Source organism: Eptesicus fuscus, chromosome 7 (genome assembly GCF_027574615.1).
Source record: "Eptesicus fuscus isolate TK198812 chromosome 7, DD_ASM_mEF_20220401, whole genome shotgun sequence".
Classification (NCBI taxonomy): Eukaryota; Metazoa; Chordata; class Mammalia; order Chiroptera; family Vespertilionidae; genus Eptesicus; species Eptesicus fuscus.
In genome coordinates this window covers 13,418,223-13,706,580 of record NC_072479.1, presented here as the reverse complement: position 1 = coordinate 13,706,580, position 288,358 = coordinate 13,418,223, and the positions used below count along the sequence as shown (strand labels likewise).

General features: G+C 41.6%; 4 protein-coding genes across 11 annotated transcripts; 1 reads left to right on the top strand and 3 right to left on the bottom strand.

The window, feature by feature from the left end:
- Nucleotides 1-21,251: 21,251 nt before the first annotated feature.
- AMER2 (APC membrane recruitment protein 2) lies at nt 21,252-23,689 on the bottom strand. Of its 2 annotated transcripts, XM_008153358.3 has the most exons (2): nt 22,909-23,689; nt 21,252-22,527 (listed from the first exon to the last, which is right to left on the bottom strand). In XM_008153358.3, the coding sequence occupies exons 1-2, from the start codon at nt 23,687-23,689 to the stop codon at nt 21,659-21,661; spliced, it is 1,650 nt and encodes a 549-aa protein (XP_008151580.3). In that variant the 3' UTR covers nt 21,252-21,658. The 2 variants fall into 2 exon arrangements, with proteins under 2 accessions (XP_008151580.3, XP_008151579.3); XM_008153357.3 differs by having other exon boundaries at nt 21,252-23,689.
- Nucleotides 23,690-127,616: 103,927 nt separating this feature from the next.
- Nucleotides 127,617-169,890, bottom strand: MTMR6 (myotubularin related protein 6). Of its 2 annotated transcripts, XM_028128116.2 has the most exons (15): nt 169,706-169,890; nt 160,362-160,478; nt 152,536-152,698; nt 150,902-151,059; nt 150,613-150,741; nt 145,888-146,022; nt 145,161-145,274; nt 143,425-143,557; nt 141,692-141,801; nt 140,340-140,465; nt 135,903-135,952; nt 135,276-135,476; nt 131,872-132,003; nt 131,660-131,786; nt 127,617-129,850 (listed from the first exon to the last, which is right to left on the bottom strand). In XM_028128116.2, exons 1-15 carry the CDS (start codon nt 169,727-169,729, stop codon nt 129,590-129,592), a joined length of 1,980 nt encoding a protein of 659 aa, XP_027983917.2. In that variant the 5' UTR covers nt 169,730-169,890; the 3' UTR covers nt 127,617-129,589. The 2 variants fall into 2 exon arrangements, with proteins under 2 accessions (XP_027983917.2, XP_008151581.2); XM_008153359.3 differs by lacking the exon at nt 145,161-145,274 and having other exon boundaries at nt 169,706-169,888.
- A 1,782-nt stretch (nt 169,891-171,672) lies between these two features.
- LOC103296729 (transmembrane protein 258-like) lies at nt 171,673-171,995 on the bottom strand. Its single transcript, XM_054719708.1, has one exon. It carries the CDS (start codon nt 171,993-171,995, stop codon nt 171,771-171,773), a length of 225 nt encoding a protein of 74 aa, XP_054575683.1. The 3' UTR covers nt 171,673-171,770.
- Nucleotides 171,996-174,560: 2,565 nt separating this feature from the next.
- NUP58 (nucleoporin 58) lies at nt 174,561-252,956 on the top strand. Of its 6 annotated transcripts, none has more exons than XM_028128119.2 (16): nt 174,561-174,667; nt 181,149-181,291; nt 183,326-183,361; nt 185,650-185,799; nt 186,431-186,568; nt 189,286-189,396; nt 196,214-196,238; nt 197,914-197,979; nt 198,300-198,474; nt 203,284-203,363; nt 206,385-206,503; nt 206,932-207,014; nt 213,277-213,478; nt 218,729-218,827; nt 220,551-220,646; nt 252,607-252,956. In XM_028128119.2, exons 1-16 carry the CDS (start codon nt 174,561-174,563, stop codon nt 252,687-252,689), a joined length of 1,713 nt encoding a protein of 570 aa, XP_027983920.1. In that variant the 3' UTR covers nt 252,690-252,956. The 6 variants fall into 6 exon arrangements, with proteins under 6 accessions (XP_027983920.1, XP_008151582.1, XP_008151583.1 ...); XM_008153360.3 differs by lacking the exon at nt 252,607-252,956 and adding an exon at nt 221,864-226,510; XM_008153361.3 differs by lacking the exons at nt 183,326-183,361; nt 252,607-252,956 and adding an exon at nt 221,864-226,510.
- The last annotated feature ends 35,402 nt before the right edge of the window (nt 252,957-288,358 follow it).

Here is a 288,358-nt window from a genome sequence, read left to right as displayed (position 1 = left end):
AATTTCCTCATCCTCTCTCCCCACCCCCGACCCCCAAGGGGAAATTTGGTTTGAGTACTGTGCCAGCGCAGTCTTTAGGGTGGAAGCAGGTGACCCAGGTCTGGTTCTCTGAAATGCCCAAGCCACAATAATTGGCTCAAAGGCGATCATATTTCCTGGGGCTGGCCAATCAGAGTAATTCACATCCCTGGGCTTGGTGATTGGTTAAAAGATGACCTTAAGACCCAAATTAGTCTAGTCTAGGTCAATGCCAGGACTAAGGCATGACCTCCAGGAGGAAATATTTATCCCTGTACTTCATCCCAGGAGGATGATTCCATTGTTGCCAGGGACTGAGCAGGGGTACCTAAGAATTAGAGCCAACCTAACAGAGAGAGGGAAAGTGACTGAGTGCTGATGGCACCATTGGAACTCCTGGATGTAGCCCTGACCTTGGAATTTTCACTGCTTGAGCCAGTGGCTTTCCTTTTCGGTCCAAGTCCATGTGAGCAGTGTTTCCAGTCACTGTGGACAAGCCTGATCCTCCATTCCCTGCAGTTCTTCGGCAGGCTCCACAGACCCTGTCCCACTCCTGCTCGCCATCAGCAGATGGCCTGCCTCCTACTGCATAGAGAAAAGAGACCCTCAGGCACAAAGTCCACGACTTCTCTGTCACTTCTCATCCATCTGCACCTCCATCATTGTGCGAATACCCTCAAATCTGTACTTCCTCCTGTCCATGGGGAGCCGGACCACCTCTGCTCTGGATCCTGTCTCCTCTGCCCTCTTCTGGGACTTAGCTTTCTCAAGTACTCCCTCTTCCTTCTTTTTCCATCTGTCCTGCTCCCCGGGCTCCTTATCCTCAGCCATGAAGATAGATAAGCCTCTTACGAAGAAGAGAGAAAGAGAAAGAAAGGAAGGAAGGAAGGAAGGAAGGAAGGAAGGAAGGAAGGAAGGAAGGAAGGAAGGAAGGAAGGAAGAAAGGAGGGAGGGAGGGAGGGAGGGAAGGAGGGAGGGAGGAAGGAAAGAAAGAAAGAAAGAAAGAAAGAAAGAAAGAAAGAAAGAAAGGAAGGAAGGAAGGAAGGAAGGAAGGAAGGAAGGAAGGAAGGAAGGAAGAAAGAAAGGGAGGGAGGGAGGGAGGGAGGGAGGGAGGGAGGGAGGGAGGAAGGAAAGAAAGAAAGAAAGAAAGAAAGAAAGAAAGAAAGAAAGAAAGAAAGAAAGAAAGAAAGAAAGAAAGGAAGGAAGGAAGGAAGGAAGGAAGAAAGGAAGGAAGAAAGAAAGAAAGAAATCTCCCTTCTTCGTGGAAATCAATGTCATCCTTTTCTGTCCTTCCTTCACAGTGTGTTTGCTTCAGAAGGATTCTATCCTCCCCAGACAGTCTCATCGGTCCACTCACTCCTCATGCCTCAATTAGGATTCTGCCCTCCACTTTCCTGACACTGCCAAGTGCAGTGGCCTAATTTCAGCCTTTCACTCCTCTGCTTTATTCTGCTGAATTGTCCTCCACAAAATGACTCTTCGAGCACGTCCCTCATAGATCTTACTGCTCCTTTTCAGTGATTCTTCCTCCACTCTCCATCCAGTGAGCCAGCAATGTGCTGCTCTTTTTGGATTACAAAACTTGTCGAAAATTTGACAAAGCCAATGACTTGTTTTTCTAGAAGTATGTACTTCACATGGGATCGGTCACAGTTGTTAGACTACACTCCACCTGGTTTAATCAGAAAGGGCTCTCCTCGGGGTACAGATAGATAGTGGCTAAGAGTGCAAAACTTCCAGGAACTTTAAATCACACCAGAGAACCGCTCTGCTTCTGCCGGTGAGAAAGCTTCTAAATTAAAAGGCACCACCAAGCTGCTGGCACAGAAGCTATACCAGCTCGAGCAGGAACTGTGCCAGCTGATGGGTGCCCTGTGCCCCACTCTCCTCTCCTCCTTCAACTCCATCCCAGAGCAAAGCTCACATGAGGTTCACTGTCTCCAGGGGACCCGGTTTCTAACCAAGGTCTCTCACAAGCTCATCTTACTGGCAGAACCTAAATATCATCCAGAGTCCTCGCTTCCAAGGAGAATGGGAACTGCAGTTTCTACCTCCCCAACTCTGCACTGCAGAAAGGGCTGAACACGCACGTGGTAGGCTAATCCGTCTCCTATCTCACCATGTGCCGACGCGCGTGCAAATGCAAAATTCAGACTGAAGCTTAACCATTTTTTAAGCCCACGTTTTAAAAGTTAATGCTCCCAAGCACGTTAGTCAGATGTTTTTTGTTGTTGTTTAAGTCAGATCAGAATAGAAATTGCCTTTTGCAGAAGAGAGAAAGTTCAAAAACGGAGCCAGCATTGTCACACTGTGTCCAAGGAGCTTGGGCATCGGGATTTGCTCACTCAGGTCTCTCTCATTCTCTCAACGCTGCTTCCCACTGACTATCTCTCGGGCAAGATCACCCTGCAGCCACCCAGCAGCAGTTCCCACTTCAAATTCATACCAGGCCAGTAACCCCAGCAGCCAAAAGCCTCTTTTCCCAGATAGTTTTAGCAGAAGGCCTAGAGTGATGTCTCATTGGACCCGTCAGGTGCTCCTCCTTAAATCAACCATTGCGACCAGGGCTCACAGTGCTCTGAGAGGTATGCCCAGCCCTGTGTCTCTCCATGAACAAGTTGAACAGAGGGGTGGGAGCGGATGTGCTCCTCAAAGGAAACAGTATGTTGTTACCCAAAGGAGGAAACACGGGTCCTGGGAGGCAAAGTTAAGAGCTGTCCATTACACCAGAATTCTGTCTCCTGCCTTCTGTTCTAGATCCCACTGGGATAACCTCAGCTACATGATTTCAACCACTGCCTTGACTTAGGACCCTCTTCTCTGGGATAAATCTTACTTTATTTTTATCCAATGAAATAGAAATTTCAAGTCACTGAAAGATATAGTCACTTGAAAGAGATTTTTTAGTAGGAGGTTATTGCTTCTGGTCTTCTGCTGAAATGGAATTGTTCACTGTTGATTAATCAATCCAGCTCACCTTTTCAAAATGGTGGACACAGACATTTTTGTCCAAAAAGAGAATTTTTAAAAAAATGTATTTAGTATTGCTTTTCTAGGGACAAAATTCTTGATCCTGGGGATATTTAATTGAGATATTCAATTATTCATTTATCTCATTTAAGGAAGGTTCAATGGTCACATCTAATTCTAATTCTCATTTCAAGCAAGCATTATTATTATTATTTTTATTTTTTTGCTAATCCTCACCTAAGGATATTATTTTCCATTGATTTTTTTGAGAGTGGAAGAAAGAAAAGGAGGGAGAGAGAGAGAGAAACATTGATGTGAGAGAGACACATCAATTGGTTGCCCCCCACAGGTGCATAACAGGGGCCAGGGATTGAACCTGCAACCCAGGTATGTTACCCTTAACCGGGAATTGAACACAAGACCCTTCGGTGCATGGGCTGACACTCTAACCACTGAGCACACTGGCCATAGTGCAAGCATAATTTTTGAGCAATTCTGTTGGTGGTATACTTTTTCTCCTGAGTATAGTTTATTTTCCAGGAAAGAGGCACACAGGTTTGAGTGGGTGACTACCTTAAAACCAGTTTCTTAAAACATGTTCCTAGGACAGAGGAAAAGAGATTATGGCATGGTATTCAATAATATTCCGTACTACTATCTCCACCCAAAGTTTCCTCATTTAAGGGCATATTTTTCTCAAGGTCCTGAAGACATCACAACTCAACATTCCTCAAATTAACTCATTTTCAACATTTTCTTTTTATATTCAACATTTCCTGTTTCAATTAATCACCATCTACCTTTCATCAAATTAGAAATTTTTGAGTCCTCTATCATCTGTCTCTTCTTTCATATCTAGTTGGTCATCAAGTTATCTTACTGTCTGCTCCATCTCTCTCAAGTCTTGTCTTTCCCTCCTCCTCTGAACTTGCCTTAACTAATAAGGCCCTTTTCAGAATTGTGGACATCATATTTGGAGTTATAGCAAAAGCCTGGAAACTGGTTTCACATCTCCTTCCGGCCTTTCTCCATCCCAGCCATCCCTGGAAAAGAGAACCAGGCATGTACTCTCAAGAAAATAATTTCTCCTCTTTGGACTTCAGTTTCCTCTTTTGTAAAATGAAAGGGTTGGAGTACATAATTCCAAGGTCCCTCCAGCTCAGAAGTCCTGGAATTCTAGTTCCCACAATTCTACCCTGCCCCATTTATCTTACAGGGTTCCAGTGAACATCAAGCGATCATATATGGAAACTAGGGGCCCAGTGCCTGAATTCATGCACCTTGAAAGGAACTGTGGGCCATGAGGCTGCAGTGAGCACAGGGGCGGGTTTCGGCCCATCCTCCGTGCCCCCGTCCAGCCCCTCCCACCACGGCCCCAATCCAGATCCCCTGTCTGCCTGCAGCCCAGGTCCCAACACTGCTGCTCCCACACACTGCCAGCACAGAGCAATTGGGGCCAGCGCCAGCAGTGGGTGCGAGTGCTGGCTGCTGCCCCGATTGCCCCTTAGGAGCAGGGGGTGCAAGTGGCAGCTCCAGGGCCGGCTGTGGGTGCCAGCGGGGCCGCAGCCACTGCTCGCACCCGCTGACAGCGCCGAGCAATAGGGGTCGGCACTGGGCCCCGGCAGCAGGTGCAAACTGCGGCTCTTATGCCAGCGGGTGCAAGTGCCCGACAGGACCTCGGTGCGCAGGAGCAAAGAATTTTCAGTAACCACCAGAGGCTCGCCCAGATGACAGCGACCGGCGCCCCACCTTGGTCTGGCGCCCCTGCTCACCTGCTCCACCATCCTGCTGCAGCTGATGCCCACCATGTTCTGCACTCTGCCACCTCCTGCCGACGCCCGCCATGTTCCGTGCGCACCCCTGGTGGTCAGCGCACGTCATAGCGACCGGTTGTTCGGTTGTTCTGCCGTTCGGTCTATTTGCATATGCAGGTTTTATATATATAGATGTGTTTGAAACTTCTGACATATTGGGTTTTACATATCTAGGAATATTATTACTTACTATTAATTCATCAGTGTCACCTCTAACTGGCTCTCAAGGTATAATAGATAATAATAGCCAACATTTATTGAGCACTTACTGTGTGCCAGATATGGTGCTATGCCATTTGCATTCATTGTCTCTTTTAATTAACCAATATAAAAGAGGAAATCTATCATCACGTACTGTAACATATGACCTGCCTGTTAGAGATAAGCCACATTTGCTGATCAGAACTCCAGGTGAGTGGAGGCGGGAAGGCAGAGCATATGAACACAAACTGCGGGGAACATGTCTCTGCAGGCTATCATGGACTCAAGGCAGAGAGCCCTGTCTGTGAGCAGCTGTCAGTAACCACGTCTCAGAAACCAGAGGCCAAGGACGTGACCACAGCGTTCCCAGGTCCCTCAGGGCTGGTTCCCACTGTGTTGGTGGGCGCAGGAAGCCACACCCTTGGTCTTTCTCAGCAGCTTTGTTATGCCCCCTGAGGCAGAACCTGCACATCTCTTCCTTCTGTTACTTCCCAATTAGACAGTCCCCACATTCACATTTATTCACCTTCCTCATCACCCTTCTCCCCCTCCTCCTCCCCCAAATCTTGCCCAGGAAATCTCAACCTCAGGAAAAGTCTGTCTTTGCCCTTCGTCTCAGGTTGGGGCCTCTAGAAGCAGGGCCGAGGTGGGGCCTCCCCAGCAAGTGTGTTATTACAGAAGGGCTCCTGGGAACATCCCATGTGGGAGTAAAGGATGGAGGAAAGGCCAGAGGGGAGCGAAGCCAGGATGTGGTTTTCGGGTTTCTCCCCTCAGCCTGATCCGGGGAGCTCTGGAACATAGAGTCCACTGCAAAGTCTGTCCCGCCTTCAGCCTGGGGAGCAGGGCTTCTGGATCCCTCTCCAGTCACTGGGGAGGGGTGGGGTGGAGACAGCTGGAGAGGTGGCGCCAGTCAACCCCAGGCAGAACCTCTGAGAAAGTGATGGATCTGGGTCATGATCCGCAGCACCTGAGCAGCTCTAAAGGGCTCCCTGGAGACCTGGGCAGAGCTCCTCACCTTCATTTCTTTATTGTTTCCTCTTATGTAATTACTTAGCTAGCAAGGGTGGAAAATTGCTTTAACAGCTGGCACCATATTTCTACTAGGGAAAGGCCAGTCTAGGAAAGCCCCTGAGTTGGCCTGTCTGGGGAAGGTGTGAGAGTGTGGTCATTTAGGAGCTCGGGAAACCCAGGGGAAATGCGGGCAGGCAGCATCCAGGGGAAGAAACCCAACTGGTCAAAAATACAGAAAAAGATGCTTGGCCTCCCAGCTACCTGCAGGGCCCCAGGCTTTCCCTGTCACAGCCCTCGTAGTAAATGACAATATGTACACAGCACCGTGGAGCCAACAGAAGGAATTGGAAACAATTATATGGGACTTGATTTTTAAAATTACACGTTCTCCATGTTACATCCTATAAGCATGTTGAGAAAAGTAAGATAGGACCTATCAGGGGAAATGTTTACTATTGACTTTCCATGACACTTTCCAACAAAACCTCTTCTAGAACCTGACGGAGAAATGTGAGCTTGTTCTCTCAGCTGTTCCATGGCCCCACATTCCTTTTCTTGCTCTTCATAGTCACCATCAAGGAGAAAACATATTCACCCAAGTGGGTGATAAAAAATTGAAAACCATTTTGCAAACCTTTCAAACATTTATAACAGTTGAAATTAGGTTTAAAGAGTCTAATGGCTCTTCCTTTTCTTTCCTGATGGAGTTCTTATAATGAGAGCAAATGGATTTTGAACCCAATTGGCCTTTGACCCCAATTCCGTTTCGTGGAAGCCCCATTCATCTTGAGTGCCTGAGAGCAGACACTTCGAGGACAGTGGCTCTGCTGAAAGTCCCCCAGCCAGAAACAGCAGGAGCGTGCTGCACGGGAAGACAGAGCGTGAGGTCTGGCCCACCTGGCCTCCCACAGCTCCCCAAGCGCTCCTCCACCACGACCTGGCTGCACGGGCTGTGGCGTCCTGCTCCTGGCACATTTCCAACACAGGCTCTGCTTGCCGCTCTACCTCTTGTCCAGCAAATGGACAGCAGGCAGCTGAGGTGGATTTCCAGGTGCTGGGTCACCTTGCTTTCCTTTTCTAGCACTGCAGGTAGTCCTAGCTTTTCTCATTCATTCTCTGGCCTGTGGATACCAGGGGATGATGTCGGGCTCTCTACCCCTGCCCACGCAACTCTCTAAAGATCCCCAAACCAGGTGTGGGCAGCCACTCCAGGCCCGGCCAGGGAGTAGCTGCTAAGCAACTCTAAAGGTTCAGAGAAACAACCTCAGAAAATAAGTAGACAGGTGCAGCTGGTAGATCCACTGGGCATATAAACTATGAGACTATAGCATCAATTTTTATTCCTTTATTTATAGATACTATAATGAAAATAATTATTTTAAAGTTTTATCTGGGCCGAAAAAAAGTAAGCCTTTCTTTTTACCCAATCCAATTCCGATGCTAGCCACTGGGAGCCAGGATACACTCCACAGGTCCAGGGCACACAGTCTGTAACGGGCGTCATTTCGGATGCAGGCCACAAGGTCTGGAGTCCCCAGGTCACCTGCACAGCTCGCTAACTGGCTACAAACTTGGGGATTCCCAAGACTCCCTCAGGTTTAATAATTCACTAAGATGACTCAGAGAACTCAGGAAAGTGCACACTTACAATTGCAATTATTAAAAAGATACAAATCAGGACTAGCCAAATGAAGACACACACGGGGCAAGGTCTGTGGGGCCGAGAGCACAGAGCTCTGTGTCCTCTCTCACAGCTGCTAGATCCTGTTTTCTGATAGCCTGTACGGAAACGTTAAATTCCATGGCAGAGATGTGTCTGTAATTTTCCTCAGCCACATGCATCGAGAAGTGGCTCACCTTTCTCTTAAAGAGGCCGTGCTAGGTTGGACTCGCCTGATCATTAGATGTTTGGTAGGACATTGGTTCTGCCATCTGGTTTTGCTGTTTTGTTTTATCTGGAGTGAGAGGGAGAGTTTTAACTACCAATTCATGTTTTTAATAGTTTTAGGACTCTTCAGGCTATATATTTCTTCTCAAGTCACTTTTGGAAATGTATACAGTCTTTGGAATTTGTATATTTAGTCTAAATTTTAAAATTTATTGGAATAACTTTATTTATAGTGTTCTTTCTCTTTATCTCTGCTGCAACCGCAGTGATGCCCACCTACTCATTCTAAACCTTACTTGTATCTTCTCTATTTATTAATACATACCCTTAGATGTTTTTTTCCAAAAGAATTAGTTTTTGTCTTATTTGATCCACTGTAGAGTATCTTTGTTTTCATTCTCATTACTTTCTGCTCTAATCTATATTACTTCTCATGTATACTTTCTTTGGGATTATTCTGTTATCCTTTTTCTAACTTCTTAATTTGATTAAAATAGATTCTTAACTCATCCACTTATCTTTACTAATCTAAGCATTTTAGGCTGTGAAATTTCTTTGAAGTAGCCTGTAGCTATAAATTCATGTTTTAATATACACTGAGTAGCCAGATTATTATGATCTCTGAACGCATAATAATCTGGCCACTCAGTGTATATCCTATTTAATAAAAGGCTAATATGCAAATTGTCCCCTCTACCAGGAGTTCGACCAGCAGGCAGGCCGGCCAACTGCCCATGTCCCCTCCCGCTGGCCAGGCTGGTCGACCCCACCCATGCATGAATTCATGCACCGGGTCTCTAATCCTATCTAATAAAAGAGTAATATGCAAATTAACCATCACTCTGCTATACCCACAAGCCACGCCCACCAGCCAATCAGGAGCGAGTATGCAAATTAACCCAACCAAGAAGGCTGCGGCCACGGAGCAAGCAAGAGGCTTGGGTTTCCCCAGTAATGGAAGAAGCCAAGCTTTCCGCACACTCTGGCTGGCCTAGGCCTCCACTCAAGGCTACAAAGTTTCAATTATAGAAGATAAAAATCCCAGATACCAGGGCCTCTGCTTGGGTTGCTGGGGGGCGTGGCCAGCCTGCAAACCACCACAGGCCCTTCACCCAGGCCGCCCCATGCCCCAAGCGAACCCCCACCCTGATCTGGGACATCCTTCAGGGCAAACCAGCCGGCCCCCACCTGTGCACCAGGCCTCTATCCTATCTAATAAAAGAGTAATATACAAATTGACCATCACTCCAACACACAAGATAGCTGCCCCCATGTGGTCAAAGATGGCTGCCCCCATGTGGATACAAGATGGCCACCACAAGATGGCCAGCAGGGGAGGGCAGTTAGGGGTGACCAGGCAAGCAGAGGAGGGAAGTTGGGGGCGACCAGGCCTGCAGGTAAGTGCAGTTGGGGGGGACCAAGCCTGCAGGGGAGGGCAGTTAGGGGCAAACAGGCTGGCAAGGGAGTGGTTAGGAGGTGATCAGGCTGGCAGGCAGAAGCAGGTTAGGGGCAATCAGGAAGGCAGGCAGGTGAGCAGTTGGGAGCCAGCAGTCCTGGATTGTGAGAGGGATGTCCAACTGCCCGTTTAGGTCCGAACCTGAACGGGAAGTCAGACATCCCTCGAGGGGTCCCAGATTGGAGAGGGTGCAGGCTGGGCTGAGGGACACCCCCCTGCCCCCTGTGCACGAATTTCGTGCACCGGGCCTAATAATCTGGCCACTCAGTATATAGTGTTTTTATAATTATGCATTGGAAAAATTTTCCAAATGAATGGAGTGGTTTTAGTTAGCTTTTTACTACTAAGTTCTGATATCGTTGTATTTCAGTGTTAAAAAGAAACAACAGACCCAAAATGGAGTCACTGTGCTAAGCCTCAGCAAGACTTAATGCTTAACCTAATTGCAGTTCCAGCCTCTCCCAGGAGTGGAATTTTAACTAATCAGTCTGGAACCTCCTGGGCAGCACTAGTCAGATAATCTGCCTGATAAAACCCCCTGATTTCTCTAAGGAAAAGTGTCCTTGCCTGAGGTAATCCACTCTTTTAACTTTCTTGTCCCTCCAAGTTCCTACCTATGAAAGCCTTTCTTTTCATACGTCAGTGTTTCTGTTTATTTACTAGCCTGGATGCTGCTGGATTTGTGAATTGTTTAAGAAAACCAATTAGATCTTTAAGTTTATTGGGTCAATTTTTGTTCTGTATGACAGTATGAGAGAGCATATTCTGCATGGAACTGATTTTTTTTGAAATGTGTTAAGACTTCATGGCTTTGCATGTAGTCGATTTTCATAACTGTTTTATTTGTACTTGAAAAGAATGTGTATTCTCTAATTGTTTGGTCCAGGGTTATATATGGGTCCAAATGTGTTGCTCAAATCTTTATCCTTACTGATATTGTGCCTGCTTGATCTTTCATACGATCTACAAAACAGTCCTCTAGTCTGATTGTGGGTTTAACTATCTGCAGTACGGTCCCCAGCCCATTATTGGACCATAGAACTCAGAGTCCTAGGCCTCCATACATCAATTCAGAGACCTCTGGTTTCCCTTCTTTGATGGCTCATTAATGCAATTTAAAAAATGGAAGTTAATTTTGTCTTGAATTTTTAAGTGTACTGTACAAAAAATAAATTTCAATCCCATCTAATTTTATGTATGGCCAGAAACACTTAAGATCTCTAAGCCTCACTCTTTCATTAAAAAATGGAAATAATTGCCCTGGTCAGTGTGTTCACTGGTTAGAGCATTAGCCCATGCAGCAAAGTGTGGCAGGTTCGATTCCTGGTCAAGGGCACATACCTGGGTTGCAGGTTCAATCCCCGCCCTAGTTGGGCGAGTATGGAAGGCAACCAGTTGATGTGTGTGCAGGGAGTTTATTGGGAAGTTTAAGTGGCCTTAAAGGGTTACATCTCACTCACTCATACCTACCATGCTTAGAACAGAGCTGACACATTACTTGATATTTGCTGAGTTGAACCAAATAACATGAATCTTTAGTGTCACATATAATGGATATGAGTTTTTCATCACATGGAAAGATGCAACAAGAATATGACATAGGACCTGGGACCACTAGAGGACCTGATTCTCATCCTGGAGCTGTCCAAGAGAACCAGAGTCCTCCAAAAAGTGCCTATGTCCACTGAACAACATGCCAACACAGAGGCAGCTTCTGGCACTGAGAGCAGCCATCAAGTACTCTCAATTACTTCTAAAAAGGCCACTTTTACCCAGGTCATGGGGAGTATAAAAATCTTAGGAGTTGAGAAGGAAACTAACCTCTCAAATCATAGACCTAGAAGCCAGAAAAACATATAGGGCTGATCTTAAATGGGACCAATTCCCTGATGAAACATAATACAAACTTTGCTGCTTCCACCTGGGAATAATGAGGAGATCAGGGTGTGTCTGCAGCCATGGACCCCAGTCTTTGCCCATGCTTCTGTTCTTTCTTGGGAATATCCATTTCCCCACCCACCACTTGTCACCCAACATCCCTGCTGATTCATAAGCACCTAACATGTCCTAGAGCTGCAGGTGTCTGCCAGTACACGGCACAGGTGGATGGGAAAAAGTCAAGGACAGTTTTCCATTGCTTTGTTCTCAGTTTAGATTTATGACATTAACTCTTCCATGGGAGACACAAGTTTTCACTCCCCTTTGGCTCTCAGTTTCTTCCTTAAGATTCTAAACCTTCAGCTTAAAGTTGCCTATACAGTGAAAACAGCATAGAAGTTAAAAATTGTGTATATACTTAAAACTCCCCTGTGAGGGCTCACATTGGAGACTGACATCCATCCTCCAGTATGCCCAGAGGGGCCCACAACTCCTCAATGGGAGAGTCGCTGGTGTTTCTCTGACTAGCACTGGATGAGATTGCTTTGAGTTTGAGTGCCCCGTAATATGAAAACGGTGCTGTCGTTAAGTTCCAGAATACCCTATCCCACTCAGGACAGAGGGATGCTCACTCTGTAAGAAATGTTTAGGAAATGAGGCCCATTCAGAGCGTAAGCCTTGCTCATTCATTGTTTGCAATGGCAGAAGAAATTGCCCTCTCGCTTAAATTGTTCTCTATCTTTCAAGCCCATATAGTTACCTTTTTTTTTTTTTTTTCAGGTTACATGCACCAATGATTCCTCTCCACTGTTCTAAACCACCCAGCTATCTGCCTTCAGTTATGGTTGTGCTATCTCTTATAGCCCGCTGTTTAGTGTCTGGGGGAGTGTAAACGTCATTCTGATTTGACCGTCACTATTTTTGTCACCATTGCTCTATTAGCTGCCAACTAACTACCCAACCAACTCAGCTACTATCCTTTACTTCTCTCACCAAGGCGAGGCTTTCCTGCTAGGCTCTCCTAATTGTATGAAGACTTTTAATTTCAGAATAATGTCTCTCAGAATAACACACTTAAGACCTCCTCTACTCCCATTTGTTCCCCTGTTTTTACCTAAACACCCAGAAATGAGCAAGGCGTGTGCTCTGCAACTCTCCCCAATCCAAAAACTCAATATTTATCTCTAACCTACATCAAGTTCTCTGTTCAATAATATTTCAACTCCAGCCCATGATGTTTTAATTTTTATAGATGCCTTTTTTAAAACAAAAGAAGCTAAATGAACATATACAAAAACATGCTATTTTAAATTATTATCTTTCTGAAAATTAATAATAGTACAACTACCTTATAAATGCAATCTCATCCTCATTTTCTAGGGAACTGTGGCTCACAGAAGTTAAGGAAATTGCCTGGATTCACAGGGCCAGTAAGTGTCCCAACCAGAATTCAAATCCAGATTCTTTTTGGGTCTCACACTTGGTCTCTTTTTGCCACACCTTATGGCTTCAAAGACTTTAAGGTAAGTCTCTCAGCATCTCTGAGCTTTAGTTTCCTCATCACTTCATTAAAGCAAGATTGGGTTCAGTTATTTTGAGGTTCCTTCCATGTTAGTTCTAGGAAAAGAGAAGAAGAGGAGGGGAGATGAAGGGGCTGGGAGAGGTAGCAGAACAATAGGAGAGGTTTTGTGGGTTTCCTATCTCACTATTTGTGGTTCTACTAATGTATATTTATTGAAATTATTTACTGTACTAATTAAATCTCCCTTTGGACATCTATCCTCATTATGTTCTACAGGTAAATATGAATTTTGTTGATGTTTAAGAACAATGTAAGCAACTGCAGTGGGAACAAACCTATTTTTTTATTTTTTTTTAATCTTTATTGTTGAAAGTATTACAGATGTCCCCTTCTCCCCCTCCCCCATTGTCTCCCTCCATCCTGCTCCCACCTCCTTTCCAAGCCTTCCCCACACTATTGTCTGTCCATGAGCTATGTGTATAAGCATATAAGTTATTTGGTTAATCTCTTCCCACCTCCTTTCCCTCTGAAATATGCCAGCCTGTTGCATGCTTCAATATCTCTGGATATAATTGTGAACAAGCCTATTTTAAGGGAGGTATACCTCAAAATAATTTATGTGGTCTTCAATTCTGATATTTCAAACATAAAATGGCACAACCTCATTATTCTTCACACTGAGTTTCAACATACTATGGATTTTGAAGTATTATACATATGAAGTAAAAAGATACCCCAAAACCAAATGAAAAATAGAACACAACCCCTTGGAAAGACTCCAACTGGCTGCTCCCTAACAGTCATGGGCAGGTTAACCAGCCTCGAGTAGGATTATAAGGAATGGAGGTTTTTCTGAGTAAAAGGCTCAAAAATCAGATCAGAGTCAGAATAATGAACAAGCTTTTCAAAAGGCAGCTGCCCAAACCAAACAACACTTTTCACTTGTTTACAAAGTGTGCAAAGAAATATGGGCCTCCTGTTGGTCTTTCCTCTATTCACACACATCACATCCTATCACATCACATCACATCACATCACACACATCACATCACATCACATCACATCACACTGTCACCACCACCATCATTAGTATAAATTCTAAATATCGAAAAGGCTGCAAATAAAATTCATTCTGAAAAAGAATAACAACAAATTGAATTCACTTTAAATGTAAAGAAGCAACAAAATTTATTGACTGAATTAAACACAACCGTTAAAATGGCAGTGTAGTATTTTCATTTTAGGATGTTTGAATGAGACAAGAAAAGTGCTATTAGTCCAAGCTTCTTACATTCATTAAAAGAGTGGCTATCAAAAACAGAAACATGCACAATGATATATATGCACAAAATGGAATTATATCAACAAATATACAAAATACTCAAAATAAAATATTTACAAGTTTAAAAATATAAACATTGGTTCATTTATCCCATTAAATCATTGGAATGGAGACAGGAGAAAAGACTCTACTGTTATTTAGAATCTTTTCTTAAAACAAGTTTTAAAAACAGAGTAGTTCTAGGAGACAATGTTTGATGTTGGGGGCAATTTAACATTCTATTATAAAAATAATATCTATAAACCTACTAACAATTTTTCCTCCTGTGCACAAAAATAATATAGCCAAAAGCTTGTCTTCAAAGACATGCCTGACTTTTGGGAAAACTAATTATAGAACGGAGTTTCTCATTGGGTTTTCTTTGTCATTATTTTCAAATAACCTGCAATTCCCCATATTACACTGAGCTAGTTCACATAAACAAGTTGGACAAAACCTGAAGTTAGCAATGAGCCTGGTAGATAGCTGGAGTCAAGTAAAAATGACAGGAATTTACCTTGCCTATAACATTAAAACCATTTTCCCTGATATTCTTTATAAAACTACCCCTACCAATCAGATCATCTATGTTCAGTTAAATTTACCCTTCGAGCAATAAAAACCTTATGTATTAGTTGGTTAACTTTCTCCTCCTTTATTTAGAAATAACTGTGTAGTTGGGGGAGGAGAGTGGTAATTCCTATAGGCTATCTAGGGCCATTTCATGACATGTTAACGAGTATTTACTGTGTGTCTACACTATGCCCATCTGCAATTTGACCAGATATTTTTAGTATTTCTGTTTTAGTTTGTTAAATGATCCATGTTTGTATCTGAGCAAGTTAAATGTCTCTAATAACAAGTAACCTGAGTTCTATTTTATTAAAAAATATTATCTTCTCCCATGAAGCAGAAACTCTACCAAATTATTGAATAATTTCCAAAAATTACCCCAGTTCACTATGCAATAGAATAACCACCTGTTATTGAAATATTCCACTGCATCTCATTAAAATTAGGTCTATTTTTTTTATCAAGTGTAGGTAGCCCTTACATGAGTAAAATAACCTAATTAATTATCACTGTGATGCAATTTCAAACAAATTTTCCCTAAATACCGAGAGTGGCATCTTAATAGAATCAGAGTGGAAGAAAACTCAGGTTGCAACCTGCTAGGTTCACTATTGAAATTATTCTTTGCTTTATTATTGACAAAGCAATTGTCATATCATAATAGCTGTATGTAGATCTGTTAGTATGTAACTCTAATTGGTGAATATAATCCAAAGGTAGGCTAGCCAGGTGAGAAAAAACCTGATAGATTCTGAGCTCCCATTTAGACTGCATGTATACAGCCATCAAGTAATATTTTTAAAATAACAAGTTCACTTTTAGCTAAAACAGTCATCATTTTAATGGTATCGACAATCATAAATATCTGGCTTGGCTCTTGCAGTTCAGAACTTTGCTCAGTTTCTTACTTAAGTTATACAAAAACTGAATCGTGAATAAAAAAGATTTATAGCCCAGCCGGCATGGCTCAATGGTTGAGCGTCGACCTATGAACCAGAATGTCATGGTTGATTTCCAGTCAGGCACATGCCCAGGTTGCGGGCTCGGTCCCCAGTGTGGGGTGTGCAGGAGGCAGCCGGTCAATGATTCTCTCATCATTGATGTTTCTATCTCTCTCTCCCTCTCCCTTCCTCTCTGAAATCAATAAAAATATATTTTAAAAAAAAGATTTATAAGTAAATCATGAGCTACAGAGTTAGATTTCTGGTTCAAATTCTGCCCACTAGTTACTAAGTGGGTGACTTGAACGAGATATTTCACCTTTGTGAGCATGATTTTCCTCCTCTGTGGAATGGAGCCAATACTCACTTGCCTGTTTCTTGTGAGCACTGGCGATCACAATGGGAAGAAAAGCACGGAGCACCATCCCAGCACAGTATGTTAGTTATTTTAATATAAAATGCTCAAGTTCACAGTGATGGGAAGTAAATATACAATATTTATTCGTTGAATGAATGAATCGGAAAATATAGGCTAGGATTCAATGGCTGTAGACAGAAGGGAGGATGCACTACTTTTGAAAAAGCCAGTTTATCTCTGAAGTTCAGAATTGTATTAAGGGATTACTCAGCTAGTTATTATCTAAACAAACAACAGAGAACATTCAGAACAAGTGAAACATGCTTGGAATGACTGACATCCTGTCAGGGAAGAAGTGTCACCATGACAACAGAAAAGATTTTTGTCCATACTTCTGTCCCGAAGGAGAGGCTATCTCCAAAGAAAGACAGACTGCACAACAGGGGCAGGTTTCCCAGTCAGTGACCTGAGCACCATGTCTCAGACACAAAACCAATTTCCAGCTTCTTAATGGACATGGGCTAGCTTTTTTTCTATTGAAAGTAAGTTGGTAATGACACTAAGCAGTTCTTAGCTCTGGTATTATCATAAATCACTAAAGAATTTAGATCCCTGTCCCAGAGACTAGAAGAAATTGGGAGAGGGGAGATGGAATGGGATAGAAACAAACAAAAAGGATGAAGTGAAAACCTCATATAAGGGAGATAATATTACCTAACCTATATGGCTCTTAAGAGGCCTAAATAATGACTTTTAAAGCTCCTAGCAGTCACTGGCACTCAGTAAGTACTCAACAACTGTTAATCATTGTTATAACTACTATGTGGCTTAATACACACCACCCTTGTTCAACCTCGCCCCATTCTGCTCCACCCCACAAACTATAGGCAACAAATACAAAAAAAGAAAGAAAAAAAAAAAGTTAAACCAAAATAAAGGCATTTTTAATGGATAAGTCCAATTACAGTATAGCTACGTGTGAACTCCAATGGATTTTTACTAAGTATTTGCTGCAGTATATGCCCATGAATATGTGTTGCATTGAACTAAAGTAAATATCCAATTTCAGGCTTTGTGACTATTTCAATCTTTCCTTTTTCAGTTCAAGAAGAAACTCCCTTCCATAACCATCGAACTACCATTCTGAATCACTCCTTAAAAGCATGATCTGCAATGAGATAATAATATTCCATGTACGTGGTTATCGTTGCAACATACTGTCTCCTTTAAACCATTATCACAGTGAAAAGGCTTAGAGAAGCAACCCATGGCAGCAGTCAGGAAATCTTCAGAGCAGGCAGGGGTAGCAGGACTGCCCTGGGCGGGGACCACACTTGCATATCACCTGACAATGTTACGTTGCTTTTTTTTTTTTTTATAAAGGAAATGTTTGCTTCTTATGTTGCCCACACTGGCTAGATTAAGATACCAGTCTCACCCTAGCTGGTTTGGTTCAGTGGCTAGAGCATCGGCCTGTGGACTGAAGGGTCCTTAGTTAGATTCCAGTCAAGGGCACATGCCTGGGATGCGGGCTCGGCCCCCAGTAGGGGGCGTGCAGGAGGAAGCCAGTCAATGATTCTCATCATTGATATTCCTATTTCTGTCTCTCCCTCTCCCTTCCTCTCTGAAAAATATATATATATATATATTCTGCCATACTAGCCTTTTGGTTTCAAACTGTTTTATAAATTTTTTCACGTAATGAATTGAAAATCCCTAAAGAAGAACTGTGTTGTTCATACCTTGTTCTGACTGGAGAAGGGGAAGGGAAACAGGATTAGACCGAAGCATTTGGGTGCCTCCTCTCATTTCATCCAGGAACTTTGAATTGGCCATCCTCAATGGTGACAGGAGGTGACTGTGATACTCTTCTTCCTTATTTTTAGGAGTATAACAATTCCTAAATTAACTTCATGATAATAAGGGGAGCAAAGTATATGTGAATGTACTAGAACATATCTCAGGAGCAGCCAAGCACAGGGGCCAAGTCCAGATAAGCATCATCAGGAGAGAAATCTAGAATAACTAAACCCAGGAAATGAGTTCCACAATGCAAATGTTAAAGGCGCTAAATCATGAGAAAGATCCCATCACTGTTATCTAAGGGCATGAAGCAAACATGATGGAAACAAAGGGAGAAGACAGAAAGTTCCATTACTCCAACTCTCCCTACAAAGTTAAAGAGTCTCTGAAAATTAATCTAAGATATCAATAATGAAAACTCTTAAAAAGTTCAAAGAAATCTTGATATCTAATATAGCCTTTTGCCTTGATAACTATGTGGGGAAAGGGCAATTTGAATTTTCATTTAAATGCAAATACTTGAAAACTAGTTCTGCAACTAATTAGTAAATCCTTTAAACTCAGTAAGTTGTCACCTTCATAGATGTTAAACACTTTAAGTAGGCAGATAATTTGTGGGAAAGGTATCCAAAAAAAATCCTAATGTCCTATATTCCATTGTTGTTATTAGATGAAATAATAAAGATCTACTTCCTCTTGTAATTATTCAAAATGCTGCAGTAAAATTTCTCCCTATTGGTGCTAATGGGAGAATAAAAGCATCAACCACTGTTAGCACCAAGCACAGTGGTTCAAGTAACACTGTCTGTGTAATATAGATACCAAAATCAGGCCTTCTTTGTGCAGAGCTATTACACTGACCAATAAATTCAGAGCCAACAATTGATTTGACTTTTTGTTTTCCAATTTGGCTAGCTCTTTCACCACAGGGACTTAATCAACCAAGCATCTCAGAATCATACTCGGGAAAGGTGTCATCAGCCTTTATCCAATCCTTTCCTTTAAAAAAAAAAATATCAGGAAATATGGCCAAATTAGATAATGCATTAATAATAATTGAAATGGAAATCTATTAAAATTCTTTTTTTAAAGTCCACTCTCCATGAACACGAATGGATAAAAGTAGCCCTTGGCACCAAAAACGAACAAACCAACAAAAACACAAACAAACAGCTATGATCCCTTGTCTATGGTTAGAAAAGGTTAAGAACACAATCTTCCTACACTGGTCCTGATTTCCCATCAAGTGACTGAAGGCATTTAATTCATTGCCTGAATCCTTCATTTGACTGGTGTACATGGAATTCTTAAAGATATAGAGAAAAAAAACAAAACATGGAAAAAAGAGTAAGAAAAAATATTTTCAATCTTGTATAAATGGTTAATGGATAGGCCAGAGGAAATCAAGGTACACTTTGCTGACATTTTCCTTTACTTATATAAAGAAGACACAGAATAGCAGTGTAAATGCAGAAATAAGCCCCAAATCTGTGAAAGTAAAAATAGTTTGTTCCAGTGCTTACAAAATAAATAGATAGATTGCCTTTACTATTACAGTATTCTCATCAATACTTCAGGTACTCTCAACTTTCCTGTACAACCGAACAAATGAACAATCATAACTTTGTCATGGATTCACACTGAGGAAATATAACCCTTGCAAGAAAATTCACAAGAAGAAAATAAAGATGCTTCATATTACAGTTAGGAATAAAATTTATGTTCTTTCCATTCACTAGGGGAAAATGAATGTATTTGGAGCCTAAATAGTACTATAAGCATTAAGTCAAATTTAAATTCATTTCTCAAGACAGAAATCATTTCAAATACTTCAACTTCCAATTTTACAGTAGATGCCTTTGTCTGTTAGTTTGTGCACAGTTGAGTGCATTAGCACATGTGGGTGTGAGTTGCTTTATGAATTCCTAATGGTGTATTCAGAGTTCTTAAGGCTATGCCTCAGTAGAGGACCTCATCTATAGACACAAGAAAATTAAACATTACTTTGAAATAACACTAAGAATCTGACACAATGCAATTAAAGCCAGTAATCTGACTAACAAAGAAATTCGGCAAATCTCTACCACCTCTTCTAACTGAATCGTTGCAGATTTAAAATGGGAAACAACCTGCTTTGTGCTACTGCCTCAAATTTGTTTTCCTTTGATGACTATATATTTTGTTATTTCATTCATATTATTCAAATAGGCTTTCGTATACTTGTCTTATTCTTTCCTTTACAGAAAACAAACTTAAAAAACATGTAATATCAGTTCATTACTTAGGCAATCTCTCTGGAAAAATGCATGTTATATAGAAGTGTTGGTGTCATTTACATGTGTAGTTTCCCTTAAATATGTCTATCTTCCTGACACCATGAGTCACCTCCTAGTAGGAACTCTGGTCTTTTGATTTAACACTCTGAAGTGCATTTCAGATAATGTTGTAGAATCATTAGACTCTAACAGCATTCTAGGAACTGCTTCATTTTATAATTCAAACTACCTAGGCATATGGGAACCCTTTCTGAAATAAATATTTCCTCTCAAATAATAGAGAATGTACACAAAATAAGCCACTTTTCAAAAAATCTTGGCATAAAGTGTTTATGATATATAAGCTTGCCAGTGTTATATTCTGAACATAACCTGTCTCAGTCATAAGTCTATAAAGCATAAGTCAAATGACATGAAAAACTATATTTTTCTATTGTTGTTTGTTAAGTGTTTCTCACTTTGGAATGCCCATGTTGAGGGACAGTTGAATCTAAAGTTTTTTATAACAAAGGTAAAATCTCTGAAAAATCAAGATTTTGTGTAAGAAACAGACTCCTACCAAGACAAGGCAGAACCAATGCTCTGGAACAGCAACATAATAGTTTTGTATCTTTGTTTGTTTGTTTGTGCATTGAGAGCCAGAGAACCCATATATAAAAACAGAATTGCTGCAGGTTACAACACATAAAAGAATATCAATGGTTTGGGGACAGTTGCCATATTTAGCTATAAAACCAGGTTTTAAACTTGAGGTTACGAACAGATTATAAAATGTTAACAAGCTGGGTAAACTGTAAAATAGGCATTATCTACACATGAAAATGTGACAGTTGATAAATGCGGACATGTTGGGTGTGTTGGCATTTAAGGAGATCTTTCCCCAGTCCTGATTTCTGCATGGCGTGGGGAAACAACAAAAAAAAGAAAACACCTGCTCTGCCGAGCATGTTTCTCCCCAAACAAATGATCAAACCAAAACTCTTCTTTCTTGTCCCAGCGGTGGATATTTACCTATTTGCATATCTAGCAACTGAAAGTAGGAAAACCTTCTGCCAATCAATGATGCCCTCTGCTCATCAGGGAAATACCTGTTCTGGTTGTTTTGGGGTGTTTTTTTTCCCAGCTTCCTAGGTGTTTTCCATGCAGCAAAGGGTCTTCTCTGTCCCCCTCCCCCTCCCCCATCCTGGAAGGGGAAGCGGAAGGGAAGGCTCATGGAAGAGGAGGACTCTTCTGGCTCTTGCAGTGGCTCCTCCAGACCTCTGGACCCTGGCATGGCCAAACATCATGGCCTGACACTGACTTCTGTTGGGTTAAGTCCTCTTTCTGCAAAGGCAAGTAACGATGACTTCCAAGTACTCAGTGCATTAAAGGAAAAAAGACAGAAAAAATATTTTTAAAGAGAAAAAAAAAAAGTGCTCGAAAATCATTCCCAGGGACTTATCATGGGGAGGAGAATCCCATGTGCAGTGTGGATCCCCTCTCTAGTGTCTCCTGCCCTAGCCGGGACAAAGACCCTCGGTCCGGGCTCTGTAGCAGAGACGGTCCTAAAAGCAAAACTTAATTTTAGTGGTTTCCAGGGAAAGTTGTATTCCTCGACGTGTGGTCCATCCATCTTGGCCTCAGAGACCTCACAACTTTTTGGCACTGTCGTGGCTCACTGCTGCCCGGATGGTGGTCCCAGCCACCCCTCGGCTGCTGACCCTGCGGACGAGCACTTTGGACACAGGGATTTTCGTTCTGGGCACCTCGCTCCTGGCTGGCTGCTGGTGCGCCGCAGGATGGCTGGACGGCAGGTTGGCGAGGTGCTTGACGCTGATGGGGATCTTGGAGTCCTTCAGCAAACTGCCTGGTGTTCGCAGCGGACAGGTGATGGTGCCCGGAGACACGGGCTTTAACCTAGACACACCGGACGTCTCCTCGTTGGCAGGGAGGGCGGCCGGGCTTCCGTCCGGGTCCGCGTCGAGGTCGTAGAGCGCGTCGCCGCTGTAGCTATCCCTGGGGATGCCCGCCTTCCTCCCGCTGCTCGAGCTGTCTTCCTCGGGGCCTGGAGTGGTGGAATCCCAGTAGCCCTCGTCACTGTTGGGGACACCTTCCTGCTGCTCCTTCGGCGGGTGCTTGGGCTCCTCCTTGGGCTGGGACTCAATGGGAATGCGGTTGAGCCTCCTGCGCTTGACCGAGGAGGACGCCTCCTTGGCAACGTCACCCCGGGTGTCTTTGGAGGCCTCGGGGGCCACCTGGGCGTCCAGTGCTGCGGCCGCCTTAGCCAGTCCCTCCGGGGGCCCTCGTCCTTGGTCCTCCGTCTGGGAGAGCATGTCCCAGAATTCCTGGAGACAGGTGTCGTCCACCCCATCCGGGCTCGCCATCTCCTCCCCTCCTCCTTGGTAGGCCACCACGCTGGGGTTCTTTTTGGAGGCCACCGGCTTGCCTGTCCCGGGGGCATGCTTGTCACAGCTGGGACCTGCCTCGTCCTCTGGGTCTGCAATAATATCTCCACAGCCTGTAAGAGAGTCAAAGCTTTTCAGTGAAGTCACGTCAGAAAACATCAAACAAATACGATCGGTCGACGGGTCTGAGGGTGGATCGACAGAGGAAGGGTCAGGGGCGGCCGACGCCCGGCCGCTGCCACAGTCGGAGTCGACAAGGGGGACGGTCGTTACCGGAACGTCACCTGTCCTGGAGGTCTCCTCGGCCGTCCGCACCTGCCCAGCAGCGCCCAGCGCGGGGGGCGCCCGGGGGTCCTCGGCGCGCCGGTGCCCCGCGGCGTCCTCTCCCGGGGCGGCGCCGGCGGGAGGGACGCCGGGGCCCTGGGCCTCTCGGCAGCGGGGCCCTTCGGCGCGCTCGGCGGAGGCCGGCGCCGGCTCTCCCACTCCGGGCTCACCTGCTGGGTCTGGCGGCGCGTCCCTGCTCGGGTTCTCCGGCGCGAACGCGGGTCGGGGCGCTTCCTCCGCGACGCACTCCAGGCTGGCCGTGAGCGACCCCGGCAGGGCGAGGCCGCCCGGGCCCCCCGAGCGCGCCCCGCGCTCCCCCTCCTTGCCGCGCTTGTCCTTCCTGTGCCAGCGCACGCCGCTGAAGAGCCCTCGCAGCCCCCTCTTTTGTTTGCCGCCGGCCTTGCCGGCGTCTACCGCGTCCCCCTTGCCGTGTTCGGACCTCCCGTTCTTCTTCAACAGGGAGAAGAAGCTGTGCGACTTGGCCACGGAGCTGCTGGCCAGCGAGCCCACGCCGGGCCCGGCTGCTCTGGGGGGCCCGGGGTTCGGCCGGCCCCCGCCCCCGCCGCCGCCGCCGCCGCCGCCCCCGCCGCGCGGCTCCTCCTTCCTGCCGCCCTCCAGCACCACCACCTCGGCTAGTCCGTCGTGGGTCCTGCTCCTCACCATGCCCGGCGGACCCGCGCCCTTCCCATCCCCTTTGTTTTTGACCCCAAATATGCTGGGCATGGTGCCACCCGATTTCCTCTTCTTGAATAATTTGAAAGCAGCTTTGTTAATCTTCCCCGACGGCGGCTCGGAGGCCGGAGTTCCGGCGGCACAATCGCAAGGCAAGTCCATGTCTGCCGCGAGGGTCCCGGCACCGGCCTCCTCCTTCCTCCCGCAGACCCCCGCCGCCGCGCCGCCGCCGCCGCGCGCGCTGACAGCCCCGCCGCGGCCGCGCTCGCCCGTCTCCATGGAAACCGAGCGGGAGAAGCAGCTTTCGTCAGCCGTGGGCTCGCGCCAGGCCACTGTCATCCGGATTCTAAATCAACCTGGGCCACTCTGTGTTGCTGCTGCTGCTGCTGCTGCTGGAACACACAGAAGAAGAAAAAAAAAAAAAAAAAACACCACCATTTCCCCGCCCGCCCAGGGCTTATATAACACCCTAACCCACTAAGGATCCATCCGACTTGGCTTTGCGCTGTATAGTGTGCGGGGGAGGGGGAGGGAGGGAGCGCAAGAGCAGGCAGCAGAGCCTGGAGCTGACTGCAGAAATTAGAGTCGTAATTATGGAATTCAAATTCCATCCAATCTTACCCACCTTCAGATTCTGCCTCCAGATTTACTCTTTCAAAAAAAGGCCCCCCCAAATGGACAAAAGATAAAATTTAAAAATCCAAACAACACAAAATGCTTAGTCTTCTTATCACCTATCCTGGACTCCATGAATCTTTGTGCCTTTCCCAAACCCTTCATGTGTGTCCTTAACGTTCGGGCACCGAGCCCATCAGACAGGGAGCTTTACATCCTTGTCTTGTCCGTGCAGAGCACAATCTCCAGGTGGATGTTGAAATCTTATTGTTGTTGCTGTCCTGATTCTTGTTGCAAAAACAACAGCCATCAAAGACCCATTAGCAGCTCTCTGCGAGGAAAGTGCAACAGTTCCGAGGATGGAAGTTGACTGGTCCTTTGGGACAAGCCTGGCTTTTATCCCAGACTCCTGCTACTGGGGCTGAGGTCACAGAATCCACTGCCCAGTCTGCATGCGGTCGCAATGGAGTGAGCTGAAGATGGAATCTCAGGTCCACTCCAGGGGTGGTGCTTGGAATCCAGAATCTACCCTCTTTTCCATCCAGCAGGTCATGGGGGTTACTTTTGACCTTGCTCCTGCCACCTCCTTCAATACCCCGTGTCTGTTCGGTAGCTGCCTTCCCCGTTGCACAGGGTCCCTAGTGCCCATGAGTCTCTGCAGCTACTGGATCTGGGAAAAGGAAAACTATCCCAGGGAACCGCCCAATCTGGAAATCTCTTCTGTGCTCTGACTTAGAAAGTGACTGCTAAATTGTAAACCTGACACCTGACTTCATGATCCTAGCTGAGGGCTTATTAGCAAACATACATATATATAAAGAAGCATGTACATATATATAATTCCTATATGTTGGATATTTTTTAAATGTAATAATATTATGTATTAATATTTATTAAATGTTATTTAATAATATGTAATATTACATATATACAGATATCAATCTTTTTCTGAATCATCTTGAGCTTCATTTTTGTGTGCTACTTGCGTTATACCCAGAAACCCTAATTGCTGTATCAGTTGAGGCTGGAGTTTTGCTAATAACCTGTTGGCCATTGCATGGAACAGTTGGTTTGAATTTTGGCCTTGGGGTTATTACCTATATACTTGCCCTTTCCTGCTGGTTTTTATCAAGAACACTGTTTCGTAAAATTAAGAAATCAGTGAGTTTAGGTTCAGGAAAGGTTTTTATTCCCAGCCTTGTAATCCCATCAGCTCTCTCCCACGCTTAGCCGGCACCTCCCAGACAGGGTGTGAGGCTAAGACCAGAGAGAGGCTCTCCCCAATTCTAGCTGACCACTTACCATGACGAGTCAGGTGCCTCCCTGCCTTGGGGAGAGAACAGGTGTTAGGAACTATAAAGAGAAACTCGTTTGTTATCTCTCCACAACCTTTTGAGGACAGTTGAAATTTTTTTCCAATTCTTTTATACACACCATACAATTGCTTAGCTATGTGGGTTACTACATAACTGTGTCGTCTGGAAGAGTTTATGACTGGGATCCAGGAAAATGCAGGAGTCTATAAATAGCTTCCCTTCTCCAGCCCAGAGCGAAGAGCTGGGAGAAGGTGAACCTGCTCATCCACTAGGAGCTCTGACCTAGCAGGACAGGCCATTTGCATGAGAATCCTCGAGCCCCCTGGGGAGAAAGTTGGCGAGGACTTTGGGATGAATATCATTCCCCTGGGACACAGACATCCAAACAAAGAGAACTGGACAAAGCAGTCTTCATTCTGGGGAAGGTGCCGGGTGGCAATGGTAAGTCACTGGCCCTGAGGTAGAGGAACGTGAGGATCCCGGAACCATCAAGACTTGGAGGCACAGGCAGGGGGAGCTTTAGAAGCTGTCGTGTGAGTGAGGACCCTCCCGGGTCCTCCAACCCAAGGTCCTTTTATAGAGACTATCATAGAAAGGCCAGTTTACAAGGACCTTACCAGAAGAACCCTACAGCACCTCTCAGCCTCACCCCAGGGGCGGCGGGGGAGGGGGGGCAAGGGGGGAGGGTTCCACTCAAACGTTGGGTGGCAGATTGATGTAAAAGGCTATTGTTCGAAAGCAGTGCAAAGGTTTACCTGCACCTTAAGGCGCTCTTCACTGTCAGGCATGGGGAAGCAGATTGCATTTGCACAAAATGGTGATTTCTTTTCCCTGAAAGACAGATCATGACAGTGAAGGAAATTTTCCCAGAAGCGCCTCCTGTTTTGGGTTACAGTTTCATCTTTCATTCTTCTCCCCTCTCCTGCCACTGCCCCACCCTGCCCCACTTTGAACAGTGAACAGAAAATCTGAGCAGACATGGCTAGAGAAAGGGGCTGAGGGGAACTGCTTCAGGAAAAGCTGTTCTGAAATGACAGGATGCTTCACAGATGCAAAGAGCAAGTGGGCTGTGCTGGAGACATGTGCGTGCTTTTCTCTTTGGCACAGGGAGGGTTTGTTGTTCCGCCGGGCCTTTCTCTCTGGGTAGCTAGTGTCTCTGGAGGAGGATAATCAAAGCAAGAAAAAAAGAGAAACACAGGAGGAATCGTAGAGAGCTTATCATCATCGATTCCTTTTCCAGGGTGTCTTCAGCCAGCGTGGCCCCTGCCTTTGTCCTAAGCCCTCCGAGTGGAATGTTCTAGCTGAGAGAAACCACTCAGAACATAATGGGGAGAAGGCGTGGTGAGCAGCTGCCTTGGAGCCATGGTGTGGCTGCTGCTGTGGAACTCCCCATGTCACAGCATCGCCATAAAGGAGGCTGCTGGCTTTCCTAAAATTTGCCTGAGGTCTTTAAGGGGATAATGCTTAATCAATGAAGTTTGGAAAGGATACTTGAATTGGGACCAACACCTCCTGTCTCCAGACCTCTTCACCTGCTCTGGACCCCAGACCAATCAATAACGCCAGCTCCTGTTCTTGCCCATCTCTACCCTCCTTGCCATGATTGTCATCCAAGGCGAGCTGTAGACACTGTGATGCCAGTGAGGACCCTCAAATGTCCTCTAACCCAGGGTCCCTGTTGTGAGGACTATGAGGAAGAGCCCCAGCTTTGCTAACCTTGACCCTCACTCCCAAGTCCACTCTGTCCACCTATCTGAGGCCTGTCTTGCCCCTGAGGGAGGCTGTGGGCCTCGTACAAGCTTAGACCATAAGGTAAAGTGCACAGTTGTCAGGAGAGAAATGTGTAGATGTCCCTTGCAGGAAGCCTAGCCCAGGGGTCAATGCTATGGCACTTTCCTACACCCTCCTTCCTGGGAAGGCTCTAGCCCAGGGTGGGCAGGGTGAGGACGAGAGAGGTCTAAGGGCCATAAGCCCTGAGCTAAATTGAAGTTTCTGTTTTCTTTTGCAGAATTTGATTCCTGATTTTTTCCTGAACCTCAGCTTCTCTGTGGGCTAATAGCTGTTCTGGGTGTATGTTTTCTTCAGAGGAGAAATTAACTTCTAATTAGTAACACGCAAGTGTAAAAAGCTCAACACGGCTTGTAAGTTTACACGTTAACCCTGGGGCAGAGCTGAGGCTGCTGACGGGAGAGCTCATCTCGGAGAGACAGTTCCATGCTGGCTCTGGGGTGACCGGGAAGCCCAGGACCTGAGGTGTTCTGGTTCGGCAGGTGTCACCACTCGTAAGATGTCACTTGGCCTGGCCCCATGAGTGTGAACCTGAATCCTAGGCCAAGGGGGTGGGCAATAAAGGACCAAACAAAAGCAAAATGAGCATTTCTCTGTAATGCTGGAGGATCCCGGGGGGTGGGGGGGAGGGGGAACAGGCCATGCAGCAGCTGGCGGGGCTGGCACCGGGCAGTCTCCATGCCTCCCTGCCAGCTTCTGGTTCCTGCCAACAATGCTCAGTTTCTGCATGCATCCTTCCAAACTCTACCGCTGTCTTCACATGATGCTCTCCCCCCAGCCCGTGTCTATCTTATAAGGACAACAGTCATAGGGGATTGAGGGCCCACTCCATTCCAGCATCATCTTGTCTTAATTTACATCTCAGACACATCTGCAAAGACCCTATCTTCAAATAAGGTCACATTCACAGGTACCAGGGGTCAAGATGTGATATCTTTTGGGGGACACAATTAAATGCCCAACTAGCATCATTGCCAACAATGGAGTCAGCACTTCACCTTCATTCTTTCAATGCAGTCAGCAGTGCCCCTGGCACAGACATTAATGTTGGTGGGTTCAAACTTGCTCCAGCAGGTTTCAAGGTCATGGATGGCACTTCCAGGTTGCCAGCAATGAGAGGACAGTATCAGTGCCAGCCAGAGTAAACAAGAAAGAAAGTGGTGGTCGCCAAGAGGACTAGATCTTGGCATACATATCTCTCAGGATTGCCTGGGAGGAACGTCAAGGTGATGTCAGAATTCTCATGTAGTGGATAGGATACAACAAAGAACCACTGTGGGTATTGTTGTTCTATTTCCTGCATGTAAGTCAGAGTGGCCTGAGAACCATGTTGCTTCATAATCACTGGTCTGCTATTTGGCTAGAGCTACCCTTAGAATATATTCTCAGGCTGCAGATTGAGCCGGGGTCTCTTCAATCTGTCAGCACCAGGGTGGGCATAGGGAAGCCAAAAACAGAGCAGCATGAGGTCAGCTAGCAGAGGGCATGTGGACAGGATGCCAGGGCTTTGGGCATGGATGAATGCACAGCAGGGAGCAGCCAGACTCAGCAGTGGGGATCAGCTCATCCTAGCAGGGATGCAGAGTAGAGCTGAGTCCAAGATGAGGGCCCACAGGTGTCAATGAGTAGGCAAGGCGCAGGAATTCAAGGGTGTGAGCCTGGAGGGGGCTGTGGAAAATGACCCAGAGCCCAGGTACCTGCTCCCTTGGTGTACTTTTGCTCCTTTTCAAGGAACTCAATTCTGTATCTGCTTCTTGACCTGCAGCAGCAAGTTTGAACAGCCCTCGCAGCAGGTAGTGTGTACAAATCACCCTGTGTCGCTAAGGCAGGCCCTCTGCCCAGGTTCCGCGTTCCCGGTGGTCTCCAGCCACATGAGCAGGCTGCTGTTGGTCTCGTATCCTCTCCTTGAACCACGAGACCTTCTGGATCGCTGGCTCCCTTCCTCAGTTACTTCAACTTCAGTCTCAGAGACATAAGAAAGTCCCCTTGCTCTCCCACACCACTCTGGCTCCGCCCCTGCCCCATGCTGTAGCATCCCCTCTCCTGCCCCTGCCATGATGGTACAGGACACACGCACAAGGGCTCAGACAGACCGCAGAATTGTCCTTTTTGCTCTCAGCTACTCAAGCCCCTGGAGGGGAGGTCTCATCCCCCCACCCTTAGGAGCTAACCCAGGCAGAGGCGCAGGGAGCAGAGCCCCTTCCTAAAGACCCTCTGTACTCTTTCTTCCTCTCTAACTTCCATTCTCCAGAGTCTTGGGATCTTAAGTAGTCTGGGCCAATAACAAAAACACGTACACAGTCTTTTAAATTTATCACTTAGTTTGGGAGCTTGGCTCTTGAAGTTTAAAGACCCTGTCTTAAGCAAATTTAAAAATTTTTAAAACCACCTTATAGGTTAGAGCAGACAGCTAGCAGACTCTGCTGCAGATCAGACAGCAGGAAAGAGCACTTCCTATCCCCATGGTTCCCTTCCCTTCATGTTCCCCCTCCCACAGATCGCACAGTAGATCACAAGACCTCTGTGTTCCAGTCCCCAGCTCTCTTCATGTCCTTTTTAGCTCTCTCCTTTGGAAAGAACTTCTTTTGTTTGTTTGTTTGTTTGTTTGTTTAAAAGAAATACATTGAGTGAATGTTTGAAATAGACTAAATTGAGGACCTGACTGCTTACTGCCACCTCCAGAATCGTAGGAAGGGCCTCTTCGTTGCCTTAGCTGGGGCCATGAGCATTTACGGAGTGTCTACTCTGTGCTGGGCACTGTCATGAATGAACCACGATGCCGGCCTGTGATGGAGACTTGTCAGCGTGAGACTTGGTTCAACGTGAAACTCCCCAGCTGCAGGCTGACACAGCCTTTGCTCCACCCAGCCCAGGTGCTGGACCGGTGTGATCAGGCCTTGGCAGCTTGGGTGTGAGTTTTTTCTCCTTTGAAAAATATATCCATGTTTTCCTCCATGATGGGTTAATCCCCAAATAGCCCGGCTTACTTCTGTCGCAGATCCTAACCCCTACGGGGCTTTCTTCTTGTGCTTTAGGTTCAGGCCCTGATCTGGTTCCACACAGCTTTCATTTATGTTTCAGTCACCATCCTCCACCACAAGGTGCCTTTTTTCAAAAGATGGAAATCTCAGCAGATGTATCCATTCTGGGATGTTTCCTGGACACACACCAGTGAGCTCATTAGCCATAGCTAACCATGAGGCTTTCTTTCTTTTTTTTTTTTTCTTCTTTAGTTTGCAGCAAAAAGGCAGAATCATGTGGTTTCCTCCCAGCAGCTCCTATTCCTGTATGTTCAGGGAGCAGTGACTGAAATTACCCTCGAGAAGGAGGGCTGTGCTTGCTAAACATTCATGCTTCTTAGGAGTGTCTGCTTTTGTTTAACGGAAGACTGAAGCTCAAACAGGAAATTTCTAGGTCAGCTATACTTTGCTCTAATAAAAGAAAAGTCTAGCCAAAAGAACAGCAAAACTATGGCCTGGGCTTTGTGGAGTGTCTTGTCTGATTACCCAATTATTACAGCTCAGATTAGGAAGGGATTAACTCTGAGGTTGGACAGATGGAGAACACTATTAAAATACCCCATGTGGGGTTTCAGAGTGAGTAGCAAAGTGACCACCTGTCCCTGTTTCTTGGGTCAGTCTGTCCTAATTGAGAGCCCCAAGATCACTGTCTGTGATGCCCGTGTGGGAGCAAAGTCCCCAGCCTTGCTCACCAGAACCTCCTGCTTCTCTTTCTCTAAATCATGCCCTGCCCTAGAATGGCCTGGCAAGTGATTTGGGGTTGTTATCTCTCAGGGCCCTTGGGAACGGGCCCAAGACATTTTATTAGATCCTATCAGACCGAAGGCTTCTATTACAGCCCTTCTGCGGAATGGGCGAATCCTCCTTTCCTGAACCCTGTGATTCAGGGCCTAACTCGGGCTGTTTCTTTGTCCCAGAAGTGGGAGTTGAGTGCAGTAAGATCTGTTGTGTGCCTTTCGCCCTTGCGTGTGGGGAGGTTGGAACCGTCTTTGTACCACACCACTGGGCAAGGAAGCTGAGTGGCTCAGACTCTGTCCCAGCCTTGAATTCACAAGCAGAAAGATGCTGTAAGCAGCCCATTCAATAATTCATAAACCATTTTGCTTTTCTGCTTCTAGCCATTTATCTTACAGAAGTGGCAATGATGACCTCAAAAAGTTGTTTTCAGGAATACTCATGGATGATGAGAAAACATTATGACAAATAAAGTATGTTGGGTAATCTCAAAATTGTAATGATTTAGCCAATCAGTACTTCCTTTTTCTATATCTAGGTCAAGTCAATTCAAGAAAAGGGTATTAAGCACACTGAGCACCTTCTTCATCACAGACACAGGCCAGATGGAGCATGAAATCTAAAGGTTGTCAGGCGATCGATCCCAAACTCTACAAGCAGCCACCCATTCATGTTGGAATCTGCCCAGGAAAGGGGACCTCACCATATCCACAGGCAGCTTACTCCATGGTTAGACAATTCCATTAGAGGTTATTTTTTAAATAGAGTCAAATTATTTTGTATCTTCACAGCTTCTTATCCCTTGGTTCTTGTTCTACTCCTTGAGTGGTTTTTATGGGCCAAGTATTTTCCCATGTGATTCTTACCCATTAAATTATTTAATCCCCACAGTAATCACAAGAGGCGGGTCCTCCCTGCTTTGCAGAAGAGAAAGCTGGGACAAAGAAGCGGAATGATTTGCTCAAGAGCAAATAGCTAGTAGGTGGCCAAGTGGTCTGGCTCCACAGTCTGCCTTCTCAATCGTAGTTTTTGATTACCTGTCACTGGATAACGTACCACTCCAACATTTAGTGGCTTAAAACAATGACCATTTTATTGGTTCAGAGTTCTGTGGATTGGGTATTTCAGCAGGGCTCGTTTGTGCATATCTTCTGCTCCCCTTGGCTGGCATCAGGTCTCAGGACCTGATGGATGGCACTGTGATGGCAGCTAGAACTGGGATGGCCAGGATCACTTCATGTACACACCTGGAACCATGGCAAGGACAGCCAAGTTGTGGCTATTGCCAAATGACTAGGTTGTGCTTCTTTTCGTGACACCTGGACCCCCAAAGCAAGCATTTCAATCAGCAATGGTAATAGTGAAATCCTGTTAAGGCCCAGCTTCAGAACTTATACAAAAGCACATCCACCAAATCCTATTGGTCAAAGTAAGCCCTAGGGAGGGCCAGCTTAGGTTCAAGGGGAGGACACCTAAACTCCATCTCTTTATTGGAGAATGGCAAGATCATAACACAAAAGAACATGGAAGATGAAGAGATCATTGTAGCCTTCAAAAGCACAACACCATACTGCCTCTCTCTCAAAAATAAGTTTATACGCACTTCCAAATGGCACCTCTCCAGATGCCTGAAAGTACATCTCAAGTATCTCTGGATCTTCTATCCTTCAGGTTAGCCTTCTTGTTCTTTCAACTGTTCCTTGGGAAGTCTGGGATCATCCTGTCCCTCTCTGGTGGGCCCCAGAACTGAATGTCATATATCAGGGTATGCCTGGGCTGGCACAGAGAGGAAGGGCCACCATCTCCTGTCTTCTAGATAGGGATCGTGAATCAAATGGGATTTTTTAGCTGCCACACAGTGTCCCATAGAAATTCTGCCACCTGAAATTTGATGTCCCCCATTCTGTACTTATGCAATTGCTTTGAAAGACCCAAAGTTAAATTCTATTTTATGAAATTTGGCCTGGCACTCTGATTCACTGGATCTTTCTGGATCCTGATTCTGTCTTCCACTATATTCACACCTCTCCCCAGTTTTTAGTCAAACCTTCATTTGATCATGACTTACCTCCCCTCCTTCTACTCATTCTTCCAAGTGACTAATAAAACTATGGGCCTATTCAGAGACAAGAATAAAGCTTTGAGGAACACCATTAATAACCTCTATCCACATTATAATCTAGCCAGAGATCTGTAACTTTGCAAACTTAGCCAGCAGAGCTGTTCAGGCAGCTATGGATTCACCAACTGGCCTTCGCATCTAATCCCATTTTGCACCTCATCTCAGGAGTGTCATAAGAACCATTGCCAACACTTTGCTGAGGTTCCAGAAATTCCCTGCTCTTTGCATTTCCCTGATGTGCCACAACCATGATCCTGGCAGCAGAAGAAATTAGGTCAGTCTGAATGAAGCCCCTGTTGACTCCTGGTGGTCACAGCTTCCTCTTCTCAAATAATTTCCTCCCCCTGCCCCATGCTAGAATCTTGCCCCATCTCAGCCACCTTCTGCCCATTTCTGAGCATCACACCACTGGTCACCCATTTACAGCCTTCCAGCACTTCTCCTGCTCCCAGAGTTCTCCAGAGATAACCTCAGTGTTCACTGAATTAGTCACAACACCTCTTAGGACCCGATTCTCTTAGGAATCTGGGTCAGGAGACATAAGGTTAGAGTGGCAGGTGCCCACTCTTTTCAAGATATGTGGACTTCTGCCCTCATTCAATATTTATTGCATAGCAAGCAAGCAAAGAACACACAGATTCCACCTGTAAACTGCTTATGGTCTAGTCCAAGGGGGAGATAAGTATACTAATAACAGTAATATAAAACAGAATATGGTCACTGCCTTTACAAGGGTGAATGTGGGACATTACATGGTTTATAAGACAAATTACTTCTACTTGAGCAGATAAAAGGTTCTCGCAGGCAGTGGTGTATGGAGTTCATCCTAGATAAATAGCAGGTGAGTGCTGCCAAGGGTACAGAGCAGTGGCTTTGCACCACTGCCTCTAGGCCTATAAATTCGCAACATTCTTGAGACAACCAGGTGTTAATGTAAGAGATTCCTTCAAAATCCTTGTACCGTTTGACCTAGTGCTTTCAAGTCCAAGGATATAATCCAAACATAAAGTTGTTCAAAGTCTTATTTAAATGGTGCTGCTGTTTAATGGAACACCCAGCCACCAAAAAACTGTCGTGAATGTAAACCTGATATCAGCTTAGGGACCTTAAGAGGCCATTCCCTTGGTCTCTCAGGTATCTGATGAACATGCCCTGATTCTCCATTTATGAAAATGCAATTCTGTCCCATTAGTTGTGCAGATGACCAAGAGCTTCCTTCCCTGTCCAGGGCTGCCTAAACACAGCTCCCACTTCCACTAGGCATTTCATGATTCAGGTGATTTACTGTCGTTGTGTGATTCTGCAAAGGGGTCCAGACTCTGCAGCTCTGCTCCATCTCACTCTCACAGTCTTGCTCCCTTAACTCCCTGGAGCAACTGACAATGTATTCCCCATGTTTCTGCCCAGAGCTTTTTCCTCAAAAAAAAAAAAAAAAAAAAAAGGCAAGCTTTTCCCTAAACGGAATTCTTGCATCAGTAGCTAATAATATACATTTTCCCCTCACATTATTGCATGAGAAATTTTTCACAATATGGGAAAATGCTTATGATAACATGAGCTAAGCAGGAAAAAAGCAAGATGCAAGCTTAAAATTATACCCAGTATAGCCTCAACTATGAAAAAGAAAGAGGAAATTTAATCAAGCAGTCACCCTGGCCATCTGATAGCAGGATTCTGGGTGACTTTTGTTTTCCTACATGTGCATAGCTAGGTTTTCCAAGTTTTCAGAGATAATTAAAATGTTTGGAGCCCAGGTACCTTGGAGATATTACCATTGGAAAAATAAAAGTCAGGAAAAGCCACTAGGGGACAGGCAAATGCCAGTTCCCTTCCCTACTCAGGTGCACACAGCCAGCTCCTAACTGATACTCCTGCCCTCCTTGCCTTGGGCTGATAGCCACCAGCCTCCAAGTGAAAACTTGACAGTTCCATTGTGTTTTAAAAAGCAGATCTAGCCCTGACTGGTTTGGCTCAGAGGATACAATGTCGGCTTGAGGACTGAAGGGTCCCAGGTTCGATTCCTGTCAAGGGCATGTACTTTGGTTGTGGGCATATCCCCAGCAGGGAGTGTGCAGGAGGTAGCTGATCAATGTTTCTCTCATTAATGTTTCTAACTATCTATCCCTCTCCCTTCCTCTCTTTAAAAAATCAATAAAATATATATATTTTTTTAAAGTAGATCTAGTTTTCTGACTTTTCTTCATCCTGTTGCCAGGCTCTAAGTATGGTACACAGGCTGCTACTGACCTCCCTGCGAGGCCAGGCCAAGTGTGGTCTAGGATGTGGATGGGTCCCTTTTTTCTCACCCCAGCAAAGCTCTGGTCTTACTACCTCTGCTAAACGTTTAGCTTCTGACTGATCCAAAACCGTCTCCCCGATGCAAACAGGAAGCCTGTGTGGCTGACAGGCCTGGATCCAGAAAAAAAACATGAGGATCCATAAGGATTGGAAAGGGCAGATAATATTTCAGTCTGAAACACGTTCACTGAATTGTCAGAGAAACACCTTGGAGCCACACACAAATCTTACTGTCTTGGATGTCTCAGCAGAGCAGCTACTCATGGCTCGTCTTAGGACAGACACAGAGCTTGGAGGTGGGTAGCACTTGAATTAGACTCTCCCTTCTCTTCCTCCCTCCAACATGAAGCATGAGAAGCAAATGTTTCTCCCGGTAACAAAGTGCACGGAATTCTTGTAGGTGGTGTGTGTAGACACTGTTCTTTCATTCCTTTAAGTCATTAAAGAAATGGTTCTCTGTGTAAGCTGAGAAGAATTTCTCCTTGCACCTGTGAAAATGATGCTGCTCTGTCACTGGCCTGAATGGAATTGCCCTCATTCAGCTCTGAAACATTGTATTTGCAGAGTCTGACTCCTCCAAGCCTCTCATTTATATGTGGCACCGGGCTTGTTTGCATTTCCCCCTCAGGCGGGAACAAGGCCGAGGAAGCCAACCAAGATTTCCCTGTCCTTATAGAGCCTGGGGAAGTACCCGAAAAGACATGCAGCCCCAGGAAGGAAGAGGGAGGAAGGCAGGGGCAGGCTCATCTGAGGGTTAGGAGGGGAACAAATGCAAAAGAAAGAAGAGGAGGCAGCAAGAGAGAGAACCCTCTGGTAGATTACAAAGCAAGGCAGGACCCAGATGTGCAGGGGCCACCACCTCTTTCCTGATTCTTTCCCCTTAAACACACTCCAGCTCAGAATCAGGTTCTAGCAGCTGTGTGGTTTGGGGAATACGTTAGCAATCTTGAAGCAACCTCAACCATTTATTCTCTGATTAAAAAGCAGTGTTCTTGGTGTGCAAATACAGCATTGAGACAATTCTCTTAGTCTTCCTTTCCATGCACATCATCATTCTAAGCTCTTCCTCGATAGGAAGTTTGGGAGATGATAAACCAGGGGGTGAGGAGAACTGACTTACATTTTTAAAATATCGCCTGGCTGCCTTGTGGAGGTTGGAGGCTGGGGACAAGGTGGACATGGTAAAGCCAGTTAAAAGGCTGATGGTGGTTTGGACTAAGGTGATGACATACTAACAGACATGGTTCTCATTGTTAGTGATGGTTCCTCCTAAAGGAGTTTTTAGGGATAAAATAGGCAGGTTTAGAGAGATTTCGGAATAAAGAGGACCCATGGGGGAGGACTGCATAGGTGAGGGCTTGGAGCTGCCAGAAGGCGTACATTCACAGAGGGAAAGAAAAAAGAGGTGCCACAGGATAAGGGGAGAGGAAGACATCCATCACAGAAGATAGGGAAAAGCCACAGGGTGTGGGGAGAAAAAAGAAGAAAACTTTCATAGGGGACAGAGAAATGCCTGCCAATGGGAGAAAGAGGAGAACAGATTTTCACAAGAGAGAGAGAATTCTACCACTGAAGGGGGAGAGAAACAGGGGAGCACCATATGGGTTTGGGCTTTCAAGCTGCTGTATGAAGAGACAAGGAACTGCAGCCTTCATAAACCTTAGCAAAAAAGAGCTTGGTGGGTTACCCCCTTAGGACCCCCTCCCTACATGGGAGTCTGTACTTGCTTCCAATAAATGTCCACCCTTTTCATCTACTACCTTTTGTCCATGGCTTCATTCTTCAAATCCACCTGGACAAGAACCCAGGAAAGAAATCACCCTTGCATCCTGCTCAGGAAAAACAACCCGACTCAATGGTGCACAAATAGACAGGATTCTCATCGTTAGTGATGGTTCCTCCCAAGTTAGACATTAAATATGGTAAAGCTGGATATAACAGCTCTGATAGCTTCTCTGATAGCTCCTTTAACATTGAATCGCTAGTATTTAATCACTAATGTAGTGAGCTTGAAAAATCTAGAACAGAGATGTCTGCAAAGACCGGATGTGACAAGTGCCATTGAGAGGTACAACACAGAAGAATTCAGACCCTCCACAGGGGGAAATGACCACTGACTGGGATGATTTAGGAGTGTTTCCATGCCACAGGCCTGGCTGCATTGGACCATGAAGGATGAGAAGGGTCTTGGTGAGCACATGTGGGGAGCAGGCCTTTCTAAGCACAATGTGGCATATAGGGTAGGAGAATAGGATAGGGAAGTAAAAGTGTGCTCAGAAGTTGTGAGTTGTGGTTGGGGCTGGAGAGTCAGATTCACACAAAGGAGTAGCTACTGGGGGAGAAGGCTTGAAGGTAGATTAAGGTTAGGTTAGGGAGCTATAAATGCAAGTCAAAGAATTTATTCTCTGGGCCGAGGGAAATATTGAAGGTTTTTGAGCAGGAGAATATTGGCACTTAAGAGAGACTACTATGGTCTGTTGCAGGTGGGTTTGAAGGGGCAAAGCTGGGACACGGAGATCAGTACAGGTGTGGCACCAACAGGAAAAGAAACTACATTAGAGAAGCATCACAGACGTAGAGCCACACTGTCATTACCTGGTTGAACATGAAGAGCAAAAGGTGGAGAGAAAAGGGAACCGAAGGGTATTGAGGTTTAATGACTAGGAGAGTTGGAGGGGCTCTTTGTTTCTAATTGAATTTCAGTTGCGTCCAGCAAGGAGGGTCAAGGTACCCTGCAGGCACATGGAGATGCACAGCGAATGCTCAGGAAGACCAGGGTTGGGAGATCTCTCTGAGCCTTCTTCTTGGAGATAAGAGTCACAGCAATGAATGACCAAGAGAGAATAATGTAGCTGCAGAGAGGATGGAAGAAGAAAACCCACAGTTAAGGAGCTAGACGGAGAGAGGTTAAACATAGAAGTTATCAAGAGAGTTAGTTGACGCCAGGACTGACCAGCAGATCCTGAGCGATGAATGAATAGATTCTCTGACACACGTTTCTGTGAAAGAGAGGCTAAGGGGCTAGTTTGCTTTAGGAGCAAATAGCCCTGTTCACCTGCCTCCTTAGGCTTTTATTGTAACAACAGCTTGAACTATAATTAACCTCTACAATCAGCAGGGTAAGCATCCTTGAGAAAGCACCTGCATCTGTAGTGGCTTTCAAACAAGGACGTTTTGAAGTCTAAACATAAAGATTCTAGTAAAACCCCCGGCGGGGAGGGGTCAGACTTGTTTGGAAAAGTCAAGTCAGCAAGGTCCCCCAGAGGCCTCTGACCTTTCAGAGAATCCTCCTTACAGACATTCCAACTAAGCCCCACAAGTTGATATCTTTGCTCCATGGCCCCTGAACTTGTTTGGAACTTGATGCCACCCTGTCACATAGCTGGCCTGATAATGTTACAAATGACCTTCAGGCTTGTTTGTCTGTGTATTCTGCTCTACTTCACTGGACACTATGGTGTCCAAATAATAGAATTCACTGTTACTGAGAAAGATCTTTGACAAAATTTCTGTCATACAATTTGGTCTATAAGTTTGCTAATATTCAAGGTTTATTATTATTATTATTATTATTATTATTATTACTATTACTATTGTTAGCAGATGCTAGCTCTTCACTTTTAGGCTTCCAGACTCTATAAATAGTATTTATGTCTTCCTATCTATCTCAGTATCACTTGATGATATTCAAGTCTTAGGCTGTGTGCTTTTTGGTATTTTTGGTTGGTGATAGTTCATTTTCTCTCATGAATATTACTTTTAGGGATCACATGCTGTGTGTATGCAGGTCGAGATAAAAGGTGCTCACCCACTAAATAACCTGATCACATATGCATTGTGTAGGAAACACACTTCCTATAGACCTCAGCTTCCCTAGTAGAGGGTATGGTGGAACCTGAGAGACAGAGCAGTCATAGCTTAGATGGTAAGTATGGGAGTGGTTCAGGATACAAAGCAGGGTCAGCTCCATCCTGGGCTAATGTCCTGCTGTTACAACTTGAAATTGTTAATATTTTAGAACAGGGAGCCCTGCATGTATACTTTGTAGTGGGCCCTGCAAATTATGTATGTGGTCCCAATTATAACAGAAAGGCCAGTGGAGTCCCTCCTGGAAACGACGATTAAAGTGGCTCTTTAAGTCAAAGCAAGCCAGGCCTGCAGGATGTGGCCCGTGGGCTTCCCAAACAGTCGCTCACTGGGGTCAGCTCTGGAAGGGCCAGGGCTTGCCAGACGCGGTGGGAGCTCTACCTCTGAGGCCGGCGCCTGGCAACAGCTGCTCACCCTGCTTGGCTGAAGAATTTAGCTGCAAAAATCTAATTTGGAACTCCCTAATTAAGGTAATGAAGTCAGATCATTTTAATCTGTTCTTGGTGCAGTCTTAGGTCTAATCCCAGAATAAATAGATAATTGACTTCGTGGCATATGTGTCCTTTTTTGTGACATATGAGCCAGGCAACATCCTTATATGATTTTTTTTAAACTTTGGGAAAGGAACTGATTTTCCTTAGCCACAATGAATGTTTGAGATGATGCAAAATTGTAGTAAAATAAATCAATCGTGCTCTCATTTTAAAACATTATACTAACTACTCTAAATAAGTCTTGCCCAAATAGTTCCTTAGTCCTGAAAGATGCTAGCTAATGTTCAATGTTTTTATTGTTTTAAAGAACACTTATGAATAATGAATGCTACCATACACAGATGTCTCCTGAAACGGGCTGAGGTTGGTGAGATAGAAAACAAGCCATTTCTCTTATTTGGCCTGGAATTCTATAAACTCAGAAAATTCACTAATTAACCTTTAATCTATATCAAATTATTTCCCTGAGACACATACATCTTCATAATGGTGAGAAAGCCTATAAAACCGAGAGACTAAGGGATCATTCTGTATAATCATCCATCTTCTTGCCAATCAAGATGGTTCTTTATGAAATATTTCCACCTTCTTGTCACATAACTGAGATGAAGTAATTCTTTCTCCTTTGAAGTTTATTGATTCATTTACTGAATCTTTTAAATATTAATCCAATTAGTGGGCAATTTTCAAGTGTCACCTATTTCTCTTTAGAAGGCTTTATTTTCCTCTCATGTAATTTAATTTCTAAAACATTAAAAAATACAGGAACCATTTTAAAAAAGGCCACTTGGTAATACTAATAATAGTAACAATGATAATAATAATAGGCAATATTGATTGAAAACTTAGTATGTATGTGTCAGGCACTATGCTGAGTGCTTTGTATATATTACCATTTCATTCCCCCAGTCACAAGACGTAGTGACTCCCACTATTAGAAATGCAGAAATCAGGGCTCTAACCAACTCCATCCTTACCTGGGGTGCCCAGCTGGATCGGGCCCAGGTGGTTCTGCTCCACAGCTTCAGGTACAGCTCAGATTCTTTTACGTAGGTAAGATCTCTGTCCAACAGCCTCAGACTTACCTCTAGCTCGGCAGAGCACTACATGAAGCTTCTCCATTTCAGAGCAGCTGCTGAGACAGTGTGGATGGTCCACACACTCCATCTGCACCACCAGAGGGGGAAACCTCTCACATCATTATTAAGCACCTATTTGCTATGTGTGAGGCTGGCTGCTCCACTCAGGGACACACAGGTCAGTAAAACACGCGCCTCACCCTCAGAGAACACATGGAAATCTCCCCAATTTCCTCTGTGGAGATAGCACCCAACCATTCTGGTTTGCCAGAGACGGAGGTTTCCCTAGATGGACGATTTTCAGTTTTAACATCAGGAAAATTGCTAGCAGACCAGGATACATTCATCATTCCACTAATAGAACAGTAAGTCAGATCACTGTGTGTTTGAAAAGAAGTTATATGCAGCCCTGTTTGTGGACCTCTGTCTGAACAAACACATGGCTTTTGTTCACCTTCTGTCTGCATCCCATGACCACAGAGCCAAATGAGTCGCCTGGGTAAGCAATATGCTCAAAACTCCCATCTTGTGCGCTGAGAGCCCCTAAGGCTTCCAAGGTGAGTACACATGACTCAGGGAAAAATGGGCTCAGAGAAAGACCTTCCAGAAGCCCTGACGGTGGGAGTGAGAAGAGAGCAGGAGCCTGCACAGTGGGAGTGCTCTGGGAGGAACAGGAGTCTCCTGGGAGCACCATTTGCCTCTTCTCTCCTCTCTCTCTGGACTCCTCACCACCACCCCGGAGTTCTCCCCAGTGACACCTGACTCTTTCAGAAGCAGGTAGCAGGGATGAATGCTCTGCTTGACCACCCCCACTAAGCCCCCACCCATCCTCCTGCTGGTGACCCCAGCAACATTGTTGCATCTTGGACCATCTCCCCATCTCTACTGTCCCACCCCCAGGCAGCTGGTCGAAGCTCAATAAGGCAGACATACTGGAGGGAGAACATTTTCTCACAAGACAGATGCTGCCATCTCTCTCGAAGAAGCCTGGGAACTCTCAGGTGGCAGCCAGTGTGGGGGTCAGAACTGGAGGGTTACAGAAAGCCCTGTGAAGGATGCCTCGGCCAGAAAGAACAGGGAAAGACAAACAGCTTTTCTCTTCTTTTCTTTTTGATATTTGTTGCTGAATGGCCCCTTATCATGGACACAGACAATTGGGTGCTGAAGGCTGGGGGTGGGCTGGAGGGGGTCAATGGCGGGGGGGCAGGCAGGGGGAATGGGGACATATGTAATACTTTCAACAATAAAGAATTATTTTTAAAAATTAAATACAAATAAAAAAATAAAACAAATAAATATTTGCTCAGCTGTTCTGGCAGCTTGTCTAAAGAAAACAAAAATCCTTTGGGTGTGTGTTCAGTTTCCATGACAATGCCTATGGCAGAGCCAAAATGTGAAATGAGACTCATTGTCAACCACAGATGTGCTGCCAGAGGCTGGGCGGGGCCACCAGAGGGGAAGACAGCTGAGCATGCCCTGGTGGCAGTCTGTGCTGTTTGCCTCGATTGTCACAGTGGTGCAGATGGGGAGATTTATGCTCCAGGTTTGAAAACCCGTAGAAGAGGAGATTCTAGGGAGACAAGCGGAGAAAGTTTGGATAGATGAACTGGGCCTGATTTCAGAGAGAGCAATAGAACTTCACTGCCGTCATCATTTGCTGAGAACAAGTACTTTCTGTTGAGCAGCTGAGACATAGCAGGATCCTCTGAGAAAGAACAGATGCTCCAAATCATATTAACAGTTAAGCTGATTTAAGATTTATATTAGCTTGGTTTAAGTACGTCACTAGACTAATATTTTTTACTTCTATTTTAATTTTGAGGTTGAAATGGGAACAGTTGTGAAAACAAGCATGAAATTAAGTTCTCTGTAATCTCTCAGTAGGAATATGACATCAAAATCATTGCTTGCATTGAAAAACTCTTTGTCTCAATAAAACCTAACTGTCAGGCACTATGTGAATTCTGTGAAAGGGTGAATGTTCTAATAAAATAAGCATCCCATTTAACTTTTATTCCCCATTTAGTTGTATTCATGGCAAAGCTGCAAATTTCATGAGACCAGGGGTCAAATATGTCTTGCACAGTGCCCTAAAAGCACATAGTAGCCACTCAATAAATACTTGTTGAATGGATTAGCATAGTTCATATGAGGCAGGATCTCTCCCATTAAATTGTGCAATCTGGTAAAAGAAACAAATATAATTTTTATAAAATTCATACAAGTCTGACTGAAATAATTTAGAAACAGAAGTACCCCACATTCATTTATTTATTTAGTCAACAAATATTTATTGAAAGCTACCAAGAGTAAGACACTGTGTAGGTGCTGGGGATGGAACAGCAACAAAGAGACACAGAGCCCTGCCTACCTCTGTGGAGGTTTTTTCTGGTTGAGGTGGACCAAAATCAAATAAATAAGGACAGAGAGTCTGTCAGAATCTGAAATGTACCATGTGAAAAAAAATCAAGAAACCAAGGAGGAGAAAAGGGGGCGCTAGGTAAGGGGCAGGGGCCAGGGAAGGTGACTGCATTTGTGGTGGCATCAAAGCTAAGAGAGTTTGGAGTGAGTGGGATGGAACGCTCCTTCCCACTGCTGGAGCATCTCCCCCGGTAGAAGAAAAGGGGCTCTGGGGGCTGCCCTAGAAGACGAAGCAGGGCCAGGCTGGAAGGGAACTCCTGGTGGGTCCTGCCTTCCTCTCCCTTCCCCATGACTGACCATCTGAACCCATTTTTCCCCAGGATTTTTGTCCAGCGGTGCTCAGCCTGCCCTCCATCAGGCCCTCACAGGCCCTCTCACCCATGTGTAGTGTGGATCTGCCTCAGCATGGCTTCCTGGGGGCAGGACACAGGAAGAACAGTCATTACTGCCTGAAGTGTGTTTCTGTATATCAGAGGGTCAGCAGGCGCTCTTCCCAGCTCCAGCTCTCAGCAGTGGGAGGTCCAGGTACCATCCCAAAACCAGTCCTCTTCCTGCCGCCACAGATGGTCGAACACCTTCAGCCTCAGAACCCCAATCTTTGTGCCACGTTCTGCTTTCCTGGTAACCCAGTGAAAGGCCAGCCTAGGGCTCTTCGGTTTGTATGACACGCTTTCTAAGCAACTGTCACTTCCCTATAGCTGTCCTTCCTCTCAAGTTTTTTTCCTTTTCTCCTTCCCACCCACAGCCTTCCTTCCTCTACTCCTTTACCTTTCTCTCCTTTTGTCTTCTCCTTTGTCTCTTCTTCCTCTTCATATTATTGAAAATATTTTCAGATTCTACTTTTAAAATATAGACACAAATTTAAAAATAAAATTATAAAAGCACTAGAAAAAAATCATGAGTGATTTTAATTAAAAGTATACCAATACCCATTTGCAATAAAAAAAAAAAACAACAACACACAAAAAACCTCTTAGCAACCTAGAAGAGAAGTTCCACAGCTTGATAAAGAACATCTACAAAAAGTGTATAGCCAATATCATACTTAACGCAGAGAAACTAGAAGCTGTCCTAATCGGAACAAGGCAAGGATGTCCTGTCTCACTACTTATTTTGAACATTTTACTGGAAGTCCTACTTAATGCAATAAAACAAGTAAAATAAATAAAAGGTATACTGTGTCTGTCTTGTTCCTGATCTTAAGGAAAATTAATTTATTTTTTTCCTGTTCAGTATGATGTTAACTGTGGGTTTGTCATATATGGCCTTTATTATGTTGAGGCATGTTCCCTTTATTCCCACTTTGCTGAGACTTTTTTGTCATAAATGGGTACTGGGTTTTGTCAAATGTGTAACTGCATCTATTGCTATAATCATGTTTTTTTTATCCTTTATTTTGTTTATGTGGTGTATTACATTAATTGGCTTGAAGATATTGAACCAACCTTGCATCCCTGAATAAGTCCCACTTGATTATGATGTACGATCTTTTTAATGTATTGCTGAATTTGGTTTGCTAATATTTTGTTAAAGATTTTTGCATATATGTTTATCAGGAATATTGGCCTATAATTTTCTTTCTTTGTAATGTCTTTACCTGGTTTTGAAATCAAGATAATTCTGGCCTTGTAAAATGAGCTTGGGAGTCTTCCCTCCTTGAGAAGTTTTTGGAATAGTTTGAGAAGGATAGATGTTAATTATTACTTGAATGTTTCGCTTCACCTGTGAAGCCACTTTTGTTTGTTAGGAGTGCTGTTTTTTGTTGGTTTGTTTGTTTACTTGTTTGTTTTTACTGCTTCAATATCATTGGTTGTAATTGGTTTGTTCAGATTTCCTGTTTCTTCTTTTTTTAAATATTTTTATTGATTTTTTACAGAGAGGAAGGGAGAGGGATAGAGAGCCAGAAACATCGATGAGAGAGAAACATCGATTAGCTGCCTCCCTCACACCCCCTACTGGGGATGTACCCACAACCAAGGTACATGCCCTTGACCGGAATTGAACCTGGGACCTTTCAGTCTGCAGGCCAACGCTCTATCCACTGAGCCAAACTGGTCAGGGCTCCTGTTTCTTCTTGATTCAGTTTTGGAAGATTGCATGTTTCTAGGAATTTACCCATTTCATCCAGATTGTTCGATTTGTTAGCATATAAGTTTTTATAGTATTTTCTTATAATTCTTTGTATTTCTGTGTTGTAAGTTGTCACTTCTTCACTTTCATTTCTGATTTTATTTATTTGGGTCCTCTTTCTTTTTTTCTTTTTTTCTTGATGAGTCTGGTTAAAGTTTTATCTTTTCAAAGAACTGGCTTTTGGTTTCATTGACCTTTTGTATTTTCCTTTAGACTCTATGTTGTTTATTTTTGTTCTGATCTTTATAATTTCCTTTCTTCTAACTTTGGGCTTTCTCTGTTATTTTTCTAGTTCCTTAAGGTGTAAGGTTAGATTGTTTATTTGAAATTTTTCTTGCTTCTTGAGGTAAGCCTGTAGTGCTATGAATTTCTCTCTTAGAAATGTTTTTTGCTATGTTCCATAGATGTTTGTGTTTTTATTTTCATATGTTTCAAGACATTTTTTAAATTTCTTCTTTGATCCCATTGTTAATCAGCTTTTTTTGTTTCTTTTCATTTGTATGACATGTCTTTTGGATATGGCAATGGCATTTTAGATCCAACACCAAAGAAACAATCCATGAAAGAAATAATTGGGGAAAAAAAAGAAATAATTGAAAATCTAGACTTCATTGAATTTAAAAACTTCTGCTCTTTAAAAGAAACATTAAGAAAATAAGACAAACCACAGACTGGGGAAAAATATTTGCAAAACACATACATGATTAAGAACTATTATACAAAGTATACAAATAACTTCAACAATAAGAAAACAAGCCACTTGACTAAAAAATTGTCAAAAGACCCCTAACTGGCTTGACTCAGTGGATAGAGCATCGGCCTGCAGACCAAAGGGTACCATGTTCGATTCTGGTCAAGGGCACATACCTCAGTTGCCTGGGCTCTGGTTAGGGCTCGTAGAGGAGGCAACCAATAGATATGTTTCTCTCACATCGATGTTTCTCTCTGTCTTTCCCTCTCTCTTCCACTCTCCCTAAAAATAAATGGAAAAATATCCTCAGGGTGAGGATTAACAACCAAAATATGGCAAAAGAGCCTAGCTGGTGTGGCTCAGTGGTTGAGCTTTGACCCTGCCAACCAAGAGGTCACTAGTTTGATTCCTGGTCAGGGCACATGCCTGGGTTGTGGGCTCGATCCCCAGTATGAGGTGTACAGGAGGTAGCCCATTGATGATGTTCCTCTCTCATTGATGTTTCTATATCTTTATCCCTCTCCCTTCCTCTCTCTCTAAAAAATCAATAAAAACATGTGTTGTTGTTTTTTTAAGTATTTTTTAAAATTGGCAAAAGAGCCCTGGCCAGTGGTGCTCATGGTTAGAGCATTGGCCCACACACCAAAGGGTTATGGATTTAATTCCCAGTCAAGGGCACATAACTGGGTTGCAGGTTTGATTCCCAGTCAGGACACATGTGGGAGGCAACCAACCTCTCTCTCTCTCTCTCTCTCTCTCTCTCTCTCTCTCTCTCTCTCTCCCCCCAATCCTACCTCCCTTCTACTCTAAAAGTCAATGGAAAAAATATCCTTGGGTGAGGATAACAAAAAAATAAAATAAAAATGGCAAAAGAACCTGAACAGATAGTGTGATAGGAATATGCACTTATTAGAATAGCCAAAATCCAACACTGACATTATCAAATGTTGATGAAGATGTGGAGCAATAGGAACTCTTATTCATTGTTGATGAAAATGCAAAATGGTACAACCACTTTGAAAGACAGTTTGGAAGTTTCTTACAAAACTGAATAGTATCTTATCATGCAATCTAACAATAGCATTCCTTGGTATTTATCCACACTAATTGAAAACTTACATCCACACCAAAACCTTCCCATGTATGTTCATAGCAGCTTTATTCATATTTACTATCACTTGGAAGCAATCAAGATGTTCTTCAGAATGGAAGAATGAATAGGCAAAGCACAGAAGAATTGTAGAGCAAAGAAACTACACTGGGGGGTTCCAGTCAAGATGGTGGTGTAGGGCCCTGGCTGGTGTGCTCAGTGGTTAGAATGTTGACCTGAACACTGAAGGGTCCTGGGTTTGATTCCTGATCAAGGGCACATACCTGGGTTGCAGGTTCCCGCCCCACCCCCAGTCAGGGCTTGTATGAGAGGCATTCAGTTGATGTGTCTCTCTCACTTTGCTGTTTTTCTCTCTCTCATTTTTCTCCCTCTTCCTCTCTTCCACTCTCTCTGAAAAAGCAACAACAACAAAAAATATCCTCAGGTGAGGATTAACAACAACCACAAAAAGATGGTGGTGTAGGTAAACAGGGTACTCACCTCCTCCTACAACCATATCAACACTAGAGGCCTGGTGCACAACATTCGTGCACTGGAGGGGGGTTCCCCTCAGCCCGGCCTTCAACCTTTTGCAGTCTGGTAGCCCTCGGGGGATGTCCAACTAATGGCTTAGGCCCGCTCCCCGTGGGCCTAAGCCATCAGTCGGACATCCTTAGTGCTGCCATGGAGGCAGCCGCTGCGCTCACCAGCCATCAGCCCGGCTTGTGGCTGAGCAGCGCTCCCCCTGTGGGAGTGTACTGACCACCAGGGGGCAGCTCCTGTGTTGAGCATCTGCCCCCTAGTGGTCATTGCATGTCATAGCGACCGGTCGTTCCACTGTTCGGTCGATTTGCCCTTTTATTATATAGGATTATAGCTAAACTACAGAACAACCATCATTCAGAACCACCTAAAATCTGGCTGAATGAAAATCCTACAACTAGGAAAGTAAAGAAGAAGCCACGTTGAGACTAGTAGGAGGGGTGGAGTCGAGGAACTGGCTGGTCCCACAGCCATATGTGGTGGTTTAAAATCGGGAGGGATATTTTGGAGGTTTTCCCTGAGAAGTGAGGGGTTCTAGCCCAAAACCAGGCTCCTCAGCCCAGAGTTCCAGTGCCAGGAACAGAAGTCCCCATATCTTCTGACTGTAAAAACCAGCAGGGATTGTGGCTGAGTGACACCGAGGCTGCTGGAGTCCCAGGCAGTTCCTCTTAAAGGGCCAGTGCAAGAACTTTCTTAGATTCACTCTCATTGAACTCCAGTGTTGGGGAAGCAACTTAAAGGAACTAGGGGCATTCAGGGAGGAACTAACTTGTTTGGAATCAGGGCAAGAGCTGGAGGGGCAGCTTTCTCCCAGATAGAAGTCTAACAGATGCTATTGTTCCCTTGCTGAGCTCTCCCCACCACCTGACAAGCTGATGCCATATCTGAATCTCCAACAACCTGGCTCACATTTTTGTCCAACTCTGGTGATTCCCTGAGAACCTGTTCTTCCTACTTGCAGCCTCAACCAAGCCATTTCCAGTAACTAGTCCATACAACTGGCCTCTCTTTCCTCATGCTTCAGACATTTCTAAAATCTCTCAAATAAGCAGCAGCTGGCCTCAGCATGCCCCATCCCTCTCAAAAAGTGGCATAGGGCTGACACTAGCAGTATACTGCCTTAGTTCACAGCTTGGCCTCTCCTGGGTACTTCCAAACCCAACACAAGTAGCAGCCAACTGCAAATTGCTCTATAGGTCATGCCAGGTGGCCCCAAGGAGGGCACAGGCAGTGACTGACTTTCTACCACCCAGGATATCCCTGAGCCAGTGCACCCAGTGGTCAGTTTCAGATCTTCCCATATTACAGCCCTACCATCTCCATAAGTGACACACTCAAGGGGCGGACTCAGTGAGAACCAAAGTCCAACTGAAGCAAGTCCTATTCCATGGGGTCAGCTCCTGCACAGCAGCACTTCTGCTATAATTGTAGCCTATCATTGTAATCAATTGGTCTGGAGGGTCAATCCCTCCCAGTGATTCCACCAATCAAGGCTCAACTCCAATAAAACAGCCCACACATGACTGCACCTGGATTTCCCAGCTCAGGTGACTGGGGAGGCTGAACCACTGGGACCTAGAGGATACCTACCACACGAGGCCACTCTACCAAGTCCAGGAGACATAGCAGATCTGCCTAACACATAAACAAACACAAAGAAGCAGCCAAAATGTGTAGACAAAGAAACATGTCACAAATGAAAGAACAGGAGAAATATCCAGAAAAAGAACTAAGTAAAATGAAAGCAAGAAAACTATCAGATACAGTGTTCAAACAATGGTTATAAGGATTCTCAAGGAACTTACTGAGAACTTCAAGGAACTTGGTGAGAATATCAACAACACAAAAAAGGACTAGTTAGAAATGAAGGATACACTAACTAAAATGAAGAATCATTTCCAGAGAATCAATAGTAGAATAGCAAATGCCGGAAATCAAATCAACAATTTGAAATATAAGGAAGCAAAAAACACCCAACCAGAAAGGCAGTAAGAAAAAAGAATCCAGCCGAAACCGGTTTGGCTCAGTGGATAGAGTGTCGGCCTGCGGACTCAAGGGTCCCAGGTTCGATTCCGGTCAAGGGCATGTACCTTGGTTGCGGGCACATCCCCAGTAGGGGGTGTGCAAGAGGCAGCTGATCGATGTTTCTCTCTCATCGATGTTTCTGGTTCTCTATCCCTCTCTCTTCCTCTCTGTAAAAATTCAATAAAATATATATTTAAAAAAAAAATAAAAAAGGAAAAAAGAATCCAGAAATATTAAGATAGTATAAGGAGCATATCAACATTCACATTATGGGGTTCCAGAAGGAGAAGAGAGCAAGATATTGAAAACCTATTTGAAGAAATAATGACAGAAAACTTCCCTTACCTGGTCAAAGAAATAGACATACAAGTCCATGAAGCACAGAGAGTCCCAAACAAGATGAATCCAAAGAGGCCCACACTAAGACACATCATAATTAAAATGGCAAAAGTTAAAGATAAAGAGAGAATCTTAAAAGTCGAAAGAGAAAAAGCAGTTAGTTAGCTGCAAGAGAGTACCCATACGACAGTCAGCTGATTTCTCAACAGAAACTTTGCAGGCCAGAAGGGGATGGCAAGAAATATTCAAAGTGATGAAAAGCAAGGACCTATAACCAAAATTACTCTATCCAGAAAAACTATCATTTAGATTGAAGATCATATAAAGATCTTCCCAGATAAGAGAAAGCTAAAGTTCATCACCACCAAACCAGTATTACCTGAAATGCTAAATGGTCTCCTTTTTTTTTCTTTTTAAAAAAACTTTATTGTTGAGAGTATTAAAGGTGTCCCTTATTTTCCCCCATTGCCCCTCTCCACCCAGTTCCCACCCCACCCCAGGCCTTCACCACCCTATTATCTGTGTCCATAGGTCATGCATATATGCATATAAAATCTTTGTTTAATATCTTCCCACCCCTCTGCCCCCCTTCCTTCTGGGAATTGTCAATCTGTTCAATTTCCATGCCTCTGACTCTATTTTATTCACCAGTTTATTCTGTTCATTATATTTCTTATTTATTTATTTTTATTTTTAGATTTAATCATTGATAAATATGTATTTATTGCCATTCTATTGTTCATATTTTCTATCTTTTTCTTTTTATTATTATTCTTCCTCTACTTCTCCTTCAACATTTCTTATAATAATGGTTTGGTGGTGATGAACTCCTTTAGCTTTTTCTTGTCTGTGAAGCTAAATATCTGACCTTCAGTTCTAAATGTTAGCTTTGCTTGGTAGAGTAATATTGGTTGTAGGTCCTTGCTTTTCATCACTTTGAATATTTCTTGCCACTCCCTTCTGGCCTGCAAAGTTTCTGTTGAGAAATCAGCTGACAGTCAAATGGATGCTCCCTTGTAGGTAACTAGCTGCTTTTCTCTTGCTTGTTTTAAGATTCTCTGTCTTTAGCCCATGACATTTTAATTATGATGTGTCTTAGTGTGGTCCTCTTTGGGTTCCTCTTATTTTGGATTCTCTGTGCTTCCTGGACCAGGTAGGGGAAGTTTTTTGTCATTATTTCTTCAAATAGATTTTCAATATCTTGCTCTCTCTCTTCTTCTGGCACCCCCATAATAGGAATGTTGGTATACTTGAAGCTGTTCCAGAGGCTCCTTACACTATCTTCATAGTTTTGGATTCTTTTTTTCTTTTTCTCTTCTAATTGGGTGTTTTTTGCTTCCTCATATTTCAAATCATTGATTTGATTCTCAGAATCCTCTACTCTACTGTTGAATCTCTGTATATTATTCTTTATTTCAGTCAGTGTATGCTTAATTCTGATTTCTCCTTTTACATTTTTTTGGCATTCTCATTAAGAATCTTAAAAGTTTCACCAAGTCCCTTGGAAGTCTCAGGAAGATTCTTGAGTAACCTTATACCCGTGGTTTTGAACCCTATATCCAGTAGTTTTCTTTCTTCCATTTCTTTCATTTGTGACATGCTTCTTTGTCTCCACATTTTGGCTGCTTCCTTGTGTTTGTTTCTATGCATTGGGTAGAGTTGCTATGTCTCCTTAAGTTAGTAGAGTGTCCTTGTATAGTAGGTGCACCTTTTTGTGGTTTGTGTGCACAGTCTTGTTGTAGTTGAGCCTTGATTGCTGTTGGCATCACTGGGAGGAATTGACCTCCGCAAAGCAGGGTGGTGCTAGTGCTTGGTCTTGGGCCTTTTATTGATAGGTTTGGGGCACCATGACCCAACTGCTGCTTGTTTGAGAGATTTTAGCAAAGACTGAAGCCTGAGCAAGGACAGGCCATTCATATGCAAAAGCTGCTACACAGAGGTTGGGTGGGGCTGCAAATTGGATGGGGCAGAGTCTCAGGAAATCACCAGGGCAGAGCAAACAGAAATGACTGCCAGTCAGGCCTGAGACCGGGAGGTCCCAGCCCAGGAACAATGATCCCTGCCAGCACCTCCGTCTGGGAGAAAACTGCCCCCAAGTTACTTTCATGATGCCAGACAATCCAGTTCCTTTTCATATGTGTCTGGGTTCCACAGAGCCACCACCCAGTGCTGGGCACTGGAGCTCAGAGGAAGCGAGTCCAAGTATGTTCATGCACCAGTCCTTTAAAAGGAACAGATGGGTCTCCAGCAGCCTCCATGTCACTGAGCCCGGAACCCTGCTGATTTTTACATCCCATAGTCATGAGGCCTTCTTTTCCCAGCTCTGGGGGCCTGGGTTGGGGGTCTGGTGTGGGGCTGGGACCCCTTGTTCCTCACAGGCAGCCTCCACAAAGAAGATCTCCTCCCGATTTAAAAAAAAAAAACAGCCCACACAGGGATCAATTCAGGCCAGTTGGTGCTTCCGCCCCTCTTATCACTCTCAATATGCTTTCTTCTTTACTTCTCTAGTTATAGAACTTCCATTCAGCCAGCTTTCAGGCATTTCTGGATGATGGTTGTAAAACACACCCAATCTGAACAGCAATTGGAAAAAAATATAAAAAGCAGTAAGAGAGTTTAAGGGAGCTTTGGGACAATATGAAACAAAACAACATCTGCATAATAGGGGTGCCAGAATGTCAAGAAGAGGAGCAAGGAATAGAAAACCTATTTGAAGAAATAATGACAGAAAACTTCCCTGACTTAGGGAAGAAAAAATTCACACAAGCACTGATTGTCCCAAACAAGATGAACCCAAAATGACCCACACCAAGACAAGTTGTAATTACAATGACAAAGAAATAATCTGAAGGGCTGCAAGAGAGAGACAAAAAGTTACCTATAAGGGACCTCCCATTAGACTATCAAATGATTTCTCAACAGAAACACATCAGGCCAGAAGAGAATGGAATGAAGTATACAAGTGATGCAAAGCAAGGGACTGAATCCAAGAATACTCTATCCAGCAAGGCTATCAATCAAAATTTAAGGTGAAATCAGGAGCTACACAGACAAAAAAAGGTTAAGAGAGTTTATTACCACCAAACCAGCAATGCAAGAAATTTTAAAGGGACTTTTGTAAAAAGAAGAAATAGAAAGGGAAGAAGGAACTCAGGCATAAAGAATAAAAATGGCAACAAACAAGTACCTATCAATAACTTTAAACGTAAGCCTAACCAATGGACACAGACACCAGGGGGGTGAGGGCATGAGTAGGGGATTGAGGAGGAGAAAAGGGGGGATAAGGACACATATGTAATACCTTAATCAATAAAGAAAAAATTATATAAAAATAACAATAACTTTAAACATAAATGGGTTAAAAGCTCCAATCAAAAGACATAGGGTGGCTGAATGGATAATAAAACATGACCCATATATATGCTGTCTTCAAGAGACCCACCTCAGAACAAAGGACTCACACAGACTGAGGGATGGGAAAAAATTTTTCAGGCAAACAGAAATGAAAAAAAGCTGGGGTAGAAATACTTATATCTGACAAAATAGACCTCAAAGTGAAGACCATAACAAGAGATAAGGAAGGCCAACTCATAATACTAAAAAGATCAATACAACAAGAGGATATAACTCTGGTAAACATATATGCACCCAAAACAGGAGCACCAAGTACATTAAAAACAAACAAACAAACAAACAAACAAAAAGCCTTCTGGAAGCTATCATGGGAGAGATCAACAACAATTCAATCATAGTAGGGGATTTTAATACCCCATTCACATCACTGGATAAATCTTCTAGAGAAATAAATCAACAAAGAAACAGCAATTCTAAATGACTCACTAGATCAGATGGAATTAATTGACATCGTCAGAACATTTCACCCAAAAGCAACAAAATATACATTCTTCTCGAGTGCACATGGGTCATTTTCAAAGATAGACCACATATTAAAACACAGGAAAAGTCTCTTCAAATTCAAGAATATAGAAATCATATCAAGCATCTTCTCAGATCACAATGGCATAATATTAGAATCAACTACAATAAAAACAATCAAAAAAATCAAACACTTGGAGGCTAAATAGCATGCTATTAAATAATAATTGGGTTACCAAAGAGATCAAAGAAGACATAAAAAGCATCCTGGAAACAAATGACAATGAAAACACAACAACCCAAAATCTATGGGACACAGTGAAAGCAGTCCTGAGAGAGAAGTTCATAGCTCTACAGGTCTACTTCAAAAAAACAAGAAAAAAAGTTAATAAATTATCTAACCCTACTACATAAAGAATTTGAAAGAGAGAAATAAGAAAAGCCCAGAGTAAGTAGAAGGAAGGAAATAATAAAGATCAGAGTGGAAATAAACAACATAGAGACCAAAATAACAATGCAAAGATCAATAGAACCAAGATCTGGTTCTTTGAAAGGATAAACAAGATAGATGAACCTCTACTCAGGCTCACCAAGTAGCAAAGAGAGAGGACCCAAATAAACAAAATCAAAAATGAAAGAGGTGAAGTAACAACCGACCCCACAGAAATACAAAGGATTGTAAAAAATAATAATAAAAAATACTACAAACAACTCTATTCCAACAAACTGGACAACCTAGATGAAATGGACATTTTCCTAGAAAAATACAATCTTCCAAAACTCAATCAGGAAGAATCTAAAAATCTGAATAGGCCAATAACTACTGAGGAAATTGAAGCAGTAATAATTTTTAAAAAAATTATAGCAAACAAAAGCCCTGGTCTGGAAAGCTTCACAGGGGAGTTTTACCAAACATTCAAGGAAGAACTAAAACCTACCCTCTTCAGACAATTCAAAAAATTCAAGAGGAAGGCACACTTCCAAACTCCTTCTACGAAGCCAGCATTACCCTAATCCCAAAACCAGATAATGACACTCCAAAGAAAGAGAATTACAGGCCAATATCCCTGATGAATATGGATGCTAAAATTCTCAACAAAATATTAGCAAATCACATCCAAAAAATCATACACCATGACCAAGTGGGATTTATTCCAGGGATGCAAGGCTGGTACAATATCTGCAAATCAATAAACATGATACATCACATAACTCAATTGAAAGACAAAAACCACATAATCATATCAATTGATGCAAAAAAAAAAAGCATTTGACAAAATCCAACATCCTTTTTTGATAAAAACTCTCAGTAAAGTGGGAATAAAGGGATGATTCCTCAACATAATAAAAGCATTATATGACAAACCTATAGCCAACATCATACTCAATGGGCAAACACTAAAACCATTTCCCTTAAGAACAGGAACAAGACAGGGATGTCCATTTTCACCACTCATGTTCTACATAGTACTAGAAGTGCTAGCCATAGTGATCACACAAGCAGAAGAAATAAAAGGTATCCAAATTGGAAAAGAATAAGTAAAACTGTTATTATTTGCAGATGACATGATATTGTACATAGAAAACCCTAAAGACTCCATCAAAAACAACTAGATTTAATAAATGAATTTGGCAACATAGCAGGATACAAAATTAACATCCAGAAATCTATGGCATTTTTATACACCACTAATGAACTCACAGAAGAAGAAACTATAAAAACAATCCCATTTACCACTGCAACAAAAAAATTAAGATACCTAGGAATAAACTTAACTAAGGAGGTAAAAGACCTGTACTCAGAAAACGACAGGACATTGAAAAAAGAGATAAAGGAAGATATAAACAAGTGGAAGAATATACTGTGTTCATGGGTTGGTAGAATCAACATCATTAAAATGTACTTACTACCCAAAACAATCTATAGATTCAATGCAATCCCCATTAAAATACCAACAGTATATTTTACAGATCTAGAACAAACTCTCCAAAAACTTATATGGAATTTAAAAAAAATGAATAGCCTCAGCAATCCTGAGAAAGAAGAACAAGGTTGGAGGAATCACAATACCAAATATCAAGCTATATTACAAAGCCACTGTTCTCAAAATGGCCTGGTACTGGCACAAGAACAGACATATAGATCAATGGAACAGAACAGAGAACTCAGAAATTGACCCAAGCCATTATGCTCAATTAATATTTGACAAAGGAGGCAAGAGCATACAACGGAGTCAAGACAGTCTCTTCAATAAATGGTGTTGGAAAATTGGACAGATACATGAAAAAAAAAATGAAACTAGACCACCAACTTAAACCATACACAAAAATAAACTGAAAATGGATAAAAGACTTAAATGTAAGATGGGAAACCATAAAAATCTTAGAAGAATCAATAGGCAGCATAATATCAGACATATCTCATAGCAATATGTTTACTGGCACATCTCCTAGGACAATGGAAGCTAAGGAGAAAATCAACAAATGGGACTACTTCAAAATAGAAGGCTTCTGCACAGCAAAAGAAACCATCAACAAAACAGCAAGAAAGGCCACTGCATGGGAGAGCATATTTGCCAATGTGACATCCCATAAGGGTTTAATCTCCAAAATGTTTAGAGAACTCATACAACTTAACAAAAGCAAGATAAATAATCCAATTTAAAAAGTGGGCAACTTACCTAAATAGACACTTCTGGAAAGTGGACATACAGGCCAAGAAACATGTGAAAACATGCTCAAAGTCACTAATCATCCAAGAGATGCAAATCAAAATGACAATGAAGTACCATCTCACACCTGTCAGAATGGTTACCATCAACAAATCAACAAAGACAAGTGCTGGTGAGGATGTGGAAAAAAAGGAACCCTCATATACTGCTGGTGGGAATGCATACTGGTGCATCCACTGTGGAAAATAATATGGACTTTCCTTTAAAAAATTAAAAATGGACCTTCCATTTTACCCCAATAATCTCACTTCTAGAAATATATCCCAAGAACTCAGAAACACCAATGAGAAAAAATATATGCACCCCAATGTTCATAGCTGCACAATTTACAATAGCTAAGATATGGAAACAGCCTAAGTGTCCATCAGCAGATGAGTGTATTAAAAACGGTGGTACATCTACACAATGAAATACTATGCTGCTGTAAAAAAGAAGGAACTCTTACCATTTGCAACAGCATGGATGAACCTGAAGAGCACTATGTTAAGAGAAATAAGCCAGTTAGAGAAGAATAAGTATCACATGATATCACTCATCTGTGAAATATAATGAACAACATAAACTGATGAACAAAAATAGATCCAGAGACATAGAAACATCAAACAGACCATCAAACTTCAGGGGGAAGGCAGGGAGGGTGGGCAAGGGGGTAAGGGATCAACCAAAGTACTTGTACGCATGCATATAAGCATAACCAATGGACACAGACAGTAGAGAAGTGAGGACATGTGCTGTGGGGTGGGAGCGGCTGGGGAGAGGTCCATGGGGGGAAAAGGAGACATATATAATATTTTCAACAATAAAGAATTTAAATTTTAAAATGGCAATAAATACATATCTATCAACAATTGGATCTAAAAATCAAAATAAATGAACAAGCAGAACAGAAACAGACTTATAGATACAGAGAACATTTTGATGGTTGCCATATGAGAGGGGGTGGTTTCGGGGATGGGTGAAAGGGATGAGGGGATTTAGAGGTGCAAGTTAGTAGTTACAGTGTAATCATGGGGGTGTGGAGTATAACATGGGGAATATATTCAATAATACTCTAATAACTATGTATGGTGTCAGATGGGTATGAGATTCTGGGGAATGATCACCTAATAAGTTTTGTAATGTTTAATCACTGGGGTGTATGCTTGAAACTAATATAATACTGTATATCAACTGTAATTAAAAATGATTTAAAAAAACTACTCTGTATGATACTATTGTCTGACTAATGGCTCATCTGCTGGTCTCACTGCAGATTGTTCACACTTATGCCTTCATTTAGGGCAGTGATGGCGAACCTATGACACGCGTGTCAGCACTGACACGCGTAGCCATTTCTGATGACACGCGGCCACTGAGGCGGCCGCATGCTGAGAATGAAACATTTGCTGCTCCTGAGGATGAAACATTTGCGACTAGAGTCTTGGAGTTAGACTCTAACTAGACTCTAACTCCAAGACTCTAGTCGCAAATGTTTCATCCTCCCCTATTAGACACTGTGCCAGAGGTCTGTAGGCCAAAACAACAGAAGTCCAGCACAGAGCGTCTAGTTCTGGGACTTCTGGTTAAGCCAGGATCTTTGCCCTCACTTCCGCCGGCAGAGCAGGGAGCAGTGGAACGCAGCGGGGGACGCATCTCTGGGGGCCCTGCCATTACCAGTAACCAAATAACAGTTAACCACAGCAACCATTATCTACTGTTCTGGGGTGTCATGGATTTCTAATCCATCATTACTGAGATAAGTGAGGGGGAGGCTGGGAGAGGCGAGGGGTTGTGGCATGCTATGGGTGCCATTTCCTGCCATTAGAAATAGCGGCAGCCATTTTAATTCACATAAAGAACACCATCTTGCTCCAAAGTGCAGACTCCATTTCACCACTATTACTGTTGTGCATCCTTATTAACCCCTATTTCTGCTTATTAACCCTGCCCTTTCCTAAAAGACAGTTATATGCACCATTTTGTGGTTAGTTAGGCTGGTTAACCCCTAATTGCCTGCAGGCCTAACAAGCTATCTATAATTCTATCTTCTGTCACTGCCCCTCTGATGGAGAACCCAAAAAATAAAAAACTAAGGTTAAGTAAAGGAAGTGGTAGTAGCAGTGGCCGACCCTTTCAAGAGACATGGAATGAGATGTATGGCTTTATAGAAAAAAATGGCAGATCATTTTGCGTTCTATGTACTGAAACGGTAGTAAGCAGAACGTGGAATATAAATAGACATTTTGAAACTAATCATTCCCAACTCTTGGGAAAAAGTGAGGATGAAAGGAAGGAATACATTTCCAGGCAGCTACACCTTTATAAGAGCCAATCTAATTCCATCCTTAAATTTATGAAAGGCTCTACAAATTTAACATCCGCAAGTTTGAGCATTGCTCACTCTATAGCTCAGCATGGAAAAGCACTCAGTGAGGGAGAATTTATTAAAGAAACTCTCCTAAGATGTGCACCAGTTCTATTTCACGATATGCAGAATAAAGATGCAATTATTAAGAGAATATCTGAGTTACCATTCAGTAGAAATATTATAAAAGACCAAATAATGAGACTGAACACAAACATACAACATCAATTAAAGAGAGACATAAGGAAGTGTAAATATTTTTCGATCTCTCTTGATGAAACTACTGATGTCATATCACATGCTCAGTTGGCCATTATTGGTCGATATTCTGATGGTCTCACAATGAGAGAAGAGTTGATAAAGTTAGTATCAGTGTCAACAAGTAAATCAGGAAGCAAAATATGTAAGGTTGTTATACAAACATTTCGTGACCTAAGCATTGATATCTCTAAAGTTGTGTCAGTGATGACAGATGGGGCACCAAATATGGTGGGGGAAAAAGTCGGATTTGTCAAATTGTTTACAGAAGCTATTGGACATCCGATTGTGTCTTTTCATTGTATTATCCATCAGGAGGCTTTATGTGCCAAGGCAGGATTCACCGACTTAAACGACTTAATGTCAGTTGTTACAAAAATAGTTAATTTAATAGCTGCTCGCCCCCTTCACAAGCGAGAATTTTCGGCACTTTTACTGGAGGTTGATTCCACCTACAGTGGACTGCTGATGTACAATAATGTAAGATGGCTGAGCCGAGGCAAAGTTCTTGAGCGCTTTGTGGAGTGCTTTGAAGAAATTAAGGTATTTCTTGACGATAAGAATCTGAGAAACTTTCCTCAGCTTAATGATCATAAGTGGGTCAACACCCTGATGTTTTTTACAGATCTTTCTGTTCATATTAATGAACTGAACTTAAAGTTACAAGGTTTTGGCAAAAGTATTGACGTTATGTTTGGATACATAAAAGCTTTTGAAAGTAAAGTTAAAATTTTCAAACGAGATGTAGAAACTAAAACTTATAAGTATTTTCCTCAAGTAACAAAGTATTTTGAGAAGGCCAGTGCAGCGGTACAAAATGAAATGGAACTCTTGCATATGAAGTACCAGCATGTTTTAGACTCATTACTTGACCAATTTAGTGATAGATTTAGTCAATTTAGAAGTCTGGAACAGACCATGAAAATAATTAAGTATCCTGATGTAGTAGTCTACAGTAGTTTGGAATTAAATGGTTTCCAATGGATGCAAATTGATGATTTGGAGATGCAACTTGCAGAATTTCAAGACAGTATCTGGTCTCAGGTGTTTGTTGACTTGAGGTCAAAGCTTGAGAATCTGGAAAGGTGCCGCTTGGAGAATCAAGAGGAGTGCCACTACGAACAGGAAATTTGGAGTGCCTGGAACCAACTACCAGACACTTTTAGCACCCTGAAAAATATAGCAATGGCTTTACTCACAATTTTTCCCTCTACATACTTTTGTGAGGCCTTATTCTCAGCGTTAAATAATATCAAAACCAACAAAAGAAACAGATAGACAGATGAAGTTAGTAGCGCTTGCTTGGGCCTGAAGTGTACAAAATACCAACCTTCAATTGAAGATTTAGCCAATGAAATTCATCAACAAAAAAGTCACTAATAGGCAGGTTAGTTAAAGAATTCCCCCTCCCCCTCACTTATCTTAGTTCACGGCACCCGACACAAGCTAAATAATATCAAGACCAACAAAAGAAACCGACTGACGGATGAACAAAGAAGTCACTAAGCAGGTAAGTTAAATATTTAGTTTTTGGTTTATTAAATACAATTATATATAACAATTATACATTTATGTTATTTAAACTATAAATATCGCGAAATAATGTTTTTTCCTCAAAGTGACACACTACCCGAGTTATGCTCAGTTTTTTGGTGAAGTTTGACACACCAAGCCCAAAAGGTTGCCCATCACTGATTTAGGGGCTGGAGTGCTTCAGCTCATATGCCCCCCACAGGCCTCTCTTTCCCCACATTGAGTTTCATCCATCAAGGCCTCCATGGCATCTCTCCGCAAGTCAGCTTGGGCTTCCTTACAGCATGGTGGTTGGGTTCCAAGAGCACCATTGTGAGGCTTCTAGCCTTCCGAAGAACTAACACAGTGACACTTTAGCTGCATTGTATCGGACAAGTGAGTTTTGAGGCCAGAAAAGATATAAGTGGGGGGAAATGCCTCTGCCTCTTGGTGAGAGGAGTAGCAAAGGATCTGTGGCCCTCTTTAATAAAACACAATAGTGTGCCACAATCCTGTCATCAAACTTGTTACCTTGAGGTGAAGATTAAACAAATGAACCCCTCTCCAGCATTGTGTATTTCTTTAGCAAACACTCCTCCTGGCTGCACTTGTGTTCAAGTTAGTAGCAGCTTTTACGAACCCTGCAGTGAAGTTCACTGAACAGATCTTTGCAAATCCCAACACAGAAGTGTCTTAGTTACTATTGAAGTTTTCACCTTTTTTCTTAGCCTGCGAAGCTGACTCCAACTGCTTCTTCAGGTGAATGACAATTCCACCTGTCACAAGCACTGGGTTCTCCAGCTCAAAACACCTTCAGGTTGGAAAACCTGGGTCTGAAAAAGTTCATTTACTGGCCCAGAGCTAGACTCAAGTTAGGATAAGTCCCATGACTCTCATCAGTCTCAGGAAATAGAAGTCGTTCTGTCAATTTTAGTACAGTCTCACTTCTCTGTAATTAAAAATGTCCAATTCAGCCCTGGCTGGTGTTTCTCAATGGTTAGAGCACCAGCCTGCACACCCGAAGGGTCATGGGTTCAATTCCTGGTCAAGGGGACGTACCTGGGTTGTGGGTTCACTCCTTGCCCCTGGTCGGGGCCAGTGCAGAATGCAACCAGTTGATGTATCTCTCTCATAATAATGTTTCTCTCTCTGTCTCTCTCTGTTTTTCTCTCTCCTCATCCTCCTCCTCCCGCCCTTCCACTCTCTTTGAAAATCAATGGAAAAATATCCTCATGTGAGGATCAACGACAACAAAAATGTCCAATTCCATGTAATATCCGAGGCTCTAAATTATTTAAAGTTAAATGCTTCTCCTGACAGATTTGGTCTCTAAATAATAGAAATGACTAATGTCAGATTTGGGGTAAAAAAATGTACAAGATGAGTCTAAGATATCTTGAACCTGAAGGTAAGGAAATCATCAAAGATCACAGCATCCAAAAGAAGGATGAACACAATCAAATATATAAAAACTCATGGGTCCATAATATGACAAAATCAAACACACAAACAAAACACGGAAACCTATTGGCTTTCTTGGAGGTGCCAAGACAACTACACCTCATTCTAAAGATGGATTTATAAAGGGGGAGAATCTAACAGTTAGTCTGCCTTTCTATGTAGTCTGTACTTCAGAGTAACCAAGCAGTTGATGGGGGAAAATCCTTTATGATAAGAAAAACCCAGCTAATTAATACTGAAGTAATTATATTGTTAGAAAATCAAATTTTTACAACCAAATGGTGGAGCTTGAGGACAATCAACAGTGGCTGTTAAAAGGCACAGGAGCAAAGTGAAGGCCTCAGAGACCCATCACACGAATGGAACTCGAAGAGACTGCTTGGATCCTGATTGGAATAAGTCAACTGAAAAATTCATTTTTTTAGCCAAGGGGGAAAAATCAAACATGGACTGCCTATTACACATTAGATATTATGGTAATTGTATTACATTTGGTTGGATGTGATAATAGCGTTGTGCTTATGTTTGTGTGATTTTTAAGCCCTTATCGCACACAAACTGAAGTACTTAACCAATACAGTGATCAATGTCTGAAATTTGCTTTAAAATACTCCAGAAAACATAGTGTTGGGGAAGAATAAGTAAAACACAAAAGGCAGAATATTGATCATTGTTGAGATGAGGGGATGAGTATGTGAGTGTTCATTTATCTATTCTTTCTACTTTTGTGTATATGTGAATTTTTCCTTAAGATGTAAAATTTTCCAAAATTTTAAACATTTTTATGGAAAAGTTAAAGCTCCTCTCTAACTTGGTTCTTCTTTGGACTGGAAGGCTATAGGGGGGGGAAAGGAAGGCCCCATTTCTCCAGGAATCCTCCTACTCATCCCTCCTCTCCCTCACACAGTGACCCCTGGGAAGGGGACCAGAGAAAGAAGGAGGACAGGACCCATTTCACCTGACAGGTGTCCGTGGGATCTAATGGTGGTGTTTTCTGGTCCTGGCAGGTGGTCAAAGTTGATTTTCTTCAGGGTGGGGGTGGATTTTATGTTATTTTTTAAAGATCCTCCTTTCTTGGGTCTCTGTCACCCACAGGCCCCTAATGTGTGCAATGCCCACCACCCCCAGGTTCTGGCTTTTCACCAATGTGTCCCCCCCCCACACACAGATACGCAGACTCTCTGCTGCTGCCCAAATGTCCCTGCCCATGGCCTTCTCAGATGAAGTCCCTTTCAAGGTGGCTTTAGAATGGCTCCCTCTTCCATATAGACCACATCTCATCCCAGCCAAATGCCGCAGAACAGGGTAGAGCATATTCCTTGACTCTGAGGTCTCTCCATTTGTTTCCTTTCCAAATTCTCCTGAGAGACAAACAGGTACACGGGACTGAGCCAGCAGGCTGGGATAGGGGCGGGACTACAGCGGGCTCTGACATTTCCTGGGACTAGTGCTGCTTCTTGGCTAAGGGTTGTCTAAAAAGGAACCTGTCCCATCTTCTCCTGGCATCCTTCCTCTGCCAGGTATGCGAGAAACTTCTCCAGACTAAATCCACTGTGGGCCTCTCACAGAAGGTCTGAAGGCACATGGGTGCCTGATACATCCATCAGGGGGCTTTTGGCAGCAAGTAACAGGATACAAGGGTTTATTATTACATATAATAAGTATAGAGCTAGAAAGTTCCACATTGATCTAGTGGTTTGATGATATCAGGGCTCTCGGTCAGCTTCTCTTATTGTTTTTTCTCCTCTTAGTCACAAGATGGCTGCCACTCTTCCAAGCATCACATTATGCACAATAACATACAAAGGCAGGAAAGAAATGGTAAATTCACTTCATGTACCTCTCTTGTCATCAGAATAGAAAATGTTTCCCAAAATTCTCCAACAGATTTTACATCTCATTGGCCAGAAGAGGGTCACATGCCCCCAACTCCCCTCCTGCCCAAACCCAATCACTAACAAAAGGGAATAGGATTCTCATGATTGTCTTAGACTAATCATGATTCATCCTCTAGAGCTATTTCATCTTCCCTCAGTCACCAATCTCAGAACAAAATTGAGATTTTGTTAACAAAGGAAAAGAAGGGCTAGCTGTTGGTAGACCACCACTTTTCCCACAAGCATCAAATACAAACACCACCTACTTCTACTTCATGACTCTGCCCAGGACAAATCACAGGACAGCATTCATCAGTCCTTCCTCCGTGAAATGAAGTCGTCATACTCATGGCTGGTTTGGGTGACAGGAAGGGAGCTGAAGTCTCCAGTTTAAAGAGGCTTGCTCCTGCATGGCATGCCCTCTGAAGGCCCTGAACAGACTGAATCAAAGTCGGAACCATGTCAGGGGGCCACACCAAGACATGTGCCCTCAGGCTGAGATCCTGGATCTCACCTGGGGATCCGTGTGCCCTGGCCCCTCCACTGGGCAACACTGCCAGCCTGCCTTCACTCCCGCCTCTGACATTCCCAGCCTAAAGCCTGGGTCTGCTCAGCGGGGTAGGGGAGGCGCTGTGAAGGACTAACAGCTGTGACTAACAAAAAAACAAAACAAAAACAAAAAAATACACAAAGATCATTTAGGACTTTTACAGCAGAGAGTGGGAAGTGGGAAGAGGGCTGGGATATAATGTGAAAATCAGCCAGAAGCAACGTAAGGGGTGTTGGAGTTCTGATAGCATATGGCAGATGCCGCTACAACGGAATATGTAACTGTCTAGCCAGATGGAAGGAGAAAGGAAAAGGAAAATAGAGGAAGAGAAAAGGGGAAGTAGGGGAATGAGGAAGGAAAGAGAACAGGGTTGCTTGCTCTGGGTTTGTGGGTTAACTTTCAGAGGTTTGCTTCTGTTGCTGTTTTCACCTGGCTCTGGTGAACACTTCCACAGGTCATAGTGTGGCTTGTTTTAATTAGTTTGAATAGCCGTGCTCTGGGTTTGGGGATTAATTTAATTTTCACCACTGTAATAGACTAATCTGATTATTCTCCTGGGGAGTTTGCATGTGAAATATTGAGACAGAATTAGCAAAAACGAGTGGAAGCAAAAGAAAAGACAGAAGGCAGACAACAGAGGCCAGCGGAGCAGGACTATGAAAACAATGCAGGAAGGAAGCCGGGGCCCAAAGGACCGCTGGAAAGAGTCACTCGGTGGCCAGGGGCGTACTGGGATCAGACACTCAGAAGCTGTGATCACTGGGGGACCAGGTCAGCAGAATGAAGCTCAGCCAGTTCCAGCTGCCCAGGGGGACCAGGCATTCCTGGCATGAGAGCAGCTTTCCATTCAGAATGAGGAAGACAGCCTCTTGCTCTGTCCTCCTGAGGCTTCTGCCACGTGACACAGTCCTCATATTTTAATTTCCTCACACTTCCCTTTAATAAGCCCAGTTTCAGTTCTCTATTCACTTGAGGGGTATGTTTATTAGGGGTTTTGGTATGTCTAGCATTTGCCTGTGTGCCCCCAAAATAAATTAATTTATTAATTCATTCATTCATCCAGCACATATTTAATCTGCACAAGGTGCCAGGTTATGAGGTTTCAGGAATGAGAGAAATGGCACTAAATGTTACATTTCGATCCTAAATATTTTACACCTTAGAAAAAAGCATGGAAAACCTGAAACTGAAAACAAGTTAACTATGAAGCAAGAAAGATTAAAACGACGTTCAGTACCTTAAGGGAAGAAGAAAGGAGACGGGACCATGAGGCTCTCTATTTCCTGGTGGGGATGGGAAAGCAATGCTGGGATCTCTGGGTCTGTTCCTTGGGCCCCCGCCTGTAAGCTGACAGTGCCTGTCCCTCATTGCCCCTTGGTCCTCTCCAGACCGGCAGGCATCCTGTCCTTGGGGACAATCTGAACCTTGCACCCTGGGGTCCTGGCATGAGGAGGCCAACCCAAGACCCAGTTCTGGGTGCCGGAGTTGCTTTAAGGCCTTAGGCAACGGGGAAAAGGCCTCCACTCTGGACAGTGGTGGCTGTGTTTGGCTTTTAAAATTAAAAATAACAAAGATATGTGAGGTCCTTGTGCCTTTCATCTACTAGGCTCCAGCCACATGGCCAGAACCGCAAGCCCACTTCCTGCCTCAGCTGTCTTATAATAAAGGTAAGTATGACTATAATAACAATATTGTAGATATTTTATCCCAAAGAGCACTCTAGCTATGCTAGCTGTTGGGTGCCAGAGTTTTTTCCTTTCTTTTTAAATTGAATTTATTGAGGTGAAATAGGTTAATAAAATGATATAGGTTTAAGGTATAATTTCTATAATACAAAATCTGTATATTGTATTGTGTATTCACTACCCCAAGTCAAGTCTCCTTTCATCATCATTTACCCTTGCTTTACCATCTTCTATTCCCTTCCCCCCTCCCCTTCCCATCTTTGCCTCTGGTAAATGCCATCCTGTCTATGAGTTTTTCTTTTGTTTCATTTTTTGCTTAATCCCTTCACCTTTTTCATCCAGCCCCCTAACACCCTCCCCTCTGACAGCTGTCAGTCTATTCTCTCTATCTTTGAATATGTTTCTATTTTGTTTGTTAATTTATTTTGTCCATTAGGGGATCAATCCTGTGACCCAGGTACATGTCCTTTGACTAGGAATTGAGCTCTCAACTCTTTAGTTACTAGCCAATACTCTAACCACTGAGCTACACCAACCAGGCCACCATTTTATTTTTTATTAATGTGTTCTTCTGTTGTTGTTGTTTTCTTCTCCTCCTTATTTTTCTTCTAAAATAAGACCCTTTAACATTTCTTGTCATTCTGGTTTGGTCGTAATGGACTCCTTTACCTTTTTCTTGTCTGGGAAGTTCTTGATTTGTCCTTCAATTTTAAGTGATAGCCTTGCTGTGTCAAGTAGTCTTGGTTGTAAGCCCTTGATTTACTCACTTTGAATATTTTATGCCAATCCCTTCTGGCCTGAAATATTTCTGTTGAGAAATCAGCTGAGAATCTTATGGGAGCTCCCTTCTAGATAACAGTCTTTTTCGTGTTGCTTTTAAGATACTCTCTTTGTTTTTGCATTTACTTATGATGTCTATTGATGTGAGCCTCTTTGGGTTCATCTTGTTTGGAATTCTCTGTGCTTACTGGACTGTGTGTCTCTTTTCTTCACCAGGTTAGGGAAGTTTTCATCATTATTTCTTCAAATAGGCTCTCGACACTTTTGTCTTTCTCTCTCTCTCCTTCTGGTACCCTTATTAAGTGGATGTTGTTACACTTCATGTTGTTGCAAAATTCCCTTAAACTACCCTCACTTTTTTTAATTCTTTTTTTCTTTTTGCTGCTCTGACTGGGTGTTTTCTGCTATTTTGTCTTCCAAATTGTTGATTTGATTCTCTGCTTCATCCAACCTGCTATTTATTCCTTTCAGTGTGTTCTTCATTTCAGATATTGTATTCTTCACTTCTGGGTGGTTCTTTTTTTGTGGTGGTTTTTATGTAATTTTTCATGCTGTTGTAGTTCTCACTAAGTTCCTTGAGCATCCTTATAACCATTTTTTGAACTCCATATCTGATAAACTGCTTGCTTCCATTTCATTTAGATCTCTTTCCTGGATATTTCTCTCATTCTTTCATTTGGGGCCTGTTTCTGTCTCCTTAATTTGGCTGCCTCTTTGTGTTTGTTTTTACGTATTAGTTAGATCTACTATGACTCTCAGTCTTAGTAGAGTGGCTTTATGTATTAGGTGTTCTGTGGGACCCAGGGTGCAATCTCCTAGATCACTTGAGCTGGGTGCTCCAGGAATATCCTTTGTGTGGGTTATGTGGGCCCTCCTGTTGTAACTGAGCTTGATTGCCATTGGCTTGTTTGTACATGAGATCAATCCTCAGGCTGGCTGACTGTGAGGATCAACCCCAATCATAGTGTACCATCTGCTTTCTAGTTGTTGACCACAGAAGCAGAAGTCATCTTAGCAGGGTTTGGTGCCTGCTGAGGTCTCCCTCTGGATATGCCACTTGTGAAATTTATTCGATCCTACTCTGATGTTGTCTGAAGCTGGTTGTGTTTGTTTTGGGGCCTCTTTGGAGGCACTCTTACACAGGCCAATGCCAGATGCTGCCTGAGACTATCCTTGGGAAACCTGTTTGGAGCTATGAAGTGATCCACAGTTTGTGGCTGCCTCTGCCTGGCCTGGGTGTGTGTGGTAAGGACCAAGATGTACCCCAAGACTGGCTTGTACCAGCACTGGGCCAAGAGGCAGGTCAGCAAAAGTCCCAAAACACCCTGAGATCTGCCTCCATGTGCCTCTGCCTGCCAGCTGCCTGTTAGACTCAGTCACTGAAAGAACCTCTGCTGGTACTCAAGTTTCATGAGGTAGGTTCTCAGTGAGTCACCAGGTAGGGGTGAATGGTGTTCACCAGATATTACAGGTCCAAACTCGGTGCCAGGGCTGGGTCTGAGGCCATTCAGCAAATGTCCCAGGGTATACCAAGTCCAGCTACTACCTGCTGTGTGTTCATACATTTTTGTGGTAGTGTGGGGTCTCAGGGAGTCCTCAGCATGACACAAGCAGAATTATTAGGCCCAAACAGATCAAGATTTAGCCAGGTTTTTAAGGGGGAAATGTCCCCTGGCCCAGAGCCACACAACTCAGTCTGTTCAGAATTCTTCCCAGACCTCAGTAGGGTAGACCCACCCAGAGTCAGGAAGGTGAAGTGCCAACCAAGTTCACTGAGAAGTGGGAGGAATGGCCTCACCCCAAAGCCACACAAATCAGTCACTGACACCTACTGAGTTTGCACAAACTTCTATACCTAGGCTCAGTCAGCTGACTCCTGAGCAGAGCACAAGCTCCACAGGGTGGAACAAGAGGGAGGCCAGGTGGTGGGGTATTGCATTGTCCCAGGCTGATGAAGTAAGGAGGAGAGTGCTCTTCCCAAGAATTATGGTGCCCTCATTGTGGGAGAATGACTCACACAGGGATCCTGGTAGCTGTCCCTTCAACTCTCTCCTCAGAGCCACAAACCCCAGTCTCTCCTCATGCATCTCTAGTCTGCTCCACCATCCCTACCCAGGAGCCCAGTGTGAATGGCTGTGAAGGAGATTTTGCCTGTGGGGCCTTTAAAAGGGTGCCTGTGTCTCTAGCCAACTCCTGTTTCTCCTTGGTGGACAGAATCCCCGCTGATTTTCACAGCCAGATGTTTTGTGGATGCCTCTTCTGGGCTCTGGGGCTCTGGGCTGGGGAGCATGGTTTGAGGTTAAGACCCCATACTCCTTATAGAGAACTTCTGCAGCTGAGATATCCCTGTGGGATTTCAGCCACAGCCCAAGGGAGTGGGGCCAGCCCTTTGTGCATCTCCACCCTTCCTACCAGTCTTGCTGTGTGATTTTTTCTGTATACCCTTCATTATAAGACTTCTCTTTAGCTAGTGTTCATTTGGTTATTGAGATTGATTGCTCTATATTTTAGTTGTAATTCCAGTTTGGTCCTGGGAGGACGTGAGTGTAACTTCCACTTATTCTGCCATCATTTTGGATTTAGGTGCCAGTGTTTTAAATGTAGTTCAAGGGAAGGAAATGTGACTTCTATGTCAGATGCCAGTTTTTCCTAGAATAAGCATTTGCCTGCTAAATTTGGAATAAATAATCAAGGAGAGGGATCTGCTGAAGCTGATCGGCTAGCAGATTTGAGGCCAAATTCAAAGGCTGGGTGCTGAGCTCAAGTGCACTTCACTTAAATTATTTTTTTTAGGATGTGGCATCATTCAGAAGCCCAATTGATTCTTGTGTTCTCTCCAAATCCTTGAAACCTGGATATGAGAAATGTGCTCTAAGCACAATTTCAAAAGGGGAAAAGAACAATTTTTCTCACTTTTTATAATAGTTGAAGATATACTTAAAGAATTATTGTGGTCTCATGTTTGCTGTCTTCATATCACCATTACCTGGATGGGAGCTGCTCAAAATCAGTGGCAACCACTGAAATCACCCATGAAATGGTTTATTCCACATTCCCTTCAACCATCCCACTCTACTTTCATACAAGTAACAATAACTAGACCCAACTCGAACTTACTCATAAAGAAACACGAACCCAGGATATATAATTTCTGACAAGAAGCAAAGCCTTGACTTTAGACTCACAAGCCAAGGGCCTTAAAAGAAATTAGACCAAAAACCTGAATAAAACAAAATAGGGCAAAAAAGTAAAGCATTTGGGTAAAGACTTTCTCTATGAAGTTTTTGACTCTCCACACTGACAAAATTATTCTCATCACTCTGACTGTGATAACCCAGCCTTAGCTGTGCTTCATTTTCTTCCAGAATGTATTATGCATGTGAAGAGGGGTGTTTCAGGAGGGGAAACTGGCCTAGTCCTGCTTTTCTTTATATTTTATGTGCTGACTCTCTGGACATGTCTTTCTGTCAGGAAGAAACAACTGTTGGTCTACAGGGATAAGAGTCATTCCTCATCTCCTTTGGAAGCTCTACTGGGTGCCCTCACACTGGTTCCCACTGAGTTGAGGGGCTGTCCAATTATTTGAATGACAAATAGGGACAACACCTAACAGCCCACAGAAGAGATTTTCCAACTGTTGCCTAAAAAGGAATCTTACATTTCTCCTCATTGGAACTATCATTACATCACTACCCGCAGGAGGGACTTGGTATTTGTTGAATGGATGACTCACGCTACAGGACCACCATTCATCATAGGTGGTTACCTTGGCCCACATTGCCTGCACCCAGGCCCCTCTAAGGAAGACCACCTGTATAGGGAGCAGGGAAGTCCTACAGGATGAGTTTCCAGAGCAGGAGTGGGGGACAGGAGCTCCACACAGACTAACAGTTCCTCCTCTTCTCATTGTTGAGATTCTGCTTACAGCCTTCCAGTAAATTTCCCATTTTTCTTAGAATGATCAAGTCTGAACTCCTTAACCTAGTCCATATATCCTGATGACATGACCCTTGGGATTCTGTTCTACCCTGCCTCTTGCCCTTGGCTCCTTCATCCACCTGGCTCCAGCCACCTTCCTGCCTCAGCCTTCCTATGTACCAGCTCCCACCCAACCCTGTCCCATTTCCCACTCCAGATGAATTCAGGGTCAGCTCACAACTCACCAACCCTGAGAAAGCTCCTCTAAGAAGGTCCACTGCTGAATGCTCTCAGGCACCCTGTGCCTTCACAGCATGTCTCTCCACTGGACATCTATGCTCATTTGTATAACTGTCTTCACCCTTTAGACTGTAATCTTCATGAGGCAGAACCACCCCTGTCTCCTTCATCCTCATACTTAGCAACCAGCATATTAACTGGCACTGAGGAAGCTGGCACAGAGGAAGCTGGGAGGGAAGGAAAGTGAGGAGAGGGGAAGCTCCTTACAGTTCCTTCTCTCCAGCCCACTGACTTACAGGCAGATATAACAGAGAGGGGCAGGGAAAGAATTACTGAGGACTTCAGTAGACTCATTTCATTACATCCTGTGTGTGCTCTACAATGAAATAGTCATGTAAGAAATTTTTCTCACAAAAACTGTATTGGTTTTACCATCTTCATTACATTTTTTATATTGGTCTGCTTCATTAAAGATGGATGTTCTCAAAGCCTCTCCACCAGAAAAGTGCCCTGGTGTGTGCAGCAGTAAGTGTTAAGCCTCTTAAGTCATTTCTGTAAGATAACTAACTTCCGCAGAGTGAGCATAAGGGCAGCTGACTAAGTGCCAGGCCCGTTGGAGCCTGGTTTTTCCTAGTTTTTTGTTGAGAGGCTACCCTCCCACAGTGGACTGGCCAGGGGGATGTTCAGAATCTCCTGGTTCCATGGAAGGGGTCAGGGCTATAAAAGCAGTAGCTACTAATGTTCCCACTGAGCCCTTACCCCTCACCACATGCCAAGCACTGTGCCAGGCAGGACTGGGGCGGGGGGGGAGGGGTGTGCGTGAAAGCTCCAGCATTAGGCATCCATGCTTTGCTGACCCACAGGTGACCTCAAGCAGAGACCTCCCCCCTGTGCCCCAGCTTCTGCCTTCATAAAGTGAACAGTACCTATCTCAGGAAGGTTGCAAGGATTGAGTGACAGAATGCACACCAAATGTTGAGCTCATGGGAAAGCTCTCAATGCTAGTTAACTGTTAACATTGTCCAACAAACCATCTTATCATTTCCTCAGAGCAAACTGAGGATGGATGTGCACGTGGGCGCAGGCATGTGTGTGTCGGAGTGGCATCGAGAGGCTCACGCAGATTGGTTTGTCCACCAAGCCCCTGTCCACCATCACTGCTGTGATCTGGAAGGAGGAGAAATGCCACCAGCAGCTCCCTCCTCACCCCAACCTCACTCACCACTGGGTGACACTCACCCCTCTGTGGGACCAAGGTTTAGTTTAGCGCCTGCTCCAAACTGGGAGACCTCATGAGAGCAATTCCAGAGAGAAAATATATGACTAATAAAATACTTCTGAAATAGTAATTCTGCAAGCTTTGATAAAAGATAATATTTATGGAATATTCTAGGATTTGGGTTGAAAGTGAAACATGAGGGTCATAAATATATCATCTAACTCATTAGGCAAGCCACAGTCCTGGTGTCACATAAAGTAGGTCTATAGCCCTAAGATCCATTCATCACATTATTCTGTGCTTACTATCTCGAAACCAATAGTAAGTCCCTTTGTGGGAGTGATGATTAAAGATGAAATTTATCATGAAGGAATACTGCCAATGCTTAAAGAAAGGCTAGGTACATGAAATTCAGAAAATGGTTTTGGGTCCTTTCCCCCAGTAGCTGTGGCACAGGATAAAAACTTTATTGGGAATACACCCAAAGGTGGCAGTGTCCTACATCTACCCCTCCCCAGCTGAGCAGAGGAAATGGTCTCTGCATTTCTGCATTTCTCCAGTTCTGAGCTGCCCTTCCTCAGGAGCCCCGTGCACTGCAGGGAGGAAAGGTGAGAAACTAAATTTCCCAGGATTCTGTAAATTCAGTCTGATAGAATCTTTTAAGTGTTACCTTTAGGTATATGCTCAGGCTCTGAAGTATTTCTGAGTCTCTCAGATATTTCCCCCTCTTCCCACTCTTCTTCAAGATGGTGAATGAGAGGCTGGGGGAAGCTAACCTCATCTCCCCTAATGTCTTCCAGAGACCCCCTTGTTGTGACTGCATAGTGGCCACCCCCAGATTTTCTGAGGAATAACAGGACCTTCCTGGATTAGGGGAGAGGGAGAACGTGCCAACACCCTCTATAAGGGTCCTTGTCACTGCTCTCATAGAAAGTAGGTTCCACCTGTCGGTGGGCTCTTATGAGGTTACTAGAGGCCCGGTGCATGAAATTCGTGCACTCAGGGGGGTCCCCTCAGTCTGGCCTGCACCCTCTTCCAATCTGGGATCCCTCAGGGGATGTCCAACTGATGGCAGTCGACCATCCTTAGCGCTGCCGCAAAGGCGGGAGAGGCTTCTGCCACCACCGCAGTGCTCGCCAGCCATGAGGCCGGCTTCTGGCTGAGTGGCGCTCCCCCTGTGGGAGTGCACTGACCACTAGGGGGCACCTCCTGCATTGAGCATCTTCCCCCTGGTGGTCAGTGGGTGTCATAGCAACCGTTCATTCCACTGTTCGGTTTAATTAGCATATTATGCTTTCACTAGAGGCCCGATGCATGAAAATTCATGCACTGGAGCAGGGGGGTCCCTCAGCCCAGTCTGCCCCTCCCACAGTCCGGGAACCTTCAGGGGCGGGAGGTGACCCGGGGATCAGGGGAAGGCGATGCCCCATTACACCTCTGCTGCTGCCACTGCTGGGAGTGCAAGCCTCGGCTGGCCCTGGTTACCTGACCCTCAGGCGGCCCTGGGAAGCTGGGCAGCTGCCATCTGAAGCTTGCCTGCACCTCGAGCCAGCCCTGGGTGGCTGGGGGGCTGAGAGGACTGGGTGCTGCCATCTTGCGGCTATGGGCACCACCATCTTTGAGGTCATGGCAGTCAATTAGCATATTCCCTCCTTATTGGCTGTGAGCACCACCATCTTTGAGGGTGAGGCAGTCAATTAGCATATTCCCTCTTTATTAGATAGGATTAAATAGGACTAGAGGCCGGGTGCATGAAATTCATGCACGAGGGGATTCCCTCAGCCCAGCCTGCACCCTCTCCAATCCGGGACCCCTCAGGGGATGTCCGACTACCTCTTGCAATCCAGGACTGCTGGCTCCTAACCCCTCTGCCTACCTGATTGCCCCTAATCGCCTCTGCCTCGCCCCACACCTGGGACCCAGGATTCCCTCCTCCGGCCAGTCGCAGGCACCTGGAACCCAGGCTTCCCTCCCTCTGGCTGGCCGCAGGCATCCAGAACTCGGGCCAGCTTTGCCCGGGCCAGCCACAGCCACAGGGGACCATGGGCGGGCGGCTTCGCCTGGGCCCCAGGCGCAGGCGCTGGCACCTGTGACCGCGGGGCATGCATCTTGTCCCTCTCCCGGGCTGCAGGTGCAGGTGCAGCCACTGGTGCCCGGGACTGCGGACACCATGAGGCATGCAGATTGTCCCTCTCCCAGGCCACAGGCGCAACCACTGGCGCCCGGGACCGCGGGGCAGGCAGCTTGTCCCTCTCCCAGGCTGCAGTCCTAGCCGCTGGTACTCAGAACCACGGGGTATGCAGCTTGTCCCTCTCCCAGGCCGCAGCCCCAGCTGCTGGCACCGCGCAGGCAGCTTGTCCCTCTCCCTGGCTGCAGCCTGGCTGGTCCCCATTCCTCTCTCCCCAGTGTTGAGTGTCTGAGCCATTACGGCATGATGACCATTTGCATATTAGCTCTTTATTAATAGGATAAGGACATGGCTGGGTCCCTTGCACATCACAGCCAAGTGACCTGCAGTCCCAAAGGGACTGCTGGGCCATAGCCTCATGCCATACCTGAAGGATCACATTGGGGACCAGCCATGATTACAAAGATACCTTCACAGAAAATCATCTGTTTCTCAGCAACAGCAATGGAAAGATTGACATCATTACAGGTGACATCTCCTATGACAGATAGTTTATCAGGTATAGTAGTGCAAATAGGGACAAGCAGAGGATGTTGGGGTGCCTATCCCGGATCACGGTTTTGGTCCCGCAGCTGAAACCGGTTTGGCTCAGTGGATAGAGCATCGGCCTGCGGACTCAAGGGTCCCAGGTTCGATTCCGGTCAAGGGCATGTACCTTGGTTGCGGGCACATCCCCAGTAGAGGGTGTGCAAGAGGCAGCTGATCGATGTTTCTCTCTCATCGATGTTTCTAACGCTCTATCCCTCTCTCTTCCTCTCTGTAAAAAAATCAATAAGATATATTTTTTTTAAAAGAGAGGCAAGCAATCTATTTACTAGCAGAAGGACACAATAAAGCCTTGTCTGGGTAGCTCACTTGGTTGGAGCATCATCCCATAAACCAAAAGGTTGAGGTTTCGATTTCCAATCAGGGCACATACCTAGGCTGGGGGTTTGATCCCTGGTTGGGCACATATGGGAGGCAACTGATCAATGTTTCTCTCTCTCTCTCTTTCTCTGAAATCAATAAAAACATATCCTTGGGTGAGGATTTTTTTTTTTTAGGGATATGATACAGTGATGATCCCAGATATAAGCTCCCCCATGAAGTCTTCCTCAGTACCTACTTAGCAGGCAGCATAAAGTCTCACTCCCTCCTCTCTGCTCCCACAGCCTGGGGTTCATTTCTAACACCATCACTCATGTGTCCACAAACAGCACAACCCCAGCCACAGAGGTCCTTCCCCAAGTGATCACTGCCATTTCCTCTTTCTGAACCTTCTTTAAAATGTGGAAATGTGTTGAAATGATGACTATCTTTTGAGCAACGTGTCCCAGGGCCAGAGGAAAGGTGTCCAGCTCTTCTAGTAACTTCTGAGTCAGGACCCAGAAGCTCTCGGGGAAATCTCCCGCCAACCTGCCATGCTTTCCAGGCATCCTCACACCTGCTCTCTGGTCTCCATTGCTGTGCAAGACATGGATTCCCTCCTTGACCAAACTTGAGTCAGGCTTCACAGACCTGCAGGCTTCATCCTTGCCCCTGTCCTCAGTGTGTCAAATCCAGTTTTCCCAGAGTCTAAATCAGTTTATTGAGAACCCCCCAACCTTAATATCCAAGTAAGCTCCTCCCACCTTGGTACTACCCAAGTTCCTAGTAATTTTCCACCTACTACCTCATCCTGCCAGTTGATTAACAATCCCCATGTGTGCCTACTGTATTCAGAGTTGTGTTCAGTCTCCCTCCCCTACTTTAATAGTCTTGACTCTTACCCCTTTCAATAAATTCTTCCTTGGCATTTCCACAAGTATCAGCATAATTTCCTTTTACCAGTTCCAAAACTACCCTAAGACTTGGTCACTGGAAACCACCATTTGATTTTGCTTCTGATGCTGGAAGAGCACATCCAGGCAATCTATCTCTGATCCCCGGGCATTGGCTGGAGAGACAGGGCTGCAGGAACCACTCCAGGACAGTCCGGTCACTCTCCCATCTGGCACCTCCCTGCCTCCTGTCCTCTCCCTCTCTACCTGGCATCTCATTCTCCGGAGCCTCTCCCCGGGCCATGGCCTTCTCTAGCAGGGTAGGTCTCTGGGTGGTCAGACTGCTTACGTGGTGCTGGCTTCCCACAGAGCAAGCATTCCTGGGTGATGCTCCAGGAAGCCCAGGAGAAGCTGCAAAGCTTCCCATGACCTAGACCGGAAGCCCCAGATGTCACTTCTGCCTCAATTCCACCGACAAAACAAGTCACTACGGCCAGCCCAGATTTCAGGGGAAGGATGGAATACACTCCCCTCTCAACGGGGAAGTGGCTTTTTTGTGTCCAGGGAGGGAAGGAAATGATGGCAGCATCTCAGAGACAAGCTACCCCACCGTCTGTCATTTGCCCTGGGTTTGCCCTTCTCAAAACAGGCCACCCCAAGGACTTAACCCTTGGGCCATTGACTATATTTATTTGTTTTTAGAAGTGAAAATTAATTTATTTTTTTCCAAGAAAAACGATTTTAAATATAATAATGTCACATGCAATAAACATTAACATTTCAAGAAAAACAATCTTAAATATAATGTTACATGCAATAAACATGAATTATTCAAGAAAAAACTATCGTAAATATATCATTATTACATGCAATAAACATTAATATTTCAAGAAAAAAAGGATTTTAGGTATAATAATATTTTAAAAACTGTACTAACATAGTATGATATCACAAAAGTTGTAGGAAATATTAAACATCTACAAGTAACAGGATTACTTCTATTAGATTCTAAAATATCCCCACCCCACCCCCACTGGCTCTATTTTTGTTCATCAGTTTATGTTATGCATTATATTCCACAAATGAATGAGATCATGTGATATTTATCTTTCCCCAACTGGATTATTTTGTTTAGCATGATGTTCTCCAGGTCCATCCATGCTGTTGCAAATATGAAGAGTTCCTTCTTTTTTACAGCAGCATAGCATTCCATTGTGTAGAGGTACCACAGTTTTCTAATCCACTCATCTGCTGATGGACACTTAGGCTGTTTCCAAATCTTAGCTATTGTAAATTGTGCTGCTCTGAACATAGGGGTGCATATATCCTTTCTGATTGGTGTTTCTGGTTTCTTGGGATATATTCCTAGAAGTGGAATTACTGGGTCAAATGGGAATTCCATTTTTAATTTTTTGAGGAAACTCCATACTGTTTTCCACAGTGGTTGCACCAGTCTGCATTCCCACCAGCAGTGCAAGAGGGTTCCTATTTCTCGCCAGCATTTGTCATTTGTTGATTTGTTGATGATAGCCATTCTGACAGGTGTGAGTTAGTACCTCATTGTCGTTTTGATTTGCATCTCTCGGATGATTAGTGACTTTGAGCACGCTTTCATATGTCTCTTGGCCTTCTGTATGTCCACTTTCCAGAAGTGTCTATTTAGGTCCTTTGCCCATTTTTTTATTAGATTGTTTATCTTCCTTTTGTTAAGTTCTATGAGTTCCCTGTAAATTTTGGAGATTAGACCCTTATCGGAGATAACATTGGCAAATATGTTCTCCCATGCAGTGGGCTTTCTTGTTCTTTTGTTGATGGTTTCTTTTGCTGTGCAGAAGCTTTTTATTTTGAAGTAGTCCCATTCATATATTTCCCTCTTAGTTTCCATAGTCCTAGGAGCTGTATTGGTAAAGATATTGCTACAACATATGTCTGATATTTTGCTGCCTATGGATTCTTCTAAGATTGTTATGGTTTCTCGTCTTACATTTACATCCGTTATTCATTTTGAGCTCATTTTTGTGTATGGTGTATGTTGGTGATCTAGTTTTATTTTTTTTTGCATGTATCTATCCAATTTTCCCAACACCGTTTATTGAAGAGACTATCTTGCCTCCTTTGTCAAATATTAATTGAGCATAATGGCTTGGGTCGATTTCTGTTCTGTTCCATTGGTCTATATGTCTGTTCTTATACCAATACCAGGCTGGTTTGAGAACAGTGGCTTTGTAATATAGCTTGATATCTGGTATTGTTATGCCTCCAACTTTGTTCTTCTTTCTCGGGATTGATGCAGCTATTCAGGGTCTTTTTTTATTCCAGGTAAATTTTTGGAGAATTTATTCTAGGTCTGTGAAATATTCCGTTGGTATCTTAATGAGGATTGCATTGAATCTAGAGATTGCTTTGTGTAGTATGGACATTTTAATGATGTTGATTCTACCAATCCATGAACATGGTATATTCTTCCATTTGTTTATGTCTTCCTCTATCTCTTTATTTTACATCCTGTAGTTTTCTGAGTACAGGTCTTTTACCTCCTTAGTTAAGTTTATTCCTAGGTATCTTAATTTTTTTGTTGCAATGGTAAATGGGATTGTTTTTTTAGTTTCTCTTTCTGTGAGTTCATTATTGGTGTGTAAAAAAAGCCATAGATTTCTGGGTGTTGATTTTGTATCCTACAACCTTGCCGAATTCATTTATTAAGTCTATTAGTTTTTTGATGGAGACTTTGGAGTTTTCTATATACAATATCATGTCATCTGCGAATAATGATAGTTTTACTTCTTCTTTTCCAATTTGGATGCCTTCTATTTCTTCTTCTTGTCTAATTGCTATGGCTAGCACTTCCAGTACTACATTGAACAGGAGTGGTGAAAGTGAGCATCCCTGTCTTGTTCCTGTTCTTAAGGGAAATTGTTTTAGTTTTTGCCCATTGAGTATGATGTTGGCTGTAGGTTTGTCATATAGGGTTTTTATTATGTTGTGATATGCTCCCTCTATTCCCACTTTGCTGAGAGTTTTTATCAAAAATGGATGCTGGATTTTGTAGAATGCTTTCTCTGTGTCTATTGATATGATCATGTGATTTTTGACTTTCAGTTTGTTTATGTGATGTATCACGTTTATTGATTTGTGAATATTGTACCAGCCTTGCATCCCTGGAATAAATCCCACTTGATCATGGTGTATGATCTTTTTAATATATTGCTGGATGCGGTTTGCTAATATTTTGTTAAGGATTTTAGCATCTATGTTCATCAGGGATATTGGCCTGTAATTCTCTTTCTATGTAGTGTCTTTATCTGGTTTTGGAATTAGGATAATACTGGCTTCATAATAAAAAGTTTGGAAGTGTTCCTTCCTCTTGGATTTTCTGAAATACTTTGAGGAGTATAGGTGTTAGTTCTTCTTTGACTGTTTGGAAAAACTCCCCTATGAAGCTGTCTGGACCTGGGCTTTTGTTTGGTGTGAGTTTTTTTTTTATTACTGCTTTTATTTCATCAGTTATTATTGGCCTATTCAAGTTTTTTTATTCTTCCTGATTCAGTTTTGGGAGATTATATTTTTCTAGGAATTTGTCTATTTCATCCACATTGTCTAGTTGTTCATAGTATTTTCTTACAATCCTTTATATTTCTGAAGTGTTTGTGGTTACTTCTCCACTTTCATTTCTGATTTTATTTATGTGGGTCCTCTCTCTTTGTTTCTTGATGAGTCTAGCTAATGGTTTATCAATTTTGTTTATCCTTTCAAAGAACCAACTCTTGATTTCATTGATTTTTGTATTGTTTTTTAGTCTCTGTGTTATTTATTTCTGCTCTAATCTTTATTATTTCCTTCCTTCTACTTACTCTGGGCTTTTCTTGTTGTTCTCTTTCTAGTTCTTTAAGTTGTAGGGTTAAATAGTTTATTGCTGGTTTTTCGTGTTTTTTTGAGGCATGCCTGTACTGCTATGAACTTGCCTCTCAGGACTGCTTTTGCTGTGTCTCTTTGATTTTGGGTTGTTGTGTGTTCATTTTCATTTGTTTCCAGGAAGTTTTTTATTTCTTTCTTGATCTCGTTGGTAACCGATTCATTGTTTAATAACATGCTATTTAGCCTCCATGTGTTTGAATGTTTTAGGGTGTTTTTACTGTAGTTGATTTCTAATTTCCTTCCACTGTGATCTGAGAAGGTGCTTTATATGATTTCAATTTCCTTGAACTTGTAGAGACTTGTTTTGTGTCCTAGCATTTGGTCTATCTTTGTGAATGATCCATGTGCACTTGAGAAGAATTTATATTCTGCTGCATTGGGGTGAAATGTTCTATAAATGTCTGTTAGATCCATCTGATCCATTGTGTCCTCTAGAGTCTCTGTTTACTTGTTAAGTTTTTGTTTGGAAGATCTATCCAGTGAAGTCAGAGGGGTGTTAATGTCCCCTACTATGACTGTATTGTTGTCAATCTCTTTGTTAAAGTACTCTAGAAGTTTTTTTTATATATTTAGGTGCACCTATATTGGGTGCATATATGTTTACCAGGGTTATATCCTCTTGTTGGATCACTACCTTAAGTATTATGTAGTGACCCTTGTTGTCTCTAGTGAAAGACTTCATTTTAAAGTCTATTTAATCAGATATGAATATTGCTACTCCAGTTTTTTTTTCTTTTTTATTTGCATGGAAAATTTTTTTTCCATCCCTTCACTTTCATCCTGTGTGTGTCTTTTGTTTTGAGGTGGGTCTCTTATAGACAGCTTTTAGTTGGGTCATGTTTTTGTATCCATTCAGTTACCTTACGCCTTTTTATTGGAGCACTTAATCCATTTACATTTAGGGTATTATTAAGAGGAACTTATTTATAGCCATTTTAATTCTCAATCTATTTCTTCTTCTCAGCAATCCCTTACAACAATCCCTTTAGCATTTCTTGTGATGCTGGCTTGGTGGTGATGAACTCCTTTAGGCTTTTTTTTATCTGGGAAGCTCTTTATTTGGCCGACTATTTTGAATGATAGCCTTGCTGAATATAGTAATCTTGGTCTCAGATCCTTGCTTTCTATTACCTTGAGTACTTAATGACATTCCCATCATAGAGTTTCTGATGAGAAATAAAGTGTCAGCCTTATGGGAACTCCTTTGTAGGTAACAGTTTTCTTTTCTCTTGCTGCCTTTAAGATTCTCTCTTTGTCTTTAATTTTTGGCATTTTAATTATGACTTGTCTGGGCATGGGTCTGTTTGAGTTCTTCTTGTTTGGGGTTCTCTGTGTCTCCTGAACTTGTGTGACTCTTTCCTTTACCAGGTTAGGGAAGTTTTCTGCCATTATTTTTTCAAACACCTTCTCTAGTCCTTTCTCCCTTTCTGCCTCTTCTGGCACACCTGCTATTTTTATATTGTTACATTTCACATTGTCCCACAGCTTTTGAAGCTGTCCTCCTGTTTTTTAATTGTTTTTCTTTTTGGTTCTCTGATTGAATGATATTTTCAACTCTGTCTTCTAATTCACTGATTCAATCCTCAGCTTCCCCCAATCTGCTGTGTATTCCTTCCAATGTGTTCTTTATTTGTGTTATGTCATTCTTTATCTCAGACTGTTCTTTTTTCATAGTTACTATATCTTTTTTCATACTGTTGAGCATTTTTACCATCATTACTCTGAACTCTGTTTCAGATAAATTTCTTATCTCTGCTTCATTTACCTCTTCTTCTGGAGAATTCTCTAGTTCTTTCATTTGGGGGTTGTTTCTTTGTCTCCTCATTTTGGTTGTCTGTTTGGGTTTGTGACTATGTATTAGGTAGATCCTCTATACCTCTCAATCTCTAGTGTAGGACAGTGTTAAAGGCTATTTCTGACTAATTGAATCAGGCAAAGACACAAAGCCTCCAGAGACCACCTCTGTCTACAGACTAGTAGGATTCTGACTTAATTGCCCCCAGGAAATCGTCTTCAGGTGTAGGGAGAGTTTTTTCAACAGGGTGGGGCAGTTGCTTCTGCCTGGAGGCTAATTGTTACTTTTAATCTCTTAAGTAGCCTCAGGGCAAGGTGTTTTCCAATAGCCTGTGTCAACTGTCTTTCCCCCAAGGCAAGACAAATGGGTATATGGGAAAGATGTCCTCCTCTGTCTGAGGGAATGACTCAGCCCAGGAAATTTGAGGTGTCTGCCTTCTAAGCTCTATCCCCCGAGTCCCCAGTCCTGGGTTCTGCTCTCACAGCTCCATTCCACTTCACCCTCCCTCTGCCAGAGCACAAGGTGGGTGGCTCCACAGGGAATTTTTGTGCCTTGGCCCTTCAAGAGGGTGCCCAAACTTTCAGCTGCTACTCCCTGGCAGACAGCACCCCACTGTTTTTCACAGCTAGATGTTGTGTGGATACCCTCCTCAGATTTGGTGCTCTCTGCTGGGGAGCCCAGCTTGGGGATTAGATCCCAGAGTTCTCAGTGGCATTCCCCCCCCCCACACACACACAGCTGAGATATCTCTCTGGGACTAAAAGAGCTCCAAGGTCAAAGCTCAAACAATGAGCAACAAAATAAATAACATAGTATTCATTTATAACCCAAAATATGAAATAAGTATGAATGAGTCCTTACTGATATAATGAATGAATAAGTAGGGAAGAAGAGACAAATATCCTTTACAAAAGAATGTCATATGGTGTCAGTGGGTACTAGACTTATCAGGGTGATCACTTCATAAGGTATATAAATGTCTAATAACTATATTGTATACCTGAAAATAATATAATATTGCATGTCAACTGTAATAAAAAATATATTAAAAAAAAAGAATTCCAAATAATTTTAGCTATTACCTCTTCAAAGAGGTGGAGTTGAACTCCTTACTCCTTGAGTATGGGCTGTGTTTAGTGACTTGCTTCCAAACAGTAGAGTTTGGAAGGTGGGAAAAAGTAACTCCACATAGGATATGGAGTTATTTTATGCAACAACTTGACTGGATCACAGGATGCCCAGATATCTGGTTAAATATGACTTCTGGGTGTGTCTGTGAGGGTGTTTTCAGAAGAGATTAGCATTTGAATGGTGGACTGAGTAAAGCAGATGACCTTCCCCAAAGTGGATGGACATCATTTCATCTGTAGAGAGCCTACATAGAACAAAAAAGTGGAGGAAGGTTGAATTCACTTTCTGCCTGACTTGTCAACTGGGCCATCATCTGCACCATCTACACCATTGGTTCTCTGGCTCTCAGGCCTTCAAACTACACCTCTTCCCTTTATGAGTTTCAAACTTACAGATTGAAGATCACGAGGCTCTTTAGCCTCCATAATCATGTAAGTCAACATCTTATAATTAATAAATTAAGTAAAATTTTATATCATTACAATCCTATCTAATAAAGAGGGAATATGCTAATTGACCCTCACACCCTCACAAAGATGGTGGCACCCACAGCCAATAAGGAAGAAATATGCTAATTGACTGCCATGCCCTCAAAGATGGCAGTGCCCACAGTCACAAGATGGTGGTGCCCAGTCCCCTCAGCCCCGCCAGGCGGCAGGCACACAGCAGAGCCAGGCCTTACCCCAGGTGGGTCCGGCTACTCTGCGCACCTGGCTTCGGAGTCCCCCAGTCCCCTCAGCCCCCCAGCTGCCCAGGGCCAGCCTGAGGTGCAGGCAAGCCTTGAATTGCAGCTTCCCAGCCGCCCAGGGCTGTCCCAAGGCACAGGCAAGCCTCGGATGGCAGCTTCCCAGCCACCCAGGGCTGGCCCAAGGCACAGGCAAGCCTCAGAATGCGGCTGTCCAGTCGATGCCCGAGGCACAAGCAAGCCTCAATGTCAGCTGCCCAGCCGCCGAGGGCCGGCCCGAGGCGCAGGCAAGCCTCGGATGGTGGCTGTTCAGCTCCCAGGGCCAGCCTGAGGCGCAGGCAAGCCTCAGATGGTGGCTGCCCAGCTGCTCAGGGCCGGCCCGAGGAGCAGATGAGCCTCGGATGGCGGCTGCCCAGCTCATGCCCAAGGAACAGGCAAGCCTCAATCTCAGCTGTCCAGCCACCCAGGGCTGGCCCAAGGCACAGGCAAGCCTTGGATGGTGGCTGCCCAGTCGCCCAGGGCCACCCGAGGCTCAGGTAACCAGGGTCGGCCAAGGCTTGTGCTACAGGCAGTGGCAGCAGCAGCAGAGGTGTGATGGGGACGTCGCCTCCTGCCCCTGCGGGCTCTTGGACTGTGAGAGGGGGCAGGCTGGGCTGAGGGACCACCCCCTCCAGTGCATGAATTTTCATGCACAGGGCCTCTAGTATTAATATAATAAATAATAAAATAAATAATACTTTATAATATATATGAGTAATAGGCTATAAGTGTGTAAATACAGAAAAAGAGAGAGAGAGAGAGAGATCTTATTGGTTTTGTTTTTCTGAAGATCCCCGACTAACACAATGGAGAAATCAGGCAAACACCTCAGCTAGGTGATCAAGTTCAACATCAACAGTGATAAGTCATGTTAATAACATGTACACTTGATATGGTGTGATTATAATGGCACTTTACCTCTTGCCCTTCCTCCCAAGAACACATAACCTCTGTCTAATCATGAAAAAAACATTAGACACTTCCAAATAGAGGGACAGATCTCAAATTCAGCACACACTGACCAGTACTCCTCAAAACTGTCAAGGTAATGGAAAACAAGGGAAAACTGAGAAATTGTCACAGAGCAAAGGAGTTTGAGGAGACTTGACACCTAATGTAATGCAATAGCCTAAATAAGATCCTGGAACAGAAAAGAGCATTAGGGGAAAACTAACAGTTCAATAATAGTGTACCAATGTTAGTTCCCTATTTGTGACCATGTGTCATTGTAATTGTAGCTGTTGACAAGAGGGGAAACCAGGTATGAAATATATGGAATTCCCTGTACCGTCTTTGCAACTCTTCTGTAAACCTAAGCCTATTCTAAAATGAAACATTTCCTAAAAATGTATATGGCTCAAAGCTAAAATATTCATTTTATTAGACCAAGGAATAGAAAACTGGAAGGAAAAAAAAAGGCCCAAGCTTAACAACATCTGGATCCTGTTACTTCAAAGAGAAGTTCAGATGACACAAATGAAATCAAAAGCAGATAATGACTTTACCAAAAGCTAATTACCTCAGATTGGGGATTTAAGATTTTGAAATTACCAGTGACTGTACATGGAGTAATTAATTTTAAACATTAACTAGACTATGATTTAATTTAAATTTTGAGTTTCAAATTTGCTCCCTTTTCTCCTGGGTAATCCCAATTGAACACACCCCTGAACTGGGAATTGCATTTGCAATGACAGGTCAGGAATTTGAATCACGTGTTCTCCTCCAGTACATAACTAGATTCAAGAAAGGATGACCAATACAGAGTTCTCTCTTTTGCCTTTGGCTACCTGATGAAATTTAACCCACCACCAGCAGAGCTAATCCTACGTTATGGGAGCAGAAAGGGGATTTAAAGTTTTAGTCCCAAGGTGCTGGTAAAGACGACCCTGGTGATGCTGGTGAGAGCAGCCGCATTTTCCCACAGCTGTTTCTCAGTGGAGATGGTACTTGGATGCTTGTTTGGCCATGGCAACAGGGTTGTTGGCTTCCAGTCACGCTGCCCTTTGAGTGGCAGCTCAGTGGGAAACCCAGCTCAGCACAATGAGGGCCCTGCTCTTCAAGGCCAATTTACTAATAGACATCGCTCTTTTCCCAGGCCTTCGGAGGAAGGGGGAGATGAGGCCCAGGGTGCTGTGAACGTGCCCCTTCTTCTGGTATCCCACTGTTTCACTTCCCATCTCTGTCTTGTTCAAGAAGTAAGCATTTGTATAATAAAGTGGTAATATCATGGCTTTGACAGTGTATTAGATTTTATCTTCGCTAAGAAAAGATGAGGACAACGGTTCCTTTCGTCACATTCTAGCACAGCAGCACACAAGAGGGAGGCCGCCCAGCAAAGGTCACATGTGCTGTGAGGGGGTTAGATTGTATTCCAAGCGCACTGGGAAGTCACTGGAAGGTGCAGCCATTTAAGGACAGGGTGTGTTGGGGAGGTTTACTGGCTCTGTCATCTCCCTCATAAACTTTAATGACATGGTAGAAAATTGGGGTCAAAAGAAACAATTTCCCCAAGACTTGATTTCCTGTAAAAGCAGTTACAATTTACCCTACAAGCATCTGTTTTCATGGGACCCCCCAATAAGAAGGAATCAGGCTTTAATTTGAAAGGGGTGTGGACATTCTAGGCCACCATGCACTATTTTTTATGTTAAATCAATCAACAAATATTTATTTGAAATTAGCACTGTCCTAGGCAGAGTGCTGGGCACCAGGAATAATGATGAACAAGATTTAGCCCCATCCTAAAACCCAACAGCCTAGTATTAGAGAGAGGCAGGAATGGGTACTGATTGGGAAAGCTCAGTTCCAATTTCATCTGCCTTTTATAAGTTTTATAAACTCAACCTAAGTAAACATCTACAGGATGATGCCAAAATTTTCTCTGGTATTGAGATCCTGTAGCTCAATCATCTTTAAAGTGTATCGGATTTAAGAACAACTTTTTCTGTTGACATTAGGGAATTTACCAAAGTTAATAGCCATCCCCTCAGATGCTTGGGACACTTCCTATATGCTTTTTACTATATTTAGAATTCCAAAATCTCTTATTCTTTTTTTTTTAAGAGTTTTTATTGATTTTTAGAGAGTTGGGGAAGGGAGAGGGGAGAGAAAGAGAAACATCTATGTGAGAGCAGAACATGGATCAGCTGCCTCCTGCATGCCCCCGCCAGAAATTTAGCCTGCAACCCTGGCATGTGCCCTGACTGGAAATCAAACCAGCAACCTTTCAGTGCACAGGACCATGCTGAACCAAATGAGTCATACCAGCCTGCACCAAAATCTCTTATTCTCTCTCCCTTCTCTATTCTCTTAAGAAAGAAACTAAAACTTACCCACATTGAGATTTAAAGTACTGATGAAACTCAAAGTGTGTTTCAATAAGGACAAAGTTGGTTTTTTCTCTGGATTTGGCCTAAGCACCACTAAATTCCATGGTAAATGGTTAATATATGTGAATTAAAAGAATAAATGAATACACAAGCAAAATTAAAATAGAACAATAAAATGTATTAAAAAGAGCAAAAGGGGAAGTAGAGTTAGGTAGAACAGTAGCATTCCACTAGTCCAAGTAAGGTCATTAAACAATCAACAAACAAAAATAAGAGATATTACAACAGCAAAAATTGTACATATGACATGCTCTCATAAACAAGGATCATTCATTCCAAGGGAAGACAGCAACCTGATCCCAACAAATATGTACACATAACATCAAAGACTGGGAAAATGTGATCATGGTCTGAGGCCAGCAGCAGCCCACAGGCTAACTGGTGTCTAGAGCACAGAAGATGACCTACTGACAGAAACTCTCACGTTAACTGGGAGGGACAGAACATGGGATGTGAAAGCAATAGGATTTTGTACCCTATGTATGTGTTGCTCTTCCCTTGGAAACTGAAGCCTCTGGACTGTAATGTCTGCTCTGGTGAAAGGTAAAGACTGTTAAACTCATAATGCCTTGCTGCCTTTGCTCCAGAAGAAGGTGCCACCTCACTTCACCTTTTTCTTCCGCTCAATCCCATTGCGTTGTGTGATCTTCACTTCCAGAGATCGATACTCTCTTGATTTGTTTTTCCAAAAAGGAATACCTAAAGGTCTTCAATTACTCAACTGCACCAGTTAATATTGATTCCTTAAGTAATTCTTTTTGCAAGCTAATACCGGGGGTCTTATTCCAGCATCTAGAAGGGTTCAGGAATCTGGAGAAGGGCCTGCTGTAAATGATTAGAGTCCAGAGACGAAACATAATTTTGGAAGGCATTTTGGGGGGCCAGGACCCCTTGCTCTTTATTAACACAATTTGTCCTAAGGCAAGGTAGACATACACATCAAAGGCCAGGGTTTAGTACACAGAATCCACTGTCAGATTGGGGGAACTGCCTTCGGCTGTTCAGGTGTTTGGCCAGCAGGAGGCAATAACATGTAGATTGAAATGCCCTCAGCTGTCTGGCAGCAAGCAATCATTTATGCATCCTTTTCAGGTGTGGGGAAATGCCCTCAGCCACTCCAGATGATTCAGCCCTGCTGACATGCTGGAATTAGCTTCCAGCAGCAAGCCACCCTTTAAACAACACAAAAATGCTTCATTGTATGTTACCACCACCCCATACATATACACACACAACCCCTACTTTATCTAAGTGATTCTTACCTTTAAGATCAGTTTTAAGTAGAGCAGCTTCCTCAGCCTCCAGGGTGAGAAAGAAGCAAAGCCACAATCAACAGGGAATATAATCTTTTCTTAGTGAAAAAAGCTCTGGTTACACTTCTGATTATGACAGACCACTTGTTTCAGACCAGGTAAAGCAGGCAGCAATTTGCTGGTAGAGAAGCAGCGATTTTTAGATATTTATTTGTATTCAACTACTTTACTGAACCATATCAAATGAAATGCTTTTTTGATTATTTGGTGTTTTTGTAGGTAGACAACAATATTGCCCATAATTTTTTCCTCCTTATTCTATTTGCTATCAAATTGCATTGGCCAGAACTTGTAAAAAATGGTGAATAATAATAGTGATAGCAGACATTATTGGGTTTTTCCCCCCTATGTAATGGAAATACCTGTACGGTTTCACATTTAAGTTAGCTGTTGTTTAGTAGAGTAATATATTCTATCCCAGATGTACACCTTCAGATCCCTAGTGTTTGAAGGATTTTTCTTATCTCAATAAGGCAAGAACTCTGAATTTCATAAAAATCTCTTCAGCACCTGACATTTTTTTTTTCCCCTTTTTGAGTTACTGGTTGGGTTTATTAATACATTTCTTTTCCTGTCATAAATTTTTCATTCTCACAGTAAATTATTCTTTAAGTGTGCTGTTAAATTTAATTTGCTACTATTTTATGTAGGATTTCATATCTATGGTAAAAGGTGAGGCTGGGCTACAGTTTTCTATTCTGAAATTTGAGGAAAACAAATCTTTAAGACAATTTTAAAATTTATTTTTTATTACTGATTATACAAGTTTTCCATTTTGTCCACATAAAGATTTTTCTATTTATTAGCATTATGCTTTATACTTTAAAACTGCTATTACTAATTCAGTCATTTCTTCAACAAATATTGTGTTTGACTTTATAGATTCAATTCATAATAAGTTTTCCATGGAGACTTCACATTTTAGGAATTTAATCACTGTGCCTGGTGCTGATTTGGCTGTTGGTGATATGGTTGGGAATGTGCCTAGAGAAGTCCTTTTCCAGTACAACTTACATCCCAGGAGTGGGGAACCACAGATGAAGCAAAGTAAGGCACTGTGATGGAGATGGCTGCCTGGGACACAGAGGTCAGAGATGGGGTCTCTGAGGAGTCAAGGAGTCAAGCTGAGGTTTCATGGAAAGCAGGCTCGCAAGGGTCAGGGGGGCCCGCACTGCCAAGATTTCAAAGCCAGAACACGCTTGACAGGTTAAAGAAGAAAAAGAAGGACTGGAAGAAAAGGCGGGCAAGTTAAGATAAAGGAAGTCAAGAGAAATTGTTCTCGGCCATCATGATGAGATTAGAGGTATTCTAAGAGCAATGGGAAGACACTGGAGGATTTAATGCACAGAGTGACATGATCCAATGTATAGTTTTAGAAATCAGTGTTGAGACCAGAAACAAGAGTAGCAGCTGGGAGACTAGTGATCACTGAACCCCCAGGTGAGAGGTGATGGTGTTGCCATATCTCTTTTATGGTTTCTTTTTTTCAGTTCTCCCAGAGTGGACATTCTGGATGTTAGCCTATGTGATTGCTTTTACCTAAGAAACAGGTTTCTTACTCTTCTGATGTCCTCTTGTCAATAACTCTTTTTTTAAAAAAATATTTTTAAATTTATTTTAAAGAGGAAGGGAGAGGGATAGAGAGATAGAAATGAGAGAGAATGATGAGAGAGAATCATTGATTGGCTGCCTCCTGCACACCCCCTACTGGGGATGGAGCCCACAACCCAGGCATGTGTCCTTGGCTGGAATCGAACCTAGGACCCTTCAGTCCGCAGGCAGACGCTCTATCCACTGAGCCAAATCGGCTAGGGCTGTTAATAACTCTTTATGGCTTTTTACCTCTCTGTTTTTTGTCAACTTTTCTTTTTGCTTTCTTGTTCTTTTTGCTTTTTTCTGATTCTTAGCTCATTTGTTTGTCACTTGCTTTAAAAACAAAAACATTAGATCCTGGCTGGTGTGGCTCAGTGGTTGAGAAGAGCATTGACCTACAGGAGTCAAGGTTCCATTCCCGGTCAGGGCACATGCCCGGTTTGCGCGCTCGATCCCCAGTAGGGGGCATGCAGGAGGCAGCAGATCAATGATTCTCATCATTGATGTTTCTCTCTCTCTCTCCCTCTCCCTTCCTCTCTCTGAAATAAATAAAAAACATTTTAAAAATTAGAGATGTCAGTATATCCCATAAATCTAATAGGTATCCAGACATCACGAGCTTGGGTACTAAAGGAATTATATCAATTAAATTTCCCTAGGTCAAGAATAACAATTGTTAATTTTTTTTAACCTTCTCATGTTGGAGGACCTCTCCGCCATATGAAACACAACATGCCTGCCCCGTATTAAGTGAAAATATGAGAAACCTTCCCAGCTCCCCTCATACTAGGACACGAACACTAGACTCTAAATCAGAAGCGGGTGACAGGAGGAACTGGTGGCTGTGCGGAGCTCTGCGGGAGGGGCAGCAAGGGCGTCACACATGTCGTCAGAGGAGCTTGTGGAAGCTGCTGGTGGGAAAAGTTCCATAAAGGAGGGGCAACGAAAAGGGAGCCATGAAAACTGGTCACTGGAGGTGGCCACATGGAGATGGGGAGAGTGAAAGCTAAAGCCACTCTTTCTGCGGCATCCCTGTTTTCTCAGTGAAGGGGGAAGCCCCGCCCCCACCATCACCTGGGAGGAAGGGGGCACGAGGGAGTGTTGGAGGTTTGAGGAAAGGCTGCACGGGGGCACACACTGAAAGGGAGGCCATCAGCTACTGAGACTAGCAACTTTTTGAGATTTCTTGAACATTTGTAAACGTCTCCAACATTAAAAAATTTTTGTAGCAGTAAATCCCTAGAAAATGCAAGAAAAATGTTGGATAAACTGTATTGTACTCTAGACCCAGTACGAGCAGAGAAAACCACCAGTAGGGAAAGGTCCAGCAGATCCCGGGGTCTGTGGCGGGAAATACAGGATTGCTCAGAAGGACAAACTGAGGGGGTGAGGGCTGAGCGGCATGCCCCTTCCCAACCCTCCCACAGGGACTGTGCTCCCTACATTCCTAAGCAGAATAGAACCACCCTCCTGAGCATATTACTTTTTCCCATAGCACTTACCAGTTTCTTCCATGCACTGTTAATTACCTTTAAAGGCTGTAGTTTATGACTGCCTCCTTCCTCTCTAGCAGCTCCTTCCGAGTCTCCTCAAGTGTCTTTTACCCACCCCTACCTGATATGTTTCCCTGGGTTCATTCTCAGTTATTTTCAACAATGATTAATTTTAACAGTGCCTGTTACATGTCAGACGCTGAGGATACAAGATGACATAAGTCTTGGTCCCTTGTCCTCAAGGAACGTATCGTGTATCTGAGGAGGCAGGCATGTAACCATTTTCACTGCACAGTGATACACGTAGATGCACCTGAATTGCTAGGAGATCACAGGGGGACCACTCAACCCTGACTGGGAGTGAAGGGAAGTCTTCCTGCTGGTCATGAATTCAAGGCTTCATTGGCCTAAGAGAAAACTTGAAGGATGAGTAGAAGTTCGCCAAAAAGAGGGACAAGGGGGAGAATAAGAACATGGTTTATGCTGGCAGAGCTGATAAACCTCCCCCCACTTCCGGCAGGTCTCAGTCCCCAGCACACTCTGTCCTTGAACAGTTTGCACCTTCCAATGGCCTCTCCGTGCACCTGACCTGTGAACATGCCCGTCTGCCTACCTCAGAGAGGACCTTTGTCTTCATCATGAGCCTTCATTTATTTTGAATTTTGAATTTTTGAGTTTATTCAAGCCAAACTGATGACATATGTCAGGGAGGAAGACCTCAAGTGCTACAGAAAATAACAGTTTTGCAGCTTCTTTTATGCACTTGAAGTTAAGGAGATAATATTCTTTGAGTTTTTTTAAAAAAAAAAAGAGTGATGGGAACAGTCTGATGTAGGAAATAGAGACATTTTCATGGCACTCTCAACTGTACCTTGCCCTTTCCTCTGAAAACCTGGGAACCGAGCTACATTTAACTGATGTTAGACACTCAATAAATGCAGGCACCCTGTCCTTCCTGTACTTTCATGAGTTACAAACTGCCAAACATAGACCTCTTTCCTGAACTCCAGCCTCTAGAATCCAACTTCCTACTAACCCTTTCTGCCGGCACTTCCCACAGTGCCCCAGATTCTTTATGTGAAAAGTGGAGCCCATGATCTTCCCACTCACACACCTGGTGAATTCCTACTCATCATCTAAAACAACCCAGCCACCATCTCTGCTGTAGAAGCTTTATTTCTCAGCTTGGTCAGTGATACCACCATCCCTACCAGCAATCCAAGAGACATCAGAAATCCCTTCCTCTACTCCCCCTTCACAGCAAATTGGCCATCAGGACATTTTGATTTGCCTCCTACTTGACATCCTGACAGTTAACGTTTTGCTTTGATCCTTTATCATCTTTATGTGAACAAGAGCTTCCTCATTGGCACCTGAGGTCCCGGCCTGGATCTCCTTCCTCCCTTCTCCAAAGCAGAGTTTGACGAGGAACCTGTGAGCAGGTAGTTCATTTGGGAGGCACTCAAGGCAGCAGGAATAAGGGAGCCAGAACAGTGATGGGAGGAGCAAAAACCAATATAAGGATGAGTTACTCAGATCACTTCTGTGGGTAGCTGGGGCTCAAGCCCACTCATCAGGAACATGCAGATTGCCAGTTTTTCACTGAGGCAGGACCAGGAGATCATCTATGCACTGGCTCCCATCCACCACCGTGCACTTCCGAGGCCAGTGAAGTAGTGTGGGGCAAGGCGCCAGAGTCATCTGATACCTGCCCAATAAAATCTAGAAAGACACCTTCCTTCCAATATGTCTTTCTAAAATATAAATATGAACCCCCTGCTTAAAATCCTCCATTTCACTGAGGCTTGTAACGCAGCACCCACTCCCATTACAAGAGAGTATAAAGTCTACATGATCTGACCACTGCCTTCCCAACCTCATCTCCCCTCCCCACCAGTGTCCTGGCTTCAGCCATATCAGACTACATAATCTTCTCATTTCTTTGTGTCCACTCATCCTTCCTTTTTGAATGTTCTTCTCCACCTGGTGAATTCCCACTCATCATCTAAACCTCAGCCCCACCACTATTTCTCCTGTAGAAACTTCCTGACCCACAAGAAACAGCTAAAGCTCCCCTCCTTTTTTCCTATAACAAAAAAGTACAAGGCAATGTTACAGGTGGAATAATGTATACAACCCTGTAATTTCACCTATCAGTTTCCTGGTATTACATGCCTGTCACTCCCCCTACTATATTATGTGACTTTTAAAGGCAGGAACCACTGTTAATATTTTTTTCAGAGCCTTAAACAATGTCTGGCTTAGACCATTGACTAAATATTTCTTGTGTAACAACATGAATTGGTCACTTATAATGAGCCAGCTACTTACTTAATGCACATGTCACTTAAGTGCCTGGAGGGATCAAACACTTGTGCTCATAAAGTTCACCTGAAACTTTTACCATCACATGGTCAGGGACAACCAACGGAACAGAATCAGCTGAAGGTGGCATCCCTCTACCACTTACTCTTCTTTACCATAGAGAACAGCTTTCTCCCTTTTCTTTTTATATTTTACCCTTTAAAATATAGCTCTGTGAGAGCAACTGCTATACATTTTATTAGTTCAGGAACCAGAAAATGGATACTACATCAGAGGCTTTAGAGGAAGCATTGGGAAAAGATAAATGGAGATGATGCAACACAGAATAAAAAACATTCCATGGGCTTTTAAAAAAAAAAAAAAAAGCCAAAACCGGTTTAGCTCAGTGGATAGAGTGTTGGCCTGCGGACTCAAGGGTCCCAGGTTCGATTCCGGTCAAGGGCATGTACCGTGGTTGCGGGCACATCCCCAGTAGGGGGTGTACAGGAGGCAGCTGGTCGATGTTTCTCTCTCATCGATGTTTCTAACTCTCTATCCCTCTCCCTTCCTCTCTCTGTAAAAAATCAATAAAATATATATTTTTTTGAAAACATTCCATGGGAACCATCAAGGAAAACAGCACCAAATACAAGAGCTTCACAAAGAGGACAGCACTTTGTAGCAGCTGTATAGGAAGGAGGAGCATTAAATATTTATTTTTTTTTTTTTTTTTTTTTTTTTTTTTTTAATATTTTTATTGAGGTATTATATGTGTACATATCTTACTATTACCCCCCACCCCACACCCACACATGCCCTCCCCCCCCAGAGTTTTGCGTCCATTGTTTATGCTTATATGCATGCATACAAGTCCTTCGTTTGATTTCATAACTCCCCCACCTTTCCCAAACTTTCCCCCTGTACATTGAAAGTCTGTTTGATGCTTTACTGTCTCTGTATCTATCTTTTTGTTCACCACTTTATAATGTTCTTTACTATCCCTAAATGAGTGAGATCATGTGGTATTTTTCTTTCATTGACTGGCTTATTTCACTTAGCATAATGTTCTCCAATTCCATCCAGGTTGCTGCAAATGATGAGAATTCCTTCTTTTTTATGGCAGCATAGTATTCCATTGTGTAGATGTACCACAGTTTTCCGATCCAGTCATCTGCTGATGGGCACCTAGGCTGTTTCCAAATCTTAGCTATTGTAAATTGTGCTGCTATGAACATAGTGGTGCATATATCCTTTCTGATTGGTGTTTCTAGTTTCTTCGGATATATTCCCAGGAGTGGGATTACTGGGTCAAATGGGAGTTCCATTTTCAGTTTTTTGAGGAAACTCCATACTGTTCTCCACAGTGGCTGCACCAGTCTGCATTCCCACCAGCAGTGCACTAGGGTTCCTTTTTCTCCGCATCCTCGCCAACACTTGTTGTTTGTTGATTTGTTGATGATAGCCATTCTGACAGGTGTGAGATGGTACCTCATTGTTGTTTTGATTTGCATCTCTCGGATGATAAGTGACTTTGAACATGTTTTCATGTGTCTCTTGGCCTTCCTTCTGTCTTCTTTTGAAAATATTCTGTTTAGGTCTGTTGCCCATTTTTTTATTGGATCATTTATCTTCCTCTTATTGAGTTGCATAAGCTGCCTGTAGATGTTGGAGATTAAACCTTTATCAGTGATAGCATTTGCAAATATGTTTTCCCATGCAGTGGGCTTTCTTGTTGTTTTGTTGATGGTTTCTTTTGCTGTAAAAAAGCTTTTTATTTTGATGTAGTCCCATTTGTTAATTTTCTCTTTAGCTTCCATTGCCCTAGGGGCAGTGTCAGTGAAGAAGTTCTTGTGGCATATGTCTGAGATTTTGTTGCCTGTGGATTCCTCTAGTATTTTTATGGTTTCCCGTCTTATGTTTAAGTCCTGTATCCATTTTGAGTTTATTTTTGTGTATGGTGTAAGTTGGTGATCTAGTTTCATTTTTTTGCATGTATCTGTCCAGTTTTCCCAACACCATTTATTGAAGAGACTGTCTTGACTCCATTGTATGTTCATGCCTCCTTTGTCAAATATTAATTGAGCATAGTGGTTTGGGTCGATATCTGGGTTCTCTATTCTGTTCCATTGATCAATATGTCTGTTCTTGTGCCAGTACCAGGCTGTTTTGAGAACAGTGGCTTTGTAATACAGCTTGAAATCTGGTATTGAGATCCCACCTACTTTATTCTTCTTTCTGAGGATTGCTGAGGCTAGTCGGGGTCTTTTTTTATTCCAGATGAATTTTTGGAGAGTTCTTTCTAGGTCTGTGAAATATGCTGTTGGTATTTTGATGGGGAGTGCATTGAATCTGTAGATTGCTTTGGGTAGTATGGACATTTTAATGATGTTGATTCTACCAATCCAGGAACATGGTATGTTCTTCCATCTGTTTACGTCTTCCTCTATCTCTTTTTTCAGTGTCCTGTAGTTTTCTGCGTATAGGTCTTTTACCTCCTTAGTTAAGTTTATTCCTAGGTATCTTAATTTTTTTGGTGCGATGGTAAATGGGATTGCTTTTTTAGTCTCTCTTTCTGTAAGTTCATTATTGGTGTATAGAAAAGCCATAGATTTCTTGGCGTTAATTTTGTATCCCGCTACATTGCCGAATTCATTTATTAAGTCTATTAGTTTTTTGATGGAATCTTTTGGGTTTTTTATGTACAATATCATGTCATCTGCAAATAAGGACAGCTTCACTTCTTCTTTTCCAATTTGGATGCCTCTTATTTCTTCTTCTTGCCTAATTGCGATAGCTAATACTTCCAGTACTATGTCAAACAGGAGTGGTGAGAGTGGGCATCCCTGTCTTGTTCCTGTTCTTAGGGGAAATGGTTTTAGTTTTTGCCCATTGAGTATGATGTTTGCTGTGGGTTTATCATAAATAGCTTTTATTATGTTGAGGTACGAGCCTTCTATTCCCACCTTGTTGAGAGTTTTTATCAAGAAAGGGTGTTGGATTTTGTCAAATGCTTTTTCTGCATCTATTGATATGACTATGTGATTTTTATCTCTCAATTTGTTTATGTGATGTATCACGTTTATTGATTTGCGGATATTGTACCATCCTTGCATTCCTGGAATAAATCCTACTTGGTCATGGTGTATGATCTTTCTGATGTACTGCTGGAGCCGATTTGCTAGAATTTTGTTGAGGATTTTGGCATCAATGTTCATGAGGGATATTGGCCTGTAATTCTCTTTCATTGAGTTGTCTTTATCTGGTTTTGGTATTAGGGTGATGCTGGCTTCATAGAAGGAGCCTGGAAGTGTTCCTTCCTCTTGAATTTTTTGGAATAGTCTGAGGAGGATAGGTTTTAGTTCTTCCTTGAAAGTTTGATAAAACTCTCCTGTGAAGCCATCTGGCCCCGGGCTTTTGTTTGCCGGAAGCTTTTTGATGACTGCTTCAATTTCTTCCATAGTTACTGGCATGTTGAGCTGTTTAGAATCTTCCTGATTGAGTTTTGGAAGGTTGTATTTTTCTAGGAATATGTCGATTTCCTCTAGGTTGTCCAGTTTGTTGGAATAGAGTTGTTCGTAGTATTTTGTAACAATCCTTTGTATTTCGTCGGGGTCTGTTGTTATTTCACCTCTTTCATTTCTGATTTTGTTTATTTGGGTCCTCTCTCTTTGCTTCTTGGTGAGCCTGGCTAGAGGTCCATCAATCTTGTTTATCCTTTCAAAGAACCAGCTCTTGGTTTTGTTGATCTTTTGTATTGTTTCTTTGGTCTCTATGTCGTTCATCTCCGCTCTGATCTTTATTATTTCTTTCCTTCTGCTTACACTGGGCTTATCTTGTTGCTCTCTCTCTAACTCTTTGAGTTGTTGGGTTAGGTAATTTATTACCATTGTTTCTTGTTTTTTGAAGTAGGCTTGTAGAGCTATGAACTTCCCTCTCAGGACTGCTTTCATTGTGTCCCATAGATTTTGGATTGTTGTGTTTTCATTGTCGTTTGTTGCCATGATGTTTTTTATTTCTTCCTTGATGTCTTTGGTAACCCAGTCATGGTTTAATAACAAGCTGTTTAGTCTCCAAGTGTTTGATTTCTTTGGGTTGTTTTTATTGTAGTTGATTTCCAGTTTTATGCCACTGTGATCTGAGAAGATACTTGATATGATTTCTATCTTCTTGAATTTGGAGAGACTTTGCCTATGTCCTAACATATGGTCTATCTTTGAAAATGACCCATGTGCACTTGAGAAGAATGTATATTCTGTGGCTTTGGGGTGAAATGTTCTGAAGATGTCGATTAATTCCATCTGTTCTAGTGAGTCACTTAGGTTTGATGTTTCTTTGCTGATTTTTTGTTTAGAGGATTTGTCCAATGGTGATAGTGGGGTATTGAAGTCTCCTACTATGATTGTATTACTGTCAATCTCTCCTTTGATATCTTCCAGGAGTTTTTTAATGTATCTTGGTGCTCCTGTATTGGGTGCATATATGTTTACCAGAGTTATTTCTTCTTGTTGGATTTCTCCCTTTAGTATTATGAAGTGGCCTTCATTATCTCTTGTTATGTCCTTCACTTTGAGATCTAATTTGTCAGATATAAGTATTGCTACCCCAGCTTTTTTTTCATTTCCATTTGCCTGGAAAACCTTTTTCCATCCCTTTACTCTCAGTCTGTATGCATCCTTTTTTTTGAGGTGGGTTTCCTGTAGACAGCAGATATCTGGGTTTTGTTTTCTTATCCAGTCTGTTACCCTGTGTCTTTTGATTGGGGCATTCAATCCATTTACATTTAAAGTTATTATTGATAGGTACTTATTTGACGCCATTTTTATTCTATACCCCTGTGTACCTTCTTTGCTTCCTATTTCTTTCTTTCTTTTTTTTTTTTTTTTACAGCAGACCCTTTAGCATTTCTTTCATTGCTGGTTTGGTGGTGATAAACTCCCTTAGTCCTTTTTTGTCTGTGAAGCTCCTGATTTCACCTTCAATTTTGATTGATAGCCTTGCTGGGTACAGTATTCTTGGATTTAGACCCTTCCTTTGCATGACTTGGTATATTTCATTCCATTCCCTTCTGGCCTGATGAGTTTCTGTTGAGAAATCAGTTGCTAGTCTGATGGGGGTTCCTTTGTATGTAACTGTCTGTCTCTCTCTGGCCGCTTGTAAGATTCTTACTTTGTCGTTGGTGTTTGCCAACTTAACTATAATGTGCCTTGGCGTCGGTCTTTTGGGGTTCATTTTGCTTGGAACTCTGTGAGCTTCTTGGATTTGTGTGGGTTTTTTCTTCCCTATATTAGGGAAGTTTTCTGTTATTATTTCTTCAAACAGGTTTTCTATTCCTTGCTCAGTTTCCTTTCCTTCTGGCACCCCTATTATCCTGATGTTGTTTTGTTTTGTATTGTCCCGAAGTTCCCTTACGCTCTCCTCAATCTTTCTAATTTTTGTTTCTAGAAGCTGTTGTAATTGGGTATTTTTTTCCATCTTGTCTTCTAGCTCACTTATGCGGTCCTCTGCTTCATCTAGTCTACTCTTGATGCTTTCTATTGAGTTCTTTACAGCAGCGATGTCACTTTTCATTTCTTCTTGGTTCTTCTTCATTTCTTCTTGGTTCTTACTCATATTGTCGAATTTGTCTTCCATCCTTTTCAGCCACCCTATGATCATTTCTCTGAATTCTTTCTCTGATAGGTTGTTTGCCTCTAAATCGTTTACTTCCTTTTCTGGTGATGCCTGTTTCTCTTTCCTGTGGGGGCTGTTTCTTTGTCTCCCCATGGTCTCTCTTCTCCGGATGTCTGGTTATATAGATTTCTCTCTCTGGCGTTGATTTAAAGGTATAAAATACAACACAACCAGGCACAACAGACAAGGCACTGAACAGAATTGTATTCACGATATTAATAACCTCCAATAAAGGTAACCACCAGAGAAAGACAAATTAGGGAATAGGAGTGGAAGAGGGAGAGTAAAAAGAAAGAACAACAACGAAAACAAAACAAAACAAAACAAAAAAAACAACGAGTGTGAATCTGAACTTGGGAAAAGAGCAGAAAGAAAGAAAAGAAAAAGAAATAACAGAAAAGAAAAATAAAAGAAAAAAAAAGTAAGAGAGACAAGAATGATACTAAGAGAGAAAAGGGGAACAAACTATATATATGGGGAGTAAACTCCACTAGAACAACCACTATTCCCAGCAAATTCCAGCAACACGAGCCTGGAGATTAATACAAACTGCAACAGCAGCTAATATCAAGTGAGGCAAGGGAAAACAAAAGTAAAAAACAAACAAAAACAAAGCAAACAAAAGAACCAACCAAACCAACAAAAAGAATAATCAAAACAATCTCATAAAAAAGCATAAAAATTCAATCTAATCAACATTCAAGCAAACAACAACAAAAGGCCCGAGATAAAAATAATTTTTTTAAGGTAGCGTAGAGAGAGGTTTGTATGGATTTGGAGCAGGGGGTTGGGAATTAGATATATAAGTAGGGTGAAGTTTTAGCAGGGAGTAAACTGAAAAAGTAGGGAAAATCTAAAGCCAGAAAGGGTTAAGATAAACTGGGGACCAAAATGGGAAAGGTTAGGAGGAGAGTGATGGCATAATGTTAGCTTTGAGATAGGGTAAAGCGATTGTAAGGGAAAGATGCAAATCGAATGTAGGACACTAATCCAAAAAAAAAAAAAGAAAGAGAAAATCAAATGACATTAAAAAAAAAAAAAAAAAAAAAAAAAGTAAAATAATAGTAATAATAGTGTTGATTGAAAATAAAAATGTAATAATTAAAAAGGTGAAAATCGAGTGAGGAAAAAGAAAAAAAATTAGTTTCTTAAGTAAAAGATGCAAAAAATGAAAATAAAAAAATATGAGAATAAAAAATTTTAAAAATTGAAAAAAGAATTGAAAATTAAAAAATAGGAAGACTAAAATGTGTAGTAGCGGCTGTCATTCACTTCCTCTATTATTCTGTTTGGTACGCCTTTTTCCCAGTCTGGGCGGTATTTCAGTTCAGCTTCATTCCAGGGCTCCTCAGTGTTGGAAGCCAGTCCTGCTTTTTAAGCCAGCCCTGTCTTAATTTCTCGTATTTATTTTTAATTACACCAGAGACAATTAGCGTTTCAGCCCCTGGGTGGCAGTGTTTCTGAATTGACTTCCGGGCCTCTCTAGCTCTTTTTTCTTTTTTTTCTTTTTTCCCCTCTATGGCACTCACTACAGGTTTGTGGAGGTATGCGCCTCAGAGCTGCCTCTCTGATGATCACACGCAGCTCTGGTCCCCAGGTTCCGAAAAAACACCTTCCCCCTGCAGTCTTTCAGGGTTTCCACCTGGGTTTGCCTCTGTATTGGGCTTAGCAATCAGAGTCGGAAAGAGCCCAAGTGTGCGGACCGTGGGTCTGTGCCCCAGGCTAAGGAGCCTGCACTCCTTTGAAAATTCTTAGTCTGACCCTCCTCGTCAGATTAAAATGAGTTGCTTTCAAGAGGTCACTTCTGTTAGCAGCTCAGAAGACCCCCCTCCTCATTCACGGATCACGGCAGTTCCAACTGCCGCTGATTTTTCTAGGCACAGACCTCCCGGCTCCTGCCGGTCCTGCGGCTGCCGCACTTCCCTCACCCAGCGCTTCCCTCACCCACCGCGGGGATTAGAAACCGCCCCTCATTTCAGGCGAAATCTGACCTTTCCGTGGTGCAGTGAAGAGTTTCTTTGAATCCGAATGTTTGCGCTGATAGGGGACCGGTGGTCTGGTGCTCCCAGCAGCTCAGTGTTTGCAGTTGTGGCGGAAAGTCAGGTTTCCACTAAAATCCTCCTTTCCTTGCAAGATGGCGAGGCGCCCGGCTAAATATTTATTAATATGGCCCATTTTCAGAAACCATTTGGCCAAAAGCCACTGGCCCGACTCCTGGCCCAGCCCCTACTGCTAGGAGGCTGCCTACAGAGAACTCGGGCCTTCTAAGTGGAGTCTCCATCAAACGTACAAGGGCTCTGAGCAGTGTTACATACATCCCCAAAGGGTACTCTGTGTTTATTATCTAGTGTAACATTCAAATTTGAAAATCCTAACTCATTGCCAAGCTCTACAAGATACTAAAATATTTAGATAAAATGCTCTGCTCAAATTATGAGGAAGTGGAGAATATATATATATATATATATATATATATATAGAGAGAGAGAGAGAGAGAGAGAGAGAGAGAGAGAGAGAAACACAATCCTAGCAAACTTGAAAAATGACAGGCTATTTGAAAATTAAAATTATCATTCTTAGTATCAATATGTTAACATGGTTTCTTTTAATTCTCTTTTCATTTAATCTGAAATTGGGGGAGGGGGGACAACAACAACAAAACACTGAAAACTAAAAAGGCTGGGCCTGTATATCCCCCACCCATCCGGTCAGTAAAGCTCTCTACTGTGCAGCTGCGGGTACTACAAGGCACCACGAGTGTGGATAAAAGGAGGAAGACACTCCTTGCCATTGGAAGATGTATGTCCAGGACCAAAATCCCCTAGGAGACATTTCTCTTTTTCCATTTCCATGCCATTGGATATGTGCATTCAGATGTTTTAAATCAATGATGTTTAATATACTTCAGTTCTTTTAATAGAAAAGTTATATAGGGAAGTTAAGAAACTTTTTTTTTCCCTAAAACCAAGTAGTCTGTATTCATGGTCTTTTCTTACTCATTGTCCACTTACCAGTAACTATAAAGCCACTGAAATCTGATGTCTACCTCTATTAGCTAATTTTGAAACTGCTTTTGCCAAATGACAATGACATAAACAATATGCTCCTAATAATTTTTCTGCATATCCATAGCTTAATCCTCCACTAGAAATGGGTGGCTTCCAGACTTCCCTCTGTAATTGAGGTATCTTCTCTTAATACCAGACTCACATTTGGTTTTTATAAAATACTCCCACATCAATGTCCCATAGATATCACCAATGTAATATACCTAAATCCAAGAGCACCTTTCCCTCACAGTCCTGATTCTGCTCTGCTAGGGGAGTGGTAGTCCCATCCAACCCACTTACCCTTGTGAAAAACCTGGAAGTCATCATTGACTTGTATCTATGCACACACAGGCCCTCAACAATGTATTGATCAACAAGCCCTGTCTATTCACTCCTACCACCTCCATCATAAGTCTTACTTCAGCCTTCATAACTTTTCTCTCGGGTTATCGCAGCAGCCTCTTTTTGATCCTTTCCAGTCTAGAGCAATTCTTCTTAAATACAATCTGACCTATGTCACTTAAAACCAAAACTTCAAATAAAGAACATTATAAACTGATGAACAAAAATAGATACAGAGGCAGAGAAGCATCAAACAGACTGTCAAACTACAGCAGGAACGCTGGGAGTGTTGGGGGGGGGGGGGGGGGCGGGGGGGAGGAGGTAGGTAAGAGATCAACCCAAGGACTTGTATGCATGCATATAAGCATAACCAATGGACGCAAGACACTGGGGGTTGGGGGAGGCCAGGGGGAAGGTCAATGGGGAAAAAAAAGGAGACATATGTACTACTATTTGTAATACTTTAAACAATAAAATAAAATTTAAAAAAATGAACACTATGCAGCTGTAAAAAAAGAAGACACTCTTACCATTTGCAACAGCATGGATGGACCTAGAGAGCATTATGCTAAGCAAAATAAGCCAGTCAGAGTAAGATAAGTATCACATGATCTCACTCATATGTGGAATCTAATGAACAACATAAACTGATGAACAAAAATAGACCCAGAGACATAGAAACATCGAACAGACTGTCAAACCTCAGAGGGAAGGCAGGGGAGGATGGAGGGGAGAAGAGATCATTCAATGAACTCATATGTGTTATGCATAACCCATAGACACAGACAATAGCGTGGTGAAGGCTTTGGGGAAGGGAGTGGGAGAGGGCAATGGGGGGGGGTGGGAAGGGGACATATGTAATACTTTCAACAATAAAGATTTGTAAAAACTAAAAAATCATAAAAAAATAAAAAACCAAAACTTCAAACTGCCTTTTCATCTTCTTCAATATAACATCCAACATCAACTCTCACTACTCTCTAGTCACACTTTTCATTATGACCATATTCTGAACTACTTACAGTTCCCTGCCAAAGCCATGTTCTTCCATATTTCAAGGCCTTTGTTCTGGTGGATTGTTGGGAAGCATGAGACTTGGCTGGAAAGTTTGTGAAGAGGACATTCTGATAAAAGGGAAGTGTGTGGAAGGCCACCTGCCCTGTTTATCAGAATTCCGACTTAGGGGAGACTTAAGGGAGTGTCGAAGGCAGCACCCCTAATTATTCCTTGGCCTTTCCACACAAGCCTGTGCATATGCAGACCCCTGGGGTGTTTACTGGAATCCTTATGCTTAATCCCTGGATGCCCTTGCCTAGAGGACAATGTAAACATGTGTCCTCCCAAGATTACTACTGATGGTATCAAAAGATAAAAATTCCAATAAAGGCCTAATGAGGCCAGCAACAGAGGCTGCCCTGGCCACTAGAGCCAGGGGCCCCTTAGCCCTCTCTTTCACAGTCAAACTGTGTCTGAGTAATCTGTTCATCCGTCGTTCAGGGGCTGCTGGTCAGCCCTGGCACTGGGTAACTTTCCTCTTTTCTTTACATGGCTAAAGCCTACACATTCATTCCAACCCTACTCACTTGTGCAAACAGTTCAAGAGCTGGATTAAGATTTAACTATGTTACAATAATAATAATAATAATATGCAGCAGCAGCAAAAACAAACAAAAACAACCTAATATTTACTGAGGGCTAACAGTCACAGTGGTTCTCAAACCTAAATGTGTAGAAAAATCTCCTGAGAATACGTGAAAATGATGATATACAAGGCCCAGCCAGTATTTAGATTCACCAGAATTGGGACTAGGCTCAAAACACTACATTTTGAACAAAGTATTTTAAGTAATTCTGACACAATTGATCCAGGAATCATATTTTGAAAAACATTGAACTACTGGTTCCCCTCTAATCCACTCAATATATTGCCACCAAATTAATATCTATATATATATAAAGAGCCAGGGTCGTAACATCCAAAACGACCGAAGGCTCAACCGAACACCAGACTGCGCACACAGCAAGCGAACGGGCTGAACTACTGACCTCTTGAAGATAGAGAGAGGCAGGGCTGAGCAGCAGCAGCAGCGCCTTCTGGAGAGGCCCGGAGAGAGAAGCAGGGTGATCAGACCCTGCTTCTCTCTCCGGGCCTCACTAGCAGCCAAGCCACTCTCTCTCTCCCAGAGGTCAGCAGTTCAGCCTGATTTCCAGCAGTTTGGGGTGGCTGCTGATCAGCCCTGCCTTTATGATCAGGCTCAGAGATAGGCCTGGAGATGCTGACTGGCATAGAAACCAACCAATCAGAACCAAATCTGGGTGAAGTGCCAGGAGCCAATGGCTGCCTGGGAGGCAGGGCTTTTGACTCTGACTGGCATAGAAACCAACCAATCAGAACCAAATCTGGGTGAACTGCAAGGAGCCAATGGCAGCCTAGGAGGTGGAGCTTTTGATGCTGACTGGCATAGAAACCAACCAATCAGAACCTACTCTGGGTGAACTGCGAAGGCAGAATCTAATGTGGGGGCTGAGGAGGGGTTTTAAGGGCAACAGCTGTTTGGTGTAAGGTGTAAGAAAGTGATTCAAGTTTTTAATGACCAGTTTGGCAGAATAGTGCATATGGCTGGCTATCAGTCCAGATATAGGGATTATGTGTTTTTGTCTGCCAAGAGCATCTCCTCCTGCTGAAAAAGGCTTTTCACCCCCATTTAAGTAATCCTATCCTATATAATCTATCTATACTAATAAAAGGGTAATATTAGACCGGCCATCTTCCAGATGTCTGACTTCCTTCCAGACAAAGCCATGGTGGTGGGGGCTGAGGCAGAGGCAGTTAGGGGTGATCAGGCCGGCAGGAGAAAGTAATTATGGGCGAGATCAGGCCAGCAGGGAGGGCAGTTAGTGGTGATCAGGCAGACAGGCAGAGGCAGTTAGGGGCGATCAGACAGGCAGGCAGAGAGGTTAGGGGTGATCAGGCCAGCAGGGAGGGCAAGTGGTTAGGAGCCAGTCTTCCTGGATTGCGAGAGGGATGTCTGACTGCCTGTGGGATCGGGCCTAAACTGGCAGTCAGACATCCCCCAAGGGGTCCCAGATTGGAGAGGGTGCAGGCCTGACTGAGGAATCCCCCTCCAGGCATGAATTTCATGCACTGGGCCTCTAGTTTATATATAAAATAGCTTTTATAACTTTAAAACATCAAATTCTTGGTTCCAAACATGATTATGTGTTCACACATACCCATGAACTTTCTTAAACCCAGTGAGGTTTCTATTACCTATAGATAAAGAAACAGATGATCATAGACATTAATTTGATCAAATTCACAAATAGGATGATAGGATTTAAACTTGGGCCTTTGTTCCAAATGTCTTGGATCATTTACTGTTATATAAAAACAATAAGCAAAATTTTCAGTGCTGTCCCCATGGCTGTCAACTGAATCAAATCCTTGGCCTGGATCTGAAGGCCCTTAAAAGTCTGCCTTATGTGACTATTAATTTTATGTATCAACTTGACTGGGCTAAGGGATGCCCAGACAGCTGGTAACACATTATTTCTGAGTGTGCCTGTAAGGGTATTTCCAGAAGAGATTAGCATTTGAATTGGTGAAGTGAGTAAAGCAGAAGGCCCTCCCCAAGCTGGGCGGGCATCACCCAGTCCACTGAGGATCCACATAGAGCAAAAAGATGGAGCATGAATTCATTTTCTGCTTGAGCTTCTTCTTCTGCCCTTGGGCTTCAGCTTATGCTTTCAGACTCAAACTGGGACTTATAACATCAGCCATCCTCTCCCACTTCTTAGGCCTTTGCCTGGAACAGAATTACACCACTGGCTTTCTCAGTTCCCCAGCTCACAGGTGGCAGATCGTGGAATTTCTCAGCATCCCTAACTGCATGAACAAATTCCTATAATAAATCTCTTCTTATCTATGTTCTATATATTTTCTATTGGTTCTGTCTTTCTGGAAAATTCTAACTAATACAGATTTTGGTACCAGAGTGGCTCTAGAAGAATAGAAATTTTTTTTTATATTTTATTGATTTTTTACAGAGAGGAAGGGAGAGGGATAGAGAGTTAGAAACATCGATGAGAGAGAAACATCGATTAGCTGCCTCCTGCACACCCCCCACTGGGGATATACCCACAACCAAAGTACATGCCCTTGACCAGAATCGAACCTGGGACCCTTTAGTCTGCAGGCCGACGCTCTATGCACTGAGCCAAACCGGCCAGGGCTAGAAGAATAGAATTTTAAGGATATCATTTCTGAATTTATTCTTGTGTTTTTGGAATTGGCTTTCTAATCTGATTAAAGATGGTGAGGTTAGCCCAGCCAGTGTGGCTCAGTGGTTGAGTATCGACTTATAAACCAGGAGGTCACAGTTCAATTCCCTGTCAGGGCACATGCCCAAGTTGCGGCTTGATCCCCAGTAGGGGGTGTGTAGGAGGTGGCTGATCAGTGATTCTCTCTCATCATTGATGTTTCTATCTCTCTCTCCTCTCTGAAATCGAGAAAAAAATATTAAAAAAAAAAAAAAAGTCAAATCTATATCCAGCAGCAAAAAGAACACTGATAGCCCATGGTGTGAACTGTTCACAGAGATTTTTCAAAACATGAGCATTTTGTACTCCTAATTCGCTATTCATAAGAAGCAAGGAGCTAAACAACTCTGTATACTTTCGAACATTTTTAGAAAACTAAGGAATATAATGGAAACTGGTTGGTTGCTCCTAATGTCAATAATAAAAGAAAAAGATGAACTTCTTAATTCCCAATGTCCCCCCACATAAATGCCTTCTGATAATTTTCCCATCAACATTTCCTTTCCTCTTAGATTTTAAATCTCTTCTCTAATGCCTTCCCTAACTACTAGAGATGCTCTGAACTTAGTAAGCGTTGCCCTCCCTCTATTTCACAGGTGAGGAACTCAAAACCCTGTGAGAAGGTTCTGGCCTGTGGCTATAGTGGCAGAATTAGGACTGGGTCCTGGTTCTCCTGGCCCTTAGGTCAGTGCTCCTCCCACATAAAGGTCACCTTCCTTCATTGATTGAGAAAATGAAAACAGCACCTTGCTCTTAGAAGGAGCTTTATGGAGTGATGGACATATTCAAAACTGATTGAGATGATAGGTGCACAACTCTATAAATTTACTAAAAACAATTGAATTGTAGACTTAAAATGGGTGAATTTTAGATTATGCAGATTACACCTCAATAAAGCGGTTAAGAAATGAAATCTTGCCTTTTGAGAATGGAATTTAATCAGAAGCACACAATAGATAGCAATAAATTATAGTTATTGCCTATGATTCTTCTCTCCTCAAGTTGAGGTCCCTATCCTTCCTTTGGAATCAGCTTTCTTACATGCTGTCACTAGAAGATAAACTTCCTCAGGGCAGAGACTTTTTGTATCTTGTCCTCTTCTATATCACCAGCTCCTAGAGTAACACCTGGCACAGACAGACTTGTCAAATGTTTGCCAAATGAATGAATGGGTGAATGAATGAAAAGGCATGCCGCTATTTTCTTGCTATTCACTCACTGTACCACAGAAATTGGCTTCTATCCCCAGGCAGGGGCTGATAACTTGCCCAGATGCTTAAGGGCTTAGGGGCAGAGCTAGGATCAGCCAGGCTCCAACGTTTGTGCTCTTAACTACTTCTCAAACTGCCTCCCATAAACACTGAATAAATGTTAGCTGGTGTTATCGCCAAATCTGCAAATAGCTAGATTACCCAGGTCCCAAGAGACAGCCAAATTGGTTTGTATCATTTTTTTTTCATTAGAGAGAGGGATGCATACATTTTTTCCTAAAGAACAACAAGAAGGGTTTTGAAATAGCAGAAAGAGTGTGGATTTGGGAATTAGAAAGGTGAAGTGTGAATCCACATTGCTGGCTGTGTGATGATGGTGGGCAGGTTATCTAACTGCTCTGAGCTGATTCCTTTACAAAATCAGAAATATACTACCATCCTTGCCGAACTCTCACAAGACTTCAATGAAACAAAGTCTGTGGTGTGGAAGCCCCCTACCTGGCTTACACTAGGTATTCAATAAATGCCAATGGCTGAAAGGAAAGAACTTAAGGAGAAAAGGCATTAAAAGAAAGGATAGCATAAGTGAGACAAAGATAGAAAGAATGGGCAGAAAGAAGTGTTTAATACCACTTATGTAAATTTAAAACACACAAACTTTTAAGGACAAAGGCACATATTAAATATATTAAAGGGAGTTTTTTGGGAGGGAGTGGAACACAAGTGAGATGAAAGGGAAATATAGAACAAGACAGGGACCTGAGTGAGCTGCTGTTGATGGTATACACTGGAAATCCAAGACACTCACCTTCCGACAGACGTCAGTCATACACACACACCGCCATCAGACTCACACACAGGCAGGAAGAGAAGGAGGAAAGGCCAACTTCTCTGCCTACTCAACTTTTGTTCTTAAACTCCCTGCTGTTTTGCTCCCCATCTACCAACTGTTCCAAAAGTCTACCTCCTGCTGGATGCAGTGAACCTAAAATCCTCAACAAATTCCCTGAGGCGCTCACCTGCCATAAACACTCTGCTACCAGCCCTCCTTCCCTGTCCGTAAGTGCCAAGATGCTTGCCGAGGACTTGTTTCTGGACAATGTTTGCTGTTTCTAAGGAATACATCATTAGATAAATCAAAGGCTTCAGGACTGAGTTACATCTTCCTATAGGAACCACCTTGTTTATAAGCACACAGTTGGCTCTGGTAAGAACAGAGGCCAGAAAATCTGACAACTTCATCTGTCAAGCTTTCAAAAATTAAATTGAGCAACAGGTCTGAACAAGCAAGATCCAATGGCTGCCCAATATAGTAGGCACATGTGGTCACTGAGCACATAAAAGCTGGCTAGTCCAAATTGATAAGTGCTGTAAGTGTAAAATGTACAAGACTTTGAAGATTTAACATAAAATGTTTATTAAATAGTACATTAATAATTTTGTATCAATTGCTTGTTTAAAATAATATTTTGAATTATTGGGTTAAATAAAATATATAATTAAAATTAATTTCACCTATTTCATTTTACTTTTTCAATGTGACTTTGTCACTACTTTACCACAGGCACACCCTCTGATTATAACATCTGATTACCTGGTAATTTAAATAAGAGCTTCCATTTGCCCAATTTCACACTCATGTGTGCTATTCAACATATTTCCAACCTCATTTATTTTACAATATTCTGTGTTTGCTTTCAGATGGCTATAATGAGTCTAGAGTTTCTCTTATACTTTACATGAGCTTTTTAGCCATGTTTATTTTAATTTGCATATATTTGGTAATCATAACAAAATAAAAATTTAAGATGAGTTGAAGGATGATGGGTCAGTTAATGAAGCTGATAAATGTTTTTTCTCCTCTCCTTGCTGAACTGACAGTGTTGGGTGGTGGTCATTCTTCCTCTGGTTTATTGACCTATATCATGCCAACAACAAAAAATAGCTGGGCCAAAACCAAAGGTACCCTAGGGGAAAAAAAACTACAAACCAATATGCTTTGTGGACATTGATGGGAAAATTCTCAACAAAATACTAGCAAACTGAGTTCAACAGCATATTAAAAAGGTTATGGCCAAGTTGGAGTTAGTTCCAAAATTCAAAAATGATTAAACATGCAAAAATCAATCAATGTAACATACTACATTAACAGAAAAAAGGAAAAAACCTACATGAGCACCTCAATTTATATAGAAAATTTGTTTGACAAAATTCAACACCAAAAAGATGAAAAACTTGTATACTGAAAACTATAAAATGTTGCTCAAAGAATTTAAAAAGACACATATAAATGAAAAGACATCCCTTTCTTCATAGATCAAAAGGCAATATCATTAAGATGTCAACACTATCCAAAGCAATCTATAGATTCAATGCATTGCCTATCAAATTTCTACAGATGTGTGTGTGTTTTCTGAAGAAATAGAAAAGCACATCTAAAAATTTATATGAAATCTCAAGGAATCATGAATAACCAAGACAATCTTGAAAAAAAAAAAGAAAAGAAAAGAAAGAAGAACCAAGGTAGAGCACTCACATTTGCTAATTTCAAAACTTAACTATAGCACCTCAATAATCAAAACAGTGTGGTACTGGCATAAATACATAGATCAGTGGAATAAGATAGTCCAGAAATAGAGAAATAAACCCTCACATATGTGGGCAATTAATTTTAAGTACTAGTGCCAAGATCATTCAATGATGCTGGAAAAACTGATTATCCACATATAGAAGAATAAAGTTGAACCCATATCTTACTATATACAAAAATTTAGTCAAAATTGATCAAAGATCTAAACATAAGAGCTAAAACTATAAAACTCTTTGAAGACATAGGAGGAAAGCTTCATACCAGATTTGGCAATAATTTCTTGGACTTGACACCAAAAAGCACATGCAAACAAGAAAAAATAATTAGAACTTCATCAGAAGTAATTTTTTTGCATCAAAGAACACTATAAGCAGAGTGAAATGACAGCCCACAGAATGGGAGAAAATACTTGCAAATAATATATTTGAAAAGGGATTAATATACAGAATATATAAAGTACTTCTGCAACTCAAAAAACAAACAATCTAATTCAAAAGTGAGTAGAGGAATTGAATAAACATTTCTCTAAAGAAGATATTCAGATGGCCAATCAGCACATAAAAAGATGATCAATGTTACTAATCATTAGGGAAATTGAATCAAAACCACAATGAGATATTATTTCATACCCATTAGGATGGCTATTATTAAAAAAAAAAAAAAAAAGTAGAGTATAACAAGTGTTGCCAAGAATTTGGAGAACGGAACCCTCATGAATTGCCAGTGAGAATGTAAAATGGTGTGGCCACTGTGGAAATCAGTTTGGCTGTTCCTCAAAAAGTTAAACATAGAGTTAACATGTGATTCAACAGTTCAACTTATGGATATTTATCCAAAAGAATTGAAAGCAGAGACTCAAACAGATAATTGTAGACCAATGTTCATAGCAGCACTATTCACAGTAGTCAGAGGATTAAAAACTACTCAAGTGTCCAGAGGCAGATGCATGGATAAACAAAATGTGGTGTATACAACAATGGAATATTATTCAGCTATAAAAAAGAATAAAAATTTGACACATGCTAAAATACGATGAACCTCGAAAACATTATGCTAAATTAAATGTGACAGACACAAAAGGACATAAGCTGCATGAATCTACTTATATGAGATAACTAGAATAGTCAAATTCATAGACTGAAAGTAGAAGGGTGGCTGCCAGAGGCAGTGGGGAGTTATTGTTTAATGGAGACAGAGTTTCTGCTGGGATGATGAAAACGTGCTGCAAATGGATATGGGTGATGATTGTACAACACTGTAAATGTACTTAACCTTTTGCACTCGGATGTCGAGTGTGACTTGACACGGTTAGCATTAGAATAAAGGAATCGAGAAAAAAGCGAGTGCAAAGGGTTAATACCACTGAATTTTACACTTTAAATGGTAAATTTGACATTATGTATATTTTACCACAATAATAATAACGTAAGAAGAATAGCTAGGGTCTTCTGGGGTCCTACAGGATAATGTATTAGTACTAATTAAGGCTAATACCTGTATTAGTCAGAGTTCTATAGAGAAACACAACCATATACAGAGATAAATTTATCATAAGGAATTGACTTGCATGATTACGGAGGCTGAGAAGTCCCATGATCTGCCATTGGAAAACTGGGGATCCAAGGAAAGCCAGAGGTACAATTCAGTCCAAGTTCAAAGGCCTGAGAACCAGTCTGAGGGCAGGAAAGACTTATGTCCCAGCTCAAGAACTCAGGCAAAAGAAGGGGTGAATTCTGTCTGTCTACACTTTTTGTTTTGTTCAGACCCCCAATGGATTGGGTGATGCCCTCCCTAATCTGCTTTACTGAGCCCACCAATCTCAGCTGAAAACATACTCACAGACACATACAGAAATAATGCTTAGCCAAATATCTGGGAACCCATAACACAGTCAAGTAGATATACAAAATTAAACACCACAAGTCTGCTCCTTGTCAACTTGGCATTCATACACACCTCCTAAACCATATTTAATCTCCAAATAAAGATAATAACAAGGTCATAATTCTGCCTAACATGATATAATCATCCTTCGTACAACTAAAAAAGCACTAACCCTTTCCCCAAAAAAGGAAATAAAGTATTTAAGTGATGTTTACTTTTCTCCTTGATATCCCGTAACTTATGTTATGATGTAAAACTTAACAATACTTAAACATTATGATATAAAATCAATACAGTGTATGCTACATGATAAGGATATAAGAGAGAAAAACACAAAAATATTTGTTTTGTATTAACAAAACACAGAGCAAGGACTCATGACAATTATAGTCATCATTCTATAACTAGTTATGTGGTCATTGCTGATATTTATAAATACTTTCTTTCACTATCCTGTACTCCTTTTGCTTTCAGGAAGTACCTCCACTGGTCATGGTTCTTTACCTGGCGGAGTGACCCAAATCTATATCCTTGAAGGGTTAGGGCCATTAGCAATTTTGCCTGAATTAGATTGTTACAGTTTCTCATTGACCTTATTCACAGGGCATGGTAATACTAAGAGATGCCCAAAGGGATCTCCTGTATTCCTTACCTCCCATGTGGAATTGCAGTACAATTACCCCCTTGGTAGTCAGGATTAATCATGCCAGCCAGCACAGCAACTCCCTTCTTTGCCTATTGACCAAGAGGCATGAGGAGCCCAAAGTGGTCAGGTGGCACACTTAACTTCCAATTCAACTGAATCATTGTTATGTCTCCTGGTAAAAGCATTCCTCCCTCTGGAACTAAGACCTGTAGCCTAGCAGAGCATGACATTGTGGGAACAGGAAACAAAAATTTGCTAGTTGGCCACTAGGGGAAATAGTGGTGTCACTCCTGTTTCCATCCCTTGATTCCTGGAGATGGGAGAAACACTCCTATATATTGAATACTGATTCAGAGCATACACAGCCTTCCTGAGCACCCTGTCCCAGAAAGGTATTATTACTTAACTGGCACTGTAACTGAGTCTTCAGAGTGCCATTCCACTGTTCTATCAAACCAGCCACTTCACAATGCTACAGAAAATGGTAAGACCAATTAATTTTATGAGCATGGGCCCATTGCCACACTTCTATTGTGAAGTGAGTTCCTTGATCTGAAGCAATGCTGTGTGGAATATCATGATGGTGGATAAGACATTCTGTTAGTACATAGGTGTTAATTTTAGAAGTATTGCATGCAGGGAAAGCAAATCCACATCCAGAGTGTCTATTCCAGTAAGAACAAAATGCTTCCCCTACCATGATGGGTTAATGTAATCAGCCTGCCACCCAATAGCTGGCTGATAACCCTGAGGAATAGTGCCATATCAGGGACTGTGTTGATTTTTGCTGCTGACAGACTGGCACTCAACAGTGGCCAAGGCCAGGCAAGCCTTAGTAAGTGGAAGTTCATGTTGCTGAGTCCATGCATAACCTCCATTTCTACCAGCTCATGAGCCCACTGGGTGATGAAAGGGATGTCTGGGGAAAGAGGCTGACTGGTATCCACAGAATGGGTCATCCTATCCTTTGCTGCTGAGGTCACCCTTTGGTGTACATTCATATGGGATGCAAGTATCTTCACATTTTTTGCCCATTCCGAGAGTTCTATTTACTTAGCTCTTCCCTAAATTTCATTGCCACCAATTTTCCAATCATGTTCCTTCCAAGTTCCAAGCCATCCAGGTAAACCATTAGCTGCAGCCCATGAATCCTACCTAATAAAAGGGTAATATGCAAATTGACCACACCTTTGCCATGCCAAAGCCACGCCCACCAGCCACGCCACACCCACCAGCCAATCAGAGCGAGTATGCAAATAAACCTGACCAAGATGGCAGTTAATTTGCATACATAGTCACCCTGAGTGGACCCCCTGCAACGGATCGCAGGGAGCTGGGGTCCGCTCCGGAACCAGGCCAAAAACCTCCAGCGGAGGCTTTCGGCCTGGTGCACGAGCAGACCCCCTGCGATTGATGACAGGGAGCTGGGTGTCCGCTCCGGCCCCAGGTCAAAAGACTCCAGCGAAGGCTTTTGGCCTGGTGTCGGAGCAGACCCCCTGCAATCGATAGCAGGGAGCTGGGTGTCCGCTCCGGCCCCAGGCCGAAAGCCTCCGCACCCTTCCCCCACAAACTTCAAAAAGTTGGGTCGGCTTCCTTCCCAGGGAACTAGGACTGATTTTGGGGTCCCAGATACACTGGACCTGGTCACTGTGGAGCGATCTACCTGCTCAAATGACAGGGGCAGGATGAGACAGAGGATGTATTTGAGTTTTGTTCTGTTTTTCCAAAATTGCCTGTTACGAACACTTCTGCAGTAGTCCTCAATTGTACTCGAAGTTCTGTATTTCCTCCATTTGTACGCATACTCCTTTCTTCAAATTTTAACATTTTTGAAACCAGGATACATCTTAACAGAGAGGTTAAAAGGATTTGCTAGCTGCTAGGCATCTGCGTGTGTATCTATTTATATACAGAGCCAGGGTCCTACCGAAGGCTCGACCAAGTGGGCAGGGACTGGCAAGCGGGCTGAACTCTGCGAGGTTCCTGGTGGCTAAGGGTGCAGAGCAGGAGTGAGGGCGTGTAGGTGTGTGCATGAGCGTGGACCCGAGTGACACACACTCACACACCCGCACCCACACAGGGTCCTCGACTGTATCACCCGCACTTCCCTGGACTTCACCCTCCAGCCCGGATCCTCCAGGTCCTGCACCCTGGGGTCGCTCAAGTTCAGCAAGAGTTTGCGATTTGCCCAAGGTGCGTTGAACAGTTTTCTCTTAACCCATTTGTGGGAGTGTAATCTGATTTAAAACCAATGGACTAAACAAACAGAAGCACTTTCTAGAAAGTCAATTTAGAAATGTGGATCAAAATTCAAGTGAATTAGCTTTGGGCCAGGAGTTCCATGTCTGTGAATGTGTCCTAAGTAAACAGTCAAATAAGCAATTATGTTTACTGTAGTTATTGATGCCAGGAGAAACCAGAAGCAACCTGCCCCACAATAAAGGGTTAGTGAAGTAAACCATAGTAATGTCAAACAGTCAGGGATAACACTGTAGCCATTAAAAATTATGTCTGTATATCCAATTCGTTGACATGAAAGAAGGCCATAGCCAAATATTAAGTGGAGGGCAGGGGAAGCTCAGAAGAGGGCATGTATATTTATATGTATGTATATTTTATATGTCAGGAAAATAATAGTTTTAAAAACAGTGATTCTTCCTGAGCTCTGCAATTGTGTTAGCAAATTGTGTTTCAGGTGTGACAGGTGTCCTCTGGTGTCCCATACACACAGACATCCTTGCCTGTGGGACAGCCTGAACCTTTGCCGCACCTGCCCCTCTCTGCTGTGGCAACGGCCCAATCAGACATTCCCTTTTATAGGGCTGGTTTCCTTTTCTCCTTTGCCCAAACCATGCCTTTCCAACAAAAGAATATTAACCAAGCAATCCTAACAGCAAGTTTTGTTGCCGACTGCAACTTATGCCCTTTTATGCAAATGTTGTTGCTTTCAAGCCTACCAGGTTGTATTTCAAAACTTTTATTTTTCTGCAACTTGACCATTTTTTATTCACTTAAAATATTCTGGAGTATTTTAAATACATATAGAAAAGTGGAGAATAATATGACAAATACTTATCTATACTAATAAAAGGGTAATATGCTAATTGGACCAGACATCTTCTGGACATCCTTCTGGAAAAAGCCACGGTGGTGGGGGCCAAGGCAGAGGTGGTTAGGGGCGACCAGGCCAGCTGGGGAGGTCAGTTAGGGGCGACCAGACCGGCAGGGGAGGGCAGTTGGGGGTGACCAGGCAGGCAGATGGGTGAGCAGTTAGGAGCCAGCGGTCCCAGATTATGAGAGGGATGTCCACCTGCCGGTTTATGGAATCAGGCCTAAACCGGCAGTCGGACATCCTCTGAGGGGTCCTGGAATGAAGAGGGTGCAGGCTGGGCTGAGGGACCCCCGCCCCCCATGCACGAATTTCGTACACCGGGCCTCTAGTTGGTATATAATTGCACATCTACTGGTAGTCATTTCTCCTTCCAAGCAAAGTGCACAACCAAAGTGCTGCTCAAAGTTCTGCCCACTGGGAAGACTTCCCTTCACCACTGTCCAGGGATGTCCCAGAGAGGGGCTGTCCACTTTGGAGTGGTACCTGTATATCATACAGAAACTTCTGTGAGCCAGGCCTAAGTCTTCTCTTTCTTTATCAGCTGGTTGTAGGGAACTCTGTATGAGGCCATTCATGCAGGCTGGGGGAAAGTGTGGGGATCGTGGGCATTTGGGCCATTTCTTCATGTAACTTAACTGTGACTTCCAGGACTGCTCATCACATACCTACCACTTGCATTTGATGATGGAGTGATGCTGTGCCCATCCAACTTTATGGCTTGCTGCATTAGACAACCCCAGTTTAGTCAGCTCAGGTTGCATGGTAACTGGGTAGTCCATGGTTAAACATTCAGTCTCTACCAATGCCCAGTAGCTACCCAAGAGTTATTTCTCAAAAGGAGAATACATATCTGCAAAGGATGGAAGGTCTTTTCTCAAAAATCCTAATGGCCTGTGTTGAGAATCGCCTTTTGAAGCCTTGCAAAGACTCCAAGCAGCATCCCTATCTGCTTCATCACATGGCCTAAATGGCAAAGCAGCTTGCATAGCAGTCTGGACCTGTTGCAGAGCCTTCTCTCATGAGAGCCCCACTCAAAGCCAGCATCTTTTTGAATCACTCAGTTAATGAACCAGTCTAACACACCCAAATGAGGAATATGTTGCCTCCAAAATCCAATGAGGACCGCTAGGCATTGTGCCTGTTTGGCTGTAGGAGGGGCCAGATGCAACAACTTTTTCTTCACCTTTGAAGGGATATTTCTGCATGTGCCACTGTACTCCTAGAGATGTCACTGAGATGAAAGCCCCTGAATTTTTGTCAAATTTATTTCCCACCCTCTCATACAAAAATGTCCTACCATTGAGTCCAGAGTAGTTCCTACTTCTTGCTCTAATATGCATAATGGAGCAACTTCCATTCAGCATAATGTCATCAATGTAATGGGCCAGCATATCTTGTGGAAGGGAAAGGCAATCAAGATCCCAGTGAACAAACTATTAACATAGAGTTGATATACCTCTAGGGTAGGACAATGAAGATATGTTGCTGGCCTTGCCAGCTGAAAGCAAACTTCTTCTGTGGTCCTTGCTAACAAATATTGAGGGGGGAAAAGCATTTGACAGATACCAACTGCATACCAGGTACCAGTTAATTAGCTCAAGCACTTAAACCACATCTGTCCCTAGCCGGTTTAGCTCAGTGGATATCTGTCCCTAGCCGGTTTGGCTCAGTGGACAGAGCATCGGCCTGCAGACTAAAGAGTCTCAGGTTCCATCCCTGTTGAGAACACGTACCTCAGTCGCAGGCTCAATCCACGGCCCTGATCCAGAGATGTGCGGGAGGCAACCAATTGATGTGTCTCTCTCACATCGATTTTTCTCTCTGTCTCTCCCCTTCCCTTCTACTCTCTCTAAAAATCAATGACAAAATATCCTCTGGTGAGGATTAACAAAAAAAAAAAAAAAAGGAAGAAACCACATCTGGTATAACAGTTGTTTTGATTGGGTGGTTTTTTTGCTTCCTTATATTTCAAATCTGATTTTATCCTCTGCTTCATTTTACTCCACTGTTGATTCCCTGAAATGTATTTTTCATTTTCATTTAGTATATTCTTCATTTTTTATTGGTTCTTTTTTTGTTTCCTATTTCCATTTTTATGTTTTCTATCTCTTTGTTGAAGTTTTCTCTAAGTTCATTGAGCATCCTTAAAACCAGTGTTTTGAATGCTGCATCTGGTAGATTGCTTGTCTCCCATTTTGTTTAGTTTTTTCTCTGGAGTTAGGGTGAGGGTTCTGTTCTTTCCTTGGGACATGTTTCTTTGTCTCCTCATTTTGGCAGCCTCCCTGTGTTTGTTTCTATGTATTAGGTAGAGCTGTATGTCTCCCATTCTTGTTGAGTGGCCTTATGTAGTAGATGTCCTGTAGGGACCAATGACACAGCCTCCTGGTTCACTCAAGCTAGGCACTCCAGATACAACATCCCACACACACACATATGAACTGTGTACACCTTCCTGCTATAGTTGTGCCTTGATTGCTGTTGGCACCTCAATGGGAGGCATTTACTCCCAGGCCAGTTGGCTGTAAGGACTGTGACCACCAGCCACTGTGGAGAATCAGCAGTGCCAGGGCCACCCCACAGAGCAGGACTTGCTTCAGCAGGATTCTGTGCCCACTGAGTCCTCCCCTTGAGTGTGTCACTTGTGGAAATGGTTGGGTGGTGTTTCAACATGGTCTGAAGCTGTCTACTGGGTGTGCTGGCTCTAGGGGGGGCTCCTGGAATAGTGCAACACTGCTTGTGTTCTGCCAGGGTCACCCAGCATGAATTACAAAGCAATCTGAAGATGGCTGCTAATTGTGCTGGGTTTTGAGGTGCCCAGGACAGACCAAGCTGTGAACCAAGGTGGCTACTGCTGGTGCCAGGCCTGGGGCCACTTAGCAAGATGTATGGAGCACGCTGAAGCCAGATGCTGTTTGTTTGAGAGATTTTAGAAAAGTCTGAAGCATGTGCCAGGACAGGCCAGTTGTATGAAAAAGCCACTGGAAACAGCTTGAGTGGGCCCACAATTTGGGTGGGGCAGGGTCTCAGGTGATCACCAGGGCAGGGCAAAGAGTGTGAGCCAATTTGATGGAGACTGAGATATGGTACCCACCTGTCAGCTCTGTGGAAGGGCGTCTTGGAAAAGGAGCAGTGGCCTCTGTCAGCACTTTTGCCGGCCGAAAGCTGCCCCCCATCTCTTGCCCTGATGCCAGACTATTCAGTTCTTCCCAGTATGTCTCTGGTTCTCTTCAAGCTGCTGCCCAAGTGCTGGAACTCAGAGGGAGTGAGTCAGAATAAGTCTGTGCAGAGTCCCTTTAAAAGGAACTGCCTAGGATTCCAGTAGCCCTCCATCTCTCTCAGCCACAATCTCTGCTGGTTTTTACAGACCAAAGTTATGGGAACTATTCTTCCTGGCACTGCAACCCTGGCCTAGAAGCAATGACACTCCAATAGCAATAAACACATTTAATGCCTAGAGATTAGTTTCTAAATATTTCTCTGTAACAGAAACAAAGGTTTCTCAGTAACAGAAGCAAAGGTTGCTTGAAGAAATGGCTAATTCTGAAAGTACAAGATGAGCCTATGGCATATACTTGTGTCAGAGACCAAAAACATGCTAAAAACTGAAAGGTGTGTGTCAAAGATATGAAAAAAACTTAAAGCCTCCCCCGCCCCCCACTAGATTAAGAACAGCTTAAGCAAAAGATCATTTACTGTAATCCTAATAAAATGGTAATATGCAAATTAACCATCACTCCGCTACATAAGCCACGCCCACCAGCCAAGCCACGCCGACCAGCCAATCAGGGCGAGTATGCAAATTAACCCCATCCAAGATGGCTACAGCCACAGAGAGCAAGGTTTCCCAGGTAACAGAGCAAGCCAAGCTTTCCATAGCCGTTGCAGGCCTAAGCCTCCACTCAAGCTACAAAGTTTCAATTATAGAAGGTAAACAAATTCAAACAAATGGTGGCAGAATGGAGCTTGAGAGAGCAGGCCAGGGTTGCCACCAGCAACAGGGGAAGCAAAGCTTTCTGCACACCCTGGCCGGGCTCACCCGCTTAAGGCTACAAAGTTTCAATTGTAGAAGGAAAATAAATCCCAGATACCAGGGACTCCGCTTGGGTCGCCACGGGGCGTGGCTGGCCTGCAAACCATCACAGGCCCCTCGCTCAGGCCGCCCCACGCCCCAAGGGAACCCCACCCTGATCAGGGACACCCTTCAGGGCAAACCAGCTGGTCCCCACCCGTGCACCAGGCCTCTATCCTATCTAATAAAAGAGTACTATGCAGATTGATCATCACTGCAACACACAATATAGCTGCCCCCATGTGATCAAAGATCCTGCCCCCATGTGAACACAAGATGGCCACTACAAGATGGCCAGCAGGAGAGGGCAGTTGGGAGGCACCCGGCCTGCAAGGGAGGGCAGTTGAGAGGGACCAGGCTTGCAAGGGAGGGCAGTTGGAGGTGATCAACCCTGCAGGAGAGGGCAGTTAGGGGTGACCAGGCTGGCAGAGGAGGGAAGTTAGGGACAAACAGGCTGGCAGGGGAGCAGTTAAGCATCAACCAGGCTGGCAGCGGAGTAGTTAGGCGGTGATCAGGCTGGCAGGCAGAAGCGGTTAGGGGCAATCAGGAAGGCAGGCAGGCAAGCTGTTGGGAGCCAGCAGTCCTGGATTGTGAGAGGGATGTCCGACTACCCGTTTAGGCCCGATCCTGGTGGGATCGAGCCTAAACGGGCAGTCGGACATCCCTTCAGGAGTCCCAGATTGGAGAGGGTACAGGCTGGGCTGAGGGACAACCTTCCGCCATGCACGAATTTCGTGCACCGGGCTTCTAGTTAATTATAAAAACTCCACATTTCTACAAAAAAAGAGAGGTGACTATTTCACAACCCCTTACTCTCAAAATTAGCCATTAAGGGGGAAGAACTGAACATTTACCATGCCTTTTTTTCCCCAGAGAAATTTTCCCAATTGATGAGTAAAAGCACTCTGTAAAGAATGCCAGCAAACAAATGTCAAAAGGAAAACAAAAAGAGAAATTCAGAACAACCAATGAAATAATTGATTCAGGCAAATATCAGTGGATGGGTGGCCAGGGAATTGGATATTCATTTTGACACCAAAACATTATCCTGCAGATAATTTGCTAAGTGCAAAGGGGTGGGAAATATACCGTTACCTTGGAGCGATCAACCAAGTGATCAAATCTGGCATCATAATACTGGAACAGCCTGACATGACACCCTCCTAAGTAATTCAATATTAAGTACTAGTACACAACATCTTTCCCAAACTGCTTAATCTGAATCTCATGTAGTGCCTACTTTATAGGAGGTACAACAGAGGAACTAGATAAACTACATCAGGAGGAAATAATCAGACAAATGCAGAAAGTGGGATAATGCCCTACAACTGTCTGGTTCAAACAGTCAATGCCAACGGGAAAAGGTGAGAGGACTGTTCAAGATGACTAAAGAGCTATGACTAAGGTGACCAGATGTCCTGCTTTTGGCGGGACAGTCCCGATTTTTAACAATTTGTCCCGCGTCCCGCAGCATTTTTAAAAAGTCCCGATTTTTGGAAAGAATGCACAAGCTAGGGAACGGCGGGAGAACGGGAAGGGAATATACGGTTTTCGGCGGCCATGTGGCTATTTAGCCAGGATATGAGTTTTATATTATACTAGCGTTCCCGTTGCAGGAAAAATCCTGCAATAGGGTTTCCTGCTGCACTCTATCCCGCCCTGCCTGCTCTCCTCCCTTGTCCCCCACCCTGCATTCTCCGCCAGCCCCCCTGCTTTTCTAACTTCTCCGCCAGCCCGCTCTCCTTCCTTCTCCCCCGGCCCCGCCTCTGCTCCTCCCTTCTCCTCCCCCTGCTTGCTTGCTTCTCTGCAGCTTTGCTCCCTTCTGCAGCTCTTGGCTTCTTTCTACGCTGTCTTGATACGCAAATTAGCCGCCATCTTTGTTGGGGTAATTTGCATATTCATCCTGATTGGTTGGTGGGTGTGGCTTGGGCATAGCGAAGGTGCGGTCAATTTGCATATTTGTCTATTATTAGATAGGATTGTTAATTTTATAATGTTAAACTTTAATAATAACAAATAATGGTTGAGAACTGATTATCGAGAACTGCTTATCAAAGTTCGCATTGTTGATCAGTTGTTAGAATTCGACGACCATTGTTTGGATTGAATGAACAATGGCATTTTTTGGGATTGGCAACGACGAAAACATTCTGTAACTGTCTCTCAGACGATACACATCGTACTGCGTGCTAGTAAGTTAGTTAAACAAGTGATGTCATTACAAATCAGCTATTCAGATAATTTAGGTAAGTAATTTATTTATTTATTTCATAAATACATAAATTTTCTTGAATTTAGCAGACAGTACTCGTATTATTTATATTTTATAGTGGCGGCAAAAAGTCTAGCGCCGGCCTTGAAAGTGACACTTAAGACTTACGTTACAGCAAATTCAGAGGAAAAATAATACAAGTTAGTATTGTTATTATTTAGAAAGAAATATAGGATTAAAATAATTTTTAAAATATACTTTATAACAAATTAATTTAATTTATAAACAATAAAATATGTTCATGTAATTATGTACCTACTTACTGTGTTTTTAAGCAATATGTATATAATAATTTATAATATAATTTTAAATTATTTTTTTTAGATTTTTAACATAATGAGCCGAAACCGGTTTAGCTCAGTGGATAGAGCGTTGGCCTGCGGACTGAAGGGTCCCGGGTTCGATTCTGGTCAAGGGCATGTACCTTAGTTGCGGGCATGTCCCCAGTAGGAGGTGTGCAGGAGGCAGCTGATCGATGTTTCTCTCTCATCGATGTTTCTAACTCTCTATCCCTTTCCCTTCCTCCCTGTAAAAAAAATCAATAAAATATATTTTAAAAAAAAAGATTTTTAACATAATGAGTAAGAAAAGAGGATGCAAATTCAACCATGACTAAGAAGTGAATTTCCTTTTATTAAAAAAAAACAAAAGCGATTACAATATAGACCAAATTTTTAATCAAGAACCCCACCCCCCAGGCTGAAACCGGTTTGGCTCAGTGGATAGAGCGCCGGCCTGCGAACTCAAGGGTCCCAGGTTCGATTCCGGTCAAGGGCATGTACCTTGGTTGCAGGCACATCCCCAGTAGGGGGTGTGCAAGAGGCAACTGATTGATGTTTCTCTCTCATCGATGTTTCTAACTCTCTATCCCTCTCTCCTCTCTGTAAAAAATCAATAAAATATATTTAAAAAGAAAAAAAAAAGAACCTTCCCCCCGCCCTCCCATCAATGGTGTCCCGCTTTACCAATGTTAAAATCTGGTCACCATAGCTATGACCAAATGCAATGCATAAACCTGAACTAGATACACCAGGTTATGCTGCAGTAACAAAGAGCTCAAACTCTCAAAGGCTAGAACAAAGGTTTATTTCTCCCCCTCACTTGTGTAACAATGTTTAAAAAGTATTATGCTCCCCAACCTATTGCTCATAGTTGGAAAGTAATTGTTTCCTTTAAGAACAAGAGAGATGCTTAATGATTAGAGTAGGTCGTTTACAGAAGGGTTTCTAAGTATGATTCCCCATTTTGCATTAAAATCTCCAAAAATATTGTTAAGTGCTAACACTTTATTGCTATCTATGAAAATGCTATTTACTCCAGCGTCTCAACCCATATGTGCTAAACCACGTATTAATTTGTTTTACATTCCACTATTTTATAAAAGTTGCTGTACAAAAGGATATTTTACTTGACTAGAAATAACTAGAGCAGCAATTTATACTAGTAAAATGGCAGAAATTAGTGTTTTTTTTTCTTACAAGATAGCAAGTACATATGATCTTTGTAAGATAATAAATCATTCTTGATTATAGGCTCTTTTTTTTTTAGATATGTGTTCTTAAAATTTAGTTATGTATTTTTATTTTTATAATTAAATCTTTATTGTTGAAGAGACATATGAAAACATGCTCAAAGTCACTAATCATCCGAGAGATGCAAAGCAAAACAATGAGGCACCATCTCACACCTGTCAAAATGGTGGTTATCAACAAACAACAAGTCCTGGCGAGGATGCACAGAAAAAGGAACCCTCTTGCACTGCTGGTGGGAATGCAGACTGGTGCAACCACTGTGGAAAACAGTATGGAGTTTCCTCAAAATATTAAAAATGAAACTCCCATTTGAGCCAGTAATCTCACTTCTAGGAGTATATCCCAAGAAACCAAAAGCTCTTTATTTCATCATCTATTTTGAATGATAGCCTTTCTGGATATAGTAATCTTGGATTCAGATCCTTGCTTTTCATTACCTTGAATATTTCATGCCATTCCCTTCTGGCCTGTAGTTTCAGATGAGAAACCAGATGACAGATCTTATGGGAGCTCCTTTGTAGGTAACAACTTGCTTTTCTCTTGCTGCCTTTAAAATTCTTTGTCTTTAATTTTTGGCATTTTAATTATGTGTCTGGGTGTGGGCCTGTATGGGTTCTTCTTGCTTGGGACTTTCTGTGCCTCCTGTATTTGTGTGACTTTTTCTTTCACCAGGTTATGACGTTTTCTGCCATTATTTCTTCATACATGTTCTCTATCCCTTGCTCACTTTCTTCTTGTTCTGGCACACCTATAATGCAAATATTGTTAGGTTTCCTGTTGTCCCACAGCTCCCTTAAGCTGTCCTCCTGCCTTTTAAAAAAAAATTATCCCTAGTCAGTTTGGCTCAGCAGATAAGAGCATCGGTCTGTGGACTGAAGAGTACCAGATTCAATTTCAGTCACAGCACATGCCCGGAGCACATCTTGATCCTCAGTATGGGGCTTGCAGGCAGCAGCTGATCAATGATTCCCTTTCATCATTGATGTTTCTATTGTTCTCTCCTACTCCCTCCCTCTCTGAAATCAATTTTTAAAAAATGCTATTTGCCATGGAGAGATGGCTGGAAATGTAGGAACTCTCTTAAAAGGCCAAAGCAGATAAAAACATCTGCCCATTCAGCCCTTCCTATCAGACTTTAAGTGTTCGCCACTTTCCATCCTTGGTTATCAGGGTTCTCTCCAGCTAGTCTTCAGTTGATTATTCAGGATCTTTTTTTTCTAGTTAAGTATTTTTAAAAATAGGTTCTACATTTTATTTTAATCAATTGAGACATGCTAATATCAATTGGGTTACTACATGAAAGCCAACAAAATAGCTACAACTTGGCTAATGAAAATGAATCAATGTCATTGATGAGTCTTCAATAGCTCTATATAGTTTTGCAGATGATCAGCATTTCATCCAACTTAGAATGTTAACTGGAAGTTTTTCAGTATTTTAAAGTAGGCCTGAAAAAACAAAAGTCAAAAATGGCCAGGCTAGTTACACACCTATTATTAGACTGGCCAAAATCCCGAACACTGACAACACCAAACACTGGTGAGGATGTGGAGCAATAGGAACTCTATTCATTGCTAATGGTAATGCAAATGATGCATGCAGCCACTTTGAAAGAAAATCCGGCAGTTTCTTTCAAAATTGAACATACTATTACCATATAATCCAGCAATCATGTTCCTTAGTATTTAACCAAAGGGGTTGAAAACTCTTGTCCAAACAAAACTTGCACATGGATATTTATAGAAGCTTTATTAATAATTGCTAAAACTTGAAAGCAACCAAGATGTCCTTTAGTGGATGGACAAAAACTCTGGTATATCCAGACAATGGAAGATTATTCAGCGCTAAGAAAGGAAGAAAAAAAAAAAAAAAGAGCCATCAAGCCATGATAAAAACATGAAGGAACCTTAAATGCATATTACTAAGTGAGAGAAGCCAGTCTAAACGACTACATACTATATGATTCCAACTACATGACATTCTGCTAAAATTATGGAGACAGTGAAAAGGTCACCACCAGGAGCTGAGGGGAAGAAGAAGAATGAATAGGCAGAGCACAAAGGTTTTTTAGGGAAGTGAAAATACTCTGTATGGTACTATTAAAAGTCATTATACATTTTGTCCAAACCCACAGAATATATACTAAAAGAGAACTCTAAACTATGGACTTTGGGTGATTATGATGCATCAATGTAGGCTTATCAATTGTAACAAATGTACCACTCTGGTGGGGGATGCCCATAATGGAGAAAGCTATGAAAGTGTGGGGTCAGGAGTAAACGGGAAATATCTGGACTTTCCTTTCAATTTTGCTGGTAACTGAAAACTACTCTAAATATGTGCTCTAAAACCTAAGATTTTTTATTTTTAGTATCCTAATACTACTGCCCTGTCCTGCTATCCCACCAAATAAAGAGAATTTGGAGGACAGGGAGGAAAGCTTCCTTTCATGTTGATTTAGTCAAGACTCCCTGAGCTATTACTAGCCTAGCTAACCTGTTCAAAACACCCACAAATAAAATGAATATTCTTCTCTGCCAATCATTTTCTTCCTCGTGTTTACATCCAGATCAGCCTTTGAAGAGACGTTTCACCTTGAATGGACATACTCATTGGACATTGCCTTCCATCAACAAGTTGGTAAGGGCAAGATAAAATCCTGATTATAACAACAGGAAGTGACAAGAGAACAAAAGGAAAACTTAATGACATTACCAGCTATTTCTGTTGGAACTTTTAGCCCACTGTCAATATCTGTCTTTTGGAAAATGAAGTGCTCAAACCTGATACTGTAATGATTAGTGTAAGGTGCAGGTCCATTTGCCGAGGAGAGGGAAAACAAACAACTATAACTTGATCCCACTTTTTTTTTTTCCCAAAAGCAAAACATTTAAAGTAAAACATGAACATTTAATTACCTTTAAATAATATATGAAATAATTTACATGCTATACATTCCCAAACACACTGAACATAAATCCAATGTTGTAAGACATACACAATCTGCCTTTTGCCAATATATTCCCTATATTGAATGTTAACTGATTTTTCAGTCCATGTGAGAACAGATAAACATATAATATATATGCCTCAAGTTGAAGACTGTAAGATAATAAACCAAAGAGCTGACTATAGAAGTCTTCTATGGAAGATTCTAAAACCACAATCAGTATTGGAACCAAACAAGGCACAAAAGCTTTCCCTTTGTGGTCACAAAGATTAAGTTTCCTGTCCTAGTGCTTAAATATCACAAATTATATTTTATATACAGTGTATTTCTGTTACTGCTTACAAAGGGGTATTTTTATTACATAATTTGTTACAGAAAAGCATTGGAAAAATAAATGGGATTTGATAAGTTCTCATACAATAAAGCTTTTGTTCCACTTGAAAAAGATATTTATGCTCAAAACTAATAATAGATATAGGTATAATAAAGAGAAGGATGAAGGGGCCTTTGCAGATTTCTTTGTATCCTTGAATTATAGCTCATGCCACCATGTTACTTACATTTTCTATTCTGGAGCCAGCTGCCTCCAGCAGTCCTGACCTCAGGCATCCAGGCCCTGTGCTTTTTTTTAAAACATGGCAAAATAAAACTCTTCCCAGCAGTTAAGTTGTTTTTGTTAAATATTAACTTTGTATTAGGCTACCCTTCAGTTTCCTCTTTTTACTTATATATTAACAGAAAATATTATTCCATATAGAAATGACTGCTTTAACCCTTTGCACTCGCTTGCTTTTTTCATCGAGCTGCTACCGATGCTAACCATGTCGAGTCACACTCGACATCCGAGTGCAAAAGGTTAAGATTCATATAACCAAGCAAAATATAACTATCTGTATTTCCCTTTTAATTTTATCGCAAAATGTTTAGGTAAACTGAAAGTAAAATATTCTAGGAAGAGCAGTAACTCATTAAGAGGTAAAACAGTTTAAAAATATGTACGTATTATTCATTGTTCTAAGAACAGTTTTAGAACTTTATATTTTTTAAATTACATAGTTATCAAAAGAATAAAGCCAACCACAAAATAAGAATCAATAGAATGCAGTAATCCACATATAAAAGATAGTCAAATGTGCTTAATACACATTTTAAAAAATCAACAACCTATGTTGTAAATAATAAGTCATCAAATGTAATACTAAGCAAACTATAAGTGGAATGAAAACTGTGGTTTCATTTTGACTATGGAAGTGGGATGAGCTACACATGAACTTAACAGTGTGCCTGTGCAACTTTCTATATAGGAGTACTGTAGCATGCAAGGCCTGCAGTAATGAGTATAGACTTCACAGATAAAACAAGGCTGGCAAAAAGAAAACCAAACACAAAATTCTGCTCTCGGCTATAAAACCTAAGAGTAAAGAATAAACTGAGATTTTAAGGCTTTCTTAGAAATATTTTTCATGGCACAACATTAAACATCACTATAGGTAAAATATGTAAAAATTCAGTTACATGGTTGCATAATTGAAAGAACATGCCATGTCATTTATTAAGGGACTGCCTTGTCAAGTTCTGTTTACTGGTAATTAAATTATAGTTAAGTAAGGCTATTCATGTTTGACTCTAATTATCATATAAATCATACAGAAATGTCAATTTGCTAGTATACAATGCAAATTGTTTTGAATAAATGTCAGTATCACTTTTTTCTTAAAGAAATGAAAGTCATTCCTTACTAAAAATGCAGTTACACTAATTCCTCTCACAAGAGCAGTTATTTTCCTTCCTTAAACGATTAACCTACTATTAAACTCTAAGATCATTATTAGACAAATTCCTTCTCGTCATGCACACAGATCATCCTCACAATAATCCATTTCTTGCACTACAGTCAGTCCAGAAAATACTCTAGGAGCCTAACAAGTCATTCTCGCCACACCATACTCTAAGCTGACCACAGCAGGTTCGGATTTGGAAAACTCCTCAGCGTATTCACTGTAACGATTATCCGCTGGGTTGCTGCCCTCTATAGTTCGAAGAGTATCATTCACAGGTAACAGAGTCTGCTCCTTAAAACATAGGGAGGTTTTGATGATAGGTGACTCAGGATGAACTGGATGTAACAATTCCTTGGTGAGAACTCCATCTATTTGCTCATTTTTGCGTTTATTAATTTTCTAGAACAAATACAAATTTGAAAAAAATTACTAATTGCACATAGTATATGTTTAAACAACTGTATATAAGACATGTATATGAGACATTCACCCTGAGATCACAACTAAATAATACAAAAAATACACACTTATTTAGCTAAAGATTTTATTGCCTAAAACCTACATGGTTTTTCTATGTACAACAGGCTTTAGAAGCACAAAAATTTTTTTTAAAAACTGAACAGAAGATTTTAAAAGTAATCTTTGACAGAGTATTGCACTCTCCAAATCATTGGACTAGTCTGCAAACTGATCTTTCTGAATTACCTATATCTTGTGCCTGCCTCTTTTTAACACATCCTCCTACAGTTTACTCAAGCAGTCATTGCTTGGATGACTAAGGAACACCCCTGCCTGAGAGACAGACAAGACCAAGTTATAACAACTGCCTAGGATTTTTAAAATATATACTTACTAATTATTTTTGATTATATATAATGGCAAAGAAAAGATTACAGAAAAGTCTTAGGGTGGAGAGAAATTTCTTCTTTGTTAATGTTTTTTTTTCCATTTTTTATTTTTAATATATTTTTATTGGTTTCAGAGAGAAAGGGAGATAGAAATGTCAATGATAAGAGAGAATCATTGATCGGCTGCCTCCTGCACGCCCCATACTGGGGATTGAGCCCGCAACCCGGGCATGTGCCCTTGACCGGAATTGAACCTGGGACTCTTCAGTCCACAAGCCGACGCTCTATCCACTGAGCTAAACCAGCTAGGGTGAAATTTCTTAAACAAGGTACAAAAAAAAAAAGCATAAAACATAAAGATTGATAAACTTGACTACATTAAAATTCAAAGCATCTATACAAAATACACCGTAAATAAAATGGAAAGACAAGCCATTTGTAATATATATAACTAAAAAAGAATCAGTGCCTGATATATAAAAAAACTCTTACAAATCAATAAGAAAAAGGCAGATAGGCCAACAGATAGGTCATTCACAGAAAAGGGAAAATCAAATGGCCAACAAACATATGAAAAGTCATTCAACTTCAATTGTTATGGAAATCCAAAACTAAAAACAATTTAAATGTTCAGCAGCTGAAAGGATAGACTGTGAGCTACTCATATAAGAGAATATTATACAGTAATCACTAACAAAAGAAATGCATTAAAGCTACACATATCAACATGGATAAATTTCAAAACAATGTTGAGCAAAATGAAGTATGTAAATCTCTATATATTTTTCAAACATGCAGCTTCTTAGCTGAGTGAAAGGTACATGGGCATTCATGTTGTTTGTTGCCCTTTATACTGCATACAAAAACTATGTTCTTTTTTATTTTTTAATATATGATAAAAATAGTATTTAAAATCACCAAAACAGTAATATAAGTTGTGGATACAAACATACATAGAAGTATACAAATGTTCACAGGAATAATTAACACCAAGTTAAGTGAAAGTACATGGGGGGAGCATGAAGAGGAGTATAAGGGTCTTCAAATATATCATGTTTCATTTCTTAAAACAAAAGCATGAAGATCTGAAACAAATATGACAAATGTTACAATCTCACAAAGTTAGATGGTATATACCCTGATATTTATTACTTTATATCTCTATTTCTCTATATACTTAGGATATTTCAATATATTTTAAAATTCAGGGAAAGTGATTCAAACTAACCTATTCAAAACAGAGTTCTAACTTTGAAGCAACTATGTGTTCTGGTAAGGTTTCTATATATACTAATTTAAGAACACAAGTAATAATACTAATACTCCAAATATATTACATTAGATAATTCAGAATACTTACAGATTCTAAGTCTTTAATGTCTTTCTCTAACTGTTTATTTTGCTCATTCATATTCATAATTATGTTACACACCGACTCCCTGGGATGCAACGTTCGATCAAATTGGTGGTACATGTTTCTCCAAAACCTTTATGACCAAAAAAGGAAAAATTTCAATAAATAAATGTATTTTTAAAAAAACAGAATATAAATATTCAAAGATGCCAACTTACTTAAAATTGAAAGATGCTGTATTTGGCTCCAAAACAGCAAACTGCTGGGAGTTGGAACTGTAGAGTGGATTTAAGTACTTCTTTTGGTCATCCAGAAGAAATGGCCACAGGGAGTAAGTCTTCTCCTTTAACCTTTTATCAAAAGAGAAACATAAAGACCTTTCTCACAGATGCCAATACTCAGTTTTATAAAGCAGGCAATTTTTTCACAAGTAGATTTAAGTTTTAGTTTTTCCTTCTATTCACAGTCTAACGTCACCTTGTCTCTGAATTCTGTATTCTTCTTCTCTCCTTTTCTACTTATAATCATTTAATAAAACCATGCTTATCAAACACAACACAGGTAAATTGTTTTCTCTCAAACCACATACTTTAAGAGATTCCTCTCTTAATTCACAGAATTTCATAATCTTCGTCTAGTCTATGTTACACCTACTTCAAATCATCACACACATACAGCTGACCCTTGAACGACACAAGTTTGAACGGCACAGGTTCACTTATACATCGATTTTTTTCAATAAAGAAAGAGTTGGCCCTGCGTATCCCTGGGTTTTACATCCACAGATTCAACCGATCATGATCAAAAACAGTACTTTCACCCTAACCGGTTTAGCTCAGTGGATAGAGCGTCGGCCTGCAGACTCAAGGGTCCCAAGTTCGATTCTGGTCAAGGGCATGTACCTTGGTTGTGGGCACATCCCCAGTAGGGTGTGTGCAGGAGGCAGCTGATTGATGTTTCTCTCTCATCGATGTTTCTAACTCTCTCTCCCTCTCTCTTCCTCTCTGTAAAAAATCAATAAAATATATTAAAAAACAAACAAACATAGTACTTTCAAATCCATGGATGCAGAAGATCAACTTAAATTACATGCAGATTTTCAACTGTTCAGGGGTCAGTGCCTTAACCACCAAGTTGTTCAAGGGTCAACTGTATACTATATAATAAAAGGCTAATATGCAAATTGTCCCCTCTGGAGTTCAACCGACTGAGAGTTCGATTGCTCACTATGACGTGCACTGACCACCAGGGGGCAGCACGGAATGAAGGAAGGCCCTGGCCAGCAGCTGGCAGCAGGGGGAAGGAAGGCCCTGATAGGCCCTGATCACCAGTCGGGCCTAGGGACCCTACCTGTGCACGAATTTTGTGCACCGGGCCCCTAGTATAGAGTAAGATGCTAATGTATTTCTGTTTAGCCTCATTCTCCTAGCCCCACATCTGGGCTGTAATGGCATGTATTACAGGGCAGGGACAAATTTAACTGTGAGTGGGTACAAAACAAGGAAATTAGGAAAAATCAGGACAGTATTCAAGAATTTAAAAATGCCAATTATACTACAAATCTAAGAGTAAGTAGGTGAAGTAAGTGAAAAAAGGGTAGATTATTTTAGATATTATATTTACCAAAGAAACATAAACCAGTGATACAGAGGAAACTGGAGAATCTGCTCATTTTTCCATAATCTCTAAGATAACTAACAGATATGTTCTTAAAGACTACTAAAAAAAATGTACTTTTATTACTGTCTTCCTATTTATAAGGATGTTTGCACATTCATATTCATAATTGACAATAGTTTTTCCTAAAATAGCTCTGTGCTCCAAGTCACCTCTCCTAATTATGAAAAAAAAACACTGTGAGATACTATAGCACAGAGTTAAAGTCCTAATGGTCTCTGATTTGTTCATCTCTGTCATACTCTATTTCACTTGTTATTCCCTTTATACATCTTTAGAATGTTCCACTTGCTCTCAATTCTGCCTTCAATTCTGTTGGGAGTGATAGTATGTGGCTGTGTTCAAACTACCACCATATTTATCCTCTCTAATATGTCACTCAGATCTTAAAAAATCTATCACTGCTCTTGATTGACTACTGTAAAAAATCTAATCTTAGAAACCCAACCTAACACATACACACACACACACACACACACACACACACACACACACACACTTTTAGCCAGAAGCCCCTAATCCTAAAGACCAGTTAGGGATGAACAGGTGTAAGACCCAATCAGGGATAGACACACTGGAAGTCAACATAGGTAGACTTATTTCCCCAAAGAACTGTCTATTTAGAAATGTGAGAGCTATAAGGCTTCATGTTACCTTAAATTACCCAACAGTTTTACAATCTTTTACCACACTTTAAAACATAGTGACCAATACTTTCTGGGAAATGAAATGTAAAGATTTTAAAATATATACTTTCAATTACATAGATATATTAGAAGCCCAGCGCGTGAAATCGCGCAGCCCTGTCCACCCGCCCACCGCCCCACCACACTTGCAGCCCCACCCACCCACGTGCGCCGGTCTTTGGTGTTACAGCGTTAGGGCCACAGGCCTTTTATAATATAGACTATAGGCCCAGTGCACGAATTCATGCATGGGTGGGGTCCGGCCGGCCCTGCCCCCTGGTTGAACTCCTGGTCAAGGGGAAAATTTGCATATTGGCCTTTTATTATATAGGATTCAGACTGGAAAGGAGCATAAGGGGTGTTTCGAGGGTGTTGGAAATATTTCTTATTCTGAGTGCTGGTTACACAGGTGGAAAAGTTTAACATTTATTGAGCTTCACACCTATAATACATGTACTTTTCTGTATATATGCTACACTTTAAAACACACTTAAAAAATGCATTCTACTATTAACCAGAGGATATGAGAGATATTCAGAGTATACTTGGCTTCAGAACTATCCTACCTAATAAAAGAGTAATATGCAAATTGACCATCACTCCAACACACAAGATGGCTGCCCCCATGTGGTCAAAGATGGCTGCCCCCATGTGGACACAAGATGGCCACGACAAGATGGCCAGCAGGGGAGGGCAGTTGGGAGGGACCAGGTCTGCAAGGGAGGGCAGTTGTGGGCTATCAGGCAAGCAGGGGAGGGCAGTTGGGAGGGACCAGGCCTGCAAGGGAGGACAGTTGGGGGCGACTGGGCCTGCAGGGAAGAGCAGTTGGGGGTGGGGGAGAACCAGGCCTGCAGGGGAGAGCAGTTGGGGGACCAGGCCTACAGGGGAGGGCAGTTAGGGGCAATCAGGCTGGCAGGGGAGCAGTTAGGCATCAATCAGGCTGTCAGCGGAGTGGTTAGGGGGTGATCAGGCTGGCAGGCAGAATGGTTAGGGGCAATCAGGAAGGCAAGCAGGCAAGCAGTTGGGAGCCAGCAGTCCTGGATTGTGAGAGGGATGTCCCAGATTGGAGAGGGTGCAGGCTGGGCTGAGGGACACACACCCTATACACAAATTTCGTGCACTGGGCCTCTAGTAGACAATAAAATCTTAACAAAAAATTCAGTTCTATTTCATAATGTATTTTATTCAGTTCAACTATAATTGATGTTAGTCCTCAGCTAAGAAAGAAAAAAGGAGACCATTTAATCAAACCATCTTACTTGAGTTCTTCTCTTTCCTTCTGACAATTTCCAAGGAAGTTTCCAAATTGGCATGAATGAATATGTTCATGAATCTGAAGAAGAAACGCTTCATTGAATTCAAAGTCTTGTGGAAACTGTTCAGTCAAATGCCACACACATTCCAAGAACTGAGTAAACACCGGTGAAACTTCCTTTGGGTCTCCATCCAAATGGCCACACCTAACCCCCCCAGAAAAGTACAAGTTTTTAAAAATGCCTCTGAAAGAAATCAATTGTTCAGGTGTTGTTAAATTTAAACACACATAAAAAAAAACACCTTAAAATATTGTGCCATTGCAGAAAAAATTGTAATGTTTTTATTGAAACAATTTATACCTAAGTTTTTCAACCACGATTTTAAAGGGTCTATTACCTTCTACCTACTACAATCCAGACAAACAGGAAGGTTAATAAATTGCCTGAAAATTAACAGAGATATGAGAATTGAAATAAATAACAAAAAAAAATTAATCTTCATACAAAAAAACTGTATCACAATCTCACCTCCCACTGGACATACAAGTTCATGAAAAACAGAAACATTTTGGCACTCTAAACTATTTTTTCTAATTTTGCAATATATGTAAATATATAACAGTGACTCACCTCTCTGAAAATTTATGTCCAAAGGAGATCCAATCCTTTTCTATTAAAACCTTAATGAAAAACAAAAACCTTAATGAGAAAAAGTAAAATCTACTTTATAACTACTTTCAAATATTTTTGTTTAGAATGGATTAAATCCTATTATCTTAAAAACCACATTTACACATTGCAAACAAAACAAAATGTTTTAAGATTAGAGGCAAAAGATAGCAAGAACCTAGATTAGAGGGTGATTTAACAGAGTGAAGATGATCCATAAAAAGAAACACAGGAGTCTTACAACTTAAATTATTTCTACTGTATTTATTATATTTCAAGTAAAAAATGTGTGTTATAAAGCACTGTTGCATTTTTGTATGTATAATGATTTTTGCCAAGAGAAAGGACTAAGAAATGTAAATAAAAATGTTAACGGTGGTTAACTGTGGATAGTAGACTCGAGTTATGTTTTAAACCTTTTCGCTTACTTGTACATTACTTATAGAATAGTTAGAAAATGATAAAGAGCCCTGGCTGGTGTAGCTCAGTTGGTTGAGCATTGTCCCATGCACCAGAAGGATGTTGGTCCTATTCCCTGTCAAGGCACATGCTCAGGTTGCGGATTCAGTCCCCAGTGGGAGGCAACCGATCAATGTTTCTCTCTCTCCTCTCTCTAAAATCAATAAAAAAAAATCCATATTTTTTAAAAAATGATAGCGAGACCACTGAAAAGTTTGTATTCAAGTTCAAATGTTAGTATCTAACCTCTTCAACGGACTGTATCTGTTTTCTTTCTGAAATAACAGGACTATCTAACTAACCTGAACAACATATCTCCTTATTACTTAATATACCTCATAATTTAATATATAATCACCAAGTATATTCTTTTCAGTGTCTAAATTGCCACTTTTAGCTTCTCTAATTTGATGTTAAATCTCTCAGAAGGCTATATAATGGGATGAGTGAAAATGCAGTTTCTGGAGTCAGAAGGCATGGACTCAAGTCCTAACATCACCACTTTCTTACCTGTGTGACCTCAGGTACATGACTTTCAGGCTGTAACCTCAGATTTTACTATGAGCCTCCTGCCATTTTTCTACACACCAACATCTAACACTTAATATCTTTCTCACTAAACTTATTCCTCTGCTTATCTCCTTGAAGGGTAGGAGAACAGCACCATCCATCCTAACAACTGAGTTCCTAGCCTGGAAATCATCCTAGAAGAGGACTCCTCTCATGTACCCCACATCTATCCATGAACAACTCGAGTTATCACAATAGTTCCTACACTGGTCTCCTAGCCTCCATTCCCACTCCCCTCTTCCTTCAAGGCACCAAACCATTTTTTTAAAGCCCTCTCTAATGGTTCTCACTACCCAAATTCTAGTTTTCTCTTCCTCAGGCCCCCATCCCCCTATATCAGTGATGGTGAACCTATGACACGCGTGTCAGCACTGACACGTGTAGCCATTTCTGATGACACGCAGCCTCTGAGGCGGCCGCATGCCGAGGATGAAACATTTGCGAAATAATGTTTTTTCCTCAAAGTGACACACTATCCAAGTTATGCTCAGTTTTTTGGCAAAGTTTGACACACAAAGCTCAAAAGGTTGCCCATCACTGCCCTATATTCTTCTGCACCCAAGTCCCTAGCCCCCAACACTCATGCATGTTTAATCCCATGCAGTTGCGGAGCTAATCTTTAACTCTCACTGCTCCTTTGGCCTGGACCACTCTCACATTGTCCCTGGATCATCTATAATAATAAAAGCGTAATATGCTAATTAAACCGGACAGCCGAACGACCTTCCAGACGTCATTCCAGACATCCTACTGGATGAAGCCGCGGTGGCGGGAGCCAAGGTAGAGGCTGTTAGGAGTGATCAGGCAGGCAGGCAGTGGTTAGGAGCGATCAGGCAGGCAGGCGAGTGGTTAGGAGCGATCAGGCAGGCAGGCAGAGGAGGTTAGGGGCGATAAGGCAGGCAGGCAAGTGGTTAGGGGTGATCAGGCAGTCAGGCGAGCAGTTAGGGGCCATCAGGCAGGCAGGCAGAGGCAGTTAGAGGAGATCAGGCAGGCAGGCAAGTAGTTAGGGGTGATCAGGCAGGCAGAGGTGTTTAGGGGCGATCAGGCAGGCAGGCGAGCGGTTAGGGGCAATCAGGTAGGCAGGCAAGTGGTTAGAGGTGATCAGGCAGGCAGGCGAGCAGTTAGGGGCAATCAGGCAAGAAGGCAGAGGCAGTTGAGGTGATCAGGCAGGCAGGCAGGCAGGCGAGCAGTTAGGGGCCATCAGGCAGGCAGACGAGTGGTTAGGGGCCATCAGGCAGGCAGGAAGACCAGCGGTTAGGAGCCAGCGGTTCTGGATTGCGAGAGGGTGCAGGCGAGGGACCCCCACCACCCCAGCCCCATGCACGAATTTCGTGCACTGGGCCACTAGTGTATTACATGATTTAATTTGGATGTCTAACAAATACATTAAAAACAAACATGACAAAGAAAATATTCCTTATCTTACACTCTCAAAGTAAGCAGAGCATTATTTTATTAACAGCACTTCCATTTACCCTATCCCAAATTCAATATGTTAGCACCGCCACATAATGGTGCTAAAGGGACCTAGTGATGTTAAATCTTCCCTTGCTTTAAGATGGCACTGTATTTAATAATTCTAAACCAGTGGTCGGCAAACTCATTAGGCAACAGAGCCAAATATCAACAGTACAACGATTCAAATTTCTTTTGAGAGCCAAAAACCGACTTCTGCGCATGGGCCACGAACTTTCAATCGCACTATACGTGCACGCCCGCACGTGGTATTTTGTGGAAGAGCCACACTCAAGGGGCCAAAGAGCCGCATGTGGCTCGCGAGCCACGGTTTGCCGACCACTGTTCTAAATTAATGAAAACTTTCTCACATCTCTTCATTTACTTGCCATGAGTTAAGATATAAATTTTGAAAAGATGAGTTAATATTAAAAACAAATAAGCCCAGTCAGTGTTGCTCAGTGGATTGATCATGTCCCATGCATCAAGAGGTTACTAGCTTCATTCCTGGTCAGGGAACATGCCTGGTTTGTGGGCTTGGTCCCCCAGTAGGGGGGTGTACAGGAGACAGCCGATCAATGTGATGTTTCTCTCTTATTGATGTTTCTATCTCTCTTTCCCTTCCTCTCTCTCTAAAAATCAATAAAAAACATATTTAAAAAACAAACAAAACAGAAGGCAGGGCTTTAGCTTCACAAAGCAAAAAATATGTTCAACTAGAAATTTAATCTTCAGATATAAAACATGCTTCATAACATGTAACTACAGTTAACAAATGAAGCAGTATGAAACAGAAAGTTTCTTCTAGAATATATTTTTAAGTATCCCTATTTCCTTGTTTTACTACATTACTCACATTTATTAGATAAATATGAGGGGAAAATACTGAATATTTCTATTGTAACACTTTAGAAAAAAAACTTTTAAATCTGAAACTTTTTGTCAAAGAGGTGGCACAAATGAAAATCAGTCTAACTCCAGATTTCTCAACATCAGCACTTTGTGCCAGGTAACTTTGTTTTAGGGCTGTCCTGTACAATATGATATTTAGTAGCATCCTGTGGTTCCACCAGCTAACCCTTTCTGTTAGTTATAACAATCAAAACTGTCTCCTAACATTACCCAATGTCTCCTATGGGAGGACCACTGGTCTAGCCAAATACAGTAAAACCTCAATATAACAGGCTAATTCAAGTGAGGGAGTGTCTATTAAAACAGAAAGTCTGTTATATAATAAAGTAGGTTTTCTGAATGTGTTAAAAAATTGACAAATTAGTTTACCTGTTTTTACTTATGTAGACACATTTGTGTAATTAAAATTAAGTAGGTATGAAAAGTTTAATTTCATAGAAAAGTTTCCTATGTGTATTACTGTAATTTTAAGTTTTTACTGAATAGATTTAGTAAATGCATGCATTCACCAGTCACCGAGAGTAAACAAATGCACACAGCTGGGGTGTGGTTTAGCGCACATGGGAACTTCAGCTGGCACATGTTAAAACTGCTGCAGAAAGTCACGCCATGCAACAACAGAACCAAGTATCATGGGCAATGCTGTGAGATCATGTGCTAATCATTTCCCGAAGATTGTTTATAAGCAGTGACTCTTGGATTTAAATATGTAGACTATAGCTGTAGATATGTAATATTTACTAATGTCGATGAAATTACTACAGTGTTTTTTCCAACATATGGCTTATTTGCTAAAATTTGTTAAAAATACAGTGAATTAATAACAACAACAAAAAATAACCTGCTAATTTGATTATAAGTAAATCTTGGTTAAAAGCATTTTAAAATTAGCAGAGTGTTAATTTTCACATATGACATTCAGACCGGAAATTTTGTCCATTAAATCAGAAGTCCATTAAGTTGGGGTCAGCAAAATCGGGGGGGGTTACTGTAACTCCTTACCATGAATCCTTTGACTGTTCTGTAGTAGGAATCCAATAAAAGAGAGCCAAGAGAACAAACCTGGGAAGTTCTATCCCAGCCATCAGAACAATGAACCAACACACTTGCATTTTCCACCATTATTGCCTGAAAAGAAAGATCACATACTTAGATTCTAGCAGAATACATTTAAGTGAATCAGTAAGTTCTACTTACTCAAAAACCATTAAGTATCTATACTAATAAAAGGGTAATATGCAAATTGGTCAGGATGCCCTCGCAGTAACAACTGAACAGCAGGCTGCGTGGGGCGACCAGGCCAGCAGAGGGGGACAGTGAGGGGTGACCAGGTCGGCAGGGTGGGCAGTGAGGGGCAACCAGGCCAGCAGGGGGGGCAGTGAGGGGCAACCAGGCTGGCAGAGGGGGGCAGTGAGGGGCGACCAGGCCAGCAGGGGGGGCAGTTGGGAGCGACCAGGCTGGCAGGGGGAGGGCAGTTAGGGGCAACCAGGCCGGCGGGGGGGGGGGGCTATTGGGGGTGACCAGGTCGGCAGGGGGGGGCAGATGGGGGCAACCAGGCCGGCAGGGGGGACAGTTGGGGGTGATCAGGCAGGCAGCAGAGGGGGGCAGTGAGGGGCGATAAGGCAGGCAGGCAGGTGAGCAGTTAGGAGCCAACAGTCCCAGATTGTGAGAGGGATAGAATTGGCAGTCGGACATCCCCTGAGGGCTCCCAGATTGGAGAGGATGCAGGCTGGGCTGAGGGGATCCCCCATGCACGAATTTTGTGCACCGGGCCTCTAGTCCTATATAATAAAAACCTAATATGCTAAGTGCCCGACCGTTCATTTGACCGTTTCACTAGTTGCTATGATATGCACTGACCACCAGGGGGCAGACGCTCCGACTGGTAGGTTAGCTTGCTGCTGGGGTCTGGCCAATCGGGACTGGGTGAGACGGGCCGGACACACCCTGGAACCCTTCGGCAGTCCCTCCCCGGCCTCTAAAATATTTCTTCTAATTAATTTCCTTTCAATGTGCACAAATCCATGCACCGGGCCTCTAGTTGCATTATAAAGAAGAGCTAGCACTGCAATGATAATGCTATCTCAATACAATTTCTCAAAAACAAGATAAAACATAAAGCATATAAACAACAAAAAGACAAACATGCTATTTAAAGTGTTTGAAATGTTTTTAAGCCCATACATGAAGTGCTACATGGTATTTTTAAAGCTCAAATTAAATGAACCTCATTAAAGAGGTAAAGCAAAATAAAAATTATCTGACTGGAAAAGATACCAGCACTCAATATAATAAATCCATTCCTTCCCAACCATTATAAACCCCCAAATCAAATATAAGCGACGAAGAGTTACTTTGGCTAAGAAGATTGCAGCATCCATGACAGCTTTGATATGGCGAAGCCATCCTGAGCTCTCCAAACCAGAGTAGAAATCATTGACAGAAAGCCCTTTGGTACCATTAACTAAAAAGGGGGGAAAAAAACATTTCAATTAGAATGGGCTAGCCTCCTCTTCTCCTATTCAAGATTATCTCTAGATGAGTAAATTGGGGAAGAAGAGAACAGGACAAAATAAATAGGCAAGACTCTTTATAAATGAAAAGATACTATTAGAAATTCAATGACAGATTCTTTTGTTACATTTTGCTGTCATTCCTTGTGGTTAAAAAAAGCACTCCTATTTCCTTTTTTAAAATTTTGCAGTGTTTAATTAAAAAGTCTGATATTTTAATTTTTTAAATTCCATACCATGACTAGAAAGATATCTTAATATTTAAATGGAACATTATCATAAATTAGTCTAAACTGCATTGACTCATCAAGAATATCTAACAATAGCCCTAACCAGTTTGGCTCAGTGGATAGAGCGTCGGCCTGCAGACTGAAGGGTCCCAGGTTCGATTCCAGGTCAAGGGCATGTACCTCTGTTGCGGGGACATCCCCAGTTGGGGTTGTGCAGGAGGCAGCTGATCATGTTTCTCTCTCATCGATGTTTCTAATTCTCTATCCCTCTCCCTTCCTCTCTGTTAAAAAATCAATAAAATATATATTTTTTAAAAAGAGTATCTAACAATAGTAATCTATACTAATAAAAGGGTAATATGCTAATTAGACCAGAAGTCTTCCGGACAAAGCGACAGTGGCGGGGGCCAAGGCAGAGGATGTCAGGAGTTATCAGGCCAGCAGGGGAGAGCAGTTAGGGGTGATCAGGCCAGCAGGGGAGGGCAGTTAGGGGCAATGAGGTTGGCAGGGGAGGGCAGTTAGGGGGAATCAGGCCGGCAGGGAAAGGCCGGCAGGGGAGGGCAGTTAGGGACAATCAGGCCAGCAGGAAAGGGCAGTTGGGACAATCAGGCCAGCAGGGGAGGGCAGTTAGGGGGCAATCAGACCAGCAGAAGAGGGCAGTTAGGGGGCAATCAGGCTGGCAGGAAAGCAGTTAGGGGGCGATCAGACCAGCAGGGGAGCAGTTAGGGGGCTATCAGGCCAACAGGGGAGCAGATAGGGGGCGATCAGGCCAGCAGGCAGAGGCGGTTAGGGGAGATCTGGCAGGCAGGCAGGCTAGTGGTTAGGAGCCAGTGGTCCCGGATTGCGAGGGGGATGTCCGACTGCTGGTTTAGGCCCGATCCTGAACTGGCAGTCGGACATCCCCCAAGGGATCCCGGATTGGAGAGGGTGCAGGCCGGGCTGAGGGACACCCCCGTGCACGAATTTCGTGCATCAGGCCTCTAGTTTTTTATAAAAACCATAAGCATTGTACTATCTAATACAGTAGCTACTACCCAAATATGGCTATTGAATACCTGAAATGTAGGTAGTCCAAACTGAGATGTACTGAGTACAAATTGTCTAAGACTTAAAGGCAAAAATGTAAAGTAAATCATCACAAATTTTTTATACTGATTACATGTTTAACATGTTTTTAATATATTAGAGGTTAGGTATATTATTAAAATTAATTTCAATTGTTTCTTATTACTTTTTTAAATGTGACTACTAGAAAATTTCAAAGTACATAATTTAACATTTTTAATGTTTGACTAGCATATTTCTATGGAACAAGGCTGACTAGAAGGTAAGCAATAATCATACCTTCCAATAACTTCTGAAGGCTGGACCGCATGACATGAATATTTTCAATTCCAACAAACTGAAATCTAATATTAGAATAATTGTCTTCATTTTCATAACCTTTTCCAGCTGCTCTGTTGGCTATTGCATTCAGCTAAAAATTTAAATTTTAGAAATTTAGAGACAAATTGCTTTTATCTTATAACTTAGCAAAATATCAAAAACACTAAATAAACTATAATTTAGCTAGCAGACAATTTAAAGGAATTCACCACAATTAAATATACTACCATTTTTTAATAAGCAAAAGTCTCGCCCTGGCCTATGTGGCTCAGTTGGTTGAGCGTCGTCCTGTGCACCAAAAGGTTGCCGGTTCGATTCCCAGTCAGGGCACATGCCCATAATGCAGGTCCGATCCTGGGGCAGGGTGTGTATGGGAGGCAATCAATCAATGTCTTTCTCTCACATTGATCTCTCTCTCTATCTCTCTCTCTCTCTCTCTCTCTCTCTCTCTCTTCCTTTCTCTCTCCAATAAAAACATATAAAAAATAAGTAAAAGTCTCACATGTTAATAATAGCAATGAAGGATACTATAAAGAAACAATGTGATTGCTATATAATTGAAAGGTCAAATAAGAAGTTCCCCACAAATAATTCATGAAACTAATTCACTTAGGTCTTTAGGTGTTCATAAATATTTCAAAATCTAAAACTAGAAAGATCTCCTATCTGAATCCTAAATGATTCAGAGAGAAGCAGAGCTGGGTAGTTTTTATTTTTCAGAATGAGCCTATGAGATTCAACTCAGAACAAGCCTAGAGCACTTTATCATTCACAAAGCCACAGGGATCCTGAAATTCAGATCTGAAATATACATGAGATTATTTTAGGTCCTCCATATTAGAGACTGCTAGAGCCCACATACTATATAAAATGCATATAATCCATTAGCTTGATACAGCTCTAAGAAATGGTTCCAAAGAAATTGGTCCTTTATGGAAAAAACAGACTGCCAGTAGCCCCATGACCTTCAGTGTTTAGATCAATGCTATTAAGATTTGCCATGTTTAATTCTTTGAGACTAGGATTTCATATAGCATATTATTACAATTTACTAAATATTCTTATGTACTTGGATGAAACAGAACCTAAATTTTAGGAAGAAATAGCTTATCATTCATTGGATTGAGGTTGGCAACAAGTACAGTTAAATTATATTTAATGACTCACTGGTTACTCAGCACCTATGATTACTAGGGTTAATGATTAGATATTTTAAATGTTCTACATTATTACTACTTGAGTTTAACTGGTAAAACAAAACAATCAAAGAAAGATATATTTTCTCTGTAGAAGTCAGTTATACAATTAAGACATAGTAGGTCCTAAGAAACAAATTGCCCTCAGACCTTATATTCGAAAAGTCTTGTATTGCAATCATCTTTTATATCTAATAGCACCCTAAAAATAGTTCTAACCAATTAATCCACCCAGATTATACAAGGAAGTAAAATTTTTCTTATAAGAGGTAATACCAACACTCTTGACTTCTAAGAAAGTCTTTTCCTTTTAACAAAATAAAATATTACCAAAGTATCAGTTTCTAATTTATAATACTCCTTAATTTACTCAAATTAATCTTATCATATGTTTTCTCCATTATCTTTTGTAAGACTGCATAATGATGAGAATTACTTCTAAAACAGCTACCATTCCTTTCAAAAAGGCTGTCTATAAATGTGGTCTATATGGCTCACTCGCTTTTTCTCATCGCTTTCTCTTATTTTTTCATCATTCCAGATTTTTGAAGAAATCCTCACTATAATTCTGCCAATGTCCTTTTGTGTAGCCCACCAGCTCTGCTTGCGATGCTATAATAAAAATTAAAAGTAATGTTAGCTATTACCATTGCAGATTTTAATTATTGTAGTTTCAGGATCCTATATGAATTGGCTATTTAATTGTGTTTATAAAAAAGAATAAATGGATTGTGACTTTTGATAAAAATTTAACCTTACACAATGGATGGCTAACAAAACAATTATTTCCTGTTCACTATTTATGACTCTCTAGTTCAATGTTTCCTAAATTAACTCACTATGTATTTTACGTATTTTCTTGCATATTTCAAATTTAGGTCCATTAATACACAGTGTACTGCCAATTGAAATTCTAATAGAATTGCTAACTTTTCACAATACACAAACTATTTAGTATTTCTTCACAGTAACATAATACTTTTATACCATCAATAGTCATATATATATTTAGGAAAGCTGAAAATAAGAAATCACCATCTGGGTTACTGGGAAATTAGTCTCCTAAGTTAGTATCCTTTAAAAAATTAATTTCCTTAGTATTTACCCTTGGTTAATTTAAAACAAGGATTCAGTATGTTAAATGAAGACAAATTAATCAACTCTCATTAATTAAAGTAACAAAGATAATTGAACTAACAGACTATACTGTATTCAAGGCACATACTTTAGGCCTGGTATCCACGACATACATATAGCGATTGGCTGGATTGGCTTTACTAATGGCTTGAAGCAAATGTTCATCTTCCAGACACCTGGCACTGAATCCTGACAGTGGTTGACTACATCGACAAATGGCAGCCTAATTTAAAAAAGACAGAAAACAGATTATGCAAAGATATCTAAAACATGTCTTATAAAATGCTTAAAAGAAAAAAAAAGTTAAAATCAAATGTACTATCTGTTTAAAAGTTGGCAGGACAATTACAAGGCATTAACACTGAAATCTTAAATCTCTATCACCTATCTGAAGACAACTTGCCTTCTATGCCCTAGATTATAAGATACTTTCAACTCAAGTTCAAGTAAGAGATCAGTCAATAAGTTCAGAACAGGATTTTTTTAAATAGCAAGCAACATTCAAACTTTTACTTTCTAAAGGTTTGTGGGTCTCTAATTAGAAATCAGCAATCTACACTAATAAAAGAGAAAGATGCAAATTGACTGTACCTCCGCTACGCCCACCAGCCAATCAGGAATGAGTATGCAAATTAACCTGAAAAGATGGCAGTGGCCCCACTCCCCAGCTGCTCTGAGCCTGTGGGAGTTGGAGAAGTTGGGCACCAGCGCTTGAGGCTGGCTGCAGCCAGGGAGACCAAGAAGCCGCCTGCCCCATGATCCCAGGCCGCAGAAGCTGCCTGCCCCATGTCCTAGGGGAGACAGAGAAACCAGTCTCCAGTGCCTGAGGCTGGCTGCAGCCCAGGAGACGAAGAAGCCGCCTGCCCATGATCCCAGGCCACAGCCAACAACAGAAGCCTCATGGCCGCCCGCCCCACATCCTGGGGGAGACAGAGAAAACAGCCCCAGCGCCTGAGGCTGGCTGCAGCCTGGGAGACGAAGAAGCCACCTGCCCCGTGATCCCAGGCCGAAGCCAGCAGCAGAAGCCTCATGTCTTGGGAGAGACCCCATGTCTTGGGGGAGATGGAGAAACCGGGCCCCAGCACCTGAGGCTGGGTGCGGCCCGGGAGAAGAAGAAGCCACCTGTCCCGTGATCCCAGGCCGCAGCCAGCCGGAGAAGTGGCCCACACTGAATCCTAGGGAAGACGGAGAAGCCGCCTGCCTGCAGTCCAGGTGCCAGCACCTGCGGCTGGTTACAGCCTGGTAGACAGAGAAGCCACCCACCCTGCGGTCCTGGGCACCAGGACCTGCGGCTGGCTGTGGCCCGGGAGACAGAGAAGCCTCCCACCCCGCGGTCCCAGGTGCCAGCACTTGCGGCTGCAGCCCAGGCGAAGCCACCTGCCCACCATCCCCTGCGGCTGTAGCTGGCCTGGGCACCTATGGCTGACCAGAGGGAGGGAAGCCCGGATCCCAGGTCAGCTGGAGGAGGGAATCCTGTTATCCTGGATGCGGGGCAGAGGCAGAGGTGATTAGGGGCAATCAAGCCAGCAGGGGAGCAGTTAGGGACAATCAGGCTGGCAGGCAGAAGCAGTTAGAGGCAATCAGGCAGGCAGGCGAGCGATTAGGAGCCAGCAGTTCTGGATTGTGAGAGGGATATCCGACTGCCAGTTATCCCCCGAGGGGTCCCAGATTGGAGAGGGTACAGGCCGGGCTGAGGGACATCCTTTCCTCCCCCTCGCCCCTCTCCCCCATGCACGAATTTCATGCACCAGACCTCTAGTCTCTGTATAAAATGAGACATAAAATGAGTTTTAAATCAAATTTGGGTTAAAATACAGTCACTCTAAGAGGGCAAAAATATCTATAAGAAATAGTGAATGTTGAATTAGATATTTACTGTTGTTTAAAGTCTTAAAAAAAAAAACAACACCTCACAAAGGATTGTCTTATTAAATGTTTTCCAGACCTACTTCCTGATTTGTTAAGCTGGGCATTAAATGTCTATTTTTAGCCCAGATTTCCAATTAAAAATGTATATACAAACATGGGTGTGTCAAACAAAAGCCATAACTAGTCCTAACTCCCTATGATTTTGTTATGAAAAGTAGATTAGGAACTTTGGTTTAAAGTTTTACTTATTATCTATTTACTTATTAGCAAAGAAATATGTTAAATCATTATGAGTTAATAAGAAACAGGTATTTTGAACAGCAAAACCCCGACAGGCTCAGGATTTGGTACCTCTGAAAGCCTGAGTACAGGTAAAACTGAAAACAACAGAACTGGCTGAACATCTATATATGATCTAGTTAACAATCCCAGATGTTCCCCCACCCTGAAGAAAAAGTTTATGCTATGAAGAGGATTAATCTGAAGACTCTGGGCTGTAGGAAGAGCTGTAGTTGGGGATGAAGCCCTGTATCCCCCAAAGACAGGAGGATTAAGTAAAGCCTACATAACAAAATGTGAGGTCTTCCCATCCCTCTTTCCATACTTGGATCCAGACTAAACCACACACACATTGGGATGAACATTACAAGAGAAAGAAGAATCCAAAGATAACGATCATTCATGTATACAAACTTCTAAACAGCTTTGTAGTACCTCACTCTTAAATATGAGAGGTAGGCCAAGAATCAGATATCTGAAAAATATGAAAAACAAACTAACAAAAAACACACAAAATAAACAGAAAGAAAAAAAAAGAAACTAAACAAAAAGATAACTAATGTGAGGGCACAAGAATTCTTTTTTAAAAATCTTTAGCATCTTTAGAGAAGTAAGTTCATCACATCCACGAATAGAAAACCATCTAGAAAGTCAGAAAACAAGAAACAGTTCTTGGATTTTTAAAACACAACAGCCTGGCCAGTGTGGCTCAGTTGTTGAGCATCGACCTATGAACCAGAAGTCACAGTTTGATTCCCAGTCAGGGCACATGCCCAGGTTGCAGGCTCTATCCCCAGTGGAGGGGATGCAGGAGGCCAGCAGGTCAGTGATTCTCTCTCATCTCTGATGTTTCTATCTCCCCCTCTCTCTTCCTCTCTGAAATCAATAAATATATATATATTTTAAAAACACTATAGAAAAAACAAAACAGATCTAAGCGCTGAATTGGAGGTGAGGTTCAGGAAATCTTCCCCACTACCCTGAACCTTGTAGTGAGACTTACAGACATGTCCAAGCATAGAATATTGGAGAGAAAATGAAGAAAAATGGAGGTTTATGCTAGGAAGCCCACTTGTCAAGTAATACTCACAAAAGTACGAAGAAAATTAATAAAAGAGAGGAAGTTACCAAAGAAACAAAGAAGCAACTTCCCAAAACTGAGACCTGAATTTCCAGGTAGAATTTAAAACAAGCCAAGGCACATAATTGTGAAATTTTAGAACACTGCAGAAAAAGAAGAGTTTAAAAGCTTCCTGAGGGGAAAAAATCAGGTCACAAAAAACTGGGAGTCAGAAACGGCATCCAAATACTCAACTTACCAGCTGTGAGATATAGGAAAAGTGACTTATCCTTTCTGAACCAGTTCCCCCATTTGAAAGTTATAGGTAATTAGCAGAGCCTATTTTATCAAGTTACTAGGAGGATTTCATACATATAAAGCATTCAACATATAGTACCTCCTGGCCTACTGTTACAGGATACAAAGGTTTTACTGTATTGTCAATCCCTACCTCAGTATAAAGATGCCTCCTCTGCCTCTTCATATTGCAAAATCCTTCCAATTTGAAGAGCTTACTATTAAATGGGAGCCTGAAATATCCTTGATTCTCTCCCTTTTCTCAATAGTTGGTTTGTCAAAACTATTTGGTTTCCCCCAATACAAGCAGGATCAAAAGATAACCACAGCCAAGGAAGAGAATCTACCTAATCCCATTATTTTCAAGTCGCTACTAGAAGGAAGGAAAGAATAGAGGTGGTAGAGGGGGAAGATAGATGACAAGTACAAAAGTTTCTGTATTTCAGGGTAATTTTGTTTTAAAATATAAAAAATATCATTAAGTGAAAAGCCAGCACTTCTCTATCAGCAATATTATAATAATGACATCTTAATATAAAAATGAGCATTGTTTTGGATACTAAAACCTGAAAAGGATTATACTACCCTAGAGGCCCGGTGCACGAAAATTCGTGCACTCAAGGGGTCTCTCAGCCTGGCCTGCACCCTCTCAGGTAGGGTCCCTAGGCCTGGCCTGAGATTAGGGCCTATCGGGGCTTTCCTTCCCTGGGCTGCAGGCAGCTGTCCCCACCCCCGCCGCTGCCACTGCTTGCCATCTGTGCTGCACTGCCCCCACTCCCCTGACACCAGTGGCCTCCCTCTGCAGGCGACAGGCTGGGTGCAATGGATTGGCTGGCCTGGGCCTCCCTCTTTCTTTGCTGGGAGACGGGGCAGCCCTGCAAGGGGCCGTCTGCCTACCTGATCAGACCTAACCACTGGTCTGCCTACCTGATCACCCCTAACCACTGGTCTGCCTACCTGATCATCCCTAACCACTCTGTCTGCCTTCCTGATTGCCCCTAACCACTTGCTTGGGGGTGGGGCCAGCCCGGCAAGGGGCCGTCTGCCTACCTGATCTCCCCTAACCACTTGCCTGCCTACCTGATCACCCCTAACCGCTGGTCTGCCTACCTGATCACCACTAAGCGCTGGTCTGCCTACCTGATTACCCCTAACCCCTCTGCCTGTCTGCCTGATTGCCCCTAACCATTTGCTTGGGGGCGGGGCCAGCACTGACTTCCGGTTGGTCAGCCTCCAGTCATTACTGGTCATTTCAACCCAGGGTTTTTATATATTAGGATTGGTAAAATCAAAAGGAAAGCTGCCTACCTCCTTATTTTGATGATAGTAGGAAAGAACTGGAAATCTTCCCTTGCTCCGGAACTTAGAACTACCAACAATTATTGGTTTGCTTGCTATTCGGGGAACATAAAGTTCTCTTGGATAAGTTTCACAAATCTGTAAAAATCAAAACATAACCATGAGGTTAAAAACCATCTTTAAAAAACTTTAAAACTTAGTAATGCAATAACAGTAATACAGAGACAACTTGCTATTACACTTTCTGACTCTCTGGTACTAACATTTTCTGAATTTCCCCAGAAGGTTGCTAAGTTACCTTGTATTCTCGGTTGGCATCAGACAACTGCCAGTTTGAATTTGGCACACCCATTCTCTTATACTCCTCAGCAAGGTCAATAAGCTCCCAACCTCGCAGTCGTTCAGAATCATTTTGTTTGGGGTTATAAGAGAACGCATAGAGATCTTCGTATTTTGCTAGAGTATACAAAAATGCATAAATGTTAAAATGCAGCTTATAGGACTTAATAAATGACAAATAAAAGTAATTTTCAGCTTTACCCCTCCGTTTTTCTTTAAATTCTTCAAAAAGATGGCTAATACCAGAACATATTTGAACTTAAATTTTCTCAGTTCTTTGATGCAAATGATTATACCTAAAGCATAAGTATATCAATCTGAGATTCAATTTATATAATCAGTAAAAGCTAGTAAATAATACAGTTAGACTTATACATTACTCTACTGCAATGTTTCCTTTTCTTAAAAGTAAAATTTTAAAGACACACATAAATTCCTACCCACCACTTTTCCCAAATGAGATATAAAGACTAATGCTATAATGAAAAATTAGAGGTGCCACATAGAACATGAAATTGTCTATATATTCTTATAGTACAGTTTGACCAAACATGGCAAAGGTTGAACAGAGATCCAGAGAACACTTACTTCTAAACAATCATAAGCCTCTGAAGTCGTAAGATTTGACTTGGGACAACAGGATAAATGTTACAGGCTTTATGTGTTAGGATAAAAGAGTGAACAAAAATCTGCTCTTAGACCACTGCAAACCAGGTGTCAAACAAAGTAACACTTAGAAATTAATGTGCTTTGTCTCCCTGGAGATTTCTATGTAATTTAAGTTATGCTGGGAAAAGGAGGCCTCTAGTTCCCTAACACATAGTAGTGATAAGATTCCTCTTTAGGGCCTATATCCCTCTCACTCCTATCTCTACTAAAGTAGGATTTACCCTCTCTTTTCTTTCTGTTCATGTCCCTATATTCCACTCTGGTCAATTAGATATATTAGTCCCATGCTATCAGAAGAGCCTGACCTTCCTTAACTTTTCCTTTAGTGATCAATTTCCAAGACACTCCCCTTGGCAATGGGATTCTTTAAAAAACAAACAAAAACACAAAGGCTATGCTACTGGCTATCAAGAGACTTCTAAAACATTAATATAAATCTATAGTTTTTTAAGTATGTACTACAAATGCTTCATTTTGTCCTTACTATTACCCCTTCTTTGGAAACCATTATTACAACTCAGATCAGAAGTTTCTAATTATTTTTAGGTCAAATTTTTTAGAACAGAGTGCACAAGAATTCAACTCAAGAGCAACTTAGTAAGCCCAGCCGGTGTGGCTCAGTGGTTGAGCGTCGACCTATGAACTAGGAGGTCATGGTTCAATTCCTGGTCATGACACATGCCCAAGTTGCAGGCTCGATCCCCAGTAGGGGGCATGTAGAAGGCAGCAGATTGATGATGTTTCTCTCTCATTGATGTTTCTACTTCTCTATTCCTCTCCCTTCCTCTCTAAAAAATCAATAAAAACATATTTTTTTAAAAAAGAGTAACTTAAACTATAAAATGGCAATAATGAGATACTAAATAAAGTACCTTGGATAATCCATCTCAAAACTGAGCAAGCTTTGGTCTCTAAGAACAGTACCTTGTTTTGACAGTTGTAGCAAAGAGTTGTAAATATCATGGCAATCTCTTTCTCTGGGAACAATGAAATGCACAATCCTGAAGTTCTTGCACTGAATGACAAGTGGGCATCCAGAAGTCGTCAAAGCCAGTTTCTCCACTGAGCCAATATGATGATGCAAAATCTACAGCATGAAAAAATATTTGATCAACATTATAAAAAGCACTAAGTATCTTATTCTCTTCCACAGTGCAAAATGTTAGAAATATCCTGTCCAAATAAAGTCTCAAGTGTTATACACTACAAACTTAAAAAATTTTAAATGACAATGCCCAAGCCAGAAATGTGCCCTGATCACTCCACATATTCACACATCATTAAATCCCAAGAATTGCATCCCCTAAATATCTCTATAACCTGTCTACTTCTCTCCATCTCCACTATAACTCCCCTAATTGCAATGTTTCCATTAATTCTCACCTAAATTACTATCATCCTAAATGCTCTCTTCATATCCTACTCTTGAATCCCCCAATCCGTTTTCTACAAAGCAGACAATTAAGCATTAAAAACTCAATTTAAAAAAAAAATGGCAAAGCTATCTAGTTGTTATTTCCCACTTCTCCCACCCTGCTTGGCTTCTGAGATCAGACAAGAGCGGGCACATTCAGCACTAGTGGTATGACTATAGACTTTCCCACTGCTCTAGCCTCATTTCAAGTCCCTTCCCCAACATCGTTAGGTTCTAATGACAACAGCCTTCTTTGGCTCCTCAAATGAACCAAGGTCCTCCATATACACTCTTGAGTTGCTCCTACTAACTGCGATATTGTAGCTCTCTACCTCTTCACCTAGGAACTTCTAGTATTATTTCTGGTGTCCGCTTAAAACTCATCACCAAACCCTAGCCAGTTTGGCTCAGGAGTTAGAGCATGGGCCATGAACTGAAGAGTCTGGGGTTCAATTCTGGTCAAAAACAAAACAAAACAAAACAAAACAAAACAAAACAAAACAAAACAAAACCTCACCACCGAGAAGTACATATAGCCTCATAGTCACCATGGCCCTTCCCTAGTAAGTTAGGTCCCCTCCATTTTCTTATCAAATATCAACCTAAATTCTTCCTTTCATAGCACTTAGTACATTTGTAATTTGTTATGTAGTAACATTTATTTCTCTACTTAGATTTTAGTAACTTCACCTAAGAAGCAAAATTATAGCTAAGTTGAGCACCATTATATTTCTAGCACCTAACACAGTACTTGGAACATTATAATGACCATCTTCAAACAAAAAAACATTTCAAGTGATACATATTACACATTCATATTTAAATTTGACTGAGCTGGAAATAAAGGTGTCATTGTTGATACCTTTTCCATCACAAATACTCACTGAATGAATGAATGAATGAATGAATGGAAAGTCCTAGTAGAAAGTCAGAACTTGATGGTATTTAAAACATGATTATTATATCTACCTATTACCTAACATATTCTGTGCTACTAAAAAAGATTTTCCTTTGCTCAATAGCATTCCTACTAATTTAAAATATATATAGAAAACTTTATGGAAAATAAAAGATCTTAAAATTGTAGCAGGTTTTTGGATGATAAAACTCAATCCTGGCAAGAAATCAAATCATCCCAAATTAGTCTAAAAATTTAACATAAATTCCAACCTGCTTTTTTGGGTAGTATGTGTGTGGGAGGAAAGGTAGGGTGAGATATGGATGATTATTTATATTATACATATGTATTACATAATTCGTGCATGGGGGGGGGGGGGGGGTGTCCCTCAGCCCAGCCTGCACCCTCTCCAATGTGGAATCCTTCTCACAATCCGGGACTGCTGGCTCCTAACCACTCGCCTGCCTGCCTACCTGATCACCCCTAACTGCTCCCCTGCCGACCTGATTGACACCTAACTGCTCCCCTGTCGGTGTGATCACCCCAACTGCCCTCCCCTGCTGGCCTGATGGCCCCCAACTGCCCTCCCCTACCAGCCTGATCGCCCCCAACTGCCCTCCCCTGCCTGCCTGATCACCCACAACTGCCCTCCCCTGCCAGCCATCTTGTGGAAGCCATCTTGTGATGATGTGAGGGCATTGCGCAAGGGCGCAAGGGCCACCTGGCTTTTATTAGTATAGATAATTTTATATGCTACTATTATTAAATTTTAAAACTTTAGATATTAAGTCTAAAGGTCACATGCAAGATTAAATGCATAAAACAATCAAGAAAAGCTTGAAGAAGAAGAAGAAAAAAGAAAAGCTTCAAGGAGAACCAAGACTGTAGCGTAGATAAACACAGTACTTACTGCCTCCCACAACCACATCAAAATTACAACTAAAATACAAAACAACCATCATTCAGAACTGCCTGAAATCATCCTGAATGGAAATCCTACAATTAGGAAGTAAAGAAGAAAGCATATAAAGACTGATAGGAGGGTGGAGGCACGGAACAAGTGGGCCCGACACCCATGTGTGGCGTTTTTGGTTTTTTTTTTTATTGGGATGGATATCTCAGCTGTGGAGGCCTTCCGTGAGAGTAAAGAGTTCCAGCTCCATATAAGACACCTCAGCCCAGCCAAAACCGGTTTGGCTCAGTGGATAGAGCGTTGGCCTGCGGACTGAAAGGTCCCAGGTTCGATTCCGGTCAAGGGCATGTACCTTGGTTGCGGGCACATCCCCAGTAGGGGGTGTGCAAGAGGCAGCCGATCGATGATTCTCTCTCATCGATGTTTCTAACTCTCTATCCCTCTCTCTTCCTCTCTGTAAAAAATCAATAAAATATATTAAAAAAAAAAAGACACCTCAGCCCAGGCTTCCAGTGCCAGGATGAGAAGTCCCCATAACTTTGGGCTATAAAACCAGCAGGGATTGTGGCTGAGTGACAGGGAGGCTGCTGGAGACCCAGGTCTGGCTGGCATATCGACTTACTCAGACTCGTTCCCTCTGAGCTCCAAAGCTGGGGTGGCAGTTTGGAGAGATCCAGAGATATATGCAGAGGAACTGGATTACTTGGCATCAGAGTAAGAACTCAGGGGTAGCTTTCTCCCAGACAGAGTTGCTCAAAGGATTCATTATTCCTATGCTGAGACCTCCTCCATCGCAGAGCTGACTGAGTCTCCATCAACCTGACTCCCACTGTTCGATAGCCCTGGTGATTCCCCGAGACCCTGGCCCATCTAATTTGCAGTCCCACCCAAGCTGTTTGCAGCGGCTTTTCCATATGAATGGCCTGTCCTGACTCAGGCTTCAGACTTCCCTAAAATCTCTCAAACAAGTGGCAGCTGGCGTCAGCGTGCCCCATACCTATCTGTAAGAGGCCCAAGACCTGGCACCAGCAGCTTGGTCTCACCTGAACACTTCCAAGCGCAACATAAGTAGCAGCCACCTGAAGAACCCTCTGTAGCTCCTGCCAGGCGGCCTCAGGCAGTGGCTGACTTTGTATCTCCTAGGAGACCCCAGAGCCAGTATACATGGTGGACAGCTGCAGACTATATCAGATTACAACTACACATCCATGAGCGACACACTCAAAGGACAGACTCAGTGAGCACCAGAGCCCCACTGAAGCAAGTCCTGCTCCATAGGAGTGTCTCCTGCACAGCAGCTCTCCCACTGTAGTTGCAGCTGGTTCTCACAGCCAATTGGCCTGGAGGTCACTTCCTCCCAGTGACACCAATAGCAATTAAGGCTCAACTACAACAAGACTGTGCACACAGGGGCACACCGAGAGTGCCCTGCTCAGGTGACTGGGAAGACTGAGCCACTGGGCCCTATAGGACACCTACTACACAAGGCCACTCTACCAATTCCAGGAGACATAGCAGCTCTACCTAATACACAGAAACAAATGCAGGGAAGCAGACAAAATGCTGAGACAAAGATGTCACAAATGAAAGAATAGAAAAAAATCTCCAGAAAAAGAACTAAATGAAATGGAAGCAAACAAACTACTAGATACAGAGTTCAAAACAATGGTTAAAAGGATGCTCAAGATCTTAATAAGAGCTTCAAGGAACTTAGTGATAATTTCAAGGCTCTTAGTGAGATTCTCAAAGACCTGAAAAAAGACCAGTCAGAAAATAAGCATACACTAACTGAAATAAAGAATAATTTACACGGATTCAACAGCAAAGTAGAGGATGCTGAGCATCAAAATCAGCGATTTGGAATATGAGTAAGCAAAAAAACACCCAATCAGAAGAGCAAAAAGAAAATGAATCCAAAAAATATGAAGATAGTATATGGAGCCTCTGGGAAAACTTCAAGCATACCAACATTCACATTATGGGAGTGCCAGAATGAAAAAAGACAGAGCAAGATATTGAAAACCTACTTGAAGAAATAATGACAGAAAACTTCCCCTACCTGGATAAAAAAATAGACTTACAAGTCCAGGAAGCACAGGGAGTCCCAAACAAGAGGAATCCAAAGAGGCCCACACCAAGACACAGCATAATTAAAATGACATAGGTTAAAGACAGAGAGAGAATCTTAAAATCATCAAGAGAAAAAGAGCTAGTTACCTACAAGGAGTGCCCATACGACTGTCAGCTGATTTCTCAACAGAAACTTTGCAGGCCAGAAGAGAAAGGCAAGAAATATTCAGAGAGATGAATAGCAAGGACCTACAACCAAGATTATTCTACCCAGCAAAGCTATCATTTAGAACCAAAGGTCAGATAAAGAGCTTCACAGACAAGAAAAAGCTAAAGGAGTTCACCACCACCAAACCAGGATTACATAAAATGTTGAAGAGTATTCTTTAAGAGGAAGAAGAATAAAAAATAAATAAAAAATAAAATGGCAATAAATATATATCTATCAATAATTAAATCTAAAAATCAAAATAAACAAACAAGGAATCTAATGAACAAAATAAACTGATGAATAAAATAGAATCAAATGCATGGAAACATGGAACAGACTGATGAATCTCAGAGGGAAGGAGGGAGAGGGGGCAGGAAGAGATTAACCAAAGATCTTATATGCACATATGCATTACCTACGGACACAGACAAAAGGGTGGTAAAGGCCTAGGGTGGGGTGGGAACTGGGTGAAGGGTGGCAGTGGGGGGAAAAAAGGGAGACAGATATAATACTCCCAACAATAACGACATTTTTTTAAAAAAAGGGGAACAAATAAATAAATAGGGGGAAAAAAGAAAAGCTTGAAAAAGAAGACTAATGTGAGCAGAAGTCCTATGGTAATTAAAAATTTATATAACAGATGACACATGTTACACACATGTAGCTAATACTTCTGGCTGAGATTTAGCCCTATTAACATCTATATTATCAGACCTGTGCCAAGTTATTCAATATGATCTAACTAATGGTAATATCTAAGTAGAGAATAAGGAACAATAAACCATTGTAATATTATATTACTATTAGAGGCCCAGTGCATGAAATTCGTGCATGGGTGGGGACCCTAGGCCTGGCCGGCAATCAGGGCCTAGGGGGGCCATCTCACCCAGTCCCAATCAGGGCCGGGCCGGCCGGTGGAGGAATAGGAGGAGGGACCACGGAGGTTTGCTGGCTGGGGGGGAGGGACCAGGGGAGGTTGGCTGGCCGTGGAAGGTTGGCTGTGGTAGCGCACTGACCACCAGGGGGCAGCTCCTGCGTTGAGCGTCTGCCCCCTGGTCGTCAGTGCACGTCATAGCGACTGGTCGACTGGTCGACTGGTTGTTCCGGTCATTCGGTCATAACGGTCACTTAGGCTTTTATATCTACACTAATAAAAGAGTAACATGCTAATTGACCATATCTTTGCGACTCCCACTAGCCAATCAGAAATGAATATGTAAATTAACCCAAAAAAGATGGCGGGTTAATTTGCATACACAGGCGCTGAGCGGCTGGGGATGGGGCGCAGGCGTTCCACACTACCCCTGCTGCTCCAGGCCTCTGGGCAGCGTGGGAAGGCGGAAAGGCGGCTCCGGGCCGGAGTAAAAAAGCGGCTCCGACCAGAGCGAAGCCGATGCCAGCAGCCAGGGGAAGGAAGGCCCATTCTTGCATGAATCTTCGTGCATCAGGCCTCTAGTATATATATAAGATTATAATTCCAATTAAGACCCAAAATTATTTGCAGGAAAAGAATGATGATGGAACTAGATCAACTAGTTATGTGATCTTGAAAAACTAATCATCTGTAAAATTAAAATAAAATAAAAATTTAAAGTAAGGCTCCTCCTAGATCTGCTCATTTCTATGGATCTAGTATACAAAATAGACTTCATTCAGGAGAGATTATGGAAATATACTGATAAGAAAGCATTTCAAAGACAACAACAGGAGCAAAGGGAACAATGTGGCTATCTTTTAGCTGCCCCCAAAACTACATTCCCAACATTTGAAAGAAACTCTATGAGAAACTTCCATTTGTACTCTAGGAGATGAATAACATACAGAGAATATATTAAGGTTAGTGGACAAATGAAGGGTAGACAGAATGGATGAGAATATGACTAATGATTTTATAAGGCCCTGATAGAGGAAACTCCTGGGCAAACACTGGATAGGCAAGAAATCCAGAGCCTCTAGGGAATACAACTTCTCCAAGATCAACATCTCAGGTAAGTATCTTAACTTACTTATTGCAATCACTTATCAATTGGATAGCCTTCCTAGGGAAATCAAAAGAGTAAAATCTAGGAGAGCTATCAAGACATATTAAAAGCTACAGTCAATAAAACAGTGTGCTCTTGGTACAGTGTAATCAATATACCAAAAGAACAGAATAGAGAGCTCAAAAGCAGATCCTCTCTTTATTTATGACAGAGTTGATACTACACATTAATGGAATAAAACAATCAATAAATGGCGCCAGTTATGCGTAAATAAAATAAAAATGAATCCCTATGTCATATCATCCACCAAAATATTTTTCAGATATATTAAAAAATTATACTGAGAATACACAACATAAGCTTTTAGAAAATATAGGAGAATCTATATGACCTTAATATAGGGAAGGATTACTTGTCAGAAAACAGCATAAACCATAAAAGAAAAAATGAAAATTTATTACACTAAAATTTTAAAGTTTAAAAGACATACAGATACACACAAGACAAGCCATACACTGGGAGAAGTTATCTACAACATATATATGACAAAACATTAAAAACTGGAACTTTTTCAAAATAAATAACAGGACAAACAATCCAACAGAAAAAAATAAAAGGAAATCTAAAGACAAAATATCAGAAAGGGTAACTTCCTTGTAATCAACAAATTAAAATCACAACTGCACATCCACCAGATAGGCAAAAATTTTAATTGTCAAATATCAATGTTGCTGAGGATAGTGAACAATGTATCACACTCTACTGAGAATATGATGAAACAACCATTTTGGAAAGGTGACATACTCAGGAAGGTTGAACATCCACTTATCTAAGTAATTTTACTCTTAGGCAAATATTCCAGAGAAACCCTGGCACAGTGTATACATTAACTCATTGTTTGTACTAGCAATAAATAAATAAAATACCATAATTGCAATTTGTTATAAATATACTGTGGAACATGACATTTGATCTATTAACATGTACCTATATTATTTAGATTTTTTTAATTAAAGGGAACAGGTAGGCCTTTTATATAGTTATGTAGATAATAAGAGTCTTTCTGATATTCTACAAAAAAAATTCCACATTCCATATTATATCAGTTTTATTAAGAGGGAGGATAGAAGTGATTAGGTGACTGAAAATTTTTTGATTGAGATTGGTAGCCAATGATTAAAATTTTTTGTACACATTCAAAATAAAACACAGCAATAGACTAAGACCATTATTACAATTATAGTAATAGAGATCCTGCTTACCCAGGTTTCTTTCTGCTGAGAGTCTATAAATAATAGATGTGTGGCCGTAAGATATAGTGTTCCTGTTAATGACTTGTTGTTGGTACTGAATCGGTCAAGTAATTTCACTTGCTCAACCTAAAAAAGAAAAAAAAATGTTACTTCTCATTTCAAAAGTAGTATAAATTCTTTTTCTGTTGTCCCAGGATTTAAATGTACTATTTTCAAATTTTTTCTTCCTGAGTTTAAAAAACATGAGTTTACTTAATATTGAATGTTAAATTTCATATACCCTGGGAAATATATAAGCCACAAATAACACAGGTACTATTTACAGTTATAAATATAACCAAGAGAGAAGAACCCTGTAAAAAAGTATTAACACAGATACTAAGGAAAACAGAAAGGAGGGGTGTGTTATAAATAAGCAAAAATGTTTTCTATAGCCAAGAGTCAATATATTTTACTTAAAGTTGGCAGGTAAAGTAATAAATACAATAAGGTTATTTTGTAGAATTATGGAAGTAAATTACCCCAGAAAAAATAAATCAGGAAACAGTTAAATGGTTGCAAACTCCAACTTATTCTCCTCACCACTTCACCGGGGACATTGTTTTGTGTTCAACTCAGTGCTTTTACTCATACTGTTCTCCCTTCCTACAATAGTCTCTTCTGCTTAACTACTAGTAAATACAAACAAAGCATTCTTCAAAGCTCACTGATGCCCTGTCTCCCAACAGGAATCCTTCTCAGAATATTAATTACTTAATGTCTTAGCTTTATATTTCTTTCTGGCTCTGAATTCCCTACCATAGATTACATCATATTCTGCTTCTGTATTCTTTGGTAGCTGAGGCAGTGCAGTACATAGTACATCTTTATTAATAGTAGACATACATGCACAAGGTTGCCACTGAAGAGTGGAATTAGAGTTGGCCAGGGATGTGCAGGAGACTACTGTTTTGAAAAAAATAGTATTTCTTTCTATCCATTCCTATGTAGGTAACAAAGTTAAATAACCATTACCAAGTTAAAAATTTTAATCCACAGCTATTGCAGTAGGTTGTAGATAGTTCCTTAAATTGTGCAGGGCTTCAAAACCAGATAGCTAACCATTATCGCATTAATTCTATACTTTTTCCCCATATATACAGGGTGTTGTGAGTACATGAAACAGAGTTTATTCTTTTATTATTATTTATTAATTATTGTGCCATTTCCATACAAACTGTAAACCTACTTTTGACCCACCCTGTATTTTCATTTCCCTTACTAAAATTGAAGAAAAAAGACTCCTCATTTTGAAATTATGATTTCCAAAATAATAACTACCATTTAAAAGGCTATTAGTGCTCCCCCAAGAAATTTAATTTCAGAGAAAGATTTTTACTTATAACAGCACCTGTTCAAATAAATTTAAATTAAAATACTTATTTTTGTAGAAAAAGAGTCCATCCTGACCTTAACACCTTGAGGATTGTTCATTACCTTAGTAAATGCAAAATTATATTCAAATCAAGAAAACATATAAAAAATCATTATATGACTATTTCAACATGACAATCTCTATATGGATGTGACATAATAAAATTAATCTGAAATTATCCCAAAACATTTAGTTAATACTTAAACTAAAGTTCTAGAGAAAAAAAGATAATTTCTGAGAAAATATACTGATTATTTGGTTCTTTCCTGCAAATCCTAAAATACTTTTTTTAAATAAAAAAATAGAATCTTTTTCTTTGCTAAGATCATCAGCATACAAATTTCAAACTAAAGACCTAGCCAATTTCTGAACATATGACTGCTGCTTCATATTTCCCCCTTTTCACTGAGAAACCGAAAGTACTTTACAGATGTCACTACAGATTTTCCCCAGTGTTTTCTTGGAAATGTCTCTAAGTCAGATATTCAGGAAGCATCTACAACTCTTGGAGGGCATGGTCATTATGGTGAGTATAGGAAATGCCAACACATTACTTTAAGGCCCATTTAGTTGAATTGTTGCCAAGTAGGGGCCTGCACTCAAAGGTACCCTAATGGTCTATATAGGAAGTTCAAATTTTAGCTGATTACCAAGGAGAAAATGAAAAAGAGGAAATCACACATACACAGAATCACATTCAGAAAATTCAGACACTTATCTACCCACAAGAGGGAAAAGTGGTCTCTAGGACAAGGGACTAATGGCCTTCCTCAAAATTCTGTGACCAACAGACAACTACATGACAATGGCTAAAGAAGCAGAAAGTACGCTGCTAAGGTTTCTCTAGCCAGGCACCCATTTGAGACTCTTAGAATCATTACACACTCACAGCACTAACATCTTGCCAATAATTAACTGTCAAAAAAAAAACAACAACATCAAGTTGTCTTCCTGAAGTGGAAGGTGGGAATCAAAAAAGCAGAGATTTTTTATCTTTTTTGTTCTTGTGTCCCCAATTACTACAACAGATCATAAGTCCAGGGGCATTTTACTGACCTATCTTGCTTTGCTTTCCTACTCTGCTAGACACAGCTGGCATTCAGTGAATGGCTTCCTGCTCACACAGTAATCACAAAGATTTTGCATCAGCTTCCAAGACTCTACAGTAACTTGTCCCTGTCCCCAACTTTTAATCTTCTACTATGCTCTCTCCTTCACTCACTCACGGTGGTCTTCTTGCAAGCTCTTACCAACCAGGAATGCCCAGCGTAGGGTTTTTGCTCTTGCTGTTCCTTCCCTCTGTTGGGACTCTTCCTGATACCTCTTCCACCCTTGTCAAGGTGGTTCACGCCCTCACCACTTTCAGGTCTATACTCAAGCGTCACAATCTCTGCAAGGGTGTCTCTAACTACTATATTTACAACTGTCCTCCCCCACCCTACCCTGGCACTCTCCACAGCATTTACCACCACCTACCATATTATATGTATATTTGACTTATTAATTTTGTTTATTGTTCTATCTTCCCCAACTAGAAAATAAGTTTTATAAGGGCAGGGATTTTTGTCTGATTTATTCACCACCATTTCCCCAGTACCTAGAACAGTGCCTGCCCCAGGGAAGAGGAAGGAGCAGAGGAGGGAGCAGAAGAGGAGGGGGCAAGTAAGGAGAGAGCAGAGGAAGCAGCAGCAAAGAAGGAAATTAGATAGGAAAAACTGTTCCTTGTTCTCTTCCCACCTGTGATTCACCACTTCCCATTGTATCCCAAATACTCTGTCTGGCCCTTCTTCCAGTGCTTACCCCATTTTAAGTATTCCCAGGGCTCTAGCCTTCACACTCATCCACAATAGGAAATTTCATTGATTACCTAAACACTGACACCGCCCAAATCTATTTATCTGGACCAGACCTTTTCCCTAACTCTAGACCAGTGATGGGCAACCTTTTGAGCTTGGTGTGTCAAACTTCGCCAAAAAACTGAGCATAACTCGGGTAGTGTGTCACTTTGAGGAAAAAACATTATTTCGCAAATGTTTCATCCTCGGCAAGCGGCCGCTTCAGCGGCCGCGTGTCATCAGAAATGGCTACACGTGTCAGTGCTGACACGCGTGTCACAGGTTCGCCATCACTGCTCTAGACATTCATAATCAGCTACCTACTAGAAAAAAATCCTACCATCCAAGTTGCTCTCATCTATCCTCTCCTTTCCCATTCTTATTCACACTGATCTATCTCACTATTCAAATCTCTTGATTAGATAAGAGTGTAGTGCTTACAAGAACATGACTGGAATCAGAAAGACCAGGACTTAAGTCCCCAGCTCCACCTTTTCTTTAGTAGAGCTAGCTGTTGAATCAAGAGAAGTTATTTCACTCAATCTCTGCTAGTTTATTTCCTCACCTGTACATTGGGATAATATTAGTAAGAGTCAAAATGACACTATTTTATTTTAAAACAGTTACTATTTTGTGGGGAAAACATTCAGGTGTTCCTCAAAATCTATTGGCTCATATTTCAAAGACAAAACAATATAATGTTCTCCTTATTCTTCATCCATTCTTAGTTTTACATCTCCTTCACTCTTTGTAACAGGTAATATATATCTGTGTACATACATGTATGATCTCATATTCTAATGACAAAAAGGGATAGCCATCTAAGACAAATCAGGCATTACTTTTGGAATAACTGAATTTGAGCCCTAATGGGGTCAGATTTTCAGATTTTCATGGGGCATTCCATTCTTTAACAAACTTTAGGAAGTAATCTTACATATAGAAAGAAGTTAGGAAAACATTCTTTCATTTCATTCTGTAAAGTTCCATTCACAAACAGCACAAATTTCAACATCAATACATGATGCTAGCCAAAGGACTGGAGCCTGGCAGGAAAAGAAGACTGCTTAAAGAATTGTCTCTGCATATTTGTCACTGTTTCGTGGCAAGACTATCTCATTATGGCAAAATTAGCACTCAAAGTGATAGGCAGTCGCTACAATATTCATAAGTATAGATTGGAAATGCTCTTTTAGAATTTCAAATTTGGACTTGACATCTTTCCTGATGCCATACAGTTAAACCAAATGTGACCAAAACAGGATGATATATTTGAATTTTAGAACTAGAAAGCCATTTAATTAGTCTACTAAAACACTTTATCTGATAAATCTCTGGTTAAGCAAAAACAAAACAAAACAAAAACAATGGCCATAAGCAATACAACAAACAGTACCACAAAAATATTATTTACTTACTGGAGGCCTGGTGCACAAATTTGTGCACGGGTGGGGATCCTGGGCCTGGCCAGTGATCAGGGCCTATGGGGAGGCTAGCTGGCAGGGGGGATGGACCGCGGGATATTGGCCATCCGGCTGAGGGGAGGGGCGGTGGGAGGTTGGCTGTGGGAGCACATTGACCACCAGGGGGCAGCTCCTGTGTTGAGCGTCTGCCCCCTGGTGGTCAGTGCACGTCATAGCAACTGGTCGACCGGTCGTTTCTGTGGTTTGGTTGTTCAGTTGTTAATGGTCGCTTAGGCTTTTATATATATATATAGACGTCAAGAAAACATTCCAGGAGGATAAAGCTCTTATAATTATTCTTAGGATTTATTTCTGAATTAATATTGATACATTTTGCTTGTTTTTACCCTTAAGTAATCTAGCAATGACTGTTATAGTGCCTTAAATCCTAGCTAGGATTTGGAAGTTTATTCAAGAGATGATGCCAGAGCAACCTATATAAAGCCTGCCATACTGTGCAGAACACTGAAATATGCTTTAACAGAACTAGGTAAACAACTATATATCTGACCCCCGAGCTCATGACCACCTTAATTTCATTTTTGTTTAAACATGAAGTAAACCCCTCACAAATGACTTTTATACTTAATGGGAGGCCACACTCTTGATAATTCTGTTCATCATAAGAGAATAATAGTTTTTGATTGAAAAAATCTATCAGATCTCTTTTGACAGAATAGACATGTAAGCTAGGAAAGCTTCTTTATATCTTGCATAAAGGAGTGGGAAAATGACTTAAAATTTTTGTTATGACTCCATTGCCTGTGTGTATTGAACTGTAACTTTCTCTACATTTTAAAGAGACACTAGCAAAAACATTACAACAAACCAAATAAAATTTGTGCAGCAGCATGGTTTGTACATGATAGAACAATTTTCAAAACCAGTTTAACCGTGGAATATTTTTTTTTAAATAATGTATTGATAATATAAAAAAGTATTAATCCTTAAAGTAAAATGCTTTTACAGATTACTTGCTATTAGAAATGACCAAGTTTTTATTAACCAGCATAATATGCAATAAAAATTAAATAATAGTTCAAAAAAGATATTAATACATTTTTACAATTAGATTAAAACTAGAGAGGCAATGGAAAAGACACTACATAGTCTTTGAAGTTAGACAAACCTTGGTTTAAATCTTCACTCTACAACTCCTGAGATAATTGGGCAGATTATTTCCACTCTGTAAACCTATTTCCTCATTTGTAAATGGAAATAATGTACCCAATTGGTGGTATTAAGAGATTAGTAATTTTGTGTTTTCTTTTGTTGTTGTTGTTAATCCTCACCTGAGGATATTTCTCCATTGATTTTTAGGGGGAGTAAAAGAGAGAAAGACAGAGAGAACCAGGGTCCAGGCCAGGAAGGAGCCTGCAATCGAGGTATGTACCCTTGACTGGAATCAACCCGGGACCCTTTGGCCCACAGGCCGACACTCTATCCAATAAGCCAAACTGACTAGGGCAAGATTAGTGATAATTTTGTATAAATTACCTTATTTGTGATATTGTAAACATTGTGAAATGATAGTGTATAAATGGCTATACTGGCATATAATTACTACTTTTTTAATACAGTTGACTCTTGAATAACATGGGTTTGAACTGTGTGGGTCCACTTATACATGGATTTTTAAAATATATTTTTATTGATTTCAGAGAGGAAGGGAGAGGGAGAGATAGAAACATCAATGATGAGAGAGAATCATTGATTGGCTACCTCCTGCATATGCCCCACACCGGGGATCAAGCCTGCAACCCAGGCATGTGCTCTGACCTGGAATCAAACTGTGACCTCCTAGTTCATAGGTTGATGCTCAACCACTGAGCCACACTAGCCAGGCGTGGAATTTTTTTTTTTTTTTTCAATAAACACATGCACTGTTTTCAATCCATGGTTGGGAGGTCACATATGCAGAGGGCAACTGTATGCACTGATTTATGCCATTTTATATCCACAGATTTTTATATCTTTGGGGGTGCAATGTGGGAAAGTGCCTAGAACCAATCCTCCTTGGATACTGAGGATAGCTAAGTTTTGGAGGAGCCAAAAATTATAAACTGATTTTCAACTGCACAGGGGTCAGCACCCTTAACCCCTGCCTTGTTCAAGGGTCAACTGTATAGCTAGCTGTCTGAATAACATAGAAAGAACCACTAGTTATATAGTAATATTCCACAGTCAATTCTTGATTGTAATGACTAAACTATATAAAGTTCAAAAAAGATATTAATACATTTTTACAATTAGATTAAAACTAGAGAGGCAATGGAAAACTTAATAAACTTAAAGCAATAAACTTAAAGCAATTCTTTTTTAGCTTGAAATACAATTATTTCTACAGCAAATTAACTATGTCCCAGTGAAGGCTATGCATAAGAGAAACAAAAAGTTGGCTATGTTCAAATCTATCTTTATAACTTACAAAGTTATTCTTATAATTATAATTTAAGAAACTATAATACTCCATCCAACAATTATCAGAATGCATTATGAGGTCCATGTCTTTTCTGCTCACTCTTGTATACCTAGTGTCTGTACAGTGCCTGGCACATAACAAGTACCTAGCAAATATCTGTTTAATTGCAGTCCACATACAGCCACTTAAGATTATTACAGGGTACTTAGTAGTGGTCCAATGCTAGAAAAATAACCCAAAGTAATAAAGGAACACACTTGAGAAGTAATTTTAATAGAAAATTAGTCAGAAACCTTTCAGTCCTTAAAAAAGTCATAAAAGGACCTTAACTAAACCACCAGCATGGACCCATTGTGAAAATGTAAGACTAAATCAGAAAATTAAAGACCATCAACTGGTAAACATGAAGTGAAAGTCACCAGCAATAAACAACAAAATAAGAAGAGTTACAACTATACAAATAAAAACTAAAATATACATTCATCATTAATTTAAAGCAGAAGGTCTTAAAATCAGCCAAGGGGTCCTAGATTTTCCAACTTCCTGTTCACTCTTACAAATCACCTATTGTTTTGTTATTGTGTGCTGTAGCAAGCCTTATGAAAGATGCAAAGATGAGGTTCAACCTGGTACAGAAGGAAGTCATGTGCACACAGATACTATCTAATATATGTCTGGAACCCTGAAACCAGGACAAGAACCTGATCTGATGCCTACTCTAGTCCTTTCCACCTCTACATCATCCACTGGTTTGGTTCTTTACTTACTCTTCTATTTTCAAATTGTAAGTGCCAGCCACTTGAATTCTAGTTTGTTTGGTTCGTTTAGTTCCTTTATCTTTCGTCTCTTAAAAAGACAACAAAATATTTAAAGGGAGTTAGTTTTTAGATTTTCAATTTTATTAGATACTAGAGGCCCAGTGCACAAATTCGTGCACAGGTGGTGTCCAGGCTTGGGGGGGGGGGGGGGCTTTAGCAGGAGGTTGGCTGGCTGGCCCCGCCCCCCATCCCAGTGGGGGGAGCCCATGGGAGGGTGGGGCCAGCGGCCCCTAATAGGGTAGGGGGGCCTGCCCTCTGCTCCCTGGTAAGCTCCCTGTGGAGGGGACAATTTGCATATTAGCCTTTTATTGTATAGGAGGATAGTATATGCAATGTTAAAAACAAGTTCTAATAAAAATCCATGTACACCTTTAAAAGGTTTGTCAAACATTTTAATGACCTCTCAAATTCTCCACTGAACAAAGGGAGGTGATGTATTTCTGCCAAAAGGATGAGCAGCAATTAACTGGCTTCCGCAAAATGGGGACAGTTAAGATTCACAGTGAGTCGTCCTCTTCCCAGAGATCTTAAAATCGTTGTTCAATTCTTCTGATCTCTCTATTTTCTCCCTCCCAAAGTTAAGTCTAACTTAAATATTGTTGGTAAAATAATTTGGTAATATTTTTATGTCATTTCCTTCGGTTTTAACATTTGTAACAGAATCAGAAGAAGACGTGTTTGTGAAGGGCCCCCAAAATGCCATTCACACACAAAAATTAAGCATGGGATTTAAAAAGCTCAGTTGCATAACAATCCCATCAGACACTAACATATGGAGTCATGTTTTTCCCTTCTCTGGAACTCCACGGCTGAGTTATTGACTCTGAAGACATTCAAGTTTGAACACAGAGACGGAAACACCCCATTTAAGTGCCTGGAGACCGAGAGCAGAGAGCGAGGCGGGGCCGAGCGCCCATCTCAGTTTCCCCAAAACTCGCACCAAGAGTCGGTGAGACACGAGACAACTCGCCGTGAATAAGGAAAAGCTCGCACAACACCAAGATGGTCCCGGGTAGACCCACCGGCTTTCGGGACTCTGCGGCAAAGGCCTCGCAGCTAAAACCGCCCCAATTTTGCCAAGGAAGTGCTGAGAGGGCGGCGACGAATTTCAGGGCGCTGAGCCCCAAGCAGCCCGAATCACCGCACCCCAACTGGACGGACGAGCGAGCCGGTACCCCCGCGGGTACAGGAGGCCTCCGCCCAGCCCCCGGGCCCAAACTGCCCCTGCGCCGCCCCGACGGGCCGGGCCAGGACCCTGGGGCTGGGGGCCAGGCCCCGCCCGACCGCTCCTCAGCCCTCGTCAGGCCGACCGAGCTCTCCACCTCCTCCGCCTCTCCCCGTCCCCCCCGCCACCCCCCGTCAGACCCGGCCGGTGGCAAACGGATCTCCCGCGCCTACTACCTTGGTCGTACGGATGTGCTCCATGCCGAGGAGACGCCGGCCTGCGGGCCGCCTCACAGGCGTACCATGGGCGAGAGAACCTGGGTGGCGGCGGCGGCGGCGACCCAGACCCAGACCCAGACCCAGCAGGAACCAGTTCAGCTGGGGAGTGCCGAGGCCCGCCGCCCGCCCCCGCCGAGCCGGTCGCGCAGGCGCAGCCGGCCCGCGCCGTCTCCTAGAAACACTTCCCCAAACCCGCCGCCGAGGGGCGTGGGCGGGTGTAACGGAGCGTCGGCGGAGGAGAGCGGCGCGGGCTTCCTCCGGGGCCGCCGCCGATGCCACAGTGCCCCCTGCCGGAGGGAAGCTGGCCGAGGACCAGCAGAGCTGGCTGTGGAGGGGGGTCCCGTGAGGCCGCTACTCTGAAAACCTTTTGCACTCGGATGTCGAGTGTGACTCGACACGGTTAGCAGCGGCAGCAGCTCGTATGTCGAATTGTATTGAATGTATCAGTAATTTGAAATACAAAAAAATCCAAATAAATAAGTTTGTATGAAAAGAAACTCCAGTTTTTTATTCTACTGCCGCGCTTTGTAAAATCTGGGGTATTTAAAAAATTAAACCCCGAGTAGAATAAAGGAATCGAGAAAAAAGCAAGCGAGTGCAAAGGGTTGAGAAGGAATCCTGTGGACATGCTGTGAAAAGAGAATTTGGTGGGTGAGGGCAGATGGCCCTGAAGTCCATCACCCTACCCGCGGACAGCACCAAATGTCAATGCTTTTTCTCTTCACTTGGAGCTGCAATTCTACTCATAAGAATCTAATCTAAGGAAATAATCAGATATATTTAGTTTAGCCTTATTTGAAACATCAAAACTCCCCATACTCTGAAATAACATAAATAGAAAAAGCCAAAGTGAGAGGCGACAAATATTCTCTTGAGGTCAGAAAAGGAATAGCTATCCAGGAAGCACGGATTCAGGGAGAAACCTGAATTTGTGTAACAATTAGGAGACAAATGCAAGGGATATTTACGAAAAAGAAAAAGGAAACAATTATATTAATGGAAGGAAGGCATATCTATTGGTGCAGATAAGCTAATATAGTGAGGCTAATTCTAAACAATGTTTTCAATTTTCAGTCTGGCAGCCATCAGTCAGTAGAAATAATATCTGCTTTCTTGCTTGAGATGCAATGTTGTATTACGCCCAGTCAAAAAGTTAGTTTGCCCTGTTTTAACATTCCAAAGCTTTGAGGCATGAGATCTGCATTCATTTCTTCCTAATATTTAATATTTATTTTTACACTGTTAAAATAACCAGGGGGTGAGGGGGGGTTAATGGGGGAATAAGGACACATATGTAATACTTTAATAAAGAAAAAAAAGCTATTAGGGGTATTGGGAAATAAATACTTTTTCTCTTAAAAAAACAACAACACTCGGGCCATGTCCCTGTAACTCAGTTGGTTAGAGCGTTGTCCCCATACGCCATGGTTGTGGGCTCTATCTCCAGTCAGGGCACATAAAGGAAGCAACCAATGAATACATAAATAAATGAAACAACAAACAGATGTTTCTCTTTCTCAATCAATAAAAATTTTTAAAATCTACTTAATTTCCCTACAAAATGCACAAGAGATGTCTAATGCCATGATTGTCGTGTGAGAAAACATTTTAAATTTTAATGCTTTTAGAATTATGTTTACTGTTTACCAGCTAATGGGATATTATAAAAGCAATCACATTTCCTAATCTGGGTGCTTCAAATACATAAATCATTAAAAGATCAAGGACATTTCACTTGATTATATTTCTCAACTTTTATTTTTAGGTATATTATTGCAGAAGATGAAGGCTATGATCAGAATTATTTTTGGAATCAAAACTATCTGAAATCTCATTTCTGCCACTTACTAGCTGTATGAATTTAGTAAAGTTACTTATTTTCTCTCACTGTTGGTTTTCTTTTTTTTTGTCACACATCAGCCTTTATTGTGAACAGCAGGCGGGACACCTCCAGCAACAGGAAAAAAATTAATTTACAAAAGCAGGGGTTCAGTGCAGCTGCCTGGCTGGAGCCCGTGGGAGCTCACACGTAGATGCCAACCCAGAGCAGCAGGGAGAGGACCCCAAAGCCCATGAAGAGCGAGGCCACCAAGGAGATGAGGAGCTCCTGGTAGATGTCCCGAGTGTACTTGGTGGACGTGACCTCATACACGAAGAACCAGGCGGTGAAGAACATGCCAATGGCCAACAGCACCACGGTCAGGTGGGGGACGACGGCTGGGTTCACGGGGCTGGTGTACCTGCTCATGGCCTCGCGCTCCTAGGGGCACACAGGAGATCAGAGCCAGGAAAGAATCCCACGACTTCAACCTGGGGGCCGGGTGGGGCTGTCAAGGAGCCTCATGCTGCTGTGACTGCTTACGGCCTGTCTCAGCCTGGGGAATGTGGCAATCCTTCACCAACATCAAGTGGTGCCGTTTGGGGGTGACAGCAATTGCATCTGAAACTACAGTGGCACTTTGTCATTTCACATTTTGCCGGGCACTGGGTAATCGGCCACTCCCACCTGTTGGTTTTCTTATCTGTAAATAGTAGTACTTGTTATCTCCTCCATTGAGTTATTTGTGTTGGTTAAATGAAATAATTGAACGGAAATACTTAGGCATAGTGGCTGGCCTCAATAAATTCTCAATAAATAATATTTGTGTATATGTGTGTGTTAAGCACAATGCATCCTAGTATCCCCAGAGATGTCTGGATACCTGCTGATACTCATTCTAATTCTTCAGCACTGATCATACCAGTAAATTTATCTGAATCAGGCTGTGTTCATTTGGGGAGGGTGAGTGAAGGACAAAATATTTGTTCTTAACTGAGTGCACTGTATAATGTACTAAAGTGATCATACTATGTGCTTCATGGTTTTGCCTGGCTGGATAGGTTTTAGGCACAAAGATTGTGTGATTATCATTTTACTGTCAAGTTTTAAAATTTAATAACCAAATAATTGGACTTTCATAGAAACTGCTTTCATTGGAGTTTTATTTCTGTAAAACATAAGATGTAAAGTGTTTTCTTTTCTTTTTGCTAATAAGACAAACAGAGTTATCTGAGAACAGTTCTCTGAGGTCCAGTTTTAAACTTGGTGCATTTAGAGGCATGTGGCAGATTGTAATACCGTTCACCAAACATTCCAGTTGCCATCTCTGCAGTGCTCCACTCTGTGGAATTTTTGGAGTTACTGCAGCATAATTTAAACTACTCTGAAATGAATGAATTTTGGAGGGACACAATTCAGTCCATAGCAGGTGGCAATGTCCAAGCTCAGCGCAGGAGAAAGTGCTGCATTAAGGGGAGTTATGAGATGTAAGGTTAGCAAGAGCCAGACTAGAACCACTGAGTTTTTTATTAAGACAATGTCGTGGTGAGAATTCTGTTTTAGGAGAGCAAATCTGGTGGTTGCTTATGGATAAATTTTATTGCAAGGAAAAAAAAATCGCATTTACAGGAGGAGTACTGCAACAATTCCCAATAGAAAAATAAAGACCCGCCGAAACCGGTTTGGCTCAGTGGATAGAGCGTCGGCCTGCGGACTGAAGGGTCCTGGGTTTGATTCCGGTTGAGGGCATGTACCTTGGTTGCGGGCACATCCCCAGTAGGGGGTGTGCAAGAGGCAGCTGATCGATGTTTCTCTTTCATCGATGTTTCTAACTCTCTATCCCTCTCTCTTCCTCTCTGTAAAAAATCAATAAAATATATTTAAAAAATAAAAAAATAAAAATAAAGACCCACGTTATGATGGCAGCACCTAAAAGGCACCGCCGCCAGGTACCCTTTCTTGATCCTTTCTCTTCCTCAAACCCCCTTTTTTTCTTATGTTTAAGGGCTGCTCATCGAACACCTAAATCTCACCTTATATTTTATACTGGTTTCTGTAGTTTTTTAAATGCCTTTCTTTTGCAGTTCCTCTAGTGATAGCAGTGGCATCGGAGAGCCGCAAAGCCGGGAGGTAGCGGTCCGGGAGCGAACCCGCGCTCTGCCCCAAGGTCCCGCACTCTTAGCTTGCAGGAAACGCTGACACTATTTACAGGCTTGACATCCTTGGCCATTCAGAAGGCCTGTCCAGTTCTGTTCGCTCAGCACCACGAACAGGGCCAGCCACCCCGCCTAGGAAAGGACGCTCTCCTGGATTTTCTTGGTGGCCGCAGCTTGGGGCCCCGCATGCCTTGGAGCACAAAGGTGGTGCTCACGTCGATGAACCGATGAGTGAATTATTTTTGATTGATTGCCAAACTGTTAGGAAGCACATACCTCCTCGTTTTTCCAAGGGTGGCAGGCAACGAAAGACTAAAATCCCCTTCTTTCCTGTAAGGCGGAGGATAAAAATGATCAATAAGGCCCTCCCAGCTCTGGGATTCTGCGCTTCCTTTTAGGATGTAGGCAGGGACCTGAGCATTAATGGAGATACAACAGCGCTGGAATACAGGTAACGTCGGCGTGGTTGCCGAAATAGAACTAACAGGGAAATAGCCTGGTTTTGTTTGAACTTCGGGAGTCTACCTCCAGAGAGTAGGCGGGGACCCAACCCCAGGCCCAGGGTGCTTTGCGCGGCACGCCGACCCCACCCCGTCCAGAGTTCCCTGCGCGCCGGGCTCGCTTCCGGTGGGCTGTGCGCGCGCAGGCGGCGCTGGGACGTTCTCCTGCGTGGTTGTTCCGCCCGCCTCGGCCTGGTTTCGCCGCCGCTGGAGTTGGAGGTTCCCGCCGGGTCCTGGCTGAGGCGGGAAGCAATGCTTCCCGGCCCGCTTCGGCTTTAATGCGAGAGGAGCATCCTACACCCCTTTCCGCGTCCTGAAGGCGCTGAGCCGGGGCAGCCATGTCTACGGGGTTCTCCTTCGGGACCGGCGCGCTGGGTTCCACCACCGTAGCCGCCGGCGGGACTGGCACCGGCGGCGGTTTCTCCTTCGGAACAGGGGCGTCTAGGTAACCGCACCTCCTCGCCTTCCTGGCCAGGTCCTCCCAGCGACATTCCCGTGGGGTAATCCCGCCCATCTTTATTCCCGCGGGCTTTCTCGGTCGTCCTGGAGAAAAGTAATTGCCCCGCGCCAGCTTCGTGGGCTTCCCACTCGCCGCCCTGCCCGAGCACCACGTGCGGCCTGGTTGAGAGGAGGGCGGATGGATTCTGTGTTGTGGGGGCCCCAGAATCTACGATGGTTCGGACTTGGTTCCTATTAGTGAGGTCTGCCTGGATGCAAGGCCCTAGCCGTTTGTCAGTCTTAGGCACAGAATGAATGTTGTGCGAATGAATGAAATCTAGCTTATTGTGGGGTTTTAGAGAAAGACAGTAGAAAAATTTAAGGACAAAAGTTTCTCCCTGATAATGAATTTGTTTTAGGATATGCGGTTTTAGACATTATAGAGCTTTGATGAGTTCGTGGTTAACGAGTGTTCAAGTCTTTGTGCCTCAGGGGACTCTAGCTGTCCTGTTGTTTTTGTTTTACTTCTTACAGCATAACTTTGAACAGTATGCAAATGAGCATATCATAAGTGAGGATGTTGTGTTTTAATGACTCACATTGTCTTAATTAAATTGCAAAATGTAGGTAATGTATTCATCCATTTCTGTGCCACCTGCTACACCGGTGACAAAAATTTTACTAGCAGAAGTCCCGAAAGAGGCAATTAAAATATTTAAAAATCATTTTATTGATGACAGATTCAATCTTTAGAACTCAAATCTTTTGAAGATAAAGGTGGAGTTTATTAAATCAAGTCGTGTGCATAGAAGCTTAAAGAATATTGCTGTAGATTAAAAAGGCAAAAATACCTTCAGCATTGTAGTCCAAAAGCGGGGAGGACCACAGGCTACACATCAGGTCAGAAATCTGCGAGTTTTCCTTAATGCCTCCTCTTCTCTCACTCTATACACTTAATCAGCAAGGCTTGGTAATTTTTATTATTTTCTATTCGCTTCATTTTCAGTGCTGCAAGCTGTTGTCATTCCTTGAACAAATATTTATTGGACACACTTTTATGTTTTCAGCGGTAAATAAGAGCCCTGCTCTCCTGAAGCTTACATTCTTATGAAAATATTTAAGATTCCCACCTGGTTTTCAACCAGTCACCTTTCCCTTGTTAAATGAGAACTGCGCCCATCATTTCCTACTTACTAGTTCAATGAAATCTCAAAAATCTACTTTTATGTCAATCTTTTTACTACATTGTAGCCAGGTTGATATTTTTAAAAAATTCACATTGCCTCCCTTCAATGATTTTTCATTATTATTGGAATGAAGTAAAAATAAACCTTGCTATGGTCCTCAAATAATCTGGAACTTCTTCAACAGGTCTATCCTGAGCCCATCTTTTTCTTATTTTAGTTTGCTCCAATTCAGTGGTCCAGACCCATTAAATTGCATTTATATTATCACCCAGTTCAGGAACACAAGTAACTGAAAGTTTCAAGAAAGATACCCTTACTTCATATGATGCACTGATGTGAAGTAAGGGTATCTTATTCTGTTGCATTTCATTTTTAAAAAATGCATGTTATCTACTAAATTGATTTCATACCCTCTAATGGGTCCTGATCTTAGTTCCAAAAACACTGCTCTAGCAACTTGGGCCCTTTCTCAGTTTCTTGGCCAAACCCCTTCCCGTTTTAGGGCAGTTCCCTCTGTTTGGAATTCCTTTACTACCTCATACCCCACGTGCCAAGCTAATGCCTACTTTTGGGATTAAAAAGGTTACTTTCCCAGAGAGGCTTTTTCTGACCTATCAGCATATAGGAAGTGTATATCATAGTACCCAGTACCATAGCACTTATCACAGTTGTAACAGTTCATTATGTATTTTTGTTGACTTATTTATTGTCTGAGCCAAGCAATAGAATGGGTGCTCCATGAGGGTAGAGACCTTTTCATACTGTTTTTTCCAGTAGGCACAGTGAAGCCCAATATATATTTGTTGAAGGAATGATTGATTGATTGATCTCTTTCTCTCTGGAAATTTCTGGAGCGCAGAGTCTTATTTACCATTTCATCCTTAGTCCTCAGTCCCTATAACAGTGCCTGGGATATAATAAGGACTTTAATAAGTACTGTTGAATGATCAAGTAAGTGAATTATCTATTGGTAATAAATTAGGAAGATTTACACAGGTTTTAAAAAGGCTTGGATAAATTAACAAATGGAGAGACTGACTAACATCTCTCCATTGGAATACTAATTGGGAGGCCTGACTGCTCCTGCTGCCATTTGGTGATTTGGTGTCACTCTGGCAAAGTTCCTCTCCAAGCCTCAGTTCCCACATTTGGAAAAGGAATATAATAATTACCTCAGAGTTGTTGAATGAGATAAAGCATGTAGAAAATGTAGCATATTAGGCACTTGCTAAGTGCTCAGTAAATGTTAACTATTATGTTATTAAGTCCACATTAAGGCAAGCTGGGGAAGTTAAAATCACATTACTGATCTGCTGGAGTCAACTTGGCTCACATCCTGTTGAGTCAGTGGCAGATAATGGGTTGAGGTCAGGTCTGGGGTAGCTTTTTGTTTTTCTTCAAGTAAGTAAATTTCTCTGCCACAGAGACATTTCTGTTTTGCTTCACTGATAAAGTAATACCATTTCACTTTGGTGTATTTCTTTGGTAATGTTTTCAACTTTAATTATGAAGCACTTCATTGTGTCTTCAAGAAATTATAAATATTTTAATTGTCTAAAATACATATTTTCATTGTACATCTTTTGCATATTTATGAGATAGTAAGAAAAGGATCACTGGCCCTAGCTGTTTTGGCTCAGTGGAGAGAGTGTTGGCCTGGGGACTGAAGGGTCCTGGGTTCAGTTCCAGTCAAGGGTATGTGCTCGGGTAGTGGGCTCAAGCCCCAGTGGGGGGCGTGCAGGAGGCAGCCGGTCGGTGGTTCTCTGTCATCATTGATGTTTCCATCTCTCTCTCTCTCCCCTTCAGTCTGAAATCAAAAATATATTTTAAAAAATATTACTGATTTGCGAGGAAGGGGAGCATAATAATTTTTTAAATTAAAATATGCCAATAATGTTTCTTTTAAGCCCAGTTTAAGTGTTTAAAGATCTGTGCTTTGTCAGTGAGACCCTGCAGCCCTGCCCTGACAACCCACCCATCGCCCCCACCCCAGCCTGCTATCATTTTTAAGATCAGTGGTAAACTAAGACACAATTAGTGTATGTCCTCTTCTTTTTCCTACTCAGAGTTGAAGACTCATTTCAAGTTCTACCTCTTTAGTTAAGCTCCTCCCTCTCTATAGCCCTCACAGTGATTTGCTGGCATTATATAATGTGTTTAGTAGAATTTATACTTGTTCCTAATGATAGCAATAGTAACAACATGTATCGAGTGAAGTTAATTTGTCCTGCTTGATCTCTTAATTTTACAAAAAATACTACGGGTACTATTACTCCCACTTTGCAGACGAAATAGATGCTCAAAAGGATTAAGTAGTATCACCTAGATATCAGCACAATGGGGAACTGGTACTGGATCCCAGCCATAACATTACTGCCTTCCCCTTAAATTGAAATTTCCCAGGCTTATAAGCTTTTTAAAACTGACATTGAGTCCTCATGGCAATTAATGTCTGTTTGGAAAGGCCTGGATTACATATGTAGGATGAGTGGGATTTCATAATTGTTACAATCTCTGTTAACTCTCCTACATAATTTTTGAAATATCAAGTGGTCAAGTTTTGGGGTTTTCTTTTTTTGCCTACTTTCATAATTTGTTCTACCTATAGATAGCCTCATCTGAGGCTTGATGAGAACAGTTGAAAAGCTGTGAACTTTGTTCACATCACTTATTATTGGCTGCTCTTTCAAAAATTCTGAAGAGAATTTCTGCTGATGAACACAATTTAAATATATATATATTTCATTGATTTCAGACAGGGAGAGGGAGAGAGGGAGAAACATCAATGATGAGAGAGAATCATTGATAGGCTGCCTCCTTAATGCCTGGTGCTGAGGATCTAGCAACCTGGGCATGTGCCCTTGACTGCAATTGAAACTGGGACCCTTCAGTCTGCAGGCCGACACTATCCACTGAGCCAAACCAGCTAGGGCCACAATCTTGATAGGGGTAATTTTGCTTTGCATTTTACTTTTTTAAAAAATATATTTTTATTGATTTCAGAGAGGAAGGGAGAGGGAGAGAGAGATGGAAACATCAATGATGAGAGAGAATCATTGATTGGCTGCCTCCTGCATGCCCTCTACTGGCGATGGGGCCTGCAATCCTGATGTGCCCTTGACCAGAAAGGACCCTTTAGTCCACAGGCTGACGCTCTATCCACTGAGCCAAACCAGCCAGGGCTGCATTTTACTCTTGCCAGGATATGTTCATTCTTCTCTGTCACCCTACTTCCCCTACCCCCAATTCTTACTGCTTTTTTTGTGGCAAGATACCTACACTCCCACCTCATAAATATGGTAATGTAGCAATAGAGAGATGGTAAAGACAACTTAGATGATCTTTTCTATATCTGGGTATGTTGGGGAAGAACAAATGAGTTTAGTAATGTGAATTGTAAAGGAGTAGTTCAAAAGGAAAATGATGCATATTCAAGGAATTTCCTTGTGGTCATTTTTATTTATTTATTTATTTTAAATATTTTTATTGATTGCAGAGGGGAAGGGAGAGGGGGGAGAGAGAGAAACATCAATGATGAGAGAGAATCATTGATTGGCTGCCTCCTGCATGCCCCACACTGGGGATCGAGCCTGCAACCCAGGCATGTGTCCTTGACCAGAATTGAACCTGGGACTTCAGTCCGCAGGCTGACGCTCTATCCACTGAGCCAAACCGGCTAGGGCATTATGGCCATTTTTAAATAGCTCACTTTCAAACAAAAATAGAATAAGAATGTGTGGTTCTGTTTGTGATTACTTGGGATCTGAAGTCTTAATTGCTCTAGATTATGCTTTTCTTGAAGATTGGTACTATATTTTTTAAAGATTAATTTTATGTGTGGATTTATTTTTAAAGATAACTGAAAAATAATTAAATTTGGTTAAACTTATTAATTCCTTTTGTACAGGTTCAATCCCAGTTTGGAGAGGTGTGGAAGGCAGCCAATCTATGCTCTCTGGAGATGCGTTAGATATCTATAATAATAAAAGCATAATATGCAAATTGACCGAACAACCAAACAGCAGAAAGACTGTCTGGACGACCTTCTGGACGACCACACTATGACACGCACTGGCGCCAGGCCAGCCAATTCGGGTGCGATGCGATTGGTCGGTGGGGCCCCGCCATCGCCCCGCAGAGGGAGGCCCAGGCCACAGCATTGCTGGCCTGGTGTGCAGGGCCAGCCAACAATCGCCCCATAGAGGGAGGCCCAGGCCAGCAGTGGTGGGGGCTGGACCAGCTGCCAGCAGCCGGGGGGAGGAAAGCCCCGATAGGCCCTGATTGCTGGCCAGGCGTAGGGACCCTACCTGTGGGGTCCCGGATTGCAAGAGGGCACTGGCCGGGCTGAGGGACACACCCATTCCCCCCCCCCCACCCCTGTGCACAAATTTTGTGCACCGGGTCTCTAGTTCTATATAATAAACTAGATGCCCGGTGCATGAAATTTGTGCACTCGGGGGCGGGGGGGGGGCCTGCGCCCTCTCACAGTCCGGGAGCCCTTGGGGAATGCCCAACTGACGGCTTAGGCCTGCTCCCTATGAGGAGCGGGTAAGCCAGCAGTTGGACATCTTTAGCGCTGCCGTGGAGGCGGGAGAGGCTCCTGCTACTGCTGCTGGGCTCTCTAGCCGTGAGCCCAGCTTCTGGCTGAATGGCACTCCCCCTGTGGGAGCACACTGACCACCAAGGGGCTGCTCCTGCATTGAGTGTCTGCCCCCTGGTAGTCAGTGCGTGTCAGGTCGTTTTGCCATTGGTCGATTTGCATATTAGCCTTTTATTATATGGGAGGCCTAATATGTTAAGTGTCCAGTCATGTGTTCAACCAATCAAACCATAATGTGCTAATGATATGCTAAGGCCGCTCAACTGCTCACTATGATGTGCACTGACCACCAGGGGACAGATGTTCCGACTGGTAGGTTAGCTTCCTGTCGGGGTCCAGCTGATTGGGACTGAGTGAGATGGGCCAGACACGCCTGGAGCCCTCCTGCGGTCCTTCCCTGGCTGGCCAACCTCCCACGTCCCTCCCTGGCCCCGATCGTGCACCGGTGGGGTCCCTCAGCCTGGCCTGCGTTCTCTCGCAATCCGGGACCCCCCAGGGGATGTCGGAGAGCCGGTTTTGGCCCGATCCCACAGGCCAGGCTGAGGGACCCCACTGGTGCACATATTCGTGCACCAGGCCTCTAGTGTTAAATGAAAGAAATTAACCTTGAAGAGTTAATTTTCATTTTTCTTAAGTCAGTATTGGCTCTAGTGGACCTTATTTTGTGTTTTTTTTTTTTGTTTTGTTTTTTAATAAACAAGCAACCCTTCTGTGGGCCTCAATTTTGGAACTCTTGGAAGCACCTCGACTCCAGCAACTACATCTGCTCCTTCAGGTGGTTTTGGAACTGGGCTCTTTGGATCTAAGCCTGCCACTGGATTCACTCTAGGAGGAACAAATACAGGTAAGGAGGATTGTCACATTTTTCAGAGAGTAGGTTTGGGATTTTATCCTTTTTCAAGTCTGTACTGAATCTTCTCCATTTGTAAGTATTGTCATTGATGGTAGACTTAAAAAATGGTAAATACTAAGATGAAAGGAAATATAGGGATGTGGAATTAAGGGCCAATGACAGGCCCAGTCATTAGCTATGATCTACTTTTGCATAAGGAAGGAAAACACACATACGTTTAAAGAATTAAAGAAGTTATATCTCTTTAAATATAGCAAATAAAAGTAATTAAAAATTTTATAGTAGATTATATAATGCATTGTTTTATCTTAATGAAGATTAAGACAAGTTTACCAATTTGGCCATTAATTAATTACCATATATGGGGCAGTCAGCATCCTATTTTGCTATAACATTATAGTTTACATTCTTCTTTAAAAATTTTTAAAATATCCTCACCTGAGGTTATACTTACTGATCTTTTTTTAGAGAGAGAGAGGGAGAGAGAGCCATTGATGTGAGAGAGAGCATAGATTGGCTGCCTTCCACACCTCTCCAAACTGGGATTGAACCTGTAACCCAGGTATATGCCCTGACCAAGAATTGGACCTGTAACCTTTAGGTATACGGGAGGACTCTCCAACCGAGTGATACCAGCCAGGGCTATAATTTGCATTTTTAAGAAATATTTTAAATTATTCATTAAATAATTTAATATTAAGTGGTAAAAGGGCAAGAGGGTAAGATTTCTGGTGGACATTAATAAAAAGTGTGTTTAATACTACAGTTATTTTATTATAAGCTAAAAATATGTTTCACTGAAGTTGCTTCCTTATTTATCCTTTATTCTCTATCCTCAGAGCCTCTTGGTCTCTGTTACCACCTTTTGCATAGGCCTTCCAGCATTAATTGCAACACTTTCACAGCCACACATAAAAAATGAAAGAACTGCAGGAGTAAAGATGAGACGAGCCAGTGAGCTTTAGCTCTGTTTGCCAGGGTGTTTTTGTTTTTGTTTCTTAGACCTTTTTTTATTCCTTGCTTAACCCTTTGCACTCGCTTGCTTTTTTCTCGATTCCTGCTACCAATGCTAACCATGTCGAGTCACACTCGACATCCGAGTGCAAAAGGTTAATTTTGTTATAAGCAATAATTTTTTTTTCATTTTATAAGTCTTATTTGCTAATTAATCAAATTATTTACAGCTTGTAATCAGTGCTATAGGAAGAGTGTTTATATTAGTTAACTAGAGCCCAGTGCACGAATTCATGCACAGGTGGGATCCGGCCAGCCTGGCCCCATTTGGGGTGCATTGGGGCTGGGCCTGTCAGGAGAAGGAGACGGCAGGAGATTGGCCAGCCGACCCGCCCCTATTGCGGCCCGATCGGGCCAGGTCGGCTGGGGATTGGGGCCGCAGGCGATTGGCTGGTGGGGGAGGGGAGCAATCAGGCATCAGTGGCTGGGGGGAAGGGCCATGAGAGGTTTGCTTGCAGGCCCCACTCCCTATCGGGCCAGCTCACTGGCTGCAGTGGGTGTCATAGCAACCAGTTGTTCCGGTCCCTGGCTTTTTATATACAGAGTGGCCAGATTATTATGATCTCTGAATGCATAATAATCTGGCCACTCTGTGTGTGTGTGTGTGTGTGTGTGTGTGTGTGTGTGTATTAGAGGCCCGGTGCATGAATTCGTGCATGGGTGGGGTCTGGCCAGCCTGGCCAGGGGGAGGAGGGGACATGGGTGGTTGGCCGGCCTGCCTGCTGGTCGAACTCCTGGTTGAACTCCTGGTTGAGGGGTCAATTTGCATATTAGCCTTTTATTATATAGGATAGGATATACACTGAGTGGCCAGATTATGCGTTCAGAGATCATAATAATCTGGCCACTCAGTGTATATAGATGGTTATGGTGGAAGAAGAAATTGTGATATGTTTGGTCATTAGCAGTGTTCTCACTCCCGAAGGCGATTCTGAGTCTTGCCCTTGTGAAAAACCAAAAGAATGCCATCTTCCACTGATGATTACGTTTTATTTCTCTTTTTGTCTCCAGGAATAGCATCAGTTATAACTACAGGATTAACTCTGGGTAAGAACTTCTGAGGAAAGATTCTAGATCTGTGGTTTCTTACTCTTCTCTTTCCTAATATCCTACAGAGCTGGGGTATAGAGGAAAGCATGTAAGGAACTGAATGCAGATCACAGATGCTGACTTATCAAAGAATCTTTCAGTATTTGAGTATTTTAAAAATACCTTTTTATTAAAATATTTTTAATTCAGATTTGGTTTTTCTTTTAAAATTTATTTTACAATACATTTTTCAGTCTTTTGAGTCCTTTTAGTGGAAAAAACACCAAAATATAGGCCAGAAGTCTTGGAATTAAGCCCTGGTTGTACCTCTAATTAGTTGTGAGGCCATTTTTGGTCATTGAAGTATCTGGCAGCTTTTAGTTATTTATAAAATTAGGTAATTGGACTATAACAAGTTTTTGGATTCCCTTCCAGCTGAAAAAAATCTTAGTTTTTTTTAATAGTTATCTGCTGAAGGGAATGTGAATAACTAGGATAATAGCCTGCCTTGAATCTGGATGGCAATAAATAATGTGAAAGGCAATGGAAGAATGAAAGGATATCGAGGAACCTCAATTAAAAATTGAAATAAAAGAAAGATTAGTGGACTTGCTTCACTTGGTGGCTCCTTAACCTATTGTCAACAGAAATACATGTTTACCATCAAATTTTGGACAATTGGCTACAAGGGCAAGCAATTGGGTCCTCTTATTTTCTGAGATTGTAGAACTCATACATGATTTCAAAGCACTGTACTCTGGCAGGAACTTCCAGTTGTGCTAAAGTCAATCCAGAAGGATAATTTTTGGCTTTTTTTTCCTCTTAGTGCTTTTAGGAGAAGCCAAAATGTAGGCCATTCATACTTTTCTTCATTTAAATTTTTGAGCAGCTACTACTTCCTAACTCTGTGGCATTATTCATAATGCCTTGAACATTTAGCATTAGCTGTTGATGGTCAGGAACTGCTGAGTGCGTTAGCAAGACACTCGGTCTGTTGTGAGGTGAAGGGAATAGGCAAGTATAAAACTATGTTCTTAGGTATTCTGATAAATGCTCTAACATATGTATGAAAGGCATCAAGGAAGGCAGAGGAGGAAGAGAGTAGGAGTTCATTTTAAGGACAGGAAACATTCTAGATGGAGGAGTGGAAAGTGCAGAGGCCTTATAAAAAGATCCAGGGAAATAGGAAAAATACTTTGTTCTTGGGGGTTTAGGTTTCAGAGGTAGGAATGGTAGGGAGAGATTTGAGGAGCAAGAGGACCAGTTAGGAAAGGTGATTTATTATATGCCAACACTTTAGACTATTTTAGAGACAGTGGAAAGCTAATGGGAATGGAATCTTATGTCAAGGGGAATGAGAGGGTATTTTGTTGTTCTCCCCTTACTCCCTCCATCCCTCTTTAAAAAAAAAAAAAAGAGTAACAGGTAATTCCAAGAATAGATTATAGGCTAGAGGAGACTGATAACAGATAAACAAATTAAGAGGTTATTGTACTAGTTACTGAGAGAGAGGTGGCCTGAATTAAAGTTTTAGAGTATGCTTGTATTGCTGGGATATCTCTGAAGTAGACTTGACAGGATTTGTGGCTAATAGAATGCAGGGAGAGAAGGGATGTGAAAAGGGATTGTGATTTCTGCCATGAGTAATTGAATTAACCATATGGGGGTTTAGGAAAGTTTTTTTTAATAGGGAGAAATATAGGGGTTCAAAGGGACATCAGGATAGAGCTAGCCAATGCAGACTCAGATAAGTGTAGATTTAGACCATGTACCTATAGTTGAAATTCTGAAAGTGGGTGAGATCTTTTAGGAAGTAAGGCAGCAGGAAGTAAACCATAGGGAGTATCAGTTAAGAAGTGAACAGATGAAACGGAGATTGACAAAAGTGGGGTAGGAAGAATTCTGGGTGCTGGCAAACACAGGAACCAGAAGAAAGAGGATCTTAAGCAGTAGAGAATTGTCAATGTATATAGTTTTGAGAAGATGGGTCATTTTTCTGCTAGGGTATTAAGGAAAGAAAGGTTAAATGCTGTTTTAGGTCAGTCTAGGGGTACAATTAAAATTGAATTTCAGTATTATCTCATTGATTCAATTTTCTTTTGCTTAACTCAATAGGACCATCATTTCACTCACTATTCACTATGATTTGGTGTCAAATTTTATATTTTTCTCTTATACGTACAGAAGTACATCCTTGTTCTATCTATATAAAGTAGGATCACTAACTTGTAGGGATCCTGATTGACTGGTATATGGTATAATACATATAAATTATAGTAAAGTAAGGATTTTTTTTTTTTAAACAGGAACTCCAGCCACTACATCTGCATCTACAACAGGTTTCAGTTTAGGATTCAGTAAACCTGCAGCATCTGCCACACCATTTGCTTTGCCTATTACTTCTACCTCAGCTAGTGGTCTTACCCTTTCATCTGCTCTGACATCAACTCCAGCAGGTGAGACAGAATGGAAAAAAAGTCACATCTTATGGTTAAATTTTAACTTTATTTGGTGAGTGTACATAGGTAGCCACCTTTATTAAATATAACTTCAGATTGGGGAATTTTTTACTTAAGTCATTCAGCAACTTTGACCTATTAAATTACTGATTTGTGTAAAAGATCAACATTGGGCATTAAAGCAGCAGAGACCATCTTGGAAGTTGGTCTCTATTTACAGAACAGGGAAGAGGATAAGAGAAATAAAATGTAAAACCATTAATATATACTTTGTTTTCAAAGAGTATTTTGGTGACAGGGAAGAATAAAAAGTTTGCATAAACCTTGCCTGGCTTAAATTCATTCAGATTTGAAGGTAGAGTTGATGGCCTGGCTGAAAACTCTTTATTATTGTGTGAAATCAGTTACCTGATACCATTTTTTTATAACCCATAGTTTTGTGTGTTTTTTTCTGTCACTCATTTTTCCTTTATTCATAAGTATATATAATTTTATCTTTATTGAGTAGTTTTTTCCAAGAGCCAATTTTATCGGGGACGTCAGTTTTTTAAAGAAAGTGTTTTGTATTTGTTATGATGTTCTAGAAACAGTGTTTCCTCTTGAAGATTTACAGTCTCACTTTTTATAGCATCCACAGGATTTACTCTTAATAATTTGGGTGGAACGACAGCCACAACTACGACTGCATCAACAGGCCTTTCTTTAGGGGGAGCCTTAGCTGGTTTGGGAGGTTCGCTTTTCCAGAGTACGAACACAGCAACATCAGGTAATTGATGGTACTTACTCTCTAGAAATAGTAAGTAATTTGTTTTAAAATTTACTTTATTTTAGCATTTTGAGCAGATTGCTTTGTCTCATTAAATTTATGTTTTTCTTTTAGTATGAAAACAATTGTAATGTTTTTCATGCCTAATTGGACCTCTTAGTATTTTAGAAATACATTTTTCCGTTTCTCAATATTGACTGACTAGATAAAGAAATGAAGAGGGACCTGTTTGAGGAGTCAATAAAGTTTCTAGAGAAAGTTATCTTTTTAATAAATAGCAGTTGAATAGTCTTAGCATCATTTAGTATCTACAGTCATTGTAAGACATCTTGACTTTGTAAGCTCTGGTTCTAGGATTGGCTTTCTATTATAGATGTCAGGAAGTGTATTAGATGCTTTGAAGGCAAGAGTGTAAAATACAATATTAAGTAATTTTATTAGTCAGGTAATACTTAAGTATCAGTTCACCTGCCAGAGACTACTGAATGAATATTTATATCTCGGGTTGATTTCTCATTTCATGCTTATTTTGAAATTAGCCTTATGTCAAGGATTCTACAGATATTTTGAATTTTGGCTATAGCTAATGCCAATATAGGAAAGCCAATGGGGTTTTCTGGGAGTGAGAAACACTTCCCTTTTATTTGAAGAAGTTGTATAATTACTTAACATAACAGTGTAACATCAAGAATTTCTGTTTAACAATTTACATATTAGGAATAGTTGATACATGTTGAAATCACAGAATTTCTGAAAATACTTAGATTTGTTTATAATGGCTAGTTCAGTAGTTTCACTGAGTACCTGGTTGTGTGGGAGAGATGAAGGGATGTGACTTGATTTCTGTTAAAACTATAATTCTTTTGTGTCTTCTATTCAAATACTAAATTTAATGGAGTAATTCCAAGTCAGTGGAAGGGGGAAAAAGGAGTTGGTCAAGATAATCTGTAGAAATTTGTAGTATTCAAATTTCATTGATCTTTCAAATATTTTGTCATTATTGTCTAACTTTGTAGGTATTAAAAATGTCTTCTGATAATCAAATCACTAGATGACTATAACATACATTTCTTTGCATGATAAATATTTAAATACCTCTCCCAAAGATTCCTATCAGAGTAAGACACAAAAATAATAGAAAGGGGAGATAGGGGGTTGTTTTTGTGTCTTGTTGAGTTTTTAGGTCTGTCCTAATTTTCTTAGGCTCTTGACACAATATTAAATGTTTAATTTATGGTTATATTAACCTAAAAGTGCCATTGGTTTTTTTTTAAACTGAAGAAGTTATTTATTAACTATAGTCTAACTCTTCCAATTTCTTTTTTTTTTTAAGTATATTTTATTGATTTTTTACAAAGAGGAAGAGAGAGGGATAGAGAGTTAGAAACATCGATGAGCGAGAAACATCGATCAGCTGCCTCTTGCACACTCCCTACTGGGGATGTGCCCGCAACCAAGGTACATGCCCTTAACCGGAATCGAACCTGGGACCCTTGAGTCCGCAGGCCGACGCTCTATCCACTGAGCCAAACTGGTTTCGGCATAACTCTTCCAATTTCAATTGTCAGTAAGGTAGGATTTAAATAAATGAAGTCTACTTTTTAAAAAAAAAGTTTTGCCGAAACCGGTTTGGCTCAGTGGATAGAGCGTCGGCCTGCGGACTCAAGGGTCCCAGGTTCGATTCCGGTTAAGGGCATGTACCTTGGTTGCGGGCACATCCCCAGTAGGGGGTGTGTAAGAGGCAGCTGATCGATGTTTCTCTCTCATCGATGTTTCTAACTCTCTATCCCTCTCTCTTCCTCTCTGTAAAAAATCAATAAAATATATTTAAAAAAAAAAAGTTTTATGCAGAGAACCTAGAAGTATATTTGGAACTGTAAGACTTCCAAGTATTAGTTCTTTAAGTTTCATTGATAATAAAACGGTTTGTTTTATATTATACTAAACTCTTATAAATTCATACTAGATATTAACTTATTTACCCCCAGGTTTATTGAAGTATAAGTGACAAATAAAATAGTAAGATTTTTTTAAATGTACGTGATTTGATAGATGTACTTTGTTGTAAAATTATTCCTTAACTCCACCTATCAAGTTAATTGATACATTCAATACTAGCGTATTTTAAAAGTATATAATTTTAAATCATTATTGTAAGACAAGATGTATTCACCTGAAAACATACTAAAACTGCTTTTGTAGAGAGGGTTTACAAACATAAAATTGAGTGTCCACATACATTGAATTAACATGTATTCTGACCCTTTTTAATAATAAAAAAAAATCATATTCAAACTACATATACTGTTGAATCCAAGCAAGACTATCAGTCTTTGTTTAGAGCAGTGATGGGCAACCTTTTGAGCTTGGTGTGTCAAACTTCGCCAAAAAACTGAGCATAACTCAGGTAGTGTGTCACTTTGAGGAAAAAACATTATTTCACGATATTTATAGTTTAAATAACATAAATGTATAATTGTTATATATAATTGTATTTAATAAACCAAAAACTAAATATTTAGTGCTGACACGCATGTCATAGGTTCGCCATCACTGGTTTAGAGCTTGCTCTAGACTTGTTTCTTGTTATTTTCCTAAATCAAGTATAAAGAAAATCTGGAATCCAACTTAAAAGCATTGGAGTGCTTTGGTCAGAAGAAGTAATCATTATGAAGACTTCCAGTGAACTTTATAAATGACATTTAGCTTATTTGTAGGTCTTGGACAGAATGCTTTAAGCTTGGCTTTGGGAACCACAGCAGCTACTTCAACTGCAGGCAATGAAGGCCTTGGTGGTATAGATTTTAGTAGTTCATCAGATAAAAAGAGTAAGTAATGTTATTATAATTTTATGTTCTAACAGTCCTGTAAGGGAACTTAAATTCCTATGTCTGGAAGATTGTTAGTTATATATAATATATTCAGTAGTAAAGTTTTTACTTTTAAGTTTGTTTGCATTGTATTTTTATCAATTTTGTATGCTGTGCATTTAAGGTTTTATTTTTCTAGAAAATTGAGATTTGTATGTGCCTATGTCTATTTTAATGTATTAATATAAATTTTTTATTTAAAAAATATATATTTTATTGATTTTTTTACAGAGGAAAGGAGAGGGATAGAGAGTTAGAAACATTGATGAGAGAGAAACATCGATTCAGCTGCCTCTTGCACACTCCCTAGTGGGGATGTGCCCGCAACCAAGGTACATGCCCTTGACCAGAATCAAACCTGGGACCCTTGAGTCCGCAGGCTGATGCTCTATCCACTGAGCCAAACCGGTTAGGGCTAATAAATATTTTTTATTTGAGAGCATGACAAATAATGTTTGAAACCTGTTCTTGTGTAATAATATATCAAAAGTATTTGTCAATGTCAGTAATTTTAAAATATTTTAATGCTGCTTAATATTAATCTTATGAATGGATATATCAATTTAGTCAGCCATCATCTAATTGATAGTGCTTATTTCCAAGTATTTTACTGTGGAAAGTATCACTGCATTTGGGCATCTTTACAGAGAGAGTCAGGGTAGTATTGTAATTTAAAGAGTGTCAATTCTGGTGCTAAATTGCCTGGATTCAAATTATGGTTCAACTATTTCCAAGCTTTCTCACCTTATTCAAGTTATTTATCCTCTCTGTGCTTTAGTTTTTTTTGTATCTATGAGTGGGAGAAACTAACAGTACCTACTTGTAGGTTTAGTTTGAGGATTACAGTTTGTAAAACCTTAGCAGAGCAAGGCACATAGTAAATACTGTCTAAGCATTTGCTTTTATTTTAAATTTTGTTCCTATTTTTGGTTATTTCTTTAGGGCAAATACCTAGAAATTGAATCACTGGTTTAAAGACAGGGACATTTTGGAGACTCTTGGTATATGTTGTGAAATTGCTTTCCAGGAAGGTTTTATCAATTTATGTACTCAGCAGTGAGTAGGAAAATGCTCTTCTTACTGTGCTCTTGCTATGCTGAATATTCTTTTTAAAAGTTAGCCAAATTCATTTTGAAAAGTTTTTTATTGTTGTTGGTTCTGTGTATGATTTTAAAAAATATATTTTTTTATTGATTTTGGAGAGAGGGAGGGAGGGAGAGAGATAGAAATATCAATGATGAGAGAGAATCATCAATCGGCTGCCTCCCGCACACCCCCATTGGGGGGTCAGGTCCACATTGGAGATTGGGCCCACAACCCGGACATGTGCCCTTGACTGAAATCAAACATGGGCTGGGACCCTTCATTCCAAAGGCTGATGCTCTATACACCAAGGCAAACCAGCTAGGGCCTGTGTATGATTTTTTGTTTTGTTTTATAACATCTTTTCTGCTTCTGATGAAAGCATGTCTTATTAGAGTATATACATATATATTGCCTTGAACCTCTCAGAACATAGAATGAAGTAGTGGTTGAAGGTGTAGAAGTAGTGGTTGAAGGTGTATAGTAGTCAGTGCCCATCCTATGTAATAGAAGAGTAATATGCAAATTGACCATACCTCTGCTATGCCCACCAGCCAATCAGGAGTGAGCATGCAAATTAACCCTACCAAGATGGCTACAGCCACGGAGTGATCAGGAGGCTTGGGTTTCCCCGGCAATGGAGGAAGCCAAGCTTCCCGCACACCCTGGCCGGCCGTGGACTCCACTCAAGGCTACAAAGTTTCAATTATAGCAGATAAATAAATCCCAACAAAAATGGCAGTGGCCACAGAGCTGGAGAGAGCAGGAGGCTTGGGTTTCCCCGGTGATGGAGGAAGCCAAGCTTTCCGCCCGCCCTGGCCTGCCCCAGCCTCCGCTTAAGGCTACAAAGTTTCAATTATAGAAGATAAATAAATCCCAGATACCAGGGCCTCTGCTTGGGCCGCCGGGAGGTGTGGCCGGCCTGCAAACCACTACAGGCCCCTCGCAGAGGCCACCCCACACACCAAGGGAACCCCCACCTTGATCCGGGACACCCTTCAGGGCAAACCAGCTGGCCTTCACCCATGCACCAGGCCTCTATCCTATCTAATAAAAGAGTAATATGCAAATTGACCATCACTCCAACACACAAGGTGGCTGCCCCCATGTGGACACAAGATGGCTGCCACAAGATGGCCAGCAGGGGAGGGACCAGGTCTGCAAGGGAGGGCAGTTGTGGGTGATCAGGCCAGCAGGGGAGGGCAGTTGGGAGGGACCAGGCTGCAAGGGAGGGTAATTGGGGCGATCAAGCCTGCAGGGATGGACAGTTAGGGGTGACCAGGCCGGCAGAGAAGGGAAGTTGGGGGCAACCGGGCCTGCAGGGTAGGGCAGTTGGGGGGGACCCAGGCCTGCAGGGGTGACCAGGCCTTCAGGGGAGGGCAGTTAGGGGCAAACAGGCTGGCAGGGGAGCAGTTAGGCATCAATCAGGCTGTCAGGAGAGTGGTTAGGGGGTGATCAGGCTGGCAGGCCGGTGAGCAGTTGGGAGCCAGCAGTCCTGGATTGTGAGAGGGATGTTTGACTGCCCATTTAGGCCTGATCCTACTGGGATCGAGCCTAAACGGGCAGTCGGACATCCTTTGAGGGGTCCCAGATTGGAGAGGGTGCAGTCTGGGCTGAGGAACTCACCTCCACCCCCACCCCCGCCCCGTGCACGAATTTCGTGCACCGGGCCTCTAGTATCCTATATAATCCTATATAATAAAGAGATAATATGCAAATTGACCATCACTCCAACACACAAGTTGGCCACCCCCATGTGGTCAAAGATGGCCGCCCCAAGATGGCCAGCAGGGGAGAGCAGTTAGCGGCGACCGGGCCGGCAGGGGAGGGCAGTTGGGAGCGACCAGGTCTGCAGGGGAGGACAGTTGGGGGGGACCAGGCCTGCAGGGAAGGACAGTTAGGGGCAACCAGGCCTGCAGGGAAGGGCAGTTAGGAGCGACCAGGCCTGCAGGGAAGGGCAGTTAGGGGCGACCAGGCTGGCAAGGGAGGGAAGTTAGGGGTGACTGGGCCAGCACGGGAAGGCAGTTAGGGGCTGCCAGGCTGGCAAGGGAGGGCAGTTAGGGGTTACCGGGCTGGCAGGGGAGGGCAGTTGGGGGCGACTGGGCCGGCAGGGGAGGGCAGTTGGGAGTGACCGGGCCGGCAGGGGAGGGCAGTTGGGGGTGACCAGGCCAGCAGGGCAGGGCAGTTGGGGCCAATTGGGCTGGCAGAGTAGCAGTTAGCTATCGATCAGGCTGGTAGGGGAATGTTTAGGGGGTGATCAGGCTGGCAGACAGGCGAGCGGCGGGAGCCAGCCGTCCCAGATTGTGAGAGGGATCCCAGATTGGAGAGGGTGCAGGCTGGGCTGAGGGACACCCCCCTCCCTCAGTGCACGAATTTCGTGCACCGGCCTCTAGTAGAATAATAAAGGCACATGACTACAGGTATCACATCCCCATTTCCTTCATCTGTTATATGTATCAAGGCAGTCAAGAGATTTCTTTTTCTAGTAGCGATATTAGGTAGACCTGTAGTATTAGTGGGATTTAATCAGATGAAGCGTGGTAGGGAACAGCATTCCGTGAAGACGGAGCAGCATGGAGTGAGGCCGAGAGATGAGAATGCTGGAAGACCTTCAGAACAGAAAGATTTAGATCCCAGAGATCATGAAAGGCTTTGTATGCCATAATAGGGTTTTGTAATTAGTCCTGGTCAGTGTGCCTCACTTGGTTGAGCATCATTCCATGCACCAAGAGTTTGCCATTTCGATTCCCGATCAGGGCAGATGCTCGGGTTGTGAGCTTGATCCCTAGTAGGGTGCATACGGGAGGCAGCTGATTGGTGGTTCTCTTTTACATCAATGTTTCTTTCCCTCTCCCTTCCTTCCTCTTTTTGAAGTCAATAAAAACATTTTTTTTAAAGTTTTGTAATTATACTGATCAACTAAAGGGTTTTGTTCTGGATAATATGACATGATGAGATTTGTATTTTAAGAAAGCATCTGACAACCATATGGAGAATAATGTGCAGGAAGCCAAGAGTAGATGTGGAGAACTGTTAAGAAGCCTTTATAGTAGGCCACGGGTATTACTGAGGTGCAAGCTAGGGAGACTATTCAGGAGTCCACACTAGTCTCGAAACAGGTGCAAGTTTTATATACACATGTTTCTGTGTTTATTAATTTTTTTATAAAATACTAGGGTCCCTAGGCCTGGCGGGCGATCAGGGCCAATCGGGACCTTCCAGATGCTGGCCGGAACCTTCGTTCCCACGCTGCCCCTCCCGGTGGTCAGTGCACGTCATAGCAAGTGATCAAACTCCCAATCTCCAGAGGGCACACTGCATATTAGCCTTTTACATATATAGAAGATAGCAAAATGGAATATCAAAGAAATAGCAAAATAATAACTAGTCAATAAAATAGTTGAACTACTTGAAAACAAATGAAATCCCTACCTTATATTACTGTCTCATCAGATCTAAGACAGTATTTATAGAACGAGGGTGCCAATTTCAGAAATGTCAAACTGAGAAAGGAAAAAATATCTTAGAATCAATGAGATACAAAATATGAAAAACTTAGTTGGATTAAAGAGTTAAACAAAAAAACCCTATGTTTAGAGATAAAAGGTAAATGACAAATTTAAGGTAAAATAACTTGATTTCTAGATGTTGCTTTTCCCACATTTTAACATTTCTGAAATCAAGATGTATCTTGCAATTATAAGGATCTAGTTTTAAAAATAGACATGAAAATCTCTCCCAAATTTTTTTTTTAGGAGGCAACCAAAATATTTGGTGGCCTTCTTTCGGCAAGGCTTAGAAAAAAAAAGAAATAGACATGAAATATCATATATATGAGAAAGAATTAATTTGCTTAATGTTAAAATAGCTCTTAGAAGTCAATAAGGGAAATAACCTAAAAAATGTAGCATAAATAGGTAGTTCACAAAAGAAAAAATGCACTTGTCTAATTAACATTTGAAATAAGTATTTTACTTGGTGCTATCAGGAATATGAATTAAGATTATAATGAAGTGGTATTTTTCGCCTACATACTAGCAATGATTTTTTTTTTTAATGTGTTTATTGATGTTGAGAGTGTGATAGAAAAGATACTCTTATTCCTAGTACATGGGAAGGTAAATTGGGTCAGTTGTTGTAAGGGATCAGTTTGGTAATATGTCAAAGGCCTACCCTGGCATACTCTTTGACCAATAAATTTCTCTTCTTGGAATGCAAATCAAGTAGTGCACAAGTAGATATAGACATTTGTTGCTAAGAAAAGGGTTGGGCATAAAGGTTATGATACAGCTACATCATCTATGCACTCTGTTATCTTTTAAAGTAATTTTAATTGACATGGAAAATATTCACAGCATGCTAAGAAAATTCTGATTGCTTTTAAAAATGTATGTGTAAGGTTCTGACCAGTGTGCTCAGTTGTTTGGTGCAGTTCCATGCACCAAAAGGTCACCAGTTTAGTTCCCTGTCAGAGCACATGGTTGGGTTATAGGCTCAGTCTCCAGTAGGGAGCATGCAGGAGGCAGCTGATCGATGTCTCTCTCTCTCTCTCTCTCTCTCTCTCTCTCTCTCTCTTCCCCTCTCCCTCTCCCTCTCTCTTCCCCCCTCTCCCTCTCCCTCTCACTCTCCCTCTAAAATCAATAAAAACATGCATACATACATACATATATATTTTTTAAAAAAACATGATTAAAATGTGTATGTGCAGAAAAAGGCTGGAAGGAACCATTGAGTTTTTGTGTGTTTCTGTATTTTCTGTACATTTTTCTATACATTCTTCAACATATAGGTCACTGCTTAATTTGCTGAAGGAGCACTTTTACTTTTTTCTATTTTTAGATATTATTACTGTGAGGGCTTTTGTTTGCTCTGCAGACACAAAAACGTTTTTATTTTAAAATTTGTTGCTTTTATGAAATATTTAGAGAAGTTCAGGTAATCTGACATATTTTAGTATTTTCATACTGATTGGGCCTTAAAAAGTATCAAGTAAAGCTCTTAGGAATTAAACTGCCAGGCAGGGATATTTTTCATGGAAGGTAGTTTTAAAAACAAATCTTTTTTTTTTTCTTTTTTCAATTAGTTTACATTCAGTATTATTCTATATTAGTTTCGGATGTGCCGCAAACTGGTTAGAAAATCATGTACTTTAGAGTGGTCCTCCCGTTGCTTCAGGTACCCACTTGGCCCAATATGTATTGTCAATAGTTATCACGATATATTGACTATATTTCCAATGCTGTAATCTACATCTCTGTGACTGTTCTGTAACCACCAATTTGTACTGCTTAATCCCTTCACCTTTTTCACCCAGACCTGCAACCCCCCTTCCCTCTGATAGCAGTCAGTCTTTTCTCTATCTATGAATCTGTTTCTATATTGTTTATTTTATTCTTTAGATTTCTCATGTATATGAAATCATAATGGTATTTGTCTTTCACTGTCTTATTAAAGAAGATTCTTATCCTTGAAAGAAATAAGTGCAAATCAGATACATAACTTTATATATACATAAATATATCTCCATAACTTGCTGTGTTTGGTGTTTGTGACAAGTCATGATATTTAAGGGGCAATCTAAGAAATGCGTAACCGTTTCTGTCTATACCTTAGTTTCCATTAACTTAAAACTTGTATTCGTAGTACATTGTTAAATTACCTATTTTTACACAAACTTTCTTGAATTTTTTAGGTGATAAAACGGGAACAAGACCAGAGTAAGTTTACAATTTAACTTTTAAAATATTGTAATTAAAAAGTTTTATTTATTAAATTGTAGGTAAATGGTATGGTTGGAAGTACATGGAACTATGTAGGCATTTAGAAGAAAAAGTTTTTAACCAATCTTTGTCAAAAATAAAATAATACACATAAGCTCTAAAAGATTACAAAAGGTCAAATTTTTAATCTTTAAGAAAACTTATAACCAGTTCTTTCTAGGGAGTGGTTGGCTTTCCCACAAATAATGCAAATATATGTATGTATTTTTTTAACTTATTAAAATTTGAACAATTCATGGAACTTTACTTTTGGAACACCTTTTATATATATAAATGAAAATATACATGTGTGATTTTTTGTGTGTGTGTGTGTGTACCTTTTATATATAAACTAGATGCTTGATGCACAAAATTTGTGTGAGGGGCTCGGCCCTTGCAGCTGTGGTGGTTGCCTTGGCCCTTGCAGCCGTGGCGGCTTTCCTCAGCCCTCACAGCACAGCTTCGTCCGGAAGGTTGTTTGGCTGTCCGGTCTAATTAGCATATTACGCTTTTATTATTATAGAAGATTACTGTGCCAGTACCATTTATTTCCTGAGGTTGAAGAGGAATAATAATAGCCTCCATATACATCATATATATGTTTGAAGATTATTATTTTTACTAGAGGCCCGATGCACGAAATTGGCCACCAGCAGGCACCCGGGACCCAGGCTTCCCTCCGGCTGCCAGCAGGCACCTGGGACCCGGGCTTCCCTCGCAGCCCTAGCTTCATCCAGAAGGTTGTCTGGAAAGACGTCCAGTCTAATTAGCATGTTACACTTTTAATATTATAGACTAGAGGCCTGATGCACAAAATTCATTCAAGGGGCTCGGCCCTCTCAGCCCCAGCTTCGTCCGGAAGGTCGTTCAGCTATCCAGTCTAATTAGCATATTACGCTTTTATTATTACAGGTATTTTCTCATTTAATTTGTATTTATGTTAAAGAAAGCATTTGTAAATAGTTGATCCAAGTTCACTCTTCCCAAATATCTTTTGTATATTTTAGTCCTGTGATATAAACAAGGAAGCTGAGAGAGACTGAGATTTGCGTAAGCTTATTCAGGAAGTAGTAATGGGTCTGCACCTGAAGTCTAACTCATGATTCCATTACAGCCTGCCAAATTCACTTATTCCTGCCTTCATTAAATAATTGATTCTCTTAAGCTATTCCTAGGTCTACTTTGTGAGGAATAAACTGAAGTTTAAAAATAATAAGGTAAAATATTGTGAGTATCTCATTATGAGAAGTTTTGAGAATTTCTATAATGAATGCTCTCATATTTTTGAACCAAATAAAATATCAATCATATAATTTTTGAGTCAGGGGGAACTTAGTTCAATATATCATGCAGTCTGTAGTATTTTCTCATTTTCCCCCCCTAAATATTTAGTCAAATGCCAGTCTTTGACTAAACATTTACATAGATGCCAGTCTTTTTAGTAACAAATCCACATGATTTGTTAGTTATTTTACAGATCAGGAAATTTATTGTTCTTTATAAAGAACTTTGAAATCATCCAAGAAAGCTATAAATGGGGAATATTTGCTTTATTTTCTTGTATCAACACATTCTAGTAAAGCTGAGATATCACCTTTTTATGATTTTAATACATCTGTGGCATTTTTCTTAGGGACAGTAAAGCCCTGAAGGATGAAAATCTACCTCCTGTCATCTGCCAGGATGTTGAAAATCTCCAGTAAGTGTGTCGAGTATAACTACATAAATCATCTTTGAATGGGAGAATATATTTTAGGGGGAACATCTCTTCCTCCTAAATATTTTTACTTTGGTTAAAATTTTAAATGCGTTTAGAAATTAGATTAAAAGCAGAACAAGAGGTATTAAAATTGTGTAGCTGCAATTTTATGAAAAAAGCATGTGAGCTGTAGATAAATTTTTAGTTTTTGCTTCTTAAGACACTTAGACTCTGACCAACCTATTGTAAATGTACTTTTTTTTTCTTGTGGGGGAACCAAAGGTGTATTTTTTAAAAACTCAGTTTTCTATTTTTTAAAGGAAATTTGTGAAGGAACAAAAACAGGTGCAAGAAGAAATTAGTAGAATGTCTTCAAAAGCAATGCTTAAAGTACAAGAAGATATTAAAGCTCTAAAGCAGCTTCTGTCATTGGCTGCCAGTGGATTACAGAGAAACACTCTCAATATTGACAAATTGAAAATAGAAACTGCTCAGGTAAACTAATTTTAAGTTATTTTATCATAATGCTTTTTTATTTTGGGTTCTTTTTCTTTTTAATGGAAATAGTTCTTTTTTTTAAGTAATAAAGTTTAATACAACATCTATAATAATGAAAGCGTAATATGATAATTAGACCGGACATCCTTCTGGACAAAGCCGCAACTGTGAGGGAAGCCTGGGTCCTGGGTGCCTGCTGGCAGCCGGAGGGAAGCCCGGGTCCCGGGTGCCAGAGGAAAGCCAGTGCTGGCAGCCCGGGGAAGGAAGGCCTACTCTTGCATGAATTTTGTGCATTGGGCCTCTAGTGCTATAAGAAAACTTGTATAGCTCATATACTTTTAAATTGCTATAATAATAGTTACTAGTTTTTATCTGGTGCATACTATGGAGGAGGCAGTGTTCTGAACAATTTATATATATTAACCCTAAACTGGGGTTTTTGCTGTAGCCCTATATCTACTGTTGTTAACTTCCTACCTAATAATAGACAAATATGCACATTGACCACACCTCCGACACACCACATGCACCAGGCCTCTAGTTATACTAATAAAACAGTAATATGCTAATTAGACTGGGAAACCTTCCAGACTTTCTTCTGGACAAAGCCATGGTGGTGGGGCCCAGGTAGAGGCGGTTAGAGGCCATGAGGGGAGGGCAGTTGTTGAGGGCCATTGGGGGCGATCAGGCTGGCGAGGGGGAGCATTTGGGGGTAAGCAGACCAGCACAGGGGCCAGTTGGGGGCGAGCAGGCCATCAGTGGGGGTCAGTTGGAGGTGATCAGGCTGGCGGGGGGGGGCATTTGGGGGCGAGCAGGCCGGCAGGCAGAGTGGTTAGGGGCAATCAGGCAGGCAGGTGAGCGGTTAGGAGCCAGCAGTCCCAGATTGCGAGAGGGATGTCCAACTGCCGGTTTAGGCTCGATCCCTGTAAACTGGCAGTAGGACATCCTTCAAGGGGTCCCAGATTGGAGAGGGTGCAGGCATGAATTTCGTGCACCGGGCCACTAGTCTCTATATATAAAAACCTAAGCAACCACTCCACTGGTAACTATGATGCGCACTGATCACTGGGGGCAGACTCTCAGTGCACAGCATGGAAACATGGAACAGACTGATGAATCTAAGAGGGAAGGGGGGAGGGCAGGAAGAGATTAACCAAAGATCTTATATGCATACTAGAGTCCCATGCATTTGTGGGGTCCCTTGTCCTGGCCTGCGGGGATCGGTCCGAATCTGTGCACTGGGCCTCCAGCATCCCCCATGGGGTCCCAAATTGTGAGAGGGTACAGGCCAGGCTGAGGGACCCCATCCCTGCATAAATCCATGCATGGGTGGGGTCAGGCTGGCCCCGCCCCTGATCCGGGTGAGGTGGCTGATTGGGTGTGGGGCCGCCGGCTGGCCTGGGGGAGGGGCCGTGGGAGGTGTGAGGGGTGCTAATTGGGAGCAGGGTTGGCCAGGGGGATGGGCCTAGAGAAGACCCACTGAGCTGGAGCTGAGCATGGGCCCCAGGCTTCCCAGGGAGGATGGCCTCAGCAAGGAAACAGAACCACCTGAAGGCTCTGCAAATAGGCCCTCAGCTCCCTTTGGCCAGGCAGACTCAGCTGTTGTCTCTGTGTGTACATTAGATACAGCCCGGCACTCGCCTTTGTCTGTTGGTCAAATCCATTGCAACGAAAAACTTGTTCCCCTTCTTCTCTTTGGGCCCTTAGAGCAAATACAGGCAATTGGAAGATGTGGGCCCCAATGGCAGAGCCAGGCCCCACAATCACCCAGAATAGAGGCCTAAGACAACTGGGTAGCAGAACACACTGTTTTAGAGTCTTAATTCTCCCCTAAAATGTGCCCAGCTGTTCCTCTTTAGCTGGGATAGACAACTAAGGAACCAAAGACTGAGTTTCCCTTGAGGTGGGATCCACTGGGAACCGGCTGGTGGAAAGGCCCCTCACAGATGGCTGCTTTCCTCCCAAGCTCGGTGTGCTCTAAGTGGGTCCGTTTCTGGCAGTGCTGGGTCCTGGAGCTGCCGGTCGGGCGGCAAGTCCACAGGGTTTCTCTGTGCCGCCTTCCTGGCCTCCTGAGCAGTACCCCCTAGCCCAGTGCACCAGGCACCTGTCACTAGAGCCAGGACTCGGAGAGCAAAGGGGCTGGCCTGTGCCAAGAGGGACCCGCAGGTGGCCAGGCCACCCACCCCCACCCCACTTCTCAGTCTCGCTTACATGGATTGAGCCAAAGCCCGCTGCCCTAGACTGGCGCCACGTGGGGAGGGTTGCAGCAGGGAGAGGGGTGCCCTGACCTGCCAGCCTTGGTGATGATCATTTTGGTGCCCAGCTGATTGAATTTGTCCCACAGAGCCTTCATCTCAAGCTGCATGCTCATGCTGGCCACCTTCACGTTCTTCTTTACTGGTGCCTTGGCAGTCGCTGCACAACTGGCTCTGGGACCCTTGGGTTCGGCAGCAGTGCTGGTGGCGGCCCCTGGGGTCAGCGCATCATAGCGACTGGTCATTCCGCCGTAATGGTCGTTGGGCTTTTATTATATAGGATTTTTAATCCCTATAGAAGAGGCATATTGGTCCCTCTTTATTTTTTTAAATACATTTTATTGTTTTCAGAGGGAAAGGGAGAGAGGGGGAGAGAGAGAGAAACATCAATGATGAGAGAGAATCATCAGTCGGCTGCCTTCTTCTGTACGAACCGAGCCTGCAACTGGGCATGTGCCCCAGCCGGGAATTGAATCGTGATCTCCTGTTTCATAGGTCGACAGCCACACTGGTGAGGCCGAGGATAATATCTTCTATCACTCATGTCTATTTGTCTTTTGTCCCTATGGTACAATAAGGAGGTTTACAGTTTTGAGTGTGTGCAACAGTTTATTCTTGTATTATTATTATTTATTTTATTTTTTGTATTATATTAATGATTGTATTATTCTTTTTTTTTCTAAATATATTTTATTGATTTTTTACAGAGAGGAAGAGAGAGGGATAGAGAGTTAGAAACATCGATGAGAGAGAAACATCGATCAGCTGCCTCTTGCACACCCCCTACTGGGGATGTGCCCTTAACCAAGGTACATGCCCTTGACCGGAATCGAACCTGGGACCCTTGAGTCCGCAGGCCGATGCTCTATCCACTGAGCCAAACCAGTTTCGGCAATGATTGTATTATTTATTTGTATAATAAGTAAACCTATCTTTGCCCACCACTGTATATAAAAGATATTATAATGTAGTCCCTTTTTTTTTAATCCTAACCTGAGGACAAGCTTAAAGAGTAAAGGAGAGAGAGAAAAGAATCAGTGTGAGAGAGAAACATCCATTGATTACCTTCCATATGTGCCCCAACTGGGAATCAAACTGGCAACCTTTTGGTGCACAGGATAATGCTCAACCAACTGAGCCACTAAGGCTGGGCATTGTAGTTCTTTTTTAATGTGGGCTTATCAGAGAGCTATTCTGTTCATAAGTGAAGTGATAATATTTTAAGTAAAAAATTTTAAGGTGCTTATGTGTCTTTATTTTAAATAGAGTCCCCAGTGCACGAATTCGTGCACCGGTGGGGTCCCTCAGCCTGGCCTGTGCCCTTTTGCAATCCGGGACCCTTCAAGGGATGTCGGATTGCTGGTTTCCACCCAATCTGTGGGGATCGGGCCAAAACTGGCAGTCCAACATCCCCTGAGGGATGTAGTAGTGTGCGAAGCAGCAGGCAGCCAGGGAGGAGCCCAAGCCTGGGCAGGGTGCCGCGCTGCTCCTGCTCATCCCGGCTCCGCTGCGCCTGCCGCCACTGCAGCTCTGTAGCGCTGCCACAGAGGCGGGAGAGGATCACGCCGCAGCAGCTGCCTCACGTCGGTCAGCTGAGCAGCACTCCCACTGTAGGAGCACACTGACCACCAGGGGACAGCTCCCACATTGAGCATCTGCTCCCTGGTGGTCAGTGTGCATCATAGTGACCGGTCAAACAGTCGACCAGTCGCTTAGGATTTTATATATATAGATTCAAATATAATTGATATAACACTTGTTTCAGGTATACAGTATAGTGACTTAATATTTGTATATATTGCAAAATCATCACTGCCAGCCTGTTTGCCCCCAACTTCCCTCCTCTGCAATTTAAGAATGGTTGAATGTGAATGTAAGTTTTAACCCTTTACACTTGCTTGCTTTTTTCTCGATTCCTTTATTCTAATGCTAACCGTGTTGAGTCATACTCAACATCCGAGTGCAAAAGGTTAGAAAATTAGGCTGCCTAGTTCAGTTCTCAGGTCTTCCAGCTACATGGCCTTGGGCAAATTACTTAATGTCTCTAACTCCATTATTTACATCTGTAAATAGGGTAATATCTACCTTGTAGGATTATTGAAGATTAACCATGATAAGTAAAGCCTTCAACATAGTACTTGATATATATAGTAAGTACCCAGAATATTAACTGCTACCACCATCAGCCTCAACATTATTACTACTACCTTGCCTTTTTTTACAGAAGTGTTTTCTACATTTAAAGATTTTTAAATAGTAGCATAGTCTTTTGCTGTGGATGAATTAACTTCATGACTCCTACAGAAATTCATTGTTTTTAAAGTAGATCAGCAGCTCTTTATAAGTTTATGATAAAGTTTGTTAAAAGTATAGTTTGTACTCTTTGGAAAGAGGTTCTAACAACTTGTAAATGGGCTTCATCCATACTATGTTCTCACAGCATGAACTTCCAAGAATGACATTGTTTGAAGTTTCAAACCAGAGATAGTTGGTATTTTTAGCCTAACTTTTAACTGGCCCTTTGTTTTCTTTTAAACCTCTGGTATATTAGGAGTTAAAGAATGCTGAAATAGCTTTAAGAACCCAGAAAACACCACCTGGACTCCAACATGAAAATGCAGCTCCTGCTGAGTAAGTTATTGGAATTTTTAAAACAAATGTTTCTTTACACTTTAAAAATGCAGACCAATATAAACAATATACAGGCTAAGAATTTTTAGTTTATTTTGTAGCAAGCCTGAGTTAATAGGCACTTGATGTGGATTTTTCCATTTAATTCTCATGATAACCCTATGAGGGTAGTTCATTATCCTCATTTTATTGAAAGGTAAGTGAAAGCTAGGAACTGAGCTTTTAACTATTATGCCATTACACTTCAATTACATGTTACTGTGGGGTTTATTCCTTTTTTTTAGTAGAAATTTATGTTTTACCCAATAGGACTTTTAATCTATATATATAAAAGACTAAGTGTCCATTTGTCAAACCGGTAGCTATGACACACACTGACCACCAGGGGGCAGATGCTCAGTGCAGGAGCTGCCATGACACGCATTGGCCATTTAAGAATAAATGGCACCACGGACCTGGCGCCCACAAACCAACACTTATCTTCCCCCAAGTGGGACACAGGCCCCACCACCGCCCTGGAGTGACACCCCACCAAATCGCAGCCAATGCTGCCAAGACCCCATTACGCAAAATGCGGCCCACAGCCCAGCCCAGCCCAGAAACGGTCACTGTGGGCACCAGGTTATGATGTCATGTAGCAACACCCGGCTTCCTCTCCCAAGAGCAGGGGTCCTCAAACTTTTTAAACAGGGGGCCAGTTCACTGTCCCTCAGACCGTTGGAGGGCCGGACTATAGTTTAAAAAAAACTATGAACAAATTCCTATGCACACTGCACATATCTTATTTTGAAGTAAAAAAACAAAACGGCAAAAACACCTACATGTGGCCCGCGGGCCGTAGTTTGAGGACGCCTGCCCTAGAGACTAGCCTCCTTAGAGTTTCTTCAGCCCAGGAACCCAAATTGCTTTATAGCCAGGTGCAAACATTTTATAGTTTAACCAAATGTTTGTGAAGCGTTTTCCCGTGCCTCATCTCATTTGATCCTCACAGAAGTACTGGAGGAGGAAAATAGGAGACTCTGTAGAATCCTATTTTCATTAGCATGACGTGAATAGCAATATTAAAATGTTTCTTCTAATTAATTTCCTTTCAGTGTGCATGAATTTGTGCACTGGGACACTAGTTTAAAAGTAATTTTATGATAGTTTCTTTCTTAAACAGTGTATATAAGTGCAGTTTAACTCTTTTAGTTATTTGCATAGGTTAGAAAGAAAAATTAGAAAATGTAGATAAGTAAAATTAAAATTTTAAAAAATCCACCTGGCCTAGCTGGTGTGGCTCAGTAGTTGAATGTCAACCTATGAACCAGGAGGTCACGGGTTTGATTCCCAGTCAGGGTACATGCTTGGGTTGTAGGCCCCATCCCCAGTGGGGGACGTGTAGGAGGCAGCCAGTTAATGATTCTCTCTCATCATTGATGTTTCTATCTCTCCCTCTCCATCTCCCTTCCTTTCTGAAATCAATAAAAAAATATATCTTTTTAAAAAATCCACCTGTAATTTCATCACTCAACTTTTGTATATTCATGTAGTAACCATACATGTGATAAATATCATGTCTTCTTTTTATATCCTTTTGTGTTGCTAGAGATAATACTAGCTAATATTTTTCAAATACTTGCCATATGCCAAGCAGTGTGCGTAGAACTTTACATGTTTTATCTCATTTCCCACAAAACCTCTACAGCTGGTATTATTCCCGTGTTAGGCCTGAGGCATGATGAGATGAAGTCCTGTGCTTGTAAGTGGTAGAGGTCTGTTTGGCTCCTGGTCTCTAACTTTTTAAAAAATTTTTATTATGATATAATTGAAAACTTAAAAGTTTTAAGAATGAGACAGGAAAATTCCCATATATCTTCCTTCTAGATTCCCTACATGTTAACATTTTTATTACTTTTGTTCTTTGCTCTCTAAGTATATATACATTTTTCCCCCTGAACAGCTTGAATTATTTGTAGACATGATGCTTTTATGCCTAAGTACTTTAGTGTGTATTTCTTAGACATAAGGATATTATGATCAAAATCAGGAAATTAAGAATGGCAATGATATTTCTGTTGTGTTATTTAGATTAGCATGGGATGTGCTTCCTCGCTGCACTTCCTCTAGTATTTTATTCTTGTGTTTTTCTGCCATCAGAGCTAGTTTTGAAATGGGTTGAATCGTATCATTTTGCACTGCAAAAAGCTTTCACAGTTCTCAGTTTCATATAGAATTATGTTCAGACTGATTTGCATGCTATTCATGGTCCCTTTCTATCTTTTCAGCATTCTCTGGTTAAATTTATCAGAACAGTAGTAGTAATTGCATACTCTTTCTATTCTACACTATAGTGTTTTCAGATTATAGATATAGGAACTGTAAGTATTTGGTTATAAATTCTGATTAACAAACTTTTTAAAAACTTTATTTTAAACTAATTTTAGATTTAGCAAAATACGTGCAAAAATGGTAATAAAAATTTCTTTCCTTATTCTGCTCCTCTTAATATTAACATATTGCATAATCGTAGTGTAATTATAAGAACACGAAATTAACATTGGCACAAATAATTTAACCAAACTACAGAACTTACTTGAATTTTACTGTGCTTTTTTTGTTCTAGGAAACTATTTTCCATTAACGTACTTTTGCTACTGAGATTCTATTCATATTGCATTTAGTTGTTACTGCTACTTAATCTCTTCCAATCTATAACAGTTATTCAGTCTTTCCTTGTCTTTGATGACCTTGATACTTTTGGAGAATATTCAATTGCTTTTTAGATTATCCCTTAATTGTTTCTTTTTTTTTTTTTTTTTTTTTTTTTTTAGTGATTGGAGTAAAAGGATATACGTCTATTTTTGATACCTTATTTTGATTTTTGTTTCAATAATATTTGTACCACTTAAAGATACATTATGTCTCAGACTACCTCAAAGGGCCCTACATCAATGGGCACATGTATTTATTTGGTATTTTGAATATAAAGAAAATGATGTTTTTAAACCTTTTGATCTGATTTTATATGTTTTTATACAGCTACTTCAGAATCTTGGTTCAGCAGTTTGAGGTACAGCTTCAGCAATACAGACAGCAGATTGAAGAACTAGAAAACCATCTTGCCACTCAAGCAAATAATTCACACATAGCTCCTCAAGGTAACATGCTTTCCAAGGTTATTATTTTTTTACACTCTTTTTTTTTGTTTTTTGTAGGAGAGAGGTTAAGCTGTTATTAAACAGTAGATACTCTAAATAGCTACTGGTAATTGTCTTAAGCTGCCATACGAAAATTTTCTTAAAAGTCCTTGATTAGATCTTGATTACCTACAAATGTAAAATGCATCATTATGAATTATTACAAGGCTAACAAGGGCAAGAGTCTTAGGAACTCCTCCCTTCCCCCAGATTCCTGATATAGACATCCTTCTCTTAGTCTTCTCACTCTGCTATTTTCTTTTATCCATGGAAATACTGATGTAGTTTTTTTCCTTCTACACAGTAACAATACCAAAAATTGGACTCAAATAATAGAAAACTAATACTGATCGTATATATTTGTGTGATAATATAATTTTCTCTTATAGATTTGTCAATGGCTATGCAGAAAATTTATCAGACATTTGTAGCTTTAGCTGCACAACTTCAGTCTATTCATGAAAATGTAAAGGTAAGTTTTTATTGCCAGTTTATCTTTTTGGATATCTAGACTCAAGTGGATTATTTGTTCATTTGTGGGACAAAAGAATGTTTTGGGTTTTTAATATGTTTTTATTGATTTCAGAGAGAGGAACATTAGTGATGAGCGAGAAACATTGATCTGCTGCCTCCTGTATGCCCCACAACCCAGGCATCGAACCGTTTAACCTCCTGGTTCATGGATCAGTGCTCACCACTGAGCCACACTAGCTGGGCTGAAAACTCCCCTTTTATGACTGTAATAAAATAAGACAGATTCACAAAAAGCAGTCCCAGATCATGTTGAATAAACTTTACATGAAATTTTGACCTACTTTTTTTTTTTTTATACATATTCTAAAAAACCAAAGGATTTTCCATGATCAGATTTGCTGTTTGCCATTTATTTTCAGCTGCATTAGATTTCTGAACTTCTTCACTTACAGAAACCTCACAAGAGGTGGTTTTTTTTTTATAAAATTTTCATGAGACAATTTGTTGAAACAGCCTTAAATTACCTGATCCACTGAGGCTCAGTGACGTTTAACAAAATTAGACATTAATTATGAATTATATAAATCATGACTGATGTCAGGTTTTTTTTGTGTGTGTATGTGTTTTTATTTTTTAAATTTATTTATTTTTAATAAGTCTTTATTGTTCAGATTACAATTGTTCCTCTTTTCCCCCCCCCATAGCTCCCCTCCACCCGGTTCCCACCCCACCCTCTGCCCTTACCCCCCCACCATGTCCTCATCCATAGGTATACGGTTTTTGTCCAGTCTCTTCCCGCACCCCCCACACCCCTTTCCTCCCGAGAATTGTCAGTCCATTCCCTTTCTATGCCCCTGATTCTATTATATTCACCAGTTTATTCTGTTCATCAGATTTTTTATTCACTTGATTTTTAGATTCACTTGTTGATGGATATGTATTTGTTGTTCATAATTTTTATCTTTACCTTTTTCTTCTTCTTCCTCTTCTTAAAGAATACCTTTCAGCATTTCATATAATACTGGTTTGGCGGTGATGAACTCCTTTAGCTTTTTCTTATGTGAAGCTCTTTATCTGCCCTTCAATTCTGAATGATAGCTTTGCTGGGTAGAGTAACCTTGGTTGTAAGTTCTTGCTATTCATCACTTTGAGTATTTCTTGCCACTCCCGTCTGGCCTGCATAGTTTCTGTTGAGAAATCAGCTGACATTCGTATTGGTGCTCCCTTGTAGGTAACTGTTTTTTTCTTGCTGCTTTTAATATTCTCTCTTTGTCTTTTGCTCTTGGCATTTTAATTATGATGTGTCTTGGTGTGGTTCTCTTTGGATTCCTTTTGTTTGGGGTTCTCTGCACTTCCTGGACTTGTAAGTCTATTTCTTTCACCAGGTGGGGGAAGTTTTCTGTCATTTATTTCTTCAAATAGGTTTTCAGTATCTTGCTCTCTCTCTTCTTCTGGCACCCCCATAATTCGGATGTTGGTACGCTTGAAGTTGTCCCGGAGGCTCCTTACACTATCTTCATATTTTTGGATTATTTTTGCTTTTTGCTTTTCCGGTTGGGTGTTTCTTGCTTCTTTGTATTTCAAATCTTTGACTTGATTCTTGTGATCCTCTAGTCTGCTGTTGGATCTCTGTATAATATTTTTTATTTCAGTCAATGTATGCTTAATTTCTAGTTGGTCCTTTTTCATTTCCTCGAGGGTCTCACTAAATTTATCGGCCTTTTCTAGAAAATTCTTGAAAAACCTTATAACCGTGGTTTTGAACTCTATATCCAGTTGTTTGCTTTCCTCCATTTCTTTCATTTGTGACCTGTTTCTTTGTCTCCACATTTTGGCTGCTTCCCTGAGTTGATAGAGTGGCTTTGTGTGCATGGTGTCCTATAGGGTCCAGTGGCTCAGCCTCCCCAGTTACCGGAGGTGGACACTCTTGGTGCACCCCTTTGTGGGCTGTGTGCACAGTCTTATAGTTAAGCCTTGATTGTTGTTGGTATCACTGGGAGGAATTGACCTCCAGGCCCATTGGCTGTGAGGATCAGCTGTTTCTACGCTGGGAGAACTTCTGTGCTGGAGACACCCTTCTGAGACAAGACTTGCAAAAGCCTCTGTGCTCAGCTTGGATGGGGTGGAGTCTCAGGGCGGAGCAGACAGCAATGGCTTCCCGTCATCCCTGCCCTAATAGGTCCCTGGGTGTTAGTGTCCTGCTGCAAGCGCCTCTGAGAGAAAGCTGCCCTCGAGTTCCGCCTGCTGCCAGACAGTTTCTCCCCGAATGAGTCTGGGTCCCCAGAGTCTCGCCCGGAACTGGAGTTCAGAGCCATCAGGAGCTTTTGTCTTCCTCCCGATTGAGAAAGCCAGCCGCGTACTCAGTTGCCAGCCCTCTCCACGCGTGCGCCTCAGTACCTCTGCCTTCCGCAGTTCCTCTGAGTCTCAGTGTGCTTTTCTCTTTCCTTCTAGTTATAGAATTTCCACTCAGCCAGCCTTCCTGTGGTTCTAGATATCTGTTTTGTCTTTTAGTTGTAGTTTTGAAATTGTTGTGCGAGGCAGCAGTTTAGGTGTTTACCTATGCCACCATCTTGGTTTCTCCTGTGTATGTGTTTTTAAACCAGTCTTTTCAAGTCTCTAAGGCAGGTCATTCTGAGTATTTGAAGTAGAACTAAAATTTATGGGCTATTGATACTAAACATTGTGTGGATATGTGCAGCTAATTGCACAGAAGGGATGATGGACTTGGAGGAGATCAGTTTTAAAAAGATCTGCTTTTCCTAATATTACATTCCTTACTTCTGACTGTATTTTCCCCAGTGATAGCTTTGCTGGGTAGAGTAACCTTGGTTGTAAGTTCTTGCTATTCATCACTTTGAATATTTGGGAATGTGGGAATGCCAGTATTCAGTTCTTGGCATTCCCACCATTATAGAGTCAGGAAAGTCTGGAATTGGAACATCAAGTAGTGGCATTCACACAAAAGGAGATGATAGCTCTTAAATACTATAAATAAAAGGATTTATAAGTATTCTATTTGATATAATAAAAAAGCCTAAAATTTATTTATTTATTTATTTTTTATTTTTTTTAATGAATCTTTATTGTTCAGATTACAATTGTTTCTCCTTTTTCCCCACATATCTCCCCACCACCCAGTTCCCACCCCCCTCTGCCCTTACCTCCCCCCCCCCCGCTGTCCTTATCCATAGGTGTATGATTTTTGTCCAGTCTCTTCCCATACTCCCCACACTTTCCCCCTGAGAATTATCAATCCACTCCCATTCTATGCCTCTGATTCTATTATGTTCACCAGTTTATTCTGTTCCTCAGATTTTTAATTCACTTGACTTTTAGATTCACTTGTTGATAGATATGTATTTGTTGTTCATAATTTTTATCTTTCTTCTTCTTTTTCCTCTTTTTAAAGAATACCTTTCAGCATTTCATATAATGCTGGTTTGGTGGTGATGAACTCCTTTAGCTTTTTCTTATCTGTGAAGCTCTTTATCTGCCCTTCAATTCTGAATGATAACTTTGCTGGGTAGAGTAGTCTTGGTTGTAGGTTCCTGCTGTTCATCACTTTGAATATTTCTTGCCACTCCCGTCTGGCCTGCATGGTTTCTGTTGAGAAATTAGCTGATAATCGTATGGGAGCTCCCCTGTAGGTAACTAACTGTTTTTCTCTTGCTGCTTGTAAGATTCTCTCTTTGTCTTTTGCTCTTGGCATTTTAATTATGATGTGTCTTGGTGTGGTCCTCTTTGGATTCCTCTTGTTTGGGGTTCTGTGCGCTTCCTGGACTTGTAAGTCTATTTCTTTCATCAGGTGGGGGAAGTTTTCGTTCATTATTTCTTCAAATAGGTTTTCAGCATCTTGCTCTCTCTCTTCTTCTGGTACCCCCATAATTCTGATGTTGGTTCGCTTGAAGTTGTCCCAGAGGCTTCTTACACTATCTTCAACTTTCTGAATTCTCTTCTCTTCATGCTTCTCTGGAGGAGTGTCCTTGGCCTCTTTGTATTCCAAATCTTTGAGTTGATTCTTGCAATCCTCTAGTCTGCTTTTGGGTCTCTGTATAATATTTTTTATCTCAGTCAGTGTATGTTTAATTTCTAGTTGGTCCTTTTTCATATGCTCGAGGGTCTCATTGAATTTATCGGCCTTTTCCATGAAATTCTTGAAAAACCTTATAACCGTGGCTTTGAACTCTATGTCCAGTCGCTTGTTCTCCTCCATTTCTTTGGTTTGTGATCTGTTTCCTTGCCTTCTCATATTCTCTGCTTCCCTGAGTTGTTAGGGTAGCTTTGTGTACTAGGTGTCCTATTGGTTCAATGGGTCAGCCTCCCAGTTACCTGAGGTGGACACTCTTGGTGTACCCTTGTGTACTGTGTGTCCCCCAGCAGGAGCTACAGCAAGGGCTAGTTTTCTCCTCCTTTGCTTGGGCGGTTTTGGAGCAGTCTGACTGGAGCTGCAGTTGGTTAAGCTGCCACAGAACAGGCCATTTATATGCAAAAGCCGCTGAGTGGAGCCTGGGCGGGTTTGTAGAATGTGCGGGGCGGGGTCTCAGGGCGTCACTAGGCTGGGGCGTGGCCAACGGCGATGGCTGCCGTCAGCCGTCTCTGCCTTTCCACTTTTCCAAGTCCCTGCACCCTGCGCTCCAGCGCAGTAAACAATGATTGCTGGGCGCACCACCGCAAAAAAGTCACTCTCACTTTCCGACCCGATGGCCGAGAGTCCAGCCTCTCCCTGTAGGTGTCTGGGTCCCCCGAGTGTCCCCAGAAACTGGATTTCAGAGCGATCGGGAGCTTGTCTCCCTGCGGGTTGAAGAAAAGCCGCGCACCCAGCCGCCCGCCGCCAGCCCGATTCGCGTGCCTCCATACCTCAGCTTTTCAGCGATTGTGCTACTTTCTCTTCTTAGTTGTAAATCTTCCACTCAGCCAGCTTTCCCGTGGTTCTGGGTGGTAGACGTTTTTGTCTTTTAGTTGTATTTTTGAAATTGTTGTGTGAGGCAGCAGATTAGTTGTTTAACTATGCCGCCATCTTGGTTCCTCCTTCTCTCCTCCTAAAATTTATTAATGTCTGCTTAGAACAGGTAGGAAATATAAAAATTCTACATTTTTTCAAAAAGTGGTTTAAAACATCTAAATTAGGTTAAACCTTCAATGAAAGTATTTAATAATTCTGATGTGAAAAATAACCATTTCTATTCATGGTCTTGAATCAAGGCAGATGCTGCCTTGGGTAAACCAGCCCGTTTGTGAACTTGGTAATTTTTCTTTCTTACTCTGAAATTACAAACTCACTCCCCTCCCCCACCCCCAAATTTGGTTATACAAGCTCAACATGAATCATTTTCATTGCAAAATAGTCAAACAATATTGAGAAAGGTCCTCTTATTACCATCCTAGCTCTCTCTGCTAAGGGACATTATTTTAACATGTGTCACCCAGGCCTTTTAGAAAATGTATTTAACAAATATATATTTAGTGCTTTTTATTTTCAACTTTTTTAAATCTAAAGTTTATCAAAAGGTTCGACATTGAAGGAGAGAATTCCATGAAAAAATTGGAATATTTTAATAAAATTTTTAACATTTTAAAGCTTAGCTAACTCATTTTGAAGAGGGCTTCACGAAGCCAGAATATTTTAGGCAGTTTATTGTAAAGATATGAAAAAATGGGGAAGAAAATATTCAAAGGTGTGTTAGAACTCTCAAACTTTTCACTTCCCATGCCATGCATTGCATTACTAGTTTATTTAGGTGGAATTCATAATACTGGCTCTCTCTTTGATCTGTCTTTGCTGACTTATCCTATCTAATAAGGAGGGGAATATGCTAATTGACCACCACACCCTCACAAGATGGCGATGCCCACAGCCAATAAAACGGGAATATGCTAATTGGCTGCCACACCCTCACAAGATGGCGGCGCCCAGTCCCCTCAGCCCCGCAGGGGAGGGCAGTTGGAGACAATCATGCCGGCAGGGGAGCAGTTAGGCGTCAATCAGGCCGGCAGGGGAGCAGTTAGGGGGCTATCAGGCTGGCTGGAAGAATGGTTAGGAGCCAGCAGTCCCGGACTGTGAAAGGGATGTTCGACTGCTGGTTTAGGCCCGATCCCCCAAGTGGTCCCAGATTAGAGAGGGTGCAGGCTGGGCTGAGGGACACCCCCCCCCCATTCGTGCACGAATTTCATGCACTGGGTCTCTAGTTTCATATATTCATTCACATATTACCAAAGTCAACACAAAACTTGATTAACCTTTTCTTTATTCATTCTTGTAGGTGCTCAAGGAACAGTACCTTGGCTACAGAAAGATGTTCTTGGGAGATGCTGTAGATGTGTTTGAAGCCAGGCGAGCAGAAGTCAAGAAGTGGCAGAATGCCCCCAGAGTTACTACTGGACCCACCCCTTTCAGCACCATTCCAAATGCAGCAGCCGTAGCCATGGCTGCAACACTTACACAGCAGCAACAGCCTGCTACAGGTCTGAATGCATTCAAGTTATAGCTTCTTACTGTTAAAATGCAGAACATTTATGTGCATTTTTATAAGTCTTCCTTGTGTTAGCACTGAAGAAATTTCTATGAATACAATACAATCTAAAAATTGTGATGGACACAATTATAAACATACCTGATAAAAAACGCAGGGTAGTCTTAGCAATAATTATATAGCAATGAGATATTGAATATTGTGAATTTACTTAATGTTATTTGCTGTATTGCTATAAATACCCTTTAGAACATGGTGTTTCACTACTGAATTACAATTAGAAGTAATAGATTCTAAAATCGTGATTGTATCATTTATTGTTTTAAATTCAGATAATCCAGCCATACATTGCAGTTTTCATGTATGATAGTGATAGATGGTGCATTCTTATTTCTTCATACATAGTGATTACAGAATACTGACATTCAGGATGAAGTGTGTTTTTATTGACTCAAGGTGTGTTGAAGGCCAATAGTTTTGTTTGTATGTATAATGACAAGAAATAATACAGGCCCTCTAAATCAAATTTGGAAGAAAGTATATGCTAGACTTGTTTATGCCTTTTCAAAATGAACAAAGCAAGAGCAGGAAAAAGATGTTTCGAGATGCTCTGTATTGCACATTAAGAAATGTGAATAGAAAGTTGAGCAGATATAAGTCATTGGTGAGATACTGGAATGTAGATTATTTTAGTCCTTGGTATAATTCCACTTGTCACGAGAGAATCGTATTTGTGGTCAGTTCTGCAGTGTTCAGTTTGGTCCTGTGTCTTTTGGAGATTGCTACTTGTCTTTTACTCCTGCAGTTCCTTTCTTGTTAGGCTTGAAGTTCAATATAGAAAAATATAGTCTTAATGGATATTGACTTTTTTTTTTTTACTCATTCATACATTTTTTAGTAATGCCTACTATTCTGTAGCATGTATCCTACTGAGAGTTCCATATATTCCAGTAATAAACTATAGTACAAAATGAGTAAAAAAAAAAAAAATTACTTAGATTGCATTCAGGCTGCCTCTACAGGGAAGCATTCTCTGTTTCTCATTATTGGCAGTTTAAAAAATTGTTCTTCACATTTGGAGATGACAGAATTGACTTCCCATCAGTAAAAGGCTGCCAGTGGATTTATGCCAAGTCCTCCACATTCCATGGCTGGACCCATGTGAATAGTGGCTCACAGAAGCACTGTATAGTAGTTCTCTAGCTGCCTGGAAGGTAGGGTTGTATCCTCAAGTTATGGAGGAAAAAATCATTTTGGGATTGAATCCCTATCAATCCCATAATTATGATCCTCAGTTCTCATGATTCTTTAACCAATTAATCAGACCAACCATAGTCCCAATTTACTTTTTAGAGCCAATATCAGTCCTAAAGTAGATCAGATAAGCATAGTTTTGGGTAAGTGTTCCTTACACATAAAGAATTTCCATTCTAAGTTAGGTTTGTAGGTTTTCATTCATACATTTTGGGCTTATGGATATATGTTCATTTCTCTAAATATGAGTGCCTATCATGTGCTAGGTTCTGGGGATACAAAGATAAACAGTATTATAGGTATGGTCTTTGCTCTCTGTGGTGATAGAGAATATAGCTTAATTTAGAGTAATCATGTTGAGCCATTTTCTCATATGCTTTAATTTTGTCTGTGACTTTTGTCAGACTTTGGGGAACTGGCTGTTTTCTCTGTTCCCTGCAGTTTTGAAACCCACACAAGGATTTTTTAATCAGGTGGTAGGAATTGTAATTTATCAACCTAAAAAGTCTTACAGTGTTTTCATTTTGAGTTGTATGAATTTTTAGAACTGAGAAGCTGAACAATCATAATAACAGTTTTTCATTTTGTTTTTTTCCCTTTTGTTTTTCTAAAGGTCTACCAGGCTCCATAGTCCATTCTTTTATGCTTTCCCCCCATTAAGATATTAGTTATTTTAGTCATGCCACCACTGTAGCAAGATTTATGAAGTCTGTTAGATATGTTTTTATTTTACACCCTGTTTAGAAACACCTCTATTAATTACATTATGCAATTGACTTATTCCTTATGTCCTGTGACTTTGATGAAATCTTTTTAAATACCAGTAACAGATATTAAAAAACCATCCAGATGAAGCCAGGTAAAGCTTGTGTGCTATTTTTATATATCACTGTTGATCTGTACAAGATTTGAGTTGTTAGAGGCAGTTTGCTTTTATTTGCATATGGAATCTTGACTTCATTAATGTAAAAAAGCAGATAGCTTCTTGGGCTACTACCTTCTGAAGGTGGTTTTTGTGTGGTCTTTCTTTGATGTGAAGGTATGCACTTAAGTGACTTCTTGATCATTCTTCGATGTTTTTTAATTAAGATGTAACAGGATTTAGACTTGTGTGATTTATGCTTAATTGCTTCTGAAGGCTGAAGAGAATTGAGGAAAAACCAGCAGGCTATTTATGTATGAAATAAGCATGAATACATGGGTAAATTACATGTTGGTAGAGCTTGAGTACACTTTTCCACCCACCAGTATTTCTGAAGCCTCTTTAAAAGCTTAAGATGATTTACATTAGGCTTTTTTTTTTTTTTTTCAGTATAATTTTAACTTAGGGTAGATTGTTTTAAGCTAATGTGCTGGGATTAAGTTTTGCTGTTGTGTTTTGACACTTTTAAAAGTTCTTGATGTTTACATAAATAAGACTTTTCTCATGTGACTTAGCTGCTGTTTTCAAGGAGTGCTGAGATGTTTTGGTAGGAATTCCTACTTTCCAGCTGTTAGTGTAGGTTTGGACATTTAAGATGTAGTGTTAAATAGGAGACTAAGTATTTTGTTTTAGTTTCCTGTGGTTTTATGATTTTTGTTGTAATTTAATAACCAAAGGAACATTCCCCATTAAATCACTAAGGGAAATTTTTCAAATTGGGGAAAGGCATTTTTTGTTTTTTTAAGAAATATTATTATTTTAAGATATGACTTATTTTAGAATATGACCAAATTAATTACATTAGGTATTTTTGAGTGGTCAGTGAAAATTATTAAAAATTTTAGCACTTTAGTCCTTTTCCTGTGAATGCAATTTTACTTTTTAAAAGGTAGAACTTATCCTGGGAAATATGAATTAACAGTATTAAACTTGATTTTGTTGTGTGTGGGTATATTATACCATAACTTTTGTAAAATGTTACTTTACATGAAGATTTCACTTTGGGCAATCATTGGAATATATTACTACTAACTTGGTTTTGTTTATGGCACTAAGAGCCTCTCATTGAATGAGTATTCAGATTTCAAAACAGACTTTTTGAATTGTTTACGTAACTTTTGCCTGAGGGATTTAGATTCTGCTTTCTAATAATGAAACTAATTTATATGCTGGCCAGAGTATAATATATATGCTAATACTTTGGCATGGGAGATATTTATTATTAGTCTTAAACTATTAAAAATGTTATACATTTGCCTACTAGTTTTATAAATAATGTTGCCTTCAGAATTTGTGTGAAGGTACAAAACTCAAAATATCATGTACCTGTTGTGCAATGGAAAGTCTTGTCATCATTAGAGTTCTTCGTTACCTACATCCTGAATATCTATGATTAGAGTTGCTCTTAAAAATAGACCCTCTCTCAATAAAAAGCATGCTATTTGAGTAACTCTTATGACTTGTAGGGCTGAGGGCTGTGGTGTGCATTATTCTTTAGGGTCTTCCACCAGCAGTGCCTCCTATTAATATGTGACACTTAAGTCTCTCAATGTTAAAGAAACTGGACATGTGTTTTCTACATAGTATTTTTGTTAGAAATATGAAGTTAATATGCTTAGTTTCTTTTTCCTATAGTAACATTTTACAAAAGAGCTGCTCATCAAGTATTTTAGTCTCAAATTGATCTCAAACTGGGTGTAAATTTTTAAATCTTTTTTTTAATTTATTTTTTAATAGTAGTATGAGAACTCTGGCTGCTGCTAGTTCTTATTCTTTATTTTCTGGGTGGAAGCTATTTGAAAAGTCCAGTTTTTGTCCCAGTGTAGCAAAATGTAGTTCCTCAGTTTTCTTTTTAATGCTTTATAATTTACACTACCTTTTGAATATACAAACCTCATTCATTGAACAACTTGAAGGCTTTGAATTCTTTGAAAATTTTAAATTTTAATCTGTATATTACTTTGGCAGATCCCTCAACTTTGAGATGCACTGATCACTGTGCTTGAAAAAGACAAGACTGAAGATTGTACTATGAAATTTATTGAATAGTGTTCATAAATTATTTATCAAATGAGAGATTTTTAGATTTTTGTAGTCTGCTTAGTTTTAAAAGAATATAGTTAAAATGAGAGGCAAGTTTGATGCTATTCTTGCCAAACAAACTCAGCTAAAACCTTTCAAGTAACAAATGGGAAAAGGATGACTAATCGTTCTGCATCTGAGTACATTTTCCAAAATGTTGCAAAGAAATTTCTGAATTGAAATCTTGAATGTATTGAATCTGTCAAGGTACACAGCAGTGCCTTTGTAAATGTTCATTATCTATCTTATTTAATCAGGTGATAAGTGGTGTAATGTAGCACAGAGCTTAACAATAGGACTTAATTATCACTTTTTGTGAACAATTTGGAATTGTCATGTTACTGTGTAATTGATTTGCTTTAAAATGAACAATAAATTTAATAAAATAAAACATTGTCTTGTTTTTTATCTACTTATTGTATACATATGATTTATATTTCACTAAAAAGATCATGCCTAGTTTTTTGGGTACTTACTCTTATGAAGTAACATGATAGTTTTGCCATGTTAGCCTCAGTCTCTTTTGATCAATTGAGACTTGACTCTAATGGTAAGGAGCTTGTTTTCAAAAGAAAAACAGTAAAAAACCTTTACTGATTACACCAACTAATTTTATCAGAAAGCAAGTGGGGAGATCTAAAATAATTCTAAAATTAAAACTATGAAAGAACTATAATTTACAATACATTAAAGATTTCAAATTATTTAGCAGGTTAAACTAACATTCATCTTTCAGTGCAGTAAACCTCTTAATTGTCTAGTGTGAACAAGTTAATTAAAGAAAATTTGGGGGATAAGTAAATCAGTTGAGACAAATAAATTAGGCTGGGGAGACATCCTGAAAACTAAGTTTTAGCAAATAGAATTTGTTTCAAGTTATTACTGTTCATTTTAAAAACAATTTCTTAAAACTTTAATCTTGAAAGAGTAAGGCAAATTTGTTTTTCCCCCCTCCCATTTTTTTTTTTTTTTTTTTTATACCAGGGCCACAGCCATCTCTGGGAGTTAGTTTTGGAACGCCATTCGGCTCAGGTATTGGCACTGGCTTGCAATCAAGTGGCTTAGGTTCTTCAAACCTTGGAGGTACACTTTAACTTTTCTAATAATTGCATTACACTATTATACATTTGAATTGATACTAGCCTGTAAAAAATTTCTAAGAGGATCTACTATTTTGGAAGTTAAGTTTCCATATGCCAAAAACAATTCTCCAAACATAATCTGTGCTGTCTAGTATTATACTTAGAACCTAAGAAATCATTTTATCTGTGAATAGTGAATATTAAAAAGTATTAAAATTAAATGGCAGGGATGGTCTTATAGTCAACGCAATATGCTAAAATGTGAACTTGAAAATTATTTAGTTTCAATAAATTTAACTTAAAAACATTAGTAGTCTTAACATCAATTTGGAGTCCAAACTACTTCTGGATATACAGTCACCTAATCATTATCTTCTTTTTCTGAAAATGGACATTTTAAATGGGAAAATAGTTTTATTGTAATTTGAACAGCTCAACTTCTTTTGTTATATTTGCCTATATACATATTTATATACATAGCAATTGCATTTATTTTAATAGTTTCATAAGTTCTAATTAGTAAGGTAAGTCTGCAAAAACATGCTAAATACAAATGCATTCATAATTACCTGATCTGGATGATTGAAAGTTGATTGTGTTTTATGGAGCACATTGTCATATAATGAATAAGGTTTCATTATTTCCACTAAACTATACATCTATAATAATAAAAAGGTAATAAGCTAATTAGACCAAACTTCCTTCCATACGTCCTTCTGGACAACCTTCTGAATGAAGCTGGGGCTGTGAGGGAAGCCCAAGTCCTGGGTGCATTACAGAGAGAAGCTGGTTCCGGCAGCGGGGGGAAGGGAGGCCTACTTTTGCATGAATTTCATGCATTGGGCCTCTAGTATCATCATAAGAGGGGAAGTTTATAAGCTATTATGGCTTTATATAGTAGACCTTATTAGGAATTACTAGAATTATGACAGCATAATTCTTACTATCTATAATCCAATTTGCCATCATATTTCTTAGAGTTAGAGGCAATAAGACTATCAAACTCAATATTTTAGATAAGCTGTTGTAAAGTAGCCTAAAAAGAATTTGAATTTTATTTTTAAGCACTTGGCTTTTAGCAGAGTAAAAATGAATCTTCTAGCAAAATCTCTTGGGATTTATATAATGAAAAATATTTTTTTATATGAATTGTGAGTATCCTATTACTAAGACAAAACATGATGGTTCCCCTCCCATTTTCTCATTGTTACATTGGTTGATACTATGGCAACAGCCATATTGATTATTATGTAGTTATGCAGTTTTTCAATGGCAAAGTGAAAATGTTTGGGTAAAAGAGAGTAGAATCACCTTGCAGTACTCTGTGTTTAAATTACTGTGGATGTCATGCTTATTATAAATGTAGCCTTTTTTTTCTTCAAAACAAAATATCCCCAAGTAGATCTGTTTATTTCTGTTTGACTAAAATCATGCTTGAATGATTACTAAAATTTCTAGTTCATTTGGAAGGATCTTGTTTTTTAAAAATTACTAATGGGTCATAAACTTAGTCTAAATACATATAAATGTTTTATTTCAGAATTCATCTGGTTCTTTCCCAAGAAGTCTTATGCAAAGGAGTAAATAGCAGATATCCTTCATAAGGCTATGTGTTTCAACACTGTATTTATTAGACCTTTTGATAATTTGGGGTTTTACTTTTTAGTATCCTTTAACCTGTGTTTTACATGCCGTTGTATATTTCTCTATTGCCCTTCCACTAGGATTTGGAACTAGCTCTGGTTTTGGATGCAGCACCACAGGGGCCTCCACATTTGGATTTGGAACAACAAATAAACCCTCAGGAAGTCTTAGTGCAGGTTTGTGTGTTTCAGCCTGAATTTCAGACAAATTTAATGGTGCACAGTATTTAATTTAAAAGCATAAGTATTGTTATTTCCAATATCCAAAAAAGATCCCTGGTTTAGTTTCTGTTCTCTGGATGAAGTATGCAAGCCTAACCATATATATAGCTTTATCTCATAAGCTAAATGTCAGGTTTATAAAATATTTCTAACAACACTTAACTAGTTTGATAAAATAAATAATTATGTCCTTTCTTAACTAAGTAAGAGATTCTTTGAACCCAAAGACTAGCTTCATGGTTAAACAGTTTTCTTCATTATTATAAAAATGAACCCATTTGGGTTTAAGTTTTAACCCAGTTTTTATCATTCATTCAGGAGAATGATTTTTCTTCCAAAGAGATCTTTAGTTATTACATTCCATCTTACAATTGGGTTCTTTGTTCGTTTTTTGAAATAGATATAATCTTCTAACTCTTCCGGTAAAAAAATTCCAAATACCGTCTACTTTGCATTTTCTCTATATTTGTAAATAATGACTTATTTAAATGTGCAACATTCAGGGATAAAAAGTAGGTCTAAATTAATGATGTAATGCCAGTTAAATTGTGTTGAAATGGAGGAAATTTGAAGGGAATTCTGTTTAATATTAAATAGCATCTAAAATCAACAGTTTCAACAGAGTAAGATAGTAGAATTCAGTGGTATCAGAATTATAAATATGTTAACTAGACAGTAATAGTACTTGCTCTTAATTACACAGGGCTCTTATAAAATCAAAACAATAGGTATTACTCGGTGGTGTATTGTGCTAAAAATTGTGGGTTGTTGTTTTCTTAGAGGACTTAACATTTGCAAGCGTGGGTCCAAATGTTGTGAGAGTATCTTTAACATGTTGATAAAATGTTTCTGGAGGAGCTGAGAAGGAAGGCACCTTGGCATATTGAATTCCCAGGAAAGTGGCAGCTTGCAGTCTGCAGATTTTAGTTTTTTGTGCTAACACTTCTCTTTTGACCTGGATGACTAAACTTCTGTCCCTAATGGTGCCACTTAGCTATTTGCTAAATTGTTTTCCTATAAAATTTTGTGTTAAAAATTTAGGACCATTTGATAGGTACTATTTCTATAGATTATATATCCTTGTAGCTAGAACTTTGCCTCTCATCCGCACTTTTTATATTTGTTTTTGTGACTTAACTTCTGATATGAATATTCTTTTCCCTAAACATAAGGCTTTGGCAGCTCAAGTACATCTGGGTTTAACTTCAGCAATCCTGGCATCACGGCATCAGCTGGTTTGACATTTGGGGTGTCCAATCCTGCCTCTGCAGGGTTTGGAACCGGAGGACAACTCCTTCAGTTGAAGAAACCTCCAGCTGGAAACAAAAGAGGAAAAAGATAAACATATGGGTAGATGTGTTCAGAGAATCCATTGCACCGTCATTTATTCTGAGTCTATTTTTCTAAAATTGATGCAGTAATTTAATTGCATACCAAGATATTTCTAAAAGTTTTGATATTTTTCCCTACTCTGGAATTTTAACTTCGTTCTGATTTGCCCTGTTAAACTTTTTTCTTGTGAATTTGAAACCCAGTTGTATATTTTTCTTTATTTTGATTCTCAGTATACGAAATGTTCTGATTACATCGCTGGTTGGTAACACCTATTTAACCTAGTGTTAATAGCAATGTTTTTGTTGATACAGTTTACATCATGTGAATATATGCACATGTGTTTCTTATATAGGTGGTATGAACTCTAGGACCGAATCAGTTGGTTTCTTGATAAAGGTCTTTTAAACTACACTGCAGGGCATCTTGTGAATATGTATATAAATATATACAGAATACACACAATTGTGTGTGCATATAAAATATATATTTACAGACCTACAACTTTTGCCTCAGACTGTTCCCCTTTTCTAAGGGTATTCCATTTTTCACCTTTGCAGCTTCAAATTCTCAGTGCTTGTAGAATGATGAGCTAGAGGTGTCAGGTCATTGCGGTTATTTGCTTAAAGACTTACTGAAATGGGTACTGTTGTAAATATTTGACCTGCTCAAAGCCCCTAGTCTTCTCCATACTCGTTTCCCACCTTAACCTTTAGCCGCTCCCTAGATGAGGAATGCTGTGAAATTTGTTGAACAGGTTTTAACAGATTTTATTATCCTACATGTCCTCATATTGCTATGAGATGTTTTTTCATATCTGAGATGAACCTTCAAGAGCATATTTGAACTCCAGACTGGTGTTCTGGGAGCAAAGAGCTATTAAGCCAAATTGATTCTATGCAGGTGAAGGATGCACTATGATTTTAGTGGCAACTTTTGTAGCTATTCCAATGCAGAGTTCTTTCCTATAGGGCTATTGATATTGACACCAAATGGAGTGGCTCATCAGCCTCTTAATGTCTTAAGTAAGTGCTTAATTTGGAATAGAGAAACAATATATTTTAAGAAAAAAAAAAGTATTCTTTGTAGCAACTATAAACTATCCCCTGTTTTAACAGCTCCAGGTAATAATACATAGGCGTGTCAGGTTGCATCTGTGTAATATTTGTCTGTATTAGTACTAGTGACATAAAGTGGATGAAAAGAGAACCCTTGGAAAGAGAATGGCCTTAGCCATGATTTCAGACAGAAACCATTAGGTAGACCTATGTATCTTTCAATTACAGTTTTCAGGCGGGATGTAAACATGGAATTTCATTAAAAATAATTTAATTTTTATATAGAAGGTTTTGTACATACTGTGCATCAAGCGAATATTTTCAGAAGCATTTTACCAAGGTACCTTTTTTCTAAAATAGATACTACGTAAATATGTGTGTGTATACACACATGCATGCACACACAAACACAAACTTGTAGTAGAATGTTGGGTTTGATTATAAAAGTGTTGTCAAATCTGTTTTATTTATCTGCATATAGCAATGATTGGCTTTTTGGAACTGAAATTTTTGCACCTTGATGCATTAAAATAAGGAAAATGCTTTGTTTCTAAGCTCTGAAGCTGTTTTTATTTTTGCACACTTCTCTAATACTGCAATCCCCAGAACCAGGTTTTAAGGGAGGTTAGGGAAACGTGATTTTGTGTTTTGAATTACTTTCAGAATTAAATACGCAATTAGAACAAACTTTTTTAAAAAAAGGATATTGCATTTTACTGCAAAAATCTAAATATTTACATTTGTTTTTTTCTTCATATATTTTACGTTTTAATGTGCTGAACCACTGGAAATTTGTAACAGATCAGTTTATGATAGGAGTTTAAACATGTCATTGTCTCCATTGTCTTCACTTTGTCCAGAGCCTGTCATTGAGTAAACAATAAAATTTATTGTGTCAGTTGCTTTAAATCTTTGTAGGTGTTAGTAGTTGTTCTTAACATGTAATTTTCTCATTGTTGCTCTTTTATTCTCTTTGGTCGGTTTTTAGAGTTTTCACAGATTTGTACATCTTGCCTTAAAAATGTACTAATAAAGACTGAATACAGAAAGTAAGTTTGAGTAAAAAGTAAAAGTCCCCTTCAACCCCGAGGTCCTAATTCCACTTTCTTCCCCAGAGTATTCACTCACTCCTTAATGGTTTGGTATATATTCTTTTAGACTCTTTTTTAAAAAAATACTTTTTTTCAACATGTTATTGTTCTATTTCTCTTTTTTCCTCTCTCATTTTCTTATTCTCTTAGATTCTTTTTCTTTTTTAACAAATGGGTTAAAAATCTATGTATTCTGTGACTTGCTTTTTTCCCCTTTTAATGCTATATCATAAACTTTTTTTCATGTCAGTCCTTGCAGATTTGTTTTTTATGTACTATTCTGTAGCATAGATATAGAATAATTTATTCCAACTAATACCTGTTGGTAGGCAGTTAGGTTCTTTCCAGTATCCTATATAATAAAAGGCTAATATGCAAATAGACCCAACGACAGAACAACCGGTTGCTATGATGTGCACTGACCACCAGGGGGCAAATGCTCAACGCAGGAGCTGCCCCCTGGTGGTTAGTGTGCCAGAAACCAGGCTGACAAGTGCAGTGGTGGTGGCGGGAGCCTCCCATCTCCAGGGCAGTCGGACATCCCCAAGGGCTCTCGGACTGCAAGAGGGCACAGGCCGGGCTGAGGGGACACTCCCCTCCTCCCAGTGCTCAAATTTCGTGCACTGGGCCTCTAGTTTCAATATAATAGAAAAGGCTGCAGTGAATATCCTTGTACCTGGTTCTTTATGCTTATATTTAGTGTGTCTTTGGGATTGATTCCAGAAGAGGAATTTCTGAGAGGGCATACAAATTATATGTCTTAATGTCAGATTGCCTTCCAAAAATGCTATCTAAATATATACCTCTGCAGTTTGTATGAGCACCCATTTTCCAGCAAGCTCTAAATGATATTATTAATCTTAAGTACTTGTGAGGTTAAACTTTTTAATACATAAATATTTTTCACTTGCATGTTAATATCCTTTGTCCATTTTTATACGAGGTTATTTAGAAAGTTTTTTTTTAATGATTTGTAGGATCTCTGCAGATAATGGATGTTAATATTTTTCTTGTGAGAATGGTTTGACTCCTGAAATCATTAGGGTTCAGATCCCTGTTGTGACCCTATAAAATCTTGGGCAAGTTACTTAACTTTTCTAGACCCCAGCTTCATCATCTGATAAAGGGCTAATAAAGATGGGTGGTTATATTAATAACTAGAGGCCTGGTGCACGAATTTGTGCACGGGTGGAGTCCAGTCGACCTGCCCTGATTGGGGCCGATAAGGAGAGGATATGGGAGGTCAATCAGGGTGGAGGGCCCATTGGTGGGAGCAGGGTCGGCTGGGGGGAGGGGCTGTGGGTGGTTGGTGGGCCGGCCCCGCCCCGCCCACCTGGTCAAACTCCTGATTTAGGGGACAATTTGCATATTACCCTTCTATTTTATAGGATAGGATATCATCTTATTTGAAGCATTTGCATAGCATAAGCCTTGGACACTTTGCAAGCGGTTACTATTCCTGCACCAATACCCCACAGCTTTAATTATTGAGGCTGATGCTTTATTTTGGTACCTGATAAGAAAAGCCACCGTATCTTAATTTTGGTGTGTGTGTACATGGGGGTGGGGTGGGGTGCATGTCTATTTCAGGACACTTACTCTTTTAAGATGACCTGTTAAGTTTTTTCTTAAAATTCTATTGGGATTTTGACTGGATTTATATAAATAAAATGTTATACTCTTGGGAGAACTGCAGCATGCTATATGCAATTATTGAATCTTTTATTAGTTCAGCAAGGTTTTACAAAATTTATTAGATTCTTGGTTAATTGTTTTTCCTATTAACATCTTGTTTAATTTCAATGTGGTTGGTACAAGGTTGTTTGCGTTATTATGAATACAGATTAACTTATTTTGTGATAATATAGTAAGGTCATGTTAATGTCCTACTGGCTTCAAATAGTATTTTTTGCAACAAGGAAAATTGAATAGTGCCTTTAGAAGTGTTGTAGTGGGGTTTTTGTGTGTGTTATAGGAAGTGGGCCTCTTTGATCCATCTCCAGCATGGTCTGCTTTTGATGAAAACGGTTGCTGAATTTCCCCAGGGCAAACAGAATGTAGGGAGGAGGGAAGAGGATCTAAGAGCAAAGAACTGTGGATGTGGGCCAGCATCATGGTGGGAACTAGAAAAGGCCTCAGCCCAATTTTTTAAAATGGCCAAAGGTGACAATAAGACCTAGGCAACTTATGAGGAAACAGGTGACCCCATAGTACTCAGCCAATGAGGAACCGGGGGAGGGAGTGAATAAATGGGCTGTGCTTGCTGCCCCAGGTGTGCCTGTACATTTGGACGGGCACTCGCTCTCGAGAGCGTATTAAAAGTCTCGTTTTCGCCATAGTTCTGTCTCCGAGTCCATTATTTGAATTTGGACAGATGAGCATTTCTCACATGTAGGAAATATTTGGGTTTGAATGGTCTGTCACAAGATCTGCTTTAGCATCCCCTTTCCCCACACCTTGCTTCAGTCTCTCACTCTGAATAGCCTGGCTGCACTGCACTTTTTGGAGCACACATCACAAGGTTATTACTAAGGGGACACAACTCTGGGCCTCACTATCACTGGGCCAGTGTTCTGCAAAATCTAAGTTGGAGTGCCTAATTTAAATCTCATTTACAAAGTCATCTCTGCCTATCAATGTATTTCCCATTGAGTGTATAGTCTGTTCTGGGCATCATGCTCAGAACTTTATGAACTTGACTGTTTAATCTCAGTATTACCCTATAAAGCAGAGGATTAAGCAATTTATTTGAAGTCACATAGCTGTTAAGTCATGGAGCTGAGGTTTTTCTGTGATACAAAATAATACACTGGCTTTCATGCCTAACCTCTTCAAGGCACCAAAGGTAATGTGATTACGTTATTCATATGGGGAAATTACAAGTATATAATGGAATATAGATTGAGGCAAGGTAAGTACAAAGAGCCATGGGACTCTAGGGAGAATAACACCAAAGAAGTAAAGTGAAGAAGCAGAGACCAGACTGATGTAGCCTTTGACTTTTTCCCACTGTTCCCCTGTGAAGAGGTTCATAGAGAAAAGCTAGTCATCCCAGCATGGAGGGTGGTCTGCTCACTTTGGAAAGGGCAAGGGGAGCAATTCTAGCAATTTGAATCTTAGAAACTGTGAGAAGTTTAATGAGAAAGCCTTTTCAGGAAGGCTTAGCTTACTCATATAACCCGTACACTCACACTAAATGAGATTAGATGTACAGACATGAACCTCAACTGGCCTAGGCAAACCATGGAAACAGAAGCAAACACTTAAGGTGCTACCAGACAGCAACAGATAGAAGAAAGAGGAGGGATTACTGGAAAAGATGGTCACGGCCCAGAATGTTTTCTGCCTTTCCTACTCAATCTAATGTACTTCTTCTTTTCTACCCAACCTGTCAATAATTAAAAAGGAAAAGACCTACCAGGCTCACAAAAGTTACAATGCTGAAAAGTGAACTGTAGATTTAACTTGCAGAGAACTAGTTTTTGCCAATCTTACTCTTTGAATCTCCTGGTAGCAAGTCAGTTTAGTTCAGTGAACATTTATTAATATGTGCTCCTGTTTTGGCCAAAGATACACCCCCAAAAGTCAGAATACACATGCAAACCCCTCACATCTCAAGTTACTGATTAGAAAATAACTGCCCTGGCCAGTGGTTAGAGTGTCGCCTCAGGGAGGCCTTAGGCTCTGGCTAAAGTTGTATTAGATAATTCAATTGCTATGGATTATATTCTAGCTGAATAGCTGGTATCTTCACTGGTCAATTGTTGCTGGGGAGCTATAGACCAGGACATCAAAATACTAGTAATGTAGGACAACAATAGCCAACCAAGCACATGCAAATATTTGTAATTAGGTACAAGGTAGTTCCATTCCTTAAGCCCCTAGGTTTACTTACATCCCTAACCAGCAGCTCTGGGCTCTTTAACAGCCCTCTATTATGCATGGTTAGAAGAAGGTTATTGCTAAGGCAGTTAGCAAAATAAATTAGGTTCGTAATATGAGGCTCCTACTGAGGCTTAGGAACTGCTGCAAAGGAAATTCCTCTGCCATGTCTGTTAAGGCTAGAGCCCGATGCCTCAGCACCAGAGCTGATAAAGGGCCAATGTTGTACTGTTCAGGGCTCCTCAACATTGAACCAGGGGAGGGTACACTTGAATGGGTGTTGGACTGGCAACTTCTCCCAAGTTGGATAGGATGCATCTTGGCAGAGAGCAAGGTGTGTCCCGGCCAACTGAAGTGTTCCTGTTGATCCTGTTCAAGTCCAGCCTCATATGCTCAGTGTTACAGGAACCAACCCCTAGAGCACTGATGGGCAACTTAACATGGTCTTTTGCCACCTCACATTGCAAATGATTCCGGCGCCTTTTTCCCTTGGACAACATGCCTGATGTTCCCCTTCTGCAAAAAACCTGCAAGCTGCATACATGTTAACTGATAGAGATAACGTCACTGCACTGTTATAATTGGACGAAGAAACTTCAGGGTACAGTGGGACCTCGAGAAGATAGGAACTCACCCAAATATAAAAGTATTTCAAGCAAAGTCTGAAGGCAAGTCCTTGCCTTGGCTTTTCTAGCTTCCAGAGGCCTTTTAAAGTTCAATCTGAAGATGCATTAGGATTCTTTTTTTTTTTAATTTTATTTTATTCTTTAAAGTATTACATATAGTAGTACATATATCTGCTGCTTTTTCCCCATTGACCTTCCCCCAGCCTCCCCTAACCCCTGCCGCATACCCTCATCCCACCCCAACCCCAGTGTCTTGTGTCCATTAGTTGTGCTTATATGCATGCATAAAAGTCCTTTGGCTGATCTCTTCCCCCCCGCCTCCCCAACACTCAACCTTCCCGCTGTAATTTGACAGTCTGTTCGAAGCTTTACTGCCTATGTATCTATCTTTTTGTTCATCAGGTTATAATGTTCTTTATTTTCCATAAGTGAGTGAGATCATGTGGTATTTTTCTTTCATTGCCTGGCTTATTTAACTTAGCATAATGCTCTCCAGTTCATCCGTGCTACTGCAAATGGTAAGGATTCCTTCTTTTTTATGGCAGCATAGTATTCCATTGTGTAGATGTGCCATAGTTTTCTAATCCACTCATCTGCTGATGGGCATTTAGGCTGTTTCCAAATCTTAGCTATGGAGAATTGTGCTGCTATGAACATAGGGGTGCATATATCCTTTCTGATTGATGTTTCTAGTTTCTTGGGATATATTCCTAGAAGTGGGATCACTGGGTCAAATGGGAGTTCCATTTTCAGTTTTTTGAGGAAACTTCATACTGTTTTCCACAGTGGCTGCACCAGTCTGCATTCCCACCGGCAGTGCACGAGGGTTCATTTTTCTACGCATCCTCGTCAGCACTTGTCGTTTGTTGATTTGTTGATGATTGCCATTCTGACAGGTGTGAGATGGTACCGAATTGTCATTTTGATTTGCATCTCTCGGATAATTAGTGACTTTGAGCATGTTTTCATATATCTCTTGGCCTTTCTTCTGTCTTCTTTCTATTTAGGTCCGTTGCCCATTTTTTTATTGGATCATTTATCTTCCTTTTATTAAGTTGTATGAGTTCCCTGTAAATGTTGGAGATTAAACCTTTATCAGTGATAACATTTGCAAATATGTTCTCCCATGCAGTGGGCTTTCTTGTTGTTTTGTTGACGGTTTCTTTTGCTGTGCAAAAGCTTTTTGTTTTGATGTAGTCCCATTTGTTTATTTTCTCTTTAGTTTCCATTGCCCTAGGAGCTGTATTGGTGAAGAAATTGCTTTGGCATATGTCTGAGATTTTGCTTCCTGTGGATTCCTCTAGTATTTTTATGGTTTCCTATCTTATGTTTAAGTCCTTTATTCATTTTGAGTTTATTTTTGTGTATGGTGTAAGTTGGTGGTCTAGTTTCATTTTTTGCATGTATCTGTCCAATTTTCCCAACACCATTTATTGAAGAGACTGTCTTGACTCCATTGTATGTTCATGCCTCCTTTGTCAAATATTAATTGAACATAGTGGTTTGGGTCGAGATCTGGGTTCTCTATTCTATTCCATTGGTGTATATGCCTGTTCTTGTGCCAGTACCAGGCTTTTTTGAGAACAGTGGCTTTGTAATACAGCTTTAAATCTGGTATTGAGATCCCACCTACTTTTTTCTTCTTTCTCAGGATTGCTGTGGCTATTCGGGGTCTTTTTTTATTCTAGATGAATTTTTGGAGAGTTCTTTCTAGGTCTGTGAAATATGCTCTTGGTATTTTAATGGGGAGTGCATTGAATCTATAGATTGCTTTGGGTAGTATGGACATTTTAATGATGTTGATTCTACCAATCCATGAACATGGTATGTTCTTCCATCTGTTTATGTCTTCCTCTATCGCTTTTTTCAGTGTCTTATAGTTTTCCGCATATAGGTCTTTTGCCTCCATAGTTAAGTTTATTCCTAGGTATCTTAATTTTTTTGGTGTGATGGTAAATGGGATTGCTTTTTTAGTCTCTCTTTCTGTAAGTTCACTGTGGTGTATAGAAATGCCATAGATTTCTTGACGTTAATTTTGTATCCTGCTACATTGCCGAATTCATTTATTAAGTCTGTTAGTTTTTTGATGGAGTCTTTAGGATTTTCTATGTACAATATCATGTCATCTGCAAATAAGGACAGCTTTACTTCTTTTTTTCCCATTTGGATGCCTTTTATTTCTTCTTCTTGTCTAATTGCAATGGCTAATACTTCCAGTACTATGTCGAACAGGAGTGGTGATAGTGGGCATCCCTGTCTTGTTCCTATTCTTAGGGGAAATGGTTTTAGTTTTTGCCCATTGAGTATGATGTTGGCTGTGGGTTTATCGTATATGGCTTTTATTATGTTGAGGTATGATCCTTCTATTCCCACTTTGCTGAGAGTTTTTATCAAAAATGGGTGTTGGATTTTGTCAAATGCTTTTTCTGCATCAATTGATATGACTATGTGGTTTTTATCTCTCAATTTGTTTATGTGATGTATCACGTTTATTGATTTGCGGATATTGTACCACCCTTGCATCCCTGGGATAAATCGTACTTGGTCATGGTGTATGATCTTCTGATGTACTGCTGAATCCAATTTGCTAGAATTTTGTTCAGGATTTTGGCATCTATGTTCATGAGGGATATTGGCCTGTAATTCTCTTTCATTGTGTTGTCTTTATCTGGTTTTGGTATTAGGGTGATGCTGGCTTCATAGAATGAGCTTGGAAGTGTTCCTTCATCTTGGATTTTTTTGAATAGTCTGACGAGGATAGGTTTTAGTTCTTCTTTGAATATTTGGTAAAAGTCCCCTGTGAAGCCGTCTGGCCCCAGGCTTTTGTTTGCTGGAAGCTTTTTGATGACTGCTTCAATTTCTTCCATAGTTATCGGCCTATTGAGATGTTTAGATTCTTCCTGATTGAGTTTTGGAAGGTTGTATTTTTCTAGGAATATGTCCATTTCCTCCAGGTTGTCCAGTTTGTTGGAATAGAGTTGTTCATAGTATTTTTTTTTTAACAATCCTTTGTATTTCGGTGGGGTCTGTTGTTATTTCTCCTCTTTCTGATTTTGTTTATTTGGGTCCTCTCTCTTTGCTTCTTGGTGAGCCTGGCTAAAGGCTCATCAATCTTGTTTATCCTTTCAAAGAACCAGCTCTTGGTTTTGTTGATCTTTTGTATGTTTTTTTTGGTCTCTATGTCGTTTATCTCCGTTCTGATTTTTATCATTTCCTTCCTTCTGCTTACACTGGGCTTTTCTTGTTGCTCTCTTTCTAACTCTTTGAGTTGTAGGGTTAGGTAATTTATTACCATTGTTTCTTGTTTTTTTTGTTTGTTTTGTTTTTTTGCAGTAGACTTGTAGAGCTATGAACTTCCCTCTCAAGACTGCTTTCGCTGTGTCCCATAGATTTTGGATTGTTGTGTTTTCATTGTCGTTTGTTGCCATGATGTTTTTTATTTCTTCTTTAATCTCTGTGGTAACCCAGTAATTGTTTAATAGCATGTTATTTAGTCTCCATGTGTTTGATTTTTTTTGATTGTTTTTATTGTAGTTGATTTCCAGTTTTATGCCACTGTGATCTGAGAAGATGCTTAATATAATTTCTATCTTCTTGAATTTGAAAAGACTTTGCTTGTGACCCAATATATGGTCTATCTTTGAAAATGACCCATGTGCACTTGAAAAGAATGTATATTCTGTGGCTTTGGGGTGAAATGTTCTAAAGATGTCAATTAATTCTATCTGGTCTAGTGAGTCATTTAGGATTGATGTTTCTTTGCTGATTTTTTTGTTTAGAGGATTTGTCCAATGGTGATAGTGGGGTATTAAAGTCTCCTACTATGATTGTATTGCTGTCAATCTCTCCATTGATATCCTCCAGGAGTTTTTTTTATGTATTTGGGTGCTCCTGTATTGGGTGCGTATCTGTTTACCAGAGTTATTTCTTCTTGTTGGATTGCTCCCTTTACTATTATGAAGTGGCCTTCCTTTTCCCTTTTTATGTCCTTCACTTTGAGATCTAATTTGTCAGATATAAGTATTGCTACCCCAGCTTTTTTTTTTCATTTCCATTAGCCTGAAAGACCTTTTTCCATCCCTTCACTATCAGTCTGTTTGCGTCTTTTTTTCTGAGGTGGGTTTCCTGTAGACAGCAGATATATGGGTCATGTTTTCTTATCTACTCAGTTACCCTATGTCTTTTGATTGGGGCATTTAATCCATTTACATTTAAAGTTATTGATAGGTACTTTTTTGTCACCATTTTTTTTTTTATGTTTTATTGATTTTTTTACAGAGAGGAAGGGAGAGGGATAGAGAGTTAGAAACATCGATGAGAGAGAAATATCGATTCAGCTGCCTCCTGCACACTCCCCACTGGGGATGTGCCCGCAACCAAGGTACATGCCCTTGACCGGAATCGAACCTGGGACCCCTCATTCCGCAGGCCAACGCTCTATCCACTGAGCCATACTGGTTAGGGCTTTTGTCACCATTTTTATTCTTTACCCCTGTGTTCCTTCTTCACTTCCTATTTCTTCTTTTTACAGCAGACCCTTTAGCATTTCTTGCATTGCTGGTTTGGTGGTAATAAACTCCCTTAGTCCTTTTTTTGTCTGTGAAGCTCCTGATTTCACCCTCAATTTTGATTGATAGCCTTGCTGGGTACAGTATTCATAGATTCAGACCCCTCCTTTGCATGACTTTGTGTATTTCATTCCATTCCCTTCTGGCCTGATGTGTTTCTGTTGAGAAATCAGTCCCTAGTCTAATGGGGGATCCTTTGTAGGTAACTTTCTGTCTCTTTCTGGCCACTTTTAAGATTCTTACTTTGTTGTTGGTGTTTGCCAGTTTAATTATAATGTGCATTGATGTCGGTCTTTTGGGGTTCATTTTGTTTGGGACTCTGTGAGCTTCTTGGATTTGTGTGAGCTTTTTCTTCCCTATATCAGGGAAGTTTTCTGTCATTATTTCTTCAAACAGGTTTTCTATTCCTTGCTCAGTTTCCTCTCCTTCTGGCACCCCTATTATGCGGATATTGTTTCATTTCGTGTTGTCCCCAAGTTCTCTTAGGCTCTCCTCCTGCTTTTTAATTTTTTTTTTCTAGAAGCTGCTCTGCTTGGGTATTTTTTTCCTACCTTGTCTTCTAGCTCACTGATGCGGTCCTATGCTTCTTCTAGCCTACTGTTGATGCTTTCTATTGAGTTCTTTATAACAGCGATGTCATTTTTCATTTCTTCTTAGTTCTTCTTCATTTCCTCTTGGTTCTTACACATATTGTTGACTTTGTCTTCCATTCTTTTCAGCCACCTTAGGACCATTTCTCTGAATTCTTTCTCTGACAGCTTGCTTGCCTCCATTTCGTTTACTTCCTTTTCTGGTGATGCCTGGTTTTCTTTCATATGTGGGCTGTTTCTTTGTCTCCCCATGATCTCTCTTTTCTGGGTGTCTGGTTATGTAGTTCTCTCTCTCCTGCATTGATTTAAAGGCACAAAATACAACACAACAAGACACAACACACAAGGCAATGAACACAAATGTATTAGTGATACTATTAACCCCAAATAAAGGTGACCATCAGAGAAAGGAGTATTAGGGGATAAGAAAGAAAGAAGAAGAGAAAGGGGGAAAAAGGAGCGCAAAAATGAAATTGGGAAAAGGAAAAAAAAAGTAAGAGAGAAAAGAAAGAGAATAAAAAAGAATAGGGGGAAAAACTATTTATATCGGTAGAAAACTCCAATAGAACAGACACTTATCCCAACAAATGCCAGCAACAAATACCTAGAGATGAATGCAAACTACAACCAACAACTAATATCAAGTGAGGCGAGGTAAAACAGAAGCAAAAAACAAAACAAAAAGAAAAAGCGAAACAATCTCACAAACAAGCATAAAAAAACCAATATAATCAACAATCAAGCAAACAACAACAAAAGGACAGAAAGAGAAAAATTTGGATAGTGAAGAAAGAAGAGAGAAGTGTGTATGGACTTAGAGCAGGGGATTGGAAATTAGATACATAAGTAGGATGAAATTTTAACAGGGTGTGAAAAGAAGGAATAGGGAATATCTAAAGCAGGAATAGGGTAAGAGAAACAGGACAACAAAAGGGGAAAAGTGAAGAGAGTGTTGGCATAAAGGTAAAGTTGAGATAGAGTAAAATGATGCTAAAGGAAAGATGAAAATAGAATGTAGAACACTGATCCCAAAATAAAATAAAGAGAAAATAAAATGACACTTTAAAAAAAAAGGTAAAATAGTAGTAATAATAATACTGATTAAAAATAAAAAATGTAATAAAAAGGTAAAATCAAGTAAGGAAAAAATAAAAAAAATTTAGTAACTTAAGTAAAAGGTGAAAAAAAAATAAAAATGTGCAGTAGTGAAGGTCATTCACTTCCTCTCCTGTTCTGTTTGGCACGCCTGTTTCCTAGTCAGGACAGTATTGAAGTTCCCTGCGTTCCACCGCTCCTCAGTGTTGTAGGCCACAGTCTTGATTTTCAAGCGGGCAGTACATTTTTATTTCTTATACTCCTTTATTTGTATTTACACAAGAGTCAATTTGTGATTCAACCCCTAGGTGGCAGTGTTTCTGGATTGACCTCCGGGTCTATAGGTCCTCTCTAGCTAGTGTTTAGATTTTGTTTTCCCTGTGGCACTTAATACCGGTTTGGGGGAATGGGCTGCCCCAGAGCTGGTTCTCTGATGGTTATTCCCCGCTCTGATCCCCAGGTTCCAGAAAAACAATTTTTCCCTGCAGTCTCTTAGAGTGTCCCCAATTGGGTGATCCTATGTATTGGGCTTAGTAATCAAAACCACGAATTTAAGGAGGACAAAAAAAATAAGAGAGAAAAAAGAGCCAAAGTAATTGCGTGAACTCCGGTGCTGTGGTGCAAGTCTGTGCAGTCTTTTTTCCCCCTTGGGTCTAAGCAGCCGGCACACTCTTAAAATTATTAGGCTGCCCTTTTGTGCCCAGTTCAGCTCTGGGTTGCTTTTTAGAGTTCCCGTCTGTTAGCAGCCCTGGAGATCCACATTCAAGGATCACGCCAGCCCCAATGGCCACGGACTTTTCTGGGCGGAGACTTCCCTGTATCCTCCAGCTCCCACAGTGCGCGTTTCTCCTGCCCAGACCACAGACCTCACCTTATCTCAGACGAAATCTGACCTTTCCGTGAGGAGGCGCAAAGCTCCTTGAATCCGCGTCCTCGCGCCACTTTGGGACCTGTGCTCCCAGGTTCGCAGCTGTTCGCTGGGTGCTGTTGTAAATTCCTGGGATTTTCAGGCTTCTGACAACATCCACTCTCCCCTTCAAGATGGCATGGTCTCCGTGTCAGAGCTGGTCGCTCTGGGAGGGATCCCAGCAGCAGTGGAGGCTGCCTGGTCAGGGGAACCCCGTCCTGGAGTATAGCTGTCCCTCAACTCACAAACAAACACTCCCCGTGTGACCACACATTCTCCCTTCGTTCTCTCACTTATGCACTATCTTGCAGTCTGCCTTCCCGTCAGCAGCCATCTTCCTTCTGCTTCATTAGGATTCTTTATTCAAAGACACCAACTCTTAACATGAACAAGTTCTATTCTCGAAATTATATATATACATATGTATATTATATGCCACTTTGAAAACTAAAATAAACTCTGCTAACTGGACCTTCTAAACTGAGCCTTTGTTAGAAGTAATGATTTTTATCTTTTAAAATAACCTATTGAATTTCAACAATAAAGATTTAATAATCCTGTATAATAAAAGCCCAGCGACCATAACGGCAGAACAACAGCTCGACCAGTCACTATGAGGCACACTGACCACCTCTTGGTCCCTTTTCCCAGCCAGCAGGCTTCCATTGCCCGAAGGTGAATGGGCTGTGGGGGGTGTGGCAGGGGATGTGGGGGAGGCACCAGACCAAGGCCCCCGCCCACTGGTCGCCCCACACACAGAGGGCAACCCATGTCAGGGGTGTGGCTGGCAAGCGGGCAGGAACAGCTGACCTCTGGGTCTCTCCCCAGCTGGGAGGCTCCCATAGCCCAATGGTGAACAGGGAACCAGGGTGGGTGGTGGCGGGGGGGGCAGGACTGGCCAGCAGGTGGAATGGCCAACCTCTTGGTTCCTCCCCCAGCAGTCAGGCTCTGATTGCCTGATGGCTAATGGGAAACCTGGGTGGGTGGGTGGCGGGGGATGCAGGTGGCGCCAGGACAAGGCCCCTGTCCCACCGGTCCAGGGGTGGGATCAGCGAGCAGGCAGGAACAGCTGACCTCTCGGTCCCTCCCCCCCAGCCATCAGGCTCCCATCGCCCGATGGCAAACAGAACCCAGGTGGGTGGCAGCAGGGGGCAGGGCAGTTGCTGGCAGCCGGGGAAGATGGCCCTGATCGCAGGCTAGGCCTAGGGACTGTACCCACGCTCGATTTCGTTCGCCGGGCCTCTAGTAAGTAAATACCTATTGAAAAGTTTCTAAAATATTGATACCATTGTAATAACCTGGTTATTATTTACTAGAAAAAGAATGGAAGGGTATAATTAAAACCAAATAGTATAGGCATGCCATTTTCACAGCTTTGCCTAAAAGCTGCATTTAACACTTGCCAAGTCTGTTCCTGCTGATTGATGGGGAAAGGGCCTAGACCCATGGTTGGCAAACTGCGGCTCGCGAGCCACATGCGGCTCTTTGGCCCCTTGAGTGTGGCTCTTCCACAAAATACCACAGCCTGGGCGAGTCTATTTTGAAGAAGTGGCGTTAGAAGAAGTTTAAGTTTTAAAAATTTGGCTCTCAAAAGAAATTTCAATTGTTGTACTGTTGATATTTGGCTCTGTTGACCAATGAGTTTGCCGACCACTGGCCTAGACAAAGGCAGTTTAGACACATGCTCAGTAAGGTCTGAGTGACTTGGGAGGCTAATTGCCAGTCAGTCACACCTGGAAACAGGTAATTGGCCAGGATGGGCATGACAACACAAGCTTGAGAAACTTAAATAAAAAGCTTCTGCACAACAAAAGAAACCATCAACAAAACAACAAGAAAGCCCACTGCATGGGAGAACATATTTGCCGATGTTATCTCTGATAAGGGTTTAATCTCCAAAATTTATAGGGGACTCATACAACTTAACAAACGGAAGATAAACAATCCAATCAATAAATGGGCAAAGGACCTAAATAGACACTTTTTGAAAGTGGACATACAGAAGGCCAAGAGATATATGAAAACATGTTCAAAGTCACTAATCATTTAAGAGATACAAATCAAAATGACAATAAAGTACAATTTCACACCTGTTAGATGGCTATCATCAACAAATCAACAAATGACAAGTGCTGGCAAGGATGCAAGGAAAAAGGAACCTCTTGCACTACTGGTGGGAATGCAGACTGGTGCAACTACTGTGGAAAACAGTATGGAGTTTCCTCAAAAAACTTAAAAATGGAACTTCCATTTGACCCAGTAATCCCACTTCTAGAAATATATCCCAAGAAAGCAGAAACACCAGTCAGAAAGGATATATGCACCCCTATGTTCATAGTAGCACAATTTACAATTGCTAAGATTTGGAAACAGCCTAAGTGCCCATCAGCAGATGAGTGGATTAGAAAACTGTGGTAGCTGAAACCGGTTTGGCTCAGTGGATAGAGCGTCAGCCTGTGGACTAAAAGGTCCCGGGTTCGATTCCGGTCAAGGGCATGTACCTTGGTTGCGGTCACATCCCCAGTAAGGGGTGTGCAAGAGGCAGCTGATTGATGTTTCTCTCTCATCGATGTTTCTAACTCTCTATCCCTCTCCCTTCCTCTCTGTAAAAAATCAATAAAATATATTTAAAAAAAGAAAAAGAAAACTGTGGTATGTCTATAAATGGAATACTACGCTGCTGTAAAAAAGAAGGAACTCTTACCATTTGCAACAGCATGGATGGAACTGGAGAGCATTATGATAAGCAAAATAAGCCAGTCAGAGAAATATAAATATCACATGATCACACTCATTTGTGGAATATAATGAACAACATAAACTGGTGAACAAAAACAACCAGAGACATAGACATATCGAACAGACCAAGCATGTCAAACTTACGGCCTGTGGGCCACATGCGGCCCACAATGAATATTTTTGCAGCCCAACCAATATAACGGTATGTAAGAAACATTTTAATAAAAATTTTGTAACTTAAATTTTTACAATATCCTGTTATACATAATCTACACTAATAAAAGAGAAACATGCAAATTGACTGTCCCTCCGCTACACCCACCAGCCAATCAGGAGCGAGTATGCAAATTAACCCAACAAAGATGGTGGCGGCCATGGAGCTGGAGTGAGCAGGAGGCTTGGGTTGCCCCCGGTGATGGAGGAAGCCAAGTTTCCAGCCCGCCCTGGCCTCTGCTCAAGGAGGGGCTGGAAAAAAAAAAGGAGGGGCTGGGAACCTGGGTCACCGGGGGGCGTGGCCAGCCTGAAAACAGGCCTCAGCCCCTTACCCAGGCTGGCCATGCCCCCAATGGAGTAAGAGTCCCCGCTGAGGGGCCTGACCAGCCTGCAAACAGCCATCAGCCCCTCACCCTGGCTGGCCACGCCCTCCCCCAGCGGGTACCCTCACCACATCGGGGCATGGCCAGCCTGCAAACCACCACAGGCCCCTCGCCCAGGCAGCCCCACACCCCAAGGGAACCGCCACCCTGATCCGGGACACCGTTCAGGGCAAACTAGCTGGCTCCCACCCATGCACCAGGCCTCTATCTATACTAATAAAAGGGTAATATGCTAATTAGACTGACAGACCTTCCAGGAGTCCTTTCAGATGTTCTTCTGGACAAAGCCATGGTTGCAGGGCCAAGGTAGAGACGGTTAGAGGCCAAGAGGGGAGGGCAGTTGTGGGTGGTCAGGCCAGGATGGGACGGCAGTTGTCGGTCATCAGGCCAGTGGGGGCGGGGGGGGGGCATTGGGGGTGATCAGGCCAGCGGGGGTGGGGGGCAATTGGGGGTGAGCAGACCAGCAGGGGGGCCAGTTGGGGCGAGCAGGCCATCAGTGGGGGTCAGTTGGGGGTGGTCAGGACAGCGAGGAGGGACAGTTTGGAGTGAGCAGGCCAGCAGGGGGGCAGTTGGGGTGAGCATGCTGGCACAGGGGGCAGTTGGGGGTGAGCAGGCCAGCAGGCAGAGTGGTTAGGGGCAATCAGGCAGGCAGGCCAGGCAGGTGAGTGCTTAGGAGCCAGCAGTCCCAGATTGCAAGAGGGATGTTCAACTGCTGGTTTAGGCTTGATCCCTGTAAACCAGCAGTAGGAATCCTTCGAGGGGTCCCAGATTGGAGAGGGTGCAGGCCGGGCTGAGGGACACCCCGTCCCATGCACAAATTTCATGCACCAGGCCACTAGTCTATATATATAAAAGCCTAAGCAACCATCTGACCATCTGACCGGTAGCTAGACGTGCAATGACCACCAGGGGGCAGATGCTCAATGCAGGAGCTGCCGAGATGCGGTGACTTGGCAGCTGTGGTTTTCGAGTGACGCACCTGGAACCAGAGAGGAGGGAGCCCGATTCCAGGGGCGTCACCTGAGAACCGCCCTCTCACAATCCGGGACCCCTCAGGGGATGTCAGAGAGCCAGTTTCAGCCCGATCCCTACAGGCCAGGGTGAGGGACCCCACCAGTGCATGAATCCGCACACCGGGCCTCTAGTTATTAATAATGAACTACAACATTCGCTAATGACTGATTACTATAATCATGTTGCATTCATTTCCTTATGCACCTTATGCGCAGGCCCACCATTTCCCTCCACTAATACTAGCAGTGAATATTTTTAGCAGCCAATTGACACATCATTAATCTTGTACTGACTTGTTTGGTGTGCACAATAGGAAATATTTCACTTTTGGAGAACAAGAAAAATAGGTTTATGTGCTGCGCCAGCACAGCCAAGGGTTCGGCGAGCCTGAGGGAGGGCCGGCGAAGGATGAAGAAAAGACAGACAAAGAGAATAAGCTGGGTCTAGGTGGATCTTCTGTGCCTGGCTGAGACCACAGAAAAGATCCAGACTGCTAGCTGAGCCTTTATTTTATAGTCAGAGGTAAACAATGTTCTTGCAAGTTTCACTTGTTTTGGCAGCATTTGCTGCACCTCCCACAGCCCATTAGCTACCCTGGAAAAATCTAGGGAGCAGTCACAAGATCAAGCTTAATTATGCTAAGAGGGCTGTGCCCTCTAAGCTGGGACTTGTTTGCGGCTTTGCCAGCAGGTCAGTATGAGGCTTAATCCTATAACCGCTCCCTACATCATGCCCTTCTTTTATTTTTAAGCTACTATAATGAAAGTAAAACTCAAACATCAAGAACAAAGTTCTGACTATTAAAATATTAACAAAACAGTGCCAATGCAAAACCCAATAACAAAGCAATACCAGTGCGACACAACAATAATAGAGAAATCGAACTACAGTAACATTTTTCTACTAAATGAAAGTTTCTTTTGCTGATTTACTCAGAGTCCTCGGACTTGGCTGAGCAAGACTTTGCAGAAGACTGGCAGCTAACCAATGCTAGCATGGCCAGAAACATGGTTGAGGGAGTAGCTTCCACATCTTGCTCTTCTACCATCTGCTGGGCCTCAGTTGTTAACTTCTTCAGCTGACCCCATGTTGGCACCTCGGTCTCTTGCGTAGCCTTCATCATCTTCCTTTTCCACTTTGCTGTCATTGGAGCAATTCTCAGTCTTTTGAATGATGGGACAAGGAGCTTCTCTGGGTCCATTGTGGTGATGCATGTAATGCTCTGGCACCCAAATTGGCTGTGCCGCTCCTTCTGGGAAGATACAAACACAACCTCTTCCCCACATCATTACTGGATCTGGTCCAAACCATTGTCCAGTTTGTGCATCCTTCCATTGGGCTAACCCCGTGAATGCTATTGTACAGGAGGCCCAATGCCTTTCGGCTGCTGTATGATGCTCTGCATCGCAATTCAAAAAATTTAAAGTATAGAGAACATGACTGAGTTTGTTTTGAGGTGACACATAACATCTGTCTCCCCCTTTCTGCTTTAGTAATTGCATTTTAAGAGTACGAATGGCTCTTTCCACTATTGCTTGACCTTGAGGGTTGTAAGGGATACCAGTTTTATGACAAATTTGATATTGCTGACAAAAATGCTGAAAAGCAGAACTAGCTTATGCGGGTCCATTGTCTGTCTTTAGCTCTAAGGGAGGACCTAGTACCACAAAGGCAGCTAGGCAATGATTAATTACATGCTTGGCATTCTCTCCTGTTTCGGGAGTTGCAAAGATAAAGCGGGAGCAGGTATCTATATTACTCATCTATGCTTACCAAACTCCGGGACATGGGTGACATCCATTTGCCAGGTTTGACTAGGTTTAAGACCCGTAGGATTAACCCCCAATGATTGTACAGGGCAATGAATTACACACTGAGAGCACTGCTTAACAATTTGACGAGCTTGCTCCCGAGAAATATGGAATTGTTTGCATAAGGCAGCAGCATTTTGATGATGCAAAGCATGGGAGGACTGGGCAAGAGAAAATGGGGTAGCCCAGTGTTCGGCAAACCATGGCTCGTGAGCCACATGTGGTTCTTTGGCCCCTTGAGTGTGGCTCGGCGTTAGAACCACTTCTTCAAAATAGACTCGCCCAGGCCGAAAACCGACTTCTGCGCATGGGCCATGAAGTTTCAACTGCACTGTACGTGCGCGCCCGCACATGGTATTTTGTGGAAGAGCCACACTCAAGGGGCCAAAGAGCTGCATGTGGCTCGTGAGCCACGGTTTGCTGACCACTGGGGTAGCCTCTTGCATTACAGCAAGGAGGCCGATCAATAGCATCATTGCCTATAGCTAATGGACCAGGGAGACCTGAATGAGATTGGATATGACCAATAAAGCAGGGAAATTTCCATTCTCTAATGACTTTTTGAAGGTTGAAAAATAAATGAAAGAGTTCCTCCGAATTAGTGTGCCCTATAGTAGCCGTTTCAATTAGTTTGGCTATACTTACCACATAGGCACTATCACTATATAGGTTAATGGGCTCCGTAGCAAAATCTGTCAAGGCATAAATAAGAGCTTGTATTTCTACCCGTTGTGCTGAAATATAAGGGATTTGAAGGACCTTTGTACCTCTGCTGCAGTAGTATCCAGCTTTTCCAGAACTGGATCCATCTGTAAAAATGGTTAGTGCCTGAGGTATAGGTTGTGACTTCACTATCTTTGGGAAGGTAAAGGTAGTGACTGAGAGAAATTGTAAAACCTTATTTGCTGGATAATGGTTACCAATCTGTCCGGAGAAATTAGCAAGTGCAACTTGCCAATTTGTTGATCGTTGCCAGAGCCAGTCTTGCTGTATAGCTGTAAATGGCACTACAATAAGGTCAGGGTCTCGGCCCACTAATTGGCCTGTTCGAAGGCGGGCTCAAGCTATTAGCTGGGAAACTGAATCATGGAAAGGAGTTAATACCTTAGTTGGAGAATGAGCCAAATATAGCCATTCAACAACTCCAGGAGCTTGCCAAATGACCCCAGTGGGTGTATGTGTCGTAGGGAAAATTAAAACCTGTAAGGGAAGGGAGTAATGAATTCTAGTAAGTTCTGCTGAACTTAAGGCATCCTCAACTTTATGTAAGGCTGTCCTGGCTTCCTCTGTCAAGCAGCGTGGGGATGATGGAGATGAATCTCCCCTTAGTATATGAAATAAAGGGCTTAAGCCAGCAGTGGTTAATTTTAAAGTAGGTCAAACCCAGTTAATATCTCCTAATAATTTTTGGAAGTCATTTAATGTAAGTAAAGTGTCAGTCCGAATTTGAATTTTCTGAGGTTTTATTGTTTTTCCCTCAAGAATGCTGCCAAGATAAGAAAAAGGAAATGTCCTTTGAACTTTTTCAGGTGCTATGCATAATCCAGCACAATGCATGGAATCCTGTAAATCTATATAGATATTTAGATGCATTTCATTTTCATGAGCTAAGAGAATGTTATCCATATAATGAATAATATAAGCCTCAGGATATTTTTTCCTTATAGGATGTATGGCTGCAGCCACAAAATCCTGACATAAGGTAGGACTATTGGCCATGCCCTGAGGCAATACTTTAGCATATCTCCACCCCCATCATCCCAAACCCACCGGTGCTATTCCCTTGCTTCCTCCAATCCTTGCCCATATTTGGGAGAAAGCTCTCCTACAGGAGCTGTAGCCCCAGGGACTGGAGGAGGCAGCGGAGGCTCCGATGGTGGAGTCGGAAGCCTCTGGCAGCCTTCCCCCATCTGTCTTGATTCCCCTGCCACATTCATCCACTCCCTTTCTGGAGTGGGCTCTAGGCAGTCCCGAATCAGAGACCACAGGCATTTCCTCTGGACCTTCAGCTATATAATGATCTCGAAGTTGTTTTCCTACCTTCTCCCATGCCTCTATATTTACTTTTCCTTCCTCAGAAAACCATGGGCAGGTTTTACTCACAAAATCCAAAAAATCGAAAAGCTGTTCATACCTCACAGAACAGCCCCTTGCTTGGAGCATAGTCTTAAGCATGGATACGCATACATTCTTTCCCTGCGATCCTGAATTTCCCATGTTTTACACCTACCTAGTACTAAACTGCGCTCCTTACCTTCCTTTTTACTTTCTGCACGTGCTTCACTGGAGCGTCCTTTCACCTGACAATTGCAGTTCCCTCACACTCAGGCCCGCACTGAGTGCCACTTGGGCCGAACTCAGCCCTGCGTTGGGCGCCACTTGTGCCGCGCCAACACAGCTAAGGGTTCGGCGAGCCTGATGGAGGGCCGGCGAAGGATGAAGAAAAGACAGACAAAGAGAATAAGCTGGGTCTAGGTGGATCTTCTGTGCCTGGCTGAGACCACAGAAAAGATCCAGACTGCAAGCTGAGCCTTTATTTTATAGTCAGAGGTAATTTACAATGTTCTTGCAAGTTTCACTTGTTTTGGCAGCATTTGCTGCACCTCCCACAGCCCATTAGCTACCCAGGAAAGATCTAGGGAGCAGTCACAAGATCAAGCTTAATTAGGCTTAATTAACTTAATTAGTGCCCTCTAAGCTGGGACTTGTTTGCAGCTTTGCCAGCAGGTCAGTCTGAGGCTTAACCCTATAACCGCTCCCTACAGTTTTATTTGCATTATGCTTATTAATTTGTGCAGTAATTCAGTGTTTGGTAAGTTAATGTTCAAGAAAAAATATTAATTTTTATTAAAATGTTCTATTATTTTGCTTGGCTGGTGTTGCTCAGTGGTTGAGCATCGACTCAAGAACCAGGAGGTCATGGTTCGATTCCTGGTCAGGACACAAGCCTGGGTTGCAGCTCAATCCCTAGTGTGGGGTGTGCAGGAGGCAGCCAATCAATGATTCTCTCTCTCATTGATGTTTCTATCTCCTTCTCCCTCTCCCTTCCTCTCTGAAATCAATAAAAACATATTTTTTTAAAAGTTCTATTCTTTTATGTTAACGATTACTCATTTATTTCAGCCCTTTGTATTTAGCATGTCTCTATTGAAATAAACCTACATTTCTATGAAAATTGAAGCTTTTGTTTTTTTGTGGCCCACATAAACTTAAACCTTGTTTATTTGGCCTGTGTTCACCTTTGAGTTTGAAATGCTTGGAATAGACTGTCCAACCTATGAGGGAAGGTGGGGGTGTGTGGGGGTAAGAGATCAACCAAAGGACTTGTATGCATGCATATGAGTATAACCAATGGACACAGACAGTAAGGGGGTGAGGGCATGTGGTGGGGGAAGCGGGGGAGATGGGAGCGGCTGGGGAGAGGTCAATGGGGGGGGAAAATGAGACTTATGTAATACTTTAAACAAAAAAGAATTTAAATTAAAAAAAACACACACACAACAAAACAAAAAAAAAAAACAACTTCCAAACAAAGGAAGTTTGGCCCTTCTCTCTCTCTCATGTGCCAGTCCCCTTGGGACTCCTGCCACAGGGGGGCTGCTCTCCCTTGTGCCCGCATGAAGCAAGGCCATGTAGGGCTCCACACATGGACTGATGGACTTTAATGTGGCCTGAATGCCAAACCACACCAGGCTGCAACATGGAACAGAAACTCTGGACGCTGGCCCTGTTTCTGACTGCCGAACTCCCAGCTGCCCCTTTTCCAGGACTGGCTTAAGGGGCAGAGGACTTTGGAACCCGAGAAATGTAACTTTAAGTAGAGCCTACTTCCACATTCCATCCTCCCATGTGAATCTCAAAAAATTCATTTTCTGAAAATATCGTAAGAGCCTCATTCCCACTTGTGTCTGGGAAGTCTGGCCCATTAATTTCTCCAGCATCACTACCACTGTTAGATTCCTGATACAGGTTGTGCCTGTGTGATGTGTTGTACAGATATAATTAAAATCACATTTACATATAAATAAAATTGAAAATATGTCATTGAAAGTCACCCCAATTTTTAAGGACATATAAATATTTAAAGATATATTTTATATATTTTTGTCTGTTGATGTTTTGCCACCTAACTTCTTAATTTAGTCCAGAATTTATTACTCTTGAAAATAGCAGAATTGTGTTGTTGTTTTTTCTTAATTCTTATTTTTGTTAAAAATAAGAGCTTAAAGAGTGGAATGTTTTTATAAGGTTTGTTACAAAAACAGCAGTCTCCCTATTTTCTCCATTTTAAAGTGACAGTTGTCACCTGTTTACGCTTTGGCCAATTCTGTTCTCAGTTCCACTTTCACCCCTAGTTGCAGAAATACAAATAGCTTTCTTCTCAGTTTTCCCTACTATACATTTAAATTTTGCTTTCTTTTTTTAAAAAAATAATATTTTTATTGATTTCAGAGAGGAAGGGAGAGGGAGCGAGATAGAAACATCAATGATGAGAGAGAATCACTGATTGGCTGCCGCCTGCATGCCCCCTACCGGGGATTGAGCCCGCAACCCGGGCATGTGCCCTTGACCGGAATCAAACCAGGAATACTTCAGTCTGCAGGCCGGTGCTCTATCCACTGAGCAAAACTGGCTAGGGCAAAATTTTGCTTTCTTGATTGGTCAAGTCAGCTATTTCTTTATTCTAATTTCTAAAATTTCATTACTATTACCTCTTTTCCTATCCTCATTGTCATTGTGGTTTTAGGCCATCTTTTAAATTTTAAATCTTTTTATGGTAATTTTTTTGGAAATTATTTTTTTTTTCTCTTTCAGAAGTTTTAATTGGGCCTTTAAAAATTATGCCTGGTCACTTTTTAATAATCTCTTATTCCTTACTTATACTTCTCTCTTTTTAAAGCATTATTTAACATATTTTATATTTGTCATTGATAAATCCAACACCTAAAGTCAAGAGGGACTGATTTTGTTATTTGATTTTTCTGTTGACTTTTGCTCAATGTGGCTTGTCTTTCTCCTTGTGTGTTTTGTGATTTTTATTTGTGAGCTCATCTTGGGTAGGAATTTATCTTTGGGAATTCTATGTGGCTGAAGATACATTCCTCCAGAGAGAATTTACATTTGCTTCTTCTATCAGGCACCTGAGAGCACTACCAACTCAGGTCCACTTTAAGATAACATTGCACTCTGAAGAATTTTTAGAACACATATGTAGTGTGAATTGAAACCATAGTTCCTTCTGAGAGTCAGCTCTAAATAATGAATTCTCAGAGGAGAATTTTCTTTCACTTCAGAGAGCCAAGGCTGCAACAGGCAAGTTTTCTTTGTCAGACTCCTTTCTCTCTTTCTTTCTTCCTTCCTTTCTTTCTTTCTTTCTTTCTTTCTTTCTTTCTTTCTTTCTTTCTTTCTTTCTTTCTTTCTTTCTTTCTTCCTTCCTTCCTTCCTTCCTTCCTTCCTTCCTTCCTTTCTTTCTTCTTTCTTTCTTTCTTTCTTTCTTTCTTTCTTTCTTTCTTTCTTTCTTTCTCTCTATCCTTCCTTCCTTCTTTCTTCTTTCTTTTCTTCCTTCCTACCTTCCTTCCTTCTTTCCTTCCTTCCTTCCTTCCTTCCTTCCTTCCTTCCTTCCTTCCTTCCTTCCTTCCTTTCCTCCCTCCCTCCCTCCCTCCCTTCCTTCCTTTCCTTTTTTTTATGGTAAAAGGGGTTGGCAAACTATGACCTGTGGGCCAAATCCAGCCTACTTTCTGTTTTTATAAATAAAGTTTTATTGGAACACAGCCATGCCCATTTGTTTACTTAGTGTAGATGTCTACTTCTATTATACAATGCAGAGTTAAGTAGTTGGGACAGAGACCATATGGCCTATAAAGCCTAAAATAATCAGTATCTTATGGCCCATTAGAGAAAAAGTTCGCTGAATCCTAGTGTAGACCTTTGGTATCCCTGTTCTCTAGGGGGTTCTCTGATCCTCTTACCTTGAATGGCTTATAGTGATAAGATACAGGACAAAGCTATTCCTTTATTAAAAGACCTCAAAATACAATGGTTTAAGCACGATAGTTTATTTCTCTTTCACATCATGGTTCAAATAGTTCAGTGGGCTCAGAGGCCTGGAATCCTCTAATAGTGTTCTGCCATTCTGAGAGGAATGTCAATGTCTACATGATGAAATATACAGTGTGGAGCAAAGTAGTTACGAGTACATGAAACACAGAGTTTATTATTGTATTACTAGAGGGGTCCCTCAATCTGGCCTGTGGGATCGGGCCGAAACTGGCTCTCCAACATCCCCCGAGGGGTCCCAGATTGCGAGAGGGCACAGGCCAGGCCAAGGGACCCCACCGGTGCATGATTGATCAGGGCCGGGGAGGGACACAGGAGGGCTCCAGGGTGTGTCCAGCCCAGCTTGCTCAGTCTCAATCGGCTGAACCCCAGCAGCAAGCTAACCTACCTGTCGGAGCGTCTGCCCCCTGGTGGTCAGTGCATGTCATAGGGAGCAGTGGAGCGTTCTTAGCATATCATTAGCATATTACACTTGGATTGGTTGAACAGCTGACCAGACGACCAGACACTTAGCATATTAGGCTTTTATTATATAGGATTTATTGTACTATTTTCCATACGAACAACTATAAACCTACTTTTGCCCCACCCTGTATTTGCATACCAGCTCATGGGAAAAAGGAGAGTGAAGAGAAAACACCACTTTTCCTGTTATTACATACTAGATGCCCAATGCACAAAATTTGTGCAAGAGTAGGCCTTCCTTCCCCCAGCTGCTGGCACCGGCTTCCCTCTGGCACCTGGGACCCAGGCTTCCCTCTGGCTATTGGCAGGCACCCAGGATCCGGGCTTCCCTCACAAACCCGGCTTCGTCAGAAAATCAGATTTACATGAAATTCCAAATCTCTTACTTCTGAAGGTCGTCCTGGTCTAATTAGCATATTATGATTTTAATATTATAGATGTTACTTATACTACATCACATTGACCAAAACCTAGTCATATAGCTGCAATTGAGGCTGAGAAAGGTCTTTTGGTAGGTGGTCACACACTCAACTAAAACTCCTATTGGTAAAGAAGGGGAGAATGTTTTTTGGGGGGACTGCTGGAAGAGTGCCTCAGGCTCCTGGGCATTGGGTGGCTTCCTAAAAAGCTGCTAAAACCTACATCATTGGCAGCTACCCATCTCAGCACTCCCCTTTCCTCAAGCTTTCATTTCATTGTTGCCTTCTAGGAATTTACCTTACTGTCTTGATAGCTCAGCTATGAGTTTAAAAAGCATTTGAAAAAAATTACACCCATCATTTTTCAGGTGTTTTGTAGAGGCAGTGTGTTTTAGGAGGTGTAATCCAAATATAGTTTTAAATAGAGGGACTTTACTTAATTGTTATGGGTACATAGCCTATGGAATCTATCTTATTCCTGATGTGGATGTAAACTGACCTAGATTGAATCTGATCCCAGCAGTGATTTTGCTCTTTTTTGTCCATGATCTAGTTCATATTATCTTTTCTTCAAAATCACTGTACTCACCTAGCTTTTATTTTAACTTTACTTTAGCTTTCACTTTAACTCTATTTCTGGCGTTGCTCTGTAACTTTACAATCAGAGGTTGCAAACTAGAGGTCTGCAACTTGATCTGTTGAGTCCACAGAATGTTTGCTGATTTTTGAAAATCAGATTTACATGCAATTCCAAGTCTTTGACTTCTGAAACGTCAGTGGATAGGTCTGGTGGCAGTACATCGGTTTCCCCCATCTACTCAGGGATGTCATTTACCCTCCAGTCTACCCCAACCCCCGCCACGGCCTAGCCTCTCTCCCACTCCCATAATATTACTTGTGTAATTACCTGTCACACCAATGTAATCACTTGCTGCATTTCACACCGGCTTGGTCAATTCCCCTTCTCCCCTTTAACTATCATAGGACTCCTCTGTGCTCACTGGTGTTGTGACTAGTCTAATAAGGTGGGGAAGATATTTTCTTCGTTTTCCAGGTGGTAAAACCAACTCACATAGAGCCAGACCTCCCCTGTCCACACAAATGGTACGATGGTTTATCTGCTTGCGATTAAGTTTAGGAAGGAAAACATGTGGTGAATTCCTCAATGCTGCAGAAAGCCTCTGGTGATCCATCATCATTCTGAATGCAAGGATCCCCAGATTGGAGCTCTGCAGGGCAACTGACAGCAGGGATCAGGGGAGATTATTTTCCTCCTTTCTGTGGACTAGTTATCAATTTCTTGCATTGTTATTCAAGTATGTTTCCAGACCTGTTATTTTATGGCTTAAATTTCTATAATGGGACTTGTTTTTGTGTGTGTTTTATTCTTTTTTTAGCTACAATCATACCAAAGAATGATTCTTTCTAATCATTGTTTACATCTTCTATATTAGCTGAACAAAAGATTGGTCTCAAGAACAATGTTCTCTCTCTCTCTTTTTTTAATATATATTTTATTGATTTTTCTACAGAGAGGAAGGGAGAGGGATAGAGAGCTACAAACATCGATGAGAGAGAAACATCGACCAGCTGCCTCCTGCACCCCCCTCCCCCCCACCGGGGATGCGCCCGCAACCAATGTACATGCCCTTGACCGGGATCGAACCCAGGACCTTTTCAGTCCGCTGGCCGACGCTCTATCCACTGAGCCAAACCGGTTTCGGCCAATGTTCTCTTGTATGTACCATTTTATGTGTCATTGGTTTAGAATTAGTGATTCTTCACTTTTAAAATCCTATGCTCTCTGATAATAACAAACATATTTAGTGAGCATCTATTTTAAGCAAAGCAGGAGTGCCTGGTAAGCGTTCCTGCCTTGGTCCAGAGTTAGTGCTTTAACTTGTGTTGTCCAAAGTTGTAGCCCCCCAGCCATATGTGGCTATTGAGCACTTGCAAAACGGCTAGTGTGATTGAGAAACTGAACTTTTATTATTAATTATTTTTTGTTGTTAATCCTCAGCCGAGGATATTTTTCCATTGATTTTTAGAGAGAGGGGAAGACAGAAAGAAACATCGATGTGAGAGAAACACATCGAGTGGTTGCCTCCTGCAGGAGCCCTGACCAGGGCCCAGGGAGGAGCCTGCAACCAAGGTAGGTGCCTTTGACTGGAATCAAACCCGGACCCTTTGGTCTGCAGGCCAAGGCTCTATCCACTGAGCCAAACTGGCTAGGGCGAGAAACTGAACTTTTTAAATTTCATTTGAATCATTTTAAAAACTGACATTTGATTCAAATATTGGGCAACATTTAAGTGTGTTTGGAACAACTTGGATATATGTGTTTACTTTTTCAATTGTAAATTTTATAAAATTCAAATTCAGGTCAAGTAATTCTAAGGCAAATTTAGCATCCAAATTGAAAAGCATTTAGGTACAAAATTCACTCAGGATTTTGAAGACTTAGTATAAAAGAAGAATGTAAAATATTTCATTAATATTTTTATATTGATTACATGTTGAAATGATAAGATTTTGGGTTAAGTAAAACCTTGCCAAAGTTAATTTTATGTCCTACTTGTTTTAATGTGGCTAGTTAAAATGTAAAATACATATGTGACTTGCTTTATAGTTGATGGACATTGTTGCTTTAGTTGGTACTAACCATTGTCCTGGAACCACATATGGCTTATATACCTAAGAGAGAAATAAATTGCAGATATTTAATTTAATTCCTTATTAAAATATCTATATCAATTGTTCCAACAGCTGCCTCCCTGGTATCCCTGTTTTCATTGTCTCTACTCCTATCCATAATCAGAATTCTTACACTTTATGGGCTCAAGATGCAAATAGGATTATGTAAAGCCTATATTCTTTGGTGTTCTTTATTCAAAAACTCTTTAGCATAATATAAAAGGCCCCTCATAGGGCCTAACAGTTTTTAAATTGATTCAAATGAAATTTAAAAGTTCACTTTCTCTACCGCCTCGTCTTCTGGTACTCTCACATGCTAAGACCATTCAAGAACACTGTGTTCTTTCCTACCACTTTGCTTTTGCACATGCTCTGTCTTACCTAGACGAAATGTTGGCCTTTCAGCACCACCTTTCCTCAGCCTTCCCCATTTCCTCCAGCAAGTCTTCAGCTGCATCTTCCCACCTCCTCACTCTGGTTAGACTTTGGGCCTGTGATACAGGCTTGCCACGTTATATTTTTGTTACTTGGCAATATGTTCATCTCCCACATTAGATGGTGTCATCCCAGAATAGGAGCCCTGTCTTGTTTTTGTTTGTTTGTTTTTGTCCTCAATACTTAGCATCTAATTTGACTCCATAAATATCTCAGAATTAAGTAATTAATTCAGTGGGAAAAGGTTAATTCAGGGGCTCACTGTTAATTTTCTCTATAGTTGGTAGAACTGGGGTGCTAGGGTTAGAATCTTCACTCCACCACTTAGGTGTATGATCTTGGCCAAGTTATTTAACATCTTTGTGCCTCATTACAATAGAAATAATAACACCTATCTCACAGGTTGGTTGTGAAGATTAAAATGGGTTAACATATGTAAAGTGTGTATGTATCTGCTTGGTGTAAGTTAAGCATGCAATAAATATTAACTACTATAATTGTTATAATAGTCTCAACTATTTTTCTTTTTCTCTCAGGAAACAAGTCACAGGTTCTAACAGGATTTCGAAAACCCAGTGTTACAGAAACCAATGAAGTAGGAAGAAAAATCCAGTTCTGAGCAGTCATTGAATCAACAAATACTCCTAGACAAGGAACTTCTGATTTTGTGAATCTCATTATTTAAGAACAGAACTATGTGTCTTAGAGTTAGTTTGGTCAAGGTTTTTAGAATTCAGGAAAGACAACTTGTCCTTGATGTTTAAAGGTAATCTAATGGATCATATATTAGATACTGAGAGTGTTTAAAGAAATTCGGTGTATACTGTATAAGGGATTGTGGAAAATTCACAGATGGAATAGAAAAAGCTGATACAAAATAAAATTGACCAAGTATAGTGAATTAAATATTTGTTAACTTTAATTATGCAACTCATTCTTTTTGAAGAAAAAAAAGCTTTATTGAGATATAATTTATATACTATATAGTTTACCCATTTTGAAGTGTGTATTTAATGATTTTTAGTGTACCACACGGTTGTGTAATATCACAATCTAATTTTAGAACATTTTTGTCACCCCCAAAAGAAATCCATACACATTAGCAGTCACTCCCCATTCCCCACCACCACCTCAAGTCCTAGGTAATCATTAATCTATTTTGCTTCTACATATTTGCCTCTTCTGGACATTTCATAGAAATGACTGGCTTCTTTCACTTAGCATAATGTTTTCAAGGGTATCCATATTGTAGGATGTATCAGTACTTCATTCCTTTTTATCACTGAATAATATTCAATTGTGTGGTTGTAATACATTTACTTACCCATTTATCAGTTGATGGACATTTAGGTTGTTTCCACTTTTTAGCTATTATGAATAATGCTGTGTGAACATTTGTGTAGAGGTGTTTGTGTTGATATATGTTTTCAACTGTCTTGAATATAGTAGAGGAATTGCTAGGTCACATAGTAATGATATATCATTTTTTAAAAGATTTTTTATATTGATATTTAGAGAGAAAGGAAGAGAGAAGGAGAGAGAGAGAAACATTGATATGAGAGTGAAATAGCAATCTTCTGCCTCCTGCATGCCCCCTACCAGGGATTGAGCCCACAACCCAGGCATGTGGCCTGACAGGGAATGGAACCGGCAACTTTCGGGTGCACCGGGTGATGCCTAACCAACTGGGCCACACCGGCCAGGGGTCTATATTTATCATTTTGAGGCACTGCCAGACTTTTCCAAAGTAGCTGCCCCATTTTACATTTCACCAGCAAAGTGCCTTCATATCCAGTACCCTTATGTCTTTTTTTATTATAGCCATCCTAGCGGTTGTGAAGTGGTAGTTCACTGTGGTTTTGATTTGCATTTCCCTAATGACTAATAATGTTGAATATCTTTTCTTATTCTTATTGGCCATTTGTATATTATGCAATTCATTTTTTTTTGTTTATTAATCCTCACCAGAGGACTTCTTTTTTATTTATTTATTTATTTATTTTTATTTCTTTATTGATTGAGGTGTCACATATTTGTCCTCATCCCCCCATTCCCATCGCCCACCCCACCCCACTCCCCTGTTGTCCTTAACCATTGGTTAGGATTGTATGCATGCACACAAGTCCTTTGGTTGATCTCTCCCCTCTACCCCCACCCTCCTCTACCTTCCCTCTGAGGCCCAACAGTCCGATCGATGCCTCCTTGTTTCTGGGTCTGTTCTTGTTCACCAGTCTATGTTGTTCATCATTTCCCCTAGATGAGTGAGATCATGTGTTACTAGAAATATACTTATAAGAACCGAATGTGAGACGAGCAATAATAGTTATGCTGACAGGCAAATGAATCAGTCTGTAGTAAGTTTCTTCTGGACCAACAGTTCTTTTGAGACCCAATTTCAATGTCCACCAGTTCCTTATGTGTACATGTTGGCACTGACTTTTCAGTTCTGGATGGTGGACAAATGGTGGTAATGCAGGTCCGACTCCCTCTGGTTAGGTCTCGCCCGGACCCAGGGGCGCGGCTTCACCTGGACTCAGGGGCGCGCGGCCTCACCCGGACCTGGGACCCAGCATCACCCGGGCCCCGGGGCACATGGCCTCACCCGGACCCAGGTGTGCGTGGCCTCACCCGGTCCCGGGATCCAGCCTCACCCGGACCCCGGGGCGCGTGGCCTCACCTGGACCCAGGGGCGTGTGGCCTCTCCTGGACCCAGGGGTGCGGCCTCACCAGGACTCAGCCTCACCCAGATCCAGGGGTGCACGGCCTCACCCGGACCCAGGATCCAGCTTCACCCGGACCCAGGGGCGTGTGGCCTCACCCGGACCCAGGTGTGCGTGGCCTCACCTGGTCCCGGGATCCAGCTTCACCCGGACCCAGGGGCGCGTGGCCTCTCCTGGACCCCAGAGGACTTCTTTTGTCTTTTTAAAATTATTATTGTTTAAAGTATTACATATGTCTCCTTTTCCTCCCATTGACCTCTCCCTGGCCACCCCCAACACCCAGCACTTGCCCTCACCCACCTAGTGTCTGTGTCCATTGCTTATACTCATATGCATGCATATAAGTCCTTTGGTTGATCTCTTACCCCCTCTCTCCTGGCCTTCCCTCATAGGATGGACAGTCTGTCAATGCTTCTATGACTCTGGCTCTATTTTTGTTCATCAGTTTATTCTGTTCATTATATTCCACAAATGAGTGAGATCATGTGATATTTATCTTTCTCTGACTGGCTTATTTTGCTTAGCATAATGCTCTCCAGGTCCATCCATGCTGTTGCAAATGGCAGGAGTTCCTTCTTTTTTACAGCAGTGTAGTATTCCATTCTGTAGATGTGCCACAGTTTTTTAATCGACTCATCTGCTGATGGGCACTTAGGCTGTTTACAAATCTTAGCTATTGTAAATTGTGCTGCTCTGAACATAGGGGTGCATATATCCTTTCTGACTGGTGTTTCTGGTTTCTTGGGATATATTACATTTTTAACTTTTGAGGAAACTCCATACTGTTCTCCACAGTGGCTGCACCAGTCTGCATTCCCACCAGCAGTGCAGGAGGATTCCTTTTTCTCCACATCCTTGCCAGTACTTGTCATTTGTTGATTTGTTGATGATAGCCATTCCGACAGGTGTGAGATGGTACCTCATTGTCGTTTTGATTTGCATCTCTTGGATGATTAGTGACTTTGAGCATGTTTTCATATGTTAGAGGACATTTTTTTCCATTGATTTTTCAGAGCGAGTGGAAGGGAGGGGGAGAGACACAGAGAGAGAAGCATCAATGTGAAAGAGACACATCGATTGGTTGCCTCTGGCACGTGCCCTGACCGTGCCAGGACCTGAGTTAACAACTGAGATATGAGACATGTGCCTGCCCTTGACTGAAATTGAACCTGTGACCCTTTAGTACACAGGCCGCCCACACTCTAATCAGTTAGACTGCAATTCCTTCTAATGATGAATACACCATTCCTATGTTTATTCTACTAACAAATATTTGTTGAACAACTATTATGTGTCAAACACCTTTGTAAAAGTCTGAGTAGGTAAGTGAACACAGCAAACAAAAATTTCAGCTCTCATGGAACATATTCTAGTTGGGGGACATAGACAATATAGAAAATAAGTTAAACATGTAGACATGTTAGGTGGTGATAGGTGCTATGGAAAGAAAGTAGGAAAGGAATAAAGACTGCTGGGAGGAGGGTGAGGCTTGCAATTTTAAATAAAGAAGCTAGAGGAAGCCTCACCAAGAAGATGATCTTTAAGTAAAGAGAGAAGGTGGAGATAATGGAAGGAGCTGTGCAGAGACACGGGCATTCAGAGGAAATAGCGTAAGTCTCAAGGCAGGAGGATTAATTGGCTCATTCAAAGAGCATCAATGCAGCTGGAATGAAGAGAGGTAGGAGAGTGAGAAGAGATGAGAATATCAGAGTTGTAAGGAGATCAGATTATGTAGGGCCTTACAGGCCATTAAAAGGATGTTAGCTTTCCTTGTGAATGAGATGCTAAATCTTTGGAGAATTTGTGTAGAGGAGTGATGTGATCTGACCACCTAACAGGATGTTTGGAGGTGCATGTGTGTGCACACGCATAGGTGAGGGGAGATTGGTTGACACAATGACTGGAGATTGGGGATGCTTAACATTTTGCAACACACAATGATCTTCACAAAATGTCAGTAGGAGTGTTGCTAGGGAACATTGGGGCAAGGAAGAAACTGGAGATGAGTTGAGAGGCAATTTCTGCAATTCAGATGAGAAAGGAGGGGACTTGGATCAGGCTGGGATGAAGTATAGGTGATGAAGCTTGATGATTCCACATATACACTGAGTGGCCAGATTATTATGATCTCTGAACGCATAATAATCTGGCCACTCAGTGTATATCCTATGTAATAAAAGGCTAATATGCAAATTGTCCCCTTGATCAGGAGTTCAACCAGCAGGCAGGCTGGTCAACTGCCCATGTCCCCTCCCACTGGCCAGGCTGGCCGGACCCCACCCATGCACGAATTCATGCACTGGACCTCTAATATATATATACTAGAGGCCCGGTGCACGAAATTTGTGCATGGGGGTGTGTGTGTCCCTCAGCCCAGCCTGCACTCTCTCCAATCTGGGACCCCTCGAAGGATGTCTGACAGCCCGTTCATTGATGAACAAAAATTCATAATCCAGGACTGCTGACTCCCAACTGCTCACCTGCCTGCCGTCCTGATTGCCCCTAACCACTTCTGCCTACCAGCCTGATCACCCCCTAACCACTCCCCTGCCAGCCTGATTGATGCCTAACTGCTCCCCTGTCAGCCTGTTTGCCCCTAACTGCCCTCCCCTACAGGCCTGGTCACCCCTAACTGCCCTCCCCTGCCAGCCTAGGTGCCCCCAACTGCCCTCCCCTGCAAGGCTGGTCCCCCGCAACTGCCCTCCCCTGTAGGCCTGGTCACCTCTAATGCCCTCCCCTGCAGGCTTGATCACCCCCAACTGCCCTCCCTTGCAGGCTTGGTCCCTCCCAACTGCCCTCCCCTGCTGGCCTGATCGCCCACAACTGTCCTCCATTGCAGACCTGGTCCCTCCCAACTGCCCTCCCCTGCTGGCCATCCTGTGGTGGCCATCTTGTGTCCACATGGGGTCAGTCATCTTTGACCACATAGGGGCAGCCATCTTGTGTGTTGGAGTGATGGTCAGTTTGCATATTATTCTTTTATTAGATAAGATAGAGGCCTGGTGCACTGGTGAGGGCCGGCTGGTTTGCCCTGAAGGGTGTCCCGGATCAGGGTGGGGTTCCCTTGGGGCATGGGGCGGCCTGGGCCAGGGGCCTGTGGTGGTTTGCAGGCTGGCCACGCCCCCCGGCAACCCAAGTGGAGGCCCTGGTATCTGGGATTTATGTATCTTCTATAATTGAAACTCTGTAGCCTTGAGCAGAGCCAAGCCTCCTGCTCACTCTGTGGCTGCAGCCATTTTTGTTGGGATTTATTTATCTTCTATAATTGAAACTTTGTAGCCTTAAGTGGAGGCCAAGGCAGGCCAGGGCAGGCTGAAAGCTTGGCTTCCTCCATTGCCGGGGAAACCCAAACCTCCTGCTCTCTCCATGGCCGCAGCCATCTTGGTTGGATTGATTTGCATACTCGCTCCTGATTGGCTGGTGGGTGTGGGTGTAGTGGAGGTACGGTCAATTTGCATATTACTCTTTTATTAGATAGGATATACACTGAGTGGCCAGATTATTATGCATTCAGAGATCATAATAATCTGGCCACTCGGTGTATATTGAAGTTTGAGTTGACAGGACTTGTTGACAGATGGGATGTTGGGTATGAATAAAAGAAGAATCAAGGATGACTTCAAAGAATGTGGTCTGAGCATTGGGAAATATAGAGTTGGCATTAATTGGGAAGTGTAAGACTGAGGAAGAGGAAGTGGGGAAAAGATGGGGTAACATGAGTGTAGTCAGATATTTTAAGTTTGAAATACTTTTTTTTTTTTTTAGCTTCTACTTTTTTTTTTTTAAATATATTTTTATTGATTTTTTACAGAGAGGAAGGGAGAGAGACAGAGAGCTAGAAACATCGATCAGCCGCCTCTGGCACACCCCCCCACTGGGGATGTGCCCGCAACCAAGGTACATGCCCTTGACCGGAATCGAACCAGGGACCCTTCAGTCTGCAGGCCGACGCTCTATGCACTGAGCCAAACTGGCTTCGGCTGAAATACCTTTAGACATACAAGTGGGCCTGTTAAATAGGCAGTTGAAAACACAAGTCTGCATTTGAAAACACAGGCCTGAGTGGTGCTATAAATTTGGGAGTCTTCTCAGGCCAGATGATCAACAAAGTAATGAATAAGAAAAGGGGCAAGCTCTGGGGCTTTCCATGATAAAGTCAGAGTGATGAACAGGAACCAGCCAAGGAGACTTAGAAAGAATGTTCAGTAAGATAGAAGGTGAGAGTTGACTGACTAGAAGAAATCTCTGTCACCTTGAGGAGCGCAGTTGGGTGGTGGTGAGGAGGAAAACCTGACTGGGGTAAGGGGGATGTCAAAGGAGAATGGGGAGATTCCCAGCACAGCTATTATGTTTTGTTCCCTTGATAACCCGGCCTTCCTGCTGATTACAAATATACTCTGGGCAAAACACAAAATAACTACTTGAAGATTTTTGAAGAGTCCACAGCAGAAAGCAGATTGTGGAACAGTTTCCATTTTCTTAAAAAAATTTTTTTCTCAATGGTTTGGCCCAGGAAGCTAGAGAATAGGCACCAATGGCTTATTAGTACATTTCCAGTAGAGACTTCTCAGTCTTTCTAGCCAGTTAAGGGAGTCCCTGCGGACTGCAAAGAGACAGAGATTGTTTGTGGCCTTGTGGAGTTGGGGTGGGAGAGGAGTGACAGAAGGAAAAAATACAGAGAAGATTCCCTAAGTCTGAAGTAGAACCTGTATAAATCTCAGACTAACCCTGAACCACACATGTGCAGGGCAGACCCAAGCCAGGCAGCAAACAGTGAGAGAACTGAACTGAGACTCGAACTGAAGGCAAAATGGAGCTTATGGTCTGAACTTAAGCAGGACATGCTAAAACAAAAACACCAACATTCTCCAGAGGATTAGAACAGAACCCATGGTATATATAAAATAACACTGACAATGTTCAAGAAACAATACAACAGAGTTGGGCATTTTTCTTCTCCACATTCAGATGTTCTGATTTTGGCATGTAGAAGGCAGAGACTTGGGATTAAATCAGGTTTTCTGTTTTGCCAAGCAGATAAAATGAAGCTAGAGAATGACAAGGGGTTTGGGATTATAGAATTTAAACTGTGGAAAGGGGGAACTGAGAGACAACGAGATAATTGCAGAACCAGTGGGTTTTAGGTCCTTGGAGGTGGAAGGATTAATACATTTGATATTCAAGCGAATGTGCTGGAAAAATAGATGGTAGAAAAATGCGATGATTGAAATTCAGGTCAAGGAGGGTTTTCCAGTTACTGACAATGATAGTTTAGAGCTGTGCTTTCCAATATTATACCCACTAGCCTCGGGTGGCTATTTAAATTTAAATTAATTACAAGTGTGTAAAATTAAAATATTTAGTTCTTCAGATGCACTAGGCACACTTGACAAATCACATGTGACAAATTACCACCATATTGAACTGCACAGACACAGGACATTTCCATCATCACAGACAGTTCTATTAGAGTCTAATAATTAGACAGTGCTGAGCGTGTGACCATGAGAGTGGATGCTAAGTAGGGTGAAAATAAAAATAACTGGAGGGAAGGAAGTTCAGGAACCCTGAGGCCAGGGGGCTGGATGCATCAACATGGATATTGGAGTCACCAAGAAATACAGCAGGAGTAGTATTGGAAAGAGTGGGAATAAATTAGGAGCTAAAGTCCTTTTTTTCACTTAAACAGGTATTATAGCCCTATAGCCCTGGCCAGGTGGCTCAATTGGTTGGAGAGTTGTCCCGTACACCAAAAGTTTTGGGGTTTGATTCCAGGTCAGAGCACATACCTAGGTTTTGGGTTTGACACCCAGCCCCCTGCATCCCTCCCCCATGTCAGGATTGTACAGGAGGCAACCGATCTATGTTTTTCTCTCTCATTGATCTCTCTCTCTCTTCTCTCTCTCTCTCTCTCTCTCTCTGTCTCAAAATCAATAAACATGTTGAGTGAGGATAAAATATTTTTTTAAAATTTAAAATAAATAAATCAAAAAGGTATTATATATATCTGATACATACAAAAAGAGAAAGTATAAGTTATGTGAGGCAATATAAGTACAGGTATAATATAATAAGTCTATAATAACAAGCATATAATATATATTAACCACAAAATAAGCATAGTAAGTTATACATATACTAAGTATAACACTAAAGTAAATATAAATTATAAGTAATAATAATAAATGTTTATGAAGTCACCATTTAATTTAGAAACCAGAACATGATCGATATTGTTAAGCTACCTGTGCATTCTTACCCAAACCCACCTCCGTGGCTCCCAACAGAAGTCACCACTATTCTAAATTTTGTTCTTTTCTTTTCCTTTGATGTTTTAAAAATAGTTCTTATCCATATGCACATTTCCTCAAATATTTCATTCTGTTTTGTGGTTTTTTAATTGCATATGCTTTTATTTTTTTAAATATATTTTTATTGAGTTCAGAGAGGAAGAGAGAGGAAGAGAGAGAGATAGGAACATCGATGTTAAGAGAGTATCATTGATTGACTGCCTCTTGCATACTCCACACTGGGGATCGAGCCTGCAACCCGGGCATGTGCCCTTGACCGGAATCGAACCCAGGACCCTTTAGTCCACAGGCCGACGCTCTATCCACTGAGCCAAACCCGGTCGGGCCATAATGTTTGTTTTTTACTCTTATAGAAATGATCAATATAAGTAGTTGGCAAATATATTTACAAGATTTATCCATGTTGTCTCTAGTCCATGAATTTCCATGATTGCACAAACATTCATTGTGTGAAGTTAACTGTCCCTTACCTGAGAGTGCGCACCTTGTATTTTCTACATTGTTTCCTATTATGAACAAATGGTCGTCATGAACTTCTCTGCATGTTTCCTGTCATAACATGTAAGAGGTTCTCTAGGGCACTGTTTTTCAAACTGTAGGTCATGATCCATTAATAAGTAATGAAAACAAATTTAGTAGAATGCATGGGGGTTCAGCAAGAACCACAGTGGTATGCAGATTACTTTGAGCTAAATGCAACTTTAGCTGCAAGCTCAAGAGAAATCTCTCCTCCCTTTAACTACCTACAACAGTGATTTTCAACCTTTTTCATCTCATGGCACACATAAACTAGTTACTAAAATTCTGTTGCACGTCAAAAAATATATATCTGACAAAAAATTGGTATAATTTTGATTCATTGTTAAGCTACCTGTGCATTCTTACCCAAGCCCACCTCCGTGGCTCCCAACAGAAGTCACCACTATTCTAAATTTTGTTCTTTTCTTTTCCTTTGATGTTTTAAAAATAGTTCTTATTTTTAAATGAGATGTCTCTCTCTCTCTCTCACTGAATGGCTATTGTTGTGTTGGCTGTTGTCATTTTTTTTATTTGATAATCTATGGGAAAAGAGTTCAGTGCCCCTGACTAAGTAGTCAGGTTTTACATGTTTTAAAAATCCTTGCAGCACACCAGTGTTGCATACAGATGGAAAATTGCTGACTTAGAAGAACTTGAATTAGGGGCCTTGCCCACAGCAAAAGAGGTTATCAGAAATAACTTCTTTTGACCTAGCTATAGGCAGAGCAAAGTTATATTTACTAAACATCTGCTCTTTTTATCATGCTGCAATGAGCCTATGAAACCTCCAAGGTGTATTACTTTCATCCCTAGTTCAGGTGTACCGGTTAATAATGCGGATTTTGTAATCAAAGAAAACATGATAATTTCAAGAGAAACATCAAAAGTGCTTTATTCAAAGTAATGTCCATCACTAGCTACACATTTCCCCATCTTTCAGGTAATTTGTGGATACCGTCCCAATAGAACTTTTCTTGTTTTGAGGCAAACCATTCAGAGACCCAATTTTCCACTTCTTCGAACGTTTTGAAGTGCTGCTCAGAAAGTGCGTGTGCCACTGATCCGAACAAGTGGTAATCTGAAGGAGCAAGGTCTGGTGAATACAGCGGGTGGGTTAATACTTCCCTGGCAAGATCTTTTAACGTGTCTTTAACTGGTTTTGAAGTGTGTGATGGTGCATCATCATGAAGCAAAATTACTTTGCCGTGTCTTCTGGCCCATTCTGGTCGTTTTATGATCAAAGCGTGGTTCAAATTGATTGTTTGTTGTCGTTAGCGATCATTATTAACAGTTTCACCTGGTTTTAGAAGCTCATAATACACCACACCTTCCTGATCCCACCAAATGCAGAGCATTGTCTTCTTTCCGAAGTGATTTGGCCTGGACCAACCCATGATTTTGTGCATTTGAAATTCTCAAAATAAACCCACTTTTCATCGCCAGTCACAATTTGATGCAAAAAAGACTTTCTTTCGTGCCATTGAAGCAACATTTTACTGATGACTTTTTGTTTTTCCATTTGTCTTTTGTTCAGTTGATGTGGCACCCATTTTCCTTGCTTTAAAATCTTTCCCATTGCTTGTAAACGATCAGAAATTGTTTGCGGAGCAACATTTAATCTTCCTGCAAATTGTTTTTGAGTTTGACACGCATCTTCACCCAATAATGCTTGTAATTGTTGGTCTTCAAACTTTTTCAGTTGACCTGGACGTACTTTGTCTTTCACATCAAAATCATCACTTTTAAAGCATTTAAACCAGTGTTCACAAGTATCTTGAGATGGAGCATGTTCACCATAAGCTTCCCGAAGTATACGATAACTTTCAGCAGCACTTTTCTTCAAAATATAAAAATGAATTAAAACATCCTGCAAATGCTTTTTTTTTTTTTTTGGCATGAAATTTGACATTTTTAAGCATAAAAATATCTAGGCATTAACACCTTCAGCAAATTTGACATATGAAGTTTTGAAGCTTGCTGTCAATACAACAAAATAGCATACATGTCAAATCACATATATATCAACATATGTATAACTCCATCTATTGAAAAAAAATCCTCAATATTAACTGGTACACCTGGTACACCTGAATCCCCTTTCTGTCTCTGAACCTCTCATGCTGATAAGAGGGTCTCTGACTCTCTCATGTATGAGGGGTTTCCATACATATATATGTGTTAAGTTTGGTTATTTTTTCTTGCTAATCTGAATCATGTCTATTTAATTATTAGACCAGTCAGAAGAACCTTGAGGGTAGAGGAAAATTTGTTCCTCCCCACAAATGCAACCAGCATCTATAGATTTTAACCAGAACTGATATGTTAGTAATCACCAGAACAGTGAACAGAAAGGGAAAAAGAAGAGGAACTTTGTACATGGTCCCTAGGCCTTGTTGAAAACATGGAATTTTTCCTTTGTCCCCATACATAGAAATCCACATGAAAGTTGATATTGCACATATCAATGTATCTACTCAAAAAGGAAGGCCTCACAAACGTTACCATGGTAAAACTGGGAAGAGTCTAGAATGTCAAACACCATGCTTCAGAAATTGTAGGATCAAAGAAGATATTTACCAGGAGAATTAATGTGTGGTTTATGCATTGGGGGCACCCTCATGTACTGAGGGAGCTTCCTGGGAAAAAATGATAAAGAAAAATGTGGGGGGAAAATGGTCAGACAAAAATGGACGTCAAGAGAGAAAGGTGTCTAGGTTCAACTGCCCTGTGTGAAGGTCCAAGGTAAGGAGTCTGTGCTGCTGGGACTGACTCTACATAAATTCATGGCAGGGCTGGTGTAAAAGAAATGAAGACTTTTGTATGAAAAAATAGAGATCAGGCTAGATAACACATAGTAAGAGCAAGTATTGTTTTCTTAAACTGTTTTCGCTTATAAGTGTGTTGCTGTACTGGTTTGGGTTGTAAAATGTATTATCATGGCTGATAGTCAAAAGATTTATAGCCTAAAAAAATCCCAAAAACAAACAAACAAAAAACCCCCACAAAAGGTTTATAGCCACCACTCTATAGTGTATTTAGGTATGCAAATGTTCAAACTGTTTTTCACAGGAGTTGTGTAGATTTACATTCCCACCAGCAGTGTTTGTGGGCCCCTGTTCTCCAGCCTCACTAGCATGAGAGATTCCTCAAACTTTGCCAGCCTAACTGATATTGAATGTTATCCCCCAGTGGTTTTTATTTTTAATTACTAAATAATTAATGATTGAAAATATTTTCATATGTTTATGGGCCATTCACGTTTTCTTTTCAGTTAGTAAATGTGTTATATTTTGCATTTATTCTATTGGATTGTTTATCTTTTTCTTATTAACTCATAAATTCTAGCTGTCCATCTTTTGTTGGTTATATATGTTGCAAGTATTTAATTACAGTTTGTGGCTTGTCTTTTCCATCTATAGTGTCTTTTGATGAGCAGAAGTTCTTAATTTTAATGCAGTTGAAATTATGCATTTTTTCCTTTATGATTTTTGTGGAGGTTTTTGGTTTACTTAAAAAATCTTTTCCTACTTTGAAGCCATAAAGGCATTCACTTTTTCCAATTGGAATTGACTCATGTATGCTGTGAGAAACAAAATTTTATTTTTTTTTTGGTGCGGAAACTCATTCCGCTCACCCCATCTTTTTGTCTTAGATTTATATTAAACTAGAGGCCCAGTGCACGAAAATTGTGCAAGGGGCTCAGCCCTCACAGCCCCGACTGCCTCTGCCGGCCCTCACAGCTCTGGCTTCATCCAGACAGTTGTTCTGCTGTTCGGTCTAATTATCATATTAGCGCTTTATTATATAGGATGTTTGCTGTTGCTCTAATTTCCCCATCACCTCTTTGTTAGAAAGTGTTCATCCTCTGGGATCCTCCTAAAGGAAGGCTGCCGGTCCAACATTCCCTTGGTTCTTACATGTTTAAGTGGTTTTTCTAGGAGACTTTATCTTGAGAGAGCTGCCTAGATCATGCGTGGTTCATGTTTGCTTTCTTTGTATATTTTGGTTCACAGTGTTTTCTCTTGTATTTCCTTGAAATGTTGCTCCCTTGCTGTTTTGCTTTGCATGTTGCTTTTTAGATGGTCTAATTCTCTTGTCTTTGTAAAATATTTGATCTTTTTGCCTAAAGTCCACAGGATTTTTCCCTTTATCTTTTTTTTTTTAATAATACATTTGTGGGGTTTTTTTTGTTCTTGTAATATATTTTTATTGATTTCAGAGAGGAAGGAAGAGGGAGAGAGAGACAGAAACATCCATGATGAGAGAGAATCATGGATCGGCTACCTCCTGCAAGTCCCCCATTGGGGATCGAGCCCACAACCCGGGCATGTGCTCCTGACAGGAATCAAGCCTGGGACCTTTCAGTTCGCAGGCCGACACTCTATCCATTGAGCCAAACTGGCCAATTATCTTTAAAGTATAATGTTTTTGCCCAGCTGGTATAGCACAGTGGTTGAGCGTTGAGCTATGAACCAGGATATCAGGGTTCTATTCCCGGTCAGGGCACATGCACAGGTTGCCAGCCTAATCCCCATGGGGGGGGGGCGGGGGAGATGGGGGCATGCAGGAGGCAGCCAATCAATGATTCTCTCCCATCATTGATGTTTCTATCTCTCTCCCCATCTCCTTTCCTCTCTGAAATCAATAAAAATAGTTTTTAAATAAGTAAAGTATGCCGAAACCGGTTTGGCTCAGTGGATAGAGCGTCAGCCTGTGGACTGAAGGGTCCCAGGTTCGATTCCGGTCAAGGGCATGTACATTGGTTGCGGGCACATCCCCAGTGGGGGGTGTGCAGGAGGCAGCTGATCGATGTTTCTCTCTCATTGATATTTCTAACTCTATCCTTCTCCCTTCTCTCTGTAAAAAATCAATAAAATATATATTTTTAAAAAGTAAAGTATAATGGTTTTACTAGGCTATGTTAATTTTCCCAGGTATCTGGTTAATCCTTTTAATATGTATATTCAGGTTTTCTTTTATTTCATGAAAATTTTCTCAGATTATAATTTATATATTAATTATTTTAGTGTTCTTCTCCCTTTCCCATTCTTCCTCATCCTTTTTTTTTTCTAAAAAAAAAAATATGTTTTTTTTAAGAAAATTGATTTGTAGAGAGAGAGGAAGAGAGAGAAACATTGATTGGCTGCCTCCCAAATGCCTCCCACTGAGGATCGAGCCCACAACCTAGGCATGTCCCCTGACTAGGAATCAAACCGGTGACTTCTTAGTTCACGGATGGACACTCAACCGCTGGGCGCTCCTTTTTCTTTCAGACATACTGTTCCTTTTCTTCCTTCTGTACCCCCCGTCTTCAAGTTCCCCTTACTCTTCCTCCATCAGGGACTCTAGTTATAATATGTTGAATCTTCTTTTCCTATCTTCCATTTCAACCATATTCTTTTTAGTTTTCAATCTCATTTTTTGTTTTCCTACATTTTTAGTGCCTCTTGTTAAGCTTTTATTCTAATAGAAGTGTCTATTCTCTTTCAGATACTTTGTAATTTAGTCCTTATTTCTGATATGATTTTGTCATTTGCCTAAATTTCTTTCCTGCTTTTAATAATGTTTCATTTTATTTTTACTGTTTGGGGTCCATACTTGTTTTAGGACATTTAATTGAGCTAAAGTTTTCTTCTGTTTGATTTTGTCATGGGGGGGGGGGATAGTTCATCAGGTTTATCAGCTGAATGCTTTGATTCTTACTTTCTGTTTTCTTTTTTCATTGTAGTAGCTTTGCATAGATGAAGACTGCTATATCTATGCATTTTAAAAACAAGGTTGTTTGTTTATGATGTTATCTTTTGCTGTACAACAACCGTAAAACTTACTGGCTTAAAGTAAAAACTGTCCCTATCCAGTTTGGCTCAGTGGATAGAGTGTCGGCCTGTGGGCTGAAGGGTACCGGGTTTGATTCTGGCCAAAGGCACATACCCAGATTGCGGGCTTGATCCCCAATAAGGGGGTATGCAGGAAGCAGCTGATCAATGATTCTCCTCGTTGATGTTTCTATCTCTCTCTCCCTTCTTCTCTGAAATCGATACAAATATATTCAAAAAATACAAAAGACCACCAAAAACTGTAGTGATTTATAAGTGTGCATTGATCGAAACCGAAGTGGTTCTTCGGTTTTCTCAGCTGAGCTCATTTGTGCAGCCACATTCAATGAATGAGCTGGCTGGGTATTGGACTCAGCTGGGATGAACAGCTTGGACTCTGTTCATGTAGACTTTTATTCTGAAGGCAGTGTTCTAAGAGGGTAACAAAGCACAGATTCTTGAGGTCTGGGCTCAGCGACACACAGAGTAGCTTCTATTGCACTCTACTGATCAACGCAAATCATAGAATTAGCCCAGATTCAAGGCAGACTGCAAAATCACATTGCAAAGGGGCAATTCTGGTTGGATAAGAGAAATTGTTGCACCAATCTCTGTGAACCATCTCTACAGAAAAGCCCTAATACAAGAGAACCTTCTTCCCTCCATGTAGTAAAGTAGATATGAAAGAAAGCACTGTTTATAATAGAGTTTTTCAGGGTTACACCGGAGGCTGGGGTTGTGTGTCCTTCAACTGTAGGTTCACTTTTATCTTTGAAGATCCTAAATTTCACCTCTAGTTTATTTATCCCTTTGCCATCAAGTCTCCAAAGGGAACTCATCTTTTTAAGCCTCTTTCTCCCCAGAATTGATACTCTTATTTGACTGCAGCCTTGGGCTCAACATACTTTTAAGTGTTCTTCCTGCAGTCAGTGCTCTGATGTACTACTAGGACTCCTTTCCAATATTTTTGCTCTCAAGGTGGAATCTCTCTTTTTTGGGAGCTTTTAGGTGAATTATACGTTCTTTTGTTCTTTATTTTCTCTTCCATGGAGACCATAACAATCCACAAAGGTTTACTGTGAGAATTTGGGATGTATCTCTTCTGGAAATAATTGTTTATGTTTCTATATACAGGTGATGCAAAGTTTATAATCTTCTCTGTCTTTTGGTTATGCTGATAGTGTGGGATTTGTGCTGTTTGTCCTTGTGGCACTGTGTGGGCTACTGGAGGGTGTGTGCGGAGGTTCAGATGTAGATGACCACCATTACCCCCATACCTGGAACTCTGCTGTTTCTATGTCTTCTCATGATATTTTTTTTTTCATTTCCTTGTTCTCCATGCTGTAATTCTGGATAATTATTTTCAAATTTATTCATTAATTCTTTTTTCAGCTTAGATTGGCATTTAAACTTCAAGTTAAATTTTTCCTTTTGAGGGTCCCATCTTTTTTGTTGTTGTTAATCCTCACTTGAGGACTTCTTTCCCCATTGATTTTTGGAGAGTGGAAGGGAAGGAGGGAGGGAGGGAGGGATAGAGAGATGTGAAAGAGACATCGATTAGTTGCTTTCCACACATCTCCCCACTTAGCCGGGATGGAACCTGCAACCCATGTATGTGCCCTTGACCAGGAATTGAACACAAACCCTTGGTGTTCGAGTTGATGCTCTAACCACTGAGCGTCATCGGCCAAGGCTGAGGATTCCATCTTTTGGGGAGTTTAAATTTCAACTCTTCTACTTTTGTTGGGCTTCAGAGATAATTCCACCTTCAGGACAAAATCTATCTGACAAGTTTACTTGTTGCTTAATATTCCCATTTCAGCTCACTTGTCTAATTTTTCTCTAGCCTTACCTGCACTCCACCATTTGATGCTTACTTGTCAACTCAGTAATGCTTTTCAAAGGTATATGATGGTAATGTATTCAGTGCTTGTTTCTAGATGGAGATCTCAAGGTTCCCATATGGTTTATTTTTCATTGCTTCTAGTTGGTCCGACGGTTGTGGGTTATTGTTAAGCTGATTAACATTGTTAAGCTGATTAACATTTTTCATTGCTTCTTTTATCACCACAATTCCACCTGCTCTAGCCTGGCCACATACATATTAAGATGAGCAAAAGGAACTGATTGGGAAATGCAGAAGTATTTCCAGTAGGAAAAAAAGGCACAGTTAATTGTAGATAGACTTTAGTTCTATATATGAATATTTATATGAGTGTTACCTGTGACATGAGGAGCCCAGACTAGGGATTTGAAATAGAACTAGAATATGCACTACATGGAATGGTCTCTGAGGAAGCAGCAACAAGCTTAATTAATTTTTACATCAAGATCGCATTTGGGAATAAGAAAGGATTTTCTTTAATATGTTCATTTGTTTTCCTAATAAATGAGGCTGATCACAAGTACAAAGACTCATTATCTATTTATAATTTCTATTGAGCAGTGATTGTGCCTTTTGTAAATTCTTCCTTTGAGGCTCACACTAGGTTTTGAGAGCCTGCTCTTGGGATTGCAGCCACTTTGCCAAGTTACATTTCCAAGCTTTTAGCTTTCTATCTGGCTCCCTCCCTATCCACCTCTGACTCTCCAAATCACAGTGGGAGTTACCTTTTCTTATATAGGGTTGAACTAATGCTTGTTTCCACTATCCTTGATTCCTAATTTTACTCACTTTTTAAAAAATATAATTTACCTTTTAATATTTATATTCATAATTTGAATCTTCCAATTTTCCCGCAGGATAGGATGAGTCATGTCCTTGTTTTGAGAGAGAGAGAAATTAATTTCTGGTCTCAGTTTACAAGCTGGGATGTAGCACTGTGATTCAAACCATTGAAAATACTGCTCCACTAGTTGTGCTCCTGGTATTACCACACTGAAAAAATTAGGGAAATGCCTTGGATGGGTTGAGAGAGAATCCTTTTTATATAAAACTGCTTTTACCTAAAGATCTTCAAAGGTAAATTGGGTAGGTTATGTCTTTGGAATGACTCTGAGGATTTGCAAAAGTACCCTTTCTATGGATGGGGGGAAAAAGAGAATCTTGAAAAATGCAAAATAGCCTCTGTATAACAGAGATGATCCCAGAAAAAGACAAACAGGGCAACTGAAAATGTAGAATCAGAATTGTCAAGCTGCTCATTGTGTGTTTTCATGAATATGGTCCCCGGCCAACATTTTTTTTCTCTTTTCTTTTTTTTTAAATCCTTACCTCAGGATATTTTTTTCCATCGATTTTTAGAGAGAGTGAAGGGAGGGGGGAGGGAGGAGAGAGACACAGCAGAGAGAGAAACATTGATTGATTGGTTGCTTCCCTCATGCACCCCGACCCGGCCAGGGATCAAACCTGCAACCCAGGTACATGCCCTTGACAGGAAATTGAAACCGGGACCCTTCAGTGCGTGGGCCTATGCTCTAACCACTGTACCATGCCAGCCAGGGTCCCCAGGCCAACATTTAATGAATAGTACCTGCCTTCCTTCTGAGTAATCTCCAGCCAGAGGAGGACACATTTGTCTAGAAATACCACTCCATATGGAGGGAGTTGCTATAATTCACTTTGCAGTGGCAGCCACTTTATTAAGGGCCTTTAATACTGGTTTAACATAAAAAACAACAAAGAGCAGGGATGTCTGTGTCACGTTGTTCTCCAACAAGGCCAGACACATCAGTCACTGAGAACACCAAACATGTCAGTTTCAAAAGGAACAAAACAATGGTTGCCATGGGTGATTTGTTTTCTTTTATTTTTAATATGTTTTTGTTGATTTCAGAGAGAGGAAGGGAGAGGGAGAGAGAGATGGAAACATTGGAGAGAGAAGCATTGATTGGCTGCCTTATGCACACCCCTACTGGGATCAACCTGAAACACAGGCATGCATCCTGACTGGGAATTGAGCCCGTTACCTCTTGGTGCATGGGATGATGCTCTACCAATTGAACCACCCTGGCCAGGCTGTATTCCCGAGTTTTAGAGACATATTTGACTTCTTAGTGAGTTCTTTTCAACGGTTGTATATTTTATGTCCTGGAAAAACCTGCCCTGTTGTTAATTTGGTGTCTCCAAATAGTTACTCTCTGTAGTTTGTCATTTTAGTTCAAAATCTTTAAAATATCCAGAATGTTTCTCCTTTATAAACACATCACAATTCTTCTGCAGAGTTCACAACACTTTCAGAATGGCCCCCATGTTTCTCCTTTATAAACACATCACAATTCTTCTGCAGAGTTCACAATACTTTTTTTTGTTTTATTGATCCTCCCAACATCCTGGGAGAAAAAGACAACTTCATTTTGAAGATGGATTAAGTGGCTATAGAAAGGAAACTGACCTACTAAATTTGTACAGTAAGTGACCTGGGTCAAGAATATACATCATTATTTTAAAATAGGGGTAGCTTTATACCAAAAATTATTATAAGAGGGTTTTTTTTAACATCTCTTAACTCCTGGTTATAGAAGTAGTACATACCTATTGCAAAAAATTTAAAAACACAAAAGAAAGCCCATCATCCAGATATACTACTATATAAAATTTCAGCATATTTTCTTCAATTCTTTTTTGTCTGCATTGAAGAACCTCATTTGCTGATATATTAAAAAAAGAAACAGAAATAGAGAGGAAAATGTGTATTTATGGTAAATCTTGAAACATCTTCAAATTCATGCTATAAGTTCCAAAGAATATAAGTCAGACAAAATGCAATTTGGTCATATAGAAAGATGTGAATCCAAGGATCCAAGATGGTGGCAAAATAGGTGGATATTATACTCACCTCCTCCCAGGATCAATCTGGAATTACAACTAAAATATAGAGCAAGTAACATGAATAACCAATTGAAGACTAGCTGAAGAGAAGTCTTATAACCAAAGATATATAGAAGAAGCCACATTGAGACTTGTAGGAAGGGCAGAGATGCAAAAAGGGCTGGTCCCAAAACCAGGGCACCAGAGCCAGGAAGAGACACCCACATAATATCTGGCGGGGATTCTGCCTGACAGAGAGAGACAAGAGTTTACTAAAAAAACAGCACCCTCTTAAAGGCCTAATGCACAAAATCATATAAACATAATCTAGTCAACGAGTATGGGTAATTATGATGAACAAATATGAGTTTTGAAATGTAATCATAGCACATTAAATTCTAGAAGTCAAAAAAGAAGAATGGTAAAGTGAATGAAAACAAGAGGAAAGAATTAGTAACACCAGGGACTTGCCCTTTCCCAGACTCTTCTGTTTATCTGGCTACCTGAGAACCCATGTCCTTTCATGAATTCTATTTCTAAAATATAGTCATAATCAGTGTTTATTACTTGTGTAACACGTGAAATGCTTGGCTTCTCTGACTACATCATGTTCAAGATTACTTTGTTCCTATGGCCTCTCTGCAGATAAAGGAAGTGTCTATTGTTTATCAAAGATTAGCAGGAACCTCATGACCAGATTCACATCAACTAGCAAACTCTTTCTCAGACCCCTGCTAGTACCCAGATGTCTGTGGTCTTCATTCACCTCTTGCTCCTCCCATTTTTCCTTCCCCTTGACATAAAAGAAGCCTGAACTCTGTACTTTTCTAAGATGTATTTGAAATACTACCAGGGCTCCCACATTCCAGGTTGGTGCCTTCTCCATAAGGTGCCTTTTCCTTACTCTAAACGGATGTTTTAAGTTTTAGCCTTTTGAAGTGTCAGGCACACAGACTTTGGATCAATTCCACTTGCACTCAAAGAACTCTAATGAATAGAGACCTGGAATGGGAGGGAAATACCCCCTGCTTTCCTTCTCCCTCCTTATCCCATAAAACATTCTAAGCCAGTTAGAAGAATAAAAACAAAAAGGGAAGATATTTACAGTGAGAATAAATGTCAGTTAGAAACAAACAAACAATGATAATGGCAAATTCACAGAAGGAATATGCTATAAAAAAATACAAAAAGATGTTTAATCTTTCTAATAAGCAAAGCTATGCGAACTTTAAAAAAATCAAGTATTTAACACCTATTGTATTTGCTAGGTGGCAGAGTAAGCCACAAGCTGTATTTTCCAAGGGTAGTTGTCCCCTCTCAGAGAAATATTTTCTCAAGTGAAAATCTCTATTCCCTTAACCTTTCTAGATGTGTTGGTTCTGTTTTCTAACTCCTTATGGACTGAATACTCCTGACCACTATTGTCCCTGCCTTCCTCTTGTCTCTCAGTGGTGACACACTACACTAAAGAGATCTTCTGGAAGGCCTGCTGACCCTGGGCTGGGACCACTCTGGAGCCAGGTTAACATTAGGATCAGGTATCAGCTCTGGGCTCTCAGCTCAGCCAGCCAGGGCCCCTCCCCTCAGCTCCCTCAGTCTCGGAGTTCCTGCTACAGGTGCCAACCCATGGTCTAGCACTGCACCCTCCTCCTGGTGCTGCTGACTGTGGCTCTATTTTTTGGAGCTTTACAATGGGTGTCCACCTCTGAAACAAGTGGCAGCACTGCTGGGTTAGGAAGGAGTGGGAGCTGTGTGTGATGGAGACGCCAGCCTGGGACTGGAGGGAAGGAAAAGAGAAGAGGGCACGATGAAAGGGGATGGAAGAGAGCCCCAGGGCAACACAGCTAGTATGAGGTGATAGGGGCAGGCAAAGGCTGGAGAGTGGAAGCGAAGCTTACCTGTGCAGGTGAGGGTCTGTGTACTCCACACACGTATTTAACATGCAGGGCCTGGAGGTGTGTAGCATGTCGGGGTGTCTCAAGGAGCGCCGGGTGCTGAGTGGGCTTGGGCATTCTTAAGGATCTGAGTGTGGGAGTGAGAGCACAGAAGGTGGAAGTGGGGTTTCAGGGAGGCCAGCAGCTCCAGGGCCCAAGTGGGATCACCGGCACAAGGCAGGGCGAGTGTGTGTGTGTGTGTGTGTGCGTGTGTGTGTGTGTGTGTGTGTGTGTGTGTGTGGAGGGGGACATTTCTCTGTCTTTACCTCCCTTTCTCGCTTGTTCTTTTCTTCTCCATTTATCCTCTTTCTTTATTTCTTGTGCTGGTTCAGACAGATGACTCCGTGGAGGTAGGATCTGGGGTCACTATGTACCTGAGCGGGGACCCAGGCCTGGTCACCTTGCACAGGTGGGCTGCTTCTGGAACCGCTGCCTGCGGAGACGATCGCCACCTGTCGGGCACTGGCGTCTCTGCGCAGCTGGTTACTGAGATTTAGAGGCTGGATTCACTTCATTCATAAAATGTGCACTTCCCTATTCATTATCATGTTACGGAAGAAATGATGCTTACAGAAGACCAGAGGTTAATCAAGCAATGCCCAGAGAAAAGGAGTTACACCGTTTATTATGCCAGCGGGCCCAGAGGGAGATGTCTCTCAAACTTCTGAGCAAAATATGGAGGAAACTTTCCCTATTTATATCTTTCCACCCCCTTTGTCTCCCAAATAAGGTTTTTCTGGACCTTATGTCAGATGACTAGCCCACAAGGTCAGACAGCCAAGTTTATCTTCCCTATTATTCAAGCAGCTAGAAAGCAAAGTTAATTTACAGAGTAAGGGGCCATCTAAAAATAAGAGTTGACTCAAAGGCAAGGGACCATCTAATAGCAGAGAATTTAAAACAGTAGTTTTACAAAAATAGGGGTTAGCCTTCTCAATCGGAGGGAATATTTGCTAGGCATATTTATCGACTTGTTTGCCAAAGTTCAGACATACAGGACAGGGTTATCTTGCCACTGTCCTCTAGGAGGACATAGAGGGATCCTCACTGACAAATGCTCCATCTGTGGGGTAAATATCCCCAGCCTGGGTGCTGGCTGATTCCCCGCCCCTTGCTGCTTTCCTGCCCAGAGCAGTTCTGCAGAGAGCGGGCTTTCTCCCTCCTGACAGCATGGGCTTGGAGTGGCCTGAGTACACCGTGGATACTCTGCCAAAATGCAACCTAAAGCATTTTGGTTGTTAAATAATTCAGGAATAGCCTTAGTGCAAACGTTCAGCTATCTTTGTCGCTTCTCTTAACACTCAGAGCAAGTAGAAAGCAGAAAGAAGTAAGGAAAACATGTTGAAAATTTATGATATGAGCATTCATATTTCTTAAATATTTTTATCCCATAGGAATGATGAAGCAGATAGCAAACTAAATATTAAATGTTAACTTCTCAAATACTGCCATGGACTTATGCCTACCAGTATGCATTAATTCTCCAGTTTTCACCAGCCAATTGGCCAAAAGGGGCTTTTTTGGCTTTGATTTTACCTCCACTCCCCTTGTTGGGCCCAATAGGGAATGAAGAGAGTATGTAGCAAGCCTTTATAACTTTATTTTTGTATTTATATTTTCATATCATGCTATTGTTGTCTTTAAGGTCACTTAATTATGGAAGGATGGTAGGAAGTTGGTTACTTTTTCCAAATAAAATTGTGTCTTTTGAATACTGTAGATTTCAGCAGTGCTGTTTCTCTCAGCAACACAAATAACAGAGTGGGTAGCACCAGTACCTCTAAACACATAAACAGAAATAAGTAAGAAAAGTTTCCAGTGATTTAGGAAAAGATGTAATCAATCAATCATAAGACAGAAGGTCTGTCATCCATAATAAAGAAGCCAGTTTAGCCGAGACCGGTTTGGCTCAGTGGATAGAGCATCGGCCTGCGGACTCAAGGGTCCCAGGTTCGATTCCGGTCAAGGGCATGTACCTTGGTTGCGGGCACATCCCCTGTAGGGGGTGTGCAAGAGGCAGCTGATCGATGTTTCTCTCTCATCGATGTTTCTAACTCTCTATCCCTCTCTCTTCCTCTCTGTAAAAAATCAATAAGATATATTAAAAAAAAAAAAAAGAAGCCAGTTTAAAAAGGGATGTGCCCACCTAAGAATATGAATGATTTCCATGCAGTTGAACTTTGACCTCCCCCAGGATGAGACCCCACTGCCTTTCTTCTTTTACGCCTCTCAAGTCTAGCTGGAGGGACTGCAGGGAGCAACAGGGGCAGAGGAGGTGCCCCTTCTCCAGGGAGCCCTGGGTCCCATCCAGCGTCATCCTGTAGACACCATGTAGACGCCGTATTCTTTCTTGTGCAGAAGGAATCTGATTTTCTCAGCTTCTAGGCTGTGTGATAACGGAAACGTACACACGATTTTCAAAACATGGGTAGAGGTGAAATAATGCTTTACCACCTTTTTTAAGTTGGGAAAAAGTCTATGCTTTAAGGGTAGCCTGCCATGCTGTATAAGCACCACAGCTGGGGAGCAACCCAAGGCATGACTTAGACCCTTTCAGTCTCTCCCTGATTCAGAATATGATGATAATTACAGTTTATAAAATAGTGTATTATAATAAGACTAGAGGTCCGATGCACAAAGATTCGAGCAAGAATAGGCCTTCCTTCCCCTGGCTGCCGGCACCCGGGACCTGGGCCTTCGGTCTGGCCGCTGCCTTCCGCCTTCGCTATGGCCGGGAGCCGCCTTCTACTTTTGCCCACTGCCCAGAGGCCTGGAGTGGCCCGGGCGGGGTGGAACACCTGTGTTGTCGCCATGGCAATGATGCAAGCGTCCCGGCCTGGCTGCCGCCATCTTTGTCACGTCAATTTGCATATTCCCTCCTTATTGGCTGTGGGCGCCACCATCTTTGTTGCGAAATGATGGTCAATTTGTATATTCCGTCTTTATTAGATAGGATAATTAGTCATAAAGAGGAAGTAGGTCTTGTTACTATGTTTACCCATGTAGGCAAAGCACGTTCACATTTCTGTGCCTTTACTTTTGGGTATGCTCAGCACTCGACAATGGATTAATTAGTGCAGGACTCAACAGTTTGTAAAACAGGACCTGTGTTATCATCTCCCTTGTTTCTAGGTAAAACTTGATCTTCGTGGTAGACAGGTGCTTTTACTTGCACTAAAAATTTAAGACTTGGAGGTGGCTTCTCCACCCTCAGCATTCGCTGGGCTAAAACAGGATCCCCCCTTCCCAGGTCCCAGCCCTCTCCCCTTCTCTGAGCAGCAGGTACAAGTGCTCCATAATCTGTACTCTCCCTACCCACCACCTCTGGAGATCCTGGGTATTGGAGAGCGGAGGGACTGGTGCTCTGAGGCAGTGCTCAGACTAGGAATCTGGTTAAAAGTTCAGATTCTTGACCTCTAGCCTAGACACACTGAATCAGTCACTGGGGTGCAGTGGAAGGAATAGGACTCAGAAACCTATATTTTTAAAAAGCTCCTCAGAATTGATTCTTATGATAGAATCACAGAGATTTTTACCTTGGGGTGCCTGCATCTTGAGAGGTGAGATGATGATCTACTGAGGTGGGGGAAAGTATTAGATAATCTTTTCATTAATTTTTATTTTTTAAATGGATATTCCATTTATGGAATTTACAAATGCAAAATTCTGGTTCTTCTTTAAATTTTTAACATCATTATTGAGACATATCCTACCTAATAAAAAGGTAATATGCAAATTGACCATACCATTGACACACCCACAAGCCACGCCCACCAGCCAATCAGAGCAAGTATGCAAATTAACCCAACCAAGATGGCTACAGCCACAGAGAGCAAGGTTTCCCAGGTAACAGAGCAAGCCAAGCTTTCCGTGAGCTGTTGCAGGACTAAGCCTCCACTCAAGCTACAAAGTTTCAATTATAGAAGGTAAACAAATTCAAACAGAAATGGCGGCAGAACGGAGCTTGAGAGAGCAGGCCAGGGTTGCCGGCGGCAACAGGGGAAGCAAAGCTTTCCGCCCACCCTGTCCGGGCCCAGCCTCCACTTAAGGCTACAAAGTTTCAATTATAGAAGGTGGATTAACTGCCACAGAAATGGCTGCTGGCCGTGGAGGGAACTCAGAGGTCACAGTTCAATTCCCAATCGGGGCACGAGCCTGAGTTGTGGGCTTGATCCCTGGTAGGTGGCATGCAGGAGGCAGCCGATCAATGATTCTCTCTCATCATTGATGTTTCTATCTCTCTCTCCCTCTCCCTTCCTCTCTGAAATCAATAAAAAATATATATTTTTTAAAAAGGATGCTTATCCACTAAAAATTTCCCATCATTGTCTTCTTTTCATTATTATCCCATAAATAAAATAGCTATTTTCTAATGTCAGTAATGTTACAGCTCCTCAAACATTGTTCAAATATTTCCTTTTTCTAGAGAAAGTTTAGGACTCGAAGTCTAAGTATCTGAACAGTAGCCTTCTACCTAAAGTTAAGTTTTAAAACATCAACTTCAAAGAATTATAAAAACTTTTAAATTCATGACTTCTATTAAGATCAGATTGCACAATTTAAGCTTGGTTACAATAATATATAAGACAAGTCTCACAGACTTGTTTTAAATTTTTTTAAGCAACATATTTTGAATTCCTAATTTTTTCAGAGAAAACACAAGATTTTATTTTCTCAAAAATAAATTTCTATACTTTAGGCATTTAGTTACCACAACTATATAATTTCTCCCAGTTTAATGAGCCTTAAACTGTTAGAGCTGGCAAGTCAAATATTTAGCATTTCTTAGATTAAGCTGCTAGAGTTAGGTAGTCATTCAAATGCAAATTAATTACATTCTTTTTGCTGGTTGCTTCTGGTGGGGAAAAAGCCTGATTTCAAAAGAGTTACATTTTTTCTTTAAGAGTTCTCCACCACGGGGTGGAGGGTGTGGGGAGACTGTTTTTGTCCTTGGCTGGCAAAACAAGTTTTTGGCCTAGCTGCTTGACTTCTAGGGGAAGGGCAACCAGCCTTCTTAATTAACAAAGGGTGTAGCAAGTCTTCACCTGGGCTACTTAGATTTTTATAATTAATATATTATTTATCTATGTTCCAACAATTTTTGAGATTTAAATCCAATTATAATTTTCCAAGGCATTTTCTTTGGCAATTTTTTTTTAACAGAGACAATTTACTGATTTTCTTGGCAGCCTTACAGTTAACTTTTGAACATGGTTCATTAGCATTTGAAAACTACTCTTTATTATGGAAATACCAATCTTATTGCTTAGAACCTAGCCTGTATCTTTCTTTTGTCATTTCTGCCATCTTTCTGAGGAAAAAACCAGTCTTGGCTAGCTAGCCAGGGTCTCTCCATAGTGCCAAGAGGGCTTCTAGAAGCCCCAAACTTACATCCTTCTTATAGCTCAAGATCCTCTGTCCTCAAGTGTATGTCTCTCCATAAAACCCTCTGGTTTTTCCTATTCAGATCTGTTTTTTTCCTTTTCACCTGGAGATAAAGCACAGTTAATGCCGGTGGTCTTGATCCGGCATCTAGAAGGGTTCTGGAATCTGGAGAAGGTGCTGTGCATAAATTAATCAAGAGTCCAGAGATGAAACATAATTTTGGAGGACATTTTGGGGAGTCAGAGGAGCTTGGTTGAAGAAACCAAGTTCTCTTTGTCTCAGGACCCCTTGCTATTTATTATCACAATTTGTCCTAAGTCAAGGTAGAGATATACACATCAAAGGGTAGGGTCTCCTACAGAATCCATGGGGAATTGCCTACAGCTGTTCAGGTGTTTGGCCAGTAGGAGGCAATCACATGTAGATTAAGATGCCCTGAGCTGTCTGGCAGCAAGCAATCATCATTTTCAGGTTTGGGGAAATGCCCTTAGCCATCTCCAGATGATTCAGCCCTGCTGACATGCTGGAATTGGCTTCTGGCAACAGTTTCCAGGGAGACTTAGTCTAATTGGTCCACATGGTTTTATGGCCACTACAGTAGTAGGGGAAGTGAGGCTATGCTTCCTCCCTCCAAATCACTTGCAGTGGAGTGAGCAGTTCATAAAAGATGACAAAGTAACAGATGACCATCTGTTAGAGGGTTGATGAACTTCAGAATTTAGTAAAATATGAGTCTGTGCTCATGTTGTGTATCAGAGTGAGTGCATGTATTCAAAACTGTCATTGCCTTTGTTAGTCTTTGGTCAGCAGATGTGAACGAAAATACAGATGCTTGATTAAAGTCATTCTGTTTATGTAAAAGTATGCTTTTTGGTTTGTGCTATTATGATTGTCTAGAAATATTTTCTTCTTTCTCTGTTGAAAGACCTTTTGAAGATATAGGTGAGTACAATAATTATGAGTGTGACCACTAGACAGACTGACCAAAGCTCACATTCTGGCTCCATGTATGACCTTCCTGTGTGATCTTGGGCAAATTATTGAACTTCTCTAAACTTATTATCTCCACTCAATAGAGATAATAATGTGCTTAACTCTTTGCATTATTTGGAAAATTAAAGGAGAATAAGAAAGCAAAGCATTTAGCTTATTACCTGGCATAGAGTAAGCACTTAAAAATGCTAGTTGTCGTCATCATCATCATCATCATCATCATCATCATCATCATCATCATCATTATAAAGCAAGTGCATCCGCTTTTAGACTTGCTCAATTGTCATCAAGTTGCTGTGTTAGCTGCTGAATTTCCCAGTACCTTGCAGCTGAATTGCATTTCCTAAAGAGGGTCTTTACTCGGTTATTATGGCATCCCCTCTTTCCCCCCAGTTCAGCTTGGCAACCAGCAATACTCGCTTTGATCACTTTCTGACATTCATCCTTTGTACATGTTCAACCAAGTGAAATTATAGCAACAACTCTGGGCTGATGGACTCACTATATTCCTACAATTCATTTAAGAAGATACTTTATATTATCCTATCGGGAAAGAAATTGAAAGATACCAAGAAGTATAAGAAAGAAATAAAATACACCACCCACAGATAATTATAGTTAACATTTTAATACTTCTCTCTGTTATACATCTATATATGGATGTGTAATTTATACATGTTATATATGTATATTAAAAGTAGATCACAATCCATATACAGGTTTGTGTTTTTCTGTTGTTCATTTAACATTATATTTTATTTTTAAAGTATTTCCTTTAATATTTATATCTCCTTCCCCCCCCCCATTGACCTTCTCCTCCCCGCCCCCCAATTGACCCTTTTTTTAGGGTGATGCTGGCTTCATAGAAGGAGCTTGGAAGTGTTCCTTCCTTTTGAATTTTCTGGAATAGTCTGAGGAGGATAGGTTTTAGTTCTTCTTTGAATGTTTGGTAAAAGTCCCCTGTGAAGCTGTCTGGCCCCGGGCTTTTGTTTGCTGGAAGCTTTTTGATGACTGCTTCAATTTCTTCCCTCGTTATTGGCCTATTGAGTTGTTTAGATTCTTCCTGATTGAGTTTCGGAAGGTTGTATTTTTCTAGGAATATGTCCATTTCCTCCAGGTTGTCCAGTTTGTTGGAATAGAGTTGTTCATGGTATTTTTTAACAATCCTTTGTATTTCGGTGGGGTCTGTTGTTATTTCTCCTCTTTCATTTCTGATTTTGTTTATTTGGTTCCTCTCTCTTTGCTTCTTGGTGAGCCTGACTAGAAGTACATCAATCTTGTTTATCCTTTCAAAGAATCAGCTCTTGGTTTTGTTGATCTTTTGTATTGTTTCTTTGGTCTCTATGTTGTTTATCTCAGCTCTGGTCTTTATTATTTCCTTCCTTCTGCTTACACTAGGCTTTTCTTGCTGCTCTCTTTCTAACTCTTTGAGTTGTAGGGTTAGGTAATTTATTACCATTGTTTCTTGTTTTTTGCAGTAGGCTTGTAGAGCTATGAACTTCCCTCTCAAGACTGCTTTCGCTGTGTCCCATAGATTTTGGATTGTTGTGTTTTCATTGTCGTTTGTTGCCATGATGTTTTTTATTTCTTCTTTGATCTCTCTGGTAACCCAGTCATTGTTTAATAGCATGCTGTTTAGTCTCCATGTGTTTGATTTTTTTTGGATTGTTTTTATTGTAGTTGATTTCCAGTTTTATGCCACTGTGATCTGAGAGATGCTTGATATGATTTCTATCTTCCTGAATTTGAAGAAACTGTGACCCAATATATGGTCTATCTTTGAAAATGACCCATGTGCACTTGAGAAGAATGTATATTCTGTGACTTTGGGGTGAAATGTTCTGAATATGTCAATTAATTCCATCTGGTCTAGTGAGTCATTTAGGATTGATGTTTCTTTGCTGATTTTTTGTTTAGAGGATTTGTCCAATGGTGATAGTGGGGTATTAAAGTCTCCTACTATGATAGTATTGCTGTCAATCTCTCCCTTGATATCCTCCAGGAGTTTTTTTATGTATTAGGGTGCCCCTATATTGGGTGCGTATATGTTTACCAGAGTTATTTCTTCTTGTTGGATTGCTCCCTTTAGTATTATGAAGTGGCCTTCCTTATCTCTTATGTCCTTCACTTTGAGATCTAATTTGTCAGATATAAGTATTGCTACCCCAGCTTTTTTTTTCATTTCCATTCACCTGAAAAACCTTTTTCCATCCCTTCACTCTCAATCTGTGTGCGTCTTTTTTTCTAAGGTGGGTTTCTTGTAGACAGCAGATATATGGTTCATGTTTTCTTATCCAATCCGTTACCCTATGTCTTTTGATTGGGGCATTTAATCTATTTACATTTAAAGTTATTATTGATAGGAACTTGTTTGTCGCCGTTTTCATTCTTTACCCCTGTGTTCCCTCTTCGCTTCCTATTTCTTTTTTTTACAGCACACCCTTTATCATTTCTTGCATTGCTGGTTTGGTGGTAATAAACTCCCTTAGTCCTGTTTTGTCTGTGAAGCTCCTGATTTCACCTTCAATTTTGATTGATAGCCTTGCTGAATACAGTATTCTTGAATTCAGACCCTACCTTTGCATGACTTTGTATTTGAAGCATGGGCCTGGAGGAGGCTTAGCCCTGACTTACCCGTGTTTAGAGGACTGGCACTTCATTTGGGGTTTATGAGTGGTGGCTTGGAATTGAAAGGCCTCCTTCTGGGCCTCAGCCTTGGCCTGATCTCACCTTTGTTTTTGTATTGAATCTCCTCATCTCTTTATTAAAGACCTTAAAGGCCAGGTTAACAAGGTCTTTTTTGAGGGGTTTATGGACCTATGTCTATTTTTTGAAGTTGGTGGTGTATGTCAGGGGCTGAATGGGATATAAAATGGGTGTTCAGAAGAACGGTTCCTCTAGGGAAGTGAGGTATAAGGAGGTAAATTTCTGTAAGGCCTTTGTGAGGTGGGAGAGGAAGAGAGCTAGGTTTTCATCAGGGCCCTGAGTGACTTTATTAAGTTTGTCATAGTTGACTGCCTTATGGGCAGCCTTTTTGAGTCCAGCAATAAGACAGATGATCATAGGCTATGGAGCTGGCATCCTGGAGAATTGACCTGATAGTCCTATCTTGGGTCAGTTCAGGGGACTGTGTCAGAGCCAACCAGGTTGGCTAACAGGTCCTATCTATGGAGGGCATCAGCATGGTCCTGAGCTGCTAGCCAAGTGCATTCCTTCTCTGGGGTTAGAGAGGAGGACAGGAATGACATAGATGTCATTCCAGGTCAGGTCATAGGACTGGGTCAGGTACTCAAATTCCTTAGTAAAAGAGGACAGGTTGGTGGAAAGAGACCCAACATGACTCTCAATCTGTGTGAGGTTGGACATGGAAAATGGGATGTGTACCAGGACAGTACCTTTGGTCCTGGCCACCTCGCAGAGGGGAATGACAGGGGTTGGAGGCTGGGCTGTCTGGGAATGAGTAAGAGGGGGCTTGGTAAAGAGGTCAAGGGGGTGGAGTCTGAAGATAGCGGGGAAGTAGGAGGAGGGACATAAAGAGGTGGGTTCCGGGGACCTGGAGGGGAATAGAGAATTGAGTGATTGGAAGGGTAAAAGGGAGACTATGAGGGACCTAATGGGTTGGGGAAGGATGACCAGAAGCCTCAAGGTGGAAAGGTCTGAGGTCAGCAAAAGGGGCTTTGAGTAGAGTAGTAGGTTTTGATGAGTAGAGCAAGTTTGACAGAGAGAAGGATATTTGAGGAGTATAAAAAAGGCCGGGATCTCTGACTCCTTCCCATTGTGGTGACAGAAATTGTCTAAGTCCTGGAAAATGTTAAAATCTCTGGGCAATGTGAATAATTTAGATTGTAGATAGGGCACTTTGACCGGACCTCCGTGGAAAGGCCAAGTGTGTTCAGATTACGGTTGAGACATCCCAGAGTAGTGTTTTTTGGGGGAGATGGAAAAAAATTCCCCGTGGTGTAAATTAGGAAAAGGAGGTAAACAATGAAGGAAGACCCAGGGAGCAAGACTAGAGGGAGTGCATACCCACCAACTAGTCAGGTTCTGGAGAGAGGAGGACAGTCTAATCCACATGGTGGGTGTCCCCTGCAACTCTGAAGACTATGAGACCTGGTCCTGGGGGCCAGAGCTAGACCAGATAGGATTCTGGCCTAGTGCTAGGTCTTTGGTCTGAGACGAAGCGCAAATCAGATATCTGAAAGGGTGATCCAATTGTCACTTACTGGAGATGAAATGAGCTGGTGTTGGGTGTTGAAGTGTGGGGTCAGCAATGGGAAGGAGAGGGCCCCGATCTGGTGTCCTCCTTGGCTGGTTGGGAGGGCCCATAAGGGAAGGAGGCTTAATCGAAGATGGCAATCATGTCACCCAAGTAGGATTTGGAGGTAAGCCCAGGTCAAGCTGCCACTGCCATCTGCTCTCTGAGTAGCAAACTTGGGGTGACCAAAGCTGGAGTGATGGCTCTCAATCCCTGTGGAATCCTCCTGGCTCTCAACACCAAATGTTAGGGTCACCAAAGGAGGAATGCATGAGGCCAAAAGGGGTAAAGAATTATGAATTTACGGATTTGTGCACTGGTGGGGTCCTTGCACCCTCTTGCTTTCCAGGACCCCTCGGGGGATGTCAGACTGCCAGTTTCAGCCTGATCTCCGCAGGCAAGGCCAAGGGACTCCACTGGTGCACGAATCCGTGCACCGAGCCTCTAGTATACATATAAGATCATTGGTTAATCTCTTCCCGCCTTCCCTCCTCCCCCCTTCCCTCTGAGATTCATCAGTCTGTTCCATGTTTCCATGCCTGTGCGATGAGCATCTGCCCCCTGGTGGTCAGTGTGCATCATAGCTACCGGTCGAAAGGTCGGATGTTCACTTTTATATATATAGATATCTCCTGTTCCCTTGGACTGATTGGGCCTTTGTGACTGTCTTAACAAACAGGCTGTCACTTCCCTTAAAAAATGTTTATATATGTACTAGAGGCCTGGTGCATGAAATTCATGCACTAGGGGGGGGGGGGGTAGGGTTGTCCCTCAGCCCAGCCTGCACCCTCTCCAATCTGAGACCCCTTGGGTATGTCTGACTGCCAGTTTAGGCCTGATCCCATAGGCCTAAACTGGCAGTTGGACATCCCTCTCACAATCCAGGACTGCTGGCTCCTAACAGCTCGCCTGCCTGCCTGCCTGTTTGCCCCTAACCACTTCTGCCTGCCAGCCTGATCACCACCTAATCACTCCTCTGCTGGCCTGATTAACCCCTAACTGCTCCCCTGCCCTCCCCTGCCGGCCCAGTAGCCCCCAACTGCCCTCTCTTGCCGGCCTGATCTCGCCCCCAACTGCCCGCCTCTGCCAGCCAATTTGGATCTGATTGGTTGGTTTCTATGCCAGTCAGTGTCAAAAGCCCCACCTACTAGGCAAGCCATTGGCTCCTTGCAATTCACCCAGATTTGGTTCTGATTGGTCGATTTCTATGCCAGTCAGCATCTCTGGGCCTATCTCTGGGCCTGATCATAGAGGCGGAGCTAATCAGCAGCCGCCCTTGGCTGCTGGCGAGCAGCTGAACTGCTGACCTCTGGGAGAGAGAGAGAGGCTTGGCTGCTGGCAAGGGAGAGAGAAGCAGGGTCTGATCACTCTGCTTCTCTATCCCGGCTTCGCCAGCAGCCGCTGCCACTGCTGATCAGCCCCGCCTCTCTCTCTCTGAGAGGTCAGCAGTTCAGTCTGCTCGCCTGCTGTGCATGCAGCCTGGTGAACGGTCGTGCCTCCCGATCGTTGTGGATGTGACGGACCCAGGGTTTTTATATATTAGGATAAACATATGTATCCATATATAAAATGTATACATGTATAAACATTTAAAAAAGAAAATGGAGTTTTAGTCTGAGAAATAGAAGAGCTTAAGAACTGACTTAAAGTCTTCATTTGTATGAAGGAACTTCTTGAGAAGGGGCTAGCTGGTTGTTCTCTAGAACCATGATGGTTAAGTTACAAAGAATGGGTTTTAATTAAAATAGAAGAAATTTAAGATGGTCATAGGAAGAACTGCTCGGAAACCCTACTTCTTGAACACTGGAGTGTGCTGTCAATAGAAGGTGTGCAGATTTCCTTCCTTGGTCAAGGCACCAGAGGGCATGCGTCCTCTCTCTGGGGGAACTGGATGTGTCCTGGCTGGTCTCATTGCCTAGGGAGAGGGGCACACAGGATAGTGAGGGAGGATGGAGACATTTGGCTTTCAGGGAAAGAAAACGCTAATTCTTCTTTTCCCTCGACTTCATCCACAAGGAAGAAAAGAGCTGCTCTGATTTAGCTCAACAATACATAGCAACACACAATGGTAGGGCATGGTGTGGATCCTTCCTGGACTGTCTCTTCGGGAATTCTCTCTTTCTTCTGCAGGCTGCTTCTGTTATTAGACTTGTGAAGGCCCAGGGTGCTGGCTCTAGGAAACGGAAGCAGGCTCTCTTTCTTGAGAAGTTCTTGCTTCCATGAGCGTAGAGACAAAATACATTTCTTTGATATCCCTGCTGCTCTGCATTTGCTCTTCTTTGTCTTCCTCCTAGGAGGTCTCTAGAAAGGGGGAAAGGATTTACTGATTGACCCGTTGCCATTTGGATTAATAAATACTGATCACTTGCCACTTTTGTCCTTCGGGAATATATATCTCTAAAAGACATCAAAGATAGGATTTAGCCCTGGCTGGTTTGGCTCAGTGGATAGAGTGGCAGCCTGTGGACTGAAGGGTCCCGGGTTTGATTCCAGTCAAGGGCACATGGTTGGGTTGGGGGCTTAAGGCATCCGACCAATGATTCTCTCTCATCATTGATGTGTCTATCTCTCCCTCTCCCTTCCTCTCTGAAATAAATAAAAAATATATATTTTTTAAAAAGATAGGATTTAGGTCTGAATTCTGTGGTCAAATGCCATGCGAATCTTTCTAACTTCCCAAGGTCAGGGGAATTAACCATGGCAATCAACGAGATTCCACAAGTGCAAGTGTGACATCCATCCACCACTTGTGGCACCTATGCTGTGCTCTTCAAGGCGTGCAACTGAACTATCTTAACACGCTGTGAAGTTGTCAGGACAGTTTGGTTACTAGAAGATAAACATTAAAACAGAAGCAACAACCCATTTCATGATGGGGTTGCAATAAATCAGGGTAGGACACTGCATCAGTCTGTGGTGGAAGGCAAACATTCTACATTTAACATATTTAGGTTCTTTCTTTCTTTCTTTTTTTTTTTTTTTACTTTATTGATTAAGGTATCACATATTTGTCATCAACCACCCCCCCCTTCCCATCCCAAACCCTCCCACACGCATGCCCCCATCCCCCTGTTGTCCGTGATCACTGGTTAGGCTCATATGCAAGCACACAAGTCCTTTGGTTGATCTATCTCCCTTGTCCCCACCCTCCCCTACCTTCCCTCTGAGGTCTGACAGTCTGATCAATGCTGTTCTTGTTCTTCAGTCTATGTTGTTCATCATTTCCCCTAGATGAGTGAGCTCATGTGATACTAGGAATACACTTATAGGAACCGAAAATGAGACAAGCAATAATGGTTATGCTGAGAGGCAAATGAATCAGTCTATAGATAGGTTCTTTCTTAAAAATTAAAAAAATCTCTATGTATTTTTTCTGTTCCTATCTAGTTGTAGAAAAAAATTTTTTTCAATTTACCTTGAAGTTGGGGTTTTGCTCAAGTCCCTTTCAGTTCTGCTTAGGTCCTGAAAAAGTTATTATTGATAAGAAATTTTACTGACCCATTAGTGACCAAGTTTTTGACAAACTCCTTGCTAGGAGTAACTAGCTGTAAGGTCACCCTCAGCACCTATGAAGACCCACTGAGAAAACGTCTCCCACCCTGAAG

Coding starts and splice junctions, on each gene's coding strand:
- MTMR6 (XM_028128116.2), bottom strand. CDS start 169,729: ATGGAGCACATCCGTACGACCAAG. Junction 150,742..150,901: donor ATGCCAACCGAGAATACAAG/GTAACTTAGCAA, acceptor TGATTTTTACAG/ATTTGTGAAACTTATCCAAG. Junction 146,023..150,612: donor ACTATCATCAAAATAAGGAG/GTAGGCAGCTTT, acceptor TTTTTAAATTAG/GCTGCCATTTGTCGATGTAG.
- LOC103296729 (XM_054719708.1), bottom strand. CDS start 171,995: ATGAGCAGGTACACCAGCCCCGTGAACCCAGCCGTCGTCCCCCACCTG.
- NUP58 (XM_008153360.3), top strand. CDS start 174,561: ATGTCTACGGGGTTCTCCTTCGGGACCGGCGCGCTGGGTTCCACCACC. Junction 181,292..183,325: donor TCTAGGAGGAACAAATACAG/GTAAGGAGGATT, acceptor TTTTGTCTCCAG/GAATAGCATCAGTTATAACT. Junction 220,647..221,863: donor CTCAGGAAGTCTTAGTGCAG/GTTTGTGTGTTT, acceptor CCTAAACATAAG/GCTTTGGCAGCTCAAGTACA.
- AMER2 (XM_008153357.3), bottom strand. CDS start 23,689: ATGGAGACGGGCGAGCGCGGCCGCGGCGGGGCTGTCAGCGCGCGCGGC.